Raw genomic sequence first — 256,168 nt, forward strand, 5'->3', positions numbered from 1 at the left:
AATGCTTCCTGGAGGTCATGGAGCCAGTGCCAGAACCAGTTCTTATTAACCCAGAGGAAGAGACTTCTGGCGGGGGAGAGATGCCTGGGGACGGCATGGTCTTTCGTCTTTCAGGTCACTTCCTGCTGCAGAGTCCTCACTCCAGCTTTCTCGCCAATCCTCCCCCTACACCAAAAGATCATCTCTGGGTTCAGGTCAGCCACCCAACTCCACTGATGGATTTAGGCTCATTTAATCCAAACTCGACTCCATTTCAGCCAGAACCAGGCACCTCTAGAAAGGTAACTTTGCAGCAAACAAAAATGTATACAACCAAATAATGCAACCCACTTGAAGAGAGCTGGCTTGAGATTATCTGCTGCTCGGGTTATCTCTGTCATTGATGCCCACATTCATGGAAAATTAACCCCTGAGTGTGTGATTTGGACTGTCACCTGGCAATGCATGTTAACAGGCATGCCTGCAGGTAGAATGACACTTCAACACGAGTCCTGTCCTTGGCTTTCCCAAATTAGGAATTCTTTTACTGGGCCTGGTTTCAGAAGGGGCCAGAGGCTGTTGGTGAGCAGGGAGGAGAACTTTCATTTTCTTCGTACATTTGTTGTTTGCATTTTTTTCCCCTGCAAGCACCTATGACTTGTATAATGCAAAGATATTTCAAAGACGCCTGACAGAGACAGCAGCCCTGGGTGCGTGTGCGGCCTGCGGCTCGCTGATCTCCAAACCCCTGGATCTTGGCAAAGCTGACAGGCCTTCTGTAGGGAGGATGGGAGAAAAAGCAGCCTAAGAAGGAAGCTGCACGTCCACAACTCCCTCCTGGGACCTGCAAACCCGTTCTTTTGCATTCCTTTGCAGGTCACCCTAACTGCCACATTCCAGTTCCTGATCTGCCATCTGCTTCTTTTCTATCTCTTGTGGGGCATTTCCTAGCCTACCACTAATGACCCTCCTGAGTCAAAGGTTCCCCTCTTCCAGGCCTCCTGCTCAGCTGACGTCCTGGACCAGGCAGGCCACCCTCGTTCCACTTCCCCTGGGAAGACACCTGGGTCTTGTGCCTGCCCTGGATTAGGGTGGGCAAATTAGTTCATCCAGGACTAGAAGAATGGAAATAAACAGACTTGTGTCTTGGGGCTGACTCCGAAAGGTCCAATGTTATGCCCAACAGAAAAGCTCACCATCCTACAAAGCCCCTGGAGCCATCTCAGGAGGCCCAGGGCCACCTATTCCATTCCTGACAAAACCCTAGACGCCCACATACTGCCCAGGTTGGTGGGTCTGGCCATGCTACCGTTTGGATGTGGGTTGTCCCTGCCAAAACCCGTGTTGAGATCTGATCCCCAGTGTGGTGGTGTAGTGGGAGGTGTTTGGGTCATGGGGCAGATCCTTCGTGAATAGATTCATTGGCGAATTCTGGCTCTCAAGAGAATAGATTAGTTCCCGAAAGCAGGGTTGCTAAAAAGAGTCTTGCTTCCTCAGTTTCTCTCTCTTGCTTCCTCTCTCTCCATGTGATCTCCGTGCACACATTCACTCCCCTTTCTTTTCTCCATGAGTTGAAGCAGCCTGAGTCTTTCACCAATGCAGCTGCCCAATCTTGAGCCTTCCAGCCACCAGAATTATGAACCAAATAAGCCTCTTCCAAATAAGCCACTTTTTTTTTTTTTTGAGACAGAGTCTCACTCTGTTGCCCAGGCTGGAATGCAATGGTGTGATCTCGGTTCACTGCAACCTCTGCTTCCCGGGTTCAAGCAATTCTCCTGCCTCAGCCTCCCAGGTACCTGGGATTACAGGTGCGTGCCACCACACCCAGCTAATTTTTTGTATTTTAGTAGAGACGGGGTTTTACCATGTTGCCCAGGCTGGTCGCAAACTCCTGAGCTCAGGCAGTCTGCCCACCTTTGCCTCCCAAAGTGCTGGAATTACAGGCATGAGCCACTGCGCCTGGCCTCTTTTTTTTTTTTTTTTATAAATTGTTCAGCCTCAGGAGCTCTGTTATAGCAACACAAAACAGACCAAGACAAGCCAGGACCTCCCAAGCGAACCCTGCCCACGACTAAGTTGGTGACTCTTCCATTCTTCTCAAGCTCAGCCCAGAAGCTCCAGGCCAAGGGCTGCCCCAAATACCCGAGGAGAGCCCTGGCCCTCCTCCTCACTGGGGGACTGTGACCAGAGCCACAGCAGCACCTTGCAGGTCAACAGCACTCAACAGTTTTCAGAGCACACTGGCAGCTTCACAGTATGACCCAGTGAGGAAGGAGGAGCCGGGGTGTCACCTCCAGCTACACAGCGAGTAAACTGGGCCCCTCGGCTGGTGAGTGGGAGCCAGACTCGAGCCCGTGCCTTTGGACTCCTAGGTAAAGGCTCTTTCCTTCGGAAAGTAGCACTTCCTGGTGTATGTCATGCATCTGGGATCCCTAGCCCCCTGGGTCTGAGGTCAGGGAAGCGCCAGGGTCCCATCTCTCCACACCCTTCCAGTGTGGCCCCCGTGAGCGCTTGCAGCCTTGAGCTAGCCCTGGGCACTGCCTTCTCCAACTAGCAACAAGCAGAGGCTCAAGGCTGGATTCCTGCAGAGACATGGACACTGGGGTCCCAGCTTCTAGAAGGCGAGCATGGGCTCCTCCCTCCAACCCTCCAGCCCCTGGTTGACAGCTGTGAGTATGGCAGGAATAGAAGGCTGTAGGTTTAGGATAGGGTGAAGGTTTTCTAAGCTTTGAGGCCACAGAGCACATTTTTCAAGTTCAACTAAGCACAACAGCCTAATAAAATTGGAGGAGCTGCTTGACTGATGTAGGTTTGGGGCTGGGCCCTGCCTCTCCCACCCCAACAAGGCAATCCCTCACTCCCCAGGCCCTGCAGTCTCCTGCAAGGAATCCCTAGGCCACGTCATTGCATAGTTTGCAAACCATCCCAGAGTCCTCCTGGCCAAGAGCTCTCTGCCTTGGGGGAGCCATGTTTTGTTTAGGTCCAGCCCCTCCTCTCTGCCAATCAGAGTCCTTGAAACCCCATTTGGGGTGGCCTCCTTGGGCAAGCCAGGCGGCAGTGGGAGAATGATAGAAAGTCAGGGAGTGCGGAGGGGGGCAGCTCTCTAATTCTTCTCCCCCAGAAATCCTGCCTAGGACCCAAGGTGTCCCTTCACCCATGCGCTCAGGACAGTCAGTCAGGACCATAGATCAAAGGTCCAGAGGGAGGAAAAGAAACGATCCTTGCCCCCAGGAAGCTCCAGTGAGGACTGATGGAGAGTATGCACACGTACAGGCACGAGCACGCACACACACACACACACACACACACACAAGCCAGTTCAAACAAGAAATCCCACAGAAGCAAGCCCAGACCCCAGAGCCTGCAGGGCAACAGGCCTCCAAGTGGGCTGCTGACGCAAAGGCAGGGGCTGAGCCGGGTGAGGCAATCAGAGAAAAGTCTTCAAGGAAGAGGCACGCGGTGAGAAAAAAAAAAAAAAATACCTGAAGCCGCCCTGGCTACCAGGAAGGCAGGTGCTACACATGGCCAGGCCCAGAGCATGCCGGGCAGAGTGTGCCCTGTGCCGGAAGTGGGGTGGAGCACTTTCCGGGAGGTGTCCAAGATGATCCCAGTTGGGGTGTGTGAGGGGCAGCAGTGGGAGACAGGGCGGCTAGGCAGCAGGGACCCACAAGTCAAGGCATTTATCTGGGGGAGAAACCCACTTGCACCCAGCCCCTGCCATGTAGCAAATGTAAATGAAACGATGCTTGAATGCGGGAAAGCAGAGAGGGAGGGAGGGAATGGATCCCTTAGCCGGATAATCCTTGTCCTTGAGGGAGGGAAGGAGGAAATTAAACCATTATCAATGAGGATTTATTTTTTGCTGAATGGCTTTACCGAACAAGCTGTTTGGAGCTTGTAAAGATTAAACCCTTTAAAAGAGACAGAAGGGAGAATTCTGGAGAGATGAGTTCAGGGAGCTTCCGTTTTGGTGTCAGTTCCCTGCAGCTTCTGCGTAAACACCTCACCCTCCCCAGAGGATAACCATAACCCAGCGACAAGGGCTTCCCAGATGAGCCACCCTTTCCTCCCACACAGGTAGCTGGGTTGGGGTGGGGGGGGGGTGGCCCAGGAAACTGGAAAGGTAGACAGGAATCCGAGCTTCCTAGGAGGACAGGCCGCAGATGTCCCCGGAGGCACTGACTGTCAGAGCTGGTATGCACAGAGTGGCTCAGAATCCCCCTTCCCTAGCTCAGCTCTGGGGCCTTCTTACCCTCACACCTCCTTCCTCCCCAGTGCTGGGAAGGCCCTAGTCCTGGGAGCCAGTCCTCAGCACTGCTTGGCCAGGACCCATGTCCTCCTTTGACCTTCCTGGAGAAAGAATGTTCCCTATGAGCTCTGTTTATCTACTTTCAGAACAGGCTGGGTCAGGTAGAGGATGATGGGTCAAGTCAAACTTGGGGTGTTCCTGAGGGCAAGAAGGCTGCACTGTGCCTTACAGAGAGCGTCCGTGGGTTAGGTAAGCTTCGATCAGGCATGAATTATAGTCCAATGCTCGTGAGCCAACAATAGAGAGTAAATGAGGTGTCTTTACATGGACACACACAAAGCCAGTTTAGGTATTGATGAATAGTCAGTATCTTCTGGGCCCTACCCCACAGGCTGTGCTTCATGCTTCTTCTGAGCCACTCCTCATCCTCACTGCAGCTAGACCTGTGGGGACAGGGCAAACAAAAGTGTCTGAGGCAGAGGCAGGGTGTTCAGCCACCTGTCAGCTCTGGGTGGGAGAGGGCATCCCAACGATATAGTGTCCAGCTCCAGTGGCAAGAGCTAGCGAGGACGTGCAGAGTTTGGCCTCAGCTTCTGTTCTTGCATGGATCCAGCTTTGCAACCTGGGAAACTCCTACAGAGCTGCCCTGAGGCTGGGGCTCCTCTGCCTGTGCCATGACTTTAGACAATGTGCACAGCCAAGCAGAGCAGCGGGTGGAGAGAGGCTTGTGGCTGTAGAAACCTTCCTTTCTTTGGCCCATCCTCACATATTCCTGTCCACTCCCCACCACCCTGCCCTAGATGTCTGTAACCCCTCCCCACTGAAATCCTGACTTCGGCTGCCACCCCATCTTCCACTGGCTGTCTGGTACTCTTGCCCTCACCTTTCCCTAGAGATTCCTGGAGGAACCCCTCAGTCTCAGGACCCCAGAAGGAGCAGAAGGAGACCCTCCTTCTCACAGCCTGAGCCCTGAGCTCTGCGGGGAGGCTTGCTGGGGTGGCTTCAGGTGTGGGGGGTCCCACAATGCCTCACTGACCCCTTTCGTCTAACCGGGTGTGACATGGGCCTCTGTGACCCAAGCAGAGGACCAACCCACCGCTCATCACACGGTTTCTACGGGAAAACCAAGTTCTGAATTTTGAATCTTCAGCCCACTGAGGGTGGAAGTCCAAGATCTGTGGTGATTTGGGTGCTGACACAAGGGCAGAAGTCACAGCCCAGAGCCTGCAGCGGCTGCACTGCCGGGTCCCCAGTCCTCGACGGGCACCAGCCAACCTGCCCTCTCGACCCTCCACAGCAACTCAGGCCCCCACTCCACGGCTCCCCTGCACCATCCTCATGCCTGGCCAACTCCTGCTGCCAGTTGCTGTGAGACCCAGCACACCGCTGGGCAAACAGAGCTTGCAAAACGCAGCCCATGCTCACCATTCATGGATTCCATATATACAAATTCACCTACTTGCAAAATTGTATCTGTAACCCCAAAATCAATACTGGCTGCACTTTTGGGGTCATTCTTGGACACACACAGAGTGGGGAAGAATGAGGGCTGCTCAACACGCACATTCCCAGCGGGGATGAAACAAGGCCCGCTCAGCCTGCTGGCTTCAGCTCCCACAACGCAAACAAGCGTCCTTTTTGCAGGCTATTTGGTGCCACATTTTTCATGTTTTTGTGCTTTGTGTTGGTGATTTCACTGTTTAAAATGTCCCCTAAGCATATTCGAAGCAACCTAGATGAGACTGGAGACTATTATTCTAAGTGAAGTAACTCAGGAATGGAAAACCAAACATTGTCTGTTCTCATAAGTGAGAGCTAAGCTATGAGGATGCAAAGGCATAAGAATGACACAATGGACTTTGGGGACTCAGGGAGAAAGACTGGCATGGGAGTGAGGGATAAAAGACTACCAGCTGGGTTCAGTGTATGCTTCCCAGGTGATGAGTGCATCAAAATCTCGCAAATCACCACTAAAGAACTTACTCATGTAACCAAATGCCACCTGTTCCCCAATAACCTATGAAAAAAAAAAAAATTTAATGTCCCCCAAGCAGAGTGCTGGTGTTTGTTCCTAAGCACAAGAAGGCCGTGATGTCCCTTACAGAGAAAACACGTGTTATCAGACAAGCTTCTTTCAGACACAAGTTACGGTGCTGTTGGCCATGAGTTCAGTGTCAAGGAATCAACAGTAGAGCGTAAAGCAGGTGTCTTTAATAGAAACGCACATAAAACAAGGCTATGTATTGGTTGTAACTAGAGGCAGGCAGGAATCTAACCCTGTGTTTCCCCTAGGAGCAAAGGTTCAGTGTCTGCTCATTCAGTGTTCACAGAGATTTTATAAAACATAACTACCACGAAGAATGAGAATTGACTCTACAGATACCTGTGCACCTGAGCCCACCGGGATTAGTGAGTCAGAATTCCCTGGGCTTAGGCCCTGGCACCTGAGTTTTTCAAAGTTTCACAGGCAATTCTGATGCTGGGCCTATATGGGAACCACCACAGTCCAACCTCAGAACAGCCTGCGGGTCCCTGGACAGAGCCAGGTGACAATCTCAAAGCATAACTTTTGGCCACAACCGTGAGGTGATGTGTAACAAAACGTTGTGTTGTGAGCACATGGCTGACTCAGTGTTAGGGATCTGGGGACTCTGAGTGACCTCAGGCAAGTCATCCGACATTCAGGGCCTCAGTTTCCCCACCCACAACATGAGGATAACAACACCTGTGCACAGTGGGGTGTTTGCATAGGGGAGATTCAGACATATCTTATGGGCTGGGACCCCAGGAACACACTGGTGTGAGAGACTAAGGATGAAAAATAACTCATCCCAAGAGAAAGACTAGAGGTCTTGGTCTGAGAGTGATGAGCACCTCGCTGGGGAGGTCCAGGAGGAGGGACAGCTTGGAGGACCACTTGGTGCTGGTCACTCAGGTCAGCCTCTAGCCTGGTCCTTGAAGCCTTGAGCCTAAGGAGACTAGAGGGAAGACGGCTCGCCCAAGAATCTTCGTGAGACCCAGGGAGCACATGGCCACGCAGCGTCAGAACTGACATGTGGCCCAGGGCAAATGCATGTGTCTCCCCTCCAAGGAGGGCGCCATGCACCACGGCAGTCCGGGACACTCTGTGGGGGAGGAAATCTTCACGGGCAGCATCCCTCCCTCCACCTGTGATGTAGCACCTTCTCGAGCTTTGGAGGCACTGAGGGCAGCTGCTGCAGATATCACCCCAGATCACTGGAGTTGGGCAGGTAAGGAGTGAGCTCAGGTGGGATGCTTGCTGGGACAAGGCCAAAAGGGAGACCCAGAGGCCCTGCTCAGAGGCTGGGCCAAGTGCAAAGCCTGAGAAAGACTGTAGTTCCTGTTTATGTGACTGGTTTCTACCCCAGACATGTATGGCTGGGGAGTGGGGGTCAGAATCAGCCACCTGTCAGCTCTGATTGGCTGATTTCCACCTGATACCTTTAATAGCTGTGCTGATCACTATCGAAGTTTTAAAATGGTGCGGAGAGAGCCAAACACAGGGGCATTTTACATCAGTCCTTTCAGACACAGCCCTGGCAGAAAAGGCAGAATCGGCAGCAGGCTCTGAACTCCCACTGGTGGGCCTGGGTCCCACTGTCTCCCTCTATAAACCAGAACCAGGTGAGACCTATGGGTCTGCAAAGCACTGACAAGTTCCCCCAGTGAGGCTAGTCCTGGCAGAGGAGGTGTGCCCGGGGCATCACGGTTCTCTGAGAAGCCTGATCTGTGCTGTATGCCAGCCATTGTTTACCCTCCCAGCCTGCCTTTCTGTCAACACTTATATTTTGCACAATGTTTCTTTGTTTGCTTTGGGTTGAGAAACTGTATTTTTTTCTTATTCACAATAGCCAAGATAGGGAAACAACCCAAATGTCCATCAACAGATGAATAGATAGAGAAAATGTGACAAATACATACAATGGAATATTATTCAGCCTTAAAAAAGAAGGAAATCCTGCCAATTGCAACAGCATGAGGAACCAAGAGGGTATTATACTAAGTGAAAAAAGCCAGACACGGAACGACAAATACTGCATGATTCCACTTAAATGGGTATCTAAAATAGTCAGACTCATAGAAGCAGAGAATAGAAGGGCAGTTTCCAGGGGTTGGGGGAAGGGGAAATGGAGAAATGTTGCTCAATGGGTATAAAGTTTAGTTATGCAAGATGAGTAAGTTCTGGAGATCTGCTGTACAACATGGTGCATGTAGATAACGATACAGAACTGCACCCTTTAAAATATGTTAAGAGGATAGATCTCAGGTTTATTGTTCCTACTACCAAAAAAACAAACAAACCAAAACACAAACGAATACAAGGAAATTTTTGGAGGCGATAGAAATGTTTAGTACCTAAATTTTGGTGATGGTATCACAAGTGTATGCATATGTCCAAACTCATCAAGACGTACTCTTTGTATGTATGCGATTTTTTGTGTATCTATTATACCTCAGTAAAGCTTTAAAAATGATCAAAACGAAACGAAACTGTGTTCCCCCCATACACACCACCCCAGTACAAACACAGAAGAGCGAGGCAAAAGGAAACTCTACAGTGGCAGGGAACTGCTCTGATCCTGCCTGGTGGGCCGCCTGCTTTGCGGAAGTTTTCACATCTAGTGTTCATTATTCTTTCTTCTGAGACTGTCTTCCTAGACCCTCCCCTCCTCCCCCTCAGCCGCGCCCCCATCAGCCAGAGCTGCTCAATCAGTCCTCCAAGGCCATACATGTGTTCAGGGCTCGCAGCACTTCCTGCCATATAGCAGGTCCTCTGTGGATGTTGGATTCCTTGTCCTTGCTTTTCTTTTCTTTTTTGGGTTCACCTTGCAAAGGAGAACCAGTCAAAGACTCAGTCAAGTTACTTCAAAGAAAAGAGATTTTCTCCATGAGAAAGACACTAATGGGGAAGGAAACAGAAACCCACTGCATCTGAGGCAGCCACCTTCTCTGTACCCTCTCCCAGTAGCCCCAAGGTCCCCCACTCGAGTTTCTCTCCTCCCTTGGCCCAGCTTCTCCATCAGTTCTGCTCACACTTGGGTGGGGTGGGAGAGCATGGAGAAGGCCATGGCCTCTCCTCCTGGGAGCATTTTGAGGCTAGGCCAGGCCACAGGTAAGGTGCAGATCAGCAGGGAGGCAGAGTGGGAGGCGTGTGCTAAGATGACTGGAACTGAGATGGCACCTGTCTTTTCTTCCTGAGATGTGGAGGCCCGCACAGGGAAGATCTGAGAACAGAATTACTGGCCTCTCCAAGGATAAGCCAGCCCTTCTTTCTCAGAGTAGAGCAGTTACTAACCACCGAGGGGTTAGACAACCGCTTTTGATCTCCCCAGGGCTCACAAGGGCACAAAAGGCCCCCATAGTCCAGGAAATTCATGTTACGGGTTGGGACCCCTTAACACTAATGTCAGAGAATGCTAAGAAGGTATCACGGAGGAAGCACTACCACCCCAAGGGCGAGGCAGCAAAGGGGTGCATTTGGAATGATTAAAACTTAGAGACAGGAGCGCCTTGTGGGGCTGGAACCAGACATCTGGTGAGGTGGGGGTGCCTGCCAGCTGGTGTTGGCCTCTGAGTTAGGGGTGAAGTTAGTTCTACAAGTGTTAGAAAGATTGTAAACTGAATTTAGCTGCTGCTATGGTAAGGAACTGCTGCTGCCGGGGTGAAGAAGTACTACCAGAGCCGCTTACAGGAACAGAAGTAAACAAGAAAAAGAGGGCTTCCCTCCAGCTTTCCAGTGTCCTTCTAGCACGCCCTACTGGCTGAATCCGATAGGAAGGAGCTGCCAAAGCCAAAAGTGGTTTGCCAAGTCCCAGCCTTACCATCACAGAAGAGAGAATAGAAGAAGGACTAGTGTGACCGGGAGCTGAAGCCTGAGCCTGCTCTCATGCACGTGTGTGTGTGTGTGTGCACACTTGCCTATGCTCACAGGTATACACCTACACCTGGACCACAAGCGCCCTCCCCACAGATTTGATTGTGGGTCCTATGCCTCGGGTGTCACACAAAGTCAGCAAACCTCAAGGCCCTGACTGCAGAGACTTTTCCAATTCTGAAACTCCAGCCTCAAACATCACCTATCATTGCCCCATCCCCAAACAGCCACCAGTTTGAGTCCTTTCTGTAAAAAGGAACCTCAGAGTTCTCCATCTCTGGAGAGATACCTGGGCTTTCAGGGAGAAAATGTCAACAGCAGCCACCCCATGTCTCCCGAAGGGGACTCCAGCAGAGGCCCAGGGAAAAGCAAGCTCTGCACCAAACTGCCCAGCATGTAGTGAACACAACAGAGCTCATTTACCAACAGGAGGCACACACTAAAAACATTCTTCTGGTCTCTGTTTAATCCCAGCTCATTCTGTCTTATTAGGTCCCTCTGCTGTCCTATTGTTTTCCACCACTGTGCATTGCTGTGTCTTTCAGAGCATGTGTCACAGTGTGCATTTTTTTTTTCATAATGTGCTGACTGCCTATCTCCTCCTCTAGATTGCCAACTCACAAGAGTGGGGCCATGCCAGCTTCTTCCACCCCTGCAGACTCAGGTCCTGGCACATCATAAGTCTCAAGTGTTTGTCAAATGACTCTATTAAAAAATAGAAAATGGCTCTAGAGGCATTGAGATAAATGGACAGGTGATGGATCTGTAGATTGGGGTGTATGTGACATAACGAACTCTGAGGAATGTTGTGGAAGGCGGTTGCTCTCCTGTCCTACAAACCACCTCCAGATAAAGAGGACAGCAGGCAGGATGCCTGCTCTGCCATCACGCTGTTTCTGCTGTGCTTGTGGCCCTGTTCAGCCCTCTACATCCATGGAGATTAGGGCCTGAACCCAGGCTTCTCCCCTCATCCCAACTTCACCTCTGCTTCTTGGAAGGCATGGGGCTCATTGAGTGTTATAGCTGGTGGGACCCCATAGATTACAAAGGTGGATCCACATCACCATCACCTGGGGAACACTTAAAAACAGTTCAGTTCACAGTTCAGTGTAGCATAGTGGATGCCCAGAAACATGAACTCAAGTCCTAACTCTGCCACACACTGTATGATCTTGGCCAAGTTACTTGACTTCTCTCTGCCTTGATTTCTGTAAAGTGGAGATGACAGCAGTATCAATCTCATAGGCTTGTTGTGAGGATCAAAGTCAACAATGTATGTGAAGCTCTTGGTGCAATGTCTGGCTCAGAGTAAATACTGAATAAATGTAGCTATTATTGAAATTATTATCTCACAGCTACTTAGCGGCTGGCGTGGGGCGAGCCTCCTGATCCTGGATCCAGTGTTCTTTCCAACACGTCACTCTGAATGTGCCCACAGCCTGAGGTCAGACTCGGCAAGGCGAACATATAGTTGCTATCCCTGGGACCCTTTAATTCAACCGTAGGGAACAGAGAACTGCCCCTGAGAACCAAGAGCAGATCTGACCCCTGGGAAGCAGAGAGCTGGAGAACACAGGAGTTTGGCAGTGCAGCTTTCAGGTCCTTTGGGAAGCCATTTGGCTGCTTCTGTTAGCATTTCATTATGGAAATACTGGGAACCAAAAATAGAAGTTCTTGAGGGAGTTTAATCTTCTGGGCTTTACAAAACAGCTGCTGGAGAGTTCCAGGAATTGACCACCAGGGGGCACTGTCGTCCCATGCAGGCAGCTGCTGGTGGGTCGGACCAGGACAGAAGTTTCCAAGAAAAAACCAACACCCTTCAGCAAGCTCCTATCCCAGCCTGCCTTGCTCAGGACTCTGTGGCTGGGATCCCTGTAGATCTCCACAGCTCCTGGTCCTAGAGAAACCACTTTGCAATTCAGCCCACTGCTCTCCTCTTTGGGGACCCTTAAGAGCAGAGCAGGTTCCTGCATTTATTTTAATCGATCCTTCCTCCCACCTCACCCCAAAACCAGGACCTAGGGCAGTGCTGGACATATAATAAGCAAGAAATATGCATCTCCTTTGTTGATGAAGGGATATGTGAAATCAGGTGTGACTGACAAATTGTGGGATGTCTCAAATAACAAAATTTCAATAAATTGAGCTGTAAAGGTCTAGTTTGCCTTTATTAGCAATTCATGAACTGGGCAGCATCCAGTCTACAAAATAAGAAGGAACTCCCGTGAGCTGAGCTAAGGGCTGAGCTTTATAGGCAGAAAAGGCTGAAGAAAGCCAAAACAAGAAATAAGATGCAGATGGGCCATTTCAAAGTTACTTTCCTTATTGAGGATCTTGTTAGCTTCATGGGAGATGACTATCAACTCTCTCCTGATTTCTCAGCAGCTCAGATCTTACAAGTAAACAGCTTCGTTTTTGGTTTCACAGTGTGGAATCTTAGCATGAGTGACTCCATTTTGGATGGGTCTGTTGGAGCCTAATGCAGGAGATCCGTCCAAGTAATGGCCTCCCATACATTTTGTTTAACAGAAGGAAACTGCTTGATCGTTGAAGGAATGGCAGAGACAGTGCAGTGGTATGAATCAGACAGAGGTTATGAGTGACAGTTAATGGGAGGGTCATGGATAAATGGGAAAGGGGAAGAAGTGAGAGGGCTCAGGCGGGAAGGCAACAGATATATTTCAGGGATCCTGAGTAGTAAGAGATTCCTCAATGTGGAGGCCAAATCCAGAAATATGGGAGAGATTAGACAAAGGAGTCCCAGCCATAGCTCACATGGCCTCCAGGTGGGCATCACCGACCACCACAGCCACTATTACCTCTCCTATTTTGGGGGTGGCTTGCAGCTGCCACCAGCAGGCTCTGAGCTCCCAGAGATGGGCCTGGGTCCCACGACCTCCCTCTGGGTTATGCCATGGGGCTTAGTACCCTGAGCCTGTATCACACATCCTCAGTCGGAGAGAGCCTCTCTCAAATGATAGCAGGTCTTGTTCACCACAGAATTCTGTGAAGACTAGAGCATAAGAAATACTTGTTAACTAAAGGATTAAACTATGTGTTAAAAAAAAAAAAAACAAGGCCGGGTGCAGTGGCACATGCCTATAATCCCAGCACTTTGGCAGGCTGAGGCAGGAAGATTACTTGAGATCAGGAGTTCAAGACCACCCTGGCCAACATAGTGAAACCCTGTTTTTACTAAAAATACAAAAATTAGCCTGGTGTGGTGGCGGGTGCCTATAATCCTAGCTACTTGGGAGGCTGAGGCAGGAGAATCACTTGAACCCGGGAGGCAGAGGTTGCAGATTGCACCATTGCACTCCAGCCTGGGAGACAGACAGACAGACAGACAGACACACACACACACACACACACACACACACAAACACACACACACACGTAGAGTCTCTCTCCATAGGACCTCCAGGTACTTTCCCTGGCTATGATTTTAGAGTCTCTGCCACCAGCTCAGCATGTCACATTCTAATTCCAATGGCCCTGGGGTGGGGCTCCCTGGAAGGCTCGATCTTCAGACACAACAGGGCAGAATGGTAAGTGGCCAGGCTGGAAGGAAGACTTGCCTTGGAATCTCAGCTCCAGCACCTCTCAGTTGTCAGAGGTGTAGTTTCCCTTGCAAGTTACTTATGCTTCCTAAGACCCAACCAAATGTTAGTACCTCCTTGAAGAGAATCAAATTAAGCTGCAAACATGGCATGCCAGCACCTGGCTCATGCTAGCCCAGTGCCGCTATTGCAATGACCATCAGCACCGACTTAGACAAGAGGCAGGGACAGGGGCAGTGAGGCAGGAAGTAGGCTTCAGCTGGGAGAGGCAAGGACAGGGTAGAGGTAACTACAGCCAAGGGGAGGCAGCGAAACTCAATATTCCAGGAGGTGGGGGGATGGCAGGGGAGCAAAAGCCCCGCTCACGCACAGGGAAAAGACAGCAGGAGCCTGGCTGATCAGGCTACTCTGAAATAGCTGCACCCACGAGCCACCCATTGGAGACCTTAGGTTTCCGCTCCCTGACACCTCAGGGTCACACTCACTCCAAGTTCTGCCTCCAGCCCTGCTTAGTGTCTCAGCTGCTGGATTTTCCCTCTCTCAAGATCTCCTAGAGCCTGGCTTCCTGCAGACAGTTTGCAGCCGGCTTGGCAATGCCTTCCAAGCACCCTCCCAGCCCGTGCTCCCAACTCTCACCCCAAGGGTTTAGCATGCAGAAGCCCCATGCCCTCTAATCGTCCCAGAGAGGAGGTGGTGGTGCCATTCCTTCAAAGATCAAAAGATCCGAGCCTCGGGCAGCACCTAGACTAAACCTTGGTGGAGGGATAAACCTGCAAGAGCTAGGCCATGAGCCCAGCTGGAGGGCAGGGAAGCTGAAGAACTAGGCAGAGACCAAACTGTCGGGAAGGGGCTTGGTCAGCCCAGCACAAGGGGTCCACACATGCACATATGGTATTAGACCCTGGCAGCAAGGCTGAGTCTCCCGCTGGCAGCTTCTGAAGTCCTCTGACTACCCAGATAAGGTACTGGACAGGGCAGGGCAGCCAGAAGAGGCCCTTGGTGACCCTGCGGGGAAGGCGCAGGGGCAGCAGCCCAGGGACTGATGGGGCGGATGGTCTGGGCTGTTGGGGCAGCTCCTCCAGCCCATTATTTCCCTTTGGGCTTCAGAGCAGGTGGTCTCCAGGAAGCCATGAGACTAGGCGAGGCAGCTCAGAGCCAAGATTCGGAGAGTGAGCAGTGAGGGCGGCGTTTGTTTTCCTCCCAGCCTCGAGGCTTTCCTGGACCGCCCACCCTGGTTACCATTTGCTGTGGTGGTTGCCAGGGGAACTACTTACTATTTTTGTATATTCCCCAGATGATGAGGCTGCAGAAATGCTCAGGCGAAGTTGGTCCAGGAGTAATCCTGGAAGCGATGCCCGGGCAGGCTCTGCTGGAAACTTGGCTGGAGGGTGGGGAGCCGCTCTGATGCTTCAGGAATCAGACGCACATCCCTGAGTAAGGGGTGAAAGAGGGCTGCAAGGGAGGCATGTGCCCTAGGTGAGGGAGTACCAATCCATTGACTCATTCATTCATTCACCACTCGTCCATTTGCCCATCCATTCATTTTATCTCACATCAAAGGTGCTGGGCTTGTGCTACGTGATACAGCTGTGAATGGGGCAAGTGCGTCCCAGCCTGGTGGGGAGGAAAACACAAAGTAAATACAATTACAGTTCAGTGAGATCTGATACCACAGGGGCATGTCGGGTACTGTGTGCCCACCTTGGCAGGGAGGGGTCTGAGAAAGCTTCCTTGAGGAAGTAATATCTAAGCCAATATAGGGTTTTACATGCAATGTGGGCAAGTAGGAAGAACATTCCCGGCAGAGGAACAACAGCATGTGCAAAGGCCCAGGGGAGACTGTGAATACAGCACCTTCTGGAACAAAAGTCACTTCACTTCTGGAGTCAGCGCTAGGGCCCGGCCCAGTGGGAAGTGGAAAGCTGTAGAGACCCAAACCATCAGGGGGTTGGGGATGAGACAAACTGCACCACAGCGGTACACCCAGGCACACCTGCTATTAGGCCTCTGGCAGCAAGACTGCAATCCCGGCAAGGTCGCTGGGGGAGAGGAGCAGGCTTTCCCATTGCCCTTGGGACTCTGGGAGAATCTATAGGGCATCTGGGAAACCTGAGACTCTGAGGCTATATGAGGGAGTCTTCCATCAGAGGAGCCGGGTTAATGCTCTCAGTTCTGGCCTGGGTGAGATGTGTCCAGGGATGAGGAAGAGAGAGGGCACTGTAGCTGCTTATCCGGACTTCTTCCAAACTCCAGCCTGTTGTCAAGACCCTGGACACGTGCCTAAATGCTTTCTGCTCACCCATGTCCCTGCACCTGCTGGGAAGTCTAAGATGCTCATCAGTGCAAGAGGTGGGAGGTGGGAGGTAGAATGGAGCAGAAGAGGAAGAAAGAGAGAGAAGCTGAACATCCCGCAGGTGTCAGGAACCTGCTGGGCGTGTTCACACACAACTGCGTCAAATTCTAGCACCAGCAAGGGAAATAAGTATTTTGGCCCTCATTGTAAAGATCGGGAAACTGAGGCTCAGAGAAGCTAAATTACTTCTCCATGATCATACAGGTCCTAAGTGATGAAACCAGGATTCAAAGGCAGATCAGTCTGACTCTAAAACCTGTCTTTGTCCACAAGGCAAATGTGATTTACTGCAGCATGCACACCTGCTACTTGACCTCAGCACTGCAGATTCAAAGATTAGATACAGTCTCTTTTGTGAGAATCAAAGGAGATAATGTGGGAAGTAACCATGGGGGATTGTATTTTCCCAAAATGTCCCCATGCCCCCTGACCTTAGGTGAGACTTTGTGCTTGCCTGCCTTGGTGAACAGAAATGATGCTGCCTGACTTCAGAGGCTGAGGAGGGACAGTCCTGCCACCGTGCTGTGAGAAGGTACCCATGGAGAGGAGTAGAGCTTCTGGCAGCCAGCACCACTCACCAGAAATATGAGTGAGCCCTCATCATTCCATGTGACACCCGCCACAGACATCAGGGGCAGAAAGGCTATGCCCCCTGCACCCTCTCAGTCCCCGGCACACAAAATCTCTGAGCCTCATGAGCGGCTCCATCCTGAGTGATGCTGTCATAGCGATGCCACTAAGTTCTGGGGCAACTGGTTACACAGCTATCGTAGCTGGAATGAGAACTTCGTAAGCTGTAAAGTACTATACACGTGTAAAACTTCATTAGTAAACCTGAGTTTGGCACAACAGGACTGTGTCGGTATCTGAGGAAGTAAACTTGTGTCTCAGGCTGAGTTCTTCCCAAAAGTAGAAACTGCAACAAAGGTTTGCGTGCAGGAACACACATTTAGGAAGTGATCCATGGGCTCAGGCATCGGGGACTGGGAAGAATGAAACTGGGAAGGAGGCTCAGCCAGTCCATGGCTGTGTTGTTGAGCTGACACCACTGTGGGCAGCTGAGGCTCAATATCACTGGAGGCCTTCTGAGGAAGCTGTAGAATGAGCCTCAGGGCTGTGGGGAGACTGTGTCTACTCAGCCCGTATCAGCTGTAGGTTGCCCCCAGAGGATGTTAATTCCTTGCACCTGCCGGTTTGCAGATGTTCCCAGAACAGCTTAAGCAGCTCTGCCTGGCAGAGAAGCCCAGGGAAGAAAGCTAAATCAGGCACTGAGAGATTACAGCTGGGCTGACGGGCTGTGAAATGGAGCATAAAAATGACCGACACAACGTGGCATTAAATAATCCTCCAGGCAATGATTGCATTTGATGTCCTGGACAGAGGCCCACAGGGCTAACTTCTGCCTGGTCAGTCACTTTGCCCACTGGCTTGCTCAGGCCTCTCCAGTCAAGCCTGTGGAGTTCCAGGCCTGCTTGAGCAAGGCCCTAGTGTGGTCCTAGTGTGCTGGAAGCCACCATCCATCAGAAGGGCCAGCTGCATTCTCTGGGCCCTGCAGGTGATCTCTGGTCATCACAGTGATCTGGGGGAGGGCCTGGAGCCAGGGCACTCATTGCCTCTCAGGGGCCAGGTTCCAGCCATGGATTTCCAGCTTCAGCCCATCACAGCAGCATCTCGGGAGGCTGGCAGTGCCCAGTAGACCATGCTTTTTGGATATTGGGGCTTGAAAAGCAGCCTTCTGAAGGAAGCCAATGTAGACGATGAGTTTGCTTTGTTCAGGCCCTTGGGTAGTGGTGGTGAGGAAACCCCCTGGAGCAGGTGCCTAAGGTATGGGCTGAGCATCTTGGGTCCAGGATAGGGCTGGGGCCTGGGCCAGACCTTAGGCCAGGCGACCTCTGCACAGCCTCCACCTCTAGGGACCAGGTCTGCCGGTCAGACCCCTCTGCCCTGCTCTTCTTTGGGACAGTCAACTCCATCACTTACCCTCTGGGGCATTTAATTCTTAGCAGTCTTGTTTGTTTGTTTGTTTGAGACAGAATCTCGTCTGTCGCCCAGGCTGGAGTGCAGTGGTACAATCTCAGCTCACTGCAACCTCCGGCTCCTGGGCTCAAGTGATTCTCATGCCTCAGTCTCCCGAGTAGCTGGGATTACAGGCACGCGCCACCATGCCCGGCTAATTTTTGTATTTCTTAATAGAGACGGGGTTTCGTCATGTTGGCCAGGCTGGTCTTGAACTCCTGACCTCAGGTGATCTACCTGCCTCAGCCTCCCAAAGTGCTGGGATGACAGGTGTGAGCCACCGCGCCTGGCCCTTAGCAGTCTTATTTCAATAGTTTGAAATACAGTAGCGGGCTCCACACAGCAAAACCTTGTTTCCTTTTCTCCCATTACATGGCATGGGGGCTGACCCCCAGCCATCTGCAAGCGGGGAAGGCTCTGTGCCCCAGGCCCCAGGAGCTCAGAGAGGGAAGGGTACTGATCAGCATTCTGGGGTGCAAGGAAACACGTTTCCTCTGAGAGGGCAGGGAGGGGCTATACCTCAGCAGAAGGAATTTAAATGTGGAGAACTTCACAAATTACGCCAATATCAACAACACTCCATGCACCGAGCACCTTCTGCAGACCAGGCATTGAGCTTCCTGTTGGAGATGTTGAATTGGAACTTTTAGGGACTGGCTAAGAACCCAGCCCCCTGCGCTCTCCCAATGTCCTCCCTCCTTCTTCATCCCAGGGTGGTGCGTGGTCACCCTGGAGTCCCCCAGCTGGGAGGAGGCCTTGACTTTGTTGCTGGTGCCAGTCGGTCCTCAGGTTTGCCCAGGACAGAGGGGTTTTGTTTTCTGGGATGCGGGACTTTCAGGGCTAAAACCAGGAAAGTCCCAGGCAAATCAGAAAGTCTGGGCACTGTATGTTGGCCAGGCTGGTCTCGAACTCCCGACCTCAGCTGATCCGTCCACCTTGGCCTCCCAAAGTGCTGGGATTATAGGCATCAGCCACGGTGCCAGCACTTTTTTCTTTTAAACTGTGACTCTCACGTGATTTTCACTTCCACAGGTGGGGGTCCTCTGAGATCGTTTGTGTGTTATCTCCACAGGGTGATAGGCTGTGTTCTGGCAGGATGTTCAGGATTTGAATTTCAGTTTTCAGTCACTCTCACTGGATTCCCAAACCAGACTAGTTTGGGACAAGAGATTACAAAACACTCCTTAGAAACACTAACTCATCTCAACTAAAATAGAGAGTGAATGAACCTGGTATGCTAAAGGGTTAATAATGACAAAATGAAAAATATAAAATAACACAAAATAATGAGGCAATCTCAATGGAATGGGCACATGTCTCTGTGTGCCTCATTTTATGCAATGTAGGTATTTCAAAGAAGTTGTGTGTGAAATCGATTTCTGTGATCTGAATACTCTAAACAGGCCAAAGAAGCTTTGTTATTTAAAGAAATTCTGTAAGCAAATCTTTTTAACTGAAAAAGTAAGGAAACTCCTGTCTCAGAAATCATTTAGTATATTTTGCTTAAAGTGAGGCACACTTGTATTAAACTAAGGAAAAAAATCAGTGAATCACGTTCTACTGTTTACATTATGTATAATTTCCAATGAGATAAGATAATGAAAAGTGAAAAAAAAAAAAAAAAAAAAAGAAAGTTTGGTCACTGTATGAGAGTGTGCTGGGCCCGTAAGACGCCCCTGTTTGAAGGAGACAGGCTCACAAACAGGCAATCACAGCAAAGCAGGTGAGTCTAGGCTAAGGGGATCACACAGGAGGGGGGGGGGAAGGCTTCCTGGTACAGGTGCACCTAGGCTGAGTCTTAAAAGGAGGATGTGAGCCTTCAGAGAAAAAAAAAAAACCATTATAAATAGACATAGGAGCAGGAGGCACATGAGGCAGAGACTTCAGGCCTCCTAGGATCTGTGCGAGACTTTTAGGCCCTGCAGACCTCAATGATGCAGATTCTCAGGCCGGCCTGTGCCTCCTCCCCTGGGGTTGCACCCACCCTTTCTGGAGCCCACACAGGCTGCCAATTTCTTACACACTGTCCTGGCTGGCTGGCAGCTTTTGATGTGCACTCAGGGAACTGGGCAGGGTAATCCTGGGAGGGGTGGTGAGCCTGAAACCATGAGGGAAAACTGCCTTCATGGGGGCAAAGGTGGGGAGTGGGGCAAACAGTGGTGTTGGGAAGTTCCCAGAGCCTGAATTTGGAGACCTTGATCCACTGCAGAAATCTCTGTCTAAGGAGTGGAATTCTACCCACCCTCCCGCCCCCACATTACATACTGATGTAGGGAGTGGTGGACACATAAGTAAAAGAAGTCATCTCTCAACTATTCCCAAGGACTTGGACACCATTTGTATTTATTTGTACATCCTGTTTTGGGGCAAAATGTCCTGATACAGACAACCTTGGCTGCATGATCAACTTCTAGAATTCTAGGCCAAAAAGTCCTATCTGATAAGATCCAGGCGCATTACTCTTGGGTGGTCATCAAGCTCCCATCTTCTTGATTGCAACCCAGAGATTTATCATTAGACTCCCCAGCCCTGGAACACATTAAAGGTCAAACCTTGTCCTCAAAAGGGATCTGAGTTCTCCTTGTGATGACTGATAAGGCAATAAGGTGGTGTCTCGAAGTGTGCTTGGGCCCGTTTGCATCACAACTTCCTGAGCAGCTCACTACAAGCACTGTTCCAGGCCATGTTCTAGAAATACTGAATCATAAGCACTGGGGGGTGGGGCCCAGGAATCAACATTTTGAACAACCACCTTAACAGATTATTCTGCTTAATGTGAAAATTCTCTCTTGAGGGCAGTTGCTATTTATTTTAATAAAATACAAGTTTTATGTCAAGGAAATTCATCTCCACTGTAAAATGTTCAGGATCCATCTAACACAGTATTTCTCAGCCTCAGTATGAGTGAAATTTCAGACCAGATAATGCTTTGTCAGGTGCATTACAGAATGTTGACCAGCATCCCTGGCCTCGAGATGCCAGTAGCATCCCGCAGTCATGACAAACAAAAATTTTTTAAAAAATGTTGCTAGATATCATCCAATGTCCCCAGAGGGAAAAATCTGCTCCCTCTAACAAAAGGGGCTTCCTCCTAAAATCTGACCTCAGTCCAGCATAAGGAATATGCCTCCCCGTTCTTGGAATGACCTCCACCAGGCTCTGCCCACACTGACCCCGGCCCTCCTCACCAATCTCCAGCTGCACATGCCCTGAAGCCAGTTCCCACCCTCACTCCAGCTGGGTTTCCTGGCTCCCTTCCCATCGCCCACCCTCCCACCTCACCACTCTCTTTTCCTGCCCCATTGCCTAAATGCCCCACCATCCGGCCCCACAGGACTATGGAAGAACAACACAGCCCACCCGCTTACGTGGGGTGCTGACGGGGCTCCAAGGAAATGGCCTCTGGGGAAGAATTCTCCTTTTGTAAAAATGGGACCTTTATTTTTGTTTTGATTATAAAGTGAACATGGTCATGGCTGAAAATCTGTCAAGCACAGAAAAGTAGAAAGTAAAGGTCGCTCAAAATTCCAGCTGATACTGACATCTAGGAGGTGTCCCACTGTGGCTCTTATTGATCCCTGGTGTGCGGACAGGGGTCCCCAGGTAGACAGAACCCCTGACCAAGGACAACAGGAGGCATTTGCTCTTCCAGGGAAAGCATCTGTTTTATTCGGATCTGGGTGGCTCAGGGCCTCCAGGCAGCCAGTTTTGCAGGAGATTCAGCACCTAGTGTCTTCCTGCCTCATGCTCCCAAGAACCTGCTCCTGCAGGTGGAACATCAGAACTCGTCCTTGATGTCAAAATGGGGCTGGTCTTCAGGCTTGAAGTCCAGGTTAGGGCTGCCATCCTCATTGAGAATTCTCCGGGCAGTGTAGCCGACGATGGGGTATTTGGCTTTGTACACTTTGGTGAAGACCTCATCCAGGGCCTCCAGCTCCTTGGCCGTGAGACCAGTCTTGGGGAGAAAAGCCCAAGAAAGACAGGAGATGGGGTAAGAGGATAGTGTTTGGCACTGGCCTTTCTCCCTCCCCGCCTTGCCTCCCACATCCCTAATGCAAGAGAAAAGATATCTCAACAAACCAAATACTGGACAAATGGCTTAAGAGACACTCCTGTGTGGGGCGGGGGGGTGGGAGGGTACAACATACGGGGAGCAATGCTTCATCACACTTTGTGGTTTGACTGATGGCAGGGATGAAAGACTCCAGAGAGCACGCTGGGGTGGGGCAGGGCGTGCCCTATTGCATCTGCATCCCCTTCCTCCCCGTGATTAATCCTCCCTCTCTCTACACTCCTCCCATTAAACATTTGGCACCTTCCCCTTTCTTAAGTTCTTCATTCATTTTTGCAATATTGTTACATTCATTTTGTTATGAGTTTGGCTCATCTCAATTTGTCGCAATGTCAGTTTGATGTTGAGCACAGTTAGAGGAAATTCCAGCCTTACTGTTGGGATTATTTAGACCTTGAATAGGTTTAAAAAAAAATTTTTTTTTTTTTGAGATGGAGTCTCACTCTGTTGCCCAGGCTGGAGCACAGTGGCACGATCTCAACTCACTGTAACCTCTGCCTCCTGGATTCGAGCGATTCTCCTGCCTCAGCCTCCCAAGTAGCTGGGATTATAGGCATGCACCACCACACTCAACTAATGTTTGTATTTTTAGTAGAGACGGGGTTTCTCCATGTTGGCTAGGCTGATCTCAAACTCCTGACCTCAGGTGATCCACCTGCCTTGACCTTCCAAAGTGCTGGGATTACAGGCATGAGCCACCACTCCTGGCCTAAAAAATGTTTTAATGCTATCTTCTCCTTCACAGAAATAGGAGCATAGAGGGAGACCTTTCTTCCCAACCCAGTTCATCCACAAAGCTACCAAGCATGGCCTGGGGAATGGGTCTCTGAGACTAACAGCAAGGCTGTAAGGGGCTGAGGGGATGGGGTGGCAGGTACAGACCATAAGGAGCATTAGGTCGCCAAAGCAGGTTGGGGCCAAATTGTGATGATCACTGAGTTGGATCACAAGTTCCAAAGAGTTTGGACTTGACTCTAGGCAACAGCCAGCCATGGAAGGTTTCTGAGTCGAGGTGACATGGTAGGATAATCTATTTCAAGAAAATACCTGGCCACCACACCAAGCAGACTGAAGGGTTAGTAAGCCAGTTAGGAAGGCTTGCTCCTGCCCAGAAGCAAAAAAAAAAAAAAGAAAAGAAAAGAAAAAGAGAAAAAGGCATGGACAAGGAGGTAGAGCATTTTACAAAGGCTTATAATCTGGCTCACAGTGTCATGGGTGAGGTCTGCAGGATCCAAGGACATCTTGGCTACTCCTCTAGTGGAGTCCTTCCCCGTCAAGGCATTGTAGGGGGCTCCTCGTCCATAAAACTCTGTAGTGGGAAGGAAGGAAGAGATGTGAGCACGGGTTTACATGCAGAATAACCAGGAGCCTGCAAGTGGTGGCACTCCCAAGGCCCCCACCCAATCCTAAAAAAGGCTCCAGGCTCACGGAGAGGCCAAACAATGGCGACACAAAGTCCAGTAAGCCACCCCAGCCATCAGGTTGGATTCCACTCACTCTAAATGTGAAGTAAGTCACACATGCAGGCTGAGCAAGGGATTTTCAGAAAATACAAAATGAGAATAGTCCCCCTACAACCTCTTTTTTTTTTTTTTTTGACAGGGTCTCACTCTTGCCCAGGCTGGAGTGCAGTGGCATGATCTTGGCTCACTGCAATCTCCACCTCCTGGGTTCAAGCGATTCTCCCACCTCAGCCTCTAGAGTAGCTGGGACTACAGGCATGCACCACCATGCCCAGCTAATTTTTGTATTTTTTTTTTTTTTTCGAAGTTATGGGGTTTCACCATGTTGCCCAGGCTAGTCTTGAACTCCTGAGCTCCCATGATCCGCCCACCTTGGCCTCCTAAAGCGCTGGGATTACAAGCATGAGCCACTGTGCCTGACCCCCCTCTCACTCTTTTTTTTCACCTAAGTGTTAATACTGAGAAAATAGTCTCTTAAAAATATTAGAGATGCAGGCTGGGTGCGGTGACTCACGCCTGTAATCCCAGCACTCTGAGAAGCCAAGATGGGTGGATCATTCGAGGTCAGGAGTTCAGCCTGGCCAACATGGTGAAACTCCATCTCTACTAAAAATACAAAAAATTAGCTGGGCGTGGTGGCGTGCACCTGTAATTCCAGTTACTCAGGAGGCTGAGGCAGGAGAATCATTTGAACCCGGCAGGTGGAGAAGGTCGCATCACTGCACTCTAACCTGGGCAACAAAGCGAGACTCTGTCTCCAAAAAAAAAAATTGAAGATGCAAACAAGAAAAATGTTCCCTCTTCTTAAATGTTGGTGGAAGCCAAATCTATTTCCATTCAGCAGTGTTTGTTACCAAATAATAGATGAACCAATACAAAACTACCTCCAAGATATCATTAGTAGTCACATTAAATGGCACTAAAATGTTCTGTAATGTTCTATAATGCCAACTCTTTACTAAAGAACACTTCTCTCATTGCTTCAACTAGGGTAAATCATCAAGTTTGAATTTAATTCTACAGGCAATGGAAAGCCATGGAAGGTTTTTGAGTAGAAGCATGTCATTATCGGGGGAAAAAAACCCCTGCTGAAGCAAAACACTGACAAACATTAACTCAATCTGCTCATTTAAGATGGAAGGAAGGCCAGGCGTGGTGGCTCACGCCTGTAATACTAGCACTTTGGGAGGCCGAAGCGGGTGGATCACGAGGTCAGGAGTTCAAGACCAGCCTCGCCAAGATGGTGAAACCCCGTCTCTACTAAAAATACAAAAAAAATAGCTGGAGGTGGTGGTGGTGACTGTAATCCCAGCTACTTGGGAGGCTGAGGCAGAGAATCGCTTGAACCCAGAAGGCGGAGGTTGCAGTGAGCCAAGATCGTGCCACCGCACTCCAGCCTGGGTGACAGAGTGAAACTCCGTCCCAAAAAATAAAATAAAATAAAATGGAATGTAAAGGACTTGCCTAATGTTCCCTCCCTTTCCTCACACCTCCAAGTGCTCCTCACTCTGGCTTCTGTGCTCCCTGGAAATGGAGATTCAAAATGCCACACCACTTACCCTTTCCGGAGGTGACATCGAACACCACTCCCTTCACTGCCAAGTAGATGGGCTGATCTTCCTAGAAAGCGGGGAGAAGCTGTGAAGAGGAGGGGAAGGGCCGGCTCTTCCAGTGCAACTTAGTAAAATCTTCTCCCATCACAAGCTGGGCAAAGAGCAGGGGCTCAAGTCCCAACGGCCTTCTGTTAAGCCTGGTCCTTGAGGCCGGGCGCGGTGGCTCACGCTTGTAATCCCAGCACTTTGGGAGGCCGAGGCGGGCGGATCACGAGGTCAGGAGATCGAGACCACGGTGAAACCCTGTCTCTACTAAAAATACAAAAAAATTAGCCGGGCGTGGTGGCGGGCGCCTGTAGTCCCAGCTACTCGGAGAGGCTGAGGCAGGAGAATGGCGTGAACCCGGGAGGCGGAGCTTGCAGTGAGCAGAGATTGCGCCACTGCACTCCAGCCTGGACGACACAGCGAGACTCTGTCTCAAAAACAAAACAAAGCCTGGTCCTTGGCGAGCTTGCCACCTGCCTGGGCAGCGTCATGCCCACACACAGAAATTTGGAAAAGTCATAAAGTCTCATGACAAGAATGTGGCAATTCTCTCCTTTATAGAGAAAATCAGGGGCCAGGCACAGTGACTCACGCCTGTAATCCCAGCACTGTGGGAGGCCAAGGCAGGCGGATCACCTGAGCTCAGGAGTTTAAGACCAGCCTGGCCAATATGGCGAAACCCTATCTCTACTAAAAATACAAAAATTAGCCAGGCGTGGTGGCACATGCCTGTAATCCCAGCTGCTCGGGAGTCTGAGGCTGGAGAATCACTTGAACCCTGGAGGCAGAGGTCATAGTGAACCAAGATCATGCCACTGCACTCCAGCCTGAGCGACACAGTGAGACTCCGTCTCAAAAAAAAGAAAATCAGGAACAGAAGCAACTTCATGGAGATGAAAATTCAAACGAATAGTAAATGATGAATTACTTACCAGTCCAAATTTCCTTTCCTCTTCATCAATAGACATACATGGATGTAACTGATATGAGCAATCTATTTTATATTTTGCTTCTTACAGGTAACATTCCTTCATATAAACATTTCCACCAAAATGATTGTCATTTAAACAGCTCCATGGGGCCCCATCTTTTTTTTTTTTTTTTTTTTCTGATACAGAGTTTCGCTCTTATTGCCCAGGCTGGAGTCCAATGGCGCAATGTCAGCTCACTGCAACCTCTGCCTTCCGGGTTCAAGTGATTCTCCTGACTCAGCCTCCTGAGTAGCTGGGATTACAAGCACCCGCCACCACGCCCAGCTAATTTTTTGTCTTTTTAGTAGAGACAGGGTTTCACCATGTTGGCCAGGTTGGTCTCGAACTCCTGACCTCAGGTGATCCACCCACGTAGGCCTCCCAAAGTGCTGGGATTACTGGCGTGAGCCACCATGCCCGGCCAAGGGCCCCATCTTATATTAGTGATCTTGTGTACCTATTTGTTTAGCTAGCTTTCTATTTTGGGTATTTGGGTGGTTTCCAATCCTTAGAACTATAAATGGCAGCATTATGAATACATGTTTCTATCAACTACTTTCTAATTTGGTGACTTATTTCATTGAGGTCTTTATTTAAAAATTTCTCTCCACCCAGTGAATGCATAGGAAAGTGCCCTATTTCAATATATAGAATTCCTGGGCCTAAGTATATGAAAACTTAATCACTGTTTATATTTTATTAGTTTGTCCTATAACAACATTTATAGTTCTAAAGATATGTAAGCAATGCTGTTTTCCCACCGTTCTACTAACAATGGGCTTTAGACTTTTTTTGGCTCTATTAGCAGGCATAAAATGTTACCTCGGAATTTCCCCACCAAGAGAGAATTACACAAAAAAGGATGGCATGACTTTTCTAACTTCCATCAAGTTGGGCTCAGGCTGGGACGATGGGTACAGTCCCAAGACACCCAAGACCAGATCTCTCCTTTGTCTCGGTGCCACCAGAGGTGCAGGGGCATCAGCCAGGTGGCTCACAGCCCCGGCGAGGGTGCGAGTCGCTGCTGGGTCCATAGGAATCTCAGGCTCTGCAAGCACCTGCTGCTTGGCCTTCTCTTTGGGGTGGGCCTTAGTGTTCTTGCGCTTGTGGAGCTTATGGTGAAGGGTTTTCATGACCCCATTTAAAGGACAGAGGAGCTACTGAGGCTCAGAGAAGCTAAGCAAGTTGCCCAAGGAAACACACCTCACTGCCTCATAACCACTCGGGCCTGCTTCTCTACCTGTCATATGAGGGTAACGCCCACTTGCCTCGGGAATGCTGAGGAAAAGAGCGTATGTAACACCTAGCAGGCACGACACAGGAGCTCAGTAGAGGGCTGCCTTTTATTACTCCAAACCGGCTCCTAAAGACAGTCCCTAGAGGGCTGCCGTTGACTCTGTAGACACTTGCTCCACCTCATCTAACAAGGGTCATTTGAAACAGCCTGGATTTCCAGGCCAGCAGACAGCATTTCTCTTTGTGATGATTTACTGCCTTTCCATTACCAGGATTCCTTATTCCTCAGTTTTGATTATTTATCAAGTGGGATTATGTATTTACATCAATTTTAAAAATATATTATAGCTATCAATTAACCCCAATATTTTGTCATATCTTCCATTCTGTGGCTTTTTCCTTGATACTTCTTTTCTTTTTCCTTTTTTCTTTTTCTTTTTTTTTTTTTTCTGAGACACAGTCTTACTCTGTCACCCAGACTGGAGTGCAATGGCACAATCTCAGCTCACTGCAACCTCCGCCTCCCCAGTTCAAGCGATTCTCCTGCCTCAGTCTCCTGAGTAGCTGGGATTACAGGCACACGCCACCATGCCCAGCTAATTTTTGTATTTTTAGCAGAGACAGGGTTTTACCATGTTGGCCAGGCTGGTCTCAAACTCCTGACCTCAAGTGATCTGCCCGCCTCGGCCTCCCAAAGGGCTGGGATTACAGGCATAAGCCACCACGCCCAGCTGACACTTATTTTCTATGGGCAAACAGCCATGTAAATATAATATTCACGTACATAAGATAAACAAAAACATGCATCTTATCACTAACACTCTTTTCTTTTTTGGGCGGAGGGGGGACGGAGTCTAGCTCAGTTGCCCAGGCTGGAGTGCTGTGGCACAATCTCGGCTCACTGCAACCTCCGCCTCCCAGGTTCAAGCTATTCTCCTGCCTCAGCCTCCAGGGTAGCTGGGATTACAGACGTGTGTCACCACGCCTGGATAATTTTTTTTTTTTTTTGTATATTTAGTAGAGACAGGTTTCACCATGTTGGCCAGGCTGGTCTAGAACTCCTGACCTCAGGTAATCCGCCTGCCTTGACCTCTCAATGTGTTGGGATTATAGGCATGAGCCACCGTGCCCGGCCAACAATCTTTTTTTTTTATGAGACAGAGTTTCAATCTTGTTGCCCAGGCTGGAGTGCAATGTCACGATCTTGGTTCATCGCAACCTCCGCCTCCCAGGTTCAAGCGATTCTCCTGCCTCAGCATCCCGAGTAGCTGGGATTACAGACGTGTGCCACCATGCCTGGCTAATTTTTTTTTTTTTTTTTTTTTGTATTTTTAGTAGAGATGGGGTTTCTCCATGTTGGTTAGGCTGGTCTTGAACTCCCAACGTGAGGTGATCTACCCGCCTTGGCCTTCCAAAGTGCTGGGATTACAGGTGTGAGCCACTGTGCCCAGCAATCTCCTTTTTTTAACAGTAAAATTTTTATCTCCTCCTTAAACTACTTACTTGAAGGTGTAAGTGCTAAGAGGAAGTCATATTATAGGGGAAGAAAAGAAAGTTTAGCATTTTTGAGGCCTCAGCGTGACATAGGTACCTCATACGCCATGCAGAGGAACAGTCTTATCAGTAAACAGAGCGTGCTGTGGTGGTGAGTTCTGACCCAGTGTAGATGGACATCCACGGATAGCACAGCCTCCAGGCACAGACTCTCAGGCCTGGGAAATGACAACTGAGAAGGTGGAGGGTGGGTGGAAGGCTTGGGAGTATAAACGCAGACACAGGAATGGAAGTGACACAGAAACAGCCAGGCACAGTGGCTCCCAGCACTTTGGGAGGCTGAGATGGGCAGATGACTTGAGGTCAGGAGTTTGAGACCAGCCTGGCCAACATGGTGAAAACCTGTCTCTACTAAAAATACAAAAATTAACCGGGTGTGGTGGCAGGTGCCTGTAATCCCAGCTACTGGGGAGGCTAAGGCAGAAGACGGTCATGACCAAGTCACACTACTGCTCCAGCCTTGATGACAGACAAAGATCCGTCTCCAAAAAAAAAAAAAAAAAAAAAAACCACACAGCACAAAATCAGCCACTGCACTCCAATCTGGGTGACAGAGCGAGACTTTGTCTCAAAAACTAAACTAAATCGGCCGGGCGCGGTGGCTCACGCTTGTAATCCCGGCACTTTGGGAGGCCGAGGCGGGCGGATCACGAGGTCAGGAGATCGAGACCACAGTGAAACCCAGTCTCTACTAAAAAATACAAAAAATTAGCCGGGCGTGGTGGCGGGCGCCTGTAGTCCCAGCTACTCGGAGAGGCTGAGGCAGGAGAATGGCGTGAACCCGGGAGGCGGAGCTTGCAGTGAGCCGAGACTGCGCCACTGCACTCCAGCCTGGGCGACAGAGCGAGACTCCGTCTCAAAAAAAACAAAAAAAAACTAAACTAAAATAAAATAACCTTGTGAGACAGTTATTACTATACCCATTTTGTAGGTGAAGAAACTGAGGCTTAGAGTTTACATAACCTGTCAACGGTTTCTCTGCTGGTAAATAAAAAGTCAGGATTCAGACTCATACCTGTCTGATTCTAAGCCTTTGCCCTTCCTAGGGCAATTCTTCCTTATTGAAAACTTGAATGCCAATCTCTGGCCTGCAGTTTGTAGACAGTGAAACCCTGCTATCATAACAGGTGTGTGACAAGGCAAAAGCTACCGGTGAACATGTGCAAGCAACATCTCTACCTATCAGGGCAATTTTGACAAGAGTTGAAGAAAACAAGCGCCAAAGAAAGGCACTCTGCAACACACTACCTTTTTTTTCCCTATTTTCATTTTTGTTCAACACACTCACTCTATAACCTGTTATCTACATAAGACGTCCTCAAAATCACCTCTTCTATACAACCCTTACTAGAATTACTGGGAGAATGGAGTTTTAAAGAAGCACCAAGGAGATGCTGTCCAGATTTTTTTTCTTTTTTAAAATAGAGACAAGGTCTCACTATGTTGCCCAGGCTGGTCTCAAACTCCTGGGCTTAAGCGATCTTCCCAGCTCCGCCTCCCAAACTGCTGGGACTACAGGCGTGAGCCACCACACCCCACCCAGATTTTCAGCAAGCATTCGAAGAGGACTAATGTATACCAAAGATTTTTCTATTCCCATATGTGAATGATTTAGGGAGCCATGCTATGGATCACTCTGAGGCCCTACAATGCCTAAAAGGAAAGAACTGGCTCTTGGTGCAGTAGATCCAGAACACAGTGTGGTTCTGTGAAAGACACCAGTAGCCAGGACACCCATGCTTCATGGATTTCCCATCTGAAGCTGCCACTGGAGAAACTACGCAAATCCCTGCGTGGGTGTCTGAGCTCTCTCACCTTGAACCACACAGTGGGATGTGTGACTGACAGAGGCGGGTCTGCCTTGGCTCTCATCCAAGAAAGAAGGTTTTATATAGAGTAGAAGCAAGTCACTCATTGCCAGATGTTTCAGAAAGACTTGTTACACAGGTCCACAATCCCACAGCAGAAACTCTTGGGGGTCAGACATGTTTTCAATATGAGAATATGTTAGATTTTAGAAAGGTGTTACGGGGAACATACCATATATTATGCAATACCTCCAGGGAGGTCCAAGGCAACACCCATAATCAAATATGTTAGTATTTCTCCAGTGAAACATGAACATTCACAGTAAATGGGATAAAGACTAACGTAGACTCATAGCAGCTCCAACAAGGTTCTGTCATCAAGTGATTTCAGATCAAGTTGGGTTTTGCTGTCAAATGACTTGTGAAAAACAAAAACGTCTAGGTTTCAGAGCTTATTAGGTTTCTGTAGTGCATGAAAGGACCGTGGACCTGTTATAACGCCTCTTGCTTGTATCTTTAATAAGGTAGTAAAAATAATAGTAGCTAACATAGTAAGACTTATGGTGCTAAGCCCTATTCCAGGCCTATGCTAAGCCTATGCACACCACCATCTCATTTAATGCAGGCATTCACAAAACACCTGCTTAGAGTAGGAACTCTTTTTTTTTTTTTTTGGTAGAGGTAAGGTCTTTCTATGTTGCCCAGGCTGGTCTCAAACTCCTGGCTTCAAGCAATCCTCCTGCCTTGACCTCCCAAAGTGAGTGCTGGGATTACAGGTGTGAGCCACCACACTCAGCCAAGTAGGAACTCTTATTATAACCACTGTGATGATTTATTTTATGTGTCAATTTGCATAGGTTACTGTACCCAGTTATTCAATCAAATACTCACCTAGATATTGCTGTGCAGGTATTTAGAAGTGTTTAACATCTACAATCAATTGGCTTTATATAAGGAGATTATCCCAGATGATCTGGGTGGGCCTAATCTCACAGCTGAAAGACCTTAACAAGGCTGGGTACAGTGGCTCATGCCTGTAATCCCAGCACTTTGGAAGGCTGAGGCGGGTGGATCACGAGGTCAGGAGTCCAAGACCAGTGTGGCCAAGATGGTGAAACCCTGTCTCTACTAAAAATACCAAAAATAGCTGGGCGTGGTGGTGGGTGCCTGTAATCCCAGCTACTTGGGAGGCTGAGGTAGAGAACTGCTTGAACATGGGACGCGGAGGTTGCAGTGAGCTGAGATCACAACACTGCACTCCAGCCTGGGAAACAGAGCAAGACTCCATCTCAAAAAAACAAAACAAAACAAAACCAAAAACCCGTGGGCTACAGCATCTGCTCCTGCCTGAGGGCTTCCAGCCTGCCCCTTCTGATAGCCTGCTCTATGTATTTCCAAATTGCCCAGCCAGCCCCCGCGATCGTGTAAACCAATCCTTATGATAAACCATTTCTCTATCTATATATAGTTGACCCTTGAACAACACAGGTTTGAACTGCATGGGTCCACTTATATGTGGGTTTTCTTCCACCTCTGCCATCCCTGAGAGAGCAACACCAACCACTCCTCTTCCTTCTCAGGATGCAGACCTTTATAATGATCCACTTTCACTTAATAATAAGTATATTTTCTCTTCTTTATGATTTTCTTAGTAACATTTTCTTTTCTCCAGCTTACATTACTATAAGAATTCAGTATATAATACGTATACAAAATATGTGGTAATCGACTATGTTCTTGGGTCTTGTGGTCAACAGTAGGCTATTAGTAATTAAGTTTTGAGCCAGTCATGGAGGCTCACACCTGTATTCCCAGCACTTTGGGAAACTGAGGTGGAAGAGTTGCTTGAGCCCAGGAGTTCGACACCAGCCTGGGCAACACAGGAAGACCCCATCTCTACAGAAAATTAAAAATAGCCAGGTGTGGTGGTGCATACCTGTAATGCCAGTAACTGGGGAGGCTGAGGTAAAGGACTGCTTGAACCCAGGAGGAGGCTGTAGTGAACTGTGTTCCTGCCACTGCAATCTAGGCTTAGCAATAGAGTGAGACCCTGTCTCAAAAAAAAAAGAAAAGAAAAAAGAAAAAAACTGTAGTTTTGGGGGTAGTCAAAAGTTATACATGGCTGGGTACACACCTGTAATACTAGCTACTTGGGAGGCTGCGGCAGGAGAATCACTTGGGCCCAGGAGTGCCAGGCTGTAGTGCATCATGACTGCCTGTGAAAAGCCACTCACTCCATTCTGGGCAACATAGCAAGACCCTGCCTCTAAAACAAAAGAAAGTTATACGCAGATTTTTGACTGCATGGGGGTCGGTACCCCGAACTCCTGTGTTGCTGAAGGATCAACTGTATAGATATAGATATCCAAATGGTTCTGTTCCCTGGTGAAACCTTGACTAATCCAAGTATCTTACAGATGAACAAAGTAGAGACTTAGAGAGGTTTAGTAATTTGCCCCAAATCACACAGCAGAACAGGGACTCAAAACCAGGTATGATCCAATGTATTATACAAATTGTGACACTTCTGAGTGAAAGGGTGTTAATAATTATCTCTGGATAACAGGCATAGACCAGAACAATCTAGGTCAAACAACAGCGCAGCACAGCTTGAACCCACTGCACTCAACTGCCTCTCTCGTCCCTCACTCCCCTCCTCTCTCTGGCTCCTTCCTTCCACCTACAGAGATCCTTGGGCTCCACTCCCAAAACAATTGTTTCCTACCGCTGTTTCCATCTCAAGGTCCTCTCTCTGTTTCTCTCAGTTAAATTTCAATCTATAACATCAACATAAAAAAACCAAGGGTCTTTTCTCAGTCCTCATCTGGCTCTCTTGCTGTAACCTCAGTGGTGAACTCTCTCTTTCCTTAGATTTTGTGCCAGCGGTCCCAAAGATCATTGGGTCAGTTGGAGAGTCCCTAGAAGGAAGACTCCAAGAACTCAGCATATAGTTCTACTCACAGCTGGGAAGGAAAAACAGAGGGAGCATCTAGGGGAATCTATGTGCAGGTTTCCTACGCTCTCTCCCTCCCGTGAGGAAGAGCACACTCTTCCCCCAGCAACAAAACTTGACAGTATGTGCCATTCTTCTGGCAGAACATTCCTCTGCTGGAGATGCCCTTTAGACTCAGCACCCAAGGTTCTCACTGGGGGCTGGTCACATAGGGCACCCTCTGCCCAGCATATACAGTGTTCAATACTAACCACACCATCTGTATATACAGCCTGGGCAAGTGAGTCCACCCTTATTGGGTAGGGAAGGGTGAGAAATCCAGACACCAGACAAGTCCCACCCTTGCAAGCAGGCTTTTCTAAGGAGAGCAGGCCTGCCATGTTAACTCTTTTCTGCACAGATGCCTGGACTCTGAACCATCTGGTTCCCTCTGCTACCGGCAAAAAGGCATCCCTTAACATCCTCACATCCCAGCCATGTCTCCGTCCCTTGGTGTCCTCACTGACTCATGGTTCTAAACGGCCCCTTCACAAATGATGCCCAAACTGGCATCACTGCCTAAGGGCCAGGTTCCTGACCCCCAGGCAATCCTAGTCCATATAAGGCCAATTAACTCAGGAATTAGGGAGACCAGGCCGGAAGGTTTTGAAAAACATCAGGCCCCTTCCTGCTCTACCACTAACAGGTGGCGGGCCTCAGTTTCCTTATGTGTAAAAGCATGAGATGGGTTCCTGCCGGCTCTGAAATACTATGGTACTATGACCTCCCCCCAATGCCGTTCCCCCGCTCCGCATCTAAGGACCATCAGCCCCCTGGTGGTCCTTGTTGTGCGGCGGCAAGATGCTGCCGCACGACACAGCCATCGCACCAGTCCCAACCAACCCAGGTGGACAGGTGGTTGTGAGTTTTCTGGACGCCTCTAGACTACTGACGTGTGGGTGTGTGTGTGTGTGGGGGGGTCTCTATTGACGTGTGTGTGGGGGCGTGTGGGGGTCTCTTAACCTCCAGTCCACCCTCTGCGCTCGCTTCCAGCTTTGGCTGAGCCCCAGGGGTACATGACCTAAAAGTGGGTTTGAGGAGTCCGATGCAGAGGCCTCGGATACAGGCGCAGGAAAAGGAAGTGCAGGCAAAGGCTGGCTTATCCCAGGACCTGTCTCAATTCCCACCTAACCCAGGGAGCAGGCTCTGCTTCCCTCCCTCCGTCCCCCGCCACTCCCCACTATGCGTGGGCACAGTGAACGCCTCGGCCGATGCTAACATGAAAACCAAAAAGTTCTGAGGTCTGTACGCAGATCACCAACGAAAAGGCGGCCAGAGGGGAAGTCTCCCGGGGACCGAGGGGGAAGTTCAGGGTGGGGCGTGCGGGCAAAGCGGGGCGCTCCGACTGTTGAGGACTCGCCCTCACCCCCCGGCCATCCATCCGGGCCTAGAGAGAGGAGGCCCCCCGCCGGCCCAGGGCGCCCGCCGCGGGCTGCGCGTCCCCCAGAGCTTCCTGGGCCGCCGGCGCCTCCTGGGTCCCCGCTGGGCTCGCCGCAGACCGGACGCGACCCCGGGTCCCTCGGCCCGCGCCGCCCCGCCTACCTCCTCCCCGCCATAGCGGGCCAGCTCCTCCTCGGTGAAAAGCCGTACTGGGGGCCCCCGCTCGGCAGGGCGCGGCGTCTGCCCGGCCCGGGCTGTCGGCAGCCCCGGGGCCAGCGCCAGGACCAGGGCCAGCGCTGCCAGCCGCCGCGGCGCGGGGCCCGCCATGCTGAGCGCGCAGCACAAGGCACGGCAGGCCAGGGCGGCGGGGCCCTAGCACGCCCGCCCCGCGCCCCGGAGTCCCGCCCCGCGCCCAGAGCCTCCCCGAGGGCGGGGAACCGAGAACCCCCGCCCTCCGCGCGCCTCCTGCGCCCCGGGGTGGGGCTGGCCGGGCTACTCGGGCCGCGCAGCTGGAACCTGGAAACTAGGATTGGAATCCTGAACTCCTAAATCCAAACTACAGACTGGAAGTTACCAAAAAATATCACAGTAGTTCCTCGATCAGGTAGAAAGATGACAGAGCCCGACATACCAGGACCTAGAAAGGTATATTTCTAAAATAAGACCCCAACTGTCTTAATTTGCTTTTATTTTTGGCTGATTTTTTTTCTTCCTAGTTGTGTTTAAGTTTCTGGTTCCCAAGGAGATTTTTGCAAAGGGTAGGGTGCTGTCACCGATATGCCCTGAAATAGTAATAGCTGACATTTGTGCCAAACTTTGCTCGTTACTTTATGCAACAAATATTTTTTGAGTACCTCCATGTACCAGGTCACTGGGGACTCATCACTGAACAAGACAGATCCATGCCCACGTGAAGCTTACATTGTGTGGGCAGATAGACAATGAGATGCTAAGTAGTATGTTAGATGGTGGTAAATACTAGGGAGAAAAAGCGAGGCAAAGAGATAGGGAGCACTGGGATGGACATTTTATTTTATTTTATTTTATTATTATGTATTTATTTATTTTTGAGACGGAGTCTGTCGCCTAGGCTGGAGTGCAGTGGCGCCATCTCGGCCCACTGCAACCTTCACCTTCCGGGTTCAAGTGATTCTCCTGCCTCAGCCTCCAGAGTAGTTGGGATTACAGGCACCCACCACCACGCCTGGCTAATTTTTTTTTTTTTTAATTTTTAGTCGAGATGGGGTTTCACTATATGCTGGCCAGGCTGGCCTCGAACTCCTGACCTCAAGTGAACCATCCACCTCATCCTCCCAAAGTGCTGGGATTATAGGTGTGAGGAAAGGTGCCCGCTTTTGGGATGGTCATTTTAAATAGGCAGGTTAGGGAAGGCCTCACTGAGAACATGGTATTTGCATTAAAATCTACAGGAGGCAAAGGAGGGGGTCTAGAGGGAAGAGCACTGTGGTCAAAGGATCAGGCGCATAAATGTGGAGGAATGAGGATGCCCGGCTTGCTGGAGGATCAAGCGAAGGTAAGACGGGTAGGTGAAGTCAGGAAGGAAGGGGGTAAGGGAGTGAGGGTGGATCTTGGGGGCTTCACACGTTATTTTCAAGACTGGCTTTTACTCTGAGTAAATGAAATAGAGGAATTAACAGAAAAGGGGTCTCATTCCAGACCCAAGAGCAGGTTCTTAGACGTCCGCGGCAAAGAATCAGGGCAAGTCGCAGAGTATAGTAGTCAAAATAGTTTATTAGAAACTACTCCATTTCTAATAATAGTACTACTCTATTTCTGAGTAGTATCGTTGCTTGCAAGTAGTACTAAGCAAGTATTGCTTATACAGGAGCACCCCTGCCTTCAATGTAATGCTTGCTTTTATAGGGCTAAAACTATTGTACTTTATTACAAAAGCCTATGATCAGCTTGTTACAGACTATTACTATTGTTATTCTCTTGTGTAACTATTGATTTCAGGGAGAATTTATGGGTGTACTGTTATCTTTAAAGTGAAACTCATTTTTAAACTAAGAATGCCTTTTTCCATTATCTCATTTCCTCAACCATAAACATCTTGTGAAGAGTGCCTATCTTCCTGGGAAAGTCGCCTAGCAGGTTTGGCTTTATCTGACCTTTATTCAAGATGGAGTCACTCTGGTTAGGACACTTCAGACACAATTCCCTCCTCCTTTTTACAAGGAGACCTTTAATCCTAAGGGGTGCAGGGGGACAGAGATCCATCTTCAGTAACTTCTTCAAGCTGAACAGAAGCAATGATATTCCTGCCTAACCATTAGGATCCCTTTGCCTAAAGTAGAGAGCTAGCCAGTCAGAAAGCATCTGTATAGTGAGAACCAATCATACATAATTCTAAGTCCCAGAAAAAGGTGAAATCTAGAAAATTAATGTGTTAAATTTAAAGAAGCATTGAGTAAGCTTAACTTTTATTCCTACATAAAAAGTACAATGCAGTATATTCCACAGCACAAAACAGAATGAATAGAATTATCCCAAGCATGCTAAACAAAAAAAGTTTCTCGAGGACTAGGCAGTTGTTAGAACCAAGCTGATATGGGGTCAACTGACAGCGTGTCAATGCAGAGATGTGGGTGTCTAAGTCTTTTGTGGCCTAAGTAATATTATGTGAATAGTCTGGAATGTATGCATAACATTCTGTTTTGATTATAGCATAAGTTCCCCCTTTGAGCTGCTGTTAACATGTCCAGAGCCATAGTTTCACAAGGCTATCTGTCTAATTTGAGATGTTTCTTCAGTCAAGAGGGTAAGGGATAGCGTGTATTATTGAAAACTGCAGCTGTGTTTAGCTACGGCTTTGGCTTGAAGCTCAATGTCGATTGTGGCTGCCTGTGGGGAGAAGATAGTGTCAGGCCTCTGAGCTGAAGCTCAGCCATTGTAACCCCTGTGACCTGCACATATAAGTCCAGATGGCCTGCAGGAGCCAAGAAGTCTGGAGCAGCCAAAAAAAAACAAAAAAGAAGTGAAACAAAAGAAGCTCCTGCCGTAACTGATTGACCAGCCTTACTACGTTCCACCATTAAGACTTGTTCCTGCCCTGCCCCAACTGATCAATCGACCTTGTGACATTCTTCTTCTGGACAATGAATCTTATGATCTCCCCACCATGGACCTTGTGACCCCCTCCTCTGCTGACAATAGATAACCACCTCTAACTGTAACATTCTACTGCCTATCTCAGTCCTATAAAGCTGCCCCTCTCCTATCTCCCTTCGCTGACTCTCTTTTCGGACTCAGCCCACTTGCACCCAAGTGAATAAACAGCCTTGTTCCTCGCACAAAGCCTGTTTAGGTGGTCTTTTATATGGACACGTGTGACAGATAGCCAATGCGTAAAACAACCAAGAAGACTGCTTTTGTAACTTATGACGAGCTTTTACAGTTTCCCAGTTAGATGGGAGAGATTATAATCTAGTGAGGATACATCCTGGAAGATGAGGATGACCCTATGTACATCTTCCAGTCCAATTATAAGGCATATATGGCCAGCCATGTGACCCACATGCCCATAACCAACCCCAAGGAGAAATACAAGCACCTAGCCATAAAGACTCATTTTGCCATCCCATCCACATTTGGCTGGTTACAAGAAGGATGCAATTATAGTGTTGGGGTAGTAACCATTCCATGTTACAGGTTTCAGTGTGGTGATCACTGCTATTGTCTTTCAAAGCATAGGGGCACTCTGCCTAATACCTGAACTTAGACAGCTGTCATCCATTCATCGTGTACAGTATAACCTTACGTCAGAGTGGAGTTTAATTTTCTGATCAAACGAAAAAGAGGCTTGTTTCACGGTGGGAAGGGAAATGGCTGGGCCCTGTGTTTCTATAGTAGGAGGGAAAAAGGGTGGTCCATTTACCCCAATCATAATAATTTCCCCATATGCTCATAGTGGCTGGCAGGATGTGCCAGGGCAGCCTGAGGTGGAGGAGGCATTAGTTCCGTGCATACCCAGCAATTAGTGTTGTTGTGTAGGCAGGCTAAAGTTTGTGCCCATTTGGTAAAGAGATTGCTTCTTAGCTGGTTCCAATACATGTGCAGAATTAAGTGTTAATCCAAATCTTTAAGTTATTCATCCTTCTTGTTTCTTCTGAGCAGGCGCCAGAGATCAGTGGTTGGTACACAGGAATAAGTGAGATCAGTCTCCTAAGTTCCAGCAGCCTGTGGGACTTCATAAGAAATGGGTTTAATTCGAGATAAATGAACCCAGCTGCTTATTCCTTGAAGTTTAATTGCAGTTGGGGTACTAAGGAGTACTTGGCAGGGTACTTTGTACAAGTACTTTGGGGAAAGTTGATCCAATGGAGACCCTTCCTTCCAAGTTTTTAATAGAACCCAGTTTCCTGGCTGGATTATAACATTTTCTTCCTTAGTGGAGGGAGGAAGTCTCTGATTTCCATATTCAAGAAGAGCTTTTTGCACCCGACCTAAGTTAATAACGTAGTTCTGTAATTTGAAAGTATCTATATCTACTAGGAAATCTGCAGTTAAGAAAGGACTTCCATACATTATTTTGAAAGAGTTGAGCTGCAAGTTTCCCTTAGGGGCAGCCAAAACTAGCAACAAGGCCACAGGCAATAGAGACAAATAGGTTTCTGATGTTTCCTGGCATAACTTGGCAAGAGTCCTCTTTGAAGTTTGGCCTTTTCTACTTTTCCTGCAAACTGTGGCCTCCATGCTGAATAAAGGCGATACTGAATTCCTAGAGCCAGTGATATATTTTGAGTTCTTGTTGCTGTGAAAAATGAGCCATTGTCACTCTGTAAGCTTTTAGGCAGCCCAAACTTAGGGATTATTTCCTTTAGTAAAAATTTAGAAATGTCAGTTGCCTTTTCAGACCAGGTAGGAAAGCTTCAATCCAACAAGTAAAGGTATCAATGAATACTAATAAATATTTGAATCCTTTCCATGCGGGTATTTGAGTGTAGTCTATTTGCCAGTCTTCACCTGGGTATGTTCCCCTGTGCTGAACAGGCTTTAACTAAAGGAGGAGGTAAAGGTTGATTATTTGGGTTATTTTGGACACATAGTTCACAGGCCCAAGTCTCTTGTTTTGCTGTTTTAAGAAGGGTTTTTCCTATAAAAAGACAAGACATTAACTGAAATAGGGCATCTCTTCCCAAATGAGTGGAGTCATGCACATGTTTAACTACTTTGCATTGATCAGCCTTTGGTACATATAGCTTGTCATTTTCGTCAATTAGCCATCTGGAAGTGTTTAAAGTTAATCCAGGGGTTTTAGCTCATTCCTGTTCTCCTTTAGTATACTGTGGCTTTATCATCACCAGGGCAGTGGGTACCAACATGCCCACAAAGTTGACTGGCTCCCTTAATGCAGCTAGCTGCCTTGGGTACAGCCCCTGCAAAAGAATTTCCTTTTATTATAGTGGAGTCTCCCTTCTGATGCCCCCTGCAGTGACTCACAGCAACTTCCTTTGATAGCAGGACATCATCTAGTAGATTTAAAATTTCCAAGTGGTATTTTATACGGGAACCCTTAGCAGCAGTTAGGAATCTCTGTTCCTTCCAAATGATAACATGCGCATAAAGACCAGAAAGGCATACTTGGAGTCAGTGTAAATGTTCACTCTTAAATCATTTCCCAATTGAAGGGCTATGGTAGGAGCCATTAACTGCTTGTTGTTTTTTCTTTTGTTTTTTTGTTTTTTTGTTTTTTTTTTAGAGAGATGGAGTCTTGCTCTGTCACCCAGGCTGGAGTACAATGGTGTAATCTTGGCTCACTGCAACCTCCGTCTCCTGGGTTCAAGTGATTCCTCAGCCTCTCGAGTAGCTGGGATTACAGGTGCCCACCACCAAGCCCAGCTAATTTTTTTATTTTTAGTAGAGAAGGGGTTTTGTCATGTTAGGCTGGTCTCAAACTCCTGACCTCAGGTGATTCACTCACCTCGGCCTCCCAAAGTGCTGGGATTACAGGTGTGAGCCACCACACCTAGCCCATCAGCTCCTTTTTGAGCTGAGCTAGAAGCTGTTAGAGCCTGGGCTTCGATTACCTCATGCTAACTGGCAACAGCCTACCTGGCTCTCCAGTTTCCCTGATACATAAAACTGCCCCCATTTGTAAACCATTCTATTTCAGGATTATCTAGTGGCTCATCTTTTAAGTCTGCCCAGCTGGAATAAATTTGCTCCATAAGTTGCATGCAAGAATGATCTAGAGGGTCCATAGCCTCAGGCAGATAAGTAGCCAGGCTTAAGGTTTGACATCCTTTAAGAGTAATATCAGGAGTGTCTAAACAATAAAGCCTGGTACTTTAATAAGCATATCTTGGTTATCTATAGGTGTCCTTTAGCTTCTAGAACCTCTTGGACTTGGTGTGGGGTCAAAAACTCCAGATTTTGCCACAAAGTTAATTTGTTAGCTTCATCTACCAGAAAAGCAGTTGCTGCCACTGCTCTGAGACATCTGGGCCATCCCGAAGCCACACGGTGTAATTGCTTAGGAAAGTATGCCACCAGTTAAGGGATATCTCCTAGTTTCTGGACAAGAATGCACAGGGCTGTTTGTTGTTTTTCAGCCACGTAAACGAAGACTGGTTTGTCAAGACTGGGGATTCCTAAGGCTGGAGATGTACTTTTAGGGAGTATTAAAAGCGTGTTTATAATTGTTATCCCGTTCAGAAGGATGTGAGTCTGCTCCTCATACAGCGTCATCTAAAGGCTTGGCCATATCCCAAATCTGGGTACCCATAAATGGCAGAATTCTGCCATCCCTAGGAAAGCCCGTAATTGTTTTCTAGTTTGGTGTTCTGGAACACCTAAAATAGCTTCTTTTTGTACCAGGGCTATTGCCCGGGTGCCAGGAGTTAAGACATATCCCAAATACTTAACTTTTTGAGTTGAAATCTGGGCCTTGGCTTGGCGTAGTGGCTCACACCTATAATCTCAACACTCTGGGAGGCTGAGGTGGGAGGATCACTTGATTGAGCTCAGGAGTTCAAGACCAGCCTGGGCAACACGGCGAAACCGTCTCTAAAAAAATTTTCTTTTTAATTAGCTGGGTGTAGTGGTGTGCACCTGTGGTCCCAGCTACTCGGGAGGCTGAGGTGGGAGGACTGTTTGACCCCAGGAGATGGAGGTTGCATTGAGCTGAGGTCACACCACTGCACTCCAGCCTGGGCGACAGAGCCAAACCCTGCCTCAAAAACATAAAAAGAAAAGAAATCTAGGCCTTGTACAGCAAGACTCTATATATCCATTAGTTCTCAGAAAATTTAACAACGAAATGGTGTTATTGTCTGAGTCCCTTTTGGTTGGCTAGCAATAAGCAGATCATTAAGTACTGAATAATGGTGCCCTTATCCAATCACAACATTTTAAATTCTTTAGTCAACGCATTTCCAAATAAATGAGGGGTATCTCCAAACCCCTAGGGAAGAACTGTCCAAGTTAATTGAGAAACTAAATGACTATGTGAGTCAGTCCATTCAAAAGCAAAGATGGGTTGCGAATCAGGGTGCACCAAAATACAGAAAAAGGCTTCCTTAAGATCTAAGATTGTAAGCTAATTAGCATCCCCAGGGACCTGGGCTAACAGCCTGTAAGGATTGCATACTATAGGATGTATGAAGACAACAGCCTCATTGACAACCAGGAGGTCTTGAACAAATCTATAGTCTCCACTTGTCTTTTTAACTGACAAGATTGGAGTATTACAGGGAGACTCAGAGTCTCAGCAAACCAAATTGCAGAAACTTATTTATTAATGGCTGGATTCCTCTTTGTGCCTCTGGTCTCAAAGGGTATTGTCTTTTCCAGGGAATATGAGACACCAGGTTTAAGTTAAATACAAACTGGAGGGGTATTTAATGCCCTCCCCAGAACTTAAATGTTCCAAACCATAGGATCTATTTGGGAGGTTACTACAACATGCAAGCTAGCTGAATCTCTATTAATTTTTCTCCGTTGTCGTGGAGAGAAGTAAAAGCAATTCCTCATCCACCTTGTAATCTCTGAAAGAGACTACAGTTTGAAGCTGAGTTAATACATTTCTTACCAACAGAGAGGCAGGGCATTCAGGCATTAAAAGAAAAGCATATGAAGCCGTGAGCCAAGATCGTGCCATTGCACTTCAGCCTGGTGACAGAGTCAGACTCCGTCTCAAAAAAAGAAAAAAAAAAAAGAAGAGCAGCTTAGAGGATGCTAAAACAGCACCTATGAGCTTGTCCATTTATCCCCGTGACCATGCAGTCTCGGGATGATAAAGCCTCTTCATAATGCGTCAAAACAGAGCAAGCAGCCCCTGTATAGAGAAAGAAATTAATGTTCTTACCTGCCACCTGAAGGGTTACCCCAGGATCCTTCAGATATATGGTTTTGTTGCCCAATGAGAGCTGTGACAGGAGGTCTCGAGCCCCATCACTCTTGGCCTTCAGCACCTAAAGCAAGGACGTCTGAGAAAACCCAAGAGTGAGTGGTGCGCATTCCCGCTTCCCAGTGGCCGGTTTTCTTACAGCAAGCACATTAATTTATATTCAAGTTGTGGTGATCTGGAAGCCCAGATTGGGGCTTTCTGCCTTCTAGCTTCCCTTGCCAAGGCTGAGAAGTGTAAGGGCAACCCCCATGTGGGTGGCAAGCTTAAGGCCACAGCTAAGAGCTGTCCCTTTTGAGAAGCTGTCTTAAGTTTTTCTGCTTTCTCTGTGTTGTCCTTGTTATTAAAAACCATAAATGCCATGTCCCAAAACTGGTTCATAGTAGTCTGGGGACCCAAGGCTGCTTTTTTTGCAGTTTCCAATGGATATCAAGGGCAGACTGGATTATAAAATGTACCCCCAATCAGGTTTGTCCTTTTGAAGTGGGATCAGTATATTTCCTAATTGCCTCAATTGTCCTTGAAACAAAGCCAGATTCTCATCTTTACCCTGGGTAACTTCCTTCACGTTATCATAATTAATAGGTTTTTTTGTACATGTGTTTATCCCTTCTAATAAACAAGTGATCATGTGATCTCTCCTCTCAGTCTTCACTATCCCTTTGATCATTCCATCCTGGATTTTGATCAGGAACTGCAATACCCCCAGCCCTGTAGATAGTATGATTAGAATTGTGGGATAGCATTTCATCTGCATGTGTCTTAGCTATTCCCAAAATCCATTGTTTTTCTTCCACTGTACAGCAGGTGGATAACAAAATATGCAAATCCTGCCAGGTTAAATTATTTCAGTTAGTTTCTCAAATTCATCTATAAATTTTCCTGGGTCTTCAGAGAAACAACCAAATTTTTCTTTGCATAATGCCAAATCAGACATAGAAAAAGGGACACATACCCTCACAGTGCCTTCTTCCCCATTTGCCACTTCTCTAAGCAAAGATTTTCCTTTGAAAGTTGCTAAGAGGCTCCACTATGGGTAGTACAGGTGGGGCTGGATTCCTCAAGGAGTAACGGGTACAGAATAGGACTGAGTATCTCAGAAGGACGTAGATGTAAAATAGGGCTAGACAGATAAGGAGGAGGATATGAAGAGGTCTCAACAGAACTACCAGAAGGGCTAGAAGGGACAGGGGCAGATGCACCTGAAGCATTGGAACTGACCGAGGCTTGCATTGAAAGATCATCTAGAATATCTAATTGGTTTTCCTCTTTTGTTTTCATTAAACATTTACATGCTTGTTGTAGAGTTTTATCCTGACTAAGCAATAAAAATGCTTGAACGTATGGTATTTCACCCCATTTTCCCTCCTGCTTGCAAAGCAAATCAAGTTGAAGCATAACTATTAAAGGCTGTAGTTCCATTAGGTGGCCATTTTTCTTGACTTTCCAAATAACATTATTATTATTTGGAATAATAACATTATTATTTGGCCCTATTAGGGCCAAACAATATTACACAAAAATAAAAATTTCTTTTTCTTAAGCCCACCTAATTTAAATTGGTCCCAATGCTGTAATATGTACCCTAGTGGCGAGCTTTTTAGGATTAAGGCTGTGTTACCCATGAGGGGAGCAGGTAAAGGCGAAAGTAGAGATCATTGTGAATGAGGTTGTACTGCCACTGGCTGAGCTCCACTAAAAAGGATGAAAGAGCTTTCAGAGCCAAATGAGCAAGGGAAAATGACCCTGTGGTCACCTTTTTTTTTTTTTTTAAATAAAAATAGATTCGTGGTCTTGCTATGTTGCCCAGGCTGCTCTTGAACTCCTGGGCTCAAATGATCCTCCTGCTTTGGCCTCCCAAAGTGCTAGGATTACAGGTGTGAGCCATCTACCCAGCCCCTGTGGTCACTTTAATTCAGCTATTCATATTACCCAAATAATGAGTTGAGCCATTTGCACTAGAGAGACCACAATAGGGGACTTGACAAAGAAATGTCTCACTAAGCAAGGGAAATGACACGGACCCAGGAAGGAATGTCCGGGCCCAGGACAGTGATGGCAAGCAGGGTGAGACTTACATGGTCTTGCTGTCCCTAACCAAGAAGTAAAAGTCATTTGATTAGTGAGCAGATGAAAAGGAACTGCTAAAAACAAATCTCCAGTTCCCTATCCTAGAGCTGTTTGTCTACAGGGGACTGGCATAATTGCTGCCTGGCTCAATCATACACCCTGGAATTTTTCATTTAAAATTTCTAAGTACTGGCTGGGTGCGGTGGCTCATGCCTGTAATCCCAGCACTTTGGGAGGCCGAGGTGGGTGGATCACTTGAGGTCAGGAGTTCAAGACCAGCCTGACCAACATGCTGAAACCCCGTCTCTATTAAAAATACAAAAATTAGCCAGGCATGGTGGCACACACCCATAGTCCCAGCTACTTGGGAGGCTGAGGCATGAGAATCACTTGAACTTGGGGGATGGAGGTTGCAGTGAGCTAAGATCACGCCACTGCACTCCAGCCTGGGCGACAGAGCAAAACTTCATCTCCAAAAAAAAAAATAAACAAATAAAAATTGGAAATACCAAGTTTCAATTTTGAGAGAAGGGGAGGCAATAAATAATTCATGTAAATGGGCTACATATAGGGAAAGTAAATCTTGCAGAACCATTCATCCCCAGTGTACCTTAACAGGATGCTGGAGCAGACAGGCAAAGAGCCGATAATCCGAAGGCAGATGAGGAAAGTGAAAGTTAAAAATATCAGGACTGGTCAAGTGAGGACTCTGAAAAGCAGCAGGAAAACACAGCAGTGAAACATAGACAGCAATCAGGAAACTGGCAGGTAGCAGCCTTTAATGAGCAGCCAAGAGTGCAAGCTAAGAGTGCAAGGAGGGCTAATCTAAAGAGAGTAATGGTTAATATCTCGTCACACTGAATCCATATCCAGCTATGAGGATGTGGAGGGCCTCCAACCCTTCGTAGTTGGACCTCTAACCCAGTTTTAGACAAGTACCCCTGTCCTTTACCAGTATAAAAATATATTCCACCACTTGCCCAAAGTTGGCCAATTGGTGCTGCACAGTGTATTTCCTCTGGGTTGGAGGGTCTCACCTCATTAAGGTTCCAGTGCAGATGCAATGGGAAAATGTTACCAGAAAAGGGGTCTCATCCAAGACCCCAAGAGCAGGTTCTTGGCTCTTGCAGGGAAATAATTCAGGGCAAGTCACAGAGTATGGTAAAGTTTAAGTAGTTTATTAGAAACCACTCTATTACAGAGTACGGCATGCTCAGAAAGCAAGAGGAGGAACGCCTCTACCTTAATGTAATGCTTGCTTATATAGGATATTAGGGCTAACAATAGCGTACTTTATTATAAAGTCCTGTGATCAGCTTGTGACAGGATATTAGTATTCATGTTCTCTTGTGTAGCTATTGATTTCAGCAAGAATTTATGGGTGTACTATTAATAGTATCATTAGAGTAAAACCCATTTTTAAACTAAGAATGCCCTTTTCCGTTAACTTGTTTCCTCAACCCTAGACATCTTGTGATAAAGAGTGCCTAACTTCCTGAGAAAGTCACCCAGCAGTTTTTTTTTTTTTTGGCTTTATATGGCCTTTATTCAAAATAGAGTCATTCTGGTTAGGACACCTGTGACAGAATAAGTTTAAATGTTAATGGAACAACTCTGGCTGAAGCTGGGAGGCTACTGCAATAATCCAGGTGGGAGACGATGGCTGCTCAGACCAGGGTGGTGCCTGGGGAGGTGGTGAGAAGTGGTTGACTGTGGATATGTTTTGAAGATGTGGTTGATAGAATTTGCAGACAGATGAGACTTGGGATGTGAGAAACAGAGAGGAGTCAAAGGTGAGTTCGAGGTTGTTGCCCTGAGTAACTAGAAAGATGGAATTGCCATTTATTGATATAGGAGTAGGTTTTGCAGGAGAAGATCAAGATCAATTTGGGGCTTGTTCAGTTTGTGATGTGTGTTAGACATTTAACTGAACATATCAAATTGGCAATTAAATATACAAGTCTAGAATGAGGGGAGAGTTCTGGGCTGGAGATAGAAATTTTGGAATTCACTGGCATAGGTGTTGTATGTAAAGCCACAGGAATGGATGAGATCGCCAAGGGAAGTGCATGTGAACAGAGGGGACTGAGCTCCTAACATTTGGTGGTTGGTAGAACTGGCAAACAAGACCAGAGAAGGGCTCACTGTGTGCCAGGTACTGGTTTCAGTACTTTGATGTTAATAAGCTCATTTAATCCTCACTTTAACTCTGGGACATAACTATTACTATGTCAGCGGACCTTAAGTACCTTGCATAGCTCTCACAGTAGGTGACAGAGCCAAGTCAAACACAGGCCATGTGTCCTACAGCCTGCCGTAACCACCAGGTGATATATCCTTCCCCCCAGCGACTGTACCCAATGTTTATACTTTTACTTATTTAACAGGATGGGCTTCTAGTGCAGAGTGACTTAAACAGGATCTGTGTGCATTAACTTTACTCTGAATCTCAATTTCCACATTAGTAACATGCCAGCCTGCCTCTTTCATAGGACTGTGTTAAAACTAACAATGGTAGTGGACTTGTAAAGCTCGAAGTGCAGTATCTGCATTACACTGTGTCACAAGATCTCTGGGATGGAGGAGGCCCTTGAAAACCCCTGAATAGAATATCATCCCCTTCCTGACGCATGTCACGATGACATCCCTATCATACCTTGTGCTGCCTCTCTGCTTGGGCCCTTTCTAGAGTTCTGTTTGTAAGGAACATCTTTAAGCCAAAAGACCCTTCTAATTTGTACTGATCCCATATAGCTCCCTGCTCCCTGAGATGCTGAGGATAAGTCTATACGTGAATAACATGCTCATAGGCCCTCGGATTTCTCCAGGCACCCCTCTGATTGTCATTTTCTACTTGAACCCAGACATATTTTTCCAAAGCACTTGGAATCAGTTAGTCACCGGCAAGAAAAATGGAAAGTATTCTTTTTTCAAAAATTTTATTTTATTTGAAGTTCCAGGATACATGTGCAGAATGTTCAGGTTTGTTACATAGGTAAACGTGTGCCATGGTGGTTTGCTGCATCTGTCAACCTATCACCTAGGTATTAAGCCCCACATGCATTAGCTATCTATCCTGATGCTCTCTCTCCCAAAATAGAAACTATTCTGGATAGAACAGAATGGCTGAATACAGGGAGCCAGTTACACAGGTGATGAAAGAAGCTGAGACAGTCACCCTGAGGCAACCAGAGAGTATCAACAGCAGGAAGTCACCATTCCAGCCAATGGAAGGGTAACAGGGGTGTTTATTTTTTTTTTATGTATTTATCTTTTCTGAGATGGAGTTTTGCTCTTGTTGCCCAGGCTGGAGTGCAGTGGCGCAATCTCGGCTCACTGCAACCTCCACCTCCCAGGTTCAAGTGATTCTCCTGCCTCAGCCTCCGAGTAGCTGGGATTACAGGCATGCGCCACCATGCCCGGCTAATTCTTTGTATTTGTAGTAGAGACAGGGTTTCTCCATGTTGGTCAGGCTGGCTTCAAACTCCCGACCTCAGGTGATCCGCCTGCCTCAGCCTCCCAAAGTGCTGGGATTACAGGCGTGAGCCACCATGCCAGGCAACAGTGGTGTTTATTAGAGTCTAAGGGCCTGAGTCACCTGGCTGAAGCTAGGACCACAAAAAGCCTTTGTATAAGGGCCTGGAGCCATGGAAGGGAAACTGCAAGAGGCAGAGAACAGGGAAAAAAAAAGCCCTGGCTTCTCCCCTGCCCTGACTCCTGAAAATGCCTCCTGCTAAGGTATAGATGTAAATGATTGCCAGCCATTATTCTAGAGATCACAAGACATTGCAACTTCCCCAATTACTCCTGCAGATAACATCACTATTGTAGAACCTCAGCTTGGCTTTTTGAAATGTCTTTTCGGGTTTTTTGCATGTCTAACACTGATGGCTCCACCTGGACCCACCAATCACTCCTGTGGCCCCCACCCAGCAGTGACTAAGTGCACTGGAAGACCATTTCCCACACCCCTGTGATTGCAACCCCAACCAATCAGTAGCAAGCACCCACCCCTATCCTATCCCACAAACTACCTTTGAAAACCCCTGACCCCCAAATGCTTGGGGAGATTGATTTGTGTAATAACTCTGTCTCCCTGTGGCCTCAGTCAGTTAAACCCTTTTTTACTTCAATGCCATGGTCTCAGTGAATTGATATTGTCCATACAGCAGGCAGGAAGAACACATCAGGTGGTTACACTACATGCCCCTAGTGGTCCTCTCCACTGACACTGCCTTCTGCTTGTGCTTCAGCCTAGGACCTGTGTACTGGACCTGTGCCTTCTGCCTGTACCCACGCAGACCATCATGTGCTGGTCCCTTCTTGTCATTTAGGTCTCAACTCAAAAGTAACTGCCATCAGGAGGCCTCTCTTGACATCCCCCAGATATATTAGCATCCTACCACCCTGGCCCATGTCTTCCACCTTTTTATAAGGACGAGTCATATTGGATTGAGAGATCACCTTATTCCAATATGACCTCATCCTAATTACATCTGCAATGACCCTATTTCCATCTAAGGTCACATTCTGAGGTACTGAGGTCTAGGTCTTCAACATATTTTGGGGGACCACAAGTCAATTATAGCAGGAATCTTTAGGGTATAGATGATAATTCAAGCCGTGAGGCTAGAGGTGACCACTTCACTAGCCCCTACGGAGTGAATAGAAAGGAGGTGGAAAATCTAGCTTTGGGGCTGGGCGTGGTGGCTCTCGCCTATAATTCCCCCAGCACTTTGGGAGGCTGAGGAAGACAGATCACTTGAGGTCAAGAGTTCGAGACCAGCCTGGCCAACATGACGAAACCCCGTCTCTACTAAAAATATAAAAATTTTAGCCAGGCGTGGTGGCAGGCACCTGTAATCCCAGCTATTTGGAAGGCTGAGGCAGGAGAATCACTTGAGCCCGGGAGGCAGAGGTTGCAGTGAACCAAGATTGCCGCACTGCACTCCACCCTGGGTGACAGAACGAGACTCCATCTAAAAAAACCAAAACAACAACAACAACAACAAACCTAGCTTTGGGAAAGGCCGCCCTATAGAGCTGAGATGACGAGAAGCCAGCAGAGAGGCTGAGAAGGAGCAGTAACTGTAACTGTAACAGGCCTGTTGCCTGATGTGTGCGGCAAGTCAATATGCCAAGACAAGTGGTTGCAGTAGAAAAAGAGGCTTACCAATAAGGCCTCCAATCGAGGAGATGGAGGGAAACCTCAAACCCTCTCTCAAGGAGTTTGGGGCTTTTCTAAGGGTTTTTAAGGAGTAGGCTGAAGTGTGGAGACTGCTGATTGGCCAAAGAGAACAGGGTGAAATCATGGGACAGAGAGAAGCAGCTGTATTCTCATGCGGATTCCATTCCTCTGTTGGTGTCTTCAAACTGGTTGGTGTCAGCTGTTTCACTGGAATTTGTGATCTGAAAAACATCTTAAGCAATTTTTTTTTTTTTTGAGACAGAATTTTGCTATTGTTGCCCAGGCTGGAGTGCAGTGGTGCTCGCTGCAACCTCCGCCTTCCGGGTTCAAGCGATTCTCCTGCCTCAGCCTCCTGAGTAGGGAGGCTAGGGAGGCTGGGGTTATAGGTGCCCGCCACCATGCCTGGTTAATTTTTGTATTTTTAATAAAGATGAAGTTTCACCATGTTGGCCAGGCTGGTCTCGAACTCCTGACCTCAGGCAATCTGCCCTCCTTGGCCTCCTAAAGAGTTGAGATTACAGGCGTGAGCCACTGGGCCTGGCCTTAAACAATTCTTAAGCAAAAGCCTTATGATTCTAATGTCAGAAATCCTACCTACAGGAGCAGTGGAGATGCAAATGGTAAGTATCTAGTGCTACATGACTTTTGGCTACAAGGAAGTGGGTCAGAGTACAGCCTGATTAGTGCTTAATTGTAACTCTATTCCTGTGCAGAATTAGTGTTAACCCTGTGAGGATGGCTTCAAACTGAGGTAGAAGCAAGCTGGGAGTGTGTGGTGTCCGGGAAGCCAGGGAGGAACGCGCATCAAGAAGGAGGGAGGATCAGCCAAGCCCACTGTGTCTGATAAATCAAGAAAGAGGAGGATGGGAAAATGGCTATTTGATGTGACAACACTGAGGTCACTTGTGACCTTGAGAAGCACTGTTCCAGTGCAGTGGATGGGAGTAAAGCCTGACTGGCGTGTGCTCATGAAGGAATGGGAGCCAGGACTTGGGGGCCGCAAGGACAGAACATTATTTACATGTTTATGGTCTGCCTCTCCACACTTGCATGAAAGAGCCACGAAAGCCAGGACCCAAGGGTATCTTATCCATTTCTGTATCTCAGTGCCCAGCACATTGTATTTGTTAAGCCATATTTTATATTTTATTAGCCAGTATCTCCTTCAAATGTGGGAGCCCATAATTTTCCAGTTTGGTCACACCAACAAAGACTAGAGAGGAATGACAGGGTTGGAATAGAATTCTCTGGTTCCTTCCAGCTCTAATATTCTATGATGGTGTGAACTTGTTCTATCAAGGACCATTGTATTAATACAGTAAGGAATTTAATTAGTGGTCTGCTGTTGTTAATTTGTTTTGATAAGCAACTGTTAAATGAAATGGCTGGAATCAGTGTTCCATTCATAAATTTAACAAACATTTGTCGAGTGCCTACGATGTGTTAGGCACTGTATATATATATATTTTTTTTTTTTTTTTTTTGAGACAGAGTCTTGCTCTGTCACCCAGGCTGGAGTGCAGTGGCACAATCTCAGCTCACTGCAAGCTCCGCCTCCTGGGTTCACGCCATTCTCCTGCCTCAGCATCCTGAATAGCTGGGACTACAGGCGCCTGCGACCACGCCCGGCTAATTTTTTGTATTTTTAGTAGAGACAGGGTTTCACCGTGTTAGCCAGGATGGTCTTGATCTCCTGACCCTGCGATCTGCCTGCCTCGGCCTCCCAAAGTGCTGGGAATACAGGCGTGAGCCCCTGCGCCCGGCCGTTAGGCACTATATATATTGTCCCATATAACAGATGTAAGAGCAGAGTGCCTGGGATAGGGGTGAGTGGTCAGGAGAGGTGATGGGGACCTCCCATTTCTAATGCTTCAGGAGGTCCAAGGTTCTTTGATGTGGCTGGCGCTACTCTGCTTATCACTGAGGAGAGAAGAGGCTCCCAGTGGCCTGAGTGGAGGGGTTACCAAGCTGCAGCTGCAAGGGACACAGAGCAGCATTCACCAAGGCACAACAAGCAGCCTCTATCTGCTTCACCACTGAGGAGCCGAGGGCCCCCACACAACAGCTGTTTCAGGCAGTGGGAGGAGAGGAAGATGTGGTCTTCAGGTCCACCCTGCCACAGGGCCAACACCAGATTTTACGCCACATCTAGCGCTTGAGGCTTCTTCTGTGGCTGAACAGCGCCTTTGGGCTTTCTCTGCACGATCCTTTCTTTCTGCTTTCATAGGCCTTGTCAGGCACGGCAGGATTTAGCAGTTGCATTCTAAGGCAAGGAGAGGAGGGCTCAGAGCATTGCAAGACCTAAAGGGGAGGGTCGGAGCCAGGACAAGAACCTAGGGGTAGTCCTGCCTCTGGAATAATGGAGAGAACATGGGCTCCGCAGTCTACCCCTGGATGAAATAATCTTCATTTGATTACCGCTCAACCCGCATCCTTTCTGAAACAAAGTACCTCAGTTTCCTCATTTGTAAATTAGGGAGAAAAATGTCCTTCTTACAGGGTTCCTTGCAGAATCAACGGCATAATGTGAGTGAGAGCGCTTTGTAACTAACATACAAAATGCTCTCCAGACATTTATTACGGTTTTAAACCGCCAGGCCAAGCTTCCTCTTGCAATTATAGATTAGGGGCTCCTACTCATCTGACTTTGTTCCACTTTCCACTCTTCTCCGTCCCTCCCCCTCCAACAAAGAGAGGAAGTGAGAGACGCAGAGGCACGCGTCTAAGGACCCGCTTAGCTGGCCCAGGGTCACATGCAGGCTTTACCGCCCCAGGGGTGAGAGCTGGTGTGAGGGGCGCCCCCGCCCAGAACTACATTTCCCATCAACCCTTTCGCGGCTCCCGGGCGGCAGCGGCCAGGCGCATGCGCCGAGTACCGCCACGCCTGGTCGGGACGCCCCTCCGAACCGGTTTTGCCTCGCGGAGCCGGTAGTTCCAGGTGCAGCGGCCGCAGTGCTGCGTCCCCGCGCTGCTGTCTGGGGCGGTCTCAGGTGTCCCGAAGCTCTGGTCAGTGCCATGATCCGGCAGGAGCGCTCCACATCCTACCAGGAGGTAGGTACGAGGTTGTGAGAGACGGAAGGGAAGTTCGAGGCGGAGGAGCGGGGTCCTGGGGGCCTGGGCGGATGCGGGGCGGGGGGTGTCGGGGCTGCGCGGCAGAGGGCTCTTCCGAGGGACCGGCGGGTGCGTCGGGGGAGGGCTCCCGGGGTGCAGAGGAGCGGCCCAGGGGCAGGAAGGAAGCGGGGCAGCGGAGCGGGCGCCCAGCCTTCTCCGTATGCTGCGGGTCGCATGGCCGAGGTCTGGAGTAGGGTCCCCGGCGCCGCGACCCGTAACCAGCATGTGAATTATTGAAGCCACCTGAGGCCCAGCCTTCCGCGCTCCCGGCCGGAGCGGCAGCCCAATGGCCCGGAGGAACCCGGCGTTCTTTGCAACAAGTGGAGCGCCCGCGCCCTCCTCCCGGCGAGAGCTGATGCGCGGTCGGCATCGTCGGCATCCTCCCCCTTCAAGCCCAAGGCCTCGCGGTCCCCGCGGCTGGTGACAGGATTGATTACTTGTTTTTTGGTGACCACCTAACTTTGAAAAAGTGCCTTCATGGACTTTGCTGGTTCTCGCTCCTCTTCGTCTCTCCCTCCAGTCTCACCTCCTCCTACTACTTTGTCACTTTCCAGTTCTTTGTCTCTTCTCTGTCCTGCGCTACAGGCTGTGCGTCCAGCGCTTCCTTCAGGCAGACCCTGCCGCCTGACTTCTCCAGCTGTATTAGTGAAACTGCTCTCCTCCTCCTCCTCCATTTTTTCTCGGGCCCTAAACCTTGGTCATCTTTGGCAACCGTCCTCTTCTGTGCCCCTCCATCGTGCCCCCTCATTGGCCAAAGTCAGGCAGTTCCAGGTCGGTCCTCCTCCAGTTTGTGTCCCTGTGTTTGCTGTAACCTCTGAGTGTGATACTGTGTTACCATCGCTCCCTTCAGTCTCTTATACTGTCCAGATTTGCCTTGAGGCCCTGCCTTCACCTCGGAGCATTCCTTTTTTCTCAGACCTGACGCTGCCCTTCGTCTGCCCAGAACAGTCCAGACTTCTCAGCAAGCTCCAAAGCTCTGTACAGCACAGCAGCCATGTCTGCCATTACCTTTGCCACCTCCTCACCCACCTAGGGTCTGGCCACAGTGGAAACTCAGTTTTAGAATGTGCTCCTGCCTCTGTGCGTGTGCTCACTCCATTTCTTCATCAACCCTCCGCCAAGCTCCATTGGCTAAAATGCCCCCAGAAGTCAAGGGCTACCTCAAGTTCCATGTGCTCCATAGGGGTCCACTTTCCAGACCCGTCTGCATTTCTGTCTGTTCTTCTCATATGAACTTGCCTTCTGTCTTAGTCAATAGTTACTGCTGTACATATCTCCCTTTGTAAAAGACTGATTCACAGAAGGGCTTTGTGGACTATATAAAGTAGGTGGCTTAGCCCTACAGTGGAGGGAGAAGCCAACTTGAAGGCAGATGAGATTTGCCTAAGGCTTGCCATTTTTTAGTGTAAGATCTTGGCTGGAATCTGGCCTTGGACAGATTTCTATATTTCTCCTCCCATCCCCTTTATTCCATCTGTTTCCTTTGTCTGAAAGGAGTCTGAGGGATTTTAACCAGTGCTGTGGATTCCATGACCCCTAGATTCTGTGCCCTAAACAGTGGGGGAATCCTGGGGAATGAGATGCGTCTGAAAGTTTTTAGGTTTATAGGGTGTGGAGCACAGTGGATAAATATTAGGGATTACAAGTCAGAAAGCCCACGTTCGTGGTGGCTGTGCCTCTTGCCATTTGTGTGACTTTTATTGAGTCACATAACTTTCTGAGCCTCAGTTTCTTTGTCTGAAAGATGAAGATAACAAAAGTCCCTACCTCCCAGGGTTCTCTGGGGATTAGATAAGTTGGTGTGGAAAATGCTTGGCTCAGTGTCTGGCAGATAGTGACCCCACAGTGAATGATAGCTCTTGTTAACAGGGTGTGGGCAGCTCCTGCGTCCAGGGCACTTTGGGGTCCTGGCTTAGCAGGAACATGTGCCTCACCATCCACACTTAGCCAGCCTAGCAGGGCTCCTAAAATGTTTATTAAAATATAGGCACTTATCCCATTTGGAGGGCCAAGGCCAAGGGTAGACTCAGTTTCTCTTTGGAGGCATCTGCAAGGTGGAAGGCACTGGAAGGGTGCCTGTTCTGTAGTGCCTGTCTCTCCCTTCTTCAGAGAAAGGGGCCACCCAGAGAATGGCCGGCATCTTTCTTGCCTGAACCATTCTGTAAGTGTACCTAGCTCTGAGTAGGTTTATTTACTGAGGGGGGATTTTTCCTTGGGGAGGGTGGGATATACTGAGAATTTGGCCAGGGGCAGGCAATGAGGCAGGCTTATTACAGCTGCGGGTAGTCAGGAAGGGAACATGGTGGGAGGGTGTTAGCACCTGGGTCAGAGTCAACCTGGGTGAGGCTTGAATCAGGGCACTTTGAGACTTCCTAGGACTAACATCCTCCTCTCCCTTTGGCCAGTGAGACCTCTGGGGACCTCTTTATTTGTGCTCCCGTTAGTGGCTTATATCTCTTCGTGCCTTCACCAGCCTCCCTGCCCTTTCCCACTGGTTGCTTTTCTTTTCTTTCTTGTTTTTTGTTTTTTGAGATGGAGTTTCACTCTTGTCGCCCAGGCTGGAGTGCAATGGCGCAATCTTGGCTCACTGCAACCTCCGCCTCCTGGGTTCAAGAGATTCTCCTGCTTCAGCCTCACAAGTAGCTGGGACTATAGGCGTGCGCTATCATGCCCGGCTAAGTTTTATATTTTTAGTAGAGATGGGGTTTCACCATGTTGACCAGGCTGGTCTTGAACTCCTGACCTCAGGCGATCCGCCCACCTCGGCCTCCCAAAGTGCTGGAATTACAGGCATGAGCCACCGTGTCAGATCCCGCACCCGGCCTTTTCTTTTGTGCTTGGAGGGCTTTAAAATGGAGATTTTGCCTGATTCGAAGGGGCAGGAGCAGAGTCGTGGAGAGGGAGATAGAAGAATAGATTCATAAGAGCTGTTTTTCGCTTGTCTCTTGGAGGTGAGTTTTTAATGAAAATGTCTTGAAACCTTAAACACTCATGCTGCGAGCCTGAGAAAATGCTTGGGAAAGCTGTCCCCTCTCCCTCCCAATTCAGGGATGGCTTCTCTTCTAAGCTCTGGTCTTGACCTCTCTTGCCCTCCTCCTTAATCCTACAGAGACTTGTTGATTATCATGGTATCCTTTCTATCCTTCTACCCTTCTCAGTGGTATAATTTCACCATTTGACAGGTGAGACCACTGATGAAGTGAGGTTGAGATTGCTGGCTACCAGGCTGCTGATTGTAATTAGCACCTATCCCTGTGATGGACTGCCTGCCTTTCCTGCTGTGTTCTGCCATTTGCAGCCCAAGTCAGTGGACTTCAGCCAGAGTGCCAGAGGGAGCTCTGACACCACCTTCACTGTTCCCTCTTTTCTCTCAGCAGACTCTAAGCCGCATTTCCTCTTCCTTTGGGAAGTGGTTAAGACCATGGGCTTTGGAACTAGACCAACTTGGATTTGACTCCTGGCTATATCTTTCCCTGGCTTTATGGCCATGGAAAATATTGTGGGTTGAATTGTGTTTCCTTAAAAAAGATGTGTTGAAGTCCTAACCCCAGGTACCTCAGATTGTGACCTTGTTTGGAAATGGGGTCATTGCAGGTGTAATTAGTGAAGATGAGGTCATACAGGAGTAGCGTGGGCCCCAGTCCAACATGGCTGGTGTCCTTCAAGACGATGACCATGTGAAGACAGAGAGAGCACGCCTTGTAAAGATGGCAGCGGAGAGTGGAGATTGGATGCCTCTACAAGCCAACGAACTCCAAGGATTGCTGGCTGTCACCAGAAGCCAGGAGAGAGGCATGGAACAGATTCCCTCACCACTCGCAGAAGGAGCCAACCCTGCCAACACCTCGATTTCAGACTTCTAGCCTCCAGAACTGTGAGAGAAGACATTTCCGTTGTTGAACTTGAGAGAAGACATTAAGCTGTTCGGTTTGTGGTACTTGCTACAGTAGTCCTAGGAACACAGCAGAAAGTTTCTTGAGCTTTCTGAGCTTCGGTGTCCTCTTCTGTAAAATCGCTGTAACACACTCTACGTCATGTGGTTTTTGGTGACAATTAAGTGAGAAGCAGCTTCTGCTTTCTTATTCTAGTGTAGAAAAGCAAGGCTGACATAGCTGACTTGTCTTTGCTCTCTTTGCTTCTCCCTTTAGCTGAGTGAGGAGTTGGACCAGGTGGTTGAGAACTCAGAGCTGGCAGATGAGCAGGACAACGAGACGGTAAAAGTCCAAGGTCCGGGTGTCTTACCAGGTGAGTGGGTTTGGTGCTTTGCTGTGCTGTTGCTGCAGCTGGACACCCCAGTCTAGGCGCCTTGCCAACTGGGAGAGGAGGAGCCCCCTTCCCTGCACCCTGATGTCAGGTCTCAAGTATTGCCCTAGTTTAAAGCCATACATATTTAACCAGCCTTGGAACAGAGGGTATGTCTAGGCTGATATCTGCTCTTAACTCCAATTTGAGCCACTTCCTGAGGCCAGGTGATTGCATACAATGGCAAATGCTTTGGATCTCTGCTGTTCTGTTCCTCTTTCCCTGGAAGCTGCTAGCAGGTGAGCCTCTAATACCCAGGTCAAAGAAGATCTAAGAGGTCCCCCCTTTCAGATACTAGGCCTATCCAGTAATGCTGCTCAGCTGGGTAAGCAGGGTCCCATCAGCCAGTTGGCATCTTATGGAGCCCTACAGCAATGTTTGACACTGCTGACTACTACTTCCGCCCGGATACACGCTGCTCCCTTAGCTTCTGTGATGCAGCATTTCTCAGGCCACTCCTTCCAGGCTCCATTGCGGTCACTCTCCAGCTCTTGGGCATGAAATGTTGGTTGCAGGCCCATTTTTCTCACTCTCATAGGCAGTTCTACCCAGGCCTGCTCCCCTGCTTCAGCCACTGCTTGCTCACACATGACTCCCATGTTTATATCTCTAGCCCAGAGGTTACCTACAAACTGCAAATTTATATATCCTGTATTTCCAACTGCCCATGTCATAGTTCTGCTTGGATCTCCCAAAGGTTCCCTCAACTCCACATGTCCAAAATTGACCTCATGATCATCTCAGTCCCAGCTTGGTCCTCTCCTAGTATTTCCTGTTTGCAGGAATGATACTACCACTTACGCAGCTGAACTTCAGAGTAGTTCTCCATTCCTTCCTTCCCCTCATCCCCTTTTTCTCTGGCCCTTAGCCATGCTGATCTTTTTTTATTTTAGGCCTCATTCCCTCTCATCCTAGGGCCTTTTTGTTGTTTTATTTCTCTGCCTGGAATTCACTTTCCTTCATCACATAGTTAATGCCTAATCATTCTTCAGCTTTCCGCTCACTCATTTTTTTCTACAGAGCCTTCTCTAACCTTCTGGCCAGATTACCTCCCACCCTCCAGCACAGTCTCATAGTCCATGCGCCTCTCCTTTCCGGCTATTGCGTTTGTTTGTCTGACTAATGTCTGTCTGTTCTACTACAGCAGTCCCCAACTTTTTGGCACCAGGGACCGGTTTGTGGAAGACAGTTTTTCCACAGATGGAGGTTGGGGGATGGTTTCAAGATGAAACTGTTCCACCTCAGATTATCAGACATAGTTAGATTTTCATAAGGAGCACACAACCTAGATCCCTTGTATGTGCAGCTCACAGTAGGGTTTGCACTCCTATGAGAATCTAATGCTGCAGCTGATCTGACAGGAGGTGGAGCTCAGGTGGTAATGCTCGCTCACTGCTCACCTCCTACTGTATTGGTCCAGTTCCTAACAGGCCATGGACCCATATTGGTCCATGGCCTGGGGGTTGGTGACCCCGTTCTACTAGAATGAAACTCCCTGAGGGCAGAGACCAGTCTGTTTTGCTCACCACCCTAGCCTTGACCACACCATAAAGATTTGTTGAGTCAATGAATGAAGCCCCAGCCTGACTTCAACTTCTTGGATGGATCCCATCTGTTTGTGGGAGAGGGAAACAAGACAGGAACTAATGTGATTCTGCCTGCTCCTTAGAAAAGACTGCATAGAAGGGACCGGGTACGGTGGCTCATGCCTGTAATGCCAGCGCTTTGGGAGGCTGAGGCAGGTGGATCACCTGAGGTCAGGAGTTCAAGACCAGCCTGGCCAACATGGTGAAACCCTGTCTCTACTAAAAAATACAAAAATTAGCCAGGTGTGGTGGCACATGCCTGTAATCTCAGTTATTTGGGAGGCTGAGGCAGGAGAATCGCTTGAACCCAGGAGGCGGAGGTTGCAGTGAGACGAGATCATGCCACTGCACTCTAGCCTGGGTGACAAGAGTGAGACTCTGCCTCAAAAAAATAAATAAAAAAAAGACCGCCTGGAAGGAAGGAGGGTGGAAGGGCAGCTAACATTTCTTGACTGCTTCCCCTGTGCCAGGATCTGTCCCTACCCCATTTGCCCCATTTAATTCTCACATCAACCCTGTGAAGTGGTTATCCCCCTTTTACAGATGAGGCCCCCAACCTCAGGGAGGTTGAGTAAAGCATGGGGAGGTCATATAGCTGATAAACACAGACTGAATCAAACTCCGCCCAACCCTAAACTCTCTCTACTACACCAGTGGTGTCTTCTTTTTTTTTTTTTTTTTTTGAGATGGAGTCTCACTCTGTCACCCAGGCTGGAGTGCAGTGGCGCAGTCTCGGCTCACTGCGACCTCTGCCTCCCAGGTTCAAGTGATTCTCCTGCCTCAGCCTCCCGAGTAGCTGGGACTATATGCGCGTGCCACCACACCCGGCTACTTTTTTATTTTTAGTAGAGACGGGGTTTCACCATGTTGGCCAGGCTGGTCTCAAACTCATGACGTCAGGTGATCTGCCCACCTCGGCCTCCCAAAGTGCTGGGATTACAGGCGTGAGCCACTGCACCTGGCCTACATCAGTGGTTATAAAAACTATTTTAAGTGGTGGTAATCCCAACACTTTGGGAGGCCAAGATGGGAGGATCTCTTGAGGCCAGGAGTTTGAGACCAGCCTTAGCAACAAAATGAGATCCTGCCTCTACCAAACAGACAGAAACCAAAAACACTCACACAAAACAATATTTTAAGCATTCTTTTATTAAAGCCCAATATGTAAAAGATAGTAGTATGGCTAATCCTCCCTCTGACATGAGGCATTGCCTCTAAAGCCCTAAGGCTCCCGGGAGAACAACTTGAAAGACCTGTATATTAGTTTTCTATTGTTTCTATAGCAAATTACCACAAACTTAGTGGCTTAAAAAAACACAAATTTATTATTTTACAGTTCTGGAGGTCAGGAGTCCAAAATGGATCTCACTGGGCTAAAATTAAGCTGTCAGCAGGCCTGAATTCATTTCTAGGGGCTTGAGGAGAGAACCTGGTCCTTGCCTTTTCTAGCTTCTGGAGGCCTCCTGCATTCCTTGGCTTGTGGCCCCTTCCTGCAGCTTCAAAACCAACAGTGGCTGGTCGAGTCTTTGTCACATCACATCACTCTGATGCTGACTCTCCTGCCTCCCTTTTCCATGTTTAAAGGGACTTTGTGATCACATCGGGCCCACCCAGGTAACCCAGGATAATCTCCCTGCTTTAAAGTCAGCTGATTAGCAATCTTAGTCCCATTTGCTGCCCTAATTCCCCTTTTCCATGCAACTTGACATATTTACAGGTTCTAAGGATTAACACTTGGACATCTTTGGGAGCCTTTATTCTGCCTACCCCACCTTGCACTACCCTCTTGCCCCCAACCAGAAGTGCATAGATGGAGGCAGGAGGAAGAAGAGGGAGGCCAGACTTGGAAAGATGAGGCTTGTCTTTGTGTTTCCTTTCATAGGGAAGTGCCCAGGTAAATCAGGAGGTGGCCCTAATGACCTCGGACCTTAGCAGCCTCTCTTTTGCCTCAGATTCCTGGGGCTGCAAAGCCTGGGGTCAATCAGAATAGGAAGCCAGGCCTCAGGCAGAGCAAATTTTGGGTAGTTCCAGCAACTGGCAAGAACATTCCCACTTGCTTTGGGGTAGCCTTCCCAGTTGCTTTGGGGGAACCAGATGAGCTGGGCTCATCTCCTTTCTAAATCACAGAAGATTCAGATCTCAGGAGTCCATTTGGCTGGGTCAGTAGTGAGTTGGCTCAAATGTGATGGACTGAAACACAACTCTCAGGGCTCATTTCTTGCCTCTGAGTCTTCTTTTTTTTGTTTGAGACAGTCTTGCTGTGTCAACCAGGCTGCAGTGCAGTGGCACGATCTTGGCTCACTGCAACCACTACCTCCTGAGTTCAAGCAGTCCTCATGCCTCAGCCTCTTGAGTAGCTGAATTATAGGCACTTGCAATCATTCCTGGCTAATTTTTGTATTTTTAGTAGAGACGAGGTTTTGCCATGTTGGCCAGGCTGGTCTCGAACTCCTGTCCTCAAGTGATCCACCTGCCTCAGCTTCCCAAAGTGCTGGGATTACAGGCGTGAGCCACCACCCTTGGCCCCTTTGAGTCTCCTAATAATAATAATAAAAATAATGGTAATGGTGATAGTGGTTGCCATTTTTAGGGTGCTTTCATGTACTAGGCCTGGGTAGGGCTTTAGGGCTTTTTTTTTTTTTTTTTTTTTTGAGATGGGACCTTGCTTTGTGGACTGGGCTGCAGTACAGTGGTGTGATCATGGCTCATTTCAGCCTCCCGAGTAGTTGAGACTACGGGCGTGTGCCACCATACCTGGCTAATTTTTAAATTTTTTTTTGAGACAAGGTCATGCAGTGTTGCCCAGGCTGGTCTCAAACTCCTGGGCTCAAGTGATCCTCCTGCCTTGACCTCCCAAACTGCTGGAATCACAGGTGTGAGCCACTGCTCCGAGCCTATAGGACTTTTTATATACACTTTATCCTGTAATCTTCACAGCCACTCTGTGAGGTGAGTGGTTAGTCCTAGTTTATAGATGAGGAACCCAAGGCACAGACGTTAAGGAATATGCTCAGAGCTCATGAGTGGCAGGGCTCAAATCCATACCCGGGGCTATCTCGCAAGGTGTTCTGACTCTGGCTCAGTTGTTCCTAGATGAGAGCTTTCCTGCTCCAAATTCTCCCCTCCCTGTAGCAGATCAATTAAGGACTGCTTCACTTGTTATGCCAAGTGCTGACACCATAAAGAGGGTGAGTAAGTTCCTCCAGGAACTCAGACATATAGAGACAGAAGGCCAGTTACCCAAGGAAGAACTTGCCCCTCCTTCTGAGCCTTCCTTGACTTCCCTGATGAGGTCCCTTTCTCCCTGTGATATGCTTTCCTTTGTTACAGTTAACACAATTGATAGGTCCCATTTATTGAGTTTAATTATTCAGTTAATTGTTATCTACCCCTTGGCACTGCCCCACAAGTTCTGTGAGGCACACAGATTTTGTCTTCTCCTTTACTGTAACTCCAGTGCCTAGTGTGGAGTGTAGTACGGAAGTATGACTCCATAGAACTCAGACTTCTATGGAGTATGAGTACTGTAGGTACTCAGTACCTATTTGTCCTCTGGGGGAGAGCAGTGGGGATTTAGAGCAGGACAGCCTCTCATCTAGGAGCAACTGAGCTAACTGGAATGAATGAAGGCCAAAGAAATGATAGAGTCAGGTGCTTCAAAATGAATGAAGGGGCCTGGTGTGGTGGCTCACACCTGAAGGGGCTCACGCTGTGGCTCATCCCAGCACTTTGGGAGGCCAAAGTGAGCAGATCACCTGAGGTCAGGAGTTCGAGACCAGCCTGGCCAGTGTGGCAAAACCCCGTCTCTACTAAAAATATCAAAAAAACTCGCCAGGGCATGGTGGCGGATGCCTGTAATCCCAGCTACTCGGGAGGCTGAAGCAGGAGAATCACTTGAAGCTGGGAGGCAGAGGTTGCAGTGAGCCGAGATTGTGCCACTGCACTCCAGACTGGGTGATAGAGCAAGACTCCATCTCAAAAAATAAAAATACAAAAATTAGCCGGGAATGCTGCATGCCTGTAATCCCAGCTACTTGGAGAAAAAAAAAAAGGAAGGAAGGCTGGCTGGTTTGAGAAAGTGGGACTACTCTGAAGGAAAGGTAACATGTAGGTGAAAAAGAAGGGGCTGGCTTAGGGAAGGGAGATGACATGAGCAACTGTGTAGAGATGGGAATAAAATAGGACATGTCAGAGATCATGGATAGCATGGTATGGTTGGGGCAGAGGGCTGGTGAGCAAAGTAGAGGGAGATGAGGCAGGAAAGATAGACTTGGTCAGATTGTGGAGGGGTCTGAGTGTCAGGGTCTGTACATTGTCTAGTAGGGAGCAGGGAGTATTTACAAGGATTCGGACCAGGCGCAGTGGCTCATGCCTGTGATCCCAGCACTTTGGGAGGCTGAGGTGGGTGGATCACGAGGTCAGGAGATTGACACCATCCTGGCTAACATGATGAAACCCCGTCTCTACTAAAAATACAAAAAATTAGCCGAGTGTGATGGCAGGCACCTGTAGTCCCAGCTACTCGGGAGGCTGAGGCAGGAGAATGGCGTGAACCTGGAAGGCGGAGCTTGCAGTGAGCCGAGATTGCACCACTGCACTCCAGCCTGGGCGACAGAGTGAGACTCCGTCTCAAAAAAATAAATAAAAAATAAAAGGATTGGAACAGGACAGTAAGAGGAGTAAAGTGAGGATTCAGGAGATGAATGTGGCTGGATTAAGGCAAAGGGAGACAACCAAGCTGCGGCAAAGGCTGATGTGAGAGGGTGCTTTGCTGTAGCAGGGGGAGAAGGAAGAATCAAAGAGGATTCTTAATTTTGAAGCCAGGCAAATGGGAGAATGATACTGCATAGAGATGGAGCCTAGAGAGGCAAATGGCTTAGAAAAGAAGATGGCCAGGTGGTGGCATGCCTGTAATCCCAGCACTTTGGGAGGCTGAGGCAGGTGAGTCACTTGAGGCCGGGAGTTCAAGACCAGCCTGGGCAATATGGCAAAACTCTGTCTCTACAAAAAACACAAAAATTAGCTGGGCATGATGGCATGCACCTGTAATCCCAGCTACCTGGGAGGCTGAGGTGAGAGAATCGCTTGAGCCCAGGAGGCGGAGGTTGCAGTTAGCTGATATTGCACTGCTGCACACCAGCCTGGGCGACAGTGAGAGACCCTGTCTCAAAAAAAAAAAAAAAAAAAAAAAAAAGCCTATTTGTTGTTGACATACCGTCAGTTGAAGTCGAGTTGGCCCAGAGGCAATGACAGTCACAAGATGGACAGGAGAGAAGGGAGGGCAGGAGTTGTGCAACCTGGAGAAATCCCCTGGGGGCAAGGTCACAGGGACAGATGGAAAATGAGCAGGGGGGCCATGAAGACTGAACCTCACAAACATCCCTGTTTGGGGGCCAAAAGAGGAGCTGGGGCTGGAAAAGGAGTTGAATGGAGGGCCTGGAGGTAGGAGCTGCAAGAAAGGAGGACAGTGTAGCAGAGATTCAAGTTAAGCACCCAAACATGCACGGTTGTAAATCAGTTTTATTCTCTGGAATACATAATTCCATACCATAATGCACTAAAAGCTTTAGTCTATTCATTTCTTGTCTATCAAGTGAATCAGAACGAATTAGTATTCTGTTCAAAGGGAGAAATGACATCAGACATGGTAATAGAATAAGCACTTTCTTACATCAGAGATATAATCAAACTGAGGAAAACCCTTGGTTAATTAGTCATTACAATCAGTTCTCCATGGAAACAACTGTATATAATGGGATAGACAAAGAAAAAATTCATAGATTGGACCTTATCAAGATGAAAACCTTGGCCGGGCACAGTGGATCACACCTGTAATTCCAGCACTTTGGGAGGTTGAGGCTGGTGGATCACCTGAGGTCAGGACCAACATAGTGAAACTCCGCCTCTACTAAAAATGCAAAGTTAGCGAGGCGTGGTGGCTCATGCCTGTAATTCCAGCTACTCAGAAGGCTGAGGCAGGAGAATTCCTTGAACCTAGGAGGCAGAGGTTGTAGTGAGCCGAGATCGTGCCGTTGCACTTCAGCCTGGGTGACAGAGTGAGACTCCATTCCCCTCCCCGTCAAAAGAAGACCTTTTATGTATCAAAGGACACCATCAAGAAAGTGAAAAGACAGCCCACAGAATGGGAAAAAGTATTTGCAAATCATACATCTGATAAGGGACTGGTATTTAGAATATATAAAGAACGCCTACAGTTCAACAATAAAGACAAATAACTCAGTTTAAAAATGGGCGAAGAATCTGAATAGACATTTTTCCAAAGAAGATATACAAATGACTAGTAAGCACATGAAATAATGCCAATATCATTAGTCATCAGGGAAATGCAACTCTAAATCACGATGAGATAGCACTTCACACCCACTAGGATGGTTATAATTTTTAAAAAGTGGATAATAAGTTTTGGCAAGGATGTAGAGAGATTGGAACCCGCATACATTGCTGATGGGAATGTAGAATGGTGCAGCTGCTGTGGAAAATAGTCTGGCAGTTCCTCAAAAGGTTAACTACAGAGTTACCATATGGGCCAGCAATTCCACTCCTAGGTGTATATTCATGAGAAATGAAAACTTACGTCCACATGAAAACTTACATCTCCAAAAAACGTACACATGAATGTTCATAGCAGCTTTATTTGTAATAGCCAAAAAGTGGAAATAAGCCAAATGACTATCAACTGATGAATGGATAAATAAAATGGTACATTCACACAATAGAATATTATTTGGCAATAAAAGAATGAGGAACTGGCTGGATGCGGTGGCTCATGCCTGTAGTCCCAGCACTTTGGGAGGCCAAGGCAAGTGGATCACTTGAGGTCAGGAGTTCAAGACCAGCCTGGCCAACATGGTGAAACCCTGTCTCTAACAAAAATATGAAAAATTAGCCAGGTATGGTGGTGCACACCTGTAATCCCAGTTACTCGGGAGGCTGAGGCAGGAGAATCGCTTGAACCTGGGAGGTGGAGGTTGCAGTGAGCCAAGATGGTGCCACTGCACTCCAGCCTGGGTGACGGAGGGAGACTCTGTCTCAAAAAAAGAAAAAAAGAATGAGGAACGGATGCATGCTATAACTTGGATAATTTTTTTTTTTTTTTTTTTTTGAGACAAGAGTCTCTGTTGCCCAGGCTGGAGTGCAGTGGCGCCATCTCGGCTCATTGCAACCTCCGCCTCCTGGGTTCAAGTGATTCTCCTGCCTCAGCCTCTTGAGTGGCTGGGATTACAAGCATGTGCCACCACGACCAGCTACTTTTTGTATTTTTAGTGGAGACGAGGTTTTGCCATGTTGGCCAAGCTGTTCTCGAACTCCTGATCTCAGGTGATCCTCCCACCTCAGCGTCCCAAAGTGTTGGGATTACAGGTGTGAACCACTACACCTGGCTGTATCTCGAAAACATATTAAGTGAGAGAAGTCAGACACAGCCACATATATGATGCCCTTTATGTGAAATGTTCAGAACAGGCAAATCCATAGGGACAGAAATTAGATTAGCAGTTGCCAGGAAAGGGGAAGTAACCGCTCTTGGGTATGGAGTTTCTTTTTGGGTAATGAAAATTTTCTGTAGATAGTGGTGGTGGTTATACATCTTGTGAATATACTAAAAACTGCTGAATATATTTACTTTAAAAGGGTAAATTGTATGGTATGCAAATTATATCTAAAAAAGAAGAAACACAATTGACCACACTAAACAAAAAAAAGGTAGGCAAAAAATTCAGAATGCCTCTTAGCCTAGTGCTCCCTGCAAGGTGCAGTTTCACAGGATTATGGCAGACAGCCAAGCCCCCTTCCTCCAAATAGAGGTTCCATGATATTTTCAGTAACTGAATTGCCCATCACAGATCCCCTTAGTGGATGAACTTGCATTCTGGGGCAAGTTTGGGGTTTTGAAGGAATTCTGTCATGGATTTTACAAAGCATATAAACTACCTTTCCCAGGAACATCTTGTGCATTATTTTTGTCTTCCTACTACCCTAAGTTTGCATTCATTTAAAGGATGTATACTTTTAAAGCACATTCATCCAGTTTGCCACAAAAAGCCAGTGTTAGTTTTCTCACTACATAGCGCGTGGGACATTTCATCAAATAACCAGCACTTTTTTTTTATGATAAAGTATAATGGTGTCTAGTTTCAGAATTGGAGTGTTACTTATAGCAAGTGTGGAGGATAAGTAGATAGTTTTACAGTTTTTATTTAGATCGCGCTCCTATTTGTGGATCAAGAAGAGGCCTGTAAAGAAGCTAAACTTGGCTTCTGTGAGTAAAACAGAAGAGAAGACTTTTGGTCAGTGTTCCATGAGAGTAATTTGTTCCAAGCACCTCTCCCAGATGAATTGCAGTGATAGAATTGGCATGTGATCTTCTTGTTTTATGCCTATTTTTAGAATTTTCAAGAACATGTAGGGAGAACTTCATCTCTTTCCTTAACCAAGGCCATCATGAAGGCAAAACATTTCAAATCATGTTTATCTGCCTTAATGCAGAGTGGACACACCTGTCCACAAATGCCAGTCATTGTTCCTCTTTATTATATTGTTCAGCCTGGATGTAGCATAGAGTTTGTCTCAGAAGTTTTCCGGGCCAGGTGCAGTGGCTCACCCCTGTTATCCCAGCACATTGGGAGGCTGAGATGGGCAGATCACCCGAGGTCAGGAGTTCGAGACCAGCCTGGCTAACATGGTGAAACCCCGTTTCTACTAAATATACAAAAAATTAGCTGGGTGTGGTGGCGCACACCTGTAATTCCAGCTACTTGGGAGGCTGAGGCAGGAGAATCGCTGGATCCCAGGAGGCAGAGGTTGCGGTGAACCAAGATTGCACCATTGCACTCTAGCTTGGGCAACAAGAGAGAAACTCCGTCTCAAAAAAAAAAAAAAGGTTTCCAGGTCAGGTACAGTGGCTCATGCCTGTAATCCCAGCATTTCAGGAGGCCAAGGTGGGTGGATCACTTGAGTCCAGGAGTTCTAGACCAGCCCAGGTGACATGGTGAAACCCCATCTCCACAATAAATACAAAAATTAGCTGGGCATAGTGGCACGTGCCTGTAGTCCCAGCTACTCAGGAGGCTGAGATGGGAGGATTGATTGAGCCTGGGAGGTGGAGGTTGCAGTGAGCCAAAAATCATGCCACTGTGCTCCAGCCTGAGTGACAGAGTGAGACCCCACTTGAGTCCAGGAGTTCAAGGCTGCAGTGAGCTATGATCACACCAGTGCACTCCAGCCTGAGTGACAGAGTGAGACCGTGTCTCTTAAAAAAAAAAAAAAAAAAAAGTGTTTCAGACTTCTCTACTTGTTATGAAGTTATATTCTTTCAATTACATCTTTTATTATTAATGACCGTAATTGTAAAAATGCTCACAGTTGTGTAGGGAAAGAGCATTGGGCTAGGAGTCAGGACTCTAAGACTCTCTCATTCTTATTGTGCCAGTTACTGGCTGTGGGATCTGGATTGTTGTACAAAGAGTAGAGTTGGGCCAGATGGCCTTTTAGGTCCCTATCAACTCTTAAAAATTAGATTCAGATGTTATGCAACAAATCAGTCAGTTCAGAGTTCCTTCAGTTTTATCTTGTGATCTTTTCAAACCCCGTTAGAATGTAGTAAGCTGGTACTCATTGCCACTGCAGTTATGAGCAGCTCATGACAGTGAGTGTATTTTCACCTACCAGGTTTTGAAGTATACCCGTGGTCCCATTTGGACCATGGGAGTTGGTTGTACCTTCCAAGCTAAATAGCTATGGGTAGGTTCCTGTGCATACATCCTGTGGCCCTGCAGCCCAGCTACAGCTGACTGCTCAGGGGTCAGCACTCAAGAAAGGGAAGCCATCTATAGGCTGGGCATGAAGGAGGTCAGTGTCTTGTGAGGTATCTGGTGGAACACCCTATACAGGATACTCTCTGCGGGAGAATTTGAGTGCAAGACTCACGGAGAAGGACTTAGTAAGTGGAGCAGGGTCATGAGAGAAACATGCAAAGAAGGCAGATAGCAAAGCCATGAAGGAGCAGAAATTGACACAGTGTCTATTAGCAATAGGTAGAGGCAAAAGTGAAATCAAACACAAAAGAAGCTGAGATGAGAAAGAATTGCCTTAATTCCTTTTGGACAACTAGAGCTGCTGTGGACCTTGGTGGCTTAGCTCTCAGCTACCCATTGGGTTTCCCCGGTTCTCACTTATCCTTGTACCTGTACAGTAAACCTCCACTGCCCACAGTAACCTGTTCCTTAAAACCTAGAGGGGCCTCACTGACAGTTCTGGAAATTTGCATTTCTGTGTAAAGTAAAAACTTCCTATTTTGCCAAAAAACAGCAAGGAGCATTCATTGGTTTATAGTTTTACATGCTTGATTGCACTAATATTCTCTGACGGATTGAGTTAGCATGGCAAGACTTAGTTCATCTATTATTTAGGTTATTTATTCATTTGACAAACATGGAAACATTACATGCCTACTATGTGAAAGACACTATATTCTGCCCTGCCTCCATTTTATTTTCAGGTATATCTTTTCAGATTTATTTTTCAAAAGAGATTATAGTTCTATGATCTTTATTTTTGCTATTTTCATAATTGAGCACTTCATTTTTTGAAGGGTAGAGGGTACATTCTGTTTCTTTGGTACCAGTAATTGTTACCATTGAGCAGGCACTGTGTGATGCATTTTGCAACATTCTGTCCTTTACTTCTCTCAAAAATCCTGTAAAATGGAAATGATTATTTCCTTTTTACATGAAAAATGTAAGGCTTTAGGAGCACTGAGTAACTTGTCTAGGATCATGGAGTAGTTAGTAGCAAAGCTACAGCTGGAGCTCAGAACTCTGGCTGGAAAGCTCATGCTCTTAACCACTGCGCAGTATATCTGCTCTTTCAGTCAGAAAATAAATGAATAATGAAAACCAAATTATTTCTTCCTTAAAATTCTCCTTGTGGTTTAGGTGCAGAACTAACAGGATCCCCTCCACAGAGTCTTTGCCAATAACTGCCCCTCTCCCTGTGCTCCCCATTCTTCCTCCAGTTGAAGGAAACCTCATGTTTTATATCCTTACATGTTTCTGAATTCTGTAGCACTTTGGATTAGAGACCATCGGTCCTTCATTTTATATCTCCCTGAAGCACCTAGTACAAAATCTTGCATGTAGAGTTGGTGCTTGATCTTATAGAAGTAAAGAATGAATTATTTCCTTGTCTTTACCAACCCAGGAGACTTTGATAGTTCTGTGCTGAGCCTGCTTTTGTGCTTTAAATAAAGTAAAATGAAATAATTATGAGCAGATATTCTTTTGTGTCTTTGTATTTGAAATCTGCTGTCAAAGCATATGGTTGGGTTTTGTTGTTAGTCCAGACTGACAGTCTCTGCTTTTTAATTGGACGGTTTAGTTCATTTACATTTGATGTAATTATTGATATGGCTGGATTTGGCTCTAACATTTTGCTGTTTTCTATTTGTCTTGCTGGGTTTTATTGTTTGTTTCTCTGTTTTTTCTTTCTTGTGAGTTATAAACCTTACAATATTGTTGAGTAATTTCTGCTGTAGGCAGTCTTAATTTTTTTAAGTAGCTTTTTGTTTTATTCACTTATTTAACATTTTCAGTGCTCTTTACATCTGAGAGTTACCATCTAGTGTCAATTCCTTTTAGCTTTCAGAATTTTTCTTAGCATGCATTGTAGTGCAGGTCTGCTACTGATGAATTCTCTCAGCCATTGTGTTTCAAAATATCTTTATTTCATCTTCATTTTTGAAGTTCTGCTGAATAGAGAATTATACTGGTAGACAAAAAATTTTTTTTCTTTCAGCATTTGAAGATGTTCTGTTGTCTTCTGGCTTCCATTGTTTCTGTTCAGAAATTAGTTGTCATTAGTATCAATGCTCTATATGTAATATATATATAGATAGATAGATAGATAGATTTTTTTTCCTTCACCGCCTTCAAGATTTTTCTCTTTTCTTTACATTAGCAGTTTGACTGTGATTTGCCTCAGTATGGTTTTTTTTTTTTTTTTTTTTAAGTTATCCTGGTTGGCGTTTATTGAGCTGCTTTGATCTGTAAGTTGATGTCTTTCTCCAGTTTTGCGCCATTGTTTTTTTCAGATTTCTTTTTTTAATATATATCTATATTTTTATTATTATACTTTAAGTTCTAGGGTACATGTGCACAACGTGCAGGTTTGTTACATATGTAAACATGTGCCATGTTGGTGTGCTGCACCCATTAACTCGTCATTTACATTAGGTATATCTCCTAATGTTATCCCTCCCCCCACCCCACAACAGGCTCCAGTGTGTGATGTTCCCCTTCCTGTGTCCGAGCGTTCTCATTGTTCAATTCCCACCTATGAGTGAGAACATGCGGTGTTTGGTTTTTTGTCCTTGTGATAGTTTGCTGAGAATGATGGTTTCCGGCTTCATCCGTGTCCCTACAAAGGACATGAACTCATCATTTTTTATGGCTGCATACTATTCCATGGTGTATATGTGCCACATTTTCTTAATCCAGTTTATCATTGTTGGACATTTGGATTGGTTCCAAGTCTTTGCTATTGTGAGTAGTGCCGCAGTAAACATACGTGTACATGTGTCTTTATAGCAGCATGATTTATATTCCTTTGGGTATATACCCAGTAATGGGATGGCCGGGTCAAATGGTATTTCTAGTTCTCTAGATCCCTGAGGAATTGCCACACTGTCTTCCACAATGGTTGAACTGGTTTACAGTCCCACCAACAGTGTAAAAGTGTTCCTATTTCTCCACATCCTCTCCAGCACCTGTTGTTTCCTGACTTTTTAATGATTGCCATTCTAACTGGTGTGAGATGATATCTCATTGTGGTTTTGATTTGCATTTCTCTGATGGCCAGTGATGATGAGCATTTTTTCATGTGTCTCTTGGCTGCATAAATGTCTTCTTTTGAGAAGTGTCTGTTCATATCCTTCACCCACTTGTTGATGGGGTTGTTTGTTTTTTTTCTTGTAAATTTGTTTGAGTTCTTTGTAGATTCTGAATATTAGCCCTTTGTCAGATGAGTAGATTGCAAAAATTTTCTCCCATTCTGTAGGTTGCCTGTTCACTTTGATGGTAGTTTCTTTAGCTGTGCAGAAGCTCTTTAGTTTAATTAGATCCCATTTGTCAATTTTGGCTTTTGTTGCCATTGCTTTTGGTATTTTAGACATGAAGTCCTTGCCCATGCCTGTGTCCTGAATGGTATTGCCTAGGTTTTCTTCTAGGGCTTTTATGGTTTTAGGTCTAACATTTAAGTCTTTAATCCATCTTGAATTAATGTTTGTATAAGGTGTAAGGAAGGGATCCAGTTTCAGCTTTCTACATATGGCTAGCCAGTTTTCCCAGCACCATTTGTTAAATAGGGAATCCTTTCCCCATTTCTTGTTTTTTTCAGGTTTGTCAAAGATCAGATAGTTGTAGATGTGTGGTATTATTTCTGAGGACTCTGTTCTGTTCCATTGGTCTATATCTCTGTTTTGGTACCAGTACCATGCTGTTTTGGTTACTGTAGCCTTGTAGTATAGTTTGAAGTCAGGTAGCATGATGCCTCCAGCTTTGTTCTTTTGGCTTAGGATTGACTTGGCAACGCGGGCTCTTTTTTGGTTCCATATGAACTTTAAAGTAGTTTTTTCCAATTCTGTGAAGAAAGTCATTGGTAGCTTGATGGGGATGGCATTGAATCTATAAATTACATTGGGCAGTATGGCCATTTTCATGATACTGATTCTTCCTATCCATGAGCATGGAATGTTCTTCCATTTGTTTGTGTCCTTTTTTATTTCATTGAGCAGTGGTTTGTAGTTCTTCTTGAAGAGGTCCTTCACATCCCTTGTAAGTTGGATTCCTAGGTATTTTATTCTCTTTAAAGCTATTGTGAATGGGAGTTCACTCATGATTTGGCTCTCTGTTTGTCTGTTATTGGTGTATAAGAATGCTTGTGATTTTTTTTTTTTTTTTTGGAGACGGAGTTTCGCTCTTGTTGCCCAGGCTGGAGTGCAATGGCGCGATCTTGGCTCACCGCAACCTCCGCCTCCCAGGTTGAAGCAATTCTCCTACCTCAGCCTCCCACGTAGCTGGGATTACAGGCATGCACTACCACGCCCGGCTAATTTTTTGTATTTTTAGTAGAGACGGGGTTTCTCCATGTTGAGGCCGGTCTCGAACTCCTGACCTCAGGTGATCCGCCCACCTCGGCCTCCCAAAGTGCTGGGATTACAGGCATGAGCCACCGCGCTCGGCCCGGATGCTTGTGATTTTTGTACACTGATTTTGTATCCTGAGACTTTGCCGAAGTTGCTTATCAGCTTAAGGAGATTTTGGGCTGAGACGATGGGGTTTTCTAGACATACAATCATGTCATCTGCAAACAGGGACAATTTGACTTCCTCTTTTCCTGATTAATACCCTTATTTATTTCTCCTGCCTGATTGCCCTGGCCAGAACTTCCAACACTGTGTTGAGTAGGAGTGGTGAGAGAGGGCATCCCTCTCTTGTGCCAGTTTTCAAAGGGAATGCTTCTAGTTTTTGCCCATTCAGTATGATATTGACTGTGGGTTTGTCACAAAAAGCTCTTATTATTTTTAGATACGTCCCATCAATACCTAATCTATTGGTGTTTTTAGCATGAAGGGCTGTTGAGTTTTGTCAAAGGCCTTTTCTGCATCTATTGAGATAATCATGTGGTTTTGGTCTTTGGTTCTGTTTATATGCTGGATTATGTTTATTGATTTGCCTATGTTGAACCAGCCTTGCATCCCAGGGATGAAGCTCGCTTGATCATGGTGGATAAGCTTTTTGATGTGCTGCTGGATTCAGTTTGCCAGTATTTTATTGAGGATTTTTGCATTGATGTTCATCAGGGATATTGGTCTGAAATTCTCTTTTTTTGTTGAGTCTCTGCCAGGCTTTGGTATCAGGATGATGCCGGCCTCATAAAATGAATTAGGGAGGATTCCCTCTTTTTCTGTTGATTGGAATAGTTTCAGAAGGAATGGTACCAGCTCCTCCTTGTACCTCTGGTAGAATTCGGCTGTGAATCCATCTGGTCCTGAACTTTTTTCGGTTGGTAAGCTATTAATTATTGCCTCAATTTCAGAGCCTGTTATTGGTCTATTCAGAGATTCAACTTCTTCCTGGTTTAGTCTTGGGAGGGTGTATGTGTCCAGGAATTTATCCATTTCTTCTAGATTTTCTAGTTTATTTGCGTAGAGGTGTTTATAGTATTCTCTGATGGTAGTTTGTATTTCTGTGTGATCAGTGGTGATATCCCCTTTATCATTTTTTATTGCATCTATTTGATTCTTCTCTCTTTTCTTCTTTATTAGTCTTGCTAGTGGTCTATCAATTTTGTTGATCTTTTCAAAAAACCAGCTCCTGGTTTCATTGATTTTTTTGAAGGGTTTTTTGTGTTTCTATTTCCTTCAGTTCTGCTCTGATCTTAGTTATTTCTTGCCTTCTGCTAGCTTTTGAATGTGTTTGCTCTTGCTTCTCTAGTTCTTTTAATTGTGATGTTAGGGTGTCAATTTTAGATCTTTCCTACTTTCTCTTGTGGGCATTTAGTGCTATAAATTTCCCTCTACACACTGCTTTGAGTGTGTCCCAGAGATTCTGCGTATGTTGTGTCTTTGTTCTTGTTGGTTTCAAAGAACATCTTTATTTCTGCCTTCATTTCGTTATGTACCCAGTAGTCATTCAGGAGCAGATTGTTCAGTTTCCACGTAATTGAGTGGTTTTGAATAAGTTTCTTAATCCTGAGTTCTAGTTTGATTGCACTGTGGTCTGAGAGACAGTTTGTTATAATTTCTGTTCTATTACATTTGCTGAGGAGTGCTTTACTTCCAACTATGTGGTCAATTTTGGAATTGTGTGGTGTGGTGCTAAGAAGAATGTTTATTCTGTTGATTTGGGGTGGAGAGTTATGTAGATGACTATTAGGTCCACTTGGTGCAGAGCTGAATTCAATTCCTGGATATCCTTGATAACTTTCTGTCTAATGTTGACAGTGAGGTGTTGAAGTCTCCCATTATTATTGTGTGGGAGTCTAAGTCTCTTTGTACGTCTCTAAGGACTTGCTTTATGAATCTGGGTGCTCCTGTATTGGGTGCATATATATTTAGGATAGTTAGCTATCCTAAACTGTTGAATTGATCCCTTTAGCATTATATAATGGCCTTCTCTTTTGATTTTTGTTGGTTTAAAGTCTATTTTATCAGAGACTAGGATTGCAACCCCTGCCTTTTTTTGTTTTCCATTTGCTTGGTAGATCTTCCTCTATCCCGTTACTTTGAGCCTATGTGTGTCTCTGCACATGAGATGGGTTTCCTGAATACAGCACACTGATAGGTCTTGACTCTATCCAATTTGCTAGTCTGTGTCTTTTAATTGGAGCATTTAGCCCATTTAAGGTTAATATTGTTATGTATGAATTTGATCCTGTCATTATGATGTTAGCTGGTTGTTTTGCTCCATAGTTGATACAGTTTCTTCCTAGCATCGATGGTCTTTACAATTTGGCATGTTTTTGCAGTGGCTGGTACCGGTTGTTCCTTTCCATGTTTAGTGCTTCCTTCAGGAGCTCTTTTAGGGCAGGCCTGGTGGTGACAAAATCTCTCAGCATTTGCTTGTCTGTAAAGGGTTTTATTTCTCCTTCACTTATGAAGCTTAGTTTGGCTGGCTATGAAATTCTGGGTTGAAAATTCTTTAAGAATGTTGACTATTGGCCCCCACTCTCTTATGGCTTGTGGAGTTTCTGCCGAGAGATGAGCTGTTGGTCTGATGGGCTTCCCTTTGTGGGTAACCCAACCTTTCTCTCTGGCTGCCCTTAACATTTTTTCCTTCATTTCAACTTTGGTGAATGTGACAATTATGTGTCTTGGAGTTGCTTTTCTCGAGGAGTATCTTTGTGGCGTTCTCTGTATTTCCTGAGTTTGAATGTTGGCCTGCCTTGCTAGGTTGGGAACGTTCTCCTGGATAATATCCTGCAGAGTGTTTTCCAACTTGGTTCCATTCTCCCCGTCACTTTCAGGTACACCAATCAGACGTACATTTGGGCTTTTCACGTAGTCCCATATTTCTTGGAGGCTTTGTTCGTTTCTTTTTATTCTTTTTTCTCTAAACTTCTCGCTTCATTTCATTCATTTGATCTTCAATCACTGACACCGTTTCTTCCAGTTGATCGAATCTGCTACTGAAGCTTGTGCATTCGTCATGTAGTTCTTGTGCCATGGTTTTCAGCTCCATCGGGTCCTTTAAGGACTTCTCTGCATTGGTTATTTTAGTTAGCCATTCGTCTAATCTTTTTTCAAGGTTTTTAACTTCTTTGCGATGGGTTTGAACTTCCTCCTTTAGCTCGGAGAAGTTTGATAGTCTGAAGCCTTCTTCTCTCAACTCATCAAAGTCATTCTCTGTCCAGCTTTGTTCCGTTGCTGGTGAGGAGCTGCGTTCCTTTGGAGGAGGAGAGGCGCTCTGATTTTTAGAATTTTCAGTTTTTCTGTTCTGTTTTTTCCCCCATCTTTGTGGTTTTATCTACCTTTCGTCCTTGATGATAGTGACGTACAGATGGGGTTTTGGTGTGGATGTCCTTTCTGTTTGTTAGTTTTCCTTTTAACAGTCAGGACCCTCAGCTGCAGGTCTGCTGGAGTTTGCTGGAAGTCCACTCCAGACCCTGTTTGCCTGGGTATCAGCAGCGCAGGCTGCAGAACAGCGAATATGGTGAACAGCAAATGTTGCTATCTGATCGTTCCTCTGGAGGTTTTGTCTCAGAGGGGTACCTGGCTGTGTGAGATGTCGGTCTGCCCCTACTGGGGGGTGCCTCCCAGACAGGCTACACAGGGGTCAGGGACCCACTTGAGGAGGCAGTCTGTCCGTTCTCAGATCTCAAACTCTGTGCTGGGAGAACCACTACTCTCTTCAAAGCTGTCAGACAGGGACATTTAAGTCTGCAGAAGATTCTGCTGCCTTTTGTTCGGCTATGCCCTGTCCCCAGAGGTGGAGTCTACAGAGGCAGGCAGGCCTCCTTGAGCTGTGGTGGGCTCCACCCAGTTCGAGCTTCCCTGCCACTTTGTTTACCTACTCAAGCCTCAGCAATGGCGGGCACTGCTCCCCCAGCCTCGCTGCCGCCTTGCAGTTCGATCTCAGACTGCTGTGCTAGCAATGAGCGAGGCTCCGTGGGCGTGGGACCCTCCGAGCCAGGCATGGGATATAATCTCTTGGTGTGCCATTTGCTAAGACCATTGGAAAAGCGCAGTATTAGGGTGGGAGTGACCCGATTTTCCAGGTGCCATCTGTCCCAGCTTTGCTTGGCTATGAAAGGGAATTCCCTGACCCCTTGCGCTTCCCGGGTGAGGTGATGCCTTGCCCTGCTTGGGCTCACGCTCAGTGCGCTGCACCCACTGTCCTGCACCCACTGTCCGACAAGTCCCAGTGAGATGAACCCAGTACCTCTGTTGGAAATGCAGAAATCACCTGTCTTCTGCGTCTCTCTTGCTGGGAGCTGTAGACTGGGGCTGTTCCTATTCGGCCGTCTTGGAACCCAATATCAATAGTCTTTTTTCTTTTTTTTTTTTTTTGAGATGGAGTTTTGCTCTTGTTTCCTAGGCTGGAGTGCAATGGTGTGATCTCAACTCACTGCAACCTCCACCTCCTAGGTTCAAGCAATTCTCCTGCCTCAGCCTCCTGAGTAGCTGGGATTACAGGCACGTGCCACCACACCAGCTAATTTTTAGTAGAGATGGGGTTTCACCTCGTTGGCCAGGATGGTTTCAATCTCTTGACCTTGTGATCCGCCCGCCTCAGCCTCCCAAAATGCTGGGATTACAGAGGTGAGCCACCATGCCCCTGGCCTCAGATATTTTTGTGACCCATTTTCTGTCTCCAGTTACATGTCATTACACTGCTAGATACTGTAACAATTATCCAGGCTCCATTTAGGTTTTTTTTTCTTTATTTTCTTCAGATTGGATAGTTTCTGTTGATTTAACTTCTAGTTCACCAACTCTTTTTCTGCCATCTTTTGCTATTAAGCCTATACAGTGAACTTTTTATTTCATTTATTTCTTGTCAGATCTGGAATTTCCATCTGTTTTTTTTTTTAAATTTAATGAAACATTTTTACAGTGGTTAGATACACATAATGTAAAACTTATCATCTTACCCATTAAAATGTATAGTTCAGTGATATTAAGCACTTTCATATTGCTGTGCAACCATCACCACCATCCATCTCCACAATGCTTTTTCGTCCCGCAAAACTGAAATTCTGTATATTTGGCCGTTGTTATTAGTTTCTGTTTCTCTATTGATCTTGTCTTTATTCCTTATTCAGATATTTTCCTTTAAGTGCTGTAAAGTTCCTCTCTGCTAAATTGCAGCACTGGGTCATCTTGGTGTTGGTTTCTATAGATTGCTTTTTTCTTGAGTACAGGTCATATTTTCTTGTTTCTTAGCATGTCTAGTTGATTTTTGATTGAACACTGGACATTATGAATGATGTAGAGATTCTGGATTCTGTTATGATCTTCAGAAGGGTATTTTTTTTCTTGGCATATATTTAATATGGCAAGATTTAAGCTCTAAACTCCTGTCTCTACTGCATTAGCCGTAGTTGAAATCTCCATGCAGTTCTTTCAATTTCCAGTTACTTTTTGCTGGCCCCCCGTGGGTTCTCCAGCCAACGATCTGAATATACATTTAGTTGCAGATTTGGGAGTTTCACCCCCTCTGTGGCTCCCTCCCTTTCATGGTTTCGTCTTAACTTTCTGGCTGCTCTTCCAGCCCTGAACTTTGTCCCTGTCACTCTGAACCATGCCTTATAGGGATTGGCATGTATTCTTAGGCAAAAAGCTACAGATGTATAAATCTCACCAAGTACAGTTCTTCTCTTTCAGGGATAGCCTCTCTTTCAATTTCTACCTGCTTTTGATCATTCTCCCAGTGCCTTCAAATAATTTAAAATATGTTGTCCAAAGTTTATAATTGTTTTCTGTGGAAGGGTGATGTGACACTGCTACTCTGTCACTGTTGGAAGCCAGATGCCAAGCAGATACCTTTTGGGGCTTACGTTCAGATGCTTCCCTTGTTCTCAGCCTTGTGCTCAGCTGGGCTGTGGAGGAAATAGGGCTTCTCAGGGAGCTCCACTTTCAGCTGAGGAGCAGAGAGGGCACAGGGAGCCCTGTGGGAGTATCTTAGTCAGCTCGGACTGCTGTAACAAAATGCCACAGCTGAGTGGCATAAACAACAGAAATTTATTTCTCACAGTTCTGGAAGCGAGAATCCAATATCAAGGTGCCAGCAGGGTTGATTTCTGGTGAGGCCTCTCTCCTTGGCTTGCAGACGGCTGCCTTCTCATTGTGTCCTCACATGGCCTTTTTTCCTGTGTGCATGTGCTCCTAGTGTCTCCTCCCCTTATAAGGATTCTGGTCCTATTGGATCAGGCCTCATCCTTATGGCCACATTTAACCTTAATTATGTCCTTGAAGGCCCTGTCTCTAAATATAGTCACATTGAGGGTTAGATCTTCAACCTGAATTTGAGGGTGGGGGATACAGTTTCGTCCGTAACAGAGATTAATCTAGCTTCTAGCCTCAGGGTTTTGTGAGGGAGGTAGGGGAGACAGAGTTGTGTTGTACCAATGGCATCAGGACGTGTTTAATCAGTCACCATGTAAATGCAGAATGTTCCAGGCATAGCATGAAGGGCTAAGGATTCAGTTAGGGATAAGACTGGCCCCATCCCTGCCCTCATGGAACTCACAGCCTAGGGGGATAAAAGATGTATAGACATAACATTGCAGAGTGACGAAGTAGAGGACATACAGGGCTCCCTGGGAACACTGAGGAAGAGGTGCCCAAATAAAGGTTAGGGGTCAGGAGAGGCTTCCTCAAGAAAATGTCTTTTCTTCTTTCTTTCTTTTTTTTTTTTTTGAGATGGAGTTTCACTCTCGTTGCCCAGGCTGGAGTGCAATGGCGCGATCTTGGCTCACTGCAATCTCCGCCTCCTGGGTTCAAGCAATTCTCCTGCTTCAGCCTCTTGAGTAACTGGGATTACAGGCATGTGCCACCATGCCCAGCTAATTTTGTATTTTTAGTAGAGACGGGGGTTTCACCGTGTTAGTCAGGCTGGTCTCGAACTCCCGACCTCAGGTGATCCACCCGCCTTGGCCTCCCAAAGTGCTGGGATTACAGGCGTGAGCCACTGCGCCTGGCCAAGAAAATGCCTTTCTAAATTAAAATGCTTCCATGGAAGGGTGGTGTGACCAAGCTACTCTGTCACTGTTGGAAGCCAGATGCCAAGCAAAAGGCTTTTGAGGCTTAGGATGAGTGAGGCATCAGCTGTGGAAGAAAAGAAAATCAAGCAGAGGGAATGGTAAATGTGAGAGGCTCCCGGGTTGAGAAGGGCACCCCAGAAGAACAGAAAGTCGATGAGTAGAGGTGGAGCTGGAGCTGGGAGAACTGGGGAAGTGGAGTGGTGAGGAATAAGCCCAGAGAGGTAGGTTGGGGCCAGCTCACTTGTTGGATTGTAACTGCCTATCCCTCTAGAGAGTAAACTCCTTTTTTCTGTTCTTTTTGTTTGTTTTTTGCTTTTTCTTTTAACATTTTTATTATTTTTTATCTTTTATCTTTTTTCTTTTGAGAGTAAACTCCATAAAGACAATGAGTAAGTCTCCTTCAGCTTGGTATCCTCTGCCTGGCAGAGAAGCTGTGTAGTAAACGTTTACAGGTACCCTTTGTTATGATTTGTGGGGTGAGGTGGAAAGGTTGGGCGTGCAGGTGACTTCACCTCCTTGGTGAGGCAGGCAAGGGCCTGGAGGTTGCTGGCCATCTCTGTGTGTACCTTGTCCCTGTGCCCTGGGTCACATGGTGTTTTGTTGTTGTCAGGCCTGGACAGTGAGTCCGCCTCCAGCAGCATCCGCTTCAGCAAGGCCTGCCTGAAGAACGTCTTCTCAGTCCTGCTCATCTTCATCTACCTGCTGCTCATGGCTGTGGCCGTCTTCCTGGTCTACCAGACCATCACAGACTTTCGCGAGAAACTCAAGCACCCTGTCATGTCTGTGTCTTACAAGGAAGTGGATCGCTATGATGCCCCAGGTAGAGCTTGCCCCTGGGCCAGGCATCAGGGCCCCAGATCTAGGGTGTCAGCTGGCAGATACTCCCTGAGCTGCCATTGTATTTGTGGTACTACAGGCAGGGCAGAGGAGTCCAACCAAGCATAGTCTAGGTATAGAGTCTACGCCCAAAGAGCTGCTGTTGGGAGTGTGTTATGTGCTGAGGAGAGAAATGGACAGAGCCTGGAGTAGCTACTGCAGGCTACTAGAGGGGTCAGGGAAAGCTTGGCAGGGAGGTAGGATTTGAGCTGGGCCTTGAAAAGCACATAGATGGGAAGAGAGTGTCTTTGGGATGGGGATCAGCAGAGCAAAGGAGTGTCTAGGGAGGCAGAGGGCTTCCCTGGAGAGGATGAGACTAACTTGGCTGGGGCCAGAGGGCAGGGATGAGGAGAAGCAGGAGTCAAGGCTGGACTGGGGGGTGGGGAGGGTGGCAGGGGAGGTGAGGCCATTCAACCCTGCCTGGAGAGGGACTCCCAGGCCACACTGGGTATACCTGTCCCACTGGGGTGTCTGGTCCCTGAGTGGGGAGTCCACTCTGCTATAGAGCAGGCTGTCTGCTCTGGGCTGCAGGGCTGGCACTGGATGCTCTGGGGGCCGTAGAGTAAATGAGGAGGCGTGAGCTGTATGACTTGGGCCCTGTCCACCCAGTGTGTGCCACCTGCTCTGCCCACAGATGCCCCTGAGTGACCTGTGGGAGGGCCTGCCCACATGGCAGAGCCAGAGTCCAGGTGCCCTCTCTCTGGGGCTTCCTGCCAGCCTCCAGCAGAGTCAGGTGTGCTGGTCATGGCTCCTCTGCCCATCTCTTCCTGTCTTGTGTTTGTCCCTCTTTTCTGTGTGTCTGCTTGAGTCTTGTTTATCTGTAGGTTTTACTCTCTCTGTCTGGTCTCTTAGTCTCTCTGAAGTCTGTCTGTCTGTCTCTGATGCCACGTGCTGCTGTCTTAGCATTGCTGCCCTTGAGGCTGGACAGCTACTGTCAGTAGAGGTGCCTGGGCTGGGAAGAGGGAGGGACTCTTGGGATGTGACTCGCACAGCTGGGGCTCCCAGTCTAAGAGACAAAGTGAGTTCTGAGGAATTCCACAGCTTAGAGCCTCCCAGCGATTCTGCAGGTGGGTGTTGGCCCAGAGGGATGGCACAGCAGGGCCGAGTCAAGAGACTCCCTCAGAGGGTGTGGAGCAGGGCTCTGAGGTGGAGCGGGTTTTGATGTGGGCATCAGGGCGTGGGATCCAGGTTGGCCAGGGGCTTACTGAGGAGGGGCTTGTGCCCTCTACTAGAGCGGGGCTTTCTGAGGCCAGGGGATGTGGCTCCTCACCCTCTGAAACCCATTTCTTCTCCCTTCCCTGCAGTCATCCAGGGAGTCCAGAACGTAGGTTGTTGGTGGGTGTGAGATGATTTCAGGGATGTGGTCAGGACTGTGATTTCTGACACTTGCTTTTCCTGTTTGTGCCCCCAGGTATTGCCCTGTACCCCGGTCAGGCCCAGTTGCTCAGCTGTAAGCACCATTACGAGGTCATTCCTCCTCTGACAAGCCCTGGCCAGCCGGGTGACATGAATTGCACCACCCAGAGGATCAACTACACGGACCCCTTCTCCAATCAGACTGTGGTAATTCCGCTCTGCCTGAGCTGGGTCTGGGCAGCTGCTCCGTTAGCCCTGCAACCCGAGGCCCCAAGTTTCCTTCTTCCCAGGAGTCCTTCTTCCACTCACTCAGTGTGGGGCCTTGGTCCCCAGGCAGACATGCGGCTGTGCCATGTGGACACTTGGCTGTGGTTGGCTCACTTGCATTCAGGGAGGACAGTGAGGCCTTCGCTCAGTAATGCTCAGGGATTCCTGACAGTGCGGTGGGGCCGTGTCTGCAATGGAAGAATGACAGGGCTAAAGGGTGGGGCTGGTGTGATATAGCGAAGTGGGTCCCATGCCTGACCACTTGACAGACTTGCCAGGATACTTTCTGAAAATACGAATTTCCAGGTTCCATGTGAAGCCAACTGAATTATAATTCCTTAGGTGGGGCCTGAGAATCCATAGTTTGAAATAAATACGCCAGCATAAAGGAGTGCCGGTCTGGGGACAAGGACTCCTGGGCCCTGGACTGGCTGTGTCGTCATGCACAACACAGCACGGCTGGGAAGGATGACTGAGGGATGGGGCTCGGAGCGCCCTGGAGGAGTGGCTGCACAGGGTTTCAAAGGCAGGGGAGGCATTTTGTATTGATTTACATCTCATCCTTTTCATTTCATGTACTTGCTTCAGAAAGCATTGAAAGGGGCTACAATAGTTTTCCAGATGAAATTGGGAAGGAAAGGTTTTCTAGGCAGAGGAAATTGCACTGTGACCTAAAGGGAAGAGATGACATGTTGTACTTGTGCCTCTGGGCAAAATTGCAGTTGGTGGGGAAATGTTTCGTAGGGTCAGGAGCCCTGGAAGACTGATGGGTGATGAAGCTGTGGATGGAGTAATGGGCAGATGAGAAAAGAACATGCATTGTGCTGTAGAGCCACACTTGCTTCCTTGGCTAACAGGGAACTGTTAGGGTTTTAAGATGAAAGAATCACACGAATATTTTTTTGTTAGTATGTGAACACTAGGACCCCTCCTAAAATCCTGCTGAAATGATTCTGTAAGGAATGAGATAGAACAGACTAGAACATCAATAATAGCTTTGCACATGAAGAAAGGCTATCACCAGTGGACCAGACATTTTGAGGAACTGGTGTAAAGCATAAAAAAACAGCTTGGGCCAGATTGGTGGAGCAAACAAATTACAGAAAACCCCTAACCCAAAACAGATGAAGGAGAGACCTGCTGTAGAGGTACAAGCTTTCCTTCCAAACCCCCAGCTTGGAATCAGTACCGTTAGAGAGCAGGGTAGTCATTACCGGACTGCCTGTTGGCTGGGCCGGACACACCCTTGTACCCTCCCCAGGTATGCAGAGCCGCTGGGGATGGTTGCTTCTGGGTAAAAGACGCTGGAACCATTCTCTGCAGAAGCGAAGGGAAGATACTTTGTGTAGGCATAGGAAGCAGAGCAGACTTCTACAATGGAAAAGGAGAGAACTAAAGGAAAGGACTCTTCCCAGAGTAGAACACACTGGAATACTCAGTGTGCTTCCACAGAGCATACTTAGCTTTCCCATGCAAGGGAGAGGCCTATTGGAGAAACAGAAATTTACCACTTTGGAAGGAACCAAAACCCAGACCTATACTAGTCAACCTAATCCTTCATTCATAAATAAGAATGGAGAATTAATGGTCACCAGACATTTGCATGAAACCAACGACAGAAAAGGACCAAGATGAACAAATAGAATGGACTCTAGAATAGGGAAATGGAAGCTAATTAAAACAAAAAGGAAAGCAACTTTTAAACAATTCCAATGTAGAGTTATATGTATAATAGAAGTTCTTTGTCTGGATTCCCAACTCCCTTCATCTCTCTGTAAAACATGCTAATGAATACTCATGGCTGCTTCCGTTCCACCGGGTGCCTGTTCTCTGGATGCCCTCCTCTCCTCCCCAACTTGAAAGGTATGCTTAGGAGGAGTCAGTGAGGGTCATTTCCAAACCTGTGTAGGCCAGTTGCACTTGTTACAATAGTTACATAATTCGACTAAATAGTATAAAAACCCTTGAAATAAGGGCACAGAGAGAGTTGTTGTTATCGAAATGAAGTTGAATGCAGCCACTGCCCCCAGCTCTGAGTGATGGTTTGTCTCCTCCCTCAATTCCTTGAAGTCCACAAACTATAAACTAACAGAGAAGTTATCTCCTCCCTATCCACCAAGTTTCCTACCCAAACCAGCGTATAGCAGTGGAGGAAGAATATGATGAAAGCAGTAGAGCTCCCATTTGGAAAAGGAAGAAGGGGAAGGGCCCGCAGCTCCGCTCTGCAGCAGTGGTGGAACCCTGCAGGGTGGGACCAGTGAGACGCCTTCTTGGCATGAAGTAAGCTCCTTGGTTTGAACCTGTTGCTGCCCTCAGAAAGAGACTCCTGTGTGCTCTGGCCTTGTCCCCTGGGAGCTTCTGCCTTGGTGGTAATGCTCTGTGGCCATATCTGAAGTGGACATTAGAAAATACGCCCTCCCTGGTGGCTGCACAGCTTGTGCCACTCACTTCCTGCTTGTGTGAGCAGCTTTAGGGCTAAACAATCGCAAACTTGGAGGGCGGCTTCTTACCCACCTCCTGCCACTGCCTTTGTTTGCAGTGAGATTTCAGAAATGTGTGGGCTTCTGGCTGTTCACATCTAATCAAGTCCATGTGAAAGTGACCCCAGTCAAGGGTCTCATCCTGTTGTATTTGTAAAATCTTCGGAATTTTGCTGATTTTCTGGTGCTTTCTTTCATGCTCTCAATTTAATGGTAGTTATTTTTTACCAAATGCTCTGCTCTGGCACAATAAGGTTTGCCACCTTTCTAGCCTGCGGGATCCTTATCTATTTCCTTATTGCCCGCCATTTTCCCACCGCCCAAATGTTTGGCTGTTGCCTCATTTTTAGATTTTTTTTGCAACTATAAAACACTCCAGCTGGGCATGGTGGCTCACGCCTATAATCCCAGCACTTTGGGAGGCCGAGGTGGGTGGATCACGAGGTCAGGAGATCGAGACCATCCTGGCTAACATGGTGAAACCCCATCTCTACTAAAAATAAAAAAAAAAAAATCAGGCGGGTGTAGTGGCACGTGCTGGTAGTCCCAGCTACTCAGGAGGACGAGACAGGAGAATCGCTTGAACCCCAGAGGCAGAGCTTGCAGTGAGCCGAGATCGCCCCACTGCACTCCAGCCTGGGCAACAGAGTGAGGCTCCGTCTCAAAAAAAAAAAAAAACAACACTCCAGTGTCAGCTAATAAATTGTGTATTAGTCAGAGTATAGGCTAAGCTACCAAATAAAAACAAAACCCGCAAATACAATGACTGAGATGAGGGAGAAGCCTCATTCTCTCTCTGAGAACAGTCCTGGCATGCAGGCTGTGTGGCGTAGTGGGCAGTGTTGCCTCATAGGATGGTCCAGCCATGACTTCTGTCACTGTGCTGTCCCCTGGGCCTTGTTCTGGTCCATGTGGGCAGTGTGTGTGTGTGTGTGTGTGTGTGTGTGTGTGTGCGCGTGCGCACACATGCCCAGGCCTGGGAAGGTAAGAAGTGGAGGGCAAGCAGTTCCCTTTTCAGGAAATGGCGTGGAGTTGAATGAGTCCCCTTTTCTTTCGCACATTAGGAACTTCCATCACATGGCTACGTTTGAGGGCAGAGATGAGACTCCAGCAGGGGGAGTGGATTCTGCTGAAATCTGGGTTAGAAAAGCCGTTCTAGTACTAAAGGAAGAAATGGATAATAGAAACCGGAGACAGTGCTTTCTGTTGCACACTTAAAATGGTACAGAAAGGTTGAAAAATAAGTAGATGGACAAAGCTGTCTTGGGAAAATGCAACGAAAACCAGAAGCAGCAATATTAATAGTCAGTATGGAATTCCATGTGCAAAAGGTTGAAAGAAGGATGTTTAATATTGATAAGAGGTTCAACTCCATACTCTCCACTAAGATGACTGAACAGTTCCAAAACTTAATGTTCAAAACAGCATGACATTTATATGTCTTAAGCAAAACCCGTTAGAAGTAAAAAATACCATCACTTTAGAGCACGATTTAAATACCCCTTTCAGAAATTCACAGATCAAATAGACAAAAACTAGAAAAGATAAGAATTGAATGGTGCAGTTAATAAATTTAGAGTATGTATATGTGTGTATACATGTGGGGGCACAAAACTTTGTAACTGACAGTGTACTCACTCTTTTTCAAATATCTTTAGAGCATTTATTTATAAAAGTTGATGTAAAAGACACTTTTTTCTAAAATTAATCTATAAATTCAGTTTCTATCACAGTTAAAAGTCCCAGTGAATTTTTTTTGTGGAACTAAGCAAGCTAGTTTTAAAGAATACTTAGAACATGTTCAAAAATAACCAAGACAAGTTTGGGGATGGGGAAGAGTAGTAGGGAGGGCACCTTCCCAGATCTCAGAACAGTGGAAAAACCACAGGAATGAAAGCAGCACAGTACTGGACAGAGACAGACAAATGTGTGGGCTCTGCTAGGGCCAGGAGCAGACGTAGATATTGGTTCTGTATTGAATTTAGTATAGAATAAAGGAGGGAGGGGAAGAGGCTTTAAAACCTGTCTCTATGCATTGTTTGGGAAGTAGGAGTTAGAGCCCTATTTCACACTATATGCAGAGCTTAAAGTATATAAAGTATCTAAATGTAAAAAAGATTTAAAAGTGCTATAAAGAAATAGAGGAGAATATTGATAGAATTTTGGCTTTCCTCAGCAAGCAAAACCCAAAGCCATAAAGAAAAGGATTTATAGGTTTCACTACATTAAAGTTTCCATAGGACAAATGACATTGGAAACAAAAGAAAAATGACAGACTGGAAGAAAAGATTGGCACACATAACAGATGAAAGTGATCATCCTTGTTAAATTAAGAGCTTCCATAACTCAAACAACCAATGAGAAAAGTGGACAGAGGATGAGCTACATTCAGCTCTGGTCGGGCATCGTACGGGGAAAACTCCCCAGGAATGAGCGTGAGTCCCAGCCCAGGCCTGTTCTTGCCTGAACAGGAGGGTCTGGCTAGTGGTCCCTTTGGAGACCACTGGGCAAGGAGCTATGGGCTTTCCAGTCAGTACTTCTGCCCTCAGACCCAGAGGCCTCTGTGTGCTCTCCCAGGACTGAGACTCTGTCCTTTGTCTCTCTGCAGAAATCTGCCCTGATTGTCCAGGGGCCCCGGGAAGTGAAAAAGCGGGAGCTGGTCTTCCTCCAGTTCCGCCTGAACGAGAGTAGTGAGGACTTCAGCGCCATTGATTACCTCCTCTTCTCTTCTTTCCAGGAGTTCCTGCAAAGGTGGCCTTTTAGAGTTCACAGTGGGCTTACTGTCTACTTTTTATCTCATTCCAGCCGTGTATATCCCTGGGCTAGAGCAGAGGGGTGAGGGCAGGGAAGGGAAGGGGCATTCTCAGATGACCCACTGGCCCAGGAAGGGACCTCATGAGCTTGGCCGGTCCACTCAACATCTTATCACAAAGTTAAGCAAATCTGGTGTGGAGGAGCATGCTGGCTTCCATGCACATAGTGCTGGCTGGTTCCAGAGAGATCATTTGGTCTCGCCATTGCCTGGGGCTGCTGAGGAGTAGGGGGAAGTTGCCTTTGATTTGTAAGTCCCTTTGAGGGCAAGTTCTTGTGTGATTCCTTGGTTTCCCCCACAGTGCGCACGGGAACCACATCTTGCCCTTAGTGCGGGCTCAGTGTGCATTTGCCTGAAATACAGTTGGTCCTTGAACAACTTGGGGTTTGGGGTTACCAAACTTAACCACTCCTGCCTATGCAGCCAAAAATTTGTGTATAACTTTTGACTCCCCCAAAACTTAACTACTAAGAGCCTGCTGTTGACAGAAGCCTTACCAATAACATAAACAACACATATTTTGTGGTTATATATATCATAGACTGTATTCTTATGATAAAGCAAACCAGAGAAAAAAAATGTTATTAAGAAAATCATGGCCAGGTGCGGTGGCTCACACCTGTAATCCCAGCACTCTGGGAGGCCTTGGTGGGCAGATCACGAGGTCAGGAGATGGAGACCATCCTGGCTGACATGGTGAAACCCCATCTCTACTAAAAATACAAAAAATTAACCAGGCGTGGTAGCGGGCACCTGTAGTCCCAGCTACTCAAGAGGCTGAGGCAGGAGAATCGATTGAACCCAGGAGGCGGAGGTTGCAGTGAGCTGAGATTGCGCCACTGCACTCCAGCCTGGGCAACAGAGCGAGACTCCGTCTCAAAAAAAAAAAGGAAATCATAAGAGAAAATATACTTACTATTCATTAAGTGGAAGTGATCATTGTAAAGGCCTTCATCCTCATCGCCTTCATGTTGAGTAGGCTGAGGAGGAGGGGGTTTGGTCTTGCTCTCAGGAGTGGCAGAGGCAAAAGAAAAGCCGCATGTGAATGGACCCACCCAGTTCAAACCTGTGTTGTTCAAGGGTCTACTGCATCTCTAGTATGAGGATATAAGCTCTGCCACCTCTCTTAGTCTTTGATTTACAGTGATGAATGTCCCCTGACCATCAGAAAGTTCTTGTCTGCTCCACACGCACTGCTTTGGGGTCACACCGTAGAGCCTAGAGGGCAGGAGAATTTTCTTCATGTGTCTGAGCTGAGAGGGACTCAGTTCCTACCAGGTCCTGCTGAGCCCAGAGGCTCCATTCAGAGCAAGCAGGGAGGGAGCTACAGGGGCAGGGAGGCAGCTCACCAGCTGGACATGCAGCGAGCTGCCTCCATTCCACACCAGCACTGCTTTGTTCTTCCACCCCAGAGCTCGGAGTCTCTGCCTTAGCATTTTCCACCCTTTCTGCCACCTAGAATTCTCTCTCCCTTCCCTGCTTCAAGCTGGCCATCTTGCCGTCCTCCTGGAAGACTTTCCCCGGGATCCCGCCCCCACTCCACGCTCCTTTAGTGAGCTTCCTCGGTACGCTGCTGCAGTTTTTACTTGTTTTTATGTTCGCTTTGATTTTGCTGCATCTGCACTGTCTGGGGGCTGATGCTGTAGGTGACCCATCTGGCTGAGACCTCCCTAAGGAACCCTCTTCCCCTCTTTGGGCCTTCCATGGGAGCTGACAGGCCGCTGAGGGCTTCCTCAGGCTCTGCTCAAGTCCAGAGTTCTCTGAGGAGCCGTGAGCGCCATGTTCTGGGGAGCTTCTGCCAACTTCATTGCTGACAGCTTTGGTAGCAGTCGACAGGAATAATGGGGGGAGGGAGGAGGATTTCTCCCATTGGGAGCTTCAAGGATCATGTTCCTGCCTTGAGGCCAGTGACTACCCCTCCATTTGGAAACCAAATGGAGAGAAAAGAGGGATGGGCCTTGCTTTTGCTGGTGACTGACAGCCCTGTTGAGGCAACCACAATTTGGAGAGGAGGCAGGGAGTGGGCAGCATCCTGGTTGTGCCAGCAAAGAAACCAGCTTGCAGTGGGGGCTTCAACTCCTGCTGCCAGACCTGGATCTTCCTTCTCCTTCCTTCCTCCAAGCCCAAACAGGGTAGGCTTCATGCAGGCCTGTGAGAGTGCCTATTCCAGCTGGAAGTTCTCTGGGGGCTTCCGCACCTGGGTCAAGATGTCACTGGTGAAGACCAAGGAGGAGGATGGGCGGGAAGCAGTGGAGTTCCGGCAGGAGGTAGGTGGCTCTGGGTTTGCTCAAAACTGCTAGTGACTTTTCCACATTCGAGTCTGAGGTGGAGGGAAGCTTTGCAGAGAAGGGTCCTTTGAGCAGGGCCTTAAGGGTGAGTAGGCCTTGGTCACGATGAGAAGGGACCCCCATGGAGGGCTTCATATGCTGTGCCAGGGAGTCTGTGTTTGCTTCTGCAGGCAGCGCACATACCGGCCAGTCCTCACGGAATGCATGTGTGGGGCAGAGATCATTGTGGCTTGCAGAGAGGTCAGTAACTCACCCAGCCGTGTCTGATACCCTGCATCTAGCAGCACTGCGAGGGGCTGGCCGTGGCCTAGCACACTGATTATTTGCAGGGAAGAGAGACTAGACGCAGTGGTCCCAAGTGTGCATGTTGATCCTTTTCCTAAGGTCATCTTCAGCTCTCACAGGTGTCACAGCAAGAGATGCCAGGTGTATCTCCTGGCTGCTAGGCCAGTGGGCTGAAAGCTTTTTGATCAGATTTCCCATTAGTAAAAACTTTTTGATCATATACTCTATATACATATAACTTTGCAGGTGATATACTATTATTGTCTTAGTGTTATATACACTTTAAACATTCAAAAATAGGAATGTTAAAAGGACGAGATAAAAATAAATACTAAAAAAAGCTAGTCTTTTCCTCCTGTATCCCAGTGGCTCGGGATGCTCATCTGGAGCAGAAGGACGCACTCCAGCCAACTAGGCCATCACTGGCCAGAAGTTAGGCCGGAGAGGACTGTCTTGGGTTAGTCTTAAACAGGGCCCTTTCATGAGCCCTAGCTCCTCAGACTAGTCCAGGCTGGATACTTGGAAGAGGCTCAAAGCCAGTTTTCTTCAAGGAAGCAAGGCTATTTTTCCCACCTTGGGAAGTGACAACCCCTCCTGGTGACTGGACCTTAAGATCTTCCTGTTTTGTAAGATAACTGTCATCTCCCAGAGTTTTACCTCCAAATTTGCTCCAAGAAATTCAAGTCCTGTCTTATCTGGCCCCACAGTAGCTCCGAGGAAGGAGACTGTGTTCACTTACCTTACAATTAAGTTCACCCCCGTCTACTCTGGCTCTTCTAGTAGCTCCTACTGTGATCCGAACCCAAAGGGTGAAAACTCTAGTGAACCTGTACATTTAAGAAATTTTAGCATCTTTTATTACTGTCTAAATTGGAAGTCTTTTGTTGGCGTTATGAGCTCTTTTGAACAAAACTAAAAAATGTGTTTTAAAATCACATTTTAGAGTTTAGAGTGCTCTCACATAGGTATGCCCCTATACTGTACTGACGTAGGCATTTTGTTCAACTTTGTGGGTGGCAAAGCTGAGGCTCAGCTTCGATGATGGATCCGAGCCTCTGGGTGGAGCTGGTTTCTGCCTTTTTACCTGTCTGCTCTCCACCTTTTTACCTGTCTGCTCTCCGTTACACCACACAGCCTCTTTAGTAATTGACAACCAGATCTCACCAAGCACACCTACTAAGTATTTACAGGGAATGCTCAGCTGTGTGGATCTATGCAGCTGTGCTTTATCCCTGTAAACTTGAAGGGTTGAAACAAGGGTTGAAAGTTCAGACAAATACTTGATCTGAAAACCAAGTATTTTGAAATTTGGAATTTTTATTGCTTTTAATTGTGAGTCTTACATGGTAGTTTGAATATGGTTTATTTTTAATATTTTATTTTTTTTGGAGACAGAGTCTTGCTCTGTCCCCCAGGCTGGAGTGCAGTGGTGCAATTTTGGCTCACTGCAACCTCTGCCTCCCAGATTCAAGTGATTCTCCTGCTCAGCCTCCTGAGTAGCTGGGATTACAGGCGCCCACCACCACACCCAGCTAATTTTTGTATTTTCAGTAGAGACGGGGCTTAACCATGTTGACCAGGCTGGTCTCAAACTCCTGACCTCAGGTGATCTGCCTGGCTCGGCCTCCCAAAGTGTTGGGATTACAGACGTGAGCCAACATGCCTGGCCTGAATATGGTTTAATTGTGAGTACAGATACCTAGTGACAAATTTCAGTGACAATCCAACACCTATTGTAAATCACAGATCCCATTTCCCCAGAGAACTGTGGAAACCAAGGTAAAGCCTTGGCTTTGCTACCAATGTCAGGATCTTGTATATATGAGATTTTTGCCAGTCTCTCTCCAAAAGATAGTGTGAGGAGAACCACAGACTATGATCCCCTGCCTACTCTCTCTCCTTTCCTTGGGCACAGGCGAGGGAAGGGCACACAGAGGTGGTAACACTGCTTTCTCTCCTCCATACCTAGACAAGTGTGGTTAACTACATTGACCAGAGGCCAGCTGCCGAAAAAAGTGCTCAGTTGTTTTTTGTGGTCTTTGAATGGAAAGATCCTTTCATCCAGAAAGTCCAAGATGTGAGTATTATTTAAGATTATGATAGCAAGACCCCCTGCCCTGAAGCATTTTGGCTCATTCTTGTAGACTGCTAAGTCTACCTACCTGTCTTCATCTTTTTTCATAGCACAAATCAGCTTGTAATTTATATTTATGACATCAATGTTATGTATTCTTTGTGTTTGGTCTTGTCTTAATCACTAGACTTTCTCTGTAAAGGAGGGGGACTTTCATTTTGCTCACCATAATTTATCTGGGATATAGTGGAGTGCTTAGCGCAGAGTAGCTGCTTAGTAGTAATGTTCATTGAATAAATTGAGTAGAAAGCATTAAGTTACCACTATACAGGTTACTGCAGTTGCAAGTTATTCTTTTTCTTAATGGTTCCCTGTAGGATAAACACTACTTGTAGTAAGAACAGAATGGTACAAATAAAATATTAACAAAGCATTAATTAATGCCATGTTTTTAAAAAATTGATACATAATGTACATATTTATGTGGTACATGTAATATTTTGATATATGCAGACAAAGTCTAATGATCAAAAATCAGGGTAGCTGGGTTATCCATCATCTCAAACATTTATAATTTCCTTGCATTGGGAACATTCTTCTAGCTCTTTTGAAATATATCATACATTCTTGTTAACTATAATTGCTCTAGTCTACTATCATGTCATCTATCTTACTGTATTTTTGTACCCATTAACCAATTTCTCTTCATCTCCTGCTTCCTCCAACCCTTCCCAGCCTCTGGTAACCACCATTTTACTCACTACCTCCATGAGACTCATTTTTTTTAGCTCCCACATGAGTGAGAACGGGTGATATTTGTTTTTCTGTGCCTGGCTTATTTCACTTAACATAATGTTCTCCAGTTTCGTTCGTTTTGCTACAAATGACAGGATTTCATTCTTTAATAGCTGAATAATATTCCATTGTGTTATATATAAATATATAATATTTATATATATATATTTATATATATATATACCACATTTTCCTTATCCATTCATCCTAAGTGTTGATGGACACTTGAGTTGATTCCATATCTTGGCTGTTGTGAACAGTGCTACAGTAAACATGGGAGTGCGGCTATCTCTTTGATACACTCATTTCCTTTCTTTCTTTTTTTTTTTTCTCTTCTTTTTTGATTTCCTTTCTTTTGGATATGCACCCAGCAATGAGATTGCTAGATCATATGGTAGTTCTAGTTTTAGCTTTTTGAGGAACCTCCATATGGTTTTTTCATAGTGACTTTAATAATGTAAATTATTACATTCCCACCAACAGTGTACAAGCATTCCCCTTTTTCCACATCTTCACCAGCATCTGTTACTTACTGTCTTTTTGATAGTGGTCATTTTAACTGAGGGGAGGTGATAACCTTATTTTGGATTTGGTTTGCATTTCCCTGATTGATTAGTGTTGTTGAGCATATTTTCATATGCCTTTTGGCCATTTGAATGTCATCTTTTGGGATAAATCTCTATTCAGATCTCTTGCCCATTTTAAAATTGGATTATTTGGCTTTTTTTGCTATTGAGTTGTTTGAGTTCCTTATATATTCTGGTTACTAATCCCTTGTTGGATGCATAGTTTGCAAATAATTTCTGTTATTCTGTAGGTTGTCTCTTAACTTTGTTGATTGTTTCTTTGCTGTACAGAAGCTTTTTAGCTTAATGTAATCCCATTTTTCTGTTTTCGCCTTTGTTGCCTGTGCTTTTGAGGTCTTACCAAAGAGATCTTTGTCCAGACCAATGTCCTAAAGCATTATCCCAGTGTTTTCTTCTAGTTTTATAATTTCAAGTCTTAGATTAGTCTTTAATCTATTTTGACTGGATTTTTCTATATTTTTCTATATAGTAAGAGATAGGGGTCTAGTTTCATTTCTTCTGCATATGAATATCCAATTTTCCCAGCACCATTTATTGAAGAGATCGTCCTTTCCCAATTATATTTTCTTGGTGCCTTTGTCAAAATGAGTTGGTTGCATATACATGGTTGCAATACATATTTCTAGATTCTCTGTTCTGTTCCATTGGTCTATGTGTCTGTTTTTATACCAATACCATGCTGCTTTGTTTACTAAAACTTTGTAGTATATTTTGAAGTCAGGTAGTGTGATGCCTTCAGCTTCATTCTTTTTGCCCAGGATTGGTTTGGCTATCCGGGGTTTTCTGTGGTTCCATACAAAATTTAGGATTTTTTTTCTACTTCTGTAAAGAATGTCATTGGTATTTTATAGGAATTGCATTCAATTTGTAGATTACTTTGGGTAGTGTGGACATTATGCTAGTTCTTCCAATCCATGAACCATAGGATATTTTTACATTTTTTGTGTCCTGTTCAATTTTTTCATCCCTATTTTACAGTTTTCATTATAGAGATTTTTTACTTCTTTGGTTAAATTTATTCCTAGGTATTTTATATTTTTATACCTATTGTAAATGGGATTGCTCTCTTTTTGATTTATTTTATTCTTGCATTGCTATAAGTTTTTTAGATTGTTTGCTGTTAGCATATAGAAATATTCCTGATTTGGATGTGTTGATTTTGTATCCTGTGACTTTACTGAATTTATCAGTTCTACCAGTTTTTTGATGGCGTGTTTAGGTTTTTCAAAATGTAAGATCATATCATCCTCAAACAAAGACAGTTTGACTTCTTTTCAATTTGGATGCCCTTTATTTCTTTCTCTTGCCTAATTGCTCTGGCTAGGACTTCCAGTATTATGTTGAACAAAAATAATGAAAGTAGGCATCCTTGTCTTATTCCAGATCTTAGAAGAGTTTCAGTTTTTCGCCATATGATATTAGCTGTGGGTTTGTCATGTATGGCCTTATTGTTTTTAGGTATGTTCTTTCTATACTCAGTTTGTTGAGATTTTCTTTTCTTTTTTTTTTTTTTTTTTGACACAGTTTCATTCTGTCTCACAGGCTGGAGTGCAGTGGCATGATCTCAGCTCACTACAACCCCTGCCTCCCAGGTTCAAATGATTCTTGTGCTTCAGCCTCCTGAGTAGCTGGTAGCTGGGACTACACGTGCACATCACCATGCCCAACTAATTTTTGTATTTTTAGTGGAGATGAGGTTTTGCCATGTTGGCCAGGCTGGTCTTAAACTCCTGACCTCAAGTGATCTGCCTGCCTCGGCCTCTCAAAGTGCTGGGATTACAGGAGTGAGCCACCATATCCGGCACATTGAGAGTTTCTATCATGATGGTATGTTGAATTTTATTAAATGCTTTTTTACCATCTATTGAAATGATTACATGATTTTTGTTCTTGATTCTGTTAATGTGATGTATTACATTTATTGGTTTGCATATGTCGAATCATCCTTGCATCTCTGGGATGGATCCCACTTGATCATGGTGAATGATCTTTTTAATGTATTATTGAATTTGGTTGGCTGATATTTCGTTGAGGACTTTTGCATCTGTGTTCATCAGAAATATTGGCCTGTAGTTTTCATTTTTTGTTGTGTCTTTGTCCTGTTTTGGTATCAGGGTAATGCTGGCCTTGCAGAACCGAGTTTGGAAATATTCTTCAATTTTTTGGAATAGTTTGAGTAGAATTGCTATTGATTTTTTTTTTAATGTTAGATAGAATTTAGCAATGAAGCCATCAGGTGCTGGGCTTTTCTTTTATTACTGCTTCTATCTTGTTACTCATATTGGTCTGTTCAGGTTTTCTGTTTCTTCATGGTTCAATCTTGGTAGACTATGCATCCAGGAATTTTTCTACTTCTTTTAGGTTTTCCTTTATATAGTTTTTCATTAAGTCTCTAATGATCCTTTATATTACTGTGGCATCTATTGTAATGTCTTTTATTTTGGTCTGATTTTATTCATTTGGGTCTTCATTCTATTTTTCTTAGATAGATTTTGTTTAACTTCTCAAACAACTAACTTTTCTTTCTTTTTTTTTTTTTGAAACGGAGTCTTGCTCTATCACAAGGCTGGAGTGCAGTTGTGATCTTGGCTCACCTCCTGGGTTCAAACGATTCTTCTGCCTCAGCCTCTGAGGTAGCTGGGATTACAGGCGCCCGCCACCATGCCCAGCCAATTTTTGTATTTTTAGTAGAGACGGGTTTCACCATTTTGGCCAGGATGGTCTTGATCTCTTGACCTTGTGATCTGCCCGCCTCAGCCTCCCAAAGTGTTGGGATTACAGGTGTGAGCCACCACGCCCGGCCTCAAACAGCTAACTTTTCATTTAAGTTTCAGTTTCATTTATTTCTGCTCTGATCATTATTATTCTGATAAATTTGGGTTTGTTCTTTTCTAGTTCTTTGAGGTGATCATTAGCTTATTTGAAATCTCTACTTTTTTTGATGTAGGCATTTATTATAAACTTCCCTCTTAGTACTGCTTTTGCTGTATCTCATAGGCTTTGGTATATTGTTTCCATTTTCATTTGTTCAATAAATGTTAAAATTTCCTTCCTAATTTCTTCATTGACCTTTGGTCACTAAGGAGCATCATGTTTAATTTCCATGTATTTGTACAGTTTCCAGAATTCCTCATTATTGATTTCTAGTTTTATTCCACTGTGGTCAGACAAGATACTTAATATGATTTAGATTTTTCTGAATTAGTTGAGACTTGTTCTGTGGCCCAACATATGGTCTCCCCTGGAGAATGTTCCATGTGCTGATGAGAAAAATGTATATTCTGTAGCAGTTGGAGTTTTGAGATGGAGTCTCGCTCTGTCGCCCAGGCTGGAGTGCAGTGGCGCGAACTCGGCTCACTGCAAGCTCCGCCTCCTGGGTTCATGCCATTCTCCTGCCTCAGCCTCCCGAGTAGCTGGGACTACAGGTGCCCGCCACCACGCCTGGCTAATTTTTTTTTGTATTTTTTAGTAGAGACAGGGTTTCACTGTGTTAGCCAGGATGGTCTCGATCACCTGACCTCCTGATCTGCCTGCCTCGGCCTCCCAGAGTGCTGGGATTACAGGCGTGAGCCACCGCGCCTGGCCGGATGAAATGTTTTGTAAATGTCAGTTAGGTCCATTTGGTCTAGAGTATAGTTTAAATCCCATGTTTGTTTGTTGATTTTCTGTCTAGATAATCTGTCCATTTTTGTGAGTAGGACGTTGATGTCCCCTACTATTATTATATTGCAGTCTGTCTCTCCCTTTAGATCTATTAATATTTGCTTTATATATTTGGTTTCTCTGATGATACTGGATGCATACATATTTACAGTTGTTGTATCTTCTTGTTGAATTGACTCCCTCATCATTACATAATGATCTTTGTCTCTTTTTCCAGTTTTTGACTTGAAGTCTATTTTGTCTGTTACAGGTATAGTTAAACCTGTTTTTTTATTTACATTTGTGTGGGATGTCTTTTTCTATCCCTTCACTTTTTTTTTTTTTTTTTTTTTTCCTGAGACAGAGTCTTGCTCTCTCACCCAGGCTGGAGTGCAGTGGCATGATCTTGGCTCACTGCAACCTCCACCTCCTGGGTTCAAGTGATTCTGCTGCCTCAGGCTCCTGAGTAGCTGAGATTACAGGCATGTGCCACCACACCTGGCTCATTTTTGTATTTTTAGTAGAGACAGGGTTTCGCCATGTTGACCAGGCTGGTCTCAAACTCCTGACCTCAAGCAATCTGCCCACCTTGGCCTCCCAAAGTGCTGGGATTATAGGCATAAGCCATCACGCCTGGCCTATCTCTTCACTTTCAATCTGTGTGTCTTTACAGGTGAACTATATGCTGTATGGCAGCATACCGTTGGGTCTTGTTTTTTAATAAATTCAGCAACTATGTCTTAAGAATTTGGTCCATTTACATTCAGTATTATTGCTGACAGAGAAGGACTTACTACGGCTATTTTGTTTTTTGTTTTTTGGTTTTGTAACTTCATTCTTTCTTCTTACTGTCTTTGTGGATAAATGATTATCTCTTTAAATTCCTTACTTTTTATTTTTATTATATCCATTATAGGTTTTTGCTTTTTGGTTACCATGAGGCTTATAAAAAACATCTTGCAGTTAAAACAAGTTATTTTAAATTGAGGACAACTTAACTTTGATCACAAAGAAACAAAAAACTTTTAAAACTACACTTCAACTCTATACTCCTGACATTTTGACTTTTTATTATATCTATTTATATTTTTGTTTTGCCTGTCTCTTTTTTTTTTTTTTGAGACGGAGTCTCACCCTGTCGCCCAGGCTGGAGTGCAGTGGCCTGATCTCAGCTCACTGCAAGCTCCCAGGTTCACGCCATTCTCCTGCCTCAGCCTCCCGAGTAGCTGGGACTACAGGTGCCCGCCACCACACCCGGCTAATTTTTTTGTATTTTTAGTAGAGACGGGGTTTCACCATGTTAGCCAGGATGGTCTCGATCTCATGACCTTGTGATCCGCCCGCCTCGGCCTCCCAAAGTGCTGGGATTACAGTCATGAGCCACCGTGCCCGGCCTGTATGCCTGTCTCTTAACAAATTGTTGTAGTTCTTATTTTTGATCTGTCTTTTAGTCTTCATACTAAAGATATGAATGGTTTACACACCACAGTTACAGTATTACAGGATTCTGAATTTGTCTGTATGCTTACTTTTACCAGTGAGTTTTATACCTTCAGATGGTTTCTTGTTGCATGTTAGTGTTCTTTTATTTCAGATTAAGGAACTGCCTTTAGATTTTCTCATAAGAGTTCTGGTGGTGATGAATTTCCTCAGATTTTGTCTGGAAAAGTATTTCTACTTCGTGTTTGAAGGCATCAGTAGCTTTGCTGGGTACAGTATTCTCAGTTGGCAGTTTTTTTTTTTTTTCTTCCCCCTTAAGCACTTTGAATATGTCGTCCCACTTCCTCCTGACATGTTAAGGTTTCTACTAAGAAGTCTGCTGCCAGATGTATCAGAGCTCCTTTATCTTGTCTGCTGCTTTTTTCTTACTGCTTTAGGATCCTCTCTTTGCTTTGACCTTTGAGACTTGGGTTGAATCTACTTAGTATTCTTTGACCTTATTGTACCTGGATATTCATATCCTTCTCTAGACCTTCAGGTACCTGGATATTCATATCTTTCTCTAGGTTTGGAAAGTTCTCTGCTATTATTTCTTTGAATAAACTTTCTACCTCTATCTCTTTCTCTACCCCCCTTTTAAGGCCATTGACTCTTTTTTTTTTTTTTTTTTGAGTCTTGCTCTGTTGCCCAGGCTGGAGTGAAGTGGTGCGATCTCGGCTCACTGCAAGCTCTGCCTCCCGGGTTCATGCCATTCTCCTGCCTCAGCCTCCCAAGTAGCTGGGACTACAGGCACCTGCCACCATGCCTGGCTAATTTTTTGTATTTTTAGTAGAGACGGGGTTTCACCATGTTAGCCAGGATGGTTTCGATCTCCTGACCTCATGATCCACCCACCGTGGCCTCCCAAAGTGCTGGGATTACAGGCATGAGCCACTGCACCTGGCCAAGGCCATTGACTCTTGATTTACCCTTTTGAGGCTATTTTCTAGACTTTGTGAGTGTTCTTCATACTTTTCTTTTTTTTATTTGTGTATTTTCAAATAATTTGTCTTTAAGCTCAGTAATTCTTCTGCTTGAGCAATTCTGTGTCTGAGGCACTCTGATGCATTTTTCAGTCTGTTAATTGTACTTTTCAGCTCTAGGATTTCTATTTGAATTTTTAAAAATTATTTTAATCTGTTGAATTTCTCTGATAAATTTCTGAATTGAGTCTTCGTGTTTCATTGAAGTTCCTGGTGTTTCCTCAGAACATCTATTTTGAATTCCATAAGTGGTCACACATCTCTGTCTCTCCCGGATTGGTCACTGGCACCTTAGTCTGTTCGATGAGGTTGTATTTCTCTGAACTTTTCTGGTGCTTGTGGACATCTGTCTATGGGCATTGAAGACTTAGGTGTTTATTTCAGTCTTCACAGTCTGCCCTTGTTTATACCCATCTATCTTCAGGAGATTTTCTACAAATTTAAAGGTGATGATGAGTTCCCTAAGCATGTAGTCAGTCACTGCAGCTGTTTCAGCACTAGAGGGCAGTCTAAGCCAAGTTACACTGTGACTATCTTGTAGACTTCTAGATATCCAGCCCTGATATACTTGGGGAGGATCAGAGAGAATGCCCTGGGGGTTCCCAGGCAAAGTCCCTTATCTTTCCCTCAAGGGGAAGGAGTCTCTCTGCTCTGAGTTGCCTGGAGTTGGGGAGGGGTAAGGCAGGTACTCCCATGGCTGTCACAGCTGGCACCACCCTGGGTCCCTCCTAAACCAATGCAATACTGAGGTTTGCCTAAGGCCACTTTAGTCAGCCAGTGGCGAAGCTGGCTGGGGTTTGGGTCCATCTTGCTAGGGTGGCAGATTGCCTTTTGGCCAGGGTGGGTTTAAAAATGCCATTTGGGAGCAATGGCCTATAATTAGGGGATTCAGGATTCTTCCTGGTGCTGTGGCAGGGCTGGTACCAGGTTCCAAGGCAAAGTCCCTCGTACTCTTCCCTCTCCTTTGCCCAAGCAGGAGTGTTCCACCATGCTGCACTGCTTGGAGTTGAGGCAGCTGGTGCCATGCTGGATCACACCCCAAACCCACAGACTCCCAGACCAGTGCAGTACCAGGGCTGTGGTTGCTATGGCCTGGCTGCCACTGAAATCATTTGGGGCCCAAGGCCACTTTAGTCTATTATAAAGTGGGCCCAGACTTGGTTTCCTCCCACTGGGGTGGCAGATGCCCCTCTGATCTGGGGTGGGCCTAATACTCTTTTCACGGGCTCTAGCCTGGAATCAGGGCCTCAGAATTCTGCCTGGTGCTGTTTTCCCTTGTGAAGTTCCGATGCAAAGTCCCAGACTCACTTCCCTCTCCCAAGCTCACAGATTCTCTCTGCTCCACTGCCTAAGGTTGGGGGAGGGGTGTGTAGGCAGCGTGAGACCCTCCTTTCTACTCGTCTTCAGTATGTCTTTTCCTGTTGTTACACTAAACCAGATACTGTGATCTCTCACCTGAGAGATCTTGTGCAGATACTTTCTTACATGGATAGCTCAGTTTGGTGTTGCTGCAGAGGACTATCGCTGGAGGGTTCTCTTTAGCCATCCGGCTCCACCTCCTTTAATGTCAAATTCTGACTCATGATCTTGGAAGGGGAGGAATAATTGGACAGCTTTGCTAAGGGAACATTTAAGACACACCGTCCACCAGAGCCAGGCCTAGATCTGGTATTGATTGGCATTCAGGTCATCACAATATATCCTGATGTGATTGTGGCTCACAGGAAACAGTTTCATAGCTAAGACCCAAACATGTAAGCTTCCAACCCCAGGTGGGGATTCTGTGACATGGATGTGCTTGCTATGCTATTACCTACTACCATTATTAATTATGGACTGGCAAGGCTTTGTATGAAGAGGGATGTGCAGAGGCTTATTGAATCAAGACTGGGGAGAAGGGCTTGCAGCTCGTTGTGTAATGTGTGATAAAACATTTTTTAACCTACTATATTCAGTATGAGGTACCTATTATGGGCCAAGTGGAGCCCAGTACCCGAGCCATGCTTTACTCAGCTTCACAACAGTCTTATATAAACAGTGGTGGTATCACCATTTTCATATGTGAACACTAAAGTGCATACTAAGGTCACCCTGCTAAATTGAGCTTAAAAGTATTTTATTTGGGAGGCTGAAGCAGGCGGATCACGAGGTCATAAGATTGAGACCATCCTGGCCAACATGGTGAAACCCTGTCTCTACTAAAAATACAAAAAATTAGCCGGCCGTGGTGGCACGTGCCTGTAGTCCCAGCTACTCGGGAGGCTGAGGCAGAATAGATTGAACCCGGGAGGTGGAGGTTGCAGTGAGCTGAGATTGCGCCACTGCACTCCAGCCTGGCAACAGAGTGAGACTCTATCTCAAAAAAATATATATATATATATTTTATTTTTACCAGGTTGTGGAAGTCAGAAATCCAAGATAAGAACTCTGCCTTAAAGAGTTACAACTCTGCCTTAAAGAGTTAGTGAGAGAACAATCCTATTGCTTTAAGTTATTGTTCCAGACCATAAGTAACTGTGAAAGGCGTTCGTAGGATAAATCGCTCTGCTGAAGTCCAGAAAGGGTTTTAGCTTAGTGGTCAGGGAAAGCTCTGAGACTTTGAAGGATGAGTAAAGCTAGACAGGAGGAAAGCATCGCAGATGGGGAGGAAGAGCAGAGGCCTGGAGGCAGGAATCCTCCTCTGAGTTTGGGAGGAAAGACAGCCATTGGACTAGAAATGAGGAAACACTTGAAACTATGGTAACTGTGAGATGGGAGCAAGAGCTCACCTTCTTATGGATTGGGTATAGTTTTAGGGAAATTCATCTCAAAGCAAGGTCACTTATGGTTGGATTAGGCCACAAAATTAAATATTGCCTATCTTATTTGTGCAGAGCTTTTCTGAAAAACAGCTTTGTTTCAGAATCACTTTATTATAGGGAGGAGTCAGTATTTTTCTTCTCAAACTGAGCTATGGACATTAAAAGTATAGTCTGAATGAAGTATGGAGTTATGACAGTTTCAGAACCCAGGTATTTTTCTTATAGTCCCAATAATTTGGGAAGGGCTCTTGATAATGACACTACTAAACATACAAAAAATTAGCCGGGCGTGGTGGCAAGTGCCTGTAATCCCAGCTACTCGGGAGGCTGAGGCAGGAGAATTGCTTGAACCCGGGAAGTGGAGCTTGCAGTGAGCCGAGATCACACCACTGCACACCAGCCTGGGCGACAAGAGTGAAACTCCGTCTCAAAAAAAAAGAATCAAGACTGAAGCAAACCAGTAATCCTATTTGTTTCTGTTTGCTTCGCAGATAATCACTGCCAATCCTTGGAACACAATTGCTCTTCTCTGTGGTGCCTTCTTGGCATTATTTAAAGCAGCAGAGTTTGCCAAACTGAGTATAAAATGGATGATCAAAATTAGAAAGAGATACCTTAAAAGAAGAGGTCAGGCAACGAGCCACATAAGCTGAAGTCACCTCACGTTGTTTAGAGAACTGTCCACATCAATGGGAGTTGTCATCACTTCCACTTTGTAAACGGAGCCATCAACAATCCTGTACTCACTTGAAGAAATGGGGCCTTGCTGGGAGGAACAGCATGTCAAACTGGAACTTCTAACCTCGCCCCAAAAGAGGCTGTGTAGAGCCTAACAGAAGAGCGCTAATGGATAACCTACAAGTTATTTAAATATTTAAATTATTAATAAACTTTCTAAAGAGCTGGCCAATGACTTTTGAATAGGGTTTGTAGAAGAAGCCTTTCTTCCTGTTTGGTTCATTGTATTGTATTAGGTTAAGCTCTACTAGGGTAATGAAGGCTCTGCTTTTCACTTTTTAAAAGTGGACAAAAGAGTGTGATTTTCTTTTTCCAAAAATTCCTGACTATCAAGACGTGCAGGTCATGCTTTAGAGCCTATGCACTGTACACAAAGGCAAAACCCTATGACTTTGGCGTCATCTGCCACTGATGTCCAGCCTCTGACATGCTCTTTGATTTGTTAAATGTTAAATGAGACTTTAAAGCTACTAGAAACTAGTAATTAAGTTTCTTAATGGACTGACTAGCCACCTACTTGTCTGGCTAGAATGTTTGTTGATGTATGAGTTTAGATTAACACTCAAAAGCACTAGGACAGATGTACATAGTAGGTGCCTACTCATTGTATTTTGATGATTTCATTAACAGGTAAATAAAAGTTAATACAAAAGGAATGAGTGTGACAATATGAATATCTGCTCAATCATCGGGCACAATTACTTTCATTTGGTGATTTCCAAAGACAAAAAGGTAGTATGAATCTGGACTCCCAAGATGGATGGATCTGACTCCCAAGGTATGTTCTAACTGCTTCTAGGGAAGGGTTTGTTAGGCATGGCGACTGATGGCAACTGTCCAGCAAGAGTGACCTGGTGTCCCTGAGGAAGCTGGGTTGACTCTTTACTGTGTCCACAAAACTACCCATCATCTGAGGAAGGGGCACACGCAGTATGACCCTCAAAAAGCTTTTAGTGTAGCCTTTGACAGAGATGAATATGCATTTAAAAAAGTCTACTTTTCACATTAAGGTTCTAAAAATTGTTTCCAGAGTTTTAAATTATTTATGTGCCTGTTGCTTCAAAGAGGACTTGGTAGCATTTCCTAAATTTTGTAATCTGGCTTCCGATAATCCAAAGGGAATAACTCAAATGTATGAATAGGCATTTTAAATGGGAAGAAACTGTTTTTTAGATGAATGATTAAAAGTGAACTGTATAAAGAAATATTCCCTGCCACTTTTCTGCTCCACAGAAGCATGAGAATTCAAGTTTTAGCCTAGGTCTCTTTATAAAATCTTATTTTATTGCAGGGCAAATGCAAAGCCAGGCATAAAAGCTTACATTAACAGTACTGATAAAAAGGGGGGTGAAGAAGGGGGGGTGTGTTTTTTTTAAAGCATGTCTGACAATATGTCACTTTCTCTTTTTTTTTTTCCTTTGGAGACAGAGTCTCACTCACTCTGTTGCCAGGCTGGAGTGCAGCAGCGCTATCTTGGCTCATTGCAACCTCTGCCTCCCGGGTTCAGGTGATTCTCCTGCCTCAGCCTCCCGAGTAGCTGGGATTACAGGCATGCGCCACCAAGCCTGGCTAATTTTTGTATTTTTAGTAGAGACAGGGTTTCACCATATTGGCCAAGCTGGTCTTGAACTCCTGAGCTCAAGCAGTCCACCCACCTCAGCCTCCCAAAGTGCTATGATTACAGGCGTGAGCCACTGTGCCCGGCCAGTCACTTTAATATTACTTAAATATCTAATAAAATTTGTTTCAATGAACATACTATATTCTCTATATTGTAGAAAGTTGAGACTGGGTATGGTGGCTCATGCCTGTAATCCCACCACTTTGGGAGGCTGAGGCGGGTGGATCACCTGAGGTCAGGAGTTCAAGATCAGCCTAACATGGTGAAACCCCATGTCTACTAAAAATACAAAAATTAGCTGGGTGTGGTGGTGCATGCCTATAATCCCAGCTACTTGGGAGGCTGAGGCAGGAAAATCACTTGAACCCAGGAGGCAGAGGTTGCAGTGAGCTAAGATCATGCCACTGCACCCCAGCCTGGGCGACACAGTGAGACTCTGTCTCAAAAAAAAATAAATAAATAAAGTCAAGAGACCTATTAAATGTGCTTTCATGTAAGCACATAATTAGGAAGTGAACGATTTTTACCTTTTCAGAGAGAAAAACCTTTAGTAGCTGTAACCTGTCAAAATCTACTCTGGTTGCTCTTCAGTAAAAGAAATATACCTAAACCTTCTACAGAATAGACATTTAGACATCACCTTCACTTTCTGGAAAGGCAGGTGCTTGCCTTTTCCTTCTGTTTCGTGTAGGATCATCATTTTTAACTGCGCTGTCCCCCAGCTGTCAGCAATACTGGCCGACCCTGGGTGAGTGTAGAGAGTCTAGAAGGAACACCTTAACCTGATGGCCATGACAAGATGACTCTGCAATACCTACTACTAGAGAAAAATAAAATATGAGCTATTGTTGTCAAAGAATTTTAGTGCTCTTCCTTTTGGTACACTGCTTTCACGATGACCTGGGAGTGGTGTGCATTCCCTGTGCTAGAGTTTTTAATATTAAAGCAGAAGTAAACATGAGTAGCAGATAACACTTTATTACAATAATGTCTGATTTCTTTCTCTTTTTTTGAGACAGAGTCATGTTCTGTTGCCCAGGCTGGAGTGCATCTTGGGTCATTGCAGGCTCAAGCAATTCTCCTGCCTCAGCCTCCTGAGTAGCTGGGATTGTAGGCGCCCACCAGCACGCATGGCTAATTTTTATATTTTTAGTAGAGACAGAGTTTCACCATGTTGGCCAGGCTGGTCTTGAACTCCTGACCTCAGGTGATCGGCCTGCCTCAGCCTCCCAAAGTGCTGGGATTACAGGCGCGAGCCACCGCACCCAGCCAATAATACCTGATTTCTAACTGTGCCACAGGCTCCCTGCTCTTCACTAAAAGTGCTATTTATTATGGATTATGAAAAATTAGCTTCAAAGTAAATTAAACCCATCCTCTTAACATACAAGGACATGAAGGATGATGGAAGGATATCCTAGAACTTAGAATTTTATGCAAATATTCTGTAAAACATATTTTGGTAAAGGGCTAGAACACTCAACCTGGGCACACAATCTTCCTATTTTTAAATTAGACTTCGTCCCACAATTTGTCTTAAAAGTTTCTATAAATACACATATGTATATAAAAAGGGGGGCAGACTTCTCCTGTATGCCTAAGCTTAGAGCTAAAAGAAGCAAAGATGACATAAGGCAAAATACAAACATAGACTTTATTAAATGCTGCTCAATCCCCCAATGAAGATCTTTCATTACAAAACAGTTTTCCACACAACTGCAAGTTAAGAGATTGGAATGGTACTCTGATAACAAAAGATGTGAGAAATACTTGACCAAGTAAAAACATACAAGACCTCTATATAGTCAGCCTTTTCAGAGCTCTACAGAGGAAGCCTACTGCAGTTCCTTTAAATAAAGCCAGGCAGTGAGAACTAGTGCTCTGTATCACCACACTGTGGGACTCACTCAAAAGCCTCCATCCCTGGGTCAGGAGGGACTAGATGAAGGACAGGTCGTGAGGACTGGAAAGGCCCTGCCTTCAGCCTTTGAGAGGAAGAGGAGGAATGAATTGAGAGGCAAGCTGGGTAATTCACCTGAGCTGCCTCTACCCATCTGTTACCACTCTGGAGAATTGCAGAGGAAGGGGGATATTCATGAGGAACAATCTGAAGAATTTTGGTTTACTTTCCCAGCTTTTATTTATATTTTGTGCTTTAAAAAGCCTGGAGATTTAAGGTTTTGCCTAAATTCCAGAGTACAGTAATATATTTATTGAGGGAGGGGTTAGGGCAGGTAATTCCCCCCATCATATTTCTGGGTGAGACAAAGAGAAGGGTAAGGATGATACCTTAGTTTTATTTTAGGAAGTAGTTTTTCCTAGGATGTAACTAAGGTTTGCAGCAGTGTGAAAAGCACATTATAAAAGGGAAAAATATACAGAGCAGACTACCATATCTATGTGCAACACAATCAAAGAAGAATTCAAGTCATAATTCTTACCACTCCCATAATTATCTCACTCATATCATAGATGATAAAATTCATTCATTTCTGTGAAACTTCAGAAGTGACACAATAAATCCAATGATTAGACAAAGGTTACAATATACTGTGGCCATGATACAGCACAGAGCTACGTTTAGTCCATATGTTTTTCCATTTACAGTTGCCAGAAAAAATTGGCCTTTTAATTATATTATACTGATGAGGTTTGTTTTGTAATTTTTACATATTTCAAAAAAGCATACAAAACTGTGCCTATCTGGCAGAGGTGGGAGGCTTTTTTTTTTATTCGGCACTTGTATTGCTGAGAATACTGTGCATGTTGTAAGCACTATTCTGTTTTTCTAGAGCTTTCTTTAGCTTTAGCTCCTCTAATTTTTTCCATAATTCTTCACGTTCCAATTCTTTCTTTTTCTCTCTGTAGATAAACCAAAATTTTTGTAATCAGAAATTATTTCAGAACCCAAGAGAGATGCTGTTTGACAGCTTACTGGAGAACACATTACTTACCCACATTTCACTTAAAGACCTCTGCTAAAGCTTTGGAGTCCACTTACCTGGAGCACCTAATTTCTTCTTGTCACTCTCCTAAATGAAGAGTCTGTGCATCTCCTGTAGCAGCTAGACGTTACTACTTGCTTTCTGTCCCCTACACATTATCACTACCATGATACTGTACTTTATAGTCAACAAAGTACTTACACGTTAATTTTCTCATGTAAACATCTTGCAGTTGTACTAGTCTAATCACTATTAAAAAGGCTGAAGGGGCTGGCCACTAGGTCAGTAGGAAGCACTTCCTTCACCACACCAGGCAGAAGCCACATCATTTTTGCCACTAACAGCCACATCTCTAGCCACTAACCAGTTTGTATCTTACTATCTCCTCTTTTACATGTCAAATGAAAACTTTACTTTCAGTAATCTCTCTCTAGAACAAAATGAAAGTCAAAATATTTCATATGTCATTTCAACTACTTAATTTCAGTTCTGAGGAAAACATTTCTGAATAACTTGGACCAGTCTATTCTGAAAGGCTCCATGAACATGTAAAACATAGGCTTACAATTCTGCAGTAATGAGTTAAAAGGATAAATCCTTTTAAAGGATTTGCTGATTTATGCAGATAAGAAATAATGATTATATTCTTAGTCATGTGAAATACATATTTTTCAAATACAAGTTTCCTATGATCCTAGTCATCTTATTTTTCTTCCCATTGCTTCCTGAGGCTCAAAACATGTACTTAATTTCTATTCCTGCCTGAATGCTGCTACTTAAAGGAAATAATGCATTGAGTTAGTTATTAAATGGGCTAGATGGCTTTGAAGAAAGGCTATCCATTTTCTACTTTAAGATAACCATAACTAGGAACTTGTCAAAATAGATCAGCTTTTCTAAACAGAACAGGTAATATGCTTATTAGAAGTAAATGGTAACTATTATCCTCAAATAATGGGGTGGGCTCAGGTACACTGGTTACTAACCACTTAAGTTTAAGAAAGCGCTTCTTGAGTTTGAAATAAACATGAGAAGAAAGTAATTCTTGAAAGATTATTTTATAGCAATTTATGCAATTCTCAAAAAGAGGTTATCACTAAGCCATGTTTCTAAAGGCTGGTATGTGCTAACATTTATACTCTAAAATACGTATTATTGCAAGGAACAACATATTAATAGTACCCTAAGCCATATCATTATGTGACTTCCCTCTTCCCAAAGGAGAACTATGCTGACTTTAAAATACCACCTTCTGATAATCCACAGCGTAAGAATTACCTACTGCTAACAAACAACACTTGAAAAGTAAAGCTCACTCTGGAAGCCCAGGTGGACAAAAAGGATTTTCGTAAATGCATGGATAAAAAATCAAATTGTACAAATTGATATTTAAAATTCAGCATAAATTATATTTCATATGCAGATGCTAACAGACTGAGGAAATCTAAGGCTCAGAATGAGATAAACAGGATTTATGATCCACATTAAAATCATAATCTAACCATTACAGGAAGTAAATTATGTAACTACCCTCAAAAATAAATGTTACTGCTTTTTCTGCTTTAACAAATTTATAAAAATACTGGGGCTAGTTTATCTGGAAATGACTTATATGTTAAGAGACTTTCACACTGTAATGTTTACTATAAGGTAATTAACTTCTTAAATATGAAAATCTGAACTGAGAGAAGATACCTTCCTGAACTGAATCACATTCAACTATCATAAAATGTATAGATAATTTTGTAATTCAAAATATCAAATACCTCTGTCTTTCAGCTTTGTATGAGCTAGTAAGGTCATCGAAAAGCTTGCCATTCATTTCCATTAGGGTTTTCAGCACATTGTATACCAGTGCTACAATGGTCCTGAAATGAAAATGAGCCAGTCCTGAGTTACGATACTGCTAACAGAGAGGAAATGTAACACTATGGTCTCTAAAATGGGTTAAAGGTTGGCTGATTCATTTAATCCATTTTAGAGATGATAAAACTGAGGCTCAAGAGGTTTGTAATATGCTCAAGGTCATACAGCAAGTGGTGGTAGAGACAGTCTAAGAAAACTTAAATCTTTTCCACTTTATCATGCTTACATTAAACTCTAGTTAAAAATGTTCACTATAGTTATCTTCATTTCGGCTTTACAGTCTCATGGCTGAAATCCTGAGTAACAACATTAAAAGAAGATGAAAAAGATCCAATTACCAAAACTTACAAGAAAAGTAGAAAGCCGGATAAGGATGTTAAAGAAGTTAGAATATATTACCCCTAGCTCTTCAGTTCTCCCCTGGGACAGTGCCATTTATAGAGGTGAGACTATACGCTGACAGCAGACCAACACACTCCGCATTAACGGAGTAGTTTGTGCATCCTCTGCAAATGTTCAGTTGGTCTCCCCAAGAGGGTTTGACCACAACCTCCAGGGAGATTTGCAATTTTAAATTGACATGAAGGCTGGGCGCAGTGGTTCATGCCTACAATCTCAGCACTTTGGGAGGCCAAAGTGAGATGATCACTTGAGCCCAGGAGTTTCAGTCCAGCCTGGGCAATATAGTGAGACTTGAACTGTCCAAAAAAATAAAAATAAAAATTCGCTGGGTATGGTGGTGCACACCTGTGGTCCTAGCTACTTGGGAGGCTGAGGCAAGAGGACTGTGTGAACCCAGGAGTTTGAGGCTATAGGGAGCTGTGATCGCACCACTGCACTCCGGTCTGGGCAACAGAGCAAGACTCTGTCTCTAAAAAAATTTTAAAAATAAATTGACATTAAGACCACACAGTGAAGAACACACACACACATTTATAACTTGATAAAGGTATATATGTATATAAAACACAGAATAGAATACAACTGATGTTAATCTTGGAGGAACTTCCAAATCTGTAATAGGTTTCAGGTATGAGTTAGGAAATCAATGACAAAAAGGTTTAAAAAAAGAAAAAAAAAATACGACCTATATAAAAGATACTTACGGATTCCAGTGTTCTTTGGAAATTTTGTACAAACTGGCAAACATAATTGGCAGAATTTTATCAATGTTCTCCTCAATCAAACTAAGAATATATTCATTATTCCAGAAGTACAATGCCCTTTCTGCAACCTAAAAATAGACATTTAGAGAAATGTCAAAACTAAAATAGGAAAGAAATACTAGTGTAAAGTAAGGGCCTCACTGAAGACATCATACCTGAAAGTGAGAACTGGACACGCACTTGGATATCTGCTTGAAAAGTGGCTCTTCAATTTTTTTGAACTGTGTTGGTTCAATGACATCTAAGATTTCTTCAATTTCTCCTAAAAACATCACCTAGGTTAAAAAAATTTTAAGAAACATGATAAATTATGTGAAACTAATACAGAAACCATACAAATGAGAAGGTTAATCTGCATAGTATACAATGGGCAAAAAAATGTCTGGGTGGCACAGTTTACTATAGCACAGGTCTTCTACCAAGTCTGTGTACATCTCCCGCTCTTTAGCAACAGCAATACAGCCAGCCCAGAGAAGCATGGTTTATAGCCCTGGGATTGACAAGTTCTAGTAAAATGCACTACATTTAGTGAACACAACCCACCTCTTTCTGACTGCAGGTTTTTGGCCAAAATTTCAGCAGTCCTCTGATCACCTGTGAAAAAGAAAAAGTTTAGCATGAATTTAACAATGAAGCTAGTTAGTCCCAAGGTATTTTCCATAGCTGTGATTATATCAACACTCATTCTGAAGTAAATCAATATTGCTTAATATATAAGTGTATAAGTAGACTTTCTGCTCAGCTTTAGAATTTTATTTATTCAACAAATATTTACTGAGTGCCTATTATGTATCAGATACTGTTCTAGATGCTAGGGACACACTGATGTACAGGACAGATGAGGTCTCTGGTTTTCATAGAGCTTACATTCTAATGGATGAAGACCAATGCAAGTGATCGATTAAACACATAAAACAATAGTATGTGCTACTTCTAAGAAAATAAAGCAAAATATAAGTTGGTGGGGTGAGAGAGGGAGGTTATTTTAGGGAGAAACCTTAACGAACAGATGATTCCTGTTATTTAAACCATTATGAAGCACAAAAAAAAGCCGGACAGCTTCTCAGTCTCCTTCATGGCTAGCACAATCTTTATAACCAGAATACAATGAAGCAAAAGAGACTATTTTTATTTATTTATTTTGAGATGAAGTCTCACTCTGTCGCCCAGGTTGGAGTGCAGTGGTGTGATCTTGGCTCACTGCAACCTCGGCCTCCCAGGTTCAAGCAATTCTCTGCCTCAGCCTCTCGAGTAGCTGGGATTATAGGCGCCCGCCACCACGCCCGGCTAATTTTTGTATTTTTAGTAGAGGTTTCACCATCTTGGCCAGGCTGGTCTTAAACTCCTGACCGCATGATCCACCAGCCTCAGCCTCCCAGAGTGGAGACTATTTATTTAAATAAACATAGTTGAAAACATTTGCATTAAACTGAATCACAAAAGAAGAATGCTATATGCCTAATTGTAACTTATTCCAGAAATGCCAGGATGGTTCAATTCATAGGTTAAAAGGGGAAATAAAAAAAAAAAAAGATCATTTTAAAAGATTTTCAAGTCATTTGACATTTTTAATTGACTATATATTCTGATAAAAAATTTAGTAAGCTAGAACTAAAAGAATTTATCAGAAACCACCAGCAATCATTCTACGTAATGATTTATTAGAGACAGGCTATAAAACCATCTAGTCCTGGTGGTTTTGTGGAAATAGATCTTTGACAGCTTTTTAGGTTACTTTACAGTCTGTCTGGTCCAGTAATGTGGAACATTAATTCAAATTAAAATTGGGAAGAATATACTGTTTTGGAGACAATCCAGTAAGATAACAATGTGATGAATAACGTTGGAAAGGAATACCAGAATTACACTTATTTGTGTAAATATATATTTATCCTCTAAAACCTTAAAAAAAAAAAAACCTGCAAGTTACTAGAGTGAGTAGGAAAATTCAGTATGTGGCCACATTAAAAAATGTATATATAAAAATCAATACCTTTATAAAACATCAGTAAAAATCAGATGAATAATAAAAAGGTACTTTTCACAACAAGAACTATAATGTGCATAAAGAATAAATTTGCAAGAAATAAGACATGGAGAAAAGTATAAAACTTTACTGAAGATCACAGAAGACTACAAATACAGTTATATGATATTTAATGATGGGGATATGTTCTAAGAAATGTGTCATTAGGCGACTTCATCATTTAAACATCACAGTGTGTACTTAAACCTAGATGATATGGCCTACTACACACCTAGGCTGTATGGTGTAGCCTTTTGCTCCTAGGCTACAAACCTTACAGGATGTTCTTGTACTGAATACTGCAGGCACTGTAGGCAGTTGTAACAATAATATTTGTGTATCTAAACACAAAAGGTACAGTAAAAATATAGCATTATAATCTTATGGGATCACCATTTTTCTTTTTCTCTTGGAATCACCATTTCTCTCTCTCTCTCTCTCAACATTTCTCTCTCTTTTTGATGAGGCCTCACTCTGTTGCCTAGGCTGGAGTGTAGTGACATGATCAGACGTCACTGTAACCTTGAACTCCTAGGCTTAAGTGATCCTCCTGCCTCAGCCTCCCAAGTAGCTGGGACTATGGTGTATGTCACCACACCTGGCTAATTTTAATTTTTTACTTTTTGTAGAGACGAGGTCTTGCTCTGTTGCCCAGGCTGGTCTTAAAGTCCTGGCTTCAACCAATCCTTCTACCTTAGTCTCCCAAAGTGCTGGGATTACAGGCATGAGCAACCATGCCCAGTTCCATTTTTCGTTTTTAAGAGACAGTCCAGTCTTGCACTGTCGGTCAGGCTGGAGTGCACTGGTGTGATCACAGTTCACTGCAACCCCCTAGGCTCAAGAGATCCCCCTACCTCAGCCTCCTAAGTAGCTGGGTTTACAGTCCTGAGCCACCACGCCTGTCTGGGACTGCCATTTTATATGTAGCCTGTGTTTTTTCTTTTTTCTTTTTTTTTTGAGACGGAGTCTCGCTCTCTTGCCCAGGTTGGAGTGCAGTGGCACGATCTCGGCTCACTGCAAGCTCCGCCTCCCAGGTTCGCGCCATTCTCCTGCCTCAGCCTCCCAAATAGCTGGGACTACAGGCGCCCGCCACCAGGCCCGGCTAATTTTTTGTATTTTTAGTAGAGACGAGGTTTCACTGTTAGCCAGGATGGTCTTGATCTCCTGACCTCGTGATCCACCTGCCTCAGCCTCCCAAAGTGCTAGGATTACAGGCTTGAGCCACCGCGCCCGGCCCGTAGCCTGTTATTAAACAAAACGTCATTATGCAGCACATGACTGTAAATAAGTGACATGGTTCAATATTGTGCAGAGATTATTTTTCCTGTACTTAATTTATAAGTAAATTTAATATAGTTTCAATCAAATGCCAATTGAATTATTTTTTGGAACTAGAAACATTTATTCTAAAATCCATAAATATAAGCAAATAGACAAGAATTGTTTTTTTGGTGGGGGGAGTTAATGGAACAGAACCTGTATTATGGGTATCAGCAACTAAAACAAGAATATATTGGCAAAGAAATGGAGAGAAAAGATATATATGAGTATCTAGACATACTCATGTATATATAGATTTTAATATAAGACAAAGGTGGCCTTTCAGTTCCATGGGAAACAGTGGTGGTACTGGGACAGGTAGCTCACTATTTAGAAAGGAAAAATGTAGCAGGCTCCTTTGGTTGGCAGACTTCTATGATGATCTCATGAGCTTGTTAATTGTCCTCACACCCTTGTGTAATCCCTTCTCAAGTGTGAGCTGTGCTAGTGACTTGCTTCTAACCAACAGACTGTGGCAAAAGTGACAGAATGTCACTTGCTGAGTAAGTTACAAAAGATTGTGACTTCTGTCTTACTAGTAGACTCTTGCTGTCTTGGCTTTGATGAAGTGAGGTGCCATGCTGGAGAAACCTGGGTGACACGGATCTGAGGGTGGGTTCTGGCCAATAGCCAGCCAAGAACTGCGGCTCTCAGTCCAACATAACTTGACAAACTGAATTCTACCAACATACATATGAACTTAGAAGCAGATCCTTCCCCATCTGACACTTTATATGAGACTCAACTTCTGGCCAATACTCCAATTGCAGCTTTGTAAAAGACCCTGAAGCAGAGGGCCCACCTAAGCCATGACCAGATTCTTGATTCAGAGCAACTAAGGCAACAAATGCTTGTCATTTTTCCTCCCAATGGAACTATATTTTCCCAAAATGTTGCAGATCAGTTACAGCAAACAGAACTATGACCATTCAAGGAAAACTGTCACTCTCGGCTTCTTTTTGACCACAGCAGCTATGTGGAAGCAGCTGCAGCTTTGATAAAGGCCATAAATGCTTGCTATTTTAAGCCAATAAATTTTGTGATCATTTGATATGCGTAATTGAAAATGAATGTAGGCCAGGCATGGTAGCTCAGGCCTGTAATCCCGGCACTTTGGGAAGCCAAGGCAGGCTTGGGCCCAAGAGATCGATACCAGCCTGGGCATCATGGTGAAACCCCATCTCATCCCTACCAAAAATACAAAAAAATTAGCTGGGCATGGTGGTGCATGCCTGCAGTCCCAGCTGCTTGGGAGGCTAAGGCAGGAGGATCACCTGAGCCTGGGAGGTCAGGGCTGCTGTGTGCCACAGTCATACTACTGCACTCCATCCTGGGTGATGCAGTGAGATCCTGTCTCAAAACACAAACAAAACAAACCCAAATGCAGTTCCTTACCCTCATCATACACAAATTTCAATGTCAGGCAGTACAGAATAACGAACAGTGGGTTGACTAGTGGCCCCAAAAAGATGTCAATGTGGGCCAGGTGCAGTGGCTTACAACTGTAATCCTAGCACTTTGGAAGGCCGAGGAAGGCACACTGCCTGATCTCAGGAGTTCGAGACCAGCCTGGGCAACATGATGAAACTCTGTCTCTACTAAAACTACAAAAAAAAAACTAGCCGGGCGTGGTATCGTGCGCCTGTTATCCCAGCTACTCAGGAGGCTGAGGCATGAGAATTGCTTGAACCCGGGACGTGGAGGTTGCAGTGAGCCAAGATTGTGCCACTGACTGCACTCCAGCCTGGGCAACAGAGTGAGTCTCTGCCTCAAAAAAAAAAAAAAAAGAAAAAGAAAAGAAATTATTTTGGGGCTCAAGTTAGATTTTCTTGGAATAAGAACGGTGTTTTGTTTTGTTTTGCTTGTTTTATAAAAATGCAGCTTTGCGTGGAAGGTTTACACTGCCAAAAAAATAAAACTTTTGAAAGTCATGCCGACTCTTCATTTTTTTCCTCTTTACATGGAAACTTACCTGTAATGAATATTTAGTTAATTCTTTCACCCTGCACTTTTTTTTTTTTTTTTTTTTTTAGATGGAGTCTCACTCTGTTGCCCAGGCTGGAGTGCAGTGCTGTGATCTCGGCTCACTGCAACCTCCACCCTCCTGGGTTCAAGCCATTCTGCCTCAAGCAGTTCTGCCTCAGTTTCCCAAGTAGCTGGGATTACAGGTGCCCACCATCACGCCTGGCTAATTTTTGTATTTTTAGTAGGGACGGGGTTTCATCATGTTGGCCAGGCTGGTCTTGAACTCCTGATCTCAGGTTATCTGCCTGCCTCAGCCTCCCGAAGTGCTGGGATTACAGGCTTGAGTAATAAACTAACAAAAGCTCTGAGCTAGTTATAATTTGTAGAAAGCTTTGATAGGAATGCCTGCTTTCCAGAAAATTAGTATTAAGGCTCAAACCCAAGTAATATGGCCGTAATTTTGGTGCTGAAATGGCCTATATTAGAAATTGCAAGCTCTCAATATCGAGAGAGCTTTATGAGTTGGAAAATATTTCCCTTTCTTAACCTGGGTATTTATCTTACTCTCTCTCCTCATCCTGCTCCTATTTTCATTAACCCAACTCAGCCAAACCAGATAAAAGCCGAATAACTGGCCATCATCCCTCTCCCTAATCGTCAAGTGTTGTTTTTTGTTTGTTTGTTTGTTTTTGGTGTCAGCTCACTGCAACCTCCGCCTCCAGGGTTCAAGTGATTCTTGTGCCCCAGCCTCCCTAGTAGCTGAGATTACAGGCACACACCACCATGCCCAGCTATTTTTTCTTTTTTTTAAAGTAGAAATGGGGTTTCACCATGTTGGTCAGGCTGATCTTGAACTCCTGACCTCAGGTGATCCGCCTGCCTCAGCCTCCCAAAGTGCTGGGATTACAGGCATGAACCACTGTGCCCAGACTCTATCTTCCATTCTTTAAAAATCACCTGTCTTCCTTATCCACCCCAAATTAATTAAGTAAAATTTTATTTGTATACTATTTACCAAGCATGAACCATGACTTTTCAATATGTGTTATTATGGATTTTCTTTTTCTTAATTCTAATGGGAGTTATCATAGATTTGTATTAAGGTTTTACTTTTTTCTTTTTTTTTTTTTTTAAGACAGAGTCTCACTCTGTTGCCCAGGCTGGAGTGCACTGGTATGAGCTCAGATCACTGCAACCTACACCTCCTGGATTCAAGCAATTCTTGTGCCCTTGCCATCTGAGTAGCTGGGACCATAGGCCTGTGCCACCATGCCCAGCTAATTTTTGTATTTTAACTAGAGACAGAGTTTCACCATGTTGGCCAGGCTGGTCTGAAACTCCTGGCCTCAAGTTATCTGCCTGCCTCAGCCTTCCAAAATGCTGGGATTACAGCTGTGAGCCACTGCACACCTGGCCAAGTTTTAATCAACTTCAGAGGTTTATGTGATTTCATGTGTAAATATATGGTTTCTAATTCTCCTGAACTGTCTTCAAAAACTGTTTACAGCTGTTTCTAGAAAAGACTGTAAATCTAAAAGTCAAAATACTAAAAGAAATTAAGGAGTGGAAAAATGTCTTTTGTTCCATTACACAAAGTTCAAGTGAAAGGGAGAATACTAAGTATATGATTTTTTCAAGCATCCCTACGGATAGCCTGAGAAGGTTCATAATATAGTAAAAATACATATATATTTTAGTTTTTCAATCCATTTGCTATTTACTAAATATTTATTAGGTTGCTGCTAAAGTGATTGCAGTTTTTGCCATTAAAAGTAATGGCAAAAGCCGCAATCACTTCTGCACCAACCTGATACCAGGTAAATATTTAGATTGAACATGCCTAGAAAGCATTCTCTCAAAATTCACCAAGGTTAAAATGTTTTCTATGCTTTTATACTTTTCTGTCTCACCCTACTTCATCTTTTGTTTTTCTTGAATCCTCAGTAAATTTTCATAACTAATTATGTTTTCACTCTCTCCTGAATTTTCATTCTAGAGGCAAATAACAGTAGAATTCAAAGACTAAGTTGCCTCGCTGGTTCATAAACAACTTTTATTCCAAGATTACATCTTATATCTTAATCACCAAAAGCAAGGAAATGTTTTCTATCCCTATCAAGTGGTTTATTGTTAATGAGTGGCAAAAATTCTATTATTAAAAACAAAACAAAATTCAAGGGAGTAGTAGTTTTGGGAACCTCGAAGTATGCTTTAATTCCAAAAGGTGAATGAAGATTTAAGATTATTGGTGAAGACAGTATGCATATAAAATTTCACTGTGGTCATCTGATCCTATCATCATACATCTTAACTACTACATATTAATAGTGGTCTATATTTTGGTTATTCAAGACATATAACTCATGAGAACTCTCCCCTCCTAACCCCTTCTTTGAATGCTGATTAATCTCACATTTCTTCTTCTAAATGACTTTAGCTTAAGGTACATTATTCTGTTTAATAACTATAAAGGCTATAAAAAGAAAGCTACAATGAAATGCTATAAATGCAGACCAAAAACATGAAAATAAATAGAACACTTACTGGCTCTGTTAGTGTTGTATCTTTCTCCAGGAACTGTACGACACAATATGCTAGCTAAAAGGTAAGGGACAGTTTATAAATATTACTGAGTGAGATAACATTTAATAATGTAGGATTTTTATATTTAGCCAATATTTTTTAGACTACCTCATTTTGATAAATTATTTCAATATACAAAAATATACTCACAATTGTGAATGAACTGTGAAATACCTTAGTCATGAAACTATACTCACAATTGTGTAACTTTTTAGCCTTGAAAGTAACTTCAAGTTTAAAAAACATTTTTAGTAGTAATTTCTGACTATAAAGTTAACTGAAATAAGACTAGAGCTAACAATTTAGTTTTTCAGCATGTTTCTACATGTACACCTATGCTGATATATTATTCTCTAAATATTAATAGAAGAGACCAAAATCTCTCTAACTAGGTCTAGGTTATTGCAGCTGGAAGAAACATTCTGTAGATATGTAAGATTTATTCAAAGTCACATAATTAGGTCAAGGCCTGGACTAAAATATGAGGAAAGTGTATATCTTATTTAAAGTGTAAGTGTAGATATAGAAATTAAATATTGGTCTTAACAACTAAATATTTTAAAATAAGAAAAATTTGCTTTGGGTAATTTTGTAAGCAAATTGCTTAATTATACTTAAAACTGCCATCTCAATATTTCTCAATTTCTCTGCCTTTATATTTGCCTTTGAAATAATATTCATTTCATTTGAAATGTTTCTGAAACTTACCTGAGCATGAAACAAAGCTAATCCTTTTGCAGTATGCATAGGAATAAGAACCTTCATTAGAAATTGTTTATGTTCTGCTTTCAGTGGCAATGCAAAGCCATTGATAATACTGGAGGGAAAAAAAGGCAGGGGAAGGGTTAAGTAGTTACTACTTTGTTTCTAAAAGCTGTCATATCCATGAGTACATAAGGAACAGTGCTCTGCTTCAATCTTGGTGTTGTATGACTGTTCATCTTCAAACTACTTTAGGAAGACTACTACTATGAAGTCTGTTCCTCTAAGTCATTTGATGATTCCAAAAGAAAATTAGGACTGTCAATTAATTCCCAAGTAATTTCTATCTTCATTTTCTATCAAACCTGTCACTTTATGCATTGTTGCTTTTATTTTTGCCCCCAAAGCTCCAGGAGAGTCAGTATCACAATATTGTTAGAACGTTCAATATTTTCTGAAGTAAATGGGTAGTTTTTCTTACTTTGTTGGATAACGTGAAAGTAAGAAGTAGTTCTTTCCACAATCATTTTCTACTATTAATAAAGGAAACTAAAATCATTCTCGAAATAGTAACAGAAGGGTCTAAAATTCTCTTAATACTAATACGTAGTGAATAAGGAAGGCAAAGTGTTATGTCAAAAGGTAATAAGAATTCAGCTGAGGCTGGGCATAGTGGCTTACGCCTGTAATCCCAGCACTGTGGGAGGCCAAGGGGGGTGGATTGCCTGAGGTCAGGAGTTCAAGACCAGCCTGGCCAACATGGTGAAACCCCATCTCTACTAAAAATAAAAATTAGAAAATTCGTTGGGTGTGGTGGCAGGCGCCTATAATCCCAGCTACTCAGGAGGCTGAGGCTGGAAAATCGCTTGAACCCGGGAGGCAGAGGTTGCAGTGAGCCAAGATCGCGCCATTGCACTCCAGCCTGGGCAACAAGAGCAAAATTCCATCTCAAAAAAAAAAAAAAAAAAAAAAAAAGACTTCAGTTGAGAAACTATGTGTTCTACATTTAAACTCTAAAATATGACATAATTTCTCCAACCCCAGCTAAGATTTTAATACATAAAACATTCACTTAATTCTTAAAAAGAACAAAAAAACCTGACCTACCTTCCTAATATTTCAAGAAGTTCAGCAACACCATTGAAATGTTCTGTTTCATATATAAACCTGAATTTAAAATAAAGACAGATGTAATCAAAATCAAACTTCAGAAAACTAAGAGAAACAGGCAGGAGGGTGAAGAAATCAATCCAAAGGACAGCTATTAGAAACATACAAGCATGTTTTGGGTCTTATAAGTTCTTTTGCCCCAAACAGTTAATTCATATCAATCTTACAAAAGAAGATCTGTTTCCTACTGAACTACATATGCCTTTGCCAAAACTCGCCATATGTGAAGATAACAGATTGTCATTTCACCGGGAATATTCAACTTAATAATTTATAAGAAAGATAAGTTTTCTCAAAGAAATACTTTTTAAAATAAGAAACCTCTAATTATAGGGAAATCCAAGAGAAAAAGACCCATATGTAATAAAGCCATTTTTAATCAGAATTTCTTTAAACCTCTAACTATATAGGCTGCATAGCTTTCCAAGATTAGGGTTGCCTTTAAAGCAGGGAGACATAAATAGAATAGGGCAGACATTTATGGGCTTAGGAAGTGATGACAGAGAACTGGAGAAAGATATACACTCTAGAGGAGGCAGATATTACTCATCTCTAATTGTTGCAATGTGGGAATAGTAACCAAATTTTGCCAGATCTTCAATTAATTCAAACAAACAAACCAAACCTTAAATGTGGGTGTTGTTATGAAATCTCCTGATCTGAAGCAACTACTTAACAGATTAATATTTATAAAGTACACTTGGCCCTCTGTATCTGCAGGTTCCATATCTGTGCATTCAACCAACTACAGATCAAAAATATTTTTGAAAAATAAATACAAATTTAAAATATAGAATAACATCTATTTGCATAGCAGTCACACTGTATTAAGTATTGTAAGTAATCTAGAGATAAAGTATACAGGAGGATGTGTGGACATTATATGCAAATACTATGACATTTTATATAAGGGACTTGGGATTTTGGTATTAGCAGGGGCCCTGGAATCAATCCCCCCCAGATACTGAGGTATGACTACAAGCAAATGATAGGCCCCATATAAGAGGACTGCTTGAGTTCAGGAGTTCAAGACCAGCCTGGGCAACATACATAGTATGTTACATATATACTACGTTACATATATATGTGTTATATATATATACTATGTACTTATAGTACATAGACCTTGTCTCTATTAAAAGTCAAAAAAATTAGCCAGGCATGGTGGTGCACATCTGTAGTCCCACTACTTGACAGACTGAGAGAGGAAGATTGCTTGAGTCTGGGAGATGGGGGCTACAATGAGCTATGTTCTCACCACTGCACTCCAGCCTGGATGACAGAGTGAGACCCTGTCTCAAAAAACAAATAAAAATAAAAACTTGAATACAAGAAGATATGTAGGAGGAAAAGGTGCAATATACAATAAATGATTAACTTACCTGAGGAAAATGTTGTTAATTTGTTTTCTGATGAATGCTCTTAATCCAAGAAATTTCCCGTAAATTCGGTGCAGAACAGTCTTCAGGAAGTCACGTTCTCTGGGATCTTCACTATCAAAAAGCTCCAGGAGCTTTAAAAGAAATCTGAGAAATTACTTTTAAAAAATAATTGAGCTAAAGCTTTATTCTAATTTTGATTTTAAAGATTATCCATGACATCTTTTAAAAATTTTTGAGAGTTCTTCCTTACCACACTGACTTTATTCTTGCTAAGTAATGAAGTGCAGGAAAAGCTTAGGAAATATTTCTTCTCACTTATTTCACTTCAACGTATGACATTTACAATAAATATAAATATTTCAAAAAGTGGATTTTTCTTTACCTTCCCACTGATTTTAAAATTCAATCCTACTCTTGAATACTAAAGAGGCTCACAATTTTGGAGTGTTAAAATTTGGGATTTTTAATGCTTTTTGATCGTCAAAACTACATAGAAAATCGTTTAAGCTTTTAGATTGCAAGTCATCAAATAGTCTTAAAAATATCCATGTGTACATGTATATTTATAGTTTACTAGAAAGATGTACACATACTAAGACTTCTTTTTGTGAATTTACAATAAATTCAAGACAGTTACCATGCCAACATTTGAAAAATTAACATTCAGTTATTAGGATAAAATATTGACAGATACATACTAATAGAGTAGAAATCATATATAAAATAACACTGGACTAAAAGAGGAGGCCAATTTTTTTTTTTTTTAAGACAGAGTCTTGCTCTGTAGCCCAGACTGGAGGATAGTGATGCAATCACAACTCACTGCAGCCTCGACCTCCTGGGGTCAAGAGATCCTCCTGCCTCAGCCTCCCAACTAGCTGGGACTACAGGCGCATGCCACCACACCCAGCTAATTTATGTAATTTTTGGTAGAGACGGGGTTTCACCATGTTGCCCAGGCTGGTCTCAAACTCCTGACTTCAAGCGATCCACCCTCCTCGGTGTCCCAAAGTGCCAGGATTATAGGCGTGAGCCACTATGCCCAGCCCATAGATTTTTCAACTTAGCAAATAGCTGAAAAATTTTAAACCAGTTCCACAATCAGCACTCTCCTATACCTCAATTGGCCCAATGAGTGTGCTCCTATATTCTGCACAACTTTTCAGCAAAACCTGAGAGAAGAGACTTTAGAAAAAGTTAAAGTCAAAATCTCAAATTTCCATTTAAAATGGTAAAGAAACTTAATTTCTTCTGTCAAAAAAAAAAATACTGTATTTTAAACTTGGATTTTCTTAGAAAAATATAAAATACTCTCTCTAGAGTACAAGTATCTGTAAAGCTGTCAAGGAATTTTATGTTCTGAACTTTCGTGTTTATAATTACAATAAAGATAGCAAGCTCTGAACCTCATCAGAAGTTCTTATTCCATTTTGTTTTGAATTATATACAATTGCTAACACATGCATCTGAAACCAGAGTGGATGACTTAAGTCATATTTATATCTCCCAAAACAACTGACATAGTTTCCATTCTTTGTTTGCTAGGCTGTTAAGGCCCTCATGAGATTCCAGCAAAAAATACCTATGGAGTATGAGAATTTTTGTTAATATATCTAATAAGTTCAGATCAAATTATTCTAATTAAAAATGGCAGCCAGGCAAAGTGGCTCTCAACTGTAATCCCAGCACTTTGGGAGGCCAAGGCAGGCGGATCACTTGAGGTCAGGGATTTGATAGCAGCCTGGCCAACACAGTAAAACCCTGTCTCTACTAAAAGTACAAACAAAAATTAGCCAGGCATGTTGGCTCACTTGCAGTCCCAGCTACTTGGGAGGCTGAGCCAGGAGAATCGCTTGAACCTGGGAGGCAGAGGTTGCAGTGAGCCAAGATCCAGCCACTGCACTCCAGCCTGGGCAACAAGAGCAAAACAGCCATATAAACTGCTAAAAGCAATTACTGGGCCCTAGCTTTTCAGATAATTCAGGCATTTAAAGTAGAAGGTAGAAAATAGATCCTGCCCCACCAGTTTTCTTTTTGCTCCCTTCACATCACAAAATAATACAGCAGCCTAAATACCTCAAGCTCTAGACTAACAAAGCACTAAGGCAATTGTTCCCCTCAACCTGTTATTGTATTAAATACAATTTCATATGGCATTACTAGAGCTCCCTAATGTATCCCACACAAGAGCTGCACAAGGAAATAAACAGGCATTCATTTGCAATTACCAAAATAACTCCATTTAATCTAATTTTTAGTCATGACTAAAATGTATATGTTACTGTTAATACACACCTAATATTTCTTTATGAAGAGCTACTTCAATGGTTGAAGGAAATATTTTAGGCTGACAATGTTCCTCATTTATCAATCCTTCACAGCAACAGGTCAGAATACTTTATATGAGGGTCAAGGGTAGTTACGAATGACCAAAAATCAGCTCTAAATATACCAAACTCACATTCGTAGAATCTTTATAATAGGGCACATACAAAGTGGTCTGAAGGGTAGGAAAGGTCCTTGCAATGATTTTAATCCTGGCCTCAGCATCAAATTCCTAAAGAGGCCTGCATACTCAGGCCTAGAAAGGCCTAGAAAGGTCTGGTCTACTTCACAATTTTCTTTGGGGCCAGCCAATTCCATATAGTTAAAAAGGGGCCTTTAGGCCAGTGCAGTGGCTCACACCTGTAATCCCAGCACTTTAGGAGGCTGAGGCGGGAGGATCCCTTGAGGCCAGGAGTTCAAGACCAGCCTAGCCAACATGGTGAAACCCCGTCTCTACTAGAAATAGAAAAAAAAAATCAACTGGGCATGGTGGTGCATGCCTGTAGTCCCAGCTACTTGGAAGGCTGAGGCAGGAGAATCGCTTGAACCCAGGAGGCGGAGGATGAAGTGAGCTGAGGTTGCACCACTGCGCTCCAGTCTGGGCAACAGAGCAAGACTCCCTCTCAAAAAAAAAAAAGAGGCCTTTAAATTTTTGAAAAGGTTTTGAAAATAAAAATGAATATATTCTTAGAAATTGTGAATATGTAGGTTCCAAAAATAACAGCTAATAAGCAGTTTATAAAAAGAAAGAAGGCATCACAATTAACTCTACCTCCGTACGTTCTTAATGATTCCATTTTGTCTGTGGTTTATGAGTGGTGGGATGTTTAGGTGCAAAGAGGAAAGAAAAAGGAAAAGGTAATTGATACTTAATGACAGGAAAGGAGCCTAAAGCCCAGATTACTCACAATGATTCTATTCCTTTTTTCCCGTCATTTCAAAGTCCCAATGCTTAAAATATATGTGAAGTTCAAAGACTTACAAATGTAAAACAAAGATTTGCCCTTGGATTGAATGGTCATACCAAATTTTCTCAGATACTGCAGAAAGGCTTGTTTTTCTGGTATTTATGAAATAACTATGATAATTTAGGATTAAATAGGATAATTTGATTGACTTCATTAGACTCTCACCCTTGATAAAAATACTCTTGTACTCTCAGAGCTAACTTGACTTTTATTCTAATTGTTTGCATATTAAGTGCTGTCAAATTAAACCATTAAAGTTTTGAAAGACTACACTATTTTAATCATAAGTTAATAAATCATTGCTAAGATGAATATAAGAGAATCTAAGACAAGAGTTCCTTACCTGTTGTACGAATTTCTGATCGATGTATCGCTTTGCAATGCTAGGCTGGAAATCGGGGCTCTCCAAAAATCTCAAGAAGAATTCATACACCAACTATGAGAGAAAGCCAAAGGCTAAGACGATGGCTCCAGAATATGACCCTAAATTATCACTTCATATTAAAAACACATCTTTTCTTACCAACTTAGTAGGGAGATTTCAGATCTCATTATAAAATGTAATCAGTTGATAAAAAAAATTTTTTTTTAAAAATTCACACCTGTACTCCCAACACACTTTAGGAAGCTGAGGTGGGAGAATTACTTGAGCCCAGGAGTTTGAAACCACCCTGGACAACATGGTGAGACTCCTGTCTATACAAATAATCAAAAAATTAGCCAGGCATGGTGGTGTGTGTCTGTTGTCCCAGCTACTGGGAGGCTGAGGTAGGAAGATTGCTTGAGTTTGGAAGTCAAGGCTGCAGTGAGCCGTGATTGTGCCGTACCATTGCACTCCAGCCTGGGCAACAGAGTGAGACTCTGTCTCAAAAATAAATAAATAAATAAATAAATAAACAAACAAACAAACAAACAAACTAAACCCAGAAACTATATATTCACCATTTGGTTTCCTAAGCGGATAAACTTTGAGATTTATTTATTGCTTTACATAACTTGATGCAAAACGTTAAATTACAGGAGCTAGAAAATAAGGACAATGCCTATAAAATTAAATATTTCTTAATTAAATATATTCCTATTTTGTAATCCATACTCACTAGGAACATGTTCCTTCCCAGTGGACTACTACCTACCTCAATTTAATCACTACAGAGTTTCTTAAATGCAGAGTCAACAACCTCCAGATAAAACAGGCAGTGTATCATTAATTTTTAAAAAGAAAGGAAAAGAAAAACTTCTGGTCTTTCTATAAAACTACAGTGGGAAAACTAATTAAATCAAAACCAGCATATCCTATCCACACTTGAGAAATAATGAACCAAATTACATAAGTACAGGGCTAGGGAAGAAATGTCTGTGTACCAACCACAGCAAATAAACTAGAAGTCATAGCAGGCCTTCTATAAAAGTGCCAAGCAACCTATACGTAATAGCAAATGTTCGCTTGCTACCACAAATCAGAATTAAATATTTGGTTCAGCTTGTCACTATCACACCTGCTTTCAAAGAGGAAGGCAAATATGACTAAAGTTTTTTTATTGTAACCTAATAGCTTTAAAAAGGCAGAAACTTAGCCCAAAATGGACCTTATTAGCTATTAAACAATACTATATCAATTTAACACCCTAAAAATAAAAAAGGAGGATTCTATCCCAAAGCAAAAACAGTCATTCAATAAACATTTAGGTAGCCAGTTAGGTTAGATGTAGAAGGAAGAAAAGAAAAAGGGAAAAGAAAGATTGCTACATTAAATTAATAGACCTTGTAGCAAACAAAAGCACTACCAGATCTAGGCCTTGTCATTCACCAAGTAACAACACATTTTTATGACTGAGAGTTCGGTAACAGTCTATGGCTAACAACAGTTTGGAGATCTGAGCAAATACAATTTTGCTTGATGTATCTCTGCCCAACTGTGGAAAAGGAGTGATGCTTATCTGGTCTAATGTTACCTAACATTTTGTGTTTATCATAAATTAAGGATATAATAAGAAATAAAACTTGATAGCAATTTAAGTTTTTATTCATAGATAATTTTCTAATCAAACAACAATAGAAATAAAAGATAAATTTTGCTTTGGGGTATACACATGCAAAAAGATACACAAAACTGATCACAGAGTGCTCTGAAAAGTCAGCAGTCTCATGGACTGCTGTGCAGTTTCATTAATGGCACAACTTAATTCATTCAGTGCCTATTTTCATGTCCAGTACTGGGCTATGTATAGTATGAACAGACATTAGGGATGATATGGCTCAAAAAGCCCATTCACTACACAAAAATTATATTATGTGGCACAGACTATAAGTGCAGGAGCTATTTAGAAAAAGGCTGTATCACTGTGGAATAGGTAGGAAAAGCTTTAAGGAGGATATGCAACTTAAGCCCTGCATTTGTTTTGATTCTGGATCCTTTGTTTTGATTCTGGATCCTCAGGAAGAGGATGGCTTTTATTTTATGGAAAGGTAGCAGCATGTCTTGATTTAAAAATATATATATTTATTTATTTTTAGAGACAGAGTTTCACCACGTTGCCCAGGCTGGTCTCGAACTACCAGGCTCAAGCTATGCACCCGCCTCAGCATCCTAACGTGCTGGTAAGGTGTAAGCCACTATGCCTGGCTTTATTTTTTTTAAGCAGCATGTCTTGAAATGAAGAGAATGCAGGGTATAGGCTGATGGTATGGAATTACAGACTCCAAATCTTTATGCAAATCCCTGGAGATTCCATCATAAGGTGGGATCAGGTTAAACATCAAACATGAGCCAAATATGGCATGCATTAGCCTATCTACTCTCCCTTCTTAAGATCTTCATCAGAAATACAGGGTTTAAGGCTTAATAGTTTTCAGAGTAATAGCCTGTCCTATGGGAGACTTTTACGACATCAAGCTACAAATCAAACTGAATTCTCTAATTCTCTCAAACTGAATTCTCTAAACCATATATATAATTGAACCATATATATAATTGAACCATATATAATTGAAACCTGTGCCATTCACAAATACCACATATAAATTCTTTCATAGTTTTCATCTACATCATTTACCTGACACAGTAAAAATTAGGTGATCAGTCAAAATTAGCAGCAAAATGCTGTTATGCCGCCAACTTAGCACCACTAAAGAGATGATGACAAAAAGTTACTTAAATACGTATTGAGGGCCGGGTGCAGTGGCTCACACCTGTAATCCCAGCACTTCGGGAGCCTGAGGTGGGCGGATCACCTGAGGTCCGGAGTTGCAGACCAGCCTGGCCAACATGGAGAAATCCCGTCTCTACTAAAAATACAAAATTAGCCAGACATGGTGGCGCATGCCTGTAATCCCAGCTACTTGGGAGGCTGAGGCAGGAGAATCACTTGAACCTGAGAGGCAGAGGTTGCAGTGAGCCGAGATCACTCCATTGCACTCCAGCCTGGGCAACAAGAGCAAAACTCCATCTCAGAAAAATAAATAAGTAAATAAAAATGATGAATAGTTATCCCAAATAGAGGTAGAAGAAACACTAGTGATCTACAGAGCTGGAAATCTTCAAAATGGAATAATCGAGATTATGCTTCTATAAAATTTATCCTGTCCCAGTGTCACTCTCTATATACTCCATCCTACATTTTAAAAAATGTATCACACCCTAACATAGAATGTATGCCAATTATTTTACTATTATTTTGTTCTTCTCTGCTAAGATGTAAGGGATTTTGCTTAGTTCATTACTTCACCCTCAATGTTTACAAGAATGCTTGACACACAATAGATGCTTACTGAATGAATGAAAATCACATTTGTTAAGAGGCTGTGTTTCTATGTAGTGACTGAAGTTTTTCTATGGTCTTATTTTCTTTCTTTTTTTTTTAGACAGAGTCTTGCTTTGTTGCCCAGGCTGGAGTGCAATGGTGCGATGTCGGCTCACTGCAACCTCCGCCTCCTGGGTTCAAGCCATTCTCCTGCCTCAGCCTCCTGAGTAGCTGGGATTAGAGGCGTGCGCCACCATGCCTGGCTAATTTTTGTATTCTTAGTAGAGACGGGGTTTCACCATGTTGTTCAGGCTGGTCTTGAACTCCTGACCTCGTGATCCTTCTGACCTCATGATCCACCTGCCTCAGCCTCTCAAAGTGCACGTTGAGCCACTGCGCCCAGCCTTCTATGGTCTTCTATACAAATAACTTGCTCCAAGAATCTAAGACACAGTGTTGCAAAGAAAAACAGGCACTTCACCAATGAATTCAGTTCACTAAATAAAATGACAAACTTCACCTGTGTTCAAGTATGGCTAGTCCTTCTACTTCTGTACACCAAAAATACCCTAAAAAGTGAAAGATAACTAAAAAGTATAGGGAATTGAGGAGTGTAATCTTACTATTCTACTCAGTTCTGACCATGACTTTCCTAAGGGAGTTAAAATAAAACATACAAAATTCTGGTTTTCACCATTAAAAAGACTTGGGAGAAGTTCCAACAGAAAACAGCATGGATGATTAAAGTATCTGAAAGATAAGACCTATACAAAAAGCTAAAGGAATAGAAATGTTTGAGTCAGAGAGGCAAAGACTGAGAAGCAAACTTTAAAGATCTACAAGTACCTAAGAGGCTGCTTTCAAGTAATACAGGTGACCAATGTTTTCCAACCTCTATTAAGAGGAAACGTAAATAAGGTTTTTAATTGATTTAATATATAAAAGAATTATACAAAAATTAATGCATAGTCAACTGTATGAGATATTATATATTAAGCACCCAAAAAGAACATTACCTGGGGTAAGGTAAACATTAACAAAATCTTAGTTTTTTTAAGAATCTGTTTTTCTCTGTAATCCTTGTGAAAATAGATTCTGCATAAACCTTGAATAGTTTAAATACAGTCAGCCTAGGTTTTTTCCCTCTGCTCTTTTATCCATAAGAACTAAAAAGATAATAACTATTCACAATTAAAAAGGCCAAAGCAATAAAAGTATTTCTCAACCTTATATAAAAGATATTCCTTTTTATTTTTGTGCCTATAAAGTTAGTGCATTAGGCTATGATTCCTACCATTTTGGATTCTTGGCCCATGAAAATATTTAAAATATAGTATATGGCCAAGAGTTATTTGAATGTAAAGGTGTACATTGTAAAATATGTATGTTGCTAGTTTAAATTTCTAATTATATTGCCCAGAGAGAAAAGCCTTCTAATCCCTAAAATACAACTTACTCCTAAAAAGGTCTATGTTCTAGGCACTATCCTACATAATTAAATCTTAATTATCTGTGCCACTAAAGTAATTAATAAAGAAAGTGAAAATACACAATCTGCCTGTATTCCAGGCTAGTACAGCAGCCAAGTGTCCTAATTATCTAAAAGTGCAGAAAATTAATATATTGTTCATCTTCAATAAATAGAAAGCAATAATACTTAGGAAAGAAATGAGAAAATAATTTAAAACTGTTGTACATTAAGTTACCATATAATACTACACTTAATAAATTAGAGGATACAACTAATACTGAAATGACCTTCCTTGTGTTCCTTTCTTTTATCTCTTTTTATTCCATTATTCCATTGCTCATTCGTATTTCCATTACAGTGTAAGAGTAAGTTAAAGAGGTAAACTTGTATTAGCACATGTTTAGAAAATTCATGAAAAGGGTGGGGGAAACAAAGGCTTGAAAGGTTTTGCGATTACTTATAATTACTCTCCCTCATTAACAACTAATGTTTATTTTCCACCCTAACAAATTAATTTCTAGCATCTAGGATCTCATAAGCTAAATGTAAAACGTAAACTTTTAGTATGAAACAAAAGAATTCCAGGTGAGTTAAGCGCACATTATAATACAGAAGAAACCTTCACTGAGCAAATTACTTCAGTGCTACAATTCCCTATAATCTGATTTGTCAGAGTAGTTTTAATATTCCATCTAAAAAAACTCAAGATGATTAATAATGTAGCTACAATATATTGACAAATCCTATAAATCAGGTCCTTTAGTATCTACCAGTTTCTGATGTCCTTAGACTATTTAATTGCCAAATTTAAAAACTGTATGCCAAATTTTGGTTTCTAGAAATTTTGGTTTTCAGAAAGATTTTTTAACTATAAACATATATATCTAGGGCAGAGCCTTTTAATCAAGGGACCATAGATGAATGAGAATTTCTTGTATCTCTGGGAATTTGTCTTGAGAGAACTACTTCTCAAAAATCGTATTTTGGCTGGACACAGTGGCTCATGCCTGTAATCCCAGCACTTTGGGAGGCTGAGGTGGATGGATCACTTGAGGTCTGAGTTCAAGACGTGCCTGGCCAACATGCTGAAACCCCGTCTCTACTAAAAATCCAAAAATTAGCTGGACATGGTGCCAAGCACCTGTAGTCCCAGATACTCAAGAGACTGAGGCAGGAGAATCATTTGAACTTGGGAGGTGGAGGTTGCAGTCAGCCGAGATCATGCCACTGCACTCCAACCTGGGCAACAGAGTGAGACTCCATCTCAAAAATAAATAAATACATAAATAAAAAAAGAAAAAATCATATTTTGAAAGCAACTTACCACCTCCTAAAATGTTAAGAACCACTGGTTTCAGGGAATTTAAATAAAACCTCAAATCATACCAGTTAAAAATGGAATGCATATTGTCTACTTGGCTCAATTTCCACTGTTACTTTCCATGAGCATATAAATATATTCTAATGAAAACACTTTCTTCACTTTTAAAAATTCAAAGACCAAGGGGTCTTTTTCAGACTATTCAATTACATCTGATTAAAAAATCAGCTAATGAGAATTTTTCATTATCAGCTTATCAACTTATCAGCTAATGAGAATTTGTAAAACCTTTGCATTTCAAATACAGCATTATTAATTTTACACCAACTATGGAACAAAATTTCAGATAAACTTGTGTACAGTTCTATTAAAACATAATTTACCACTTTGGATTTTCTAGTTCTGTAAGCTCTAACGTGCTGAAAGATCTTAAAACTGTTAGCAGCTTTCACTAATCCTAGGACTCTGCTCCATTTTATTTGTATGTATAGGTGCTACACAGAATGAATAAATTAATAAATAATGAGGCAGACTATTGAATAAAGTATCCCAAACGATATAGAATGTAATTTTCTTTCTCTCATCTTTTTTTTTTTTTTTTTTTGAGATGGAGTTTCTCTCTTGTTGCCCAGGCTGGAGTGCAATGGCGCAATCTCGGCTCACCACAACCTCCGCCTCCTGGGTTCCAGCGATTCTCCTGCCTCAGCCTCCTGAGTAGCTGGGATTACAGGCACGTGCCACCATGCCTGGCTAATTTTGTATTTTTAGTACAGATGAGGTTTCTCCATGTTAGGCTGGTCTCGAACTCCTGACCTCAGGTGATCTGCCCAGCTCGGCCTCCCAAAGTGCTGAGATTACAGGCGTAAACCACCATGCCTGGCCTCTCTCATCTTTTTATAATAACAAAATGTAAACGTCACTACAAAATATAAGAACATGCAAAATTTTTTTAAAAATTAGCAAATTAATTGGCCTTAATACCTAGAATCCATATATAAATGAAGAAAATTGAACAGAGCTCCAGAGACCTGTGGGACACCATCAAGTATAGCAACATACACATAAATGGGAGTCCCAGAAGATGAGAGAAAAAGGGTGGAAAAATATTTGAATGATGACCAAAAATAAATCAAAGAGTATGAAAAATATTAGCTTACATAATGAATTCTAATTGTAACTCAATAAACAACAGGTAGAATAAAGTCAAGAAGATCCACACCTAGATACATCATAATCAAACTGACAAAACTTAAAGACAAAGAGATAACGTTTCTAGCAGCAAGAGAAAAACGACTTTTCACATACATGATGAGATCCTCAATAAGATTAATGGCTAACTTTTCATCAGAAAACCATGGACATAAGAAGACAAATGGGATGACATGTTCAAAGTGTTGAAAGAAAAAGACTGTTAGCCAAGAATTCTACATCCAGCAAAACTCTCCTTCAAAAATGAAGAGGAAATTAAGACATTCCTAGATAAACACTGAAAGAATTTGTCATTAGCCAACCTGCCCTACAAGAAATACTAAAGAAATTCCTTCAGGTGGGAGGCTGAAGTGGGCAGATCACGAGGTCAGGAGATAAGAGACCATCCTGGCTAACACGCTGAAACCCTGTCTCTACTGAAAATACAAAAAATTAGCCGGGTGTGGTGGCAGGCGCCTGTAGTCCTAGCTACTCAGGAGGCTGAGGCAGGAGAATGGCGTGAACCCAGGAGGCAGAGCTTGCAGTGAGCCGAGATCGCACCACTGCACTCCAGCCTGGGCAACAGAGCGAGACTCCTTCTCAAAAAAAAAAAAAAAAAAAAATTCCTTCAGGCTTTTGAAGAAATAAAAGGACGCCATACAGTGTCTCAAATCCACAAAGAAAAATAAAGAGCACATGTAAAGATAAATACATAAGTAAATATAATAGAAGGCAGTATAAATGTATTTTTATTTATAACTCTTACTTTCCTCCTTTACAAGGCCAACTGCATAAAGCAATTACTGCAAAACTGTGTTGGTGGGCATATGATGTGTAAAGGCATAATTTGTATGACAATACCACAAAAAAGTGGGGAGTGAATGGATGTATACTGGGCCAAAGTTTTGTATACTATTGAAATTAAGTTAGTATTAAACCAAACTAGATTGTTTCAGAATGCTAACTGTAATCCCCAGGAGAGAGAGAGAGAGAGAGAAACAGAAAAAGAGAGAAAGAGAGAGAGAGAGACAGAAAGAAGGAAGGAAAGGGAAGGGAAGGGAAGGGAAGGAAAGGAAAGGAAAGGAAAGGAAAGGAAAGGAAAGGAAAGGAAAGGAAAGGAAAGGAAAGGAAAGGAAAGGAAAGGAAAGGAAAGGAAAGGAAAGGAAAGGAAGGGAAAGGAAAGGAAAGGAAAGGAGAAAAGAAAAAGTCAAAACATATAGTTAAAGAAACAAGGGAATGAAAATGGCACCCTGGAAAATACCTATTTAACACAAAAAGGAGTAATGGAAAAGTGGAGGAATAAAAAAGACATAAGTCACAGAAAACAAATGGCAAAATGGCAGTTGTAAAGCCCACCTTATCAGTAATTACATTAAATATAAACGGTCAAACATACTAATCAAAAAGGCAGAGACTATAGAAATTATTTTCAAAAAATGACCCAACTGCATGCTGTTTATAAGAGACACACTTTAGATTCAAATAGATTAAAAGTAAAAGGATGGAAATGATATATCATACCATGAGTAACCAAAAGAGAGCTGGAGTGGCTATACTAGTATCAGACAAAATTAACACAGAAATTGTGAATAGAGACAAAGGACCTTTTCAGGGCCATCTATGAAGAATATATAACAATTATAAACTTATATACATTTATCAACAGGGTCCTAAAATACATGAAGCAAAAACTTACAGAAATGAAGAGAGAAACAGCAAATAGAGACTTCAGTCCCCCTTTAAAATAACAACAGACAGAAGATTAACGAGGAAACAGAAGACTTAAACAGCACCATAAATCAACCAGACCTAACAGACTTCTACAGAACACTGTACTCAACAGCAACAGAACACACATTCATCTCAAGCACACATGAAACATTCTCCAGGACAGACTGTATGTTAAGCCACTAAATAAGTCTCAGTAAGTTTAAAAGGATTGAAATCATACAAAATATATTCTCCATTCTGCAATTACAGAGGCAGTAAAAAAGAAAAACTTTAAGAAAAAAGTATATTCTCCAAACATACTGGAATAAAATTAGAAATTAATAACAAGGAAATCTAGGAAAGTCACAAATAGGTAGAAATTAACACATTCCTAAATAACTAATGGGTCAAAAGAAAAATCACATAGGAAATTAGAAAATATTTTGAGCCAGGTGTGGTTGTGCACACCTGTAATCCCAGCACTTTGGGAACCAAGTGGGTGCTTGAGCTCAGGTGTTCAAAACCAGCCTGGGCAACATGGCAAAACCCCATCTCTACTAAAAATACAAAAATTAGCAGGTGTAGTAACACACATCTGTACCTGCAGCTACTTAGGAAGCTGAGGTGGGAGGATGGCTTGAGCCCAGGAGGCAGAGGTTGCAGTGAGCTGAGATCACGTCACTCCACTCCACTCCAGCCTGGGTGACAGAACCAGACCCCGTCTCAAAAAAGAAGAAAAGAAAAACATAATGTATAAAAATTGATGGGTTCAATTAAAAACTACTTTAAAGTTCACATGGAACCAAAAAAGAGCCTGCATCACCAAGTCAATCCTAACCTAAAAGAACAAAGCTGGAGGCATCATGCTACCTGACTTCAAACTATACTACAAGGCTACAGCAATCAAAACAGCATGGTACTGGTACCAAAACAGAGATACAGATCAATGGAACAGAACAGAGCCCTCAGAAATAACGCCGCATATCTACAACTATCTGATCTTTGACAAACCTGACAAAAATAAGCAATGGGGAAAGGATTCCCTATTTAATAAATGGTGCTGGGAAAACTGGCTAGCCATATGTAGAAAGCTGAAACTGGATCCCTTCCTTACACCTTATACAAAAATTAATTCAACATGGATTAAAGACTTACATGTTAGACCTAAAACCATAAAAACCCTAGAAGAAAACCTAGGCAATACCATTCAGGACATAGGCATGGGCAAGGACTTCATGTCTAAAACACCAAAAGCAATGGCAACAAAAGCCAAAATTGACGAATGGGATCTAATTAAAGAGCTTCTGCACAGCAAAAGAAACTACCATCAGAGTGAACAGGCAACCTACAAAATGGGAGAAAATTTTCACAACCTACTCATCTGACAAAGGGCTAATATCTAGAATCTACAATGAACTCAAACAAATTTACAAGAAAAAAACAAACAAACCCATCAAAAAGTGGGCGAAGGACATGAACAGACACTTCTCAAAAGAAGACACTTATGCAGCCAAAAGACACATGAAAAAATGCTCATCATCACTGGCCATCAGAGAAATGCAAATCAAAACCACAATGAGATATCATCTCACACCAGTTAGAATGGCCATCATTAAAAAGTCAGGAAACAACAGGTGCTGGAGAGGATGTGGAGAAATAGGAACACTTTTACACTGTTGGTGGGACTGTAAACTAGTTCAACCATTGTGGAAGTCAGTGTGGCGATTCCTCAGGGATCTAGAACTAGAAATACCATTTGACCCAGCCATCCCATTACTGGGTATATACCCAAAGGACTATAAATCATGCTGCTATAAAGACACATGCACACGTACGTTTATTGAGGCACTATTCACAACAGCAACGACTTGGAACCAACCCAAATGTCCAACAACAATAGACTGGATTAAGAAAATGTGGCACATATACACCATGGAATACTATGCAGCCATAAAAATGATGAGTTCATGTCCTTTGTAGGGACATGGATGAAGCTGGAAATCATCATTCTCAGTAAACTATCGCAAGGACAAAAAACCAAACACCGCATGTTCTCATTCATAGGTGGGAACTGAACAATGAGAACACATGGACACAGGAAGGGGAACATCACACTCTGGGGACTGTTGTGGGGTTGGGGGAGGGGGGAGGGATAGCATTAGGAGATACACCTAATGCTAAATGACGAGTTAATGGGTGCAGCACACCAACATGGCACATGGATACATATGTAACAAACCTGCACATTGTGCACATGTACCCTAAAACTTAAAGTACAATTAAAAAAAAAAATGTATGGGTTCAAACAAAAACTTATAGATAGAACTGTTCATAACAGCTCTATTCACAATAGCCAAATCATGGAAATAATTTAAATGTCCATCAACTGGTAAGTGAATAAACAAATGTGGTATATCCATACAATGGAATAATTCATCCATAAAAAGGAATGAAGTATTGGTACGGACTACATTTATGAACCTTGAAAACATGCTAACTGAAAGAACCCAGAAACAAAAGCCCACATATTACATAATTTCACTTATATGAAGTATCCAGAATAGGCAAATCCAGAGACAGAAGGCAGATTAGTAGTTGTCAGGGGCTGTAAAGAGAGCGGAACGGGCCGTGAGTGCTAAATGCCAATGGGGTTTCCATTTGGGGTGACAGAAAAGTTACAGAATTAAAGAGTGGTGATGGGTTGTACAACATGGCAAATGTACTTTGTGCCACTGAATTGTACACTTTAAAATGGCTTAAATGGTAAATATATGTTAAGTGTATTTTATTACAATGAAAAAACATTGAAAAACTATTTGCATGAAAGAAAGTAATGTTAAGAAAACCATAAAAGTCAAATATTGTATACACACACTCAGAATCTAAATGAGAAAACCATGATTTCTGCAGAATAGCATAAATATAAAAACTGCCAATACGTAATTATGTTCCATACCTGTATGTGAGGCCAAGAGGCCTCAAGCGTGGGTTCATCCTCTTCTGGATCAAAATCTGGATTATCACTTGGAGGAAGTGTACGGAAGATGTTAGCACTGATCTGTAAAGAAAAAATAATCTTACGTTCTTTGTTGTATGTGTAATTGAATTGGACAATTCAAAACGAAATATTTTAAAGATCACTTTAAGAAAAAAGTTATAGCTGTAAGCTTAGTTCAAAATCTATAAACCTCTTCAAGATACAAAGAAAGCAGGTGTGTTTCTCTTCTCTATCCAATAACTCTTGACTTCCTCAAACCTAAGCTCGTGAAGATTACAGATAACCTCTGGATTCATCTTCTTTAAATTATAAATTGTTCTTTCCGAATTTTGCTTAAAAAGAAAGAGGGGGCCAGGCGAAGTGGCTCACACCTGTAATCCCAGCACTCTGGGAGGCCGAGGGGGCAGACTGCCTGAGGTCAGGAGTTCAAGACCAGCCTGGGCAACATGGTGAAACCCCATCTCTACAAAAACACAAAAATTAGCCAGGCATGGTGGTGCACACTTGGGGTCCCAACTACTGGGGAGGCTGAGGCAGGAGAATCACCTGAGCCCAGAAGGCGGAGGTTGCAGTGAGCCGAGATCATACCACTGCACTCTAGCCTGGGTGACAGAGCCGGACCCTGTCTCCAAAAAAAAAAAAAAAGAAAGAAAAAAGAAGGGAAAGGGAGAATATAGAGGAAGGGAGTACAGGACAGGGAATTCGAGGGAAAAAGTTACTAATTCTACTTATCTTTGATTCATTTCATCTTTCTACAATTCCTCCCCTATTCCAACATGGCCATATTCTATACTTGTCTTGTAACTCAGAGTTTGGTAAAATCTCTCCGTTCTTATACATACATACCACACTAAGAGAGAGGTGAGCGAGGGTAGAATGCCTTCACTGTTATTATAAATGTGTTTATAATACCTTTTGATGATTTAATTTACTGTATTTCATCTACTTTGAGACTTTTAAAAAACATATTAACCACCTTGAAATCAGGATGTGCTTCATTTTAGATCCAGTGAAATATGGTATTTATAATTTCATGCTTTGCATTATCTTAGTACCAAGGTAAATATATATCCTTTTTCTCTAGCAAAGGATAGACTGTGGTCCTAGTCTACGATTTTTTTAAGAATAATGAACAGACTGACAGACCAAGTAGTTTAATAAACATTTAAGGCCCAACTACTAAGGGGTTGATCATTTTGAGATAAACTATTCCAGAGGTAGAGGACAAGACAAGGAATTGCAAGCAAATTCCCAACTATTCTTATGAAGTAGCATCTTTGATACACAAATTAACTGCTAACAGTCAATTACTGTAACCATAAGACTTAGTAAGTAATAACCTAAAATTTGATCAGCCAGAACTCAAAGCCAGTACTTGAGGGCAAAGCCAATAAACAGTTTGATGGACATTAATTTCACAAAGAGTAGCAGCAAGCCATCGATATAATTTGAAAAGAAATCTATCTCACAAGAGCGTAGAATTTGTCCTTGAGATCATACTTATTATTGTCAGTAGTAAAAGAAAGTTAATCTTGTAGCCGCTAATAAAATTAACTGTATATAACAAATATTCAGAAGAGCTTCAAGAGTCTAAATGGGTAAGATGACTCAAGTATTATTTAGATATTAAATTAAGTACTCATAAATTTTTAAGAAACCAACAATATATACCTACTATGTGCCCACAGAAATCAAAATATTTAAGAAAGCAACAACAAACACACACCTTTTTACTTGGGCAAAGAAATTAAATCCTGTAATTTATTAGTATATAGCAAATTTGACTCAAATATTTGAGACTTTCAATATCTGTCAACAATTTTAGAGATTAATTCCCAGGACTTTAAAAATTCCTGAATATAAGCCATTTGCAATCAGTAACAGTAGGAAATACTGCTTTTTCTCCCTGAACTTTTTAAATGATAAAAAAAAAAATTGAAGAAGTCCATCAATATTTAGTATTTATGTTCTCAAACTATCACTTCCTTTTACTGTCTGTGGGAGTTTAAGCCAATTTCATTTTGATTAATGTTCTCTCTATAGCTAATCTTTAAATTTTTTTGAGGCTGGACATGGTGGCCCATGCATGTAAACCTAGCACTTTGGGAGGCCAAGACAGGAGGACTGCTTGAGGTCAGGAGTTTGAGACCAGCCTGGGCAATAAGCAAGGCTCCACCTCTAAAAAAAAAAAAAAAATGAAAAAATTAATCGGGCATGGTGGTGCATGCTCGTAGTTCTACCTACTCAGGAGGCTTAGGCAGGAGGATAGCTTGTGCCCAGGAGGTCAAGGCTGCAGTGAGCTATGATTATGCCACTGCACTCCAGCCTTCCAGCCTGGGAAAAGAGAGACACTCTCTTTTTTTTTTTTTTTGAGACAGGGTCTCATTCTGTCACCCAGCCTGGAGTGCAGTGGCACAATCTTGGCTCACTGCAACCTCCGCCTCCCAGGTTCAAGCAATTCTCCGGCCTCAGCCTCCCAAGTAGTTGGGATTACAGGCACCCACCACCATACCTGGCTAATTTTTGTATTTTTAGCAGAGATGGGGTTTCACCATGTTGGCCAGGCTGTTCTCAAACTCCTGACCTTAAGTGATCAACCCGCCTTGGCCTCCCAAAGTGCTGGGGTTACAGGCGTGAGCCACTGTGCCCAGCCAACTCTGTCTCCAAAAAAAAAAAAATTTTTTTTGAAGGCTTTTATTCTCTTTAAAGAAAAAAAAAAACCCAACAATCAAAAATTTCCTAATTCCTTTTGAGAGGTCTTCTACTACAGAGTGATGAAAGGAAACCCAATCACTATAGTAGGGGCAAACATATTTCCTGCTACACATTTGGTTCTTCCCCAAGAACATATATTAGGCAAGGGGAAAGAAATGAAGGCAACTGTAGGTTATATTTATATTTGCTTTTAGCTTCAATACTCTAAGTTTAAATTATGTACTCAGCAACTCTCTAATTAGTCCAACTGGATTTTTTTACTTATTTTTTTTGAGACAAGGTGTTGCTCTGTCAACCCAGGCTGGAATGCAGTGATGATCATGGCTCACTTCAGTCTTGAACTCCTGGGCTCAAGCGATCCTCTCCCCTCAGCCTCCTGAGTAGCTGGGCCTTTACTAAAGGCTCATGCCACCATGCCTGGCTAATTTTTTTATTTTTATTTTTAGTACTTTTTGTAGAGATGGGTCCTTGCTATGCTGGCCAGGCTGGTCTTGAACTCTTGGCCTCAAGTGATTCTCCCACCTTAGCCTCCCAAAGTGCTGGGTTTACAAGCATAAGCGAGCCACTGCACTAGCCTGAATTTTTATATTTTGTTAGTACACAATAAAATTTTTAAAAAATCACAAATACTAAACAAAATCCTACTGTTTGATAGAAAATAAGGTTGAATTACTAATTAACAGCAAGCATCCTAAACAACCTTGCTTCAGTAAAGTTGGCTGTAGTTTTTTTTCACATCAGATATTATAACTTCTTAAAGATCCTGATTTTCAATTAAAGTGTTATACCTGACTCCCTTACCCACTGCTTAAATGTGGAGATCCCTAGTCTTTCACTGGTCTTCCCTTTCCCCTTTACAAGTTCTTAGTAATGGCCGGGCATGGTGGCTCATGCCTATAATCCAAGCATTTTCAGAGGCTGAGGCGGGTGGATCATGATGTCAGGAGTTCAAGAATAGCCTGGCCAAGATGGTGAAACCCTATCTCTACTGAAAATACAAAAATTGACTGGGCGTGGTGGTGGGCACCTGTAATCCCAGCTATTCAGGAGGCTGAGGCAGGGAACTGCTTGAACCTGGGAGGCAGAGGTTGCAGTGAGCTGAGATCACACCACTGCACTCCAACCTGGGCTACAGAGCGAGACTCCGTCTCAAAAATAAATAAAAATAAAAGTTCTCAGTAACTATTCACCTCCATGACATTAATTACCTATCAATCTGTATCATCCCAGGCCTAAATCCTTCTCTTAAGCTCTAGATCTGCACTATCCAATATGGGAGCCACCAGCCACTATGACTCTCAATTCCCAAACTTGTATACACAATGATGGTATCATTGGAATGGATGGGATATGAACTATTTTCTAAAATTTGGGGGATGTATTAATTATTGTATATTTATTTAAAATCAGTCTCATTAATTCATTATTATACCTCAGATCTTAAATTTACATAAATCTGAGGAACATAATTCTAGAGGCTTACCATTTTTACTATATCAGAATACGCTGATTCAACAATTACACCACGATTAGTTGAAACATACTCAACCAGTTCATTCAGTGTTGCTCTTTTAATTTCTTTGCTCTTCAAGTCTGAAACAGAGTCCATGAAATCAAACAGTATACAACACTGCTGCAACTTCTGACAGAAAAGCTCTTGTTGTTCATTTGAAGTGGCATCTATAAATAAAAATAAAGAAAAACTTAGAAATAACCTACTCAGAAGTTACTTTTATATATTTATTAATTTTGTAGAAGCTATTCACATATGTAAAACTTTCCAAAAATCTAGTGAGAAATGTGCCCATCTAACCCCATCATTCAGGGATTTATACTGGACTCTTCTCTCTCTCTCATTACTCACAATCATTAAAAAATTTTTTTAAAGAAATGTGGTCTTGCTACATTGCCCAAGATAGACTCAAACTCCTAGGCTCATGTGATCCTCCTGCCTCAGCCTCCAGAGTAGTGGAGATTATGTGCCACCATGCCCAGCTAATCATTAAATGTTATTGATTCAGTGTCTTTAACATATTTCAAATCTATCCTTGTCATTCCCACTGCCATTTCAGATTCTCACCGTGCCTCATCTGGACTACAGCAATGATATTCTAATTGCTCCTCTTATCTGGTCCCATAACCATTACCACTCCTGACTCACCCTCCAAACCACCTCAAAATCTTGCCAAAATGAGAATCGGTATGTTCAAGTTCCATGTTTTTCAATGATACTCCAATAATTCAATAATAAAGTTCAAACTCCTCTGGGCTATATACAAAGTACAGCTGTCTACTGCCAAGAGTCATCTCTCAACCCTTTCCAACATGCCTCTTCATTTTGGTTAAACCATACTTTCTGCAGTTCCCTGAAGATTACACAACGTTTCCTCTGTCTGGAATGCCCTTCTTCCCACATTCCCACTCTGGGAACACTACCTACTTATAAAGTTTCAGCATAAGTCCCTTCTTTTTTTTTTAATTTTTATTTTTTCGAGACAAAGTCTTGCTCTGTCTCCTGGGCTGGAGTACAGTTTTCAGCTTTCCTTATGGTACTGAAGCTAAATTGGTTGGTTTATCCACTTTTACCCAAATGTGTTTTAGGTGCATATCTCTGTTATAGTATTTACTGTGCTTTACAGCAATTATATTTTACATATTCAGCACCCCTCAACTAAAAGCAGGAACCAACGGCCAGGCACAGTGGCTCACACCTGTAATCCCAGCACTTTGGGAGGCCAAGGCGGGCAGATCACTTGAGGTCAGCAGTTCGAGACCAGCCTTGCCAACATGGCAAAACCCCGTCTCTACTAAAAATACAAAAATTATCTGGGCGTGGTGGCGCATGCCTGTAATCCCAGCTACTCCAGAGGCTGAGGTAAGAGAATCGCTCGAACCCAAGAGGCTGGGGTTGCAGCGAGCCAAGATCGCACCACTGCATTCCAGCCTGGGCAACAGAGACAACATCTCAATCAATGCAGAAACCAAGTTTTATTTATCTAATTATCTCTGTCTTTCTATCTCTCTACTTCTCTTTCTCTTTCTAGTATCTAATACAATGCCCGGCATATAATAGGTACTCAAAAAACGGGCCAGTGTGGTGGCTCATGCCTGTAATCCCAGGAAGGCTGAGGCAGGTGGATGACTTGAGGTCAGGAGTTCAAGACCAGCCTAGCCAAATGGTGAAACCCCATCTCTACTAAAAATACAAAAATTAGCCGAACGTGGTGGCGGGCACCTGTAATCCCAGCTACTGGGAAGGCTGAGGAAGGAGAATCACTGGAACGTGGGAGGTGGGGGTTGCAGTGAGCTGAGATAGCGCCACTGCACTCCAGCCTGGGCCACAGAGTGAGACTCAAGTCTCAATTTAAAAAGTTTATTGTTTTATATTCTATTATTACAAAAATATGGACACACTGTATTCATTTGATTCTAACAAATGTTAAATCCTTTTGTTTCTAACCTTCAAAACCATAAAACTTCAATTCTGAACTTTCATTCTATAAACAAGGAATTCAATTAGCTCAATCACTTAAGTTTATTGAACTTCTGAGAGTAAATTTTAAAAATCATATTCAACTCTGATATTTAGCTCATAATATACAAAACTATGCCTCCATTCAAAACCAGTACATACTTTATATAAAGATACAGGCAGAAATCTTCATAAAGATGATAACCTAATCAAGAATGCCTATGCTTCGTAATTACTCCAGGGCAGGAAGCTAGTAAAATTACCTTGCAATTATATTCAAGTTGCTGTCCTTAGAAAAGCTGATTTAGATAAGTATTCTAAGCATGCTCACACAAGGTCACAAGACATTGGCACTTTCTTTTCATTGATCAATTATTATTGAATAATTTTACAATAAAACAAATGTGGATATATTATAAAGAACAGCAAAAGTCACATGATTTTTGAAGTAAAAATATGAGGACTTGAATTTGCTGCAGTTAATTTGTGGCTATGCCAGTAAAATAAGATAGCTCCACACTTACAAAGAACTTGTATTAACATTTCCTGCTCCAGAATCAATAATGACTCTCTGCTTTACGAAGGCTAAAGTCTATAATCCTAAGATTGGCATTCAGAATCCACGTAATATTGACATATATGACATTTTTTACTACCAATTTGGTAAAGTTTTTGATTCAGGGTCACTTTTTTTTTGAGACGGAGTCTCACTCTGTTGCCCAGGCTAGAGTGTGGTGGCGCAATCTTGGCTCACTGCAACCCCCGCCTCCCAGGTTCATGCAATTTTCCTGCCTCAGCCTCCCAAGTAGCTGGGATTACAGGCCTGCACCACCACGCCCAGCTAATTTTTGTATTTTTTTTAGTAGAGATGAAGTTTCACCATGTTGGCCAGCCTGGCCTCAAACTCCTGACCTCAAATGATCCGCCTGCCTCAGCCTCCCAAAGTGCTGGGATTACAGGTGTGAGCCACCTCACCCTGATTCAGGATCACCTTTTATGGAACTGTTCTTAAGTGGGAATATTTTTATGTATCCTTAAAAAAAAATTAAATTTGCAGCTATTTTTAATACTAAGTAATATGCTAAACAGTTATCTTTATCCCAGAATTAAAATTCATTCTATTGGGGGTGAAAATGAAACACTAGCCAACATACATGCTACATATAACCAGCAGTCTTATGTTTACTACCTTTTTTTAGTCCCAAAATGGCCATTAGTCATTCTAAGCAGAATCTGCTTCTTCTCTGTAAAATCAGTTGTATTTGAATGGCCCTTCTCTTAAATCTTCTGGGGCTTTTTACTCTTAAAGTTAAAATGGTTATGTGCATTTAATTTTCATTAATAAATGATGTCTGCTAATACTTAATTTATTTCAACTAACAAAAAGATGTCTGCTTGATAGTGGTACTTAGTTTGAAAATCAGAAGATGGACACCTCTGCTTATGTATGTACTACACACTAAATGAGATACATGTTGACTATGTGGGCTACAAGAATCCTCAATCCATAGTGTACAGGAAATCCCCATAGTTCTCTCAGTTATTCAGTAATATCTTTATATAGTTATCTATTTTCAAAGATATCTATATCCTTAATATATGGCTTTATTTTATAATATATATCTTTATAATTAATATAAATTCCATAATGATGACTTGGTGAAATAGTTGCCACACCTTGAGAGGCTGCATTCTAACAGTTTTAAGATATATTTTAGCCCTTTTTCCCTAACGCTAATAGTAATACAAACTCACACAAGATCCCACTTCAATTATGTGATCACCTTATACAGCCAGTCCTATTCTCTCCTTCCTCCCACTACCACCTCCTCAATGTGAAACCAGCCCTCTTATTCTCTGAAGGCCGTGTCTTTGTTCAAAGTCTTTTCCCTACCTGAAATACTTCACTAGATTTCCTCCCCTATCTTTCCATATCCTACTTGCCCTTTAAGAACAAACTTACATCTCACATTCTCCACAAAATTTCCCTTAGGTAGGTCAGGATACAATGATCACTCCCATCTCTCATGAGAACTACAGAGTGTTCACAACCTCAATTACGTATTTGAGTACCCATTATCTTTAGGCCTATATTCAACAGATGTTTCTTTCATCAACCACCAAAAGATTTCAGGCTCCTCAAGGGGAAGGATTATTCACTGAGCAGGGTTTCCTTTTTATTTCTTTTTTATCTAGGGTAGGGTATATAAGGAGTTAATAAATACTTATTTGATGCTTGAAAAAACTCTGAATTTGAAGAATAAAGATACTGCACTGAAATACAGTCTAGTGAACAAGGAGAAGTTCAAAATTGGTGCTGGATATCAACAGTGACATAAATAATGAATTATTACAACATGGCTATGTTTAAGAATTAATCATGCCAGGCGCGGTGGCTCACGCTTATAATCCCAGCACTTTGGAAGGCCGAGGTGGGTAGATCACAAGGTAAGAAGATCAAGACCATCCTGGCTAACATGGTGAAACCCCGTCTCTACTAAAAATAACAAAAAATTAGTTGGGCATGGTGGCAGGCACCTGTAGTCCCAGCTACTCGGGAGGCTGAGGCAGGAGAATGGCGTGAACCCAGGAGGCGGAGCTTGCAGTGAGCCGAAATTGCGCCACTGCACTCCAGCCTGGGCGACACAGCGAGACTCCGTCTCAAAAAAAAAAAAAAAGAATTAATCATAATGACCATTTTTATCAACAATCTACCTTGATGGTAGAATTAAATGGATTGAGATAACAATCATGAAGATGACTGCATATATTTCAAGGTGAAATACAAATGGAAAGTATGTTTTTCTAACACTACAGGCTAAGTAGACTGTGGCCAGCATAAAAGAAGACACAAAATGACTTTCAGGATTGGAAAATACAGTCATGCGCCACATAACAAATTTTTTCAACAACAGACTGCATATGTGATGGTGGTCCCATACAAACCTATTTTTACTGTACCTTTTCTTGTTTAGATACACATATACTTACTTTTGCAAATTGCCTACAGTATTCAGAACAGTAACATGCTGTACAGGTTTGTACACAGCCTAGATGTGTAGTAAACTATACCATTTAAGTTTGTGGAAGTATACTCTATGATATTCGCACAATGACAAATTTGTCTAATGATAAATTTTTCAGTACGTAGCCCCATCGTTAAGCATAATCATAGTAGGTTTAAGAACATGTTACACATTTTTTTTTGTTTTTGAGACGGAGTCTTGTTCTGTCGCCCAGGCTGGAGTGCAGTGGTACAATCTCTGCTCACTGCAACCTCTGCCTCCCAGGTTCAAGAGATTCTCCTGCTTCAGCCTCCCAAGTAGCTGGGATTACAGGCGCTCACCACCACGCCCAGCTAATTTTTGTATTTTTAGTAGAGACGGGGTTTCACCATGTTGGTCAGGCTGGTCTCGATCTCCTGACCTCGTGATCCACCCACCTTGGCCTCCCAGAGTGCTGGGACTACAGGCGTGAGCCACCGTGCCCAGCCCCATGTTACACATTTTTTTAAAAAGACTTTTTCTGGGCACCTAACTCCTAGGTCTCCTCCAGAAAGAAATTAATGTTTTTCATAGCTTATCCATTCAGTAATCCATTTCTTAGCCTAAAGATGCATTTAAATTTTTGTTTTTTCTCCCCCAGAACTATATCCCAGCATTACATAATGCTTGGGTGGGATAGGTCACATCTGAATTTTCCCAAACATTAGAAGTATTTAGAAGCAGTTAATGTTACAACTCCATTGGCTCTGGGTTAAAACAGAAGTTTCCAATTCTTGATTATTTTTAGGTATTATGATACAGAAAGATCTTTTCCTACTAAACCCTTCCCCTTCCCATTAAGTACATAACGTCTATTGAGCAGTCTGCTGTGCTACATATTAAAATACTGTACTACTGCTAACATTAGTACTTCATTCCAAAGACAATTCTAAGTGTTTTATATGCACTAATTTTACTCTCACAACAATCCTTTGAAGCGAATTCTGAGAGATGATTTCCTGTCTTCAAAAGATTAGAAGCAAGTTGAGAAGGCAAGATACAGAACACAGAAAGTAATGCTATCAGGCAAAACGGAAAAGGTACTACCCACAGTACATATTTACCACATATATACTGATTATTCTCCACACAATCTGGAATCAAAAAGAATTCAAGAGTGCTTACAAGATTAAATATAAACAGAAAAATTAAAAATGAAATCAGAGGGCTGGGCGCGGTGGCTCACACCTGTAATCCCAGCACTTTGGGAGGCTGAGGCAGGTGGATCACGAGGTCAGGAGATCGAGACCATCCTGGCTAACACAGTGAAACCCCGTCAAATACAAAAAAATTAGCTGGGCGTGGTGGCAGGCGCCTGTAGTCCCAGCTACTCGGGAGGCTGAGGCAGCAGAATGGCGTGAACCCGGGAGGCGGAGCTTGCAGTGAGCCCAGATCCCGCCACTGCACTCCAGCCTGGGTGACAGAGCAAGACTCCATCTCAAAAAAATTAAAAAAAAGAAATCAGAATTAATTAAATGCAAGAAAGCTTTATAAGATATTTGACTGCTATATTTAAGGGCTTTTGTTTTTACTAAGTTTCTTGGCAGCTAAGGTAAAACAGTTGTGAAGAGTAGGCCACACTGTAAACGGTTAAATGAGAGAAGAGAAGCTGCTGTCATGTACTGCTGGTTGGCCTACTTGTAGGTTCAAGACATGCAACATTTTTATATAGGTCGAAAACATTTTTATAGTAGTTATCCTATAACAAAAGATGGTAATCGTGGCTTTCATTATTTAAAAAATTATGAAATATTTTGCATTTGTAGATGCTTAATATGTCCCAACTCTGGTACATTTGTGAAACAGTAACACTGAATTTTCTCATAAGAAAAAGAGCAGAAAATATAAATAGGTTGAAAAAAGATCAGCCTGTCTTCTTGCTATATTTTATAAACATGAGTAACAATCTGTAAGAAAAAGAACACACAGGCTGGGCGCGGTGGCTCACGCCTGTAATCCCAGCACTCTGGGAGGCTGAGACGGGCGGATCACCTGAGGTCAGGAGTTTGAGACCAGCCTGGCCAACATGGTGAAACTCCACCTCTACTAAAAATACAAAAAAATTAGCCGGGCGTGGTGGTGCACATCTGTAATCCCAGCTACTCGGGAGACTGAGGCAGGAGAATCACTTCAATCCCGGAGGCAGAGGTTGCAGTGAGCCGAGATCGCACCATTGCACTCCAGCCTGGGCAACAAGAGCGAAACTCCATCTCAAAAAAAAAGAAAACAGAAAAGAACACATAATAAATCTGTTAATGTAAAAAGCACAGACAATATCTGCACTGGCCACTTTATTCTTCAGCTTCTCCGTTTTAAGAATTCTTGCAAATGAAGTCTGTCATAATGATATTTCAGTCTGGGAATTGGGCTGATGTTGATTATCCATTTGCCATTCTCACTATGGATGATAACGTCCATTCTGATTCCTACAGTGACAGCTTGCTCACCTGGCATTCTCGCTGCAAGAGATGCTGATATTTTCTATCAGAATTTCACTCAGTTTAAAAACGATCAATGGAACAGAACAGAGCCGTCAGAAATGATGCCGCATATCTACAACTATGTGATCTTTGACAAACCTGACAAAAACAAGAAATGGGGAAAGGATTCCCTATTTAATAAATGGTGCTGGGAAAACTGGCTAGCCATATGTAGAAAGCTGAAACTGGATCCCTTCCTTACACCTTATACAAAAATTAATTCAAGATGGATTAAAGACTTAAATGTTAGACCTAAAACCATTAAAATCCTGCAAGAAAACCTAGGCAATACCATTCAGGACATAGGCGTGGGCAAGGACTTCATGTCTAAAACACCAAAAGCAATGGCAACAAAAGCCAAAATTGACAAATGGGATCTAATTAAACTAAAGAGCTTCTGCACAGCAAAAGAAACTACCATCAGAGTGAACAGGCAACCTACAGAATGGGAGAAAATTTTTGCAACCTACTCATCTGACAAAGGGCTAATATCCAGAATCTACAATGAACTCAAACAAATTTACAAGAAAAAAACAAACAACCCCATCAAAAAGTGGGCAAAGGACATGAACAGACACTTCTCAAAAGAAGACATTTATGCAGCCAAAAAACACATGAAGAAATGCTCATCATCACTGGCCATCAGAGAAATGCAAATCAAAACCACAGTGAGATACCATCTCACACCAGTTAGAATGGCCATCATTAAAAAGTCAGGAAACAACAGGTGCTGGAGAGGATGTGGAGAAATAGGAACACTTTTACACTGTTGGTGGGACTGTAAACTAGTTCAACCATTGTGGAAGTCAGTGTGGCGATTCCTCAGGGATCTAGAGCTAGAAATACCATTTGACCCAGCCATCCCATTACTGGGTATATACCCAAAGGACTATAAATCATGCTGCTATAAAAGACACATGCACATGTATGTTTATTGCGGCACTATTCACAATAGCAAAGAGTTGGAACCAACTCAAATGTCCAACAACGATAGACTGGATTAAGAAAATGTGGCACATATACACCATGGAATACTATGCAGCCATGAAAAATGATGAGTTCATGTCCTTTGTAGGGACATGGATGAAACTGGAAAACATCATTCTCAGTAAACTATCGCAAGGACAAAAAACCAAACACCGCATGTTCTCACTCATAGGTGGGAATTGAACAATGAGAACTCATGGACACAGGAAGGGGAACATCACACTCCGGGGACTGTTGTGGAGTTGGGGGAGGGGGGAGGGACAGCATTAGGAGATATACCTAATGCTAAATGACGAGTTAATGAGTGCAGGAAATCAACATGGCACATGGATACATATGTAACAAACCTGCACATTGTGCACATGTACCCTAAAACCTAAAGTATAATTAAAAAAAAAAAAACAAAAACGAACACATCTTTAGAAACAAACAAGTTCACAGGAAAAATTCGCAACACCTTATAGCACTGTATCATCAGCAACTAGAGCTGTGGCTGACAAGGTGACTTTTGGATCATGCCCTGAGTACTGCAACACGGTAGTTTGCTCGGTCACTCTGAATTTCATTATTATAAGAGGTCCAAGTTTTTGTTGGGGCAATTTTAACCAGGTTTTCTTGAACTGATGACATATATCTGTTTCAAATGGATGCTGATTTCTTCCAAAATGTATAAATAAATGAGTAAATAAGAGATGAGTATTTAAGGTCCTAGTGACTTATATTTAAATGAAGAGAATGTCCTACACATAAACTTATAAGTATACAGTTGATCTGCATTATCCATGGGGACAAGTTCCTGGACTCCCCCAGATACAAAAATCTGAGGATGCTCAAGTCCCTTATGTAAAATGGTCTAGTATTTGCATCAACCTATGCATAGCCTCCTGTATACTTTAAATCACATCTATATTACTTATACCTAATACAGTGTAAATGCTATGTAAACAGTTGTTATACTATTTAAGGAATAATGACCTGAAAAAAAAGTCTGTACATATTCTGTATAGACTCTTCCTCCCTCCCCTGGAGTATTTTTGATCCAAGGTTGGTTGAATCCACAGATGTGGAACCCACAGATATGGAGGGCCAACTGTATTTTGATCTTCCCAAGTATTTACCAAGGAGCAATTCAGACTACTATCTACTATCATGGTATACCATATTTAACAATTTCAAATGCCTTAAGTCTTTTTGTTGCCTCAAGGAAATTTGACTATGCACTTAATATATGTAATAACCTGCAGTATCAATTTGTAGTCATCTCTTCAGCATCAGAGCTAAGGATTTATTAAAAGCATTCTTCCAAAAATAAAAAATAAAAAAATTTAAAAACAGCATTCTTCTAGAAAATATCACTAAATCCACAATATAAAAAGCTCTGCATGAATATTATGAAAGGTACAACAAACGGCACAATCTAGGAATTATCTTTAAAAAAAAAAAACAGATATGCCTTGCTTTGCTAAATACATAATTTAAATTTGGCTAAAAGATGTGTTTTTAAAGCACATTTTAAACTGTATTTCAATTTATTATGACTGCCACTTGATCTCACTAAAGATAATTCTCAACACTGTAAAAATCCCTGCATGGCCTCAAGCCAAGGGCCAAGGGTGACTCAAGATAACTCTAGGGAAAGACAGAATTTCATCTTTGGAGGATTATTAACATACGTTTTAAAACTCACAAAAGCCCCACTAGGTTTTTCCTAAATTCTTGCGTTTTTTTCAATACTCAACTTGAAAATATATCTGGCTCACACTTTTTTTTTTTTTTTTTTTTTTTGAGACCGAGTCTCAGCTCACTGTAACCTCTGCCTCCCGGGTTCAAGCGATTCTCCTGCCTCGGCCTCCCAAGTAGCTGGGACCACAGGTGCCCACCACCACGCTCAGCTAATTTTTGTATTTTTAGTAGAGACGAGGTTTCACCATCTTGGCCAGACTGGTCTCGAACTCCTGACCTTGTGATCCGCCCGCCTCGGCCTCCTAAAATGCTGGGATTATAGGCGTGAGCCACTGAACCTGGCCCTGGCTCACACTTAATATATGTAAGAAATACTGCTCTAGTACACTGTTTTTCAAAGTGTAGGTTGCATGCCACTGGTGGTCAGTAAGATCAAGTTAGTGGGTCACAACCAGAGTTTAAAAAAAAAAAAAAATCAGAGTGTATTGAAAGTAAGGATATTATGTCATGGAAGTATGTAAGTTGTGAAGTAAATAAAATGTGTTTCTCACTATAGTTTGCAGTGAACAAGTTTGAAAACCACCGCTTTACAATATGTGAAGTACTTCAGGATCCCACACTACACAGCATGACCAAGATCATAAAGCAAATTTGTACTGAAGCTGGGATTTAAACCACCTAGAATGTAAGGTGAACAAGTATGAGAATACTGTTTTTGAAATAGCAAATGTTCCTTTAAAAGCTGTATTCTAAATACCCATTAGAGATTCACAGTACATATCAGTTAAAAATGGCAATTTTGTTTATTTTCTCCCCTTCCCTCCAAAATGAGTAGACCCCCCCACCAAAAAAAAAGAGATAAAAACCCACAATAACAGAAAACAGAAGAAAAGGCCCTTAGGCAAGAGACCAACAAATTTCAGTGAAAACTCAAAGTAGGTGGAGAAGTGGTAACTGGCAAAACTAAGAGGAAGTCACGTCCTAGAATAAAAAGGGGGAATACAGACAAGGGCCCTACAGAACTTCAGATTAGTTCAAGATTAAGAAATAGCTAGTGAAACAGCAGAAAGGATTAAGACATGAACTGAAATGGGGGATTAAATAAAAGTCTGGACTTGCTGAAGAGTCTACCATCCCACTCCAAAAGATAGTCAAGCATTCATGCTTCAGACAAAAGAAAATTAGAAGGTTCTTCCCTAAAGAAACTGAACAGTGCCAGAGGCGGGTCCTACATTCCAGCACGTAACTAGATCCCCAACCAATTACTCTAAACAAAACCAGATAATCAATCAACCCCAACCAACTCTTACAGTAATCTTTTGTTTATCCATACATATTAATGGAAAATAAAGGATCACCAGACATTCAAGGAAAGACCACAACATGACATAAAACAAAATACAGAGAAAAACATGATCCCAAAGGGATAATTTAGCACATTACTGAAAATTCAGATGCCCAGGAGAGAAGAATAAAAGCTTTCAGATTAAAAAAAAAAAAAAAAAAAAAAAAGTCACCCACAAAGGAATCAGAGGTTAAATATCCATGGAATTTCTTATCAGCAGAAGTCATGCCAGAAGATAATGGGGCTATCCTATTAGAATTCTAATGCCAGTCTAGGACTCTGTAACTAGTCAACTATCAATTAAGTACAGAGATTCAGGAAGGGCATTTTTAGACATGTTCTGGATTAGGCTTTGGCTTAAGGAAATGTTATGGCTGTTTGATCTTCTATTCAGACCACTCAAACTTTCTCCAAATCAGCAATAAGGTTGTTTTGCTTTCCTATCATTCATGCGGTCACTGGAGTAGCACTTTTAATGTCCTTCAAGAGCTTTCCCTTTGCATTCACAATTAGCTGTTTGGTACAAGAGGCCTAGCTTTTGGCCAATCACAGCTTTCAACATGCCTTCCTCACTAGGGTTAATCATTCCTAGCTTCTGACTTAAAGTGAGGTGAGACTCTTCCTTTCACTTCGACACTTAGCAGCCATTGCAGATGGATTTAATTGGCCTAATCTCAATTTTGCTGTGTCTCAGGGAATAGGCAGGCCCAAGGAGAGGAAGAAAGACCGGGAAATGGCCGGTTGGTGGAGCCATCAGAACACAAACACCTACTGATTAAGTTTGACATCTTTTTTTTTCTATTTTATTTTATTATTATTATACTTCAAGTTCTAGGGTACATGTGCACAATGTGCAGGTTTGTTACATATGTATTCATGTGCCATGTTGTTTTGCTGCACCCATTAACTCGTCATTTAGCATTAGGTATATCTCCCTAATGCTGTCCCTCCCTGCTCCCCCCACCCCACAACAGTCCCCGGAGTGTGATGTTCCCCTTCCTGTGTCCATGAGTTCTCACTGTTCAATTCCCAACTATGAGTGAGAACATGCGGTGTTTGGTTTTTTGTCCTTGTGATAGTTTACTGAGAATGATGATTTCCAGTTTCATCCATGTCCCTACTAAGGACATGAACTCATCACTTTTTATGGCTGCAGAGTATTCCATGGTGTATATGTGCCACATTTAAGTTTGACATCTTATATGGGTATGGTTCATGATGCCCCAAAACAATTACAATAGTAACATTAAAGATCACTAATCAGAGACGATCATAACAGATATATATTGCGAGAATCTCCAAAATGTGACACAGAGACACAAAGCGAGCACATGCTATTGGAAAAATGGGACCAACAGACTTGCTCAATGCAGGTTTGCCAAAAACCTTCCATTTGTTTTAAAAAAATAAAACACACAATATCTGGGAAATGCAATAAAGTGAAGCACAATACAATGAGATGTACTTGTATGTATACTTCATATTTACATAAAATTAAAATATCAGAGAAATAATAAAATCTACATAGTTGAGTATATAGCCTGGCTTATTTCAATGACTCATTCAATATTAGCAAACTTTGTGAGAATTTTTCGAAGTAAATTAGAATCTTTAGGAAAATGCTGCAAAGAAGTTTTCCATTATGTACTTTAATGTCGATTTATGAAACCTACTTAGGAAGACTGTACAACTAAATTAAGGGGTCTTTAAGACAAGTTTGGGTGTTTTAACTCTGTGTAATATATATCTGACTACAGAAATGTCATGGAAAATGAAACCTCATTCTCAACCACACAGGGATGTTAGTACACCCTCAACAGAGAGTAAGTCCAGTTTCCCAAGAAGCACAGTGTTCACGATGAATTTTCAATGCCTGAGTCTATTCCTCTGCCTTACAAATTCAGGTATGTTTTTAAAAATCATACATAATACAAATACAAATTCCCCAAGCTCATAAGACAGTAATAAATACCAATTTATTAATTCAGGATGAGAAACTATTCCCCATATACTATATTAGAATATTCTGATTATGTGTTCCCATAGGAAAACTTATAAAACAAGCAAAATCATAAGCCTAATGATGCCTGGGGTATTCATTTTCTATTCTTAGTAACAAATTATCCCAAAATTCTGTGGCTTAAAACAATTATTAGGCTGGGCGTGGTGGCTTACACCTGTAATCTCAACATTTTGGGAGGCTGAGGCAGCAGAACTGCTTGAGCCCAGGAGTTGAAGACCAACTTGGGCAACACAGCAAGAACTTGTCTCTACGAAAAATTTAAAATTTAGCTAGACTTGGCTGGGCACAGTGGCTCATGCCTGTAATCCCAGCACTTCGGGAGGCTGAGGTGGGCGGATCACTTCAAGTTAGGAGTTGAGACCAACCTGGCCAATATGGTGAAACCCCATCTCTACTAAAATACAAAAAAAAAATTAGCCAGGCATGGTGGCACGTGCCTGTAGTCCCAGCTACTCAGGAGACTGAGGCAGGATAATCGCTTGAACCCAGGAAGTGGAGTTTGCAGTGAGCCGAGACTGAGCCACTGTACTTCACCCTGGGCATCGCAGTGAGACTCCATCTCAAAAAAAAAAAAAAAAAGGCTTGGTGGCACACACCTGTAGTTCCAGCTACTTGGAGGCTGAAGTGGGAGGATCGCTTGAGGCCAGAGGGTTGAGGCTGCAGTAAGCTGTGATCATGCACTCCAGCCTGGGCAACAAAGCAAGAACCCATCTTAAAAAAAAAAAAAAAAAAAAAAACTGCCTGTCTCAATTTCTCTGTCAAGAATTCAGAAAGGACAGAACAGGGATAGCTTATCTCTGCTCCATGACGTCTAAGGCCTCAGCTAAAGGACTATAAAGCTGGAGGATGGAATTCTGAGAAGGCTAAATCACTCATATGTCTGGCAGTTGATGGCTTTTGGCGGACAGACTAGCTGGGGCTAGTACCAGAACCTCCAACATATAGCCTCTCCATGTGGTCTGAGCGCCCTCATAATATGGTAACTGTGTTCCAAGGGCAATGAATCTGAGAAGTCTAACAAAAAACAAGCAAGGCTCTTATGAATATAATTATAAAACATTCTTGAAATGTATGAAAGAGATAAATAAATGGAGATATATTATATTCATGGATAAGAAGAATCAATGTTTTCCCCCAATGAATCTATACAAGGAATACAATTCAGATTAAATTCTCAATAGGGTATTTTGGTGGAACTATTAGAGTTGTTCTTAAAAATGCATCTGGAGAAATAAAGTGCCAAGAATAGCCCAGATGATTTTTAAGATGAAGAAGGGAAGAGTCACCATATTTAGTAATTAAAACCACATGGTGTTGTGCAGGAATTCACAGACCACTGAGGAAAAAAAAAAAAGGCACTTAGAAACAGGCCAGTGTACACATACAAAAGGTTAGTATATAATATGGTTGGTGTTTTTTTGTTTTTTTTTTTTTTTAAAGTCAGTAGGAAATATTTAAAATTCAATAAATTATTCCAGCTACTCATATGAAAAAAATTAAAATTAGATCCTTCCTTCACACACAAAAATTAGTTCCAAAAGAACTAAAAAATTAAATGTGGACAAGAAATTGGTATACAGAATGTACAAAAGAACACCTACAAATCATTAAGAAAAAAACCCAAAATCTATAGGAAAAAAAGGTCACATGAAACATAAATGACCGATAAGTATATGAAAAGATATTCAACCACACCGGTAACCAAAAAGATGTAAGTATGTATAAACAGTATACATGAATTTATACATGAAATGTCATACACATCACTTTATACTTATTGGGTAAGAATGACAAAAAGTGTGGGCAAGACTTCTTCCAGAAGACTATCCCTTCCTCTGTAAACTACTAAAAACTGAACAAAATATATAAAACAATTGTTTTCAGATGCTAGAAAACAGGCAGTACAGGACTGTGATCCCTGTGGGAAGGAAAACAAAGCCCCACAATCGCACCAGCTCCCTATCTGCTAGGGCTCTCCAGAGAGAGAAAGCACAGGAAAAAGAAACCCTAAAAGAACAAGCAGATTTAATGAGCAAAATAAAGACTAGAGATAGGGCTACTGAGGTGGCTAGGATTTGCATAGAAAAGTACTTAACAGAAGGCAACTATACAGAGAAGGAACTTTCTATTTTCTCTATGTTGAAGTGATAATTTTTATTTTATTCTATTTATGTAACAAATCATTTTTTTAATGTAAAACCAGCCTTGCATTCCTGGCATAAATCCCACATGATCAAAATATCTCATTCTATTTATATATTTCAAATTCAATTTGTTAATATTTTATATACAACTTTAAAAAATCTATGTTCATAAGGGATATTGGTCTATAATTTTCTTGTAATTTCCCTGTTGGGGTTTTAAATTAGGAATCAGTCAAATAGATATATAACTATTCAGATTTTTGTTTCTTCTTGTGTCAGTTTCAGAAAGCTGTTTATTTCAAGGAATTCTCCCATTTCCTCTTAGGTTTTCAGATTTATTGGCATGATTATGTACCTGAAAGCTATGAAGTCCTAAATAAGGCTAAGATACTAATTATTACTACAAAAAAAGCTAAAATTCTAGTCCAGAGGGAGATCAACTTCTGACAAGACAAGGTGAGAAGTTCCACAGACCTACTCACCAGGGAAACTGATAGAAGTTATGTTTAAAACAGCCATATTTATAGCCTCTGAAATGGTCCTAAGGGCAAACAGCAAAAAAACATCTATTCAGGAATATCTATGAAAATTCAGTTAGAATAGCAAGAGCTAGTGGTACAGTCATGCATCACTTAAAATGACAGAAATACATTCTGAGAATGCATCCTCAGGCAGTTTCATCACTGTGTGAATATCATAGAATGTATTACACAAACTTAGATGGCACAGCCTACTACATGCCTAGGCTGTATGGTAGAGCCTACTGCTCCCAGGCTACAAACCTGTCAGCATGCTACTATACTAAATACTATGGGCAATTGTAAGTGTATCCAAATATAGAAAGGTACAATAAAAAATATGGTATAAAAGATTTAAAAATGGCACATCTGTTTAGGACACTTAACATGAATAGGGCTTACAAGACTGGAAGCTGCTCTGGATGAGTTAAGTGGTGAATGAACGGGAAGGCCTAAGACATTACTGTACACTACTATAGCCTTTATAAACTGTATACTTAGGCTACCCTAAATTTATTTAAAACATTTTCTTTCTCCAATAATAATCTTAGTTTACAGTAACTTTATATAAACTTTAAAATTTTAACTTTTTTACTCTTTTGCAATAACATAGCTTAAAACACACACTGTACAGCTGTATAAAAATATTTTTTCTATCAATAGTCTATAAGCTTTTTTCTATTTTTCAGACTTTTTAACTTTTTAAACTTTTTTGTTAAAAACTAAGACACAAACACACATTGGCTTAGGCCTACCCAGGGTGAGGATCATCTACATCACTGTCTCATCTCCACATCTTGTAGAATACCTCCTGAAGGGCCTGCCTGAGGCTGCTTTACAGCTAACTTTTTTTTTTGTAATAAGTAGAAGGAGTACACTCTAAAATAATGATAAAAAATAGTATAATAAATACATAAGCCAGTAACATTTATTATCAAGTATTATGTATTGTACATAATTGTATATGCTATACATACTTTTTTTTTTTTTTTGAGACGGAGTCTTGCTCTGTCGCCCAGGCTGGAGTGCAGTGGTGCTATCATGGCTCACTGCAGGCTCCGCCTCCCCGGTTCATGCCATTTTTCTGCCTCAGCCTCTGGGAGCAGCTGGCACTACAGGTGCCTGTCACCACGCCCGACTAATTTTTTGTATTTTTAGTAGAGACGCGGTTTCACCATGTTAGCCAGGATGGTCTCGATCTCCTGACCTCGTGATCCGCCTGCCTCAGCCTCCCAAAGTGCTGGGATAGGCGTGGGCCACCATGCCCGGCAGCTATATATACTTTCATATGATAGTGCAGTTGGTTTTTTTTACACTGGCATCACCATAAACATGTGAGTCATGCCTTGTTCTATGAACTAAAGCTACATCACTAGGGGATAGGAATTTTTCAGCTCCATTGCAATATTTTGGGACCACCATCCCATATACCATGTTACGGACCAAAACATCGTTATGCAGCACATGACTGTATTTTAACCAAGACGGCTCCTTCCCCCTTGGCTCAGCTACGTAGAAACTCTACTTCAAAGAGACGCAGCCGAGAACACACGGATCCTCCTCTACTTCTAGCTCCCAGACATCTTTAGGTAAGGAGTAGGACCTATCAGCATTTCTCATCCTTTCCACAGCAACTTTTTGTTCCTGAGGATAAGTTCTAGACAAGTGCAACTGAAAGGCAGTCCTCCTTTCTTCTGCCCAACCTCCACGCATGGGCAGAGGCTCTACCTTTTGTGCAACACTACTAAAAAGTACTGGGGCCTCAATCACCTTTGTTCTGGCCTATAAAGTGGTGATTCCACACTGGAAGAGGCAAGCCAAAAAGAAGACCTCAGGCTGCTGCTCCCACTTCCCCCAACTGCTCAGCTCCTAAAGCAGGGTTTCAGAGAGAAGCATACAATTCTCCCCACCCCCAGCTCTGAGCCCTGACTCGAGATTTTGCCTGGGGGGAGAAGTAGGCCATAAAACAGTTAGCTCTTCATCTTTTCCCAAAACAACTGACTTCTTTACAACAGGGCATTAAAAAAAATGTTGAAGCCTAAGGGTACTCTCAAAAACAGTGGAGGTTTTGGTGAAAGATAATGGGGAGATTTGTAAATTAAATGAGGATACAGACTAAACTGTAGGCTAGTTATTTTTCAGGAGAGACGAAAAAAAAAAAAAAAAAAACCAACAACAACAACAGCGGTGTGGAGCCCTCCTGATGTTAGAACAAATATCACATACTGACCTTGGGAACTATTCCTTCAAAGGAGCCTGGATTTGATTGGATTAGTCTGTAGAACAATGTGTGCCCCAAAGCATTATTGAAAACAATTGAGCAATCAGCTGAAAATCAATGGAACTTAACAGCTGGCAGTATGGTCAGGAAAAGACAAAGAGACCCTGCCAAAACCACTGTCATCCCAAGGTGCCTGGGCATATCCAAAGCTGCACCTCTCTGAGGAACAAGATCAGAGGCTTTACAAAGTATGGGGGAAAACTACACCCAGTCACTAAACAAATAAACAAGTGACAATAACAAGGTTGGTACCAAGAGTTGCTACAATATATTATTTAAAACAGCCGAGTCCAACACTTAGGATGTGAGGACTTTTTTGCTTATCTGTGGTGGTGGGTATCACAAAAATTATGCATGGACTTTTTTTTTCTTTTAGCTCGTCAGCTATCGTTAGTGTTAGTGTATTTTACGTGTGGCCCAAGACAATTCTTCTTCCAGTGTGGCCCAGGGAAGCCAAAAGGTTGGATACCTGTTATTTTAAATGTCCAGTTAATAACAAAATGCACAAAGAAACAGGAAAAGTATAACCCATGTGCCAGAAAAAAAGGTTGTAGAACCTGCCTGTGAGAGTGACCATATGTTGGATTTAACAGAATATATGACTTTAAAGTAGTCATTATATATGTTCAAAGAACTAAACTATGATTAAAGAAGTAAAGAAGGGCTTTTCACAAGATGGCACCAAAAGCAAAGGAAGGTAGGTCCTGCCCTTTCTAAAGCCGAAGCCAAAGCGAAGGCTTTAAAGGCCAAAAAGGCAGCGTTGAAAGGTGTCCACAGCCACAAAAAATAGAAGATCCGCACGTCACCCACCTTCCGGCGGCCCAAGACACCGCGACTCCGGAGGCAGCCCAAATATCCTCTGAAGAGCGCCCCCAGGAGAAACAAACTTGACCACTATGCTATCATCAAGTTTCCGCTGCACTGAGTCTGCCATGAAGAAGACAGAAGACAACACACTTGTGTTCATCGTGGATGTTAAAGCCAACAAGCACCAGATTAAACAGGCTGTGAAGAAGCTCTACCACACTGATGTGGCCAAGGTCAACACCCTCATTCGGCCTGATGGAGAGAAGAAGGCACATGTTCGACTGGCTCCTGATTACGATGCTTTGGATGTTGCCAACAAAATTGGGATCATCTAAACTGAGTCCAGCTGGCTAATTCTAAAAATAAATATATATATATATCTTTTCACCATAAAAAAGAAGTACAATGACAATGTCACAACAAACGGAGCATATCATAAAGAGACAGAATTTACAAAAAAAAAAAGGAATAAAATGAAAATCCTGGATTTGAAAAACATAATAGCAAAATAAACTAAAGGGACCCATGAGGAGACAAGAACTGGTATTAGAAAGAATTGGGGAACTTGAAAATACATCAACAGAAATTATGCAATCTGAAGAACAGAAAGAAAAAAGAAGAAAAATGAACAGAGCTTCAGAGACCTGTAGGACACCATTAAGTGTACCAACATACAGCCGGGTACGGTGGCTCATGCCTGTAATCCCAGCACTTTGGGAGGCCGAGGCGGGAGGATCACCTGAGGTCAGGAGTTTGAGACCAGCCTGGCCAGCGTGGCAAAACTCCATCTCTACTAAAAATACAAAAATTAGCCAGGCATGGTTGCAGGTGCCTATAGTCCCAACTACTCAGGAGGGTGAGGCAGGAGAATCACTTGAACCTGGGAGGCAGAGGTTGCAGTGAGCCAAGATCATGCCACTATACTCCAGCCTGGGCAACAGAGCAAGACTCCATCTCAAAAAAAAAAAAAATGTACCAACATAATGTATTGAGTAACATAAACCTAACACAAGAAACTCCAAGAAGGATAAACTCAACAAGATCCACAAATAAACATCACAGTAAAAATGATGAAAGTCAAAGACAAGGAGAAAACCTTGAAAGCATCAAGAGAAAAACAACTAGTTACTTTCAAGGGCTAAGATAACAACTGACTTCTTAGCAAAAACAACTGAGGCCAGAAAACAGTGGAATAACATATTCAAAGTGCTCAAAGAAAAAAAAAAAAACTTGTCACCAAAAATCCTATATCCAATAAAATGATCTTTCAAAAATGAAGGTTTGGGAGCTGAAGCAGGTGGACTCAGGAGTTCAAGATCAGCCTGGGCAACAGTTGAGACCCTGTCTCTACAAAAAAATACAAAAATTAGCCAGGTGTGGTGGCAGATATTCTGAGGCAAGAAGATAACTTCTTGGAGGCTGAGGCAAGAAGATAACTTGAGCTCGGGAGGCAGAGGTTGCAGTGAGCCAAGATCATGCCACTGCACTCCAGCCTGGGCACTAGAGCAAGACCGTATCTCGAAAAGTATTTAAATCCTTAAAAAATGAAGGCAAAATGAAGACGTTCCCAAATAAATAAAAATGGAGAATTTTTGCTAGCTGTTCTACCTTATAAGAAACACTAAAGGATTTCCTCCAGGCTCAAAGCATATGACCACCAATGATAGTTTGAAATCTGTATTTAAAAACATAGAGCACCAGTAAAGATAATTATGTAACTATAAAGTACATTATAAGTGCCTATTTTTCTTTCTTCTCTTACCTGATTTTAACAGCCATTACATAAAATAGTATTATATAATGTACTGTTGGACAGTTAATACGTAGAAATGTAATGTATTTGCTAATAACAGCACAAAGGAGGAGGTGGGAGGAAAGTTGTGCTGCATTAAAGAACTACTTACGGTAAAGTAATAATTATAACAATATATTCTCGGGGTTGTAATATTAATAGATATTATATAACACTAACATCACAAAAAAGGAGGAAAGGAAATAGAGGCATATAGGAATAATGATTCTACATCTCACTGGAACAAAGCTTGTATAAATTTGAAGCTGATTCTAATAAGTTAAGATGTATATAGTAAACCCAAGGGCAGCCACTAAAAAAAAAAAAAACTCTCAAAAATATGTATGAAAAATAATCATTACACAAGTTTAAATGCTGCATTAGAAAATATTCACTTAATACTAAAGAAAACAGAAAAAGAACACAATAAAATAGAGAACAAAAAAAGACATGAGGTACAGAGAAAACAAAGTAAAATGGCAGACATAAATCCAACTATATGAACAACTACATTAAGTGTAAATGGATTAACCGGAGAGGCGTGGTGACTCATGCCTGTAATCCCAGCACTTTGGGAGGCCCAGGTGGGTGGATCACAAGGTCAGGAGTTCAAGACCAGCCTGGCCAAGATGGTGAAACCCTGTCTCTACTAAAAAGTACAAAAAGAATTAGCCAGGCATGGTGGCAGGTACCTGTAAGCCCAGCTACTTGGGAGACTGAGGCAGGAGAACTGCTTGAACCCTGGCGGCAGAGGTTGCAGTGAGTAGAGATTGCGCCACTACACTCTATCCTGGGTGACCAAGCAAGACTCCGTTTCAATAAATAAATAAATAAATAAATGTAAATGGATTAACCAAGCCCGTCAAAAGGTAGAGATTGTCAAACTGAATTTTTAAAAAATGATCTAAGTCTCCAGAAGATACAATTTAAATTTAAAAATACAAGTAGATTGAAAATAAAAAGATGAAAAATAATATATCATGTAAACAACCACAAGAAAGCTGGAGTGGCTATACCAATATTAGATAAAACAGACTTTAAAAAATAGGTAAATGTTTGACATATACAGACAAAACAGACTTTAAAAACTTTTGTCTCATATCTTAAATAGACATAGATATAAGATATATATCAAACTATATATATTTTTAAAGTCTGTTTTGTTTGATATTAGTGTGGGATATGATGAGGTTTCTCTTCAAATAATCTGATCAATCTTTTATTCTTTAATTCATAGTTACCCCCCCTCCATTTTTCTCCTTTTTCCCCCCTTTTCCCTTCTTGCCTTTGTTAAATGCCCAGGCACACCACACTACCAAGTGTTATCAGTACCAGCTCACGTTCCTTTCCTTATTTGGAAAGAGGACTAACTTTATGGCTCAATACAGACACCCCTTCCCCTATTCCCTCCACTTTCCTTTACGTGCCCACCCTGTCTAAAAAAAATAAAATGTTTAGCCAACCAGGATTAGTTTAGATTGTACTACCCGACCCTGGCCAATGGGGAAAGGGTACAGGGGCAGGACTTGCATCCGGAATAAAGGCTCTCGTGCCCCTTTGTTCAGGTGTGCTCTCATGGCAACTGGCCAGGGAGGCACCCTCTGTGCAGAAGTAAAATTGCTTTGCTAAGAATCCTTTGTTCAAGTGTTCAATTTCCTTAGGATTTTGAGCATTATTCCTAACATTAGTATAGCCACTCCAGTTTTCTTGTGGCTGTTTGGATGTGTATTATTTTTCATCCTCATATCTTATTTAGATATAAATATCATTATATAAAGATACTCTTTATCTCATATCTAAAGAGGGTCATTTTGTAATGATAGAAGGGTCAGTCTTTCAGGAAGAGGGTAACAATTATAAACATATTTGCACCTAACATAGTACCAAAATATATGAAGAAAAACTGACAGAAACAAAGAGAGAAACAGAAAATTCAAAAGCAATAATTGTTGAAGCCTTCAACACCCCACTTTCAATAATGGATAGAACAATTAGGTGGAAGATCAACGAGAAGACAACTTTGAACACACATAAACCAACTACACCTAACAGGTGTCTACGGAACACTATAGAATTTATACTCACTGTAGAACACTCCACCCAACAACAGGAGAATATATATTCTCAAGCACACATGGTACATCCACCAGGAAAAACCAGACCACATACCAGATAATAAAACAAACCTCAAAAATTTTAAAAGAACAGAAATACAAACTATGTTCTCTGACCACAAAGGAATGAAGTTAGAAATCAGTAACATTAAAAAATCGGGGGCAGGGGCTGGGGCCGGGGCCGGGCGCGGTGGCTCACACCTGTAATCCCAGCACTTTGGGAGGATCACAAGGTCAGGAGATTGAGACCATCCTGGCTAACAAGGTGAAACCCCATCTCTACTAAAAATACAAAACATTAGCTAGGCGTGGTAGCGGGCGCCTATAGTCCCAGGTTCTCGGGAGGCTGAGGCAGGAGAATGGCGTAAACCCGGGAGGCGGAGCTTGCAGTGAGCTGAGATTGAGCCACTGTACTCCAGCCTGGCATACAGCGAGGCTCTGTCTCAAAAAAAAAAAAAAAATTGGGGGCCGGGCTTGGTAGCATGTACCTGTAGGCTCAGTTACTTGAGAGGCTGAGGCAACAAGGATTCCTTCGAAGCCAGGAGTTAAGAGGCCACAGCATACTATTACAGCATCTGTGAACGGCCACTGCACTCGAGCCTGGGCAACACAGCGAGACCCCATCTCTTTTTTTGTTTTTGAAATGGAGTTTCGCTCTTGTTGCCCAGGCTGGAGTGTAATGGCGTGATCTCGGCTCACCGCAACCTCCGCCTCCCAGGTTCAAGCGATTCTCCTGCCTCAGCCTTCCAAGTAGCTGGGATTACAGGCATGCGCCACCACCCCGGCTAATTTTGTATTTTAAGAAGAGACAGGGTTTCTCCATGTTGGTCAGGCTAGTCTTGAACCCCCGACCTCAGGTGATTCACCCACCTCAGCCTCTCAAAGTGCTGGAATTACCGGGGTGAGCCACCGCACCTGGCCGACCCCATCTCTTAAAAAAGAGAAGTTAAAATATTTTTGGGAAATTCAAAAATCTTTGGAAATTAAATGATTCTTAAATAACTAATGGGTCAAAGAAGAAACCTAAAAGAAAATAAAAAATACGTTGAGACAAATGAAAATGAAGACATAACATACCAAAATTTAAGGGTGTTTAGAGAGAAAGATATAGCTACAATTGTCTATATAAGAAAGAACAAAAGATCTTAAATCAAAAACTTAACTTTGCAGTTATAAGTAAACCAATAACAGCCGAAACAATCCTGAAAAAGAAAAACAAAGTAGGAAGATTCACACTATCCCATTTCAAAACTTACTATATAAAACAAGTAATCAAGACAGTGTGGTACTGACACAAGAATAGACATATAGATCAATGGGATAGAATTGAGAATCCAGAAATAAAACCATGTGCTAATTTTCAACAAAAGGGCCAAGACCATCTAATGGGGAAAGAAGTATTTTCAACAAGCAGTGTAGAGATAAATGTGATAACTACACACAAAATAATGAATTTGAATCCTTAAGTCATACCCTATATAAAAATTAACTCAAAATGGCCAAAGACCTAAATGTAAAGGTTAAAATTACAAAATTCTTACAAGAAAACACAGGGGTAAATCTTCATAGCCTCATATTTGGGAAAGGATCCTTAGAAATGACTCCAAAAGCACGAGTAACAAGAAAAAAGAGAATTTAGACTTAATCAAAATTTAAAACGTTTGCGCTTCAAAGGATACCACCAAGAAAGTGAAAAGACACAAGGGGCTTATATCAAGGATATATAAAGAATTCTTACAACTCGATAAAAAGACAAAAAACAATTCAAAAGTGGGCAAAGGATCTAAAGAGCCATTTCTCCAAGGAACATACACAAATGGCCAATAAGCATGTTCAAAGACACTTGACATCATTAGTAATTAGGGAAATGCAAATCATAACCACGAGGAGATACTACTTCACATCCATTAGGATGGCTATAATCAAAAAGTCAAAATAAGAAGTACTGGTAAGGATGTGGAGCAATGAGAATCCTCATATACCACAAGTGGGAGTGTAAAATAGTGCAGCCACTATGGAAAAAACTGTGGCAATTTCTCAAGTGACTAAGCCCAGAATTACCTTATAACCGAGTAGTTCCACTCCTACATATACCCAAGAGAAATGAAAACATATGTCCACACAAAAACTTGTATACAAATGTTCATAGCAGCATTATTCATAATCAAACAGTAGAAAGAACCAAAATGTCTATCAAGTGAGGAATGGATAAATAAAACATGGTATAACCATACAATAGAATATTATTCAGCCATAAAAAGGAATGAAGTACTAACACATGCTACAACAAGAATAAATCCTGGAAAACATTATGCAAAGTGAATGAAAGAAGCCTATTACGAAAGACCACATATTATAATATTCCATTCACATGAAATGTCCAGAATAGGGAAATCTAGAGATGGAAAGTAAATCAATGGTTACTCAGAGAATCCCTAAAGGAACAGGGGGTGATAGTTAAAGGGCATGGGATTTCTTTTTAAGATGATAAAACTATTCTAAAATTGGCCGGGCGCGGTGGCTCACGCTTGTAATCCCAGCACTTTGGGAGGCCGAGGCGGGCGGATCACGAGGTCAGGAGATCGAGACCACGGTGAAACCCCGTCTCTACTAAAAAATACAAAAAATTAGCCGGGCGTGGTGGCGGGCGCCTGTAGTCCCAGCTACTCGGAGAGGCTGAGGCAGGAGAATGGCGTGAACCCGGGAGGCGGAGCTTGCAGTGAGCCGAGATCGCGCCACTGCACTACAGCCTGGGCGACAGAGCAAGACTCCGTCTCAAAAAAAAAAAACAAAAAAAAACAAAAAAAAACTATTCTAAAATTGACTGTGGTAGCTGCACGTGTCTGTGAATATACTAAAAGCCATGGAATTGTATACTTTAAATGGGGAATTACATAGTATATGAATTACATCTCAATAGAGCTGTTTTAAAAATTTAGTCCAGTTCTGGTCTCTAAAATACTTTCAAATCAAATACCCAAAACATTGCTGAGAGACAGTAAAAGTTTAAAGATCAACTGCAGCAATGCCACTGACCAATAATCACATAAACTTCATTCCACCACCAGTGTGTATACAACACATACATAGAATCCACTAGTTTTGTCTTTATGTTTCTTATAACTTATAATACTAAATTAGATTAATAAAAATTTTCAAGGAACATGTAAATGAAATACTAAAACCAACACATAAAATGAAAAAGAGGTAGTATTAATAGCTTATTAAGATGGCCACAGAGGGCTGGTTTTAAGAACAGTTCACCAAATTTTTAATACAATACAGTAACATAATTTGTAGTTTTCCCCTGTAATGTGGTTTTGCTTGTACTGTTTCAAATGCATCTTCCCAGAAAATCTGGTCTCTATTCATTTCTCTCAAGATTTCAAATACCAAGTAGAACACTGAAATCTTAATATACATACTCATTATCATAAAGCCTTCCTCTTCTTGCCCATCTTCATTAAATCAGTGATAAACTAAACTTCTGAGGTGATAACCAAGTTATTTCAAGTTGTTCACTGTTAATCCTCTACATTTAAGGATAAATAATTTGAAGTAGCAGGAATCATTTTTAACAAATAATTTTATAACTATAATTTTCCTTAGAGGAAAACATCCCTAATTACTGCTGCTAACATACTTGAAATCTAAAGTAAGATCTCATATAGGATTCATGCTACAAATTATAGAACAAGCACTGTATCATAGCAACCCAGCAATACCACTACAGTGACACGCTGAGGATGCAATCCAAGATTCTAATTTAAGAAACTGGCACAGAATATAGGACATGTAGCTTTTTTTGGCAATACCCCTAGAACAATAATAACTAAAAATCTAAAATCAGCTTTTATTTGAAACTTTAGAGAGCAGGCTATTATAAACTAACAATAGAAACGTTTATTAACAAATGATTCAGAGCACTGTGACTAAATATGACTTATTAAGGTTCTGTGATTTCATTAAAATTGAAAATGGTGGGAAAAAACTGTAGACATCATATTTCAGGAAATTAGAACATATATGCACTACCAGTTTGATAATGTTCTAATATATAAATGTATGTATTTTAAGAAAACCCCTACAATACTAACTAAAACTTTTAAGAACTTAAATATTTCCATGTTTTAATCAATTACCATTCAAATGTAAGTATATCCGCAACTACTGCTATTTTTTATTTCAAAAAATTAACTGGGCTGGGCATGGTGGATCACACCTGTAATCCCAGCACTTTGGGGGGCCAAGGTGGGCAGATCACTTGAGGCCAGGAGTTCGAGACCAGACTGGCCCACATGGCGAAACTCCATCTCTACTAAAAATACAAAAATTAGCCAGGTGTGGTGGCTCGCAGCTGTAATCCCAGCTACTCAGAAGACTGAGGTAGGAGAACTGCTTGAACCAGGAGGCAGAAGTTGCAGTGAGGAGATTGCACCACTGCACTCTAGGCTGGGTGACAGGGCAAGACCCTGTCTCAAACAAACAAACAAAAACAAGGTGTTCAAGTCTCTAGAGCAGGACCTAAGCTCTACAGACATCCCACTTCCTTCTACCATCAGCATAAATGGGCTTTGGGATGGTGGTGGTGGGGAAATCCAAGAACCCTGGAAATTATATAAAATACTATATATATATTTTAAAACGGCACATTCTTTAAATTGGATTTTCCAAGAGATTCACATATAATTTCCATGAAATTAAATACTAGTACTCTTAGAAATTATTTCCTTTCCATTAAACGTTAAGAAACTTATAACCAAGGTTTCAAATGAGTTGGTTCAGTATTTCCAGAAATAAAAACTTTATTCACAAACAATTCTAAATTGATTCTAATATTTTTTCATTCAGAAATTTGCTATTTTTAATATTCTATTAACAGAAAATAATAGGCTATCGAACAGCATATACAGTGTGATCCCACTCATGGGAAAATAGGGGAAGATGCTCAAAAATTTAAGAGGGATTTCCTCTGGGTGGGAATTTTTACTTTCTACCATCGTTAAGATTCTCCTTTGAGTTGTTTTAACAGTGAGTCTATAAGTTTTTACAAAAATAATAAATAAGTAATAAAATGGGGTAGTTTAAAATATGACACTTCCCATTACATATTCTTTAAATGAGTTTATTTTAGAAAACCATGAAAACTGAGATTTGCTTATGACTCACAGCAAGTATTGTATTATAACCTAAAATAGTCATTCCTGTTCTATAGAAGTTACTTCTCTAGATCTTAAAAAAATTAGTTCTTAAAAATATAGAGTATCCAGGTGATCCAAATTAAAAACAGATTATCAAAACAGACGAAGTACCAAAACCAGTGACTAGATATACGGCAGCTAGGTGAAGGCTGAGTTATTTTTAGCTTTCCTACATGAATAATCAAAATTTTTTATGGGCCAGGTACGGTGGCTCACACCTGGTAATCCCTGCGCTTTAGGAGGCAGAGGCAGGCAGATCACTTGAGGTCAGGGGTTCGAGACCAGCGGTTCAAGGCCAGCATGGCCAACATGGCAAAACTCCGTATCTACTAAAAATACAAAAATTAGCCAGTTGTGGTGGCGGGAGCCTGTAATCCCAGCTACTCGGGAGGCTGAGACAGAAGAACTGCTTGAACCCAGGATGTGGAGGTTGCAGGGAGCAGAGATCATACCACTGCACTCCAGCCTGGGGGACAGAGCGAGACTCTGTCTCAAAAAAAAAAAAAAAAAAAAAGTCTTATGAAGGCAGTATGACTGTGGGAAATAAATGCATCTTAAAAGCACTTCATTGTCATATTTGCTAATTTATGTTCACTCTGGATTCAAAATTAGGTTGGTTCATTCACTGGAAGCACAAAAGTATGTGGAAAACTATTTCAGGAGATGACATCTAACTCTCATTTCAGCTTGTCTGGAAGTTTTAGTGGAAGAATAAAATCAGTCAAGTGATCGATTAACCCAGTTGACTTTTATATCCAAGTCTCTGTTATCTTGACCTAACTTTTTTCCTCTTTCAAATTGAGAAGAAATGATCAGAAAGATAGTACTATGCTAATGTGGAAGAGTATTTTAAAAAGTTTTCAAAAACTTTGTGTAAAAGGGGACCAGAATATACCCAACATTTCCAAAAGAAGCAAAAACAAGTAGATTCTAATCAGTTCTTGATAATCTACAATTTCTTCAAGCTAATTACAGATCATTATAACTTTGAGTGGTGACTCCAAAATCTAACTGTGACACAAATGTGCTGAATGATTAACAATTCACTTCATCTTGTTTCTCAGTACTCATTCATAAAACAAATGCTCTCGTATTTTTTTGAGAAAAACTTTAGGTTACCTAAAAGGTGCTTTAAAGAAGATCAATGAAGCATTTTTGTATCAGAAGAATTTAAGAAACAAAGATCCCTTGCTTTAACGGGTCTTAGAAAAATCTACGTTCAATACTGGCTTACTTGCCCAGCACCTATAGTCTAAAGACTATACTATAGTCTAAAGGTCTAAAGACTACAGGCTATAGGCTTAGTCTTAGTCTTTAGTTAGACCAAAGACAATAGTCTAAAGACTTACTCATTCAGCTTTTACAATTTCCACTCACTTTTCACCTTATGCAAATCTTATTTCAAGTTATCAAAAAGAAATGTATTGGCTGGGCATGGTGGCTCACGACTGTAATCCCAGCATTTTGGGAGGCCGGAGCGGGTGGATCATGAGGTCAGGGGTTTAAGACCAGGCTGGCCAACATAGTGAAACCCTGTCTCTACTAAAAACACACACACAAAAAATTAGCCAGGCGGGGTGGCAGCTACTCGGGAGGCTGAGGCAGGAGAATCACTTGAACCCAGGAGGCAGAGGTTGCAGTGAGCAGAGATTGTGCCATTACACCCCAGCCTGGGCGACAGAGTGAGACTCGGTCTCAAAAAAAAAAAAAAAAAAAAAAAAAGAGAAGGAAAGAAAAAGAAACGTATTTCTCTTGATAAGGTTCTCAATTATAAATATTTCTCTGTTGCACTGTAAGGAAATAAGGTACTCAACTTTGCTTCAGTCCAGGCAACAAACACCTTCCATTTAATAGAGGAATCAGCAACCAACTGAGAAGAGCAAGTCATACATGACTGGCACAAGAATGTAACCTACCTAGGTTTTGGTTTTTTCATCTATAAAATGCTAACCAGTTTAGTGTTGCAGGTAAACATTACTCAGTTATAAATCATCCTAAAATTGTAAATTATTGTATGATATAAAATGATGTTTTTCTTTCAATCAATTTAATAGCTTTTGCTTCATTCTTTCATTCAATAAATATAAAACAGCACTGACTATCTAAATCCTGTGTAGGAAGATACGGCTCTTGGGTCTCAAAGCACTTATAGTCTAAAGACAAAAAGCAGGCACTTTAACCTTATTCAGGCAACTTGTCCCAGCATATTTCGTGCTCTCCTTCATGCACATAACAACGACATCTTATCATGCAGTGTACACAGAAGATGTTCTATACAGTAGGGAATAGATAATCCCAATTTGGCCAGGAGACTAAGTGGCCAGCAACCCAAACTATCAATGTCTTCTTATAAGCAAATCTGAAAGTCTTGGCAGGCCATTAAAGGTTAATATAAAGAATACAGTTAATGTTTAGAAGTCATAGAAATTACCAAATGGGCACTCTTTGATTCACATATGCAGTGGTCTATTTGATAGCTATAACTGGGTTTCTAAATGGCATCTCAAATTTAAAATTTCCAAAATACAACTCTGGATTTTCCCTCTATACCTGATTCCCCCTCCAGTGTACTCCCTTCTCGGTGGTGGGACATATTCCTATCCACCCAGGTGTCCAAGCTAAAGCACGTGAGAGTCATCCTTGACTTCTACACCTCTGCCTTTCCATCTCCTCCCAAACAATTCATTAACAAGGTCCTATCTAAGATATATCTCAAATGCATCTTTTTCTCTCCATCTTGGGCTACTACCCTAGCCCAAGTCACATAATGTCTTACCTGGCTTATTAATCTCCTAACTTGTCCTCCTAAAAATCTTGTTCTGCTACGATGCATTCTCTACCCAGTAGCTATGGTAATTTTTAACTGCCAAACTTTCTGAAAGAGTTGTCCATACTAACTCATTCAGCTTTTACAATTTCCACTCACTATCCACCTTACACAAATCTCATTTCACGTTATCAGTCCTCCAAACGCCTCTCAAGTCACCAATGTTGCCTAAAGACTAACCCATGGAAACTTTTCAGTTCCTACTTGACTTGCCCACAGTTATCCACTGTTACTACTTTCCCCACCCATCCCCCAGTTTTTAAAGACTCTCCTCCCGACAGCCTTGTCTCCACTCTCTCCTGTCTTCTTTGGCCTCCACTCCAGCTGTCTCTCTTGGCTCTTGGTTGTACGTTTTTCCCTTACCCATTATCTCAATGTTGGTATTCCTTGGCATCTTCTCATTCTATCCATTTTCAGTGGGCAGTTGCTTCTACTTCCATTGCTTCAAATGCCACATGTAAGCCAAAGACTCTCAAATTATCTCTAGCACATTGCTCCATATCCAAATAATCCACCTTCCTACTAGGCAGCTTCACTTCAATTTCCCATGGACACTTCGACCTGTCCAACAAAGAACCATTCTCTTCTCCTCCCAAATCTAATGTCTCCCTTTTTCCCTTTCAATAAACTGCTATCATACATCCAGTTGCCCAAGTTAGATATGTATCATCTTTGATTGTTCCCTCTCACCAGATTTTGCCTATGATACCACCCCATCCTCACTTGGACAAGCACCTTTCTTTATCTCTTGTCTGGATTACTGTGTCAGTATCCTCACTAGTGTTACTCACTCTCATTTCCCAATACACTCTTCATGTTACTGTCAGGTATGAATGCAATAAATTGCCTACATCCATTCTTCAACATAGCAACAAGACTATGCACTAGACCCTAAATGCTGTTCCACTTCTCTAGTGATATAGAATATACCACATAGAGATATAGAATGTAACCTATATTCTAGATCACAGCTATGTAAACTGCTGGTAATTCCCAAAATATGCTATGCTCAATCACCTTTGGGTCTCCATATATTGTCTTTTGGGTGGACCTCTTAGCCCATCTATCTTGGCCTAACACCTTCTGGCCTTTTAGATAGCAGTTTACCTGTCACTTTCTTCAGGAAACTTTCCCTGATCGCTCCCCTCCCGTACCAAAACGGGATTGAGTCCTTCACATACTCCCTTAACATTTTAGAGCTTATTCTTATCATGACACTTAACACATTAATTGAAACTGCCTGCTTACAAGTCTGTATTCACCACCAACTATAAACTCCTAAAGACATTAAATTTAAAAGAAAAAGCATTCATCATTGCATTCACTTTACTAAGTTTTAATCTCTGCAGTGGTTCACCAAAATTTTATGCACTATGGAAAACCAAAGAAAGGAAAAGATTTCAGTACTAGATTTTTGAAAATATACAAGTATGTGTCTAATGTCACAGCAAACAAAATATTTTGCCACTGACCAATTTAAAGAGAATGGTAGGGCAAGTTTTTGTTGTTGTTGTTGCTTGTTTTAATAAAATTAGAAACATATTCCTACAGAAGTTATGTCTTATTTTATTTTTAACTTCAATAGATATTTTTCTTTAGAAAAGCCTGTTGAAAAGTTGTTTTAAAAATCTACCCAGTTTTGCTAATTAAAATTCAGGAGTTATAACAAAAACTGTCTCACCTTTTTCCCTTTTATCAATTTAGAGGCAGGGGATTAACAATGAGTTCAAATAACCATTGACTTATGGTAATAGCTATAATTATGGAATATCCTTGATACAATGTGAAACGAAGACAAAACCAATTAGACAAAATATACAATTTTTTAAAATCTGCGTTCTGCTGAAAAATAATACAATTTTAGATTTGATACTACTGAACTGCAAGTTCTAAGCCATTTAAAAATTCTTGTTTCAGGTATTCAACCTCTTTTAGCTATTATCTAAACGGTTTATTCATTAACTAAGCAAAACCTGAGAGAATAAGGGTTTTAAAACACTGTACTCTCCTCCCTACGTTAAAGAAAACTTCTCTGATGAAATGGCAAGACATTTATTAGAATAACAAGAGTGAAATCAATTCCCAACGGAGGCTAAACCAGAATGACTTCTGAGATCCCATTCAGCACTGGAAAGCTCAACTAGATACAACATCAGAGTAAGGTTACAGTAGCTGCAATTAGCATCACCATTCCAGTAGGAGGAGTGTGTTTCCAAGAAATCCCTTGTCTTCAGTATCCAAGTTAGACTACCCCCACCAAAAAAATAAAAATAAAAATAAATAAATTCCAGTATGTTTCTTCAGCAAACCCAATCAAAATTACAGGATTTCTAAAATTCTTCATTACTCACTTAAAAGGCCCACATAAATAAAATCCTTCAGGTAACAGTTCAAAAAGACATATCAAAACTAGTCTTGAAACTGCTTATTAGTCAACATCCTGCTCAGAGAAGTAGAGTTTATTTTGCATAATCCCAGTCTGTCATATAAAACTCTTTCAGCAAAGCATTTAGATTCCTTGTTACATAATAATACACTAAAAGTAATTATATATTTCAAATCTGTTCCTTTTACCTCCTTCAAGGACATCCTTATAAAGATTGCATCTCAAACTTAGAAATTACTGCAAACAAATTGTTTCAGTTATTTTATACACACATGTCCACGTCTAGAAGTCAACCCAGTATTACTTTTCCTCACAAATCTTATACAGTAACTTTCATAGCAACAAATCCATCAATAATGTTACATGTCACTCATACTGGTCATTGGCAAAATACAAATAATCTTTCGTTTTAAACCTACATTTATATTTACTGCCAAGATATTAAGGACCCAAAATTCATTTACTTTAAATCAAGCTTGTCCAATCCACCTTATTTTGTTGTTGTTGTTCTGTTTCGTTTTGTTTTGGGCCTTTAGCATCCTGAAGCCATGGTTTTTAGTTTCTGTCTCTAGTGATAAGCAGAAAAGAAGGATGAGGAAGGGGCTTTCCTGGCACAACCAAAAACAGAAACTAAGAACCCATGACTGTATTCTCTCCCTTGGATTCCCCTGTTTTAAATAATCCTGAACCAGTTTTAGGCATAAATATATTAAAACCAAAAAACTGGGTGAGGCAGTGATTCACATCTGTAATCCCAGCTTTTGGGAAGCCAAAGACAGAGGATCACATGAGGCCAGGAGTTCAAGACCAGCCAGGACAACATAGTGAGAACTTGTCTGTACAAGAATAAAAATAAAAAACTTAGCTGGGTGTGGCAGCACACACCTGTAGTCCTAGCTACTTGGGAGAATTGCCTGAGCCCAGAAGTTTGGGGCTGCAGTGAGTTACAATTGTGCCACTACACTCCAGCCTGGGTGACAGAGCAAGACAAAAAAAAATACGGAAAACCAAAAAACAAAACAGAGAAGAATCAACATCTGGTAGATAGCACCAAACATCACTAAAAGCAGCACAATCTAAAGGGGAAGGGGTGACTAGAAGACAACCAACAGATAATTTCTTCATCGAAACAGTGATTCTATGACCACATTATGCACAAAATACTGTATTTGGTACCATAACAGGATTTGAAAAAACAGATAATGACTTCTGCTTTCACAGAAAAATTCACCATCTCATTCTGGAGAGACAGCATCACAAAATAACAACTGAATGCCCACCCAAACAACAAATCAACTAACACAAGTATTATTCAAACCAGTTACCAGAAAAGACAAAGACAAAATAGGAATATAGAATACAAGCAGCCCTGAGTTCTCACTGCCCTACCTTCGATAAAAAGCTGTGGTCAAGATTAAGTTAGATGATGGACATGAAAACACTCTGGAGAAAAATATTTCTTAATGTGAAATAAAAATAAGGCATGACCAAAAACGCAGTAAAGTTCAAGAACAGTTCCTTTGTTCAATATCTTGTATTTAACATATACAATGGTAGTATCAGGCCTAGATCTTCAAGAAACAGAACAGTGTTGTGAGCATATAGAGGAAACTAGTTTTACATCCCAAAGTGGTTGAAATCATTACTTATTATCCTGAATGATGGGATTAAAATTAGGCAAACCTCTATCATATGTTCTCGATTTTACTTGCCAGCTCCAAAAATCACAGAGAAAAGAAAACTGACCACCTTACATCAAATAATAGTTGGGCTTTAATTATGGTAATGACAACAAACCAACAGAATCATCCCATCATACCTAAACTCCAGAATCTAATGGCACTATCTCCCCTTCAGGAAAGTAGCTGATAAGCCATAGGGGGCAGCAAAGTTAAGAGAGTGAAATGTAAATAGCAGGAGGTGAAGCCAGGGCAGGAAATGTTAATAGGCTGGGTAATGAACCATGAGTATCAGAGAGAAAAGGACAAAGTCTCAATTAATGAATTAAATCAATAGACAATGCTAACCCGGTGATTCTCAATCCTGGCTGCGCATTAGAATCACCCTGGGAGCTTTTAAAAATACTGTTAAGTGGATTTTACCTTAGGCCAATTAATTTACAATCCCTTAGGGATGTGCCCAGGTATTTTTTGTTTTGTTTTGTTTTAAACTCTCCAGGTATAGGCCGGCTGCAGTGGCTCACGCCTGTAATCCCAGCACTTTGGGAGGCCAAGGCAGGCAGAACACCTGGGGTCAGGAGTTCAAAACCAGCCTGACCAGCCATGGCAAAACCCCTATCTCTATTAAAAATACAAAAATTAGCTTGGCATGGTGGTGCGTGCAAGAGAATCGCTTGAACCTGGGAGGCAGAGGTGGCAGTGAGCCGAGAGATCGTGCCACTGCACTCCAGCCTGGGGACACAGCGAGACTCAGTATGAAAAAAAATAAAAAAATAAAATAAATAACCTCTCCAAGTATAGCCAGGATTGGGAACCACAGTGCTAAACACATAAACTAGTCTTTATTCCCAGCTTTTTACAAAAAGCTAACTTTTAAAAATGAAGCACAAAAATCTAAATGTGTTATTTCTGTTAGTAAACCTGTCTTTGAAATCCAAGGCAGCAATAACTCCCTAAAGACTAATTCATCTTTGTTACTTTATCAAGAGAAAAATGTTATTCTTGCAGGTGAAAATGGCTAAACTGAAGTTGAAAGGAATGAGTCATCACTGATGCAGGAAGACAATTTAAATCTGTTTACATGACAGTAACATATTACAATGGTTGCATTATTTTACCAAATACATTTTATTGGATTAGCACTTTATTCAGTTGGACATTTCATAAAATAATCCACAATTAACAATCAGATAAGGTAATAAAACGGAGGGAATGAAGAGATGATCCTAAACAGGAATTCTAAAGATGTTAAAATAGGTTTAAATAGAAAAGTTTTTCCTTTATGTGAGGACTAGCAGTGAACACTTTAGCAATTTCTCTTAAGAATATCCTAAAAGTTTTAAATTTTTAAAAAATAAATCTTCCAGAAGAGATATCTCAGAAAATAGTCCTAAAATGACTAAAATGTTATTTCCCTTCGTAAACAATTTTCTTAACATCTTCAGATGAATTTGAACTCTCCTCTAGTGCCATCCCAATTGTGTTTAGATGGAATGACAGTAACTTTGAGAAGATCTATAAACCTTAAAAGTTGAGTGAGCAGTACGGTTTTCTCTCCACAGAAAGGCTTAGTTACAGAACTTAAGATAATGTCAGTGTTCTTGTTCCACAATTACCTTAGATCACCTACTCTAGAAAACACACACATTTTTCCCCCTAAAGGTAAGGAAGCACTGCAATCAACACCACTATTACTGGCCTCAATACCTCTAGTGGAACACAGTTGCTAAGAATGGACCAACAAAGAATCTGAGTGCTACTTGGGAAAGTTTCACCTCTTCTGAAGGGGATTTCAATCTCAAAGCCAGTTTCAGCCTGATCTTGCTATTTATTTCCTGGCTGTCTCCTATGAGGACTGCACATCTATACAATTCTACTGGTTAGGTTGATTTCTTCGCTTGGTAAAAAAATCTTACCACAGCTTTTAATGTTTTAAAGAGTCTGACTTAATCCTATTTCCATTTCTACACTTGTGCTGAAAGATGTTACAGCTGCACTTCACATAAATCATATCTGAAAACTGATTATAAATAAAATCACACTTTAAATACACTAGGAAAGTTTACCATTTAAGTAAGTAATCCTATTAATAATCCTTCATTTAAAAATATTTTTAATCTGGATTTTCAAATATTTAAGAGAATGGGAACTAACATTCTTTGCCTATTTTTAGGCACTTAAATTATTCCCCTTAATCCCCACAGGCCTGGGGAGATTTGTATTATCCCTATTTTAAAGATAAGGAAAGCGACTTAGAAAGATTAAAAATTTACCTTTGACCCAGGACTAACCCCAGAGACCCAACTCTATCACACTGCTTCAAATTTACGTAAAACAGTTAACAGCACAAATACTGAAATCATTTGACCTAGGTCCCAGTGTCAGTTGCAACATCATCCAGATAAGTAATCACAGGCCAGAAACTATTCTTTTTAGGCCTCAACTTTCTCATCAATAAAATGGGAATATTGATCTTGCAAAAAGTTCAGGGATGACCCAATGAATAGGATGTTTGTAAAAATACACTGAGCCATGGATTATCAAACAACAGTGTTACCCTTACTTACTAGGTGTGAAAAAGCAGGAGATACACAGGGATTAAGGGTTACACATCTTTGGATTGTTTCACTTGGCATAAACAATGCTGTTTTATAATTTAAGAAAATTTTTAAGGTAAAATAATTTTAAAATGCTAAAATGTTATATAAATGTAAGGCATCAACTACTTTACCAAACCAATCCTTCCAGAATCTTAAACAAAATAGTTTAGACTGAAAAGCCTTTTAACAAGGCTTGTTTATTAAATACTTTCAATTATAAAACAATTTATTCTGAACATTTTTGCCATTAAAATCCTACAACCCACTTACTAAATGATTTTGCACAAATACTTCTTACAGGTGAAAAGGTTGGATCATTTTGTTAATCCTATGGTTTGAGGAAAACTAGTTGGCACCTTTCCAGTTCAGATGCATGTGGTCAAAGTGTAACATAAGCAGGCTGGTATGAAACTTAAAAAATCTTGGAGTCCATGGATATCTGAATCACTCCACAGTAAGATGGTATTTCAGAGGAGGAAAAAAAATTCTTTCTTTCATACACATACTAAAGGGCTTTCCACTGTTTTCCTGAAGGCCACAAATGGAAAAAACTACCACTGGCAGAAAAAACACAACACTGTGGTATCAAGTACACTGCCAAAGTTCCAACTGAAGCAATTGAATGTTGTTGTTTTTTTAAAATCACTTTCAAGCATTTTGGCATCTGGAGTAAAAGAAGTTGTTACTATTAGTTTGTAATCCAAGTAAGGGTCTTATTTCCTCAATTAAATTTGCATAAATTTATCCTGAATACATAATTTTCCTTATGATGAATACTGCATTTTCATGCAAATATCTACAATTAATGTAAAGTTCCAATTTACTTTTTTCTTTACTAGTGACCAAATACTATATGGCACCTTCAACTTGTTGAACCCTGCATCATATAACTTAGATGATTACTGACTCTATGCATATTTTTGCCAGCCTTTTAAAAGCAAAATGTGGCCAGGCGCGGTGCCTCACGCCTGTAATCCCACCACTTTGGGAGGCCGAGGTGGCCCGATCACCTGAGGTCAGGAGTTGGAGACCAGCCTGACCAACATAGTTAAACCCCATCTCTACTAAGAATACAAAATTAGCCGGCCGTGGTGACACATGCCTGTAATCCCAGCTAGCTGGGAGGCTGAGGCAGGAGAATTGTTTGAACTCGGGAGGCGGAGGTTGCAGTGAGCCGAGATCGCGCCATTGCACTCCAGCCTGGGCAACGAGAGTGAAACTCCGTCTCAAAAAAATAAAATAAAATAAATAAAACAAAAGCAAAACGTATCAAAGCTGCATCTCCTGGCTTGAAACCAACCAAATGTTTAATATTCAATTACTTTTATTAAAGTATACTATTAAGAAGTACAATACTAAGAAACTAGAATATCTTACTAAAAAGCAAATTAAATAACTATGAAATAACCCTGGCACCAAATCTTCGAACTACATAGTTTGACAATTTAATGGGAGAAAAAAAATCAGTAGTATAAAAAAACTATGATATTTTAAATAAGTGTAAAATTTAAAATCTATGAATAGCAAAGACGATATTCTTTTATAGCTATGACATCATTCAAGAATTAAAGTCTTGGCAATGCCTATCATTATAGTCTACCATTTTGCTATGTAAATTTTAACAATTTTTGTACGCTAAAGAGCAATCAAATGATAAATTCGATAGCACAGACTAATATCTCAAAACCTCTTTTCAAAAGCCAGTTTGATTCTAACTGTGAGATGTCATGATTTAGAAGCACTCCAAGAGTCAGGGCAAGGTAGGGTCTCAATAGGGTTCTGGAGCTGTTGTAGGTCAACTGTGATTTGATCTGGGGTTTTCTTTAGACTCCTTGCCAAACTAAGGCTGGATTTACAGGCCCAAAGACAAATGAGAACCAGACTGGCCTTGAAGGGGATGCTGCAGCTTTTTCAAATGAATTGAAAAATCTGAACATCAGATGATATGGATTTCCGTCAGGTTGCAAATTTTATTTAAATATGTAGGAGAGTTATCATCTTGTTCCATCATTTCTATCTCATAAAAAGCAAGGACATTAAAATTATAAAATTAAACATGAGTAATATACAAAGAATAAACTAGACCACCAGGAAATAACATCGACAATCCTCTAAACCTAGTGGGAAAAGTGAGCCAAAAAGAGTGCCAAGTTCTCCTGCAAGGCATTAGGCACGGATACCAATTTGAATTCCTGTACAAACCTACAAAGTCCCTGGAATCACTGCCTGGCAAACTAAGTTCCCATTCGACTGCAAAGCAACACTAACCTACTCCTTCATATTTCCAAATAGACCATGTGTATCGTCTCAGACAACAGAATATTTTTCAATCTTTCTATTCTTTGAGCTAAAGGATACCATTTAAACCTAACGATCCAGTGAATGAGGTACTACACTGGTCAAATTTTAGGCTCTTTCTTTATAAATACATCCAAAGGCCAGCTAACTCTTAACCGTTGTTTGCATTCGGATTCCTGGTCTGATGACTCTTAGGGGCAATCAATGGGAAGTGAAGTTGAGAAGAGGGTGGGTGCAGACGGCTTTATAATTGTAAAAGTAAAGGACTAGCTAAAAGTGGCCGAACAGAGGAGCTGACACTCGGGAAAGTGAAGGTCCGGGAAGGTTCGTGCGGTTGTTAAAGCAAGACCGGGAAAGGGCAAACCTGGAAGAAGAGTGAAGGACTCTACCTCGCGGGACGCAAGATAGGAAGTGCAGGTTAAGCAAGCGCGCAGGTGGGGAGGAGTGTTGGCCTCCCCTAGGATGGAAAGAGTTCAGGTGAGAATTAGAAGGAAAGAGCCAAGACTTCACAGAAAACCTGTTTGAATAAGGAGGAGGGGGTGAGGGGACGCCAAGGCATCGTGGGGAACTCGGCTCACACACTACCAGTCCCAGCTGAGCAGGAGAAGCCCAGCAGGAAATGGCTCTGCTGGCGCAAAGGCAAGCGTTGCCAGCCCCTGAGCTCGCTCCTGGGGCTGCGCCCTCGGAGGTTACCTTTGAGCTGGGGCAGCGGGTGCAGCTCTGCCTGGCTGCCCTGGCTGCGAAACTGCGACGAGCCCTGGGAGCGCTTCTGCCTCTGCGCCTTGCGGACCGATTTCCGGGTGAAGCCGTCCACTTTCTCCGAGGCCGAGATGGCGGCGCTGGCAGCCCCCGCCGGCGGCGACGACGACGACATCTCCGCGGCCCGGGCGCTTGGCAGCTCCGGCTGCTGCTTGCAAGGCACCGGCAGCGGCGGAGACGGCAGGAGGAGGCGGGGGAGAGGCGCGGGGTGCTCGCGCCCCTGCGCCCCGGCCCCACGGCCCTCCGGCCCCGGGACGCCGCCGAGCTTCTCCTCGCCGCCCGCCAACGCCTCACGGCCACATCTCAGCGCCGGAGGTTCCTGGTCCCCGGCGCGCGGCGAGCTCCCGGGGCTGACGGAGGGAAGGGCGGGGGCGGAGGGGGGTGAAGAAGTTGTTGACTCCGGGCGCGCAGGGCGGGTTTAAGAGAGCCCGAAGTTTAGACAACTGAGGCGAGGGCACGGGGGTGCGGGCGCCGAGCGCGCCTCTCGTCGCTTCTGCCCCGGTCGCCAGCCAGCCGGCCGGCCAGCACCTCAGCGGCCGCTGCCGGCGCAGCCCGCCCTGCCTGGAGCCTCCTCCCGGGGCGCTGCCATCGCGGGTCCCCTCGGAGCCACTGCCGCGGTGCCCGCTCTTCCCGGTCAGCGCCGGCCCCTCATCGCCCGGGGGGCGCTACCCCGTGGCCCCGGCCCTCTGCGTGCACACACTCGCTCCTTGCCGCGCTGGGCGGCCCGAACCCCCTCCCCCACGCGCCCGTCGGCCGCCCACGGAGAACCCCCGGCGAGCGACCGCTACAACTTGAGAAGGTGGTTGGTACAGGCGAGCGGGGAGTGTGTGCGCGTGTGCGCGCGCCAGGGCGCGCGGCCCGGGGAGGGGCCTCGCGAGGGGTGGGGAGGGAGGAGTTTGACTGACAACTTCCGCGGGGTCCCGCCCGCCTCTCGGTGCGGCGGCGGGGGAGGGGGTGGGAAAGCATGCCAGCCCTCTTAGCCAATCACACGGCTAAGCGGCAGCTACGGCGTGAGGTGCGGCCTCTTGAGGCAGAGGAGTGGGGCGGGCTGTGTGACGGGCTTCGGCCACAGCCAATCGTAAGTGAAGACGGCGAGCGGGGTGCCCCTGCGTCACAACAAATGTGGCAAATCTGTTGGGAGGGAGGGGAAGAGCCCCTCCACCAGCGGGCACTTTTGCGCTCATGCGCAACTGCTCCAGGTTGTCATTGCTCTCCTGACCGTCTGCGAGAAGACCGGGAAACTTGAGAGGGTGCGTTCAGAGAACAAAATAGAGCGCCCCTTCCCTTCCCTCACCTCTCTCCTGGCCAATGAAGAACTGAAGCGATTGGTGGGGCGCCGGAGGGCTGGGGCGCGAAAGAGCGCCAGGTGTTACGCCACTGAAAGGGGGCGCAGCAAAGGTCGGGTGGCAAGCAAGCAGTGTGATTGACGGGCGAGGGGCCCGGGGAAGGCGAGGAGGTGAGCTCGTCCAATCGTTGCGAGGTACTGGACACCTGGGCGGGTCTTAGCGCCTTACTGGCCCCAAACCGCAAAATTGGTAGTTGCGGAATAAATTGGTAGCTCTTGGGAGGTTCGGACTCCGCAATTCCAGAGAGCTACTCTTGCATGGGGTTTGGGCAGTCTAGCATCTACTGCTTCAAAGAGTTCTGCAAGTCCCCGCCCTCTAAAAAGAGCTTTCTCATTCCCAATTTAGTATCCGGCTAATTTTCACCCCTCCTTGAGCCAAAGGCCCTCAACTACTCCAACGAGAAGAGTACAAATTCATTGGTCAGTGGTGTGTGGATATGGAGGCTTGCCATGTACTCTTACCGGAATCTCTTTCTTGGAGATTCCGTCTAGATTTTGAATTTCTTAAGGACAAGGACTGGTCATCTTAGTTTTTTGGGCAGTGTTTTCCATACGGAGGCCGTTAATAATTATTAATCTGAACAGGCAGCCTCCCTTTGCGCCAATGGACCCAAATCTGTAATCCCCTCCTTCCAGCTCCAGACCTTTTCCTTTCAACATAATAAAACTAGTTGTCGTATATTTAAACGAAGCCACCTGATGCATATGTACAGAAGATTCCAACTTCGGTAGGAAGTTGAATTCTAGACCTAGAACCAAACATACAATCCTCAAAACATTTCCTCCTTCAGATTTGCTGGGCGGTGAAATTGTACATAATCCTTCCAGTCAAGGAGGTTCAAACCTCAGCAGCGTTTCTGACACTTTTCGCTTTCTCACATAGTCAAGCTCCACATCATGTTAAATCTACTTTCACAGTTGGCCTTTGTCCCAATGCCACATCAATCTTTTAAGATCACTTTTATCTTACCTGCGTGTTTGAGGAACCACCCAATACCTGCAGAATAGAGTCCAAATTCAAGGCTCTCTGCAATCTGACTCCTGTCTTTCCAAGTGTAAATTCCTACGTGTGCCCACACAAACTCTTTTTAGTTCAGACACATCATTCCACATACTGATCCCCTAAAAGAAGTTATGCATTCTCAACACTTAGTCTTTGCTGTTCCAACATCTTGAAATAATCCGCTTTTTTTTTCTTTTTCTTTTTTGAGACGGAGTCTTGCTCTGTCACCCAGGCTGGAGTGCAATGGCGGCACAATCTCGGCTCACTGCAAGCTCCGCCTCGCGGGTTCAAGCGATTCTCCTGCCTCAGCCTCCCGAGTAGCTGGGATTACAGGCATCTGCCACCACGCCCGGCTAATTTTTTGTATTTTTAGTAGCGACAGGGTTTCACCATGTTGGCCAGGCTTGTCTCGAACTCCTGACCTCGTGATTCGCCCACCTCCGCCTCCCAAAGCGCTGGGATTACAGGCGTGAGCCACCGCGCCTGGCCCACTTTTTTTTCATCTTTTTGAAATTTCTTTTCTTCAAACCCTCTATCTTTTATAAAGCATGACAATCCAGCCAGAAGTGATGCCTCCCTTCTTTGTATTCCTGTTGCGTTTGGTGTTCACACCACTCACAGCTGAAAGTCTGTCAACACCAAGAGAGCAAGAACTCAGTTATTTTACACATCTGTTTCCCCCACTGAGCAGAGGATAACAATCACATTTTTAGTTCTCAACAGCAGAATTTCTGAAAGCATGGTTACTGGATCACCTGCATCAGCATCCTCTGGGGTGCTTATTGAAAATGCAGATTCCTGGACCTCTCCCCGCCTCCCCCCACAGAATTAGAACCTATGGGAAAAGCACTGAGAAGTCTATTTTTAATAACTTCCCTAGGTTATCCTTACGTACACAAAAGTTTGGAACTACTATTCTGTCGTCATCTGGAAGTTATTAAAAACAGACTGTAAATGTCTATAAGTCAGGAGTAGTATTATTTATAATAATTTACATAAAATAAGAAAGGGAGACAAATAGCAGAAAGAAAATCAGTACAGGCCGGGTGCAGTGGCTCACGTCTGTAATCCCAGCACTTTGGGAGGCCAAGGCGGGCGATCACGAGGTCAGGAGTTTGAGACCAGCCTGGCCAACATGGTGAAACCCCGTCTCTACTAAAAATAAAAAATTAGCCGGGCGTGGTGGTACGAGCCTGTAGTCCCAGCTACTCAGGAGGCTGAGGCAGAAGAATCGCTTGAACCCGGGAGGCAGAGGTTGCAGTGAGCCAAGATTGCAGCACTGCACTCCAGCCTGGGCGACAGAGTGAGACTCCGTCTCAAAAAACAAAAAAAAGAAAAAAGATAAACGCAATAAAGCAAATTCTGTAAGTCAATACAATAAATCATATTCCATGTTCATACTGGAATATGATAAATAATAGATACTGGATAGAATAGAAAATATTGGAAACAAGTTTTTGGGAGTCTTGGAACCAGCAAAAACCATCTGGGCTTTGTCTGAAACAGCCTCTTGGGGAAGAATTTTGAGCATAATTTTAAAGATCAAGTCAAAACCTGAAAAGAGAGGATCAAGTCACTAAGCATTTTCCAGGGGGAAGAACAAAAGCCCAAGAATCAAAATGCCTGACTCTGTGCTACTTATCAATAGAATGATCCTGTCCATTCACTTTTTCCACATGTGTACATCAGAGAAAAAAAAAAATGACAACCTGCTTCACAGGGCTGGCATGAGTTTTAAATATGACCCAAGAAAAAACACTCAGGGAAATAAAAATTATGTAGATGAAAATGTTATGCGTACATGTATATCAAACATTTATTTTCCATCCACTATTTTGAGTAAATAAGGTATCTGGGTCCTAGACAGAGATTTGGTCACTAAGAATCGTCTAATAGGAAACTGCAATGACAGTACTAATCTATATGTGCCCCTGAAGCAGGAAGAGTGTCTTTGATTCCATGCCATAGAATTTCTGATCCTTCCCATATGTGAAGCTCCTTGGTCAAGAGCAATTTAGAGACCAGGACTGCATCACTAACAAATTCCTTGGATGGTTTGTGCTCACATTACTTGACTTCTTTAGTTTATAAACGTATATACACTTACTGACCTTATTCTTTTGTTGAGAAAAATGATGCAAGAAACAGTAATATCCACAACATCAAAGTAATGGTTGTGTAATGGTTTTAAAGAGCACATCACAAAGAGTGTTCTTTTCAAATCACTGTGAAATTCTCTAAAGCATATTCAAGCAAAGTTTCGACGGTCAACATTCTCTTTCCTTAAGAGTCATGATTCCCAAACTGCTCCAATAGAACACCAGACCAAGGTGTCAGATCTACAGAATCAAAGAGTAGTAGTATTTTCCAAATTGACACAGAATTTCTCTCATGGTCAAGCACAGTGGCTCACGCCTGTAATCCCAACACTTTGGGAGGCCAAGGCCAGAGGATCACTTGAGCCCAGGAATTCAAGACCGGCCTGGGCAACGTGGCAAAACCCCATCTCTACTAAAAATACAGAAAATTAGGTGGGGGTGGTGGTGTGCACTTGTAGTCCCAGTGACTCAGAAGGCTGAGGTGGGAGAATCACCTGATGCCAGGAAGTCGAGGCTGCAGTGAGCACTGATGGTGCCACTGCACTCTAGCCTGGGAGAAAGAGTGAAACTTTATCTCAAAATAAATAAATAAATAAATATCTCATATCTCTTTAAAATGTTTGCGTCTTACTACCACTTTACTAGAATTTAAATCAGGATAGTATCTGACTTATAAAAATACACTAATTTTTAGTGCCTCATTTCTATTTATTTAAATACATTCACATTATTTAAAATTCAAAAGGAGTAAAGGGGCAACAGGAAATGTCTCACTCCCACCCCTGCTTCCCAACATCTGGTTCCCCGCTTTGGGGACAACCACTGCTATCAGTTTCTTATATATGTTTCCAGAGATATAATGTGTTTAATTGCTTAAGGCTTAGCAAAGTCACACTTCAAGAAGCTGCAGGAGAGAGCGCCAAATCCTAACTGCTATTCCAGCAGGGAAATTAATATTGTTAAAATGTTCATACTATTCAAAGCAATACATAGATTTAACCCAATCCCTATCAAAATTCCAAGGCATTCTTCACAGAAATAGAAAAAACAATAAAATTCATTTGCAACCACAAAAATTCCCAAATAGCCAAAGCAATATTGAAAAAGGAAAAGTTAGAGGTATCATACGTCCTGATTTCAAAGTATATTACAAAGCTATAGTAATCAAAACAGAATAGTTCTGGCATAAAAACAGACACATAAACCGGTGGAACAGAATAGAGAGCCCAGAGATAAATTCAACTGTATATGATAGTCTCTTCAATAAAGGTGCTAGGAAAACCATACATCCACATGCAAAACAATGAAACTGGACCTTTATATCATACACTAAAATCATCTCAAAATCAACATAGGGAAAATGCTCCTTGACATTGGCCTTGGCAATGATTTTTGTTTTTATATTACATCAAAAGCTCAGGGTCAAAAGCAAAAATAAATAAATGGGACACATCAAACCAAAAAGCTTCTGCATGGCAAAGGGAACAATCAACAAAATGAAAAGGTAACCTATGGAATGGAAAAAAAATTTGCAAACCACATATCTGATAAGGGGTTAGTATCTAAAATTTATAAAGGACTCTTACAACTCAATAGCAGAAAAAATAAATAACCTAAAAAAATCTAAAAAAATAAAAATAAATTTAAAAAATTGACAAGGCTGGGCACAGCAGCTCACATCTGTAATCCCAGCACTTTGGGAGGCCAAGGCGAGCAGATCACTTGAGGCCAGGAGTTTGGGACCAGCCTAGCCAACATGGCAAAACCCCATCTCTACTAAATATGCAAAAGTTAGTTGGGCGTGGTGGTGCACAGCTGTAGTCCCAGCTACTTGGGAGGCTGAGACATGAGAATCACTTGAACCCGGGAGGCAGAGGTTGCAGTGAGCTGAGATAGTGCCACTGCACTCCAACCTGGACGACAGAGGGAGACTCTGTCTCAAAAACAAATAAATAAAATAAAAATGGACAAAAGACCTGAACAGACATTTCTCTAAAGAAGACATAAAAATGGTCAACAGGTGCTGGGCACGGTGGTTCATGCCCATAATCCCAGCACTTTGGGAGGCTGAGGTGGGTGGATTACCAGAGTTCAGGAGTTCGAGACCAGCCTGGCCAACATGGTGAAACCCCGTCTCTACTAAAAAAAATACAAACAATTAGCCAAGCATTATGGTGGGTCCCTGTAATCCCAGCTACTTGGGAGGCTGAGGCAGGAGAATCGCTTGAACCCGGGAGGCGGAGGTTGCAGTAAGCCGAGATTGCACCATTGCACTCCAGCCTAAGCAACAAGAGTGAAACTCTGTCTCAAAAAAAAAAAAAAAAAAGGTCAACAGGTATATGAAGAGGTACTTGACATCACTATCATCAGGGAAATGCAAATTAAAACCACTAGGAGATATCAGTTCACATCCATAAGGATAGCTATTACCAAAAAGACAATAGGTAACAAATGTTGGCAAGGGTACAGAGAAAAGGGAACCCTAGTACACAATTGGTGGGAATGTAGATTGGTACAATCATTATGAAAAACAGCATGGAGTTCCTGAAGAAATTCAAAATCCAACTACCTCATGACCCAGCAATCCTTCTAGTGGATGTATATCCAAAGGATATGAAATACCACTTGGTAAAGATATGTGCATTCCCAATGTTAAGTGCAGCATTATTCACAATAGGCAATACATGGAAACAACCTAAATGTCCATCAATAGATGAACATATAAAGAAAATGGTATGTACGTGTGTGTGTATAATGGGATATTATTTATATATATATAAAATATATATAGACATGCATTATATGCATTATACAGACACATTTTATATATATTATATATATATATATAAAATGGAATATTATTCAGCCCTCTAAGAGGAGATCCTGCCATTTGCTACAACATGAATGGACCTAGAGGACATTATGCTAAACGAAATAAGCCAGATACAGAAAAATATTGCATGATCTCATTTATATGTAGATTTAAAAAAAAAAGAGTTCAAATACACAGAGAATGAAACAGTGGGATGCAGTGAGGAAGAGGAATCGGGGAGATGTAGGTCAAAAGATACAAAATAGCATATGTGTAAGATGAATAAGTTTAGAGATCTAATGTAGGAGGAAAGTTAATAAAAATTGTATTATATTAGGGTTTTTTTTGTTAAATAAGTAGATCATACCGCTCTTGTCACAAAAAAGGTAACTATGTAAGAGGGTAGATCTATTAATCTGCTTCACTAGAGTAACCATTTTACTATCTACTTTTCTAGATTTTTTGAAAGAATTCTAATTCCATATTGTCTATCTGGCCATTTTGCAAGCACAAGAACATATTGATATGATTAGAAGTCATGGTTTTCAATTGCTGCCATTTTTGCTTTTCAACTTTAAACTTCTTTTAGTTAAGCTTATTATGATTCACTTCATTTGTTGTGGGCTGTTCTACAGGCTATTCTGTTGGTCAACCAGGAGCTTAGACAAGGCCAGTGGCAGTAGTAGAGATGGCTAGACTGGAGATTTATTTTGGACGAGGAGTATATAGGATTTGCAGATGGACTGAATGTGGGCTGTTGATACAGCAGAGGTATTATTAATCCCCCAAAACCTGCTCCTGTACTTATACTTTCTGATTATCACGGAATCATCTTTCCAAAACTATGAAATCTTTTGCCCCATCTAAATGGGCTGTAATCATCAATGTTCAATAGCCCCTGGTCTACCCAGTTCTTTACCTGTATAGTTGAGGAACCAGGACATAGTTTCAAGGGGCTCAACTCATGCTAATATACCCTTGCCCTTGCAGAGTGGGACGAAAGAACCTGATGTTAGCAAACTCTCCACACTTTAATTCAACCTTGCAAACAGGAGGAGAATGGCGTGAACCCGGGAGGCAGAGCTTGCAGTGGGCCGAGATCGCGCCACTGCACTCCAGCCTGGGCGACAGAGCGAGACTCCATCTCAAAAAAAAACCAAAACAAAGAAACAAAAAAAACCCCTGGGGTACCCTTACTTGACGACACTGCAGAGAAAGAAGATGGTATCAGATTATGGAGTGTCAGCAAGTTTGGACCTGATCCTGAAGTCAGTGGGGAGATGCTGGAGACTATTTGAATAGAAGGTGTCATGTTGAAGTAGTGTTTTAAGATCACCAGGTGAAGGCAATGGAAGCCAAAGAGATTGGCTGGAGATGATTACAGGTGTCCAGGCAGCCAGGGCTTGAATGAGTGGTGCTAAGCAGTGTGTGTCAGTGGCACCCATGAAGCTTTTCCAAGCTATAACTTCCTGGCTCCCCAGTGGACATGAGAATCTTGGGGTAGAAGAGGCAAAACGTGTAGTTTGAAAAAAATCCCAAGTGATACTCCAGTCCCCTCCCCCTATCCTATCCTCCATTTCTTGGTGATGAGTGGCTTGAACCAAAAACGGCCTTAGGAATAGATGTGAGAGATACTACAAAAGAATACTACACTAGAAAGATTTGACTAAAGGTGTAGGAGGGAGGTGGCAAGTCAAAGAGGAAAATTACAAATGATGCCAAGGTTTTGAATTGGGTTACCAAATAAATTGGGGGCCTTTAACAAAAGTCCAGTAGCTGATCCAGTTTTCTTTTGTGGGAGGAGGTAGAGAGGGGTGTCAGAGGAAGGAAGGGAAAGAGAAGCAAACATGAGTCTGAGGTTAGAAATGTTGAGTTAAAAGAGCTTTTTAAGGTCGTTGAAGCTGAAGAGCTGGATCTTTATTTTTAAAAAGAGGTGATGACATGTTGTATATTCATTTGGAGAAAGAAGATGACTAGAATGGGCTGACAGCCTAGTGTAGGCCAAAGCAAAGAAGGAAATTACACGAATAACACAAGCCTCTTTTTCCTCTTTTAAGGAAAAAAAATCATGACAGAAACAAATGGGCAAAAGATGGCCTGTCATGTGCCTCTGCATTCTCCAGTGCCAAACAGTCAGTAGAACTGCACAGGAGAGGACCAGGCCCAGGGCAACCCCTGTATCTGCTGTGGCTGTGGGCCAAAGATCAGGAACAATGCAGCCCTCACTCTGGGCTCACCATGTGCACACACACAGACACACACACACACACTCACCCTGCGTTTAAATTCTTAACCACCTTCTAAGCAAAACTATACCTAGATCTTTTTATGATGCCTTTATAGAGGAAGAAAAAAATCAATTTACCAACTGAGCACCTCCTCCTAGTTTCAGGCAAGATCTGTGCAAAGTCTTCTAGCTTTCCCAGCTTCTTGATTAGTTAAGGCCTCTTCTTACACTCAGCAGGTAAGTCCCACTCCCTCACACTGAATTAACAGTGATTGCTTCTCAGCTTACTTTGGGTCAAGGATATGGGGCTAGGACTGGAGAATGACCTTAGCCTTTCAGACTGAAAGATGCAATTTTAGTCCTTATACACATTGGGCATGTTTCAGTGTGAATTATTTGCATATTGGCCTTCAGAGAGAAAGTACTACATCAATCCAGTGATTTAATACAGCACTATATCCTTCTGGGTGCTAGAGAAGCAAAGTTGAGGAGGACACAGCTTGTGTTCTCTTGGAGTTTACAGTTTCATGATGAAGAAAAGTCAAGCACACAGAGAATCACTGTATAATTCAAGAAGAGAGGAGATGTACCAACAAAATGCAATTGGGGCTAAAGGAGGAAAAATAATATTATGATTGGAGAATGAAGAACAAGGGACACGGAGGAGCTGGAAAGTTAAAATTGACTTTGAAAATTGCACAGAATTTCAGTGGATAGCTAGGTAGAGGAAAGGAGAAGAACATTCAGGTAAGGGAAACAGCACGAGCAAGGTCACAGAGGGAGGAATATGTGTGGCATATTTGGAGAAAAGCAAATAGTTTGGTTTGGCTGGGGTATAGGAAAAAAGTAGGAGATAAAGCTAGGAACATAGGTCGGGGACCTACTGCAGAGGACTTTAAATGCCAGGGTGAGGAGTTTGTACTTAATTCTTCAAGTAGTGGGAAGCTACTGAAGACTTTGGGGCAGGACAGCAATTGATTAGACTTGGATCTAAGAGGTTTAATCTCCCATCTGTTAACTGGCAGGAAAAGAGGGTAGAAGCTACAGGCAGGGCAAAATTTTAGACATGTGTTTAAATGTCTGTGCACTCTCTGAATAAAGATGCTCATTAACACTTGGAATGAGGGTCTGATATTCAGGAAAAAGGTATGGTTAAGGTTCTTTGTAGCCTTAGTTTCTTTACTCTGAGAACTGTTTTGGTAATCAGAAGATAATGCTTTGAAAAACACAACAGTTCCTGACTCATAATGGGCACGTGAGACAGATGTGATGGTACTTGTGGCGGTGGTAGCATCAGTAGTAGTTGTACAGTTAGTTCTTCCTTGTAACCCTTTTGTTCTTCCCAGAATTCTGCCATGAGTTCAGGAAACAAAACCAAATGGCAAACTCTTGCTGTAGCCAGAATTGCCCTTCTCCTAAGATGATCATGGCTGTATATTGAGTCAAGCAGTTGTACTGGCTCCTTTTTCCCCCCACCCCCCGTAAGATAACCACTCTACTGGGAAAACGCTTAGCCCCTGGCAAAGAGTCCTGTTGAGTGTCTCTGTTTTGTCTGTTGCATTCAGACACAGAAGCTCAGAAAAGCTATAACCCTTGATGGAAGAATGAGTGGAGCTAAAAACATGTAAAATACTTTTTATTGTTTAGGGATATATAGTGCTTATAAATATATGCATACACACAATTATATATATATATATGTATATATTCCTAAACATTCCTGTATATATAATGGGAATTGAAAACACCAAATTCAGAAAACTGGTTATTCCTAGAAGGAAGGCAGGTAGGAAAATATAAATGAGAGGGATACACTGAGGGCTTCAGCTATATCTGAATGCTTTATATTATTTTCAGCTAGGTGTTGGATTGATGTATGTTTATTATATTATTCTCTACAGTTTGTATGTAGGAAATGATGTGTGTGTATAATATATATATTTTTAGTTTTGGAATGAGGAAAGTAGGGTCTCTATATTTTAGAAATGATGAGCTTGAGCTGATATTTGGGCACTTACAGAAGGGGAAATTGAATATGGAGCGAGTCCTTTGCAGCATGCATTTGATCCAGCCAGCAGATGACTGCGAAGCCTCATGCACCAAAGTAGGAATCCCCAAAAGGAGCTGAATAATGGAGAGCCTCAAGCACTACCCCCAGAGGTTACCCACCACGGGAAAAGTGGCACTGAAGTAGCACCAGCAGAGGAAAGCTAGAGGAACAGATGGGTTGCTATAACAAAACAAGGGAAATGTAATTCCTTAGATGCTTGAGGGGAAAAAGCATAGACTAGGAAGTAATCTGTCAGTAGCAGCAGGGAAGAAAGAAAGAGAAGACACTTGGACTTCTCTGGAAAATACCTGTATTGACTTATCAAGAACAATTCTAACAGTGCAAAAACCGATTGCTACGAAGAAACTTCAACTTCCAGACATGAAAATTAACTGGAATTTGACTTGCCCTCTCACTGGTAACAACTAGAAAATTGGCCATAATGTATGAAACTGTTGTTTTCATTGGACAATACACAGTGAGGAATTGTGATCCCTGAGAAAAGAGAAAGAAATGAAAAGATCCCTACAATATTCCTGGCTTTCTGCCTGGAGGCACTTCCCAGACCACCAAGAAGGGGACCCAAGTAGACATGACAATCTTGCTATGATGAGGACAAAAAAGATCAGAGTTTGAGGAGACTGAGGAGGCTGGAATTTGTAAGGCAGAATAGCAGAGAAGACAGAGGTATGCAGAGAAAGAGCTCCAGAAATCTTGATCCCCTTGAGTCTCTGCAACTCCATGACACTGGGCAAAAATAAATAAATAAAAAAACCCTTAGGGAGCTGTAAGCTACACAATTTCCTGAGCTCCCACTGGGCTGGGAAACATTCCAGTTCCAACCAGGGAGAATGGAGAGACCTTGTTGAACCCCTGTGGCATTCAGAAAAGACCCCAGAAGAGTTTCATGTATATGCAGTAGGGCAAAACTAGCCCTAAAGTAAAGGCTACTCTAGACCTTCCCTAACCAATCTTAAAAGCAAGCAGATCAAACTGATCTGCTAGTTTTGACCAGACACCAAGCCATATAGAAATCCAGTATCCAACATCCAATCAAAAATTACTAGATGCCCAAAGAAGAAGGAAAATGTGGTTCATAAGCGAGAAAAAAAATCAGTCAACAGAAACAGACCCAGAAATAATAGAAGAATATGTGATTGGGTAACAAGAACTATAAAAAAAGCTATTGTCAATATGTTTAAGAATTTAAAAGAAAACATAAAAATGTTGAGCAAAATTGAAACTATAAAAAACAATACAATGGAATTTCTAGAGCTGAAAAGTACCATATCTGAAATAAAATATTTATTGAATGGGCTTAACAGCAGCTTAAATAATGAAGAAGAAAAGATCAGTGGACTTGAACATATAGCAATAGTAACTATCCATATGGCAGAGAGGATGAAAACTAGAAGAAAAAAAAAAAAAAGACAGGCTGGGCACATTGGCCCAGGCCTGTAATCCCAGCACTTTGGGAGGCCGAGGCAGGAGGATCACTTGAGGCCAGGAGTTTAAGACCAGCCTGGCCAACATGGCAAAAACCTGTCTCTACTAAAAATAACAAAAAAATTAGCTGGGCATGGTGGCATGCACCTGTAGTCCCAGCTACTTGGGCGGCTGAGGCGTGAAAATCACTTGAACCTGAGAGGCAGAGGTTGCAGTGAGCCAAGATTGCCCCACTGCACTCTAGCCTGGGGGACAGAGTGAGATAGCTCATTCAATGAATTTTTTATTTCAGATATTGTACTTTTCAGCTCTAGAAATTCCATTGTATTCTTTTTTATAGTTTCAATTTTGTTCCTCAACATTTTTTATGTTTTCCCTTAAATTCTTAAACATACTGACAATAGTTTTTTTTATAGTTCTCGTTACCCAATAGCATATTCTCCTATCAAAATAAAAAGACAAATAGAACCTCAGTTACCCATAAGAAAATGTCAAATGGTCTAAAATAGTGTAACTAAAATCCTAAAAGAGGGCTGAGAGAACAGAAATACTATTTGAAGAAATAATGGCAGAACATTTTTCAAATTTGATGAAAACTATAAACTCACACATTCAAGAAATCCAACAAACCTCAAGTAGAATAAAAATCAATTTAGGTAGAAAATGCATTCTGAGTATTTTTAATAATGGAGTGATTTTCTGAATGGACTGGACCTAAAGGCACTAGTCCAAGGAGGAGAGGGAAAGTTTTGCAAAATGTAGGGAACTGTACAACTTGTGAAAAAGTAGAAACCCACCTAGAAGGCACAAACACTAAAAGATAATAAAAGAGAAGAGATGGGCCATCTGGAGGAACCAAATACTGGAAGGTGCAGACAAACTGCAGAGTAAGCAGAGAAACTCATGAGAATAAAAGAATAGAATGGCATCTCCAGCTTTCAGCCTTTCCTTGTCCCCATACCTCATTTTTGGACAATGGTCATCTCAGAACTGAACTTGAAGCTCCATTCTTTTCTGCTTTTTCTTGCTTTTATTGAGCCTAGGTCTTTGTGTGTCTTTGGACCACAACTATCAGAAGTGGTTTATGCTTCACTTGTCTCCTTTCACTTCTAAGTAGACCCATGCCTCTCCTTTCAGCCTGTTACTTGCCTGGAGTCTTGGTTGGATCTCTTGACCCAGTTTATAGACCTTGAACCTGGGAGGCCACAAGGATGTCTCCTAGCAGCCAGAACTCCTTGCTTGAGAGGCAATGAGGGGTTGAGGAAGGGATACTGACTTAGAACCAGGATTTGAATCATAGCTCAGCTTCTGCCACTAAGAGACATTCTAGAGCTGTGTTATCAAATATGTGTTAGCCACCAGACAAATGTGGCTACTGAGCATTGGAAATGTGACTAGTATGACTGAGGAATTGAATTTTATATTTAATTTTAATCAAAAACCTGAGACACTGAAAATCATTTTTCCATTAAACACAGTGTGGAAAATATTGTTACATTGTAACAATAATATAAATAATTAATATAAACAATAATATAAATAATATATAACAATAATATAAATAATTAAAATGCTTATTTTAATTTTAATTATTATACAATAAACTAGGTTTTAGTTTAAAAAGTGAGTATGGAAAATTTTTAATGTTTGAAATGAAGATATTCTACTGATACGGAATTGAGTAGGGATTCAGTAGCCAATAAGTACTATGACTGGGACAGTAAAGAAAAGAGACTGGGCCGGGCACAGTGGCTCGCGCCTGTAATCCCACACTTTGGGAGGATGAGGCGGGCGGATCCCCTGAGATCAGGAGTTCGAGACCAGCCTGGCCAAGATGGTGAAACCCTGTCTCTACTAACAATACAAAAATTAGCCAGACATGGGGGCACGCGCCTTTAATCCCAGCTACTCAGGAGGCTGAGACAGGAGAATCCCTTGAACAAGGTGGAGGTTGCAGTGAGCCGAGATTGTGCCACTGCCACTGCATTCCAGCCTGGGCGACAGAGCAAGACTCTGTCTCAAAAAGAAGGAAGAGAAAAGAGACTGGCTGGGTGCCGTGGCTCATGCCTATAATACGAGCATTTTGGCAGGCTGAGACAGGAGGATCGTTTGAGCCTAGGAGTTTGAGACCAGCCTGGGCAACATAATGAAACCCCGTATCTACAAAAAATACAAAAAATTAGCCAGGCATGGTGAAGCACACCTGTAGTCCCAGCTACTTGGGAGGCAGAGGTGGGAGGATGGCTGGATCCTAGGAAGTTGAGGATGCAGTGAACCATGATTGGGGCACTGCAATCCAGCCTGGGCGACACAGCAGACACTGTCTCAACAAAAAAGAGACTGGAAGAAGTCAAGTCACAAATTTACAAAGTGAACAGCAATTGCAATTTGCTGCAGCAGAGCAAAATTTAAAAACTGTTTATTTTATTTAAAAATATAAAGTAAACAGGCTGGGTGCGGTGGCTCACACCTGTACTCCCAGCACTTTGGGAGGCTGAGGCAGGCGGATCACTTCAGGAAAGGAGTTCAAGACCAGCCTGGCCAACATGGCGAAACCCCGTCTCTACTAAAAATACAAAAATTAGCCAGGCATGGAGCACACGCCTGTAATCCCAGCTACTTGGGAGGCTGAGGCAGGAGAATTGCTTGAACCCAGGAGGCAGAGGTTGCAGTGAGCCAGGATGGCACCACTGCAATCCAGCCTGGGTGACAGAGCAAGACTCTATCCGCCCCCACCCCAAAAAAAGAAGTAAACAATAGTACAAGACATTTTCAGCAAATATATAGTGAACTTGATAAGACATTTACTCTCAACAGTTAAAAGAGAATCAATATTGGTTGCCTGAAATTAGAATTATACGCCCAACAAATATTTTAAACAATTTTTCGCGGGATCTGAGCATATAATGTTGGCCTACTATAAGATGACATAGATTCTTACACAAAAAAGCAAGTCATTTTTAGATAGAGCGGTAATAAAAGAAATTATTATTTTAGTCATGGATATATTGGTGGAAAAGTATAAGAAAAAATGTAAAATATATTTTACAAAAAGTTAAAGCATGGTACAGCCATTATGGAAAACAGCACAGAGGTTCCTAAAACAATCAAAAAATAGAACTATCGTATGATCAAGCAACCTCATTTCTGGGTATATATCCAAAGGAAATGAAATCAGTATCTGAAAGAGATATCGGCACTTCATTCACTGCAGCATTATTTACAACTTAAGTGACCATTGATAGATGAATTGATACAGAAAATATGATACACACACACAGGAATATTATTCAGCCTAAAAAATAAAAGAAAATCCTGCCATTTGTGACAACATAGATGAACCTGGAGGACATTATGCTAAGTGAAAAAAGCTAGACACAGAAAGGCAAATAATGTGTGACCTCACTTATGTGAAATCTAAAAAACTAAACATAAAAACAGTGGGTTGGCCAGGCATAGTGGCTCATGACTGTAATACCAGCAGTTCGGGAGGCCGAGGCTGGTGGATCACCTGAGGCCAGGAGTTCGAGACCAGCCTGGCCAATATGGTGAAACCCTGTTTCTACTAAAAATACAAAAGTTAGCTGGGCGTGGTGGCGTGTGCCTGTAGTCCCAGCTATTCAAGAGGCTGAGGCAGGAGAATCGCTGGAACCTGGGAGGCAGAGGTTGCAGTGAGCCGAGATTGTGCCACTGCCCTCCAGCCTGGGCAACACAGCGAGACTCTGTCTAAAAAAAAAAAAAAAAAAAAAGGCCAGGCGCGGTGGCTCACGCCTGTAATTCCAGCACTTTGGGAGGCCAAGGCGGGTGGATCACAAGGTCAAGAGTTTGAGACTAGCCTGGCCAATGTGGTGAAACCCTGTCTCTACTAAAAAAATACAAAAATTAGCTGGGTGTGGTGGCGCATGCCTGTAGTCCCAGCTACTCGGGAGGCTGAGGCAGGAGAATTGCTGGAACCTGGGAGGCAGAGGTTGCAGTGAGCCAAGATTATGCCACTGCACTCCAGCCTGGGTGACAGAGCAAGACTCCATCTCAAAAATAAATAAATAAATAATAATAATAAAAAATAAATAAAACAAAAACAGTGAGTTGAATGGTTGTTACCAGGGATGGAGGGTGAGGGAAATAGGGAGATACTGGTCAAAGGGTACAAACTTTCCTTTACGAGATTGATAAATTCTGAAGATCTAATGTATAGCATGATGGCTATAGTTAATAATAATGTAGTGTATATTTAAAATTTGCTAACAGTATATCTTAAGTGTTCTCACCACACACACAAAAAAGGGTTGTTATGTGAGGTGATAGGTATGTTAGCTTGATTGTGGTAGTCATTTCACAATATATACATATATCAAATCATCACATCGTACATCTTAAATATATATGATTTTTGTCAATTATACCCCAATAAAACTGGGAAGAGGGGAATTAAAGCCCTTCAATTTAACCTGCCAAACAATTGCCTATTGAATACAAAATTTTTCTAACAATATCAAAGTTCAATTGATTTAAGTTTTGGAAAATTATAAGGACTTTCTTCTACTTTGAGAAGTTATATAAGAGGCCCTGCCCAATTAACACTTTGAATGTGTTTTGTCTTAAAAGGACTTTCAAACTTATAAAAAACAAGTATTGCTATTTTGCAGCCTATTTAGTGAACTGACTGATGTAGATGTTTTTGAGTCTTTTATTCCTGTCAAAAAAAAAAGTCAGCTAGATATAACACAGATTCTATCACAAAGAAGGGTGCTCTAGCTATGTTAAGTCAAAAGTCTAGATTTATTGTAATTTTAAAGCAAGAAACTGATATTTCTTCTATTACTTTGTTGCTCTTATACATATTGAAGATATTTATGTTCAGTTTTCTGAACAGTGTCATGATACAGTTGTTAAATATATGTGCAAATGCTGTGAATCATCAGCTTGTAGAACTACAGAAATACATAAAAGAAAATAAATGTAATGATCTTGTGCTCTTTTCCAATGCCCATTGGTTGAGTAGTGGAGAGATCTTTACAAAGGTTTAATGTACTGTTAATTCTCATTTAAAATTTTCTTGAAACAAAAGGAATACTTTCCAAATATTTAATAATAAAAGACCAAAAACAGCAGTATGATTTTGTTTTCTCATGGATATCACACAGCATATGAATGAGCTAAATTTGAAGCTTCGAGGAAAGGAAAAGTCTTATCTATGACCTAGCTAGACAAGTATAAAAATCTATGTTGAAACTAAAATTTTTCATAATACAAATCAATAACAATCTTATACATGCTTCTAACAAATTAACATGCAAATTTTCATTATAATAAACAGCATTATGCAAATTTGTTGCAAAACTAAGAATATGAATACATTATAATAACTGATGAATGTATCGTTTATTTTCAACTTATGTAATACCCCTTTGAATTCAACTTTAGTAATACTGAGTTGACACAAGAGTTACTGAATTAAACAGACATAATTTGAAACTGATAATAGTCTGCTTTAAAGTCAAGTTAATTCTTCTAAAAATAAAGAAACCAGATTTGACAATATGGGTGCAAATGTTGAAAGAAAATTATTTTTGGTACTCAACTTAGTTATTGGAAAACTTTTAGGTATGTTTGGAATAACTTGGGTATGTGAATCTACTTTTTAAACTATAAAGTGTGTGAAATATACAGATCAAATATTTCTGATGCAAATTTAGCATTTGAATTTAAATATGCTGTAAGTTTAAAAATACTCAATTCAGAGATTTCAAATTCAAAAGAATATAATATATATTTAATAACTTTTAATATGGATTACATGTTGAAATAATATTTTAGCTGGGCATGGTAGTTCAAGCTACTCGGGAGGCTGAGGTGGGAGGATCCCTTGAGCCTAGGAGTTTGAGGCTGCAATAAGCTATGATTGCACCATTGCACTTCAGCCTGGGTGACAAAGCAAGACTGTCTCTAAAAACATAAAACATAAAAATGAATTTTAAAATACTTTGGAGATATTTGGTTAAATAAAATGTATTATTAAAATTAATTTTACTTGTTTCTTTTTATTTTTTAATGTGGCTGCTAGAACATTTAAAATTATGTATATGCCTCACATTTGTGGCCAGTTTCTGACATTTCTTAGTTGTATACCTTAGGCAGGTGTTTTAACATCTCCACACTTCAGTTTTTCCCATCTAAAAATGGGGTTAACAAGAGTTCTTACTTTATAGAGTTGTTATAAGAATACTTAAATAGTGTCTGGCATATAGTAATTACCATGTGTAATTGCTATTATTATTGTTATTATTAACTATGTGATCTTGAGAAGTTCCTTAACCGTTAATTTACTCATATGTAAAATGGTGATAACAACATGTACCTCACAAGACTACTTCTTGAATTAAATGAGATACGATATACAAGATTGCTTGGCAGGAGGTAGATGACCACAACATTGCTGAAACTTGCAGATCTTTGATGATACTCAGAAGGTTCTGTTATCTGGTTTTTCTTGCCCCTCTTAAATTCAATTGTGTTTTTGTGTGTTTGTATGTGTGTGCGTATGTGTGTGTGAGAAAAGTTGTAAATTATAAGGTGCTCTTTAGTTGTTAAACATTATTTTTATTATCCCCTACCATAAAACTCTCTCTCCAAGTATATGTTCACTAAACTTGCCTTACTTAAAGCCTTCCTAGCCCCACTCGCTTACCAGCTAGACTGAAAATTTGCTTTTCCATGAGGCCCTCACTGTGGATTCCAGCCCCAGTATAATCTCCTAACCCTCTAAATTCCTGAGACATTTCCCACCCATTGTATATTGTTGTCAGGTAATCCTATACTACTTTGTATTATTGTTTAATATTATCATCTGTATGTCTCCCTGGTCAGGCTACAGTGACTGTTTTATAACTTGTGAATTTCCCAACAGCACATGATAATTGCTCAAAAAAATATTTGGCCACCAAGTGGGAACATTTGGAAAAGCTGGAAGGAAAAAAGGAGTTTTGACCCTGGAGATCTGGGTATACTCTGTAAAGGACAAAAAGTATCACGGGATAGAAGGAGTTTTATGCAAAAGTCTGAGATAAGCTTGAAAGGGCTGAGTACAGCTGATATGGAAAAAGAAGGGCGGAGGTGGTGGCTAAGGACAGAGCAGAGATTAGGAGCAAAGTGGACACCTGCCCTGCAGGACAGTCCTAGAACTCAAAGCAGAGCTCCGTCTTTCCCATGGTTCCCCCAACAGCTATTTCCAGCCACACCCAATTTTAGAAGGTGCCACAAGGCCTCAGCCAATCAATTATCTTGCAAATCTCAGGCAGCTTATTCTGAGAGTTGCCTTCCTCTTGCCCTGGGAGCTTTCCCCACACCGAGGCATTTAAAATGTTTTGAAATTCTTTCTTCTGCATGACCGTTTTTGCTGACCACCTGACAGTGAATGAAAGCAGGTGCCCTACTCTACTGCCTTCTGAACTCATAAATCCCTCCTGGGTACTCTATCAGGAGAAAATACCCTACCACCTGAGTCACTGCAGAATCTACCATCTCCAAACACAGTGCCTACTCCATAACATGATGAATTGATGTCACCAAGTTGATGCTTGTTTGGGCCACAGTGAAGGAAAAACACAGCTAACATGAAGAAAAAGAAACTGCTGTTCAACCATGACTCATGGGCTTACCTCGCAACACAAGGTTCAGGTTTGTTTTGCATTTTTGTGGCTCCAAGGTGATAGTGAGTTGGCAAGGAGAAAAGGAGACAGCATGGTGGAAGTCAGGAGAGGTGTGATTCAGTTCTTCTCACCAACTGCAGTATGAGTTGGGCTGGGTATCAACTCATTTGAGTTTGAAAAATACAGACATGTCTTACCGCCTCAAGATTTTATTATTCAAAGTTAGTCTGTTCCCACTAGGCATGATGCCCCAATGACAATCACACCTGAAAGGGGTCTGACACTATCCCTGGGAAAGGATCGCTCATTTCTGGATCTGGGGAAGTAGGACATGCCAAGTCTGGTTACCTTGGCCACCTGGCTCAAGGACGTGGAACTAACAGAGACCAGCATACATGGATAGGGACCCAGCTGGCTTGATCTTTCACGCTTGCTCTTTTTTTTTTTTTTCTTTAAATCCAACCAGGTTCAGCCAGACTCTTCCTCTCTCTTTCAAATGTTATTCCCAGCCCCAGGCCAAAATCTGATTACATAATTAGGCACTCAGTAAGTGTTCTCCAATGCTGATTTTTAATGAACTTGGACAATGCTGCTTCCTGTTTTGAAAGAGACAAACCCATCTGAAAAGCTAGCCTGTGCCTTCCTAATGCCCACAGCATCTTGGAAATCAAATGGGCATTTTAATCACTTTAGAGGCAAAACAATCATATATAAATAGGTTAAAGTTCTTACAACTTTAAGAGGGCAGCTGTTGAAAAGAAAAATTTGGTAGCAGGATATGATTGTAAAGCCAAAACTAGTACTGGCTGATCTGTCTGTCTATCTATCTATCTATCTATCTATCTATCTATCTATCTATCTATCTATCTATCTATCCATCCATCCATCTTACCTAGTCACAGATTGTTCTGGCCTAATATCAAGATTATGAGACCTGGCAAGGTAGCTCACGCCTGTAATTCCAGCACTTTGGGAGGCCAAGGCAGGAGGATTGCTTGAGCCCAGGAGTTCAAGATCAGCCTGGGCAATATGGTGAGAACCCATCTCTACAAAGAATGAAAATATTAGCTAGGTATGGTGGTACATGCCTATAGTCCTGGGTACTCAGGAGGCTGGGGTGGGAGGATCACCTGAGCTCAGGAGGGCAAGGCTGCAGTAAGCTGTGATTATGCCACTGCACTCCAGCCTGGGCAACAGAGCAAGACCTTGTCTTAAAAAAAAAAAAATTATGACTATGCTGACTCAGGAGTCTACCATTTTCCTGAGATTTTGGAATGGCAGGTAAAAGATATTTGTAACACTTTGGATGGTATCTTCCTAACAAATCACTTCTTGGTCTCCTGGGTAACTTTAGAGGGCACTTTGGAGTTAATTCTAGGCCGTTTTAAGTGCCACAACAGGCCTGGTGATGTTCCTTAGTGGAAGTAGAATTGGGCTGACTTTCCCAGCATTTTTGGTATGTGTTGAATAGAACAAGGGGCATGAGGAAAAGGAAATGTTGGAGGTAGTAGGCTTGCTGGGAGAAAGGGTAGACATTGAGGAGGGGTGTTGTAGTTATTTACCATAAAAGTTGTTCTATCTTCTCACCGTATATCTGTGACTACAACTCAGGATTAAATGCTAACACTAGTATTTCCTTGCTTAAAACCTTTCATCTGAACAATGCTTCCCACTGCATCCTTGGTCTGACATTTAAATTCAAATTTGGTTCTGCCTGTATCTTCAAAATCATTTCTCAGCACTCCCTGTCACTAAAGACTGCTTACAGTTCCCAGTGAGGTGGGAACTCTCTTTTATGCCTTTGCCCAGATTGAGCTCTAAGAGTGCCTTTTTCCCACCTTCTTTACCATCTATTTTCTATGTGTTCTTTAAGATAACTCAGGTACCATCCTTGACACCCTCCTGAGCTCAATCTCCCTCCTCTGTTACTTCTGAGCACCCCAGGCAGATCTCTATCATAGTCACAGGATACTGTAATCATCTCTTTGCTTTTCTGTCCCCAAATAGACTGGATCATAGACTCTTTGAAGGTAAAACTATTTATTAAGCATCATTATATTTCTGTGACTTGTACAATGCCAGTCACTTGTAGACACTCAATAAATGTTGATGAATTAATTAATTTGGTATAGATTGGGGGTAGAACCATCCCAACCAACTGGCATTGCACAATGCCACTAGAGCTGGCCTCATCTCCAGTTCTCTCCTGGGCACAGGCCTGGAGCTCCACTGGCACCCTAGGAGCTCGGTCCTGTGTCTACACAGAGACTCACATTATTCTCTCCATCTAGACTTGGAATCTTCAACTCCAAGCTCTATGCTCTCCCTCTTTCCTCTTTTGGAAATTTGTTTTTCTTTCTTTCTTTCTTTCTTTTTTTTTTTTGAGGTGGAGTTTCGCTCTTGTTGCCCAGGCTGCAGTGCAATGGTGCAATCTCGGCTCACTGCAACCTCTCCCTCCTGAGTTCAAGCGATTTTCCTGCCTCAGCCTCCCGAGTAGCAGGGATTACAGGCACATGCCACCACGCCTGGCTAATTCTGTATTTTTAGTAGAGATGGGGTTTCTCCATGTTGGTCAGGCTGGTCTCGAACTCCCGACTTCAGTTGGTCCACCTGCCTCTGCCTCCCAAAGTGTTGGGATTACAGGTGTGAGCCACCACGCCCGGCCAGAAATTTGTTTCTTGTTTAAATCCACTTGGTTCTTTTCCCTTTGTCTCTCTTCCCTCCCACCATTACATACACAATGTTTTGGTTGCATGTTTCTGTCTGTTTTTGCATGCATGCATGTGTGCCCTGTCTCCTCCAAAGTTCAGGCCAAAGTTCACAGACGGCCATGGCTCTCCACCAAGCCTACAGCAGTGCTGTGTACACAGTGGAGGTTGCCTCCTTCACTGGCTCAGAGCCTGTTTGGGATCATTCCCAATCCCTACAGTCTGTAGCCATCTCTACGAGAGGCCAGTTTGTATAGCTTTTCCTCATAGTATTCATTTCCACAGTATTCTGTGTCCTGTACTGGATCTGTGCTGAGTTACTGAACATTAAGATTTCGCTTTTGTCTCAGAGATGTCTGATGAGAAGGTGGTGTGTCGTGACTAACCAGCTCAAAACAATTAAACAAAATGTGATATCTCAACTGGATTGGAACACTTCTACCATTTCCCAGTAATACCTTTTGGGAGAGAAGGAGTAAATTTGGAGCTTGGCCTTTCAGGGATTGGAATTCACTGAGATACCAGGTCTCTTCTATTGCAAATAGAAAACAGTTTTTGTACAAGGGTTGTAACTCTTGCCCATCCATCTGCAGAGTACATGCTTTTATGGGTTATTTATTTTAAAAAAATTAAAGAGTTGTGTTAAACCATTTGTTGTTGTTGTTGTTGTTTTGAGACAGGGTCTTGTTCTGTCACCCAGGCTGGAGTGCAGTGGCACAATCTTGGCTCACTGCAGCCTCGACCTCCTAGGCGCAAGCGATCTTCCCACCTCGGTCTCCTGAGTAGCTGGGACTATAGGTGCACACCACCATCCCCAGCTAATTTTTTAAAAAATATTTTTTGTAGAGATGGAGTCTCACTATGTTGTCCAGGCTGGTATCAAACTCCTGGGCTCATGCATTCCCCGTCACAGCCTCCCAAAGTGCCGGGATTGCAGGCATGAGCCACCATGTCCGGCCTAAACCATTTTTATTCTCATCCAATGGTCTGAAGTTGAGAACCATTGGTCAAAGTTAGGAGTGCTGCCTGTGACACTGGAGTGGATGGAAGTACACTGGCCCACAAAGGAATCAGATTCGTGACCTTGGCCCTATTACCACTAGACCAACTAGGATGTCAGCCCAGAGGCCTGGCAAAGATGGAGCTTGGCCACAACTCCCTTGAGAAAGAGCAGGCTACTCTGCAGATGACCAGTTCTAGATCCCCATGGTTTCTGGGCAGTCTGACCCTAGATCCCCGGTGACCAGCTTCCCCTCACCCCAAATGGCTTCCTGTTTGAATGGTCTTCCTACTTCATTAGGTGGGAATAAGTCAAGATAAATGCCACTCAAGCCTATGTCAAGATGGTTAAGAGGAGGGGGCTGGGAACTAGGCACATGTGAATCTGCATCCCAGGGCTGCCGCTTGGTGCTACCTGGTCTTGGGCAAGTTGCTTAACCTCTCTAAACCTTATTTCCTCATGTTTAAAAAGGTGATTGTGATAGCTGCTACTTCATGTATTTGCTGGGTGATTAAATGAGAAAAGGCATGTAATGCGTGGAGCACTATGCTTGGAAGACAGTAGGTACTCACTTGGCGGTAGCTCTTCTTCATACATTCATCATATTGTAAATAGTGATAATAAGAAGCCGTACTGAAAGTGATTACAACAAGACAGGGCCATGTTGGCCGTGCTCTCAGGACACAACCCCAGTCACTCCTGCCCGCCTTCTCCCCAGGTGACCCAGTTAGACAGTGCCAGCTTTGTTGGGGGCTGCTGAGTGAAGTGAGAATCCTGGCCTGCATCAGGCTGCCTGGGCATGACCCCTGAGCTAGCAGCCATGGGAGGGGAGCAGAAGGGGCAGGGGAGAAAGAGGGTGCTAGTGGGAGGGCTGGGACTTTGAGGAGGAAGTGGGTTTGTGGTAGGGACAGGGTGGGGTAAAGAAGAGGGATGGGCAGAGCTTGAGAGATTTTTAGCAGGAAGGAAGGCAGTTGAGCAAAAAAAAAAAAAAAAATCTCTTTGTGTCTTATTGGCCTCTTGCTGTCATTTGCTGAAAATGAGGACTCAGATAAACCAATGCAAATCTTCTCGGGTATCACAAATTTTAGGCCTTTCTCTTTTTGTGTCTTTTGTGGGGCATGAGAGAGGTACGGTCTCATCATTGTCCTATCTGCAGCTCCAAAAAAGAAAAAATGGGCTGTGTTTTTCAGATGGTCAGACCATCAGACCAAGATTTAACGTGCCTTTTTCAGCCTAAAAGTCTTCTTGCACAACCCGGTGTTATTTCCACAGGCAACTGAAGTAACTCTGCTCTTGAAATCCTGCCCCATGTGACTTTTTCTTGTTTGTTAGCCCAGTAACTAAATAGTCATGACAGGAAGAGAATCCCCCTGTTCTGTGAGGCAGGGACCTGGGAGGTCAGCAGCACCCTGTGGACATCTCCAGGGAGAGCACATTATATCCTGCGTACTTGGGACAGGGGAAACAGAGCTGGTCCCCACTCTTGGGGGCCTAGCTTAATGCTCCATGTCGCTCTTCAGCCACACAGTTATCCACCCGAGAGGCAGCTCGGTGTAAACAGAATGACTCTAGAGCCATGCCCCATGGAACACTGGGCAGGTTCTCCTATCACAACAGGAAGCAAAGTCACAGGAGAGCAGGAGGTCAAAAGCGAGGTTTCTTTAGCACCTGTGGAGACACCAACTTGCCTCCTCACCCTCCCCCGTAGTTCCATCTTTGCTAGACCACTCACTTTCCCAGATTCATTTTCAGACCTTCCTTCATCCTCAAACTTCACTCAGGTTTCATATGGGGAAGGGGCCAGGGTGAATGATTTCATCCCAGGGGATCTATTTGATTCTGCATCTCCTCATCTCACCCCTGAAATGGCCTATTGTTTGGAACCGTCTATTGTTTGAAATATCTCAGCTCGATTGTTCTGTTTTCACCAATTTTGCACGTTCAAAATCAACCCCTAATCCTCATCTCCCAAATCCTCTGTTTCCTTATTTCCATTAAACAGGACAGCCATTTATCCCGTGTTCAAGTACTACTTCGCCTCACCCATACTAGCTTCATAAATGGTCGCCAGCAGATCCTGCTGGTTTTTTATTCATCTGAAATGTCCCTTGTCACTCTCACTACTGTACAATGCAAGCTTTTATCCCCTCCCTATGCCTGGACCTGGGTAACAGCCCCTTACCAGACCTCTCGGACTCATGCCAGCATTATCCACATTAATCTGCCTGGAACGCAGGTTGCATCACTCTCTTTGCACAGAAGCCTCATCACTGGCTACAGCACAAGGTCCAGCCGGGTGCCCAGCCTGGCATTCCCCACATTCCTCTCCATTCTGGCCACCAACTTCCCCAGGCAATCTCCCACCTCCCCAAAAGATAGCCACACTCCCGCCATGCTGTTTTAATACTGCACTCTACCTGGTATGGGAGATGATAACACAGGAAGGGAGAGAGGGAGGGAAGGAGGAAGGGAGGAAGGAAGTGCACGCTTCCATCTCCCCCGCAAATCTTTCTGCAGTGGCTCTAGTCCTTGCTATTAACACCCTCGTCTGAACTCCACCATCAGTGTCTACGCCATTCATTAAAAAACAGATAAGCTACAGATGATGTGCAGGTGTGTTAAAAAAAATAAAAAACAAACAAATCACTTTTATTATAAAAATTTCCAGACTTACACAAAAACCCCTATGACCCCATCAACCAGTTTCAATAGCCATCAAGTTTGCCATACGTATTTAATCTATCCTCCCTTCACCTCCCCACCTTTTTGCTTTTTGGCTGAGGTTTTTTTTTTTTTTTTCTCTTTTTTTGAGACAGAGTCTCACTGTACCCCAGGCTGGAGTGCCGTGGCACGATCTTGGCTCACTGCAACCTCTGCCTCCCAGGTCCCAGTTCAAGCAATTCTCCTGCCTCAGCCTCCCGAGTAGCTGGGATTACAGGAATGTGCCACCATGCCCAGCTGATTTTTGTATTTTTAGTAGAGATGGGGTTTCACCATGTCGGCCAGGCTGGTCTTGAACTTGCCTGACCTTGTGATCCACTCATCTCAGCCTCCCAAAATGCTGGGATTACAGGCGTGAGCCACCGCGCCCAGCCTGCTGAAGCATTTTAAAGCAAATTATAGGCATTATGTCAACTTACTCCCAAATACTTTAGCATGCATCTTAGAAAGGGTATTTTCTTCTGTCACCACAATGCCAAAAATTGATAATTCCTTCTTATCTACAGTCTATACTGAAGTTTCCCAAATTGTTCTTTTTAAAAGTTCATTTTCAGAACCGGGTGCGGTGGCTCATGCCTGTAATCCCAGCACTTTGGGAAGCCAAGGCAGGCAAATCACCTGAGGTCAGGAGCTCCAGACCAGCCTGGCCAACATGGCAAAACCCTGTCTCTACTAAAAATACAAAAATTAGCTGGGCATGGTGGCGGGCGCCTGTAATCCCGGGCACGGTGGCTCACACCTGTAATCTCAGCACTTTGGAAGGATTGTACTTGGTTATGTCCGTCAGGTCTCTTTTCGATCCTTTTCTTTCTTTTTTTTTTTTTTTTTGAGATGATTTCGTTCTGTCACCCAGGCTGGAGTGCAGTGGCACAATCACTGCTCAGTGAAACCTGAACCTCCCAGGCTCAAGCGATTCTCCCACCTCAGCCTCCTGAGTAGCTGGACCACAGACATGCACCACCATGCCTGGCTAATTTTTGTATTTTTTGTAGATACGGGTTTTTTGTTGTTGTTTTTTTTTTTTTGAGATGGAGTCTCATTCTGTCACCCAGGCTGTGGTGCAGTGGCGTCATCTTGGCTCACTGCAGCCTCTGCCTCCCAGGCTCAAGCAATTCTCCTGCCTCAGCCTCCAGAGTGGCTGGGATTACAGGTGCACACCACCTAGCCCAGCTAATTTTTATATTTTTAGTAGAAACAGGGTTTCTCTATGTTGGCCCGGCTGGTCTTGAACTTCTGACCTGAAGTGATCCACCTGCCTCGGCCTCCCAAAGTGCTGGGATTACAGGCCTGAGCTACCGTGTCTGTCCCAGGATTTTGCTATGTTGCCCAGGCTGGTCTCTAAGTCTTGTCCTCAAGCAGTCCTCCTGCCTCAGTCTCCCAAAGTGCTGGGATTACAGGTGTGAACCACCACGCCCAGCCCTTTAACTCCTTTTAAGATAGAATAGTCTCTCCTCTACTTTTCCCCTCAAGTTAATTGTCCTGTAGAATGTCCTACGTTCTGGATCTGCCCTGTGGTATCATTTATAGCCTACTCATTACAATCCTAATACCTTGTCTTGATCTTTTTTTTTTTTTTTTTTTTTGAGACACAGTCTCATTCTGTTACCCAGGCTGGAGTACAGTGGTGGGATCTCGGCTCACTGCAACCTCCACCTCCCAGGTTCCGGCCTCAGCCTCCTGAGTAACTGGGATTACAGGTGTGCGCCACCACGCCTGGCTAATTTTTGTATTTTTAGTAGAGGCAGGGTTTCACCATGTTGGCCAGGCTGGTCTTGAACTCCTGACCTCAGGTGATCCACCCACCTCAGCCTCCCAAAGTGTTGAGATTACAGGCATGAGATACTGTGCCCGGCCTTGCTCTATCTTTGATCTAACTTTTGTATATGTAATTATAGACTCCGAAAGAAAAAGTCTCGTGTGTGAGTATGTGCAAATGAATGTGTGTATGCATGTGTGTGTGTGTGTATGTGTTTGGCTTCAACGTGACAGTTTTCCACATACTACATCTTCAATAAACACCTGCTGAGCAACATTTATTAAGTCTACTACCTGAAGAATTGTGTACTAGGGAGAGATACAGAGAAAAAGGGAGACAGATTCCTAACCTTGGTGTTTCTAGTCCTGTTTATACAGGACAGTGGTTCTCAAACTTGAGAAGGCTTATTAAAAACACAGACTGCTAGGTCCTACCCCTACAGCTCCTGATTCAGTAGGCCTGGGATGAGTCCTGAGAATCTGCATTTCTAATAAGTTTCCCAGCTGCTGCTGCTGGCCCAGGGGTCAATCTTTGAGAACCATTACTATGAGACATGGGCTTCAAAAAGTCTCCCACAGCCTCTGGTGCCCAGGCCACTTATACAGTACTGATTCCCTAGGCTGCCACTTCTGAAGTCTCTCTGAACTCAGTGAGTGGCCTGATTGTCCAAATTTTCTGGGAGGAAGGAGCTACTTTGAAGATATGTCCTCCTGGTGGAGAGGGGTAAGATGATGGTGCTGACAGTAGGGTTCAAAAGTGGCTTCCCGATACAGATGAAAAGGGTCAGCAAGGTTCTTTGAGTCCCAAAAAGCCTGAGAGGCATGATGGGCAGCAAAAGCCCTTCCCAGGCCAGATCCTGACAGCTTTGAGCAAGGGTCTCAGGGTATAAAGGGTGTGCCTGCTCCTTTGCCTCCTACAGTAATTCATGCCATCCCTGCACAGGACTACCACAGGGCAAACGTGACTGAGGCTTTTTGCCACTGCTTCTGCTCCAGTATCTGCCATCTAGATATGGAACGAAAAGATGTCCTTTGGAAGCAGTGGGCAAAATGAAAAAAACTTTAAAGTCTTTTAAGAGCATCCTATTAAATTGAATCAAAGTGGCTAAGTAAAAAAATTCTGTTATGCCGGGCGCGGTGGCTCACGCTTGTAATCCCAGCACTTTGGGAGGCCGAGGCGGGCGAATCACAAGGTCAGGAGATCGAGACCATGGTGAAACCCCGTCTCTACTAAAAATATAAAAAATTAGCCGGGCGTGGTGGCGGGCGCCTGTAGTCCCAGCTACTCGGAGAGGCTGAGGCAGGAGAATGGCGTGAACCCGGGAGGCGGAGCTTGCAGTGAGCGGAGATCGCGCCACCGCACTCCAGCCTGGGTGACAGAGCGAGACTCTGTCTCAAAAAAAAAAAAAAAAAATTCTGTTATTTTGCTCAATGCTCCCAACTAGACGTTTTTTCTATCCCAGGCTTATTTCTTTTCCTGTGGATAATAGCTGTTTCTTAGTTTTCCTTATAATTCCTGCTATTCATTCTATCCCAGGCTTATTTCTTTTCCTGTGGATAATAGCTGTTTCTTAGTTTTCCTTATAATTCCTGCTATTCTTTCTATCCCCTACCTTATTCCTGGGGGGCAGATTCCTTTTCCTTCCATCCACCCCTTATATTTGGACATTTCCCATGTTCTAAACTCAACCTTCATCTATTTTCACTAATAGACTCTCTTTGATAAACATTATCTACTTTTTTTTTTTTTTTTTGAGACGGAGTTTCACTTCTGTTGCTCAGGCTGGAGTGCAATGGTACAATCTTGGCTCACCACAACCTCTGCCTCCCAGGTTCAAGCGATTCTTCTGCCTCAGCCTCCGAGTAGCTTGGATTACAGGCATGCGCCACCACGCTCAGCTAATTTTGTATTTTTAGTAGAGACAGGGTTTCTCCATGTTGGTCAGGCTGGTCTTGAACTCCCGACCTCAGGTGATCCCCTCGGCCTCCCAAAGTGCTGGGTTTACAGGCGTGAGCCACCGCGCCCAGCCCATTATCTACTTTTATAGCTTCAACTTTCCACTCATATGTTCATGGCTCCCCAAAAAAATACTTCCAGCCCAGACCTCTCTCTTGAGCTCAGACCATCATGCCAACTTCCTGCTGGATGTCTCCACCCGATGACCCACAAGTACCTCCAACTCAGTACATCTAATCCAACTTATTTTCTCCATCCCAATACTTACTTCTTATCCCCTTGCTTTATATCCTATCCCTGTTTCTCCAAACTCAGTGATGGCATCAACATCTCTCGAGTTGTTCAAGCTTGAAATCATGGAGTTCTCTTCAATTATTCTCTTTTCCTCACCTACCCTCTTGAAATATCTGGATAATTCATAATCTTCTTGCAATCTCCCCTGCCTCTGACTTAGTTCCAATCCTTATCATCTCTTTCCTGAGTCACTGCAGTGTAATAATGATAGCTGCTATATATTGAGTGCTTACTCTGTGTCAGAAACAGTGCTCAAATCCTTATATACTATACCAACTACATCTGTTTTCTGCTGCTATAAAAGGATGCCGCAGGCTGGGTAGTTAATAAAGAAAAGAAATTTATTTGGTTCATGGTTCTGGAGGCTGGGAAGAGCAAGAGCATGGCACCAGCATCCAGCAAGGGCCTTGTGTTGCATTATCCCATGGCAGAAGGGCAAGAGAGTCTCTGAGACAAAGAGAAAGATGGGGACTGAATTTATCCTTTTATCAGGAGCCTATTCCCATGACAAATAGCCCACTCCCATGATAACAGCATTCATCTATTTATGAAGGTGCAGCCATAACCTAATCACCTCTTAAAGGTTCTATCTCTGTGAGACCATCCTGAGCAACATAGCAAGACCCCGTCTCTACAAAAAAAAAAAAAATGTGAAAATTAGCCAGGTATGGTGATGTGCATCTGTGGTCCCAGTCTCAGTTGAGAGGCTGAGATGGGAGGATTGCTTGAACCTGGGAGGTCAAGGCTACAATGAGCCGTGATTACACCATTGCACTCCAGCCAGGTCAACAGAGTGAGACCCCACCTCAAATAAATAAAAAATAAAGGTTTTACCTCTTAAACTGTGTAATTGCAATTAAACAGTTATTTTTGCCAACAGCAATTCAATTTCAACGTGAGTTTTCAAGGGGATATTCAAACCATACGTATACCTTATATTTTTCCTTTTTGTTTGACTGTTTTATAATAAATATTATATCATAATTAGTAATCAATGGGGTAACTATTATCATCCCCATTTTATAGGTGAGAAAACCAAAGGCTTAAAAATACTAAGTAACTGGCTGGGCACGGTGGCTCATGCCTGTAATCCCAGCCCTTTGGGAGGCCAAGGTGGGCGAATCACCTGAAGTCAGGAGTTCGAGACCAGGCTGGCCAACATGATGAAACCCCATCTCTACTTTAAAAATACAAAAATTAGCTGGGCGTGGTAGCGCACACCTGTAATCCCAGCTACTCAGGAGGCTGAGGCAGGAGAATCGCTTGAACCTGGGATGTGGAGGTTGCAGTGAGCCGAGATCAACACTATTGCACTCCAGCCTGGACAAGAGCAAGACTTTGCCTGAAAACAACAACGACAACAACAACTAAGCTTGACCAAGATCTCCTGCTTTCTGGTAAGTTGTGGAGACAAGAGCCTGTGTTCTTAAACACTGCCATGTAGTGATGTGGTCCCGACCCTGGTGGCACTCTAGAATCACCTGGGGAGCTTTTAAAGACTACCATTTTCCCAGCCTCAACCCAGACTAACTGAATCAAAATCTCTGAGGGTTTGGCCTGCACTTGGGTATTTTTTTAAAACCTCTTTAGGTGATTGTCATAGGCAGTCAATACTGAGAACTCTTGCATTACTGTTTGTATGCATAACCACTTTCTCTACTCCAATCCCACTCCACTCTGAATCTTCCTCCAGACTGCTGTCTAATTGTTCTTTTCAAGCACCACTGTGATGACGCAACTGTCCTGCTCAAGCACCTCCAGTGGTTCCCCTCTGCCTATACAATAGGGGCCAACATCCTCAGTGGAGCAGCCGGACTCTTCTCAGTTTGCATGCCCATCTGTGAGCCACCCTTCCCATATTGGTTTTTTTTTTTTTTTTTCTGAGACAGAGTCTCGCTCTGTTGCCCAGGCTGGAGTGCAGTGGCACGATCTCGGCTCACTGCAAGCTCCACCTCCCGGGTTCACGCCATTCTCCTGCCTCAGCCTCCTGAGTAGCTGGGACTACAGGCGCCCGCCACCACGCCTGGCTAATTTTTTGTAGTTTTAGTAGAGACGGGGTTTCACCATGTTGGCCAGGCTGGTCTCAAACTCCTGACCTCAGGTGATCCACCCACCTCGGCCTCCCAAAGTGCTGGGATTACAGGCGTGAGCCAAAGACCTTCCCTTGCTCTTTACCTGCAGCTACACCACACACTTGAGATTTCCAATACCCTTGCACATGTTATTTGCTCAGCCTAAAGTGGCCTTTTCCCCTTCCTTCCCATCCTACCCAGCCTTACCTCCCAACAAACAGCTCCTCCTTTTCCTTTGAGACACAGTTACAATATTATCTCTACAATTTCCCCAGGTAGTATTAATGGATTCCCCTTTGTTCCCTTTGTAATTTGCCTAATTACTCTGAATTGCAATCATTTTCTTACACATTTGTCTCCTTCAAAAGACTTTGAGCCTCAAGAAGATCTGTGTCCTGTTGGTATTTTTATGGCCTAGTCCCTGTCAGGCACTCAGTAAATGATGAAAGAATGACCCTTGCCCAGCTGTGCTGCCTACTGTCACCTGGTTCTATCAAGCAGTGGTCAAGAACAGAGTCCCCAGAGTCAGATGAGTCCAAATCCCAGTTCCATTCCCTTACTAGCTGTGTGGCCACCCACTTGAGACTAACCTTATCTACCCTCCCTCTGGCTTAGCCTTCTCATCTGTAAAATGGGGATAATGACAGTACCTACCTCATAAAGTGGCCATGAGAATTAAGTGAGGTTAATCTATATCAAGGGACAAGGGACCAGCACAGTACTGAGCACACAGCAAGCACTCACTCTCCGTTCTTATTATTATTAGCTTAGAAAACAGCCTTCCACTATATTGATACCACTTAAAGAAAATTACATCTGTGTGTGTGTGTGTAGAAATACATGGGAAAATGTCCACTAAAGTGATATTTTATGGTTTTTTAACTTATATTTTTCTTTACTGTTTGACTGTTTCACAATAAATATCAATTTTTATATATACACTTAGCCACTTTAACTCCCAGAATACACCCATACATATACACAAACACTCCAATCCATAATATGCATATACAAACCCCACCAACACACAGACACAACCACATAAACTCCCTCAGGAGGCAGAAACTCTGAGTTCAGATGTGACTCAAGCTCAGGGACATTGAAAACATGCCTACATAGTGGGAATGTTTAGACTTTAGGCCATCTCTGGCTCACAGCCAGTAGCGGGGCGCAGGCACTCCACCAGCTCTGGAATAAGGAAGTGGCATTCCTATCCATCCAAGCCTTCAAGTAAACACCCAGCCTGGGTGTCTGGAGACAGACCCCCTTATGAAATGCAAGCTGTGGAGGAGAGCCCATCTATGCAGATTTCTCTCGCAGGGTGGAAGTGTGGAGGTGAGGAGCGGAGGGCTGGACCCATCGCACAATACACAGAAGAATGCTGGGAAGTTCACTATCTCTCAGACCGTGCTGTTCAGAGGAAAAGGAACTAACTACTGTCAGAAAATGATTTATTTTTAGTCCCAAAAGCTTAGGAAATGCTAGAAGAACTGGATGGATGGAGCTAAATCCTACATTTTAATTGGAACTTCCTTTTTCTTTCACTGAAAAAGAAAACTTGTAATGACTTTTGAACTGGCCTTAGTGCTTAGACTGCAATTTCACTATAGTTTTATATCAAATGTATTATCATAATTAGCCTACTCCATGTTAGAGTGTATTGTGACCAAGAAAAATCAGATGCCATAATGACTTCCAGAAATAAAATCTGCTTTTCTGTTGCCTCAGAAAAGAGGCAAACCTTTGGACCCATGTACCAACCGTGACATTTGGAGAAGAACCTGGAGAGATCCATAGCAAACAGAACAGAACCCTATCCAGGGTTGAAGACTCTCATAGGGTGGGCACCAGTGCCAGGCCCCTGGTATACACCCAGTTTGGAGTCAGGCAGGGAGATCACAGCATCAGGAAGAACGTATAGCTCCCAGACTTAAGGCAGCAAAGAAAGGGGGAAATCCCTTTGCTTAAAAAGACATGGTCTCAGGTTGGGTGTGGTGGCTCATGCCTGTAATCCCAGCACTTTGGGAGGCTGAGTCGGGTGGATCACTTGAGGCCAGGAGTTCGAGACCAGCCTGGCCAACATGGTGAAACGCTGTCTGTACTAAAGATACAAAAAAATTAGTCAGGCATGTGCCTGTAGTCCCAACTACTTGAGAGGCTGAGATGGGAGAATTGCTTGAACTCGGGAGCGGAGGTTGCAGTGAGCCAAGATCTCACCACTGCACTCCATTGAAATAATTAGAAGAAAGAATCTAGCATTCTGTCTTGGTGTGTGGAGATCCGGTGTTGAAGTTTGCAGAAATATGTAACTGACGAGGGCTACCATGTACAGACACAGAGGTTATACAGTATGTGATCTATACAACCCACCTTCCACACTTAGAATGTGTGCTGCACAACTTGGCACTGAATTCTATACTGTCTCATGTAACACAGATGATCCCAATCATCACCAGGCAAAGGAGAATAATTCAGGCAATAAATGAAGAGAAAGTAGCATTAATAACAAATATTTCACTAACTTGCAACTTCCTCTTGTGAATCAGGACCTCAGCTTTTCTTCTGCCACCTCAAATTTCCTAGTTCTTTCTTTTCTAGAATTGAGGTTTATGTATGTAATTACATATCATAAAATGTGCCATTTTAAGGTGTACAATTCAGTGGCTTTTAGTATTTCACAACTCTGTACAACCATCACCACTATCTAGTTCCAGAATACTTTCATCACTGAAAAAGATACCCCCTACCCACAAAACAGTCACTTCCCATTAATTCCCATCTCCTCCCAGCCCCTGGCAACCATTAATTTGCTTTCTGTCTCATAGCTTTGCCTGTTCTGGACATTTCATATAAATGGAACCAAACAATATATGGCCTTTTATGACTGGCTTCTTGCCTTAGCATGTTGTCAAGGTGCATCTATGTGGTTGTATGTATCACTGCTTCATTCATTCTCCCTGTTATTTCTGAGCATCCCAGATGATGCTTCTCATGCACTCAGGCCTTCGTCTGCTCATGCACATCTGTCCCCAAGAAACCACCTGGAAGAAAGGCCTCGAAGTTGCTCCCTCTGCCCACTTTGAGGATGTCATTTTCCCACACGAGTTCCATCTCCTGGTATTCTTCAAACTGCAAACCCTGAGGTGTCAAATGATATTCAGTTCCCATCAGTCCTCTCCTCTCTGCACTAGAGATATATTCTGTGCAGACCTGGGGACACTGTCTCTCCCTGCTTCAGTACTGCCCTCAAGAATGGCGTTAGGCCATTCTTGCATTACTATTAAAAAAAAAAAAAAAAAAAAAACCTGAGGCTGGGTAATTTATAAAGAAAAGAAGTTTGACTGGCTCACACTTCTGCAGACAGTACAAGGAGCGTGGTGCTGGCATCTGCTTCTGGTGAGGGCCGCGGGAGGTTTACAATCATGGTGGAAGGTGGAGGGGATGCTGACGCCTCACATGGCGAGAGCAGGAGCAAGAGAGCGAGCCAGGGGAGGTGCTACACACTTTTAAACAACCAAATCTCATGAGAACTCTCTATTACTAGGACAGCACCAAGCCATGAGGGATTCTCCCCTATGACGCAAAGACCTCCCACCAGGCCCCACCTTCAACACTGGGAATTACATCTCAACATAAGATTTGGAAGGGACATGGGAAGGCATCATCTTCAGCTTTTAATTACGTCTCCTTCTGGTGTCGGAAGACAGGCCTGCTCTTCCATTTCCCCATCTCTCTCACTCACTCTGATCCTAGAGACTTGGGTTGGGAGGGAGCCCAAGACAAAACAAACTCTCTGTCTTCAGCTAGGTTCCCTCAGAAGCACATCTTAAGACAAGAATTGGTGTGGAAGTGATTTTTTTTAGGATGTGTTTCCAGGAAAAAACAGTAGGGGTGTGAGAAGGTGGAATGAGGAATATGTGGAATCCGGAAAAGGATGTGGAATCCAGAACAGGATATGGAATCAAGTGAAATCCCACAGAGGGTGACTTGAGTTCAGTCCCACAGGGCAGTGACGGTGTAAGTGCGACCTCAGAGTGCGGTGTTTACCCACTGCACCTGTCAGTCACTGGGTAAGGGCTGCTTTCTGGGTGTGTAAAGTAAAGACCCTTCAGCTCTCTGTGCCTTCATGCAAAGGGGGTCCTGGCAGCCTGAGAGCAGCCCTTTGACACAGAGATGCAGGTGCTGGCTGTTAGAAGTGAAAGCACACATTTCTGCTACGCTGTTTCTCGAGGTTTCCTTTTCCAACAACTGTATCAGAACCTCCTACATCAGAGTGCTGAGCACTTAGTATCTGTAATAGACAGACAGACAGAGAGAAAGAGAGAGAAGGAAAGAGACAGCGAGGCTCTACTAGAGGCCTAAAAGTAAATTTTTACAGTCATAATTTTCTTTTGAATCATTTGAAAAAATAAGAGTACATTATATGCATCTCTGGCTAACTCTTCCACTTACTGTACATACTTTGGCGTGTGCAAAAGAAAATGAAACCAGTAGCTGCTAGATGGTCAATGTAAAGAAAGGAAACACAGGCCAGGTGTGGTGGCTTAGGCCTGTAATCCCAGCACTTTGGGAGGCCGAGGCGGGCAGATCACCTGAGGTCAGGAGCTCAAGACCAGCCTGGCCATGGTGAAACTCCGTTCTCTACTAAAAATACAGGCCGGGCGCGGTGGCTCACGCTTGTAATCCCAGCACTTTGGGAGGCCGAGGAGGGCGGATCACGAGGTCAGGAGATCGAGACCATGGTGAAACCCCGTCTCTACTAAAAAATACAAAAAAATTAGCCGGGCGTGGTGGCGGGCACCTGTAGTCCCAGCTACTCGGAGAGGCTGAGGCAGGAGAATGGCGTGAACCCGGGAGGTGGAGCTTGCAGTGAGCCGAGATTGCGCCACTGCACTCCAGCCTGGGCGACAGAGCGAGACTCCGTCTCAAAAAAAAAAAAAATACAAAAATTAGCCGGGTGTGGTGGCGCACGCCTGTAATCCCAGCACTCTGGGAGGCCGAGGCGGGCAGATCACCTGAGGTCAGGAGCTCAAGACCAGCCTGGCCAACATGGTGAAACCCCGTCTCTACTAAAAATACAAAAATTAGCCGGGTGTGGTGGTGCACGCCTGTAATCCCAACTATTTGGGAGGCTGAGGCAGGAGAATCACTTGAACCTATGAGGCAGAGGTTGCAGTGAGCCGAGATTGCGCCATTGCACTCCAGCCTGGGTGACAAGAGCAAAACTTCGTTTCAAAAAAAAGAAAGAAAGAAAGAAAGAAAGGAAACATAGACACTCAAGGAAATCTGTTTCATGAAGTTCCAGGTGACAAAGTTGATTGTCAACAAAGTGTCCAGTGTTTGATAAGCCAGGGATGCATGATAATGTACTTCTCACCCTGGGTGTTGGAGGGTCCCTCTCTGGTGTATGGAATGAATCTTATTTTCTTTCTTTTTTTTTTTTTAGATGGAGTCTCACTCTGTCACCCAGGCTGGAGTGCAGCGGCACGATCTCGGCTCACTGCAACCTCCACGTCCCGGGTTCAAGAGATTCTCCTGCTTCACAAGAACCCAGGGAGCAGAGAACATAGCTCTGTAACTGACTTGGGAATGTTGCTGAGCTTCTTTGTTTTTCTCTTTCCTCAACCGTTCTGCCTCCCTCTCAAGGTTGATGTAAACATGAAATCAACGGATACAAAAAGACTTTGAGAAACAAGGTATAATGTATTATTTTAAATGGTTTTTGGATTTTTTACAAAGAAATATCGGGTAATGGAGAGGAAAAGATTCAAAGAATGAGACTGAGAAGGTTCCTTTGAGTCCTCAGTGAAGTCTCAGTCTCAGTGGGAATTCACCATGACCCCAGATCTGGCCTGTGACTGTACATTCATTAACCCCACCATTAGCAGCTACTTTAGACATTCCAGGCAACAGCTGGACTAATCAATAAAGGTCCATGAAGGGTCCCTGGCAGAATTAAGGTCAGGAGAGAAGGCAAAAGGGGAATACAAGATAGGCTGAGGGGGGAAAACAGATGAGAGAGAGAGAAGGCAGGGGTCTGGGGGAGGTGTGGGGGAGGTAAATGCATTAAGAAGTAAGGAGTAAAGAACAGAGAGGAAACAGAGGTGACCATGCTGGACAAGGGCAGACACCATTAGCAGCTCCTCCTGTGACATTCACAACCTGGGCTTCTACAGTAGAGGCCACATCAGCCACATACTCTTCACAGCCCTGTTCCCAACTCTCGACCTGCCTTTCCAAATTATTTAAGGGGAAAAGAGTGGGGAGGGTCTCCAAGAAAATCTGACCTTGACCCCCACAGCTCTCCGGCAGGTTTGGGCAGAAGGTGGCTAGAGAGCCCGGAAGCAGAGCCCTGATCTGGCCGGTAAACAGAGGGCCCTCAGTGAGCATGCCAGCCAGTAAATTGTCCTTTTGTTTTGCAGGCTTTACTGAACACGGTTTTATTTCATGTGGCTGTGCTATTTCAGGAGGAGTAAATATTGCCGGCGGTCTGTTTAAAAAGGCCAATGACCTGACGTGTTGTGGGTTTTTTTGTCTTTTCTTTTCCATTTGAATTATCTCCAAGAGTCAGGCTTGCCCAAGTATCGTGCAGTTTTAACTCACTGGCTTTTGGTTGTAACTTTCCCTTTTTGTCTCGTGATATGCTGGACTGGCAAACAAGAGAGCAAAGATATGAAGATAAAGAGGCGAAGAGCTGACCTAGGCTCCAGGAAAGAAGGGGGAGATGTCCAGGGTGTAACCTGGAAGAGGGCAGGGAGCCACAGGCTCTCTGCTGCCTTCACTGTTTCCGGAGCTGGTGTTTGACCTATAATTATAGTCTCTTTCCTCTGATTTCCTCTATGAAAATAGCAACATTCAAACTAAGTGCAGAGTAGAAAAAATGCACTACATAAAGGATCAGGGATTTATAAACCTGGCCAAAATTACAGGATTGTAGTGGTTTAGTTCTCTGAAGAGAAGGTTGGGAAGAGACAGCACAGTTCTTCAAACTTGACTCAGGTGCTAAAATACCTAGGTGTGCCTCTTTGGGGGCCAAGTCAGGGAGAGATTCACTGCAATTATTTTTTCACTGGATGTCAAAACATTGTAAAAATGGATGTCCCTGGCCAGGCACATCCACACTTGCAGGATTTTTATTTCCACTTCTGAAGAATTCTCACTCATCATCTAATTGTTCTGCCTTCTCATCAAACTTATTATCTCTAAGGAGTAGCTAGGGGTGAAGGATATCCTGGTCTTAGCCCACCACCTCCCAATCTTCTAAGACCTGCTTTTCCCCAGACAATGTGTTCCTGTTGGAAACATCATGTTCTTAGATGACCCAGAACCTGGTCACAGCTGGAACACACATTGGCCCTCCCATTGGGATTTCTTAACTTAGAACAAGTGAAAGATCAGCTAAGTTCATCTCTGGTGATAGAAACTGTCCTATGGAAATACGGCCATGGAAATGGAGACAGCCTGTCTGCAGTAAAAAAGAAACGAAGCAACCATGAGTGAGAAACAGATACGCAGTAGAGACAAAGGCCGGCACAGTGAAGTCCCTGGTGCTTGTGGTTCCTGAGGCCCAGCTCCATGTTTTCCTGATCTTTTCTTAGTTTGGATACTCAACCTTTCTATGGATTCCATAAGCTAATACATTCCCTCTTTTGCTAAACTAGTTCAAGGGGAGTTTCTGATGTGTGTAACCAAAAGTCTTAACTGATGCAATATAGTTAATGCCAAGGATTCTCCAGGAGAGTTGGCAAAGCAATATGATCAATGCAGCATCTCAAAACTGGTCTCGCAAAAGGGTTAAGAGCGATGTTTATGGTATGCTGACTTTGAACAACTATCACTACCCACTTTTCAGAAAGATAAATGTTGGGAAGAGAAATGAAAATATCCCAAGCAGCATTTATGACTCAGCAGCTGAAGAAGAGGAGGGGACATGGAAAAACCCTTGTGGCCTGGCCTCTGCCTTCTTGTGGAATCACATATAAGATTTCTAGGTAGGAGATTTCTCGAAGGGACTGCAAGAATTATTTTCCCAGCACCATCACAATGTCGTAACTCGCAACATTGGATCTGCAATCAGTTAAAACCCATGTTTTCCTCTCAGTAGAACAGTGACTGAAGAAGAGTGACTGGTCAGCATGACAACCTTTTCTACGCTTAAGAGTTGTTACCTCCATACGAAATGATTCCAGCCGTCTCTGTGTGTCAACGAGGCAAATATAACAGCCTGTCATGGTGGTGTAGAAAATGCCCTGGACTGGGCTGGGTGCAGTGGCTCACGCCTATAATCCCAGCACTTTGGAAGGCCGAGGTGGACGGATCACCTGAGGTCAGGAGTTCGAGACCATCCTGGCTAACATGGTGAAACCCCGTTTCTACTAAAAATACAAAAAATGAGCCAGGCATGGTGTCACACGCCTGTAGTCCCAGCTACTCAGGAGGCTGAGGCAGGAGAATCACTTGCACCCAGGAGGCGGAGGTTGGAGTGAGCCAAGATCATGCCACTGCACTCCAGCCTGGGTAACGGAGTGAGACTCCGTCTCGAAACAAAAAAAAGGAAAAGAAAATGCTCTGGACTGTGTCTAAGGACCTGGATTCCAACCAAAGTTTCGCTATCGAGCACTTATAGAACTAGCTAAGCCTCTCAGTCCAGTTTCCTCATCTGTTAAATAAGGAATTGGGCTAGATGATCCCTAAAATCTCTTCCAGCTCTGATATGCCATGGCTCTAAGGTAAATTACTACCTAGAATCATTCTCCACAATGAATACTATTTGCTTTCCACCAAAAACAAGGGGAAAAAAGGGAGAAAGAACAAGAAATTCAAATATTTTGTTTTCTCATATTTAAGGTGAGATAATTCTTTTTATAAAATTAAGATTATTTCTAACATCATTAGATCTTTTAAAAATAACAGGTTTATTGAATAAGAAATGTATATTTACTGTAGAAAAATGTAAATACACATAAGCAAAAAGAACTTACATAACCTAAAATCCTTCCTATCAGAGACAGCCTCTATTATGTTGATGTATAAATGAAAATGTTTTTCTATACACACATATACATTTTTTCCTTCTGAAAATAGGATCAGACTATTCATTCTGTTTTTCAAGTTGATCCTGACATTTAGCAACATACTGAAAAAACATCTTTCTATGTTAATAAGTATACTTATATAGCATTGATTTTAACAGTTATATGGTAATCTGTTGTTTAGGTACATCCCCTATGGCTGGATAGTTACATTTATTTTTCACTATTAACAGTTTTATAAATATACTATGTGCAAACATGTGTGTTTTTTAAGGCTTCTGAGTGCACAGCCAGCAGCAATTCAGCAGAAGTGGGGAGGAAGAGCTGTCACATCCTTCTTTGTAGATGCATGCGCTAGGCAAGCGCTTCCTAACAATCAGATGGTTGCAGGGAACCATTTGATTCCCCTATGCCATGTGACTCCCACCGTTCTGGTCACAACTGATTGGATTGGCATCCTTTTCTCCCCTAAAAGCAACCATCTGGGAGTGGCCCAAAGCCTATGAAGGGGCAGGAGACCCCTTCCCTGAGAGGGATTCCTACCCTGGGTGGTGGGTGGACAAGCTGAGCAGATTCTCCCTCAAGTTACTGAATACAACACACACAAGAGGACTTTAGTCAGTAAGAGCAGGAGCAGGCAACAGTGGATTCCCCACAACCTCAGAGAGGAAGGAGTCCTATCCAGTGTGGTTCCCAGAGCCGCCCTCCCTGGCTCCGGCTAGTTTAACCTGGAGGGTGAAGGGACAGCCCCCAGAGCCAGAGAACCTGGCTTTGGATCCTGGTTCCATCACTTCTTACCTAGAGGATCTCTGGTTAGTCCCTTTGCCTGTCTGACCCTGAGTTTCCTCATCTGAAAATGAGGAGATCAACACCTACTACAAAAAGTCACTGTGAAAACTAAACAAAATAATATATTAAAAAGTCTTTAGAAGAATGCTTGGTATAGAATAGGTAGTATTATGCCTCTGCTGGGAAGGTTTGTTTTACCTAGAACCACAGGAGTTTAAAGAGTGCTATAGGTCACTGATACCTGCAAGGACAAACTGGTGACTTCAGATACCCTGCTATTATTAGTTTACTCTTTAAGTGTTTCCGTTTCCTCCACCAGCTTGGCGAACTCCTTGAGGGCATGGGCTCTGTCTTCTGTTCCATTTTAACCTCCACTGTGCCTTCGCAGGGTAAGCTCCTAATCTGTGATTGATTCTGCTGATTGGTGAGATTGTCTTTTCCTTGTTGAGCCAGCACAGCCAGTTTGGACCAGCATAGTGGAGAGCGGGCCCGGCAGCCTAGCTCTCCTCCCTCCATGACAGCCTTCCAGAGGTAACTCTCCCTGGAAGGCAGGCAGAGCACAGCAGCCCTCAGCAGCAAGTGGAAGCTTTGTGTTCAACGCAGAGCCAGCCAAACTCTTGGGCCTGGAAGTTGTCACCTATTTCAGTTTGCAGGCTTGAAAAAGCATCCCCATTGAAGCTAACCCCGAACCTCCTACAGCATGTGCCAGGGCTGACAAAAATGTAGAGGTGCAAGTCTGTTTTAGGGACTCCTCCCTTCAGGAAAGCCTGCTTCCTGAGAGGGCCTGAAAGTCACATGCTGTGGCTTCCCTCTCTGGTGTATCCTGAGGCTAGAACCCTAGACGAATAAAGGGAATGAAGTCATGAAGCCAGTGAAAGTTGTTGGTCCTTCTCACCACTTCCGTCCCCTCTGAACTTGCCTGCTGGCCTACCTAGGCCACCAAACATGGGCCTTGAATGCCTAATTGCCCAGTAGCTACCAAGACCCGGCTTCACATAAGCTGGAGAGAGGCTCAGCTAAACAGGACAACTGGAGAGGAAGGAGATCCTGAGTAGCAGCAACAAGTTTGGAGCTAAAGGTGTCAGAGCACAGAGATTCAAACTTTTTTCTTTTTTAACATTCCTCTGTGCCAGGTATTAGACTGGGTGTGTTGCATAATAATATGCATAATAATAATATTAAAAGCTAAAACATAGTACACACCATCTGCCAATGACTATGCCAAGCATTTTACACATATTAACTCATTTAATCATTATCAAAAACCATTGAAGTAGGTAGTATTATTATCTCTATTTTACAGATAAAAAAACTGAGGCACAGTAATTTGTTTAAGGTCTCACAGCTACTAAATAGCACACCTGGGCATGCACATAATTCTACTGTTATAGTTTGAAACTGTCCCCGTTGAAACTCATGTTGAAACTCACTCCCCAGTGAAACAGTATCAGGAGGTGCGGCCTTTAAGAGGTGACTGAGTCATAAGGGCTCTGCCCTCATGATTGGATTGACTAGTCCATTCCTGGGTTAATGGATAATAGGTTATCATTGTGTGAGTGGGTTAGTTATCACAAAAGTGTGCCTGTTATAAAAAGCCAGGTTTGCTGTCTCTCATGAGCCCCCTCACCATGTGATGTCCCAAGCTGCCTTAGGACTCTGCAGAGTCCCCACAACAAGAAGGCCCTGACTAGATGGAATCCTTTGTCCCTGGACTTCTCAGCCTCCAGAACTGTAAGAAATAAATTCCTTTTTTTTTTTTTTTTTGAGATGGAGTCTTGCTCTGTCGCCCAGGCTGGAGTGCAGTGGTGTGATCTCGGCTCACTGCAAGCTCCACCTCCTGGGTTCACGCCATTCTCCCGCCTCAGCCTCCCAAGTAGCTGGGACTACAGGTGCCCGCCACCATGCCCGGCTAATTTTTTGTATTTTTAGTAGAGATGGGGTTTCACCATGTTAGCCAGGATGGTCTTGATCTCCTGACCTCGTGATCCGCCCGCCTCAGTCTCCCAAAGTGCTGGGATTAGAGGTGTGAGCCACTGCGCCCGGCCAAATAAATTCCTTAAAAAAAAAAAAAAAAAAAAAGTACCTAGTCTCAGGGATTTAGTTATAGCAACAGAAAGCAGACTAAGACACCTACTGGAAAGCTTTTCAATTAAAGTCTAATATGATCATCTACACATGTATACGTTTAATTCTCATAGTAAGTCTATAAGCTAGGTTAATGTGGTCTCATTTTACAGATGAGAAAACTGATGGTCACAGAGGTTAAATATGTTCAAGTTCCATAAGTAACAAGTGGTGAATATCATGCCAGGCCTGTGTGGCTCCACCACACCCTGACACAAAAAGAAGACCTTGTAAAAGAACAGGAAAATGCTTAGTGGGCTTAGGAAAGGAGGCCACTGCAAAACCACAAAAATTGGGAATATGCTACCCTGCCGGAGGTAGCACCCAGGCACAGCAAAGAGTGGAGGCTCCGGAACCAATCTGATTACTTGTCCCATTGCAACTTGTCCAATCACATCAATTAGCCAGGTTGATTTAAATCTGATAGTGGCAGATTTCTAAACGCCTTTTAGAAAGGTGAACCTAGCAATGCTTAAAAACTGGCTCTAAATGCAGCCAAATCTCAAATAGAAAAATCTCCAAGCTTTATACTCTCTGCTCACTTTCTAAGCCCTCTAATTTTTTTTTTCTTTTCTTCTCTCCTTCCCAGTTAGGATAATTAAGATCTTAGAATCATACACCTGGAAGTTTAGAGATGATTTAGTGCCCCTCTGCTTGCTTTAAGGGTACTTACTGCAACAGTTACCTCCCTCTGTGTACGTTTAAATCTTTTCTCCCTGACAGAAGGTTTGTCCTTGTGAATGGGGTTGAGTGATCAGCTAGTGGCAGAGCTATTTTAAGGCACCTGCCTGGAATCTCACAATGGAGGGTGATGCAGAAGCCACCTCCTTAAAGATGGCTTTGTCTACGGACCCCCTACTACCACCACCACCCACCCAGGTCCTCACTGGGCAAGGCCAGAGGATCTACTCTGCCTTTTCCAAACCTAAAGGAGCTCTTGGAAGGGTCATCAGGAATACAGAAAGAAATAGGATCTATTAAGGAACTAACATGCAAATAATGACAGTAAACAAGATTGTGTTAACAGACTTGGAAGGAGTTTTATATGAGCACCCAAACCAAAAACTACCAGTGCCTGCAGGGATCCAGAAACCTCACCAAGGAGGATGCCCAGGGAAGGAACTCAGGCCCAGGGAAGCTGCAGACCTGGGAGGCTACATGGTTTCTCCACTGAAGGCAGGCAGCGCTGGTTTTGCAACCTGACTTTCCCCTTGCTAGTGTGGGACTACAACCAGTGACACACCCTGGCATTCCCAGCCTTTATTTTCATTGCGCAGCTGTCTGATTGGGTGGGTCCCTACACTAAAACAGAAAAGATAACGACTACAAAATTGAATTACACCGTAGACAGACTCTTTATCACCACCATCAAGCACTCACCGATTACCCAGCTCCTTTTAGACTGAGTGAGTTTGACCAATGGAGTGGAGGCATATACTAAGCTCAGCATCTCTGGGTCCCTCCCCACTGTAGCTAAGTTCCCAGCCATGGTACTGTTGAGGCCCTAAGTTCCCAGGGTGAAGATCTGACTATGGCACCAACAGACAAATCAGGACAACAATCATCTTAGTCCCACACCAGTTGTTTCTCAACAGAAGCTAACAACTTACATTGATTAAATGTCGGCTAAGCATCAGGCACTCTGATGAGCGCTATAGATATATTGTATATATACAATTAATTAGGTACATTATTATGCCGATTTCTTTTCTATTCTTTCTTTCTTTTTTTTTTTGAGACAGAGTTTTGCTCTTGTTGCCCAAGCTGGAGTACAATGGCTCGATCTCCACTCACTGCAACCTCTGCCTCCCGGGTTCAAATGAGTCTCCTGCCTCAGCCTCCCAAGTAGCTGGGATTAACAGGTGTGTGCCACCACATCTGGCTAATTTTTGTATTTTTCGTAGAGACAGGGTTTCACCACGTTGGCCAGGCTAGTCTCGAACTCCTGAGCTCAGGCGATCCACCTGCCTCGGCCTCCCAAAGTGCTGAGATTACAGGCATGAGCCACCGCATCTGGCCTATTACACCTATTTCACAAATGAGGAAATTTTAAGAGATTAGGTCACTCGCCCAAGGTTCCCCCACTGAACCGTGAACTCCAGGAGACCAAGGACTGCTTTATTTCTGATGCCTCCCTCACACCCAGAATGGTGCTAGACACAGGGAAGATGTTCAATTAAAAAAAATTCCTAAATGGATGAATGAACAAGTACTAAATGCTGAAGCAAAGAGAAATGTGTTCTCTAGAAAGAGAATGAGAAATATAAATGCCCAAGCAGAGAGGAAGATATTCTGTAGGCTAACTAGAAAAGCTGTAATAATCTACAGCTCTTTTAACCTTCCCTTTCTCTGTGTAGGTTCCCCATTGAGTGTTTTCAATGGGAAGTGTCTAACTGCTCTGTGGGTGTACACCACGGCCGGTTGCTAATTTTGGAACACTTGTGAATCCTGGGCCCGGAGTCATGACCAATACTGGTGAGTCATACTCCCCATACAGAGCTCCCTACACACTGCCTGTCAGAAAAAAAAAAATAGCAAAACAGAAGTTGCCATCTCATCCTCTGCTCTAGTTGTCTCATTTTACCTTCTGAAATGATGGAGGAAGTTCTGCTGAGGATGGGGTCAGGGTAACAGCAGACTTCTGAATAACTCTGCACCCCCAGAAACCTGCAAAGGACACAGGCCCTCTTGGTGGTCTCCTCCTGGATGCCTTGCTTTCTCCTGGAAGAGTCCTCCCTTCTACCCCAGATATCACTGCGAACCTGTAAGTGGCAGTACCTTCTTTCTGGTAGGCAATGTCTACTGTGCCATCCTAGGCAGGTATAATACATAAAATAACCTGTCATCTGGGACCATTAGCCTCTTTAACAAAGGACAAATTTCATTCCATACTGGAGAGAAAGGTTTTAAAATACAAGTGTCCTGGAGAGAGGAAACATGTTGACTTAAAGTCACACAAATGTGCAAAGACCTGACAGCAGTCCTTTCTGGGGCAAAAAGAAAGCAGAGAGCTCAGGGGGATAGAACCCTCGAATACAGACTATTGGGTACTTCAGATCCAACCTGTGGACTCTCATTCAGGTTGGGGGTTATTAATTTTTTTTTTTTTTTTAGATGGAGTCTGGCTCTGTCGCCCAGGCTGGAGTGCAGCGGCGCAATCTCAGCTCACTGCAAGCTCCGCCTCCCGGGTTCATGCCATTCTCCTCCCTCAGCCTCTCGAGTAGCTGGGACTACAGGCACCCGCCAACATGCCTGTCTAATTTTTTTTGTATTTTTTAGTACAGACGGGGTTTCACTGTGTTAGCCAGGATGGTCTTGATCTCCTGACCTCGTGATCTGCTCGCCTCGGTCTACCAAAGTGCTGCAATGACGGGCGTGAGCCACCGCGCCCGGCCCAGTTGGGGGTTATTCAGGTTCCTCTGCTTGGCCATAGTAGATGGCTAAGTCTTTGCGTCCAAGTTCTCTTGACCATGAGACATGTAGAGCCAGGGAGGAAAGAGAAAACCCAAACCAGGTCACTGTTACCTGTGAATAACACCTTGATCGAGTTCTGAGAAGAGGAGTGATGATACTAAAGGTTGAGTGAAGGTTTTCACTCCTCTTCAGATTTTGACTTTTATAGCTCTGCCATCCCTTTACTGTAGAGAACTGAGAAAGAATAGTATATGGGCATGTGAGGAGATTCCAGCTGCATAAGCAGATCATGAATGTTCCCGGTGCCAAGTCCTCAGCCAAGAGTGCCCCAGGAGTTTCATTCCTACTGACCGACCTGGGTAACACAGGCGTAAGAACAGAGAGAGAAGTGGTGCTTTTAAAAGTAGATCTGACTTAGTAGTCTTTAAATAACTAAGGATTATGATATGGGAGAGCGCTACTTTGCATCTCCATCTCTGCTGAGAGAAGAACTTGAAAAAATGGGCGTGAAACTAAAGGGACTTGGGCTTGCTAGGTAAGAGCTTCTAAAAGGTAAGAAAGCTGTTGAGGAAGAGAAGTTGCTTCTCTGTATCAGGATGGACACTTACTTGACTGCGATGGCCACGGAAATGTAGCCTCTACCTTGACATAGAGTAAATTCTTGCTCTTCAAAGTGTGGTCCCCAGATCCGCAGCAGCAGCATCACCTGGGAGCTTGTTAAGGATGCTGAGGCCCCACCCTGACCTCCTGAATAAGAATCTCCTCTCGGCTGGGCGCGGTGGCTCACACCTGTAATCCCAGCAGTTTGGGAGGCCGAGGCGGGCAGGTCATGAGGTCAGGAGATCGAGACCATCCTGGCTAACATGGTAAAACCCCATCTCCACTAAAAAAATACAAAAAAAAAAAAAATAGCTGGGCGTGGTGGCAGGCACCTGTAGTCCCAGCTACTCGGGAGGCTGAGGCAGGAGAATGGTGTGAACCCGGGAGGTGGAGCTTGCAGTGAGCCAAGATCGTGCCACTGCACTCCAGCCTGGGGACAGAGCGAGACTCCATCTCAAAAAAAAAAAAAAAAAAAAAAAAAAAAAAAAAAAAAAAAAAATCTCCTCTCTAACAAAGTTCCCAGGTAAAATGCTTGAACATTATGGACTGAGAAGCGCTGCGCTAAATGACCTTTGCAGATTCCTCCTGTGATGGTTAATACTGAGTGCCAACTTGATTGGATTGAAGGATGCAAAGTATTGTTCCTGGGTGTGTCTGTGAGGGTGTTGCCAAAGAAGATTAACATTTGAGTCAGTGGGCTGGGGAAGGCAGACCCACCCTCAATCTGGGTGGGCACCATCTAATCAGCTGCCAGTGCAGCCAGAATAAAAGCAGGCAGAAGAACGTGAAAAGACTAGACTGGTTTAGCCTCCCAGCCTACATCTTCCTCCCGTGCTGGCTGCTTCCTGCCCTTGAATATCAGACTCCAAGTTCTTCAGCTTTGGGACTCGGACTGGCTTCCTTGTTCCTCAGCTTGCAGCCGGCCTATTACAGGACCTCATCTTGTGATCGTGTGAGTCAATCCTCTTAATAAACTCCCCTTTATATATAAATCCATCCTATTAGTTCTGTCCCTCTAGAGAACCCTGACTAATACACTTCCTACTTGAGGAGTTCATGAGCTGCCACTAGTTAAGAAGTGGTGCAGCCCCTCTGGGGAGGGAGGCCTGGCTGCTAAGGAAGTGGGAGGCATGCTGGCATTCTCCTCCCAAGCCACAGCTCTCCACATGCCTGTTGTACAGGGGAGAAAGTACACCTTTCTCCTCAACCTCAAGGGTACCGTAGCTTTAGGTCCTCTGAACACATGAGACCCCCTGTAGCAAATACCTGGGAGCCCAGACAGCTTGTAGAGATTATCCGTGCCTCCCTCAGAACCATGGAGGACTCCCAGAGCAAGGAGGGAGGCAGGCAGTCCAGTGGTCTCTGCAGATCCTAGCTCTCCTCTCACTTGTAAAAGCTATCTGCATGCCTCCCTGGAGGCCACAGGTGACAGGGAGTGCCCAATTTCTGATCTATTGAAGAATCATAAACCAACTAATATATTTTTTTCAGAAGGTTTTTAAAAACTCATTTTTGCATAAATTATTCATAAATACCAATGAGAAAAAGAACACCCAAAACTAATATAGAGAGTGAGGGGTCTCAAGACACGGTCAACAACCCTTTTGACTAAGAGGATCTAGTTCACAGACACACACACACACATACACAGAGTGTGTTCACCCAGCTGCTGATATTAACTACTGCCTTAGTCAACTCCGACTGCTGTAACACAATACCATAGACTGGGTGGCTCAAACAACAGATGTCAATTTTCTTACAGTTCTGGAGGTGTCTTACAGTCCAAGATCAAAGTACCAGCACATGTGATTCTTGGTGAGGGCTCTCTTCCTGGCTTGCAGATGGCTGCCTTCTTGCTATGTCCTCGCATGGACTTTCCTCGGTGTGTACCCATGGAGAGAGAGAAAGAAAGAAAGCTCTAGTCTGTCTGTCTTCCTGTTCTTATAAGGACACTAATCCAATCATGGGGCTCTGCCCTCAGGACCTCATCTATTAATAGTACCACCAGGTTGGGGATTAGGACTTGAACTTATGAACTTTGTAGGGACACAAACATTCATTCCATAACAACTACCAAAGTAGTAGACTTCAGAGCGATTGTTTTCTAATCCATATTTTTCCCCTCAAATCATATGTTCTTGGCTAATACTGAGTGCCCTAAGACTACATGTTAGAGAAATAGAAAATTTTAGATTATCCATCTTCATAATAACTAGTAGTGCTGTAGAAATGCAGTTCATCAGTCTCTAGGGTCTCTCTATTCTACCATTTCAGGTGGGCTGTGGTCCTATGGTCAAGTCAAAGAGAAGCTGCACTGAATATTTATTCACAGTAAGGACAGCAGTTGAGATCAGAGGCTCTAGAGTTAGAATGATCTGGGTTCAAATGTGATTCTACGACTTCCTACCTGTGACCTTTCCAAACTTTGATTTCCCCATCTATAAAATGGAGGGAATGGCCGGGCGCGGTGACTCACGCTTGTAATCCCAGCACTTTGGGAGGCCGAGGCGGGCGGATCACGAGGTCAGGAGATCGAGACCACGGTGAAACCCCGTCTCTACTAAAAATACAAAAAAAATTAGCCGGGCGTAGTGGCGGGCGCCTGTAGTCCCAGCTACTTGGAGAGGCTGAGGCAGGAGAATGGTGTGAACCCGGGAGGCGGAGCTTGCAGTGAGCCGAGATCGCGCCACTGCACTCCAGCCTGGGCGACAGAGCGAGACTCCGTCTCAAAAAAAAAATAAATAAATAAATAAAAAATAAAATGGAGGGAATGACAATACCTTTTATCATTATATATTATTATGTAGTTGTGAGGGTTAAGTAATACATGAAAAGCCCTGCCACAGGGTAGAGACTAAATACACAGTGGCTATTATTATTGTTGCAGTTGGTATCATCGGATGTGATACTTATGTTTTTCTAGCTCATATGTGCTCTTTCTACTATCACGCCGAGATCTCCAAGGAGCAGGGATTAAGCTTCCCTCAACAGAATTCCTCTTGTCTTCTTGACGTTATAAAAGGTCTCCTGCTTCAAGTAACTCAGGGAGCTGCCAATGTAAGGCTCTGCCCTTGTGGGGCATAAGAACTGTTGTGGCCACTTGCCTGTCTACTGGCCCAAAAACTCCTCCAGAGTCCTGGGCATCCAGTAAAACTTGCGGCACAAGTTAAGCCTTTTTTTTTTTTAAGAGAAGCCAAGAGTCCTCCTCCACCTCCCCAAGCCTCATTGCCCCACTCTAGTGAGCAGTGATCTTCACTCACACCTTGACTACCCACTGCCCATTTCCCCTTACATGACTCTTCACCCCTGAGCACATATATGTCATGTATTGGCCTTCAAGAGTGATCTTTCATTTCAGCTTTCATTTCTTCCAGGATTCCCCAGGATCAACCATCTGAGTAGATACCTTGGAATGTCCCCAGATTTCAGAGGTAAATCACTAGTACTTTCCTACAGTAGTAGACACCATTTCTGCCCTGCCCCTGTGGTCCTAACCATATGCAGTGACATCAAAATCTGGTGTCATATCTCATGGAAGACCCATACCCCCAAAGCCCTTCATCCCATTCCCTTTATCCAGTGCTCATAAACCACGTGAATGACCTGGCCCAAGGCCTTGAGCCCTGCTTCTTTTTCAGCCACTCCCAATGCATCTGCCAATCATCTCTTCCAGGAAGCTTCCTACCTTCTCTCCCAAGCCGAGCTGGATTGGGGACCCCTACATTGAGCTCACCCTGTACTTACCTCTGTCGTTAACCACTGTATTGGAATGATCTGTGTCTCCATCTGCCTCCCACACTAAACTGAGTTCCAGGAGGGCTGGGGCCATGTGTTATTCATCTCTGCATCTCCAGCATTTAGACTGTGACTAATATATAGTAAGCATGCAGTACATGTTGAAAGAAATAAATAAAGGTGGAGGGAGGAAGGGAGGAGGAAAAGAAAGATAGAAAGCAAGGAGGAAAAAAAGAAGAGGCCAGGCGTGGTGGCTCACTCCTGTAATCCCAGCACTTTGGGAGGCCGAGACGGGTGGATCACAAGGTCAGGAGATCGAGACCATCCTGGCTAACGCAGTGAAATCCCGTCTCTACTAAAAATACAAAAAAATAGCTGGGCGTGGTGGCAGGCGCCTGTAGTCCCAGCCAGTCAGGAGGCTGAGGCAGGAGAATGGCATGAACCCGGGAGGCAGAGCTTGCAGTGAGCCAAGATCGCACCACTGCACTCCAGCCTGGGCGGCAGAGCGAGACTCTGTCTCAAAAAAAAGAAGAAGAAGAAAGGGAAAAGGAGGAAGGAAGAATAAGGAAAGAATGAAAGCCATAAGAAGAAAGAAATAATGAGAACAGGCTGGATCAAATTCTGTAGAATAATTCCCAATGGCCACCATGCCCAGTGAAAGTGGGGAAGGGAAACGGCCTCACCTTATGGACCTGCAGTTCTGTGGGACGAATTAAAGCTGTAAAGCAGGTATTTTTGACTGGAGCAGCAGACACATGTTTCTGTTTAGTAGAAAAGTTACTGCAGTCAATGCTGCTCCACATCACTAATGAAGGCGAAAAAAATCACAGCTGAAAGGTATAATGGTGCTTTCTTCCACCATTATACCTTCCACTGTCTGAACAGTGAAGCTAAAGCCCATCCTCCTCTATATTTAATCTTCCAACATCTCCTTCTCTGTTACTAGTATAAAAACAGAATAAGTTTATATGGGCCCATTAAAATCATTGACCAAATAATCATGATGATTCCTGGAGCCCTAGATCATCAGAAACCCCTATAAAGTCCTCTCTACTGACAGCAGGACATAAAACCATGATCAAACACAAACACTGAACCCTTTCCTGGTCACAAATACACGCTCCACTCAGCGGCCAAGGTCAGTCACTTCTTGTGTACATGAACCCTCCCCGGTCCGCCCCTGCTGACAAACATTTCCATACACATCCAAGGAGAATGAGAGAGGGACCAAAAAGCTCTTGGGAATTCAGTGGCATAATCACCTTACAGGTATCACCACAAATGGAGAGGGGCAGGAATGCAGAAAGGCAAAAGGCAAAACAAAACAGCTAGATAATCAAGAAAGTATCCACGTGTGTACACACACACACACACCTACTCAACAGTTTAACTTCCCTAATAATGTTTTGCTCCGATTAATAATTACATGGCCTGTGTACTTTGAATAGACGCCAACTACTTCTCTGCAAGGAGAAGTGGTAGAGAAGCATATCAACGAGGTCAGCCTGGAATGAAAATGAGCCAGTCCACCATGCAGATAATCAAGAGCTTCTTGCATTCATTCCCTGTATCTGCTCAAAATCTTTAACTCAAATTTGCTTAACTCAAAATTTTGTTTAAGTCAAAATTTTAGAGATTAGAGATGAGGTGTGGAGAAGGTTCACTTTACCGACTTTGTTCTATTCCAGCCAATTTAGTCATTGTTCTCTCCACACAGAATAGAAGCAATAGTTTGACCCCGAAACCTGAGCTAAACTCTGTTGGTTGTGTTTGGAGGACAGCTCCCCTTGGCTTTGGGGGCTAACCCCCATGTGTCCTCTCTCTCCCTTTAGCAGATGCTCCCTTATGGATACCACACCATCCCTCTGAACACAGTATATATTCCTCATGATTCATTGTGGTCAGGAATTTAATTACTGACCACAAATTATGTGGGAATTATCTTCCAGGGAATTGGGAAAATGAGTGTGATTGTAGGAAAAGATAATCTATTATAGATTATTTTTAAAATAATGTCAGATGTTAATCTTGTATATGGGAAAAGAGGGAAAGACTACGTTAAGGATAGCAGAAGGTCTGAGGGATCCCAACTAGTGCTCAGGTAAGGAGGGTGGGAAAGAGGGAAAGGAGAAGTGAAGGAAGAAGGCATATTTGGACAAAAGGCACATGCCACATGGAATCATCTTCCCCCAATCAAAGGAGGGTGGGCGCTTCCCAGGAGGGCACAGTATCACTCTCCAGGTACCCACCTGGCATGGAAGCAGGTGCCTGCCTGTGCCTGCCTCTTTCCCACTCTCCTTTTTCTTCCTTCTTCCTCTCTGCCTCCTTTCCTTCCATCCACTTTTACTGACCACCTGTGTGTTAGGTGCTGTGGAGGTGGTGGGAATATAAAAATAACAGAAGAGTCTCTAATGTCCAGTCATTAAGCAGTAAAGCTAGTAACGAACAAGTTCAGCAAAGCAAGCTATGCAACCGTATCACAGGGCTTGTGTTAATAAATGTGGCGGGGCCCAGTGTGCCTCAGTGGAGGCAGCAGCCATTTCCACCTGGCAGCCAATAGTTGATTTCAGTAACAATATTGTTCTCAAAATTTCCCCACACCTACTGCTCTAGAATAAAAGAAAATAGAGACATGACAACCAAATGCGATGTAAGAATTTTGATTGGATCTTGTTTGAAAAAAAACATCCAAAGTCCATTGACTTTGGAGACTCAGAAGGGAGAGGATGAGAGAGGGGTATGGGATAAAAAACTACATATTGGGTACAGTGTACACTACTTGGCTGATGGGTGCATGAAAATCTCAGACGTCACCACTCTACGATTCATACACATAACCAAAAACCATTTGTACCCCAAAAGCTACTGAAATTTTTAAAAACACACACATACACAAACAGCTGTTAGAAGACATATTGGGAAACATTTTGGAAAATTTTATATGATTTGGGAATTGGGAACCAGGGGATATTAGGTAATTATCATTAATTTTCTTAAGTGTAATAAAGGTTACTGTATGTCAGAGGATGTCCTTATTTTCAAGAGATGTGTGTTGAAGTATTTAGGGGTGATGTCTGTATCTTACATTGAAATAGTTTAGGAAAAAACATATATTTGGTAAAATGTATACAACTATAGAATCTAGATGAGGGATTTCAGTGTCAACTGTACTATTATTTCAACTTTTCTACACATTTGAAATTTTTTATAATAAAAAATTTGAATAAAAAATTATCTCCACTTGCTAGCTGTCGTAATAAGGCCTTTAGTAGAATAAAGCCTTCTGTGTGTCAATTCGCTAATAAATAATCATAACTAACATTTGTCATGTGCCAGGCAATGCTGAGAGCTAGCATGCAATAATTGCAATATGAGCTTTCCTTTACAGAGAGGAAAACCGAGGCTTGGCAAGGTTAAGTTCTTATCCCAACACACGCAGATAGTAACTGTCAGGGCCAGATCCCAGCCTGGCTTTGATCTGGTTCTAAACTACCCACTCTTAACTGCCAACTCCTACTGACGGCCTTCTAGAAAAAACCCTGACATTCAATGTCTGGGTGAAGTAATAGTAACAGGAATCATTGCCATGAAGGGCAGTCTGTCAACTGGCAAACGACCCTTCTAAGAGCCTTTCTTGCTTTGATAGGGAGAAAAAAGGCTTCGGGGGCTGCCAGAGGAGAAGAGACCATCAGTGAGTGGGGAAAGGGCATGGAGGGGGAAGTGGGGAGGGGAAACGGCCTCACCTTATGGACCTGCAGTTCTGTGGGACGAATTAAAGCTGTAAAGCAGGTATTTTTGACTGGAGCAGCAGACAAATGTTTCTGTTTAGTAGAAAAGTTACTGCAGTCAATGCTGCTCCACGTCACTAACGAAAGCGAAAAAAATCACAGCTGAAAGGTATAATGGTGCTTTCTTCCAGAGGGTCGCTTAAGCAAGGTCTCATTGTGCCTGAAGTCTGTATTACTTGCTGGCCATTCAGGACGTGCAATGCGATTTAAGAGAGCGGTGCTGGGCTGCACTGAGCCAGCTACACCCTCTCACTCAGTCCCCTATACAACAGGGCCAGAGAGAGTGGAGGGGGTGTGCCCAGCCAATTGGCCTCTATAGGAATTTCAACCATGACCTTGACCTTATTTGCTCTCTGCTGCAGTCTCCTGACTAACCAGCCATTGCACGGCAGAGCCTGAGTTCCACAGCCAGCCTGGCGGGGCCACCATGTAACAGTCCAGGGTCAAGTTGCATTTTGCTTTTGGTGTATAAAATGCAAGAACTGGAGAAATCATATAAAAAGTCAGGAAGAGGTAAACATTCCAAGCACCAGCCTCCCCGGAATTTGGCATTAGAACAAAAGCCACTTCCTTCAGTGCCCTTTTCTTACAGAGCAGCTTTTCCTGTGAGGAGAGAGTTACGTCATTAACACCTTGGTTAGCGGGGTGTTCTGAGTTGTCAGGATTAACCATCTAGGCAGTGGGGTGAAGGGTCCCGTTATGCAGAATGTGGGGACTGCCCTGAGATGTTTTTGTTTTTAAAACAAACACAATTGTACCAGCTGATCTCAGAACACATTTCTAGAAAAATCTCGCAGCCTGTGACATCACAGACCTTCCTTTCAGCCTCGGACCAGCAGCAACACACTCTGAAGTAGGTCTCAGAAGACAAAAAGCTGAAATCAACTCATGCTTCCTGCTACACAGAATCCACTGAGAGGAAAAGGACATTTTACCAAAACTTCAGAAAGCTACAGAAATGACACCCATTTTCACAATCCCAGAAGGAAAGTTGCATCTGAGGGGAATAAAAACAGAGCAATGGAAGAGTATTTGTTAAAATAAATGGCTTTGACAGGGCATTTTCTCTAAAGGTCTCCCTCGCCTCAAATAGTACTCCTGCCTTCAGTCCATCTTGCACGCCACACAGCTGTGGGCATCCTGGGAGTTGCTGCCATGTCCTTTCCTAAAAGCCTCAGTGCCCCCACCCCCAACCAACCCACCCACCCCACAACTTGTCTCCCTTTCTCTGGCTTCTTGGAGCAATAAGACCCCCTTCTCCCAGTGAGGGATGTTTCTGAAAGGTAAGCATGAACCCATTCCTCTCCTGCTCAAAAATAGTGACCGGCTCTCGATCTCCCCAAAGGTAGAAATGCACACTTTGGCCGGATGTGGAGGTCATGCCTGTAACCCTAGTACTTTGGGAGGCCAAGGCGGGTGGATCACCTACAGTCAGGAGTTGAAGACCAGCCTGGCCAACATGGTGAAACCCTGTCCCTACTAAAAGTACAAAAATTATCCAGGCATGGTGGCACACACCTGTAATCCCAGCTACTTGGGAGGCTGAGGCAGAATTGCTTGGACCTGGGTGGCGGAGGTTGCAGTGAGCTGAGATCACGCCATTGCACTCCAGCCTGGGTGACATAGACTCTGTCTCAAAAAAAAAAAAAAAAAAAGAAAGAAAAAAGAAATGCACACTTTATTTGGCACCCAGGCCCTCATGACCTTTCTCCTGCCCACTTTTCCCAGACTGTCTGCTACCACACGATATGTGCAGCCTTTCTCCCAGTCACACGGACTCCTCTGAATGTTTGCCTGTCTTTCTTGTGTGGCATCTATCTGTGCCTTTGCACTCACTGTCCACTTGTCTAAAATGCTCTTCCTCCAAATCCACAGAGAAAACATAACCCAAATGCCACCTCCTCAGTGGAACCCCTCCAGAAGTTTCTTTCTCTCTGTCTCTCTCTGTGTGTGTCTCTCTCTCTGTCTCTCTCTCTCTCTGTGTCTCTCTCTCTCCACACACACCCTGCTCACCTCCCCAGCCACACAGGTATCACTCCTCTTTTCAGGGCTCTGCTCTGTTCTCTGTTCACAGATCTGCCACCCACACTAGTCTGTGAGCACTCCCTTGGGGACAGAGCCCATGAAGTGCTCACCTTTGTGTTCCCAGTTCTTAGCCCAGTGCCTGGCACCCAGTAGGTGCTTCATAATCTAAGTCTGCCAACCAGCAAGGCCAAATTCTGCTTTTTCCAAGTCATCCTCAACACTCCATAGGAAAGAGTTCTGCTACCACAGAACAATGTATTCTATATTGCCTATAAATTATTACATTTCTCTCTTCCTGGAGTTATATATAGATACACACACACACACACACACACATATATATACACATACACACACACATATATGTATATATAGGCACCCGGCCTAAACAACCTAAATCTTACAGAAACTCTTGGCTTCTGTATGAGGGACAAATGGAGTCAGTCTTTAGGCTAACATTTTTTCTATAAACTAAGATTTTAAAACAATTGATGTCGATATCTTAAAGGGTCACTCAACAAATTAATTAATCAACATTATCTCCTAAACAGCCAAGGGCCAATGGAAGGGTGAGAGAGAATAAAAAAATGTGACTTCCCTAAAGCATATTATAGTTTAGTAGGACAAAATTTTAAAAATTCGATAATTTAGAAACTTTTTTAGAGACAGGGTTTTGTTCTGTCACCCAGGCTGGAGTGCAGTGGCACAATCACCGTTCACTACAGCCTCAAGCTCCTGGGCTCACATGATCCTCCCACCTTAGCCTCCCAAGTATCTGAGACTACAGGTGCACTGCATGCACCCAGCTAATTTTTAAGAATTTTTTTGTAGAGGCAGGTGTCGCTATGTTACCTAAGCGGGTCTTGAACTTCTGGGCTTAAGTGATCCTCCTGCCTTGGCCTCCCAAAGTGTTAGGAATATAGGCAAGAGCCACTGTGCCCAGCCTGCATCCTAGAATATACTATACACACATACACACACACACACACACACACACACACACTGCCCTCCAGCCCAGGTGACAGTGTGAGACTCCAAAAAAAAAAAAAAAAAAAAAAAAAAGATTTAGGTCGTATATTCAGAAGTTGCAGGAATGCAGTGGCCTAATAGGATAAAACATCCTGGCACTGTGACCTGGCCTCCCTTCCCCATTGTCTGTCCTCTTGCTTGGCCTCTTCTCAGGCTGGGCTCTGCTCTCCCTTCCCAGGGCCAAAGGATTCAGAGGCAACCCAAGATTTACACATCGAATTCCTCTCCAAGTTTCCTGCCATCACCCTTGTGGGGTCTGGCTCTCTGCTGTTGCAGTAATATTTTTATTTATTTATTTATTTATTTATTTATTTATTTGTTTATTTTTGAGATGGAGTCTCGCTCTGTCACTCAGGCTGGAGTGCAATGGCATGATCTTGTCTCACTGCAACCTCTGCCACCCATGTTCAAGCGATTCTCCTGCCTCAGCCTCCTAAGTAGCTGGGATTACACGTGCCCGCCACCACTCCCGGCTAATTTTTGTATTTTTAGCAGAGATGGGGTTTCACCATGTTGACCAGCCTGCTGCAGTAATAGTAATACTTCATCAACAGGACCTGCCACTCTCTAACCTGCCATGGTTCAGTGGCTGTAAAGGAGAAAATTAATATACATTGCTTCTTCCAAAGTGACCCTGGGGAAACTTTTTTCCCCCCAGTTGTCACTGCTTCAGAACTTCTAAAGTGAGATTGGGGAAGATGAAGGATATGTGAGAAATTCTCCCTTGGCTTCCACCTGCCACTTATTATCGGCAGCTATCTGAAGAGTCCAATTGCCTGGAGGCCTTCAGCTAGGATGATGGTATTCTTTTTTTTTTTTTTTTTTACGGAATCTCGCTCGCTCTGTCGCCCAGGCTGGAGTGCAGTGGCGTGATCTCGGCTCACTGCAACCTTCACCTCCCAGGTTCAAGCGATTCTCCTGCCTCAGCCTCCTGAGTAGCTGGGATCACAGGTGCATGCTACCACACCCGGCTAATTTTTTTGTATTTTTAGTAGAGATAGGGTTTCACTATGTTGTCAGGCTGGTCTCGAACTTCTGACCTTGTGATCTGCCCGCCTCGGCCTCCCAAAGTGCTGGGATTACAGGCATGAGCCACCACGCCCAGCCTGGGATGGTGATATTCTAGGCAGTGTCTCCAGGCTGCCAAGTAGAGCAGTTTCAGAATGGCCTCAGGGTTGATGTCAGCCAAAGGAAAGCAGCTGATGTCTTTATCCATGACCCTCCTTCCATCTCCATGACCCTGCATTATCCTCCCATGGCCATCCTGCCACAAACTCCCCCTCAAAGGCCTTAGCAGAGGGCCAAGAATTTGTTAGTTGAAGGAAAAAACTTGTTTCAATGTCAAACTGACATTCCTAAGGGCTCCTGCAGCCTCCCCTACCGGAATCCTTCAGATCCTGGGCTTGAGTGTTGGTGATATGGGAATCTAAGTCTGTGCAGCTGTGCAGTCAGGGAGTGGCCAGGTGTTAAGGACATGAGGACAGGGTCAGAGACCAGTTACTGGAGAGTTGGACACACATGGGCCCAGGCCAGCCTGAGAAGGCCATAGAAAGTCCTGGCATTGTGCCCCAGCCACCTTCTCCATTGTCTTTCTTAATGACATGATCACTGTTAACCAGTGGTGGCCCAAACCTAATTCAAGATCCTGAGAACCCTTTCAAAGAAAGGGAGGAGCCAAGCAGGTAATAGCATCTCAGGGGTTTCAACAGCAGGGATTAGAAGTCAGACTGGGAGTGTCTGAGTTTTGGGGCACGAAATAAAATACTGAATCTTAGATGGGAAATGCTGAATTATTAGGCAGGTGTTTGGTCAAAGCAGAATATCATAAAGCAGACTGGGAACAAGGACTCAGGATACTGAAGTCAAACCATGCTTACTAGCTGCAGAACTACCTCGTTCATGGGCTACTGGCTGAGAATATCTCCTTCCTCCTACCTGGAACAAGGTCTGCTCCTAGACCTGGAGGCACAACTGACTTTGCAGGTGGAGCCCTCCTTATGCTAGAGGTCAGCACCTTAAGGACCAGAACCATGCCTGGCTCACTCTCTACTCAGTGAGTGCCTGATACATGGTAGGCACTTGATGAACACTTACTGAGTGAATGACCATTGTGTATGTTTTTGGGGAGCTGGATCAGGATGTAGACACAGCCTCTCTCCCTTAGAAAAGCAGAGTCAGTTCATCCTGAAGGTTTCACTATTACCAGATATCTGCCTGGACCTGTACAGCTCTAGCCTCTGGATTTATCTTGTTTTAACAAACACATCGTGCTTGCCATGTGCAGCAAATATAAACCAATTTAATGTTCAACAATCCTTTGAGGTGGGTATCTTTATTTTATTTTATTTATTTATTTATTTTTATTTTTTTTTTTTTTCAAGACAGAGTTTCGCTCTGTTGCCCAGGCTAGAGTGCAGTGGTGCAATCTCCACTCACTGCAAGCTCCGCCTTCGGGGTTCAGGCCATTCTCCTGCCTCAGCCTCCCGAGTAGCTGGGACTACAGGCGCCCGCCACCGCGCCTGGCTAATTTTTTGTATTTTTAGTAGAGACGGGGTTTCACCGTGTTAGCCAGGATGGTCTCGATCTCCCGACCTCGTGATCCACCCGCCTCGGCCTCCCAAAGTGCTGGGATTACAGGCGTGAGCCACCGCGTCCAGCCTGAGGCAGGTATCTTTATTAACCCCATTTAATAGATGAGAAAACAGGCACAGAGAGGTCAAGTAACTGACCAAGGTTACACAGTGATAGAGCCTGGCTCTGACCCCAGGCATTCCGGCTCTGGAGACTATACTCACAGAGACAAGCATAAAGACCAGAGGGTCCGAACCCACCACTATCCATGGTTTAGAATTGAATTATGCAGCGTGGATCTCTACGACCTCTAAAAGCCATTCACCAACCCTAGACATCCTGACAAGTCTGAGATGCTGGTGGTGACTAGAGATATGGAAACAATTCCCACTGCCTTTGCTTGTCTCTGAAATGCAAACGAGACATGCGTTGGTAGAGTATTACCTTGTAGGACGACTCCCTGGGGCCTCCTAGACTTGGCCACCCATTGTACAGGGCCAGTTTCACAAAGGCAGGCATGTAACCTGTGGAGTCACACAGGTCTCTGTGCTTTGAAGGGCCCTGTGCTTGGTTCGATGCACCACTATTGCCATCTTGAAATTCCTAATAATTTTTGAACAAGGGCTCTGAGACTTTTATCTTGCACTGGGCCCTGTAAATTAGGTCCTGCCTATGCTTGTGTGTTGTCCATTAGATTCATCCTGATTTCCTTTCTCTTGCCCTCTCTCTCTTGCCCACAGGAATCAGCCTCTTATAATCTCTGTAAATTCTTGACATTCTTAGGTGTCAGGAGAGCATGCAGGTCAACTCCAGTTCTTAAGAGTCTCTTATTCTAATCTGTTTCTTCTGAAGCTGATTAGGAATTTTTTTTCATAAGATCTTAGGCATCTGATACTCACTCCATCCCTCCCACCCTCTCCCTGTGTTGACTTCATTCCTCCTGCTTCTGATCTTTCAGCTCCCTGCCAATCCAGGAGCGAGATAAAGACTGCAAGCGCTGAGGCAGGTTGTTGGTAAAGGAAGCCCCAGCTGAAAGAGAACATCCACAGTCTAGAGTAAAAGAGATTTAAGAGATGTTAAATTAATGTGAGGATCTTGTTTAGATTCTGATTCAAAGAAACCAACTGTAAAAAGACATTTTTTTAGACAATCAAGAAATTTTGAATATGAACTGGGTGTTAAAGGATGTTGACAAATTATTTTTTATTTTGTTTGGTATGAAAAGGTGTTGTGGTTACGTAAGAAAATGCCCTTATTTCTTTTAGATATCTGTATTGAAGTATTTAGGAGTGTTATAACATGGTATCTAGGATTTGCTCTAAAATGCTTTAGGAGAAAAAAAAACTTAGGGTTGGGAGGGAGAGACATGAAACAAATGTGACAAAGTATTGATGTTTTTTGAAGTTGGTGATGGAATTTCTTAAACTCTTTTCTTTGTGTAGGTTTGGAAGTTTTCATAATAAATAGTTAAAAGCAAAAGAGCAGAGGAGTGACAGACAGAGCATCCAAACCACAATGTTTCCAGAAGAGTAGAAGCAGATGTTTACTGTTGTTCTGTTTCAGTGGCTCAGAGGAATCCCTCTGGTCTCTAAATGAGCTGTTTTTTGCATGTGTGGATGACACAACTTTGCAGTTTCCTCTGAAACATAACCTCTTGGAGCTGTTTCAATGAACAGTAGGACTGGCTCCACTGAACCATCTCCCCGTACTCTCCTGCCTACTTTCTCTTATGATAAAGAGCTTATGAGGATATGAGTAGAACAGGAACTACAGAGGAGCAAACTCATGACCTTAATATATTAGCCTCCTTACAAACCGCCTCTAAGCCCTGCTTCTCCTCTAAATCCTTGCCTCGAAATCCTGCTCCTCCTCTGGACCTCACACAAGTGCTAACCCCTGTGACCTTCTGTGACCACTTGATCTATCCTAATCCCTTCTTCCCAATCTCCATGGCATTTGCAGCCCAGCATCTGGTATTTCACCCTCTATTTGGCTCTGAGTTGTTCTCAATCATTTTGTACGACCCAGTCTTCACTCCCCACCAGGTTTCAGTTCTCCATACCTGCTACTCCAACAGGTTTTTAAAAAGGCCTATTCCATGCTGAGCACACTGCAGGCCATTCATTCATAGGTTCACCCATTTATTCCTCCAACTCTGAGCATTTACTCCAGATAGACATCGTACTAGATGCTGGGAATTCCGCAGTGAACAAGATAGACCCAGTCTCTGCCCTGGAGCTCCTTTGGTTGAGGTTGAGAGAAAGAGAGAGAGACTAATATTAAACAAATAATTCTACAACAAAGTAATTCGTGACAGTGGTGGTACGTGCTGTAAATACAGCATCTGTGGTGCCCTGAGTGTGTAGAACAGGAGACCTGGCCTGGTCTGAAGAGTCAGGAAAGGCTCCCTAAGGAAGTGACTTTAGGAAGGGACTTAAAGGAAATATAATAATTAGCCTGGCACGGAGAGGGGAGGAGCATTCCAGGCAGAGCAAACAGCATGGGAAAGGCTCCTGGGGGAAGTAGCCTGGCATGTCAAAAGTGAAGTTTTACTGGCATGCAGAGACCATAGTTGAAAATGAGCATACTTTTTGAATTGAGGTGAATTTTGAGATTTCTAAGCACACTGGAAGCTGGATTCTTATTATCAGCTAAGTTAGGTTGTTACAGTAATACCCTCCAATTTATCTTGTCTCTCTGCATGAATGCTCCTTTGCAATGTGATTTTGCCCCTCTTCTCAAAAAGCAGTAGAGTCTATTTCTCTACCTGCTGAATCTGGGCTTGGCTATGTGACCTTCTTTGGCCAATGGGATGATAGCAAATGTCATGCAAGCAGAGGCTCTTGCTTGTGGGAACCCTTCCGGCACCATGTCAACAAGCTGTTCCTGGTAGCACTACTTGAAGATGAGAGGCACTACACGGAAAGAAGCTCCAGCCATACCCACAGTCCTGGGATTCCACATGAGGCCAGACATATGAGCGGGGCCATCCTAGACCATCCAGCCCCAACCAAACCAGTTCAGACCAGAAGAATCACCCAACTAGCCACAGAATCAACTAGAATAAACATCTGTTATTGTTATAAACTGAATGCTCTAGGCTTTCCAAAATTCATATGTTGAAATCCTACCCCTTAACGTGACAATAGTAGGAGATGTGATATTTGGGAGGTAATTAGGATTAGATGAGGTCTTGAGGGTGAAGCCCTCATGAATGGGATTAGTGTCTCCATAAAATATGCCCAAGGGAGTTCATTCCTCCCTTGTACCAGGTGAGGACACAACTAGAAGGCACCGTCTATGAACCAGAAACCCTCACCAGACACCCAATCTGCTGGTGTCCGATCATGCACTTCCTAGCTTCCAGAACTGTGAGAAATACATTGTTGTTTAAGCCACCCAGTTTATGATTTTTCATTATAGCAGCCCAAGCTGACTAAGACAGTTTTTTTTTTTTCAGATGGAGTCTCGCTCTGTCACCCAGGCTGGAGTGCAGTGGCGTGATCTTGGCTCACTGCAAGCTCCGCCTCTCGGGTTCACACCATTCTCCTGCCTCAGCCTCCCTAGTAGCTAGGACTACAGGCGTCCACCACCACACCCAGCTAATTTTTTGTATTTTTTAGTAGAGACAGGGTTTCACCGTATTAGTCAGGATGGTCTCGATCTCCTGACCTCGTGATCTGCCTGCCTCAGCCTCCCAAAGTGAGGCAAAGTGATTACAGGCGTGAGCCATGGCGCCCAGTCCATTTTAGAGACTTACATAAACAAACTGTGGTATAGTCATATGACAAAATACCATATTGCAATTAAACTGGATGAATTAGATATTTACATGTCAAATGGATATTCTCAAAAACATCAGGTGACTGTACATAAAACAAAATTATCTTCTCTATTTCTATGTGTCTATCCAACCAGTCCAAGTAAAAAACATGCAGGCCAGGTGCGGTGGCTCACGCCTCTAATCCCAGCACTCTGGGGGGCTGAGGCAGACAGATCACGAGGTCAGGAGATCAAGACCATCCTGGCTAATACTGTGAAACCCCGTCTGTACTAAGAATACAAAAACAAAATTAGCCAGGCATGGTGGCGGTCGCCTGTAGTCCCAGCTACTTGGGAGGCTGAGGCAGAAGAATGGCGTGAACCCAGGAGGGTGAGCTCGCAGTGAGCCGAGATCGCACCGCTGCACTCCAGCCTCGGTAACAGAGCAAGACTCCATCTCAAATAAATAAATAAATAAATACTAAAAAAAAAAAAACATAGAGCAGATGGAAACTCACTCAGCTCATTGTATTAGTTTCCTATTGCTGCTGTGACAAATCAGCATAAATTTAATAGCGCGAAACAACACAGAAGTCTACAACTGGTAAGCAGGGCTGTGTTCCTTCTGGAGGATCTAAAGAATACTTGCCTTTTCCAGCTTCTAGAGGCTGCCTGCATTTCTTAGCTCTTGGATGCATCTTACCAGCCTCTGCTTCATCATCACCAACCTCATGCAACATTGTGACATCTCCTTCTCTGCCTCTGACCTCCTGCCTCTCTCCAATAAATGCCCTTGTGATTATATTGGGTCCAGCTGGCTAACCCGGAATAATCTCCCCCATCTCAAAATCCTTAATTACATCTGCAGAATCTCTTTTGCCATGGCAACATATTTACAGGCTCCAGGGGTTGGTAAGTGAACATCTTTTGGGCGAGGGAGTCGGGGGCAGGCATTAGTTAGTCATGGTAGCGTTTACCTGAAGAGAGAAGGAGGAAAATAGGATTAGAGTGATGAACTAAGAGAACTTCATCTGCCAGGTTTTCTTTACTTTAAAAAAACTTATCGGCTGGGTGCAGTGGCTCACGCCTGTAATCCCAACACTTTGGGAGGCCAAGGCAGGCGGATCACCTGATATCGGGAGTTTGAGACCGGCCTGACCAACATGGAGAAATCCCATCTCTACTAAAAATACAAAATTAGCCGGGCATGGCAGCATATGCCTGTAATCCCAGCCACTTGGGAGGCTGAGGCAGGAGAATCGCTTGAACCCGGGAGGCGAAAGTTGCGGTGAGCCGAGATCACGCCACTGCACTCCAGCCTGGGCAACAAGAGCGAAACTCGGTCTCAAACAAACAAACAAACAAACCAAAACATCTTAACCGGGTATGGTGGTGTGGGCCTATAATCCCTGCTGCTCAGGAGGCTGAGGAAGGAGAATCGCTTGTATCTGGGAGACAGAGGTTGCAGTGAGCCGAGATCATGCCACTATACTCCAGCCTGGGTGACAGAGCAAGACCCTGTCTCAAAAAAAAATAATAAAAAATAAAAAAGTTATCTGAGACAAATATGTCAAATTGTCATTTTATGATTATGGGTGGTGTTAGAAACAAACTGCCCCCAAAAACTTCTTGGTACTGCCGACACTCCCCCTCAAACCTCTCCATGCTGCTCACCTCTCCCCCTAATGCTCTGCAACTCTTCTCCTTTCCCCAAGTCTCTACATTTCTAAGCCCTTATCTAGGCGCCGCGATGAAGCCAGCAGACTTCACTTACCAGACCTTGCTGCAATAAGCAAACCCCAATGACAAACCATCCAGACCGCACAGGGGGAGGTCGTGGGAAGCATAAACAAACTTTACTTACACCCTCCTGTAATAAACGTCACAAGGTGATATGTGGCAAAATTAACCAGCAAACAACCCTGGGATGTGGCCACACCAAAGAACTCCCTCCCCCAAACTCCCCTCCCCAATATAAACCCCTCATTCTGTAAGCTTGGGGCTGCTTCCTCACTGACTGTTAAGCGGTCAGCCAGCAGGTTAATAAACTTCCTCACCTAACCTTGAGTCTCTTTCTTGTACTTTTTCTCTCGGCTAACCTTACAGGTGGTAGGTATGAGTTATATTATTCCCTGTACCATTCACTATCTTTTTTTTTTTTTTTTTTTTTTTTCAGAATTCCAAAGATAGAAATGGGGTTAGGAAGGGAATTTTTGCCCTCCTGGTTCTTGTCTTCCTTCTCCACTTCAAGGTATGTTGTGCTACTGTGTGAATCCATAAGGGAGGAATCAGACTTTCTTTTTGATAAAGACAGAACCAGACCTTTGTGTTTTAGATCTACAATGCCTTAGAGAGTAGCTAGGTCAATGGTTATCAAATTGCCCTGGGAAGCCCCACCTGGGGCCGTACTTCAAGAGGCTGCTGTGGCCAAAGATAAGGATTTCAAAGATTCCTCTTGCTGTTACTCCACTCCTTCCATGCTCACCTTCCTTCAGTTAAAGCCCTTGCCTTTACCTGTTTTTATGTTGAAGTGCCACATAAGATGTTGGCATTTGAAATGATGTTCTGTTGTTTAATATGTAACAGCTCCCCATGTAAAAAGGAGGGGAGGCAAGTCCTTTGAGCTAGATGCCTTGAAGGCAGAAGAGTCTGTACTGAGTCAGGTGCCCCAGTGTGGGAGGGAAGGAGACAAGTCATTGCCAAGGGGACAAAGGAAAGCAGAGAAGAGAAATGGTTCTCCTTAGGGTCACCATTTCCCTCCAGAGCCCCTGTGAAGGAGGGTCATATACATAAACTATAAACAATGTACCTAGTTTAATATGCATGTACATACATACATACGCACAAACACTCAAAACCACTAATCCATTCCAACCTTCACCATTATGAGCCTGAGGAGCCTGGATTGAGACAGATAAAGTGACTTGCCTCACGTTGAGACTACATAAAAGGTGTTACTATCACTTAGTGAATCTCTTTTATTGGTGGGTCAGAGGCCAGGCTGTTGTAAACCCACAGAGGAAAGCCTTGCAATTTTCCAGTAACTGGAATTGTTTTATCTGAAAATATTTCCTGGAGTCATGGATTCCTAGGGCAGGGGTGTGGAACTGAGGAAGGAGGGGGTGTTTCTTGAGGAGGAAAGATCCTTTGTTCATCCTCCTGCCTCAAGACGAATGAAGTAACTGCTGAAAAGAGGGCTATCGGGAAGGAGAGGATAACTCATAAATCTTTACATTTTAAAAAATAGCTTTAGAGGCCAGGCTCCGTGGCTCAGGCCTATAATCCCAGCACTTTGGGAAGCCGAGGTGGGCGGATCACCTGAGGTCAGGAATTCGAGACCAGCCTGGCCAACATGGTGAAACCACTCTCTACTAAAAATACAAAAAAATTAGCCAGGCGTGGTGGCGGGCACCTGTAATCCCAGCTACTCGGGAGGCTGAGGCAGGAGAATCACTTGAACCCTGGAGGCGGAGGTTGCAGTGAGCAGAGATCGTGCTGTTGCACTCCAGCCTGGGGGACAAGAGCGCGAGATTCTGTCTCAAAAAAAATAAATAAATAAAAAAGCTTTAGAAATTCTGATTCCTCAGAGCTCCAGTGGACACAGAGATGTCTGCCCTTTGCCCTCTTCTGTTCTCCCTTGCTTTTGTGAGCGTATATGTGTTTTCTCATTCTGTCTTTCTGAGTCTGCTTTGTCTGCCTGTCTTTTGGTTTCCTTTCATATTTATTATATTTCATTTGAAGTGAAAGGACAGGGCCGGGAGTCATGCCTCCCCAGGCGTGAGGCGTGTGTGGGCTGTATCCCAGAGGAGATTTTCTTTGCCAATTGTGGAAGGAAGACTGTATCAAAGTTCAGAGGATCCGCCAACACAGAAGAGAGAAACACCAGCTGCTTAGGGCCTCTAAGCAGAAGGAGCAACCCACCAATCCCAAGATACCTGCTTGGCAACGTAATGTGCTGTGCAATGTGCGGCAAGTTGTGAAGAGCCAGCATCTACTTCTGGAAGCTGTCCATCTGAAGTTTCTGAAAAAATTTTCATCGGCACCTGTCAGATGACTTGATTTCTGAGTGAAGAGCTGCATGAAGATGTGCCTTCAAACCAGTCTTTGTACATCACGTTCAGGTGTCACTGAGAAAAGTGATGACTAACATTTCTTGGACATATACCTGCTGGGTATTAATCTTTATACTGGGCATTCGCTGATGGTAGTGGAACCTACGGGTGGCCTACTCAACTTCTATTTCTCCATTCTTCCATTTTAGCTAACAGAACCCCAATTTTCTTCATCTATTGTTTCCTTTTGAAACCCAGAGAAAGGTGACCCCATTCCAATTCCAAAAGTAAGTATTGATTAGTCTAAGCCAGTCATGATATTTCCATCTCCCTTGCCAAGGACTTGTTGAGGAAAGGTCAAATAAGAAAACACTGGCCAATGAAGCATGAAGGAAAGTTCTCGAAAAGAAAGATTCTGCGAAAGAGACACAGAAAGAGATGACCTTTCTCTCTGGTTTTTGTTTCTAGATGAGATTCCTGAAATTCTTACAGTTATCTTGTTATCAACCTAAGGATGAATGTAACACCTACGGGAGGGCGGAACCAAGTATTCTCCCCTGGAGCCTGAGATATCTCTGGACTTCCTAGCATGTGATATAATAATTTATTATTGCGTTATATCATACTAAGTTGGGGGCCCTGTTACCTGCATCAGAAATCTTCCTCATAGCCATAGGTTGGTTCATTTAATCTTCACTGCTGTCCATGTGGTATCTATCTCCTTTTTATAGGTTAAGAAATGCATTTAAGTTAATACAGCTAGTAAGCAGCAAAGCCCAAACTCAATCCAGTTCTGAGTTTTAAAAATCCCTAACATGTGGCTGGGTGCAGTGGCTCACGCCTGTAATCCCAGCACTTTGGGAGGCTGAGGTGGGCAGATCATGAGGTCAGGAGTTCGAGATCAGCCTGGCCAACATGGTGAAACTCCGTCTCTATTAAAAATACAAAAATTAGCTGGGCATGGTGGCATGCACCTGTAGTCCCAGCTACTCTGGAGGCTGAGGCAGAAGAATCACTTGAACCCAGGAGGCAGAGGCTGCAGTGAGCCGAGATTGCACCACTGTATTCCAGCCTGCACGACAGAGCAGTACTCAGTCTTTAAAAAAAAAAAAAAAAATCCCTAACATGTGTGTCTTAGTCCATTTTATGCTGCTATAACAGAATACCACAGGCTGAGTAATTTGTAATGAACAGAAATGTATTTGGCTTACAGTTCTAAAAGCTGGAAAGCCCAAGATTCAGGGGCTGCATCTGGTGAGGGCCTCTTTGCTGCATCATAACACAGCAGAAGACATCACGTGATGAGAGTGAGAGCTCAGACTGGCAGCAGCGAGTCTTTTCACAGTCAGCATTCATCCATTCATGATGGTGGAGCCCTCATGACCTAAACATCTACCATCAGGCTCCACCTCCCAACATTGTTGCATTGGGAATTCAGTTTCTAGCATATGCTTTTTAGGGGAGATATTCAAACCATAGTGATGTCTTCATTTTATATCTGTAGGAAAGTCATGATTTTATCTTTTTTTCTTAAGTTTTGTTGTTTTTTTTTTTTTGATAAGAGTCACTCTGTCACCCAGGCTAGAGTGCAGTGGCATGAGCTCAGCTCACTGCAACCTTCGCCTCCTGGGTTCAAGTGATTCTTCTGCCTCAGCCTCCTGAGCAGCTGGGAATACAGGCACGTGCCACCACGCCCGGCTAATTTTTGTATTTTTAGTAGAGATGGGGTTTCACCATATTGGCCAGCCTGGTGTCGAACTCCTGACCTCATGATCCACCTGCCTTGGCCTCCCAAAGTGCTGGGATTACAGGCGTGGGCCACCGCGCCCAGCCAAGTTGTTCTTAAATAAGAAGTATAGGCCAGGCACGGTGGCTCATGCCTATAATCCCAGCACTTTGAGAGGCCAATGCAGGCAGATCATCTGAGGTCAGGAGTTCAAGACCAGCCTGGCCAACATGGTGAAACCCTGTCTCTACTAAAAATACAAAA

General features: G+C 43.2%; 3 protein-coding genes, 1 long non-coding RNA gene, 1 other non-coding gene and 1 pseudogene across 11 annotated transcripts; 3 read left to right on the top strand and 3 right to left on the bottom strand.

The window, feature by feature from the left end:
* Positions 1-21,469: 21,469 nt before the first annotated feature.
* NENF (neudesin neurotrophic factor) lies at positions 21,470-35,541 on the bottom strand. The gene is made up of 4 exons (XM_032136820.2): positions 35,290-35,541; positions 25,148-25,208; positions 23,331-23,434; positions 21,470-22,008 (listed from the first exon to the last, which is right to left on the bottom strand). Exons 1-4 carry the CDS (start codon positions 35,452-35,454, stop codon positions 21,832-21,834), a joined length of 507 nt encoding a protein of 168 aa, XP_031992711.1. The 5' UTR covers positions 35,455-35,541; the 3' UTR covers positions 21,470-21,831.
* A 62-nt stretch (positions 35,542-35,603) lies between these two features.
* Positions 35,604-105,150, top strand: PACC1 (proton activated chloride channel 1). Of its 5 annotated transcripts, XM_058430575.1 has the most exons (9): positions 35,604-35,772; positions 36,558-36,661; positions 58,013-58,109; positions 81,642-81,851; positions 83,319-83,470; positions 88,619-88,761; positions 90,945-91,089; positions 93,365-93,472; positions 104,248-105,150. In XM_058430575.1, the coding sequence occupies exons 2-9, from the start codon at positions 36,626-36,628 to the stop codon at positions 104,407-104,409; spliced, it is 1,053 nt and encodes a 350-aa protein (XP_058286558.1). In that variant the 5' UTR covers positions 35,604-35,772; positions 36,558-36,625; the 3' UTR covers positions 104,410-105,150. The 5 variants fall into 5 exon arrangements, with proteins under 5 accessions (XP_058286558.1, XP_031992320.1, XP_032609704.1 ...); XM_032136429.2 differs by lacking the exons at positions 35,604-35,772; positions 36,558-36,661 and adding an exon at positions 53,644-53,804; XM_058430577.1 differs by lacking the exons at positions 35,604-35,772; positions 36,558-36,661 and adding an exon at positions 53,646-53,804 and having other exon boundaries at positions 105,125-105,150.
* Positions 105,151-107,745: 2,595 nt separating this feature from the next.
* PPP2R5A (protein phosphatase 2 regulatory subunit B'alpha) lies at positions 107,746-184,961 on the bottom strand. 2 transcript variants are annotated; one of them, XM_032136431.2, is made up of 13 exons: positions 184,054-184,961; positions 143,163-143,359; positions 138,923-139,024; positions 126,877-126,969; positions 123,241-123,371; positions 121,796-121,855; positions 120,695-120,803; positions 119,948-120,001; positions 112,636-112,686; positions 112,248-112,367; positions 112,033-112,160; positions 110,827-110,928; positions 107,746-108,977 (listed from the first exon to the last, which is right to left on the bottom strand). In XM_032136431.2, the coding sequence occupies exons 1-13, from the start codon at positions 184,232-184,234 to the stop codon at positions 108,845-108,847; spliced, it is 1,461 nt and encodes a 486-aa protein (XP_031992322.1). In that variant the 5' UTR covers positions 184,235-184,961; the 3' UTR covers positions 107,746-108,844. The 2 variants fall into 2 exon arrangements, with proteins under 2 accessions (XP_031992322.1, XP_058286428.1); XM_058430445.1 differs by lacking the exon at positions 184,054-184,961 and adding an exon at positions 169,795-170,109.
* On the bottom strand, positions 116,312-116,447 carry LOC116458154 (small nucleolar RNA SNORA16B/SNORA16A family). Its single transcript, XR_004245221.1, has one exon. It is a non-coding gene; the product is annotated as a small nucleolar RNA SNORA16B/SNORA16A family (small nucleolar RNA).
* LOC116457312 (large ribosomal subunit protein uL23-like) lies at positions 161,736-162,806 on the top strand (annotated as a pseudogene).
* A 42,436-nt stretch (positions 184,962-227,397) lies between the features above and the next one.
* LOC116457314 (uncharacterized) lies at positions 227,398-254,061 on the top strand. 2 transcript variants are annotated; one of them, XR_004244996.1, is made up of 4 exons: positions 231,733-231,966; positions 236,591-236,647; positions 252,303-252,377; positions 253,868-254,061. It is a non-coding gene; the product is annotated as an uncharacterized LOC116457314 (long non-coding RNA). The 2 variants fall into 2 exon arrangements; XR_009210695.1 differs by lacking the exons at positions 231,733-231,966; positions 252,303-252,377; positions 253,868-254,061 and adding exons at positions 227,398-227,467; positions 241,565-241,800.
* Positions 254,062-256,168: the final 2,107 nt, after the last annotated feature.

The sequence above is a fragment of the Hylobates moloch genome, unplaced genomic scaffold (genome assembly GCF_009828535.3).
Source record: "Hylobates moloch isolate HMO894 unplaced genomic scaffold, HMol_V3 SCAFFOLD_18, whole genome shotgun sequence".
Taxonomy (NCBI): domain Eukaryota; kingdom Metazoa; phylum Chordata; class Mammalia; order Primates; family Hylobatidae; genus Hylobates; species Hylobates moloch.

Bases quoted from the DNA above. Each gene is read 5' to 3' on its own strand.
- PPP2R5A (XM_032136431.2), bottom strand. From the start codon at position 184,234: ATGTCGTCGTCGTCGCCGCCGGCGGGGGCTGCCAGCGCCGCCATCTCG. The intron at 120,002-120,694 runs GTAAGTTTCAGA...CTTACCTTTTAG, and splicing joins TAGCTTTGTTTCATGCTCAG to CTAGCATATTGTGTCGTACA. The intron at 112,368-112,635 runs GTGGGTTGTGTT...TTTTTAACCTAG, and splicing joins AAACCTGCAGTCAGAAAGAG to GTGATGTTTTTAGGAGAAAT.
- NENF (XM_032136820.2), bottom strand. From the start codon at position 35,454: ATGGCGGGCCCCGCGCCGCGGCGGCTGGCAGCGCTGGCCCTGGTCCTG. The intron at 23,435-25,147 runs GTAAGTGGTGTG...TTCCCACTACAG, and splicing joins CGATGTCACCTCCGGAAAGG to AGTTTTATGGACGAGGAGCC. The intron at 22,009-23,330 runs GTGAGCCAGATT...TTTCTCCCCAAG, and splicing joins CAGACCTCACCCATGACACT to ACTGGTCTCACGGCCAAGGA.
- PACC1 (XM_058430575.1), top strand. From the start codon at position 36,626: ATGAGGATGCCCGGCTTGCTGGAGGATCAAGCGAAG. The intron at 58,110-81,641 runs GTGAGTGGGTTT...TGTTGTTGTCAG, and splicing joins AGGTCCGGGTGTCTTACCAG to GCCTGGACAGTGAGTCCGCC. The intron at 81,852-83,318 runs GTAGAGCTTGCC...TTGTGCCCCCAG, and splicing joins GGATCGCTATGATGCCCCAG to GTATTGCCCTGTACCCCGGT.